This window comes from Panthera pardus, unplaced genomic scaffold (assembly GCF_024362965.1).
Source record: "Panthera pardus isolate Hobbes unplaced genomic scaffold, ASM2436296v1 HiC_scaffold_27, whole genome shotgun sequence".
NCBI classification, from domain to species: domain Eukaryota; kingdom Metazoa; phylum Chordata; class Mammalia; order Carnivora; family Felidae; genus Panthera; species Panthera pardus.
This window is the reverse complement of record NW_026526843.1, coordinates 71,410,198-71,698,555: the sequence shown is the minus strand read 5'-3', so window position 1 is coordinate 71,698,555 and position 288,358 is coordinate 71,410,198. Positions and strand designations below refer to the sequence as shown.

Sequence of the window (288,358 nt, the reverse complement as noted above, 5' to 3'; positions counted from 1 at the left end):
CTCAAAACTCAACAGTGAAAATAAAATACAAAACACTAAAACAATCATATTAGAAAATGGGCAAAAGGCAATCATTTTACTAAAAGGAATACACAAGTGGCAAATAATCAAAATGTTTCATGCCACTAGCCATTAACAAATGCAAATTAAACTCATGAGTCATCACTATACACCTATCAAAATGGCAAAATAAAAACCCATTGACAATACAAACTTCTGGTGACAATAAGGAGAAACTGGATCAAACATATATAGTTTGTGGGAATATAAAATGCTACAGTTACTCTGGAAAACAGTTTAGCAGTTTATCATAAAATAAACATTCACTTACTATATAATCTACCAATTGTACTCCTGCGTCTTTATTCCATAGAAATGAAAACTTATGTTCACATAAACATATAGATGAATGTTCATAACAACCTTATTTGTAGAGCCAAAAATTAAAAAAACAAAAACTATATATGTGCTTCAACAAGTGAATGGTTAAACAAACTGTGGTACATCCATACAGTTGAATACTCCTTGACAATAAAAACTAGTAATACATGCAATGATTTGCATGAATCTCCAGAGAATTATGCTGACTGAAAAAAGCCAATCTCAAAAGGTCACACATGATGATTACACTTATATAACATTCCTAAAATGATAAAATTATGAAAATGGAGAACTGATTGGTGATTTCCAGACATTAGGAACAGGATGGGGATGGGGGCTAGAAAGAGGAAGGTGGGTATAGTTATAAAAGGGCTACAGGAGGGATACTTGTGGTGATAGAACTATTCTGTATCTTGACTGTATTAATGCCAATATCCTGGTTGTGATAGTGTACTATAGTTTTGCAAAATGTTAACATTGGGGAACTGAGTAAATGGAATATGAGATCTCTATTATTTCTTAAAACTTAATGTTAACCTACAGTTATCTTAAAGTAAGAAATTTAATTAAAAATATAGAGTAACAACAAAAATTTAGTTACCTAAAGAAAAAAATCTAACAAAAATATAAAAGACCATTATTTTAAAAATGTTCTTTATTTTATTTTAATTTTGTTAAAGTACATTGCAACTTTATTAAAAAGCATTGCAGAAAATGTCAATATTAACCATATTCATCGTGACAGGTGGTCATTGCTATTAAAGTTGAAGTCAAAATTCTCATAAAGTATGTCAAATCTACACAATCTACCTATAGATTAAATGTAATTCTTATAAAACTCCACCCAGCTATTTATAGAAGTTCACAGCTGATTACAAAACTTCACATAGAGAAATAACTAACTGAGAATAACCAAGATATGCTGACAAAGTATAAACTGGAGATATTAAGACATGTTAATAGGTGATGGAAATAATCCAGTATGAAATAGCATGAAAAGGAAAGAGATTACTGCAAATGGGATTTCTTAAGAAGTTTAAAGTAGATGAAATACAGAGTGCATGTGGAGAGGTTAATTTCTATCCAATATAGTTTCAGAAGGAAAGGCAAAGTGTGTGGGTAGAAGGGCAGGCAGGTTAGTCAGTTTGGTGGTGGGATGAAGAGAGGTGAGATATGATATGAGGATGAGGTCGTTGGATGTTTGAGAACAAAGTTCTGATCACATTTGTGTGTGTGCCCTCAGTACTCAGGAATCACTATAAGAGCAGAGGCAAAGCATGATCCATCTTGGAAGCAATTTAGTATAATAGTATGAAACTTACTGGTTGTGTGACCTTCAGGAAGTCATTTACCTCTCTAGGCCTCAGTTTCTTCACTTTAAAAATGGCAATAAAATGTATGTCTCCTCACAGACTGTTTTACAGGTTACAGGAGACTATGTATGTTGTGGTGCTTAAAGTGGTGCCTGGCACATAGAAAGCACTCAATTATTAGTAACTATTTGGCACAGAGCTGGTCTTTAGAGAACAACTGAATAAATTAGATACCCTCAAGATCTCCAGCTAGAACTGCCCTTAAAGCAAGACAGGCTTGAGCTACAAGGCCCTGACTGCCAGTAAAACTGTCCACAAAAGGTGAATGAGCCTGAAGCTCACTTTCTCCTACTCTGGGGCAGTTGGTTTTGATTCCAACAGTTCCGAGAATATTGCTGAGCATGCTCAATCACAGGGTCCAGAAAACTGAAGAATTCAGGTCATGTCTCAAGCTCAGAAGGAAGTGTTAATACAAGGATGATATAAAGAAGATTGAGTCAGTTTTGTGAAGACATTATCTGAGACTTGACTAATGTCAGACAGCACTTGATCTCTCAGATACTTAGATGCATACCCTTTTGACACTCTATTCAATAGGCCAACCAGAAGATACTTCTAATCAGAAGCTCTTTTGAGAGTGACAACTACTCAACTTGGATTGACTGTAATTATTCTCACTTGATGGATGAATTGCCCTATGATTATATAGAGGGAAAGACAGGTGTATATAGAGGGAAAGACAGGTATTACCCTGGTTTAAGGGCAGTGGAGGGAGAGAAATAGATGTGTGAAAGGGAAGTAAGATTCAGATGAATGAGAAGAGAAATTTCAATGTCTGCAAAAAGTCACTCAACTCTCAGCCCCTTCAACAAGAAAGTCAATGCACTGGGCTCTGCTGATAACTGAGTACCTGGTTTGTAACTGAACTAGGTGAGTAAAGCCTATTACAGCTCAGACCAGAAATTTGGCCTGCTGAATGAACCTCAACTTTCTCTTGTTCTACATGTCACTGGTCAAATGGAAGGATTATACCATAAGTGGATACAAGGGGGAAAGAAGTAGAATAGGAACTCTGCTGTTCTTCGGCATGATGTGTAAGGTTCTCAATGTGATATAGTCCATGGGAAAGGAAAAAAAAAGAAAAAGTGGATAGGAAGATGAGATGGCTCTAAGGCAATCCAAAAGTGTGAGGGCTTACTATATACCAGGTATTTTGCCTACTTTACCTCATTTAGTCTACGATGACCATATAATGTAGGCATTATTAACCTTATTTTATAACTGAGGAAGTTGAGATTCAAAAAAGGGAAGGATCTAACCAAGATCACAGAAGAAATGACAAAGGTGGGATATGTTTCTCAGAATACCCATTGATATTTCAATAAATAAGTTACTCTGCTTTCTTGGGCATCAATTCTCTCCTCTAAAATGTATAGCATATAATGTTTTATAGGTAAAGTATGGTAATATGCCATTTCCTGGACCTATAAAAACAACCCTGGGAGATTAGTACTATTAACATACCCTTTTTACACTTAAGGAAACCAAGGATAATACAGGCTAAATAACCAATCAGTATAGCTCCTCTATAAAGCTAGTCACTGGCAGAGCCAGTGGATAGATTTTCTTGCCCATTTAAATTTAATAAGTTTTTCACAAATCCTTTAACTCTAACAATCTATGAATCTATGAGCTGTATGATTTTGAGCAAATTTCTTCCCTTTCCTGGGCCTATTTTCCCATCTGAAAGGGATAAATTGGATTAGTTTCTAAAAGGTTTGTGTACTCTGCCTTAGATTTTAAGGTCCAACCATAAATAGCTCAGGTCAAATGGAAATTATGTTCAAAATCTAGATTACCGAAGTGAGGGAGTTGAAGTATATTTTACTTGTATAAATATGGTGATATTTTTAGCCACAAGTGTCATTTAGGGCCTTAGATTCTTGGGAAGAACAAATCCCTGAATTTGAACTCTTAGATAAGTTAGTTTCAGAAAATTCTCTATTTCCTTGTAGGTCATACTGATATTACTGGTAGCACATGAGGCCATGGAAGAGGTACAGGACCAGGAGTCAGGAGGCTTTAGATGAATCAATTCCTGTCACTGTGAAATAGGTGGTTGTGTACCCGGGTATTGAGCATGCTGTCATTGAAAAAGATGGTTTTTAATGTTTTCCTAGCAAAAATGTTTCATGACTCGAAAGACTGTTGGTCCATATTCATTGAGATTTGGAGACTGGAACCAAAACTAGAATCTGATGAGAATGTCATTGATTCCACAGAATTAGGATCCTAGACACTTCCTTCTTGAGAGAAGACTGTAACTTGTATGAAACACATGGGAGACATTAAAGAGATTCTGCTCTGAATTCTTTAGACCAAGAAGAGAGTGAACACATTTGAAGGAATGACTCACTTACATTTTTATTAAAAATACCCAGAAAGACAGAAATTCAAACTATTGTAACTATTCTGGGACAATGCAGCTGCTCAGGACTTTGTGCTTATCTGTCTGAGCCAGGAGTGTTTGTTCCAGCAAGGAAGGACGCTGATACATATAAAAGCCACGGGAGATGCACTGCCATTCTTTCTGGCAAACTGTGTTGCCAAGATCAATTCCATTCCATGAGAAATTGTGTAAAGTTCAACAGGACATTATTCCATAGACCTGTCAGCATCTGAAACTACTAACAACAATTAGGATTTTTCTCTAGTCACCTAACGATCATTTAGTTACAAAGGACTAGATTTATATTTTCTTTCTTCCATTTAGCTACCCTTCTGTTTCTTTTTCTTTTCATCACCACTGCTTCTCCTAACTTTCTCATCTCCTTTTCTTTACTTTTGTACTTTAATTTTCTTTATTATTTGTCTTTTGAAAAGTTTTTATTTAAATTCCATTTAGTTAACATACAGTATATTAGTTTCAGGTGTACAATATAGCGACTCAACACTTCCATACAACACCTGGTGCTCATCACAACAAGTGTACTCCTTAATTCCCATTACCCATTCACCCATTCCCCAACCCACCTCTTCTCTGGTAACCATCTGTTTGCTCTCTATAGTTCAGAGTCAAGTTTTTGCTTTGTCTCTTTCTTTTTTCCTTTGCTCATTTGTTTTGTTTCTTAAATTCCACATATGAGTGAAATCATATGGTATTTTTCTTTCTCTGACTGGCTTTTTCAGTTAACATAATAGTCTCTAGCTCCATCCACATCATTGCAAATGTCAATATTCCTTTTTTCTATGGCTGAGTAATATTCCATTGTATTTGTATACCACATCTTTATTCATGCCTTCTTCTTCTCTTCTGTTTCCTCCCTTTCTTTCATATTTTCCTCTCTTTCTTTCATATCCTCTCTTCTCTTTATTCTATTTTCTCTTACTCCATTTTATCTTCATTTGTTCTCTTATTTCTTACCTAATTACCAGTGACGCCAAGAAAGAAACTTGCCTATGGCCATTTTCCTCTTTCCAAGAGATTGAAACTCCAACCAAACATATGTAAAAAAAATATCCACATGACAAAAAAAAGGCCCAAGAAGCCATCCCAGGTATTCCCCACCAAATTCCAGTCATTGCACACCTACTAGCCATCTCCTTACTTCCCCATGTATTTCCTTATTCTCTCATTGCTTGATATCTACTCACTACATGGTTGCTGTTATTATCAAAAACTATAATTGGGAGCTAGCTGTGTTTAACCTCTATACCAGATTAATACTCAGGTCCCTTCCACAAGGTAATTTATAGGCCATGACAGATAACACTTGATACAAATAGTTGACAGGACACAAAATGCTAAAATGTCAGAGCAGACCATGAATTATACATCTCTCAAGTTATGGTATTGGAAATTAGGGCAATATCTTGCAACAATCAGAGGCCAGATCAGGTGGGGCCTGGTAGACTTTAGTATATACTTAGGATGATGTTTTAACTGCAATGGGCAGCCCCTTATCATTCACATGACCTTCAGAAAGGGGCTGGGTCTCATTTGTTTCTGTAATATTAACATCAAGTACAGGCCTCTCTCTAGTGAATAAGTATTGATTGACTTCCAGATTAGGTCACAATCCTACATTATACCTCTAGAAACTTCTCTGTTCAAATGTAAAATGGAGTTGATAACAAGTACCCCCTCATATAGTTAATGTGAGAATTAAATGAGATAATCTATATAAAGTATGGCCCACAATGTCTATAATATGTATTATCTAGCCCTTTACAGAAAAAATTTACCCACCCCTGGCCTAAAATAGTGCCTACAACATGGTGGGCCCCCAATAAATGTTTTATGTTTGACATATAAAAAAGTGTTATATATAAGGAACATACTAATATTGTAATAACATTGTATGGTAAAAAAGAAAGTACTATGTTGTCTAGCTATTATTACTATTAGCACATATATCCCCAGAGATGGTAGCTCAACTGTAGTTTTTCTAAATAATCCAAAGATTATACACAGTATGGATGAGTGAGTGTCAGGCCTGTCTTGACTCTGGCCCTACTCCAAAATAAGGTTTCTCAGCCTCAGCACTATTGATATTTTTGGCCATATAATTCTTTGTTGTGTGTGAGAGGGTAGGAGGTGAGAAGTTTGCCTTGAGTATTGTAGGATGTTTAGTAGCATCTTTGCTCTCTATTCACTAGACAGTAGTAACACTCCCTCCCCACGTATGACAACTGAAAGTATATTCAGGCATTGATAGATATAGCCTGGCATGGCAAAATTTTCCCATTAAGAACTACTGATCTAAAGGGATTCCAAAATACAAGGCAATGTGTTAGAGAATTTGAACTCACAGGAGACACAGGGTAGCTGATATCTTCATTTAGGTCCTGGTTGCTTAATTCTGGATGAGGAGGAGGGGGAAAGGGAGATAGAGAGTTTTTAGTTTGAATCGAAATTGGAATTCAGACAGATGTAGCATATCTGGTGAACTAGTGGACAGTCCTGACAGAAAATTATGTGCAAGAGGGTCAAGAGTCAAGATGAAGTTCTCCTCAAATCAGACATTCTGAAGGAAGAAGGTGACAGGTTTGAAGAGCTTATGAAAGAGCTCTTTTGCTACAAACTGAATGATTAAGAGCTCAGTAGTGATAATTGGGGGCATCTCTGATAAAGTAGAGTGAAAGTGAAGGAAAAGTGCTTTCTTCTTTGACATAGGCCTCCGGATAGTTTTGGCATAATGAGGGCACCAGTGGTGTTGTACGTGGAGGGGAGGGGGCTGTAGGACTAGGTATAACAGAGGTAGTGAAGAGGAAGAGTCGATATAAATACATGTGAAATATGTGAGAGCCCTGGAAATATTTAAAGAATATGTGGGGTCAAGAATCAGTTAGGGGTGCCTGGGTGGCTAAGTCGGTTAAGCTCTGACTTCAGCTCAGGTCATGATCTCACATTCATGAGTTCAAGCCCTGTGTCAGGGCTCTGTGCTGACAGCTCTGAGCCTGGAGCTTGCTTCAGATTCTGTGTCTCCCTCACTCTCTGCCCCTCCCCCGCTTGCACGCATGCGCTCTTTCTCTCTCTCTCTGAAAAAATAAACACTTTTTTAAAAGAATCAGTTAAATCTATAATCCTATATTTAATTCCACATGTGCCCATATTTAATTCCACAAGTTTGTGAGGCCTAAAGAAATCCAGGACCTTGGCAGATATTGATCAGTACACATTTGTTTAATGGATTAACAAGTGGATGGGTCTCCAGATGACGAGCATCAGAACACATCAATATGAATACTTTAACGACAGGAGATCTTGCTTCCAATTCCCCTATTTAGCCTTGTGTAAATTATTTCCCTTCACTTGACTTCAGTTTCCTCATTCTAGGTTGGACTAGATAACCTTTAAGATTTCTTCTAGCTATGACATTTCTAGGCACCAATGATTTTACACACCATTGTGGGTCAGTAAAAACCATTCATTTCTCTTCTAGAACTTTCTCACTAAACCAAAGATGCTATAGTATAGAAGCATAGACAGATCCTTAGGACTCATCTAGCCCCTTGTCCACAGTCTGGAGGCAGATGAGTTTCTATAACATAACCTCACTTTTCTCTAAGCTACTTTTACAGGCAAAATAACTGCAGGTCTTCCATTTTACACATACGATCTAATTGAGCACTCTTTTCCTGCTGCTTAAAGACTTTCTCATCTTCCTTTAACCTCAGCCACAAACTCTGTATAGGATTAAAGATATTTTCCAAAGTCTTTTATAAGCTCTCTCTTCTTCAGGTCAAATACTTCAACACTTAGTCTCCCTAAAGTTCCATTTCCCAGCCTGTCAGTCATATTCATTCTTCCCTGCATGCTTTTAAGTACTGGCCTGGGAATCAGAAAATCAAGGGCTAAATTCTGGCTCTTCTACTAATTTTCTGTGCTATCATGGACAGGTTATTTAAACTTTTGGCCACAATTACCTCAACTGCAATGTGAGGCTAATAATTTCTATGCTGCATATGGATTGCAAGAGAGCTTTACCTATCTAAAGGAAATAAAATAGTGAAGCAATATTTAAATCATAACTTTGAAAGCATAATAAAGATGCAAAGAATATGTCATTTCTAAGAACTGACCATAAAAATCCCAACAACAATACAATTAATCTGAAATTTAGAAACAAACTGTGGTACGTCCATATAATGGAATGCTTTCCAAATGTTAATGAAAATTAAATGCATTTTGTTAAGTGAAAAACACTACTCCTTGGAATATTCCTTTGTAGGACATTCTGAAAAATGTAAAATTATAGAAATGGAAAATAGATCAGTGGTTATCAGAGGTCAGGAGTAGAAGGAGAGGTTGACTTCATAGGTGCAACACAAGAGGATTTTTAGAGTGATGGAAGTGTTCTGTATGGAATTGTGATAGTAGACACCCAGCTTTATGTAACTTCCAAAACCCATAGAATTGATATTTCTAATCGAGACAAGATGATGGCATAAACTTGTCTCTCCATTCCTCTTCCCACTGAGTACAGATATAAATCCTGGAAATAAGAGAAAAAAAATGTTAAAAGGTAGAAAGAGGAAGGAAAACTGATTAGGGACCTTAATATTGGAGGAAAATATATCAACAAAATATCTTACTATTTCCCACACAGTGGAAGGTCTAGCATTTCTTTACTCCAAATCTAGTAATAGAAAGTGGTTCAGGTAGGTATATCCCTCCCCCATGTTGAAGGAATTCTTGCCTAATATACTAGGCAAAAGAAATAAATTGGAAGCCCAGCTAACAATAAGGAAGTATTCTCCCTGCGAGCAATGAAGGAGTATTTTTTCTACCTGCTAGGTCTGAGATATTCCTTTCCTTCCCAAAGACACATGAAGACTCTTCCTTCACACAAAGAGCACCCAGAGACTGTGGGCACCATCAGAGGTGATCTCATCACAAGTGCTAAGTCAGGAAGTGCTCTCCTTTTCTATAGGTCCTGAATTCCCCTCCTCCACCTACAGACACAAAACCAGGGGCAAAATCACAGGGTATAATGGCACAAAAATCAATCTCATCCAGGGAAATTCTCTTGTCTACCCCTATCTGACTCCTCTCACGTACCCAGAGATATGAGTGCTAGTGTGTGGGGGGGGATGTCATCTGCAAGAGATATCATACCAAAAATAGTGGCTCTAACTCAGAAAAGCTCTCTGTTATCCAAAGGCAGGAGGTAGCTGTACAGTAAGTTTCTAGCCTAGAAAGTATGCTTTCTTCCCAAAGGAAGGAGACTCTTTCTCACACTTAGAAGCATAAGTGTGTGGAAACACTTTCTACCTTATAAAACAGCATCATTGGGGACCAGTAGAAGCCCCACAACTATGAGATTAACCAAGCAGACTAGAATATAAATATAAATATAAATATAAATATAAATATAAATATAAATATAAAGTTTCAGAAAATTAGAATGTCATTGGACCATAGCCCACAAAAGTAGGCCAGGATTTGTATTCTATACTATATTATACTATACTCTACTATACTATACTATACTTGATTGCCTACTAAAATAAAAGATATATATAGGACCCAGAGTGTCCTAATATAATAAACAAATGTCCCAGATGCCAGAAAAAAATTACCCATTATAAAAAGAAGCAGGGGGGCGCCTGGGTGGCTCAGTCGGTTAAGCGTCCGACTTCAGCTCAGGTCACGATCTTGCGGTCCGTGAGTTAGAGCCCCGCGTCGGGTTCTGGGCTGATGGCTCAGAGCCTGGAGCCTGCTTCTGATTCTGTGTATCCCTCTCTCTCTGCCCCTCCCCTGTTCATGTTCTGTCTCTCTCTGTCTCAAAAATAAATAAACGTTAAAAAAAATTTTAAAAAGAAGCAGAAAAATTACAATTTGAATGGCAAAGATAATCAACTGACACTAACACTGAGAGGATCAGATGTTGCAATGACTTGACAAGGATTTTAAATCAGGCATCATAAAACACTTCAGCAAGCAATTACAAATTATCTTGAAACAAATTAAAAAATAGAAAACATCAACAAGTAGATAGAAGTTCAAAAATATCCAGTTGTAAATTACAGAACTAAAATATACAGTAACTGAAAATTTTTATAAAGTCATTGCATGTACTCAATAGTGTAGTGGACACAAGAGAGAATAGAATCAATGAACTTGAGGACAGAACAATAGAATGTATAAAATCTGAACTACAGAGAAAATAATAGACTAAAAATATAATAAACAGATCTTCAATAATCAGTGGGAGAATAACAAAATATCCAGCATTCATATAATCAGAGTCTTGAAAGGAAAGGAGAAAGAGGGGGGCTGAAAGAGAATTTGGAGAAACAATTGCTGAAAAATACCCAAATTTAAAGAATATACCTACAGATTCAAGCAACTAAGCAAACTCAAAACAGGATAAACTCAAAGATACTAATGCCTAGATGTATCATAATTAAACTTCTGAAAAGGAAAGACAAAAAAAAGTAGTGAAAGGAACCAAAAAGAAAGGACAACACCTGTAAAAGAACATTATTGAATGACAGTAGCTTTCTTATTAGAAATTATGAAAGTCAAAAGAAGGTAGCACAAATACTGAAAGAAAAGAACTGACAACTGTGAATTCTGTAACCAGGAAAACTTTGCTTCAGAAATGAAGAAGAAATAAAGACGTCCTCAGATAAAGGAAAACTAAAAGAATTTGAAATTATTTTAGCAAACCTCTAAAGAAATGTTAAAATAATTTTTTAAACAGACAAACAAAAAATAAATTATAAAAGGAGAAATCTTGAAACCAAAAGAAGTAAAAAAGAACAATGGGAAGAGCAAAACTATGGGGAAGTACAAGAAACTATACTTCCCATTATAATTTTCTAAATCACTTGTTATTAAAACAAAAAAATCATAACATCATCTTAGAATCAAAATAATTATTTTAAAAATGGGTATGGTAAAATGACCTTGAGGGAAGTAAGGTTTCCACATTTTACTCAAAGTGGTGACAACTTGACTCTAGCAAACTGTGCTAAGTCATATATATTTTAATACCCAGAATAATCATTAACAAAACTATAAAAAGCAAAACACTAAAAATATTATAAATAAATGACTGGAATCTTAAAAAATGTTGAAGTAACTCATAAGAGAGTAAGAAAAGAAAAAGAGAAAACAAAGAAAAAACTGGGAGACTGAAGCCTAACATAACAATGATAACCTTAAATGTAAAAATCGTCTAAATAAACCTAGTAAAAGAGATTCGTAGTGGATTAAAAGCATGATTCAACGATATTCTGTTCATTCATGATCAGGGATAAATAAATCAAAACTACAATGAAATATCACTTCATACCTGTCAGAATAGCTAAAATCAATAACACTAGAAACAACAGATGTTGGTGAGGATTCAGAGAAAGGGGAACCCTCCTTCACTGTAGGTGGGAATAGAAACTGATACAGCCACTCCAGAAAACAGTATGGAAGTTCCTTAAAAAGTTAAAAATAGAACTACCCTACAATCCAGAAATTGCACTACTAGGTATTTATTTAAAGGATACAAAAATACTAATTCAAAGGGATACATGCACCCCAATGTTTATAGCAGCATTCTCTACAATAGCCACATTACAGAAAAAGTCCAAATGTCCATCAACTGATGAATGGGTAAAGAAGATGTGGTATATATATATATATATATATATATATATATATATACACACATATATACACAATGGAATGTTACTAAGCCATAAAACAGAATGAAAAGAAGAAAACAGAATGAAATCTTGCCATTTGCAATGACATGGATGCAGCTAGAGAGTATTATTCTAAGTGAAATAAATCAATCAGTGAAAGGCAAATACCATATGATTTCACTCACATGTGGAATTTAAGAACCAAAACAAATAGTCATGGGGGAAAAAAGGAGGCAAACCAAAAAACAGACACTTAACTATAGAGAACAAACTGATGGTTACCAGAGAGGAGGTGGGGAGGAGGGATAAGTTAAATAGGTAAGAGGTATTAAGAAGTGTACTTGTAATAAGCACTGGGTGTTGTATGTAAGTGTTCATTAAATTGTACAACTGAAACTGATATTATACTGGAGTTGACTAACTTGAATTTAAATAAAATGTTTAAAATCTTATTTTAAGTTTTTATTTATTTATTCTGAGAGAGAAAGAGAGCATGAGCAGGGTAGAGACGCGGGGGTGGGGGGGGGAGAGAGAATCCCAGTGCAGAGAGAGGGGAGAGAACAGCCAGTGCCAAGCCCAATGCAGGGCTCAAACTCATGAACCATGAGATCACGACTTGAGCAGAAATCATGACTGAGCCACGCAGGCGCCCCTTAAATAAAATCTTTTAAAAAATAAAAGAAGCTCACTCCAAATTCAACAAAATAGATATGCCATGAATGTCTAACAGCGCAATCCATAATGGAAAAATAACTTATGGATTACATCAAAAATTTTAAACTTTTGTTCTGTGAAAGCCCATGGAAAGTCGATAAAAAGATATGCTACAAGGATACATAAAAAATTGCAAACTACATATCCATAAAAGGACTAGTATATTGATTATATAGTCAACACTCAAAATTCAACAGTACAAAACAAAAACAAAAACCTTAAACAATCCAATTAGAAAATAGGAAAAAGACAGAAGCAGTCATATTACTGAAGAGGACATACAAATGGCACATAAGAAGAGGAAAAGATGCTCAACATCATTAGCCAGAAGGGAAATTTAAATTAAAACCACAATGGAATATCACTATACACTTTCTCAGAATAGTTAAAATAAAAAAGTTGTGACATCAAATGCTGATGAGGATGAAGATAAACTAGATGATTCATGCATTTCTGATGGGAATGTAAAATGTTTCAACCAAAATAGTTTAGAACTTTCTTATGAAACAAAACATCACTCTCCCAATGTGCATAGACCTTGCACTTGTACGGTGGGTTTGTGGTATCCCTGCTTGAGCAGATGTTTAGATCCCAAATCATAATTCTCAATGTCTGAGTAGTAGTTTATTGTGATGCTTTAGACCATGAGTTCAGCTAAAAATGAAGCTAGAAGATGAGTTTCCCATACACCTAGATGTCTATCCATGGCAAGAGGACACCCCAAGCCACCTAGTTATTTAAAGTGATGGTGGAGAAAACCAAGTCTTCATGATGAAGAAATGTAATATAAGATCTTCAGTTGGATACTGAAATAGAAAAGGGACATTAATAGAAAAACTAGAGAAACCCTTTAAGTTTCTAATTAAGTTAGCAGTATTGGACCACTGTGAATTCTTTAGTTTTGATTATTTACTGCAGTAATAAAAGGTTTTTTTTTAATGTTTATTTATTTTTGACAGAGAGAGAGAGAGACAGAGCATGAGTGGGGAAGGGGCAGAGAGACAGAGGGAGACACAGAATCTGAAACAGGCTCCAGGCTCTGAGCTGTCAGCACAGAGCCCGATGCGGGGCTCGAACTCACAGATGGCGAGATCATGACCTGAGCTGGAGTCGGACACTCAGTCGACTGAGCCACCCAGGTGCCCCTAAAAGGTTTTAACATTAGGAAAAGCTAAGAGAAACACATACATGTGAACATCTTTGTAACTCTTCTATAAATTTAAATTTATTTCAAAACATAACGTTTTTAAAAGTTAACTTGGGGAGCTTGGGAAGATGGCAGAGTAGGAAGACCTTGAGCTTACCCCACTCCACGTTACAACTAGATATCATCCACATCCAAGTCAATAAAGATCTTCAGATCTGGAGAATGATCTGAAGACAGGAAGAACAAACTGCAAAACTAAAAAAAAAAGAGAAGCTTCATCTGAAATGTTGGGAAGGTCAGAAAGGTGGAGGGAAGCTGCCCCCAGGAGGGAGGGGTTTGTGCAAGCAAAGAAGGCAGAGAAACAGGCCCTCCCACTAGGGAGCTCACACCTGCAAGACTAATCCCCCATAACATTTGGCTTTAAAAAACAAAAGGGCTGAATTCCTTGAGTTTGTAAAATCAGTGGGACTTGGAGCCTGGAGCTTTAAAAGTCAGCTGACTCAGCACTGGGCAAGCCTGGAGGGTGAATGATAGCTGGGTCACCACCCTTAAAGAGACAGCAGCCTGCTTGGAGAGGCAACATAAAAACAGCAGTTTGCACAAAGCCAGGGGGAAACAGGAGACAAATTTGTTCATACTGATTTTGGACCATGTTGGGAGACTTTTCCAAAAACAAGGGAGACAAAAGGTGTCATTTTCCTTCCCTGCCTCCAGCATTAATACAGAAACATCTGCAGGAGGTGATGCTGCACAGACACTTGCTACCTAACCTGCTAGCAGTGTGCCATGCCTACAACTTCTCCTGAGGACTTTTCCACTCCAAGCCTGCTTGCCTTAGCTCTGGGCTCAGAGCAAATTTTGTTAAAGGTATTCATGTACTGTACCCAGCCACAGGATGCACAGCTGCTGCAATTCAGCACACCCAACCACCATACATAGCCCAGCTGTACACCCCCAGCCACCTTCATGCACCTGGCCCAGCTATGCCCTGTCATCATTGTGCACCATGCCCAGCCTCAAACCCCAAGCCACCCAGGCACACAGCCCCCAACCACCACAGCCCTTTGGGTGATCCATCATAGGAATAGTGGCCCAGCACAAATTTTGCTAACATAGTCGCCTGCCTCACAAAATCCCCTGGTGTGCACACAACCTTAGAGTTGGCCTGCCTTGGTCCCACTAACACCACAGGTAACTAACACAGCCCACAAAAAGCACAGAGTCAGTTGTAGACAATTGCACTGAAAGGAAAAGTGACTCAGAAACAACAGCAGGACATTAGCAACACACATAGGATATATGCTACTGAAAAGCCAGGTTTTGGTGAATAGGGGACACTGCACTGCAGGGCACTCCAGGATCTTTTCTTCATAAAGTCACTACTTTCAAGAGCAAAAGACATAGATGACTTTCTTAACACAGAGAAACAGACACAGAAAGCCAGACAAAAATAAGAGACAGAGAAATTTACCCCAAATGAAAGAACAGGACAAGGCCATAGCCAGAGATCTAAGTGAAACATATATAAGTAACATGCCCGATGAAGAATTTAAAGCAACAATCATAAGGAAACTCACTAGACTTGAGAAAAAAGTGGAACACATGAAAGAGACCCTTAACACAGAGATAAGGAATAATGTAGCTTAGATAAAAGGCTCAAAAAACAGTGAAAAACACATTTGATGGAATGAACAGCAGGATGGAAGGAGCAGAGAAATGAATTAGTGAACTAGACACAGAGTAATGGAAAGTGATCAAGGTGAACAAAAGAGAGAAAAAAGAATTATGCAAAATAAGAATGGACTTGGGGAACTCAGTGACTCACTCAGATGTAACAATATATGTATTATAGGAGTCCCAGAAGAAGAAGAGAGAAAAAGGAACTGAAAATTTAGTTTAAGAAATAATATCTGAAAACTTGCCTAACCTGGGGAAGGAAACAGACATCCAGATCCAGGAGGCACAGAGAACTCCCATCAAAATCAACAAAAGCAAATCTACACCAAGACATTTTAATTAAGGTGTCAAAATATAATGATAAAGAAAAAAAATTAAAGCATAAATACAAAAGAAGACAGTAACTTAGAAGGGAAATCTATAAGGGTAGCAGGAGATTTTTCAACAGAAACTTGCCAAGCCAGAAGGGAATGCCATGATATATTCAGAGTGCTAAATGGGAAAAAACTACAGCCGAGAATACTCTATCTAGAAAGTCTGTCATTCAGAATAGGAGAGACAAAGAATTTTCCAGAGAAATAAAACCTAAAGGAGTTCTTGACCACTAAACCAGCCCAGCAAAAAATAATAAAGAGGATACTTTGAGTTGAAAGGAGACACCAAAAGTGACAGTATGAAGTTAGATAACACAAAAACAATAAAAATGAATGTTTCTGTAAAATAAGTCAAGGAACTCACAAAATAAAAGAATGGAAAATATGACACCATAGGAAAAGCTAGAAGGAGAAGGATGTAGAGAGAACAAGAAGGAAGAACAGAAAATGACATCCACGGATTATAGTACCTACAGCCAAGCTGCAGCCCAGCAGGGCTACGGTGCTTAAACTGCCCAGCTCACCCAATATATATACTGACTGCTGAAACATATGGGCAGTAAAGTTATGGAACCTATGGACAGCTCACTGATGTCATCTATACCCAGGCTCAGACTACTGTGACATATGCCAGACCACATATGCAACTTCTTATGGACAGTGTCCCACTGGTTATATTACTCCAACTGCCCCCCCAGGCATAGTCAGCCTGTCCAGGGTTATGGCACTGGTGTTTAGGATAACACCTCTGTTATGGTCACTACCACCCAGACCTTCTATGCAGCTCAGTCTGCATATGGCACTCAGCCTACTTACCCAGCCTATGAGCAGCAGCCAGAAACCACACTTGCAGGATTGTAGCAAACCTGCTAAAACTAGTCAACCTCAATATAGCACAACCATCCCAGCCTAGGATATGAACAGAGAAGCTACAGTTATCCCAGGTACCTGGGAGCTACCCAGGCAGCCAGTCATGGCACCACCATCTTATCCTCCTACCAGATATTCCTCTACACAGCCAACTAGTTATGAGAATAGCAGTTACTCTCAGCAGAACACGTATGGGCTGCAAGCAGATATGGACAGCAGGGTAGCTATGGTCAACAAAGCAGCTGTGGGCATCAGTCAGCCACTAGTTAACTACTGCTAAACTGGACCCTACAGTCAGTCTTAAAGTCAATATAGCCAACAGACCATCAGCTAAGGGCAGCAGAGTTCATTTCAATAGTACCACCCCAGTAGCATGGGTGTTTATAGGCAGGAGCCTGGAGAGTTTTCTGGACCAGGAGAGAACCAGACCATGAGTGGCCCTGATAGCTAGGGCAGGGTAAGAGAGTGATTTGATTATGGAGGCATGAGCAGAGGCAGACAGAGAAGAGAACATGGTGGAATGAATGTGCTGGACAGCAAGATGTCTTCAAAAAGCCTATGGACCCATGGAGGAAGGACAAGACCTTGATCTAGGCCCACTAGTAGATACAGATGTAGACTCTGATAATAGTGCAATTTTTCTGCAAGTTTTAAATGACAATGTGACTCTAGATGATCTGGCAAACTTATTTAAGTAGGTGTGGAGTTGTTAAGATGAATAAGGAAACCAGACAACCCATGATCCATATCTACTTGGACAAGGAAACAGGAAAGCCCAAAGCAATGCTACAGTATCCTACAAAGACCCACCAACTAGTGAGGAAATGTAAGGTTTCTCTTGCTCAGCAGAAACCTCCCATGAACAGCATGCAGGGTGGCATGCCTCTCTTGAGGGTAGAGGGACGCTGCTGCCACTCTGGGGAGGTCCGCAGGGCCCAGAAGGTCCTGAGGGCCCCATGGATAGCATGGGAGGCTGTGGAAGAAACAGAGGTGGCTTTCCTCCAAGAAGGCCCCAGGATTCTCAGACCCATCCAGAGGAGGAAACGTCCAGCACCATGCTGGAGACTGGCAGTTTTCCAATCTGGGTGTAAAAACCAGAACATTACCTGGAGAACAGGATTCAACCAATGTAAGGTCCTAAAGACTGAAGGCTTCCTTCTACCATCCTTTCCACTTCCAGGTAGCAACCATGGCACAGGCAGCCCTGGTGGCATGACTGGGAGGAATATGTGGCTTCATTGACCATGGTGGTCCAGGTGGAATGTTCAGAGGTGGCCAAGATGGCCAGGACATGGACTGAAGTGGGTTTGGTGCAGGAACATGAGGTGGCCCTGGTGGACCCATGGACCTTTGCTGGAACAGATGTGAAGAAGAAGAGGTGGGCATGGAGAACCTGGAAAAATGGAAAAAGGCAAGCAATATCAGAAACACAGAAACAGACCCTACAGAGACCCTGCAGAGCTGCATTGACTGTAAGACTTATTTTTTTAAACAGAAAATGTTTTAAATTTATGATGGCCACAACATTATGATTATTCCTTGTCTATACTTTAGTATTTTTCACCATTTGTGAAGAAACATTAAAGTAAGTTAAATAATAGTATGCAAAGTTTCCCCCCCTTCTTTTAAAGATAGTTGTTTAAGACTAAACAATGGGAACCCCCTGTGAGCATGCTCAGTATCATTGTGGAGAACCAAGAGGGCATCTAACTGTAACAATGTTAATGGTTGTCGTGTTTTTTTTTTACATAAAATTCCAAACGTTCATTAAAAAAAAATATGATAACATACACCTAAAACATGCAGAGAAGAAGAATAAATAATAGGTTCAAACTTAAATGACCATTAATGTAGACTGCTATGTGCAGAAGAAGCTATATACAAATCTAATGGTGCCCAGAAACCAAAGCCACTAATAAATATGCAAAGAATAAACAGAAAGAAATCCAAATATATCACTAAAGAAAACCAGGAAACAAAAACAAAGAATCCAAGAAAATCTTCACCAGCAATTACAACACAAACAACAAAATGTAAATAAGCACATATCTATCAATACTTTAAATGTAAATGAACTAAAAGCTCCAATCAAAAGACATAGGGTGATAGATTACATGCAAAAACAAGAGCCATCTATATAGTACCTATAAGATACTCATTTTAGACCTAAAGACACTTGCAAATTGCAAGCGAGGGGATGGACAAATATCTATCATGCAGGGGCGCCTGGGTGGCGCAGTCGGTTAAGCGTCCGACTTCAGCCAGGTCACGATCTCGCGGTCTGTGAGTTCGAGCCCCGCGTCAGGCTCTGGGCTGATGGCTCGGAGCCTGGAGCCTGTTTCCGATTCTGTGTCTCCCTCTCTCTCTGCCCCTCCCCCGTTCATGCTCTGTCTCTCTCTGTCCCAAAAAATAAATAAAAAACGTTGAAAAAAAATTAAAAAAAAAAATATCTATCATGCAAATAGATGTCAAAAGAAAGCCAGAGTAGCAATATTTATATCAGACAAAAAGATAATTTAAAACAAACAGTGTAACAAAAGACAAAGAAAAATATTATATGATAATAAGGGGGATAATCCAACAAGAAATATAACAATTATAAACATTTTTGCCCCAGTATAGGAGAATCCAAATACATAAAACATCTCATAATAAACATAATGGAACTGACTGATAATAATACAATAATGGGCTGGTCATCTAAACAAAATTAATAAGAAAACAATGGCTTTGAATTAAATAATGGAACAGATGGACATAAGAGATATATTACGAACATCACATTCTAAAACAGCAAAATTCACATACTTTTCAAACTTCTCAATTCTCCATAATTGATCACATATTAATCCATAAAGCAAGTCTTAATGAATTCAAGAAAATCAAAGTCATACCATGCATCTTTTCTGACCAAAGTGCTATGAAACTAGAAGTCAATCACAAGAAAAGATCTGGAAAGACCACAAATACGTGGAGGCTAAATAACATGCTATTAAACATTGAAATAACATACTACTAAACAAATGAAAACGAAAATATGAAAATACCATGGTCGAAGACCTTTGGGATGCATCAAAAGTGGTTCTAAGAGGGGAGTGTATAGCAATAAAGGCCTACATCAAGAAGCAAGAAAAATACCAAATAAATAACCTAACCTTACACCTAAAGAAGGTCGTAAAAAAACAACAAACAAAATGTAAAACAAGCAGAAGGAAATAGTAAATATTACAGCAGAAATAAATGATACCGAAAATAAATACAATAGAACACATCAATGAAACCAGGAGTGAGTTCTTTGAAAGTAAAATTGATAAACCTCTAGCTAGACATATCAAGAAAAGAAGAGAGAGGAATCAAATAAATAAAATCACAATGACAAAAGAGAAATAACAACTAAACCTACAGAAATACAAACAATTGTAAGTGAATATTATGAAAAACAATATGCCAACAAATTGTACAAACAGAAGAAATGTACCAATTCCTAGAAACATATCAACTACCAAAACTGAAACAGGAATAAATAGAAAATTTCAACAAACAATAACCAGCAAATAAATTGAATCAATAATCAAAAAAAGTCCCAAAAGATAAAAGTCCAGGAACAGATGGCTTCACAGGGAAATTCAACCAAACATTTAGATAAGAGTTAATAGTTATTCTTCTCAAACTATTCCAAAAAAAAAGCAAAAAGGAAGAAAAACTTCCAAATTCATTCTAGCAGGCCACTATTTTTCTGATACCAAAACCGGATAAATACACTAGTAAAAAAGAGAACTACATGACAATATCTATGATTAACTTAGATCAATAATCCTTAATATATACTATCAAACTGAATCCAAAAATATGTTACAAAAGTCATTCACCACAATCAAATGGGATTTATTCCTGGGTTGCAAGTGTGGTTCCATATTCAAAAATCAATCAGTGTGAAACATCAAATCAACAAGAGAAAGGATAAGAACCATGCGATCATTTTAACAGATGCAAAAAAAGCATTTGACAAAGTACAACATCCATTCGTATGAAAACCTTCAACAAAGTAGATTCAGAGAGAAATTACCTCAACATAATAAAGGACACATATGAAAAACCCACAGTGAACATCAAACTCAATGGGGAAAAACTGAGAGCTGTACCCCTAAGGTCAGGAACAAGACAAGTATGTCCAATCTCATCACTTTTATTCAACACAGTACTGGACAACAGAATGAAATAAACACAGACAACAAAATGAAATAAAAAGCATCCAAATTGGTAAGGAAGAAGTAAAACTCTCACTATTTGCATATGACCTGATACTATATGTAGAAAACGTGAAAGACTGCAACAAAAAAACATTTTTGAACTGCTAAAGAAATTGGATAAATTCACTGTATAGAAAATTAATGTGCAGAAGTCTGTTGCATTTCTATACACTAATAATGAAAGAACACAAACAGAATTTAAGAAAACAATCCCATTTACACTATTCACAACAGTAAATTCAAATGGACTAAAGATCTAAATATGAGTCCTGGAACCATAAAAACCCTAGAGAAGAACCTAGGTAGTAACCTTCTTGACATCAGCAGTATAAACTTCTTTCTAGATATGCCTCCTGAGGCAAGGGGAAGAATAGCAAAACAAAACAAAACAAAACAAAACAAAAAAAAACAAAAAAAAAACTATTGGGACTTCATCAAAATAAAAAGCTTCTGCACAGTGATGGAAACAATTAACAAAACTAAAAGGTATCCTATGGAATGGGAGAAGATATGTGTAAATGGCATACCTGAAAAAGGGTTAGTATCCAAAATATAGAAAGAACTTATAAAACTCCTCACGCAAAAACTAAAAAATCCAGTTAAAGAATGGGCAGAAGACATGAATAGACATTTTTGCAAAGAAGATACACAGATAACCAACAGACACATGAAAAGATTCTCAACATCACTGATCATCAGGGAAATACAAATCAAACCTATAATATCATTTCACACCTTCCAGAATGAATAAAATTAACAAGAAACAACAGGTTTTGGTGAGCATGTGGAGAAAAGTGAACCCTCTTACACTGTTGGTGGAATGCAAACTGATACAGCCACTCTGGAAAATAGTGTGGATGTTGCCCAAAAAGTTAAATATAGTACTAACCTATGATCCAGCATTTGCACTAGTAGGTACTACCAAAAGAATACAAAAACACTAATTTGAAGGGATACATGTACATTGATGTTTATAGCACCATTATCTACAAAAGCCAAATTATGGAAATAGCCCAAATGTACATCAATTGATGAATGGATAAAGAAGTGGCATAGATATAGGTAGATATAGATATAGATATAGATATTATGAGTAATAGTATATATTACTCATGCTACATTTTCTTTATTCATTCATCAATCCATGGACACTTGAGCTGTTTCCATAATTTGGCTTCTGTATATGCATGTATATGTATATGCATATATACAATGAAATATTATTCAGCCATAAAAAGGAATGAAATTTTGAAATTTGCAAGGGCATGAATGGAGTTAGAGAGTATAATGCTAAGTAAAATAAATCAGTCAATTACCATATGAATCCACTCATTTGTGGAATTTAAGAAATGAGCAAAGGGAAAAAGAGAGAAAGAAAACAAGTAACAGACTCTTAATTATAGAGAACAAAGAAAAGGTTCATGAGAGGGCAGGTGGGTAGGGGTATTGGTCAAATAGGTGATGAGGATTAAGGAGTGCATGTGTCATGATGACCACCAGGTGATAGGGATTTATTGAATCACTATACTGAAACTACTAAAATTGAAACTAATAAAACTGCATTTTAACCAGCTGTAATTTAAATTAAAATTTTAAAAAACAAGTAGAAAAGGAGGGAATGGATGAAATAGATAATGGGTAATAAGAGTACACTTATCTTGATGAGCACTGAGTAATGTATAGAATTGCTGAATAATTATACTGTACACCTGAAACCAATATAAAACTGTATGATAATTTCCTTCAATGAAAAATAGTCCTAGGATTCTAAAAAAAATAGCAAAAGTATGAAATGACCCCATGTCCATCTATTGATGAATTGATAAAAAAGATGTGGTATATAAGCACAATGGAATGTGACATTCTAGATGGGGTCTTGTAACAGGAAAGAACATTGCATAAAATCTAAGGAAATATGAATAAACTATGGACTTTAGTCAAAAACAATGTATCAGTATTTGTTCATTAATTGTAACAAATGTACCTTCCTAATGTAAGATGTTAATACTAACAGACTATAATAGGAACAAGATATATAGTAACTCTTTATACTATCTTAACAATTTTTCAGTAAATCTAAAACAGTTTTAAAAATAAAGTCCAGGGGAATCAGGGGGTATATGGGAAATCTCGGTACCTTCTTCTCAATCTTGCTGTGAAACTAAAATGCTCTTTAAAAAGTCTATTAATTAAAAAAAAATAAAGTCTATTAAAAATTAAGTTAACCTAAACCCACAAATGAGTCCTCCTCATTGAAACATATATGATGTGCCCAGATTTTCTAAAGGACAGTAAGGTACAGTGCCTATCCTAAAGGAACTTACAATAAAATGAAATAGAAACATGATCCATATAATATAAGCAGATTATGAAAAATTCTAGGTGTCCCCATATTTGAGAGATAATACGAGAGAACTGTGAGACACAGAATTCAATAATGCCTATACTTCTCGGAACCAGAATGAGACTAGCATCTTGGACAAGGGGAAGATAAAACTAATTAACTGATACCTATTAATACAAAACGAGGTAAAGAAAAGAAAGCTAACAAAAATGTGTCTTTGGAAGAGCAAAACTCAAGTTGTAAGTTATTTTTTTTTTTTTGCAAAGGGACTATAGCGTATCTCTAGAAAGTCTATTAGTACCTTTTGTCTTAGTCATCTTAATTGCCAAAGAAATACTTGTTATTTTTTAAATTATTTTATTATATTTTATTTTTATTACAGTGTAGTTAACATACAGTGTTATATTAGTTTCAGGCATACAATATAGTGATTCAACAACTTCATACATCACCTGGTGCTTATCACACCAAGTGCACTCAACCCCATCACCTATTGCAACCATCCCCATACTCCCTCACCTCTGGTAACCATCAGTTTGTCTCTATGGTTAAGAGTCTGCTTCTTGGTTTCTCTCTCTCTCTCTCTCTCTCTCTCTCTCTCTCTCTTTTTTGCTCATTTACTTTGATTCTTAAACTCCACATGTGAGTGAAATTATACAGTATTTGTCTTTCTCTGACTGATAGATTTTCTTTAGCATTATACTTCCTAGCTTCATTCATGCCATTGCAAATGGTAATTTTTCATTCTTCTTTATGACTGAATAATAATTACACACACACACACACACACACACACACACGTGTGTGTGTGTATATATATGTGTGTGTGTGTGTGTGTGTGTAAAATTATACACACACACACATATACGTACTACTTCTTCCTTATTCGTTCATCAATCGATGGACACTTTGGCTGCTTTCACAATTTGGCTATGGTAAATAATGCTTCAATAAACATAGGGGTATGTGTATCCCTCTGAATTAGTGTTTTTGTATTTTCTGGGTAAATTCCCAGTAGTGCGATTACTGGATTGTAGGGTAGTTCCATTTTTAACTTTGTAAGGAGCCTCCATACTGTTTTCCAGAGTGGCTGCACCAGTTTTTATTCCAGCCAACAGTTCCCCTTTCTCCATTGCTTGCCAACACGTGTTCCTGTGTTGTTGAATTTACCCATCTGACAAGTGTCAGCTTATATCTCATTGTATTTTCATTTGTATTTCCAAGATGAAGAGTGATTTTGAGTATCTTTTCATGTGTCTGTTGGCCATCTGTATGTCTTCTTTGGAAAAATGTCTATTTATGTCCTCTGCCCATTTTTAATTGGATTATTCATTTTTGGGGGGAATTGAATTTTATAAATTCTTTGTATATTTTGGAAACTAACCCTTTGTCAGAGGTCATTTGCAAATATCCTTTCCTATTCTGTAGGTAGCCTTTTAGTTTTGTTGTTTCCTTAACTGTGCAGAAGCTTTTTATTTTGATGAAGTCCCAATAGTTTATTTTTGCTTTTTCCCCTTGCCTCAGGAGACATATCTAGAAGGAAGTTGCTACTGTCAACGTCAAAGAGGTTATTGCCTGTGTTGTCCTCTATGACTTTTAAGATTTCAGGTCTCACATTTAGGTCTTTAATCCATTTTGAATTTATTTTTGTGTATGGTGTAATAAAGAGTTCCAATTTTATTCTTCTGCATGTAAATTACCAGTTTTCCCAACACCATTTTTTGAAGAGACTCTCCTTTTCCCATTGAGTATTCATTTCTGCTTTGTAGAATATTAATTGACCATATAATTGTGGGGGTATTTCTGAGCTTTCTATTTTGTTCCATTGATCATTATTTGTATTTTAGTGCTAGTACCATACTGTTTTTATTACTATAGTTTTGTGATATAGCTTAAAGTCTAGAATTGTGATATCTCCAGTTTTGATTTTCTTTTGCAAAATTATTTTGGCTATTCAGAGCATTTTGGGGTTCAAAAAATGTTAGGATTTTTTGTTCTAGTTATTTGAAAAATCCTCTTGGTATTTTGATAGGAATTACATTAAATTGATTGATTTAGGAAGCATAGACATTATAACAATATTTGTTTTTCCAGTCCATGAACATGGAATGCCTTTCATTTCTTTGTGTCATCTTCAATTTCTTTCATCAATGTTTCATAGCTTTCAGAATACAGATCTTTTACCTCTTTGATTAGGTATATTCCCAGGTATCTTATTTTGGGTATAGTTATAAATGGGATTGTTTTCTTAATTACTCTTCGTGCTTCTTCATTATTAGTGTATAGAAATGCAACAGACTTCTGCACATTGATTTTGTACCCTGTGACTTTACAGAATTCCTTTATTCTAGCAGTTTTTTTTTGGTGGAGTATTTCAGGGTTCTTTTATATACTATCATGTCATCTGCAAACAGTGAGAGTTTTTACTCCTTCCTTACTGATTTGGATGCTTTTTTATTTCTTTTTGTTATCTAATTGCTGTGGCTAGGACTTCCAGTATTAGGTTGACTAAAAGTGGTGACATTGGACATCTTTGTCTTGTTACTCACCTTACAGGGACAGCTCTCAGTTTTCTCCCACTGAGCATGATGTTCACTGTGGATTTTTCATATATGTCCTTTATTATGTTGAGATATGTTGACTCTAAACCTACTTTGTTGAGGGCTTTCACTATGAATGGATATTGTACTTTATCAAATGCTTTTTTGCATATATTGAAATGATCATGTGGTTTTATCCTTTATTCTATTAATGTGATGTATAACATTGATTTTCAAATATTGAACCACACTTACAACACAGGAATGAATTCCACTTGATCTTGGTGAATGATTCCTTTAATGTTTCATTGGATTTGGTTTGCTGGTATTTTATTGAGGATTTTTTGCATCTCTATTCTTCAAGGATATTGGCCTGTAGTTCTCTCATTTTAGTGGTCTTTAGCACGTGTTGATACAGGGTAATGCTAGCCTCATAGAATGAATTTAGAAATTTTCCTTTCTTTTCTATATTTTGGAATAGTTTCAGAAGAATAGGCATTAACTCATGTTTAAATGTTGCCCTTGAAGCCATCTGTTCCTGGACTTTGTTTGTTGGGAGTGTTTTGATTACTGATGCAATTTCTTTGCTGGCTATTGATTTGTTCAAATTTTCTATTTCTTCCGCTTTCAGTTTTGGTCATTTATATGTTTTTAGGAATTCATCAATTTCTTCTTGGTTGTGCAATTTGTTGGCATTGTAAGGGTTAAATTGTAGTGTAGGGTTAATGCTTAGCTTGAAAAATAACAGCTTTGTGTTGACATTGAAGGTTAAGAGATAACAGCCTTGCTTTACTCTTATAAATTACGCCTCATACTCTTGTAAATTAGGCTTCATCAATTAAGGAAGCAAAAGTTCAAAGAAAAGAGCATCAGAGGCAGGGTCAAGGAGATCCACTGGTTGCAACTTAGAGGCAGAAAGTCTAAAGTAAACACCTCATTAGGCAACTGTTTCTAACTCATCTGGAAATTGTTTCTTTGTTCTGTTCCCAGGTGATGATAAAACGATGTGATCGGTTATAAAAACTCTGTACCCCGGCTGTTCGGGGCCGCACTCTTATCAAGAGTGTTGGTCCCGATCGGTCGGCCTTGCCTCTCATTGTAATAAACTTTGTTGTGACTGTCACTGGTGCCCGTAGCATTCTGTTTCAGGAGTCGTGTGGATGCAACATTTGGTGCGTTGGCCGGGAAAGTTAAAGGTCTGAAACAGGGCCCTTTCTTGGATTGTTCCGCGGGAAAGTTAAAGGTCTGAAACAGGGCCCTTTCCTCGGATTGTTCCGCCAGAAAGTTAAAGGTCTGAAACAGGGCCCTTTCTGCGGATTGCTCCGCCGACCCCTGGGAAGAAGCTCGGGATTGGGAGAGGTAAGGAATTCTTGGGGCGCGCCATTTGGATGACTCAGGAGGGTCTGCTGGACGCGGCTATAGACCCAGAGTCAGGGATCCTACCGGGACGCTGGTGGACCCCATTTGGTTTGGTTTTTGTCAAGAAGGATCCTATTTTCAGGTGGCTGCCACGGCCTACTGGCCTAGAGATCTCAAATTTGTGTTTTCTTCGTGTCTTAATTGTTTTCTTCCTGTTGACTGTCTGTGCGTCCTTGTCAGTTCTGCCTATCTTTGTCATGGGTCAAAATCAGAGTACCCCCACCCCTCTGAGTCTCATACTAACCCATTTCCAGGACTATAGGAGAGCTGCCTCAGTTTTCAGCCTCCACGTTAAGAAGTCAGTCCTTCGAACTCTCTGCGAGGTGGAATGGACCAGCTTTCAGGTGGAATGGCCTCCACAGGGGACCTTTGACCTTACATTGATATATAAGGTTCATGATATTGTCTTTTCTAGGCACGAAGACCAAATCCCATATATTGGGGCATGGAGGACCCTCATCGAAAACCCTCCAGATTGGTTAAAACTTCTCCTTCCCCTTTCCCCTTGCCTCCCTAAAGTACAGGCTTTACCACTCAAAGGCAGCCCATCTAAAGCTCAAAATAAGAATCTTGACGGGACTAAGCGGCTGCCCCCTCTATCACCTGCACCAGAGGAAGAAGAAGAAACTTACCGCCCGCCGCCCTATAGTTCTCGCTCAAAAAATACAAGTCAGGATGCTTCAGATCAGGAGGCAAGCCCGAGTCAGGACACTCCCCTGAGCCCATCTCATACCCGGTCAGGGACTCCCTTTCATCCCCCTCCCACTGCCCTACCCCTTCGTCCAGGGCCACCCCTGCAGGGTGAAGTCCGACCCTTTATGACTTATGTACCCTTCTCCACTAGCGACCTTTATAATTGGAAGCTTCAAAACCCCTCGTTCTCAGAGAAACCCCAAACATTAATTTCTCTTCTTGAAACTATATTTGTGACCCATCAGCCAACCTGGGATGACTGCCAGCAGCTCTTGCAGGTTCTCTTCACCACTGAGGAGCGAGATAAGATACGTCGTGAGGCCCAGAAATTAGTGATGGGGCCAAATGGGCAACCCACCGTGGATCCTGCTGTGCTGGAGGAAGTTTTTCCTTCCTCGCATCCTGAGAATTGGGACCCAAACACCCCTCACGGTAGGCAATCATTAACCCTATTTCGCCAGACTCTACTGGGAGGTCTCCGAGCGGCCGCCCGCCGGCCCACAAACATGTCTAAGGTAACAGAAGTAATTCAGGGAGCTGAGGAAAGCCCCTCAGCCTTCTTAGAAAGGCTCATGGAGGCGTACCGCACCTTTACCCCTATTGACCCTGAGGCACCTGAAAATAGAAGGGCATTAAATCTGGCTTTTGTCTCACAGGCAGCCCCAGACATTCGGAAAAAGTTACAAAAATTAGATGGGTTTGAAGGAAAAAATTTATCTGAGTTAGTTGAAATAGCCCAAAAGGTTTTCAACAATAGGGATTCTCAGGAAGAAAGACAGACAAAAAAATTAAGCAGGGTGGTGGCAGCCGTCCTGGATGCCCGTGAGGGAAGAGGACCCAGAGCGCCCAAAGAATTCTGGTCTGAACAAAAGAAAAAAGATAAACAAAGGGTTAAAGTGTCACTGGGAAAAAATCAGTGTGCATATTGCAAACAAGAGGGACACTGGAAAAAGGATTGCCCCAACTTAGCCCAACGCAAAACTGGGCCACCCCAGGTATCTGTGATGGGAGTCGATTTCGACTGATGGGGCCGCGGCTCGGTGGCCCCTTCTGAGCCGTTGGTTACTGTTAATATAGGGGGCCAGCCTAAGACCTTCTTGGTGGACACTGGGGCAACCTTTTCAGTTTTAAAACAAGATCCTGGCCCCACCAGGCAAGGGGCAACCCTGGTGCAAGGAGCAACTGGGTCCCAGACTTGTAAATGGACCACTGAACGACAAGTAGATTTAGGCCGTAAAACTGTTACACATTCTTTCCTAATCATGCCTGAATGCCCCTACCCTGGATTACTAGGTAGAGACCTACTGCATAAACTAACGGCTTCTTTGAAATTCACTGAAGGGGGTATGCATATTAAAGTCGACCAGGATGGCCCAACAACGGTAATGGTGACTGTGCCACTTGGGGAAGAGGGCCTGCTCACTCCAGTGCCTAATGAAAATGTTCATGCAGTCGATCCCCTCCTTAAAAGCCTCCAGGCGGATTTTCCCCAGGTATGGGCTGAAACTAATCCACCTGGGCTGGCAATTCATCAAGCTCCCATAATAGTGGAACTTAAGGCATCCGCACTTCCGGTAAGACTAAAACAATATCCCGTGTCCCGGGAGGCTAGGCGGGGAATCGCTATTCACATCAAGCGTTTGCGCGACTCTGGCATTTTGATCCCATGCAAGTCGCCATGGAATACCCCGCTTCTTCCTGTCCGGAAGCCTAATTCATCCGATTTCCGGCCAGTTCAAGACCTAAGAGCAGTAAACGCCAGGGTAATGGACATTCATCCCACTGTACCCAACCCTTATACTCTCCTTAGTCTGCTTCCCCCTTCTCAGGTGTATTATACAGTTCTAGACTTAAAAGATGCCTTCTTTGCCATCCCGCTGGCCCCACAAAGCCAGCCACTATTTGCATTTGAATGGACTGATCCTGAAGAGGGAAAAGCCGGACAGCTCACCTGGACGCGACTCCCCCAGGGATTTAAAAATTCTCCTACTCTTTTTAATGAAGCCCTGCACCAAGATTTAGAGCCATTTCGGATTTCCAACCCACAGGTAACTCTATTGCAATATGTTGATGATATCTTGCTGGCGGCCCCTTCTCATTTAGAATGCCTGAATGCCACCAAAGGACTCTTGAGTCTTCTACAAAAACTGGGGTACCAAGTGTCAGCCAGAAAAGCACAGGTCTGTCGTACTGCAGTGACCTATCTAGGTTACAACCTTAAAAAAGGTAAGCGCTACCTTGGTGAACAAAGAATTCGGGCCATACTCGATATTCCTCAGCCTAAAACTCGCAAACAAGTCCGCGAGTTCCTTGGGGCGGCAGGCTACTGCAGACTATGGATACCTGGCTTTGCTGAACTGGCAGCCCCTTTGTATGCCACCCTCAAAGGGTCTCCAGAATCCTTCATGTGGGGAGAGACTCAAACCAAAGCCTTCCAAGCCTTACGAGATGCTCTCATGACCCCACCAGCCTTGGCCCTGCCAGATCCCACCAAGCCATTCCATTTGTTTGTAGCCGAAAAAGGGGGGGTAGCCAAGGGAGTTCTGACACAGCGCCTAGGACCTTGGCGCCGACCAGTGGCTTATTTATCAAAACGGCTGGATCCAGTTGCTTCCAGGTGGCCACCATGCATTCGACAAATTGCTGCCACTGCGCTTCTAGTTAAAGATGCAGACAAACTAACCTTAGGGCAAGCATTGTCTGTCATGGGGCCCCATGAAGTGGAAACTTTACTGCGGGCTCCCCCAGAGCGATGGCTGTCAAATGCTCGGATTACCCAATATCAAGCATTGCTACTTGACCAGCCCCGAATACGTTTTTGTGCTCCCACAACCTTAAACCCAGCCACTTTGCTGCCTGAAGGACAGAATCCCCCTCTACACTCTTGCCCAGAAACCTTGGCAACGATCTCGTCCCTCCGCTCTGATCTTACGGACATTCCTTTACATGACCCTGATATCAGCATGTTTTCAGACGGCAGTAGTTTTGTGTTTCAAGGGCAAAGGTATGCCGGTGCTGCGGTGACGACAGACCGTGAAGTTTTATGGCAACAGACCCTTCCCCCAGGAACTTCAGCCCAACGCGCAGAGCTCATCGCACTAACAAAAGCCCCAAAACTTGGAAGAAACAAGTCAGTTAACATTTATACGGACAGCCGCTATGCTTTTGCAACCGCTCATGTACACGGATCCATTTATCAAGAGCGTGGTCTCCTCACAGCAGAAGGCAAGGCCATCAAAAATAAAGCTGAAATTTTAGATCTTCTAGCAGCCATCTGGGAACCTGCGAGGCTGGCAATCATTCACTGCCCGGGACATCAAAAAGGCAACTCCCTAGAGGCAGTCGGAAACCGCCTGGCTGATGCAGCAGCCCGAGAAGCTGCCCTAACTAAAAGTGAAAGTGCCTTGGAGCTACCGATCTTGACAGAGCCCCTGCTTCCACTGGAGCCCAGTTACACTCCTAAAGATTTGGAGTGGATTTCCAGAAAAGGGGGAAGTAAGATGCCGGGACAAAAGTGGTTTCAAGATCCTGAAGGTAAGATCCTCTTACCCGCGGCACTCGGGCGGCGCATGGTGGGTCAGCTCCACCAAGGGACTCATCTGGGAAAAACGAAGATGGCGGAATTAGTGCGGAGAAAGTTCAGGGCGCAAGGGCTGGGAAGAGAGATTGAAGAGGTGGTTGAAAGATGTGTAAGCTGTGCCCAAGTAAATCAGGGTGCAAATAGGAAGGTTTCAGAAATTAAAAGAGATAGAGGAATTGAGCCAGGCCGCTTTTGGGAAGTAGATTTTACTGAGATTAAACCAGGGAAATACGGATATAAATATTTGCTTGTTTTTGTAGACACCTTCTCCGGGTGGGTTGAGGCATTCCCCACTAAATCAGAAACGGCTCAGGCGACAGTTAAGAAATTATTAAATGAAATAATCCCTAGATTCGGGCTGCCTCTGAGCATAGGATCGGACAATGGCCCGGCCTTCACGGCGCAGGTGTCCCAGGGTCTGGCCCAGGCATTGGGAATAGATTGGAAATTACACTGTGCATATAGACCCCAGAGCTCGGGTCAAGTAGAAAGGATGAATAGGACCCTAAAAGATACCTTAACCAAATTGTCCCTTGAGACAGGCGAAAATTGGGTTGATGTCCTGCCTTTTGCCCTTTTGCGAGCGCGTTGTACTCCATTTGTCAAGGGATTTTCCCCTTATGAAATTTTATTTGGCAGACCTCCACCTATCCTGCCGAGGCTAGGAGATGATGTAATGGAACAGTTGGAACAGGACCATTTGCTGGCTTCGCTCATGGCCCTGCAACATGTACAGAAGGAAATAACCAGGGCCTTGAGAGAAGCCTTCACTCATCCTCCTGTTCTTCCCCACTCCTTTCAACCAGGAGACTTAGTCTGGGTCAAAAGGCACGAGCCTAAAACCCTGGAGCCGCGCTGGAAAGGACCACACACCGTGATTCTGACTACACCCACGGCCGTGAAGGTAGATGGTGTCCGAACTTGGATTCATCACTCTCAGGTTAAGAAAAACTGCGTGAAGGCGGGAACAACCCAGACTGATGCAGAACCAGATAACAAAGAGCAATGGAAGGTTCAAAGGCATCCAGAAGATCCTTTAAAGCTAAGACTGATGCGGGAATAATAATAATTTTCTGGGTTTGTATGGTGATAAGTGTGGGGGACTGTATGGAATTGCATCCCCTATCTTTTTGGCCATACCAATGGGAACTCAGAGACACTGTCACGGGAAAGGTGATAGCATCTAATACCTCTTCCACTGTGCCTTGTTTTTTGTTTGATTTATGCGACTTGGTGGGGGACTCATGGGGGACTCTAGTTACTAATTATAAACAGCCAACGGGCTTCGCTCCTCCGGTCCCCGAAAACCCCTATATGGTTACCTATGGATGTGGACACAGGGATCAAGAACAAAAATTGGCTAACATACCAGGGTTATACAGTTGCCCTGCAAATAGAAAGGTCGAATGTGAAGGAAAAGGCCAATACCATTGTGCAAAATGGGGTTGTGAAACGCTGGCCCCCTGGCTGGCAGGACAGGGCCATGATCCCTTAATCACCCTCCTTAGAACTCCAGATCCCAAATGTAAGACTCAAGGAAAATGTAACCCAACAAAAATATGTTTAAAAAAGTTTTCTAGTTCCAGTACCTTTTCCTCTTCCTGGGACACTGGACACACTTGGGGTCTCAGGATGTATGCTCCAGGAGTTGACAAGGGCATTTCCTTTACTATACAACGGGTTAAAAGAAAAACTCCACCCAATCCGGTAGGGCCAAACAAGGATATGATTTTACACCCCCCACTCTTTCCGACTGTCCCTTCCCAACCTACCCCGCAATCGGGTGCCCCCACAAAGTTGGAATTACCAACTACAGGTCATATCCAGAACCCGTTCTCCCCTGAGACGCATTGGCTAGATGTAGTAGATTCTATGTATGCTTGGCTAAATTCATCTCACACCGAGATTGTACAAGATTGTTGGCTGTGCTTAAACCCTAAACCTCCATATTATGTGGGAGTGGCTACAAATGCTAGCATTGGACAAGACATAGAAAAGCATGTTGTGAAATTGCTAAATCCAAGCACGACATTGTGCCCTTGGGGTTCACGACCAATTTTAACCCTAGGAGACCTCCAAGGGCAGGGTTGGTGTATAGTGTCTCAAGAATATAATTGGCAGAACTCCCCTTACAAAAACTCTTGTGCAGAAGTGTATATTCCAAGTAGTTCAGATACTGATAGCACCCAAAATATAGCATACCGAGCCCTTACTGGAGCCTGGTTTGCTTGCTCATCAGGAATTACCCCCTGCATTGCAGCCGCATACTTTGGGGTCGGCACCCAAGAGATTTGTATCCTAGTTCATATTCTCCCACAAATATACCTATATAGCGGAGAAGCAGGGAGAGAAAACTTACGTCTATTTGAAGGACATTCCAGGGTAAAAAGGGCAGCACCAGTCCTCATTCCACTCCTAGTGGGACTGGGAATTGCAGGATCCACAGCTATTGGAACTGCTGGACTCATTGTGGGGGACCAAAACTTCAAAACTGTAAGCAAGCAAGTGGACCGAGACCTAGGCTACTTGGAAACTTCAATTTCTCGGCTAGAACACCAAGTAGACTCTTTAGCCGAGGTTGTATTACAAAACAGAAGAGGGCTTGATTTACTCTTCATGAAGGAGGGGGGTCTCTTCGTGGCCCTCGGAGAAAAGTGCTGTTTTTATGCGAACAATTCCGGAGTAATCCGAGACACTCTCAGTTTGGTCAGGGATAATCTTAGGGCCAGGGAACGTGCCAGGGAAGCCAGCAATAATTGGTATCAGAGTTTATTCTCTTGGCCCCCCTGGCTCACATCACTGCTCACTGCCGTAGCTGGGCCACTGCTATTGTTACTTCTCGGGTTAACTATTGGCCCGTGCATTATCAATTGGTTAGTACAATATGTCAAGAAGCGAGTTAGTGAAATAAAAATTATGATGATCAGGTCCAATTATATCCCCTTAGTTCCTAATGATGAATCAAGGGATTGATTCACTGACAAGAAAAGGGGGAAATGTAAGGGTTAAATTGTAGTGTAGGGCTAATGCTTAGCTTGAAAAATAACAGCTTTGTGTTGACATTGAAGGTTAAGAGATAACAGCCTTGCTTTACTCTTATAAATTACGCCTCATACTCTTGTAAATTAGGCTTCACCAATTAAGGAAGCAAAAGTTCAAAGAAAAGAGCATCAGAGGCAGGGTCAAGGAGATCCACTGGTTGCAACTTAGAGGCAGAAAGTCTAAAGTAAACACCTCATTAGGCAACTGTTTCTAACTCATCTGGAAATTGTTTCTTTGTTCTGTTCCCAGGTGATGATAAAACGATGTGATCGGTTATAAAAACTCTGTACCCCGGCTGTTCGGGGCCGCACTCTTATCAAGAGTGTTGGTCCCGATCGGTCGGCCTTGCCTCTCATTGTAATAAACTTTGTTGTGACTGTCACTGGTGCCCGTAGCATTCTGTTTCAGGAGTCGTGTGGATGCAACAGCATATCGTTTTCCATAAAATTCTCTTAGAATTATTTGCACCTCGGAGTCAGGTGTCGAAGATGGCGGCATAGGAGGACGCTGGGCTCACCGCGCATACGGCTGATCACTTAGATTCCACCTACACCTTCCTAAATAACGCAGAAAACCACCAGAGGATTAGCAGAACGGAGTCTCTGGAGCCAAGCACAGACGAGAGGCCCACAGAAGAGGGTAGGAAGGGCGGCGAGGCGGTGCGTGCTCCACGGACTGGTGGGAGGGAGCCGGGGCGGAGGGGTAACGTGCCGGCCAAGCAGAGCCCCCGAGTCTGGCTGGCAAAAGCGGAGGGGCCAGACGGAGTGTGTTCCAACAGCAAGCGCGACTTAGCGTCTGGGAAGTCATCAGTTAACAGCCCGGCTCAGAAAGCGGAAGGCTGGAGGACGAAGGGAGGGAGAGCTGCTGAGACCCCAGACGACAGAGCTCAGTTTGGTGGGGAACAAAGGCGCTCCCCAGTGCCATCTCCCTCTCCCATCCCCCAGCGAAAATCCCAAAGGGAACCAGTTCCTGCCAGGGAACTGGCTCGCTCCTTGCAAACACCCACCTCTGTGCTTCTGCGGAGCCAAACCTCTGGCAGCGGTTCTCACTCCGCGGATCTCACTCCCTCCCGCTGCCACAGGGCCCCTCCTGAAGTGGATCACCTAAGGAGAAGTGAGCTAAGCCTGCCCCACCTGCCCCCATGCACCTTGCCTACCCACCCCAGCTAATACACCGGAGCCCCAGCACCACAAGCCTGGCAGTGTGCAAGTAGCCCAGACGGGCCACGCCACCCCACAGTGAATCCCGCCGCTAGGAGAGGGGAAGAGAAGGCACACACCAGTCTGTGGCCCTAGCAGTGGGCTGGGGGCAGACATCAGGTCTGACTGCGGCCCCGCCCACCAACTCCAGTTATACACCACAGCACAGGGGAAGTGCCCTGCAGGTTCTCACCACTTCAGGGACTCTCCAAAATGACCAAACGGAAGAATTCCCCTCAGAAGAATCTCCAGGAAATAACAACAGCTAATGAACTGATCAAAAAGGATTTAAATAATATAACAGAAAGTGAATTTAGAATAATAGTCATAAAATTAATCGCTGGGCTTGAAAACAGTATAGGGGACAGCAGACAATCTCTTGCTACAGAGATCAACGGACTAAGGAACAGTCAGGAGGAGCTGAAAAACGCTTTAAACGAAATGCAAAACAAAATGGAAACGACGATGGCTCGGATTGGAGAGGCAGAGGAGAGAATAGGTGAACTAGAAGATAAAGTTATGGAAAGAGAGGAAGCTGAGAAAAAGAGAGAGAAAAAAATCCAGGAGTATGAGGGGAAAATTAGAGAACTAAGAGATACACTAAAAAGAAATAATATATGCATAATTGGTATCCCAGAGGAGGAAGAGAGAGGGAAATGTGCTGAAGGAGTACTTGAAGAAATAATAGCTAAGAACTTCCCTGAACTGGGGAAGGAAAAAGGCATTGAAATCCAAGAGGCACAGAGAACTCCCTTCAGACATAACTTGAATTGATCTTCTGCACGACATATCATAGTCAAACTGGCAAAATACAAGGATAAAGAGAAAATTCTGAAAGCAGCAAGGGATAAACGTGCCCTCACATATAAAGGGAGACCTATAAGACTCGTGACTGATCTCTCTTTTGAAACTTGGCAGGCCAGAAAGGATTGGCACGAGATCTTCAGTGTGCTAAACAGAAAAAATATGCAGCTGAGAATCCTTAATCCAACAAGTCTGCCATTTACAATAGAAGGAGAGATAAAGGTCTTCCCAAACAAACAAAAACTGAAGGAATTCGTCACCACGAAACCAGCCCTACAAGAGATCCTAAGGGGGATCCTGTGAGACAAAGTACCAGAGACATCGCTACAAGCATAAAACATACAGACATCACAATGACTCTAAACTGGTATCTTTCTATAATAACACTGAATGTAAATGGATTAAATGCGCCAACCAAAAGACATAGGCTATCAGAATGGATATAAAAACAAGACTCATCTATTTGCTGTCTACAAGAGACTCATTTTAGATCTGAGGACACCTTTAGATTGAGAGTGAGGGGATGGAGAACTATTTATCATGCTACTGGAAGCCAAAAGAAAGCTGGAGTAGCCATACTTATATCAGAAAACTAGACTTTAAGTTAAAGGCTGTAACAAGAGATGAAGAAGGGCAGTATATAATAATTACAGGGTCTATCCATCAGGAAGAGCTAACAATTATAAATGTCTATGTGCCGAATACCAGAGCCCCCAAATATATAAAACAATTACTCATAAACATAAGCAAACTTATTGATAAGAATGTGGTAATTGCAGGGGACTTTAACACTCCACTTACAGAAATGGATAGATCATCTAGACACATGGTCAATAAAGAAACAAGGGCCCTGAATGATACATTGGATCACATGGACTTGACAGATATATTTAGAACTCTGCATCCCAGAGCAACACAACATACTTTCTTCTCAAGTGCACATGGAACATTCTCCAAGATAGATCATATACTGGGTCACAAAACAGCCCTTCATAAGTATACAAGAATTGAAATTATACCATGCATACTTTCAGACCACAATGCTATGAAGCTTGAAATCAACCACAGGAAAAAGTCTGGAAAACCTCCAAAAGCATGGAGCTTAAAGAACACCCTACTAAAGAATGAGTGGGTCAACCAGGCAATTAGAGAAGAAATTAAAAAATATATGGAAACAAACGAAAATGAAAATACAACAATCCAGATGCTTTGGGATGCAGCGAAGGCAGTCCTGAGAGGAAAATACATCGCAATCCAGGCCTATCTCAAGAAACAAGAAAAATCCCAAATACAAAATCTAACAGCACACCAAAGGAAATAGAAGCAGAACAGCAAAGGCAGCCTAAACCCAGCAGAAGAAGAGAAATAATAAAGATCAGAGCACAAATAAACAATATAGAATCTAAAAAAACGGTAGAGCAGATCAACAAAACCAAGAGTTGTTTTTTTGAAAAAATAAACAAAATTGACAAATCTCTAGCCAGGCTTCTCAAAAAGAAAAGGGAGATGACCCAAACAGATAAAATCATGAATGAAAATGGAATTATTACAACCAATCCCTCGGAGATACAATTATCAGGGAATACTATGAAAAACTATATGCCAACAAATTGGACAACCTGGAAGAAATGGACAAATTCCTAAACACCCACACCCTTCCAAAACTCAATCAGAAGGAAATAGAAAGCTTGAACAGACCCATAACCAGCGAAGAAATTGAATCGTTATCAAAAATCTCCCAACAAATAAGAGTCCAGGACCAGATGGCTTCCCAGGGGAGTTCTACCAGACGTTTAAAGGAGAGATGATACCTTTCCTTCTCAAGCTATTCCAAGAAATAGAAAGGGAAGGAAAACTTCCAGACTCATTCTATGAAGTCAGTATTACTTTGATTCCTAAACCAGACAAAGACCAAGTAAAAAAAGAGAACCACAGGCCAATATCCCTGATGAATATGGATGCAAAAATTCTCAATAAGATACTAGCAAATCGAATTCAACGGCATATAAAAAGAATTATTCACCATGATCAAGTGGGATTCATTCCTGGGATGCAGGGGCTGGTTCAACATTTGCAAATCAATCAACGTGATACATCACATTAACAAAAAAAAGAGAAGAACCATATGATCCTGTCAATCGATGCAGAAAAGGCCTTTGACAAACTCCAGCACCATTTCTTAATACAAACCCTTGAGAAAGTCGGGATAGAAGGAACATACTTAAAGATCATAAAAGCCATTTATGAAAAGCCCACAGCTAACATCATCCTCAATGGGGAAAAACTGAGAGCTTTTTCCCTGAGATCAGGAACACAACAGGGATGCCCACTCTCACCGCTGTTGTTTAATATAGTGTTGGAAGTTCTAGCATCAGCAATCAGACAACAAAAGGAAATCAAAGGCATCAAAATTGGCAAAGATGAAGTTAAGCTTTCACTTTTTGCAGATGACATGATATTATACATGGAAAATCCGATAGACTCCACCAAAAGTCTGCTAGAAATGATACATGAATTCAGCAAAGTTGCAGGATACAAAATCAATGTACAGAAATCAGTTGCATTCTTATACACTAATAATGAAGCAACAGAAAGACAAATAAAGAAACTGATCCCATTCACAATTGCACCAAGAAGTGTAAAATACCTAGGAATAAATCTAACCAAAGATGTAAAAGATCTGTATGCTGAAAACTATAGAAAGCTTATGAAGGTAATTGAAGAAGATACAAAGAAATGGAAAGACATTCCCTGCTCATGGATTGGAAGAATAAATATTGTCAAAATGTCAATACTACCCAAAGCTATCTACACATTCAATGCAATCCCAATCAAAATTGCACCAGCATTCTTCTTGAAACTAGAACAAGCAATCCTAAAATTCATATGGAACCACAAAAGGCCCCGAATAGCCAAAGTAATTTTGAAGAAGAAGACCAAAGCAGGAGGCATCACAATCCCAGACTTTAGCCTCTACTACAAAGCTGTCATCATCAAGACAGCATGGTATTGGCACAAAAACAGACACATAGACCAATGGAATAGAAGAGAAACCCCAGAACTAGACCCACAAACGTATGGCCAACTCATCTTTGAGAAAGCAGGAAAGAACATCCAATGGAAAAAAGACAGTCTCTTTAACAAATGGTGCTGGGAGAACTAGACAGCAACATGCAGAAGGTTGAAACTAGACCACTTTCTCACACCATTAACAAAAATAAACTCAAAATGGATAAAGGACCTGAATGTGAGACAGGAAACCATCCAAACCCTAGAGAAGAAAGCAGGAAAAGACCTCTCTGACCTCAGCCGTAGCAATCTCCTACTCGACACATCCCCAAAGGCAAGGGAATTAAAAGCAAAAATGAATTACTGGGACCTTATGAGCATAAAAAGCTTCTGCACAGCAAAGGAAACAACCAACAAAACTAAAAGGCAACCAACGGAATGGGAAAAGATATTTGCAAATGACATCTCGGACAAAGGACTAGTATCCAAAATCTATAGAGCTCGCCAAACTCCACACCCGAAAAACAAATAACCCAGTGAAGAAATGGGCAGAAAACATGAATAGACACTTCTCTAAAGAAGACATCCAGATGGCCAACAGGCACATGAAAAGGTGTTCAACGTCGCTCCTTATCAGGGAAATACAAATCAAAACCACACTCAGATACCACCTCACGCCAGTCAGAGTGGCCAAAATGAAGAAATCAGGAGACTATAGATGCTGGAGAGGATGTGGAGAAACAGGAACCCTCTTGCACTGTTGGTGGGAATGCAAATTGGTGCAGCGGCTCTGGAAAGCAGTGTGGAGGTTCCTCAGAAAATTAAAAATAGAACTACCCTATGACCCAGCAATAGCACTGCTAGGAATTTATCCAAGGGATACAGGCGTATTGATGCCTAGGGGCACTTGTACTCCAATGTTTATAGCAACACTCTCAACAATAGCCAAATTATGGAAAGAGCCTAAATGCCCATCAACTGATGAATGGATAAAGAAATTGTGGTTTATATACACAATGGAATACTACGTGGCAATGAGAAAGAATGAAATATGGCCTTTTGTAGCAACGTGGATGGAACTGGAGAGTGTGATGCTAAGTGAAATAAGCCATACAGAGAAAGACAGATACCATATGGTTTCACTCTTATGTGGATCCTGAGAAACTTAAGAGAAACCCATGGGGGAGGGGAAGGAAAAAAAAAAGAGGTTAGAGTGGGAGAGAGCCAAAGCATAAGAGACTGTTAAAAACTGAGAACACCTGAGGGTTGATGGGGGGTGGGAGGGAGGGGATGGTGGGTGATGGGTATTGAGGAGGGCACCTTTTGTGATGAGCACTGGGTGTTGTATGGAAACCAATTTGACAATAAACTTCATATATTGAAAAAAAATAAAAAAAAATAAATACGGCTTCATTAAGATAAACTAAAAAAAAAAAAAGAATTATTTGCATCTCTGTGGCATTGGTTATTTCCCTCTTTCTCTGGTGATTTTGTTTGAGTCATTCTTGTTATGGGTTTGGCTAGAGGTTTATCAATTTTATTGATCTTTTCAAAGAACCATCTCCTTGGTTTCATTAATATGTTCTACTGTTTTTTTTTGTATTTTTTTAGTTTCTATACCACTTATTTTTGCTCTGTTCTTTACAATTTCCTGCCTTCTGTTGGTTTTGTGTTTTGTTGGTCTTTTTCTAGCTCCTTGTGGTGTAAGATTAGGTTGTTTATTTGAGATTTTTCTTGCTTCCCATTGTAGGCCTGTATTGCTATGAAATTCCCTTTTAGAACCACTTTTTCTGCATCCCACAGGTTTGGGACCATTGTGTTTTCATTTTCATTTGTTTACATGTGCTTTTTGATTTATTTGATTTCTTGGCTGATCCATTCATTCTTTAGTAGCATGTTATTTAACTTCACCATATTTGTGATTCCAGATTTTTTCTTGTGGTTGATTTCCAATTTCATAGTGGTGTGGGCAGAAAAGATGCATGGTATGACTTCAATCTTTCTTAATTTGTTGAGGCTTATTTTGTGGCCTAATATGTGATCTATTCTGGAGAATGTTCCATGTGTACTTGAAAAGAATGTGTATTCTGTTGGTTTAGGATGAAATGTTCTGAATATATCTGTCAAGTCCATCTGGTACAGAGTGTTATTAAAAGCCACTCTTTCCTTGTTGATTGTCTAAGTTTGGATTATTTGTCTATCTATTTAAATGGGATGTTAAAACCCCTTACTAGTATTGAATTACTATTGATTAGTTGCTTTATGTTCTTACTAATTTTTTTTTTAATTTGGGTGCTCCTATTTTGGTTTCATATATGTTTAAAATTGTTATATCTTCTTGTTGAATTTTCCAATTATTTATTTTGTAATTATTATTTTTTTTTTAATTTTAGAGAGGGGGAAGAGAGAGGAAGAAGGAGAGAAAGACAATACAAGCATGCTCCATGCTCAGCATGGAATGTAATGAGGGGCTTGATCCCAGGATCATGACGTGAGCCAAAATCGAGTTGGATGCTCAGTTGACTGAGCCACCCAGGTGCCCCTGCATTTTCCTTTTTATTATTATATAGTTTTATTCTTTGTCTCTTTTTACAGTATTTGTTTTAAAGTCTATTTTGTCTCATGTAAGTATTGCTACTGTGGCCTCCTTATGAAATCCATTTGCATAAATGTTTCTCCATCACCTCACTTTCAGCCTACAGGTTTCTTTAGCTCTTTTTTTTTAATGTTAATTCATTTTTGAGAGAGAGACAGACAGACAGAATGTGAGCAGAAGAGGAGCAGAGAGAGAGGGAGACACAGAAACTGAAGCAGGCTCCAGGCTCTGAGCTGTCAGCACAGAACCCGATGTGGGACTCAAACTCATGAACCATGAGATCATGACCTGAGCCAAAGTCAGATACTGAACCAACAGAGTCACCCAGGTGCTCCTAGGTTTCTTCAGTTCTGAAATGAGTGTCCTGGAGGCAGCATTTAGGTGAGACTTTTTTTTAATGTACTCTGTCATACTTTGTCTTTTGATTGGAGCATTTAGTCCATTTACATTCAAGGTAATTATTTATAAATATGTATTTATTGTCATTTTGTTACTTGCTTTGTGGTTACATTTTGTAGTTTTTCTCTGTTCCTTTCTTTTCTCTGTCTCTCTCTTCCTTGGTTTGCTGGTTTTCTTTAGTGATATACTTGTGTTTCTTACTTCCTTGGCATATCTCTTTCTGGTTTTTCATTTGTGGTTACCATTAAGTTTACAGATAATGTAGCAGTCTGTATTAAGCTGACGGTCGCTTAATTATGAACCCATTCTTTATTCCTGTTCCCTCCTCTTTGAATATGCTTGGTATCCTCTTTCACATCCTTTGCCTCTCTTGATTGATTTTTACAGATATACTTACTGCTTTTTGCTTTTGTGCTTCCAAAGTTTGTACTCTTAGTTATGGTTTTCCAGTCACAGAGTCCCCCTTATATTTTGTAGGGCTGGCTTAGTTGTCATGAATTCTTCTAACTTTTGTTTGTCTGGGAAACACTATCTCCCCTTCTATTCTGAATTGCAGTCTTGTTGGATAAAGTATTCTCAGGTGCAAATTTGTCCCTTTCAGCACTTTGAATACATCATCAAACTCCCTTGTGGCCTGCAAAGTTTCTGCTGAAAACTAAGCTCATAGCCTTATGGATTTTCCTTTGTATATAACTGTCTTCTTTTCTCTTACAATGTATAAAATTATTTCTTTATCACTATATTTTTTGCCATGTTAATTACTATGTGTCTTGGTGTGGACCTCCTTGTGTCCTTGAGTAAAATTTGTTGAGGGATCTCTATGCTTCCTAGATCTGGATCTCTGTTTCCTTCCCCATATTTGGGAAGTTTTCAGCTATTATTTCTTCAAATACATGTTCTGCTCCCATCTCTCTTTCTTATCATTCTAGGATCCCTATAATGAAAATGTTAATTATGCTTGATGGAGTCACAGAGTTCTGTAAGTCTACTCTCTTTTTGCATTATTTGTTTGCCTCTCACTTGTTCAGCTTGGTTCTTTTCCATTACTCTATCCTCCAGGTCACTAATATATTCTACTACTTCTTGTAGCCTACTATTTATTCCATCTATGTTATTTTTAATCTCATTTATTGAGTTCTTCATGTCTTCTATATTATTTTTTTTTATTTCCTCGTCAAAGGTATCACTGATATCATCCATCCTTTTCTGAAGATCAGTGAGTATCTTTATGATAATTTCTTTTTAAATTTTGTAGTAGGCATACTACTTATTTCTCTTTTGTTTAGATCTCCTTTTGTGATTTTGTCCTGTTCTTTCATTTGGGACATATTTCTCTGCCTCCTCACTTTGTCTACCTCCTTTGTCTGTTCTGTAGGAAAGTTAGCTATGTCCTCTGCTTTTGAGCAGTGGCTTTATGAAGAAGTTCTATAGTGTCCTGCAGTGCAGTGTCCCCTATTCTCCAGAACTTGGCACTTTAAGGAAGTCTCTTAAGTGTGCTGCTTATGTCCTGTTATTGTGTCTGAGTTGCTTTTCCTTTCAGTCCTGAAGTCTGCACTGACTCTTTGCCTGTTGTGGGCTGTGCTTATTCTCAGTGATGTTTGTGAGAAACGGGCAAGCTGGATCTACAGCAGAAGGGCTCAGGATCAGGGAGTAGTGTTAGCAAAATTTTCACTGAGCCTCCAGTTCCAGGCCTGATCTCCCACAGCCCAGTGGCCACTAGAGGCAAGGTGCACGGCAGTGATGGTGGCAGCCAGGGACATTCAGCATCTATGCAGGCAGTGGCTGGTCAGGGTTTAAGCATGGCATTAGCAAAACTGGCACTGAGTTCATGGCCAGCAGGTTGGGGTGGGTGAGTCCTCAGAACTCCTGGGCAAGGCACCCTGCTAATGGGTTACGTAGCAAGTGTCTGCACAGAGGTGCCTCCTGCAGGTGGCTCTGTGTTTATGCTAAGGTGTGGAGTAGGAACAACTCCTTTGTTCCCAGAGAAGTCCCAGAACATGCCCTGAAACCAGTATAAAAGATCTCTCTCCCTTTTTACAGACTTTTGTTTCTATGTTGACTTTCTTTGGGGTGTTGTTTCTTTAAGGAGGGAGACCTAGCTATCACTCACTCTCTTGGCTCACCTAGTGCTGTGTCAGCTGACCTTTAAAGCTCCAGGCTCTGAGTTCCACTGGTTATAAAAACTCAAGGTATTCAGCCCCTCTGGTTTTCAAGGCCAGGTGTTATGGGGATTCATTTTTCCGATGTGGGCTCCCTAGTGCTTTCTCCTCTTCATGGTTGCAGTTCCCTTCCTCTTGAAGGCAGCTACTGACCTCAGTTTTTGCCCTTTCTAATCTGTCCCATGTGGCTTATTCTCTACATTTAGTTGTAGAGTTTGTTCTACCAGTCTTTGGATTATTCTCTGGTTTATATATTTGGATGAAAGCGGTATCTAGTTTTAAACCTGAGAGGAGGTGAGTTTAGGGTTCTCCTACTCTGCCATCTTCCCAAACTTCTCCAGAGACACATCTAAAGTAATACTCTTTAAATGGGATATTTTTGAAGGAAGGGAAGAAAAAATATACTTAAAGTGGTGAATAACAATTGGCAACCACAAATTAAGGTTTACAAAGTCATCAGCATATGTTTGGAATTCAATTGCCAAGATTTTCAGAAGAGGTGACCCTGAGAGAGTATGGTCTTGTATAAGCCAAGTATCAAGATGGAGAAGCAGCTGGCCAGAGCAGCTAGCCAAGCACCCTGGATTCTGGTTCTCTGTTCTAGCTAGAAGATTCAGTTGCCCTCTCCAACATCCATGATAAACTGTAACAACCAAGTAAGAGAACTCCCAGTATGCCAAACCAAGCTACTTTGATTAATTATCAGGCTTGATCCTAAAGAAACTTTGGTCAAATTCACAACCCCCCTCATTCAGACTGACAATCAAATGAAGAAGAGAGAGTTACATTGTCAAAATGATACATGGTTTGCTTCAGAATTTACAGAGTGGATATGGTAACTTATGTTAAGGCTATATACAGAAACCAGACAATTTTAAAAAAACAAAACAAAAACAAGTTTAAGATTTAGAAATAAGTAAATATAATTTTTAAAAAGTTTCATATGGAGTTATCAACTGAATGCATCTTATTATCCTAAAGATCTAAAGAATTTTTAAAATAGATATAGTTCATGATACATTATTAAATACTTTATGACATAGCAATGATAATCTTATCATTCTAACAACATAAAAGGATATTTTCACCAAGAAAAAGCATAAACATAAAGCCATGATCTTATGAACACTCCCAAGCAAAATTTACCTTTTGTGTCTATACCTATTTTATACACTTGTAATCTTAATGTATATGTAATTTTGTTTAACTTAAAAAAATAATGCCATATTGGAAACATTTGTCCATAGTGTTACAGTTTTCTTAATTAAAATGGTAATTGTTGCATATTATTCCTTTGAGTTAGTATGTCAAATGGTATTTATGTTGGATATTTAGGTTATTTCTGATATTTTTATTAGTAGTAGTAAATAAGTAACCAAAAAATGAAGAAGTTCCTTTTCTGATTAAGATGGAGAATTACACTCCAATTTGTCTTTCCCACTGAATGCAACTAAAATTCCTGTACAGAAGGCAAGAAGGAAGTATCCAAGAACTCTATAGAGTAAATGGTAGCTGGTAAATTGTAAAAGGAAACAAAAACTAAAGTTCAAGCAATACACCAATTAATTTCCTAGATTTTTCCTTATATACCCTCTATCCTAAACTCAAGGGCATCATGAAGTCCAGAACTGAACAATAAGTACAGACAAAAAGAACTCCAAGAAAAGGCTTCTTTTTTTTTTTTTTTTTTTGGCCCAAGGACCAGAAAGAACACTTATAGAGATAAAGTGAAAGAAATCCCCTGTTTTTTTTTTTTTTCTTTCTATCTCCAACCTTCAGGCAAGCTCCAACTTGCAAGGTGCAAAGTCATGGTTGGGGTAACAGTATTGATAGGCAGACGGGAAACTAAAATTCTTAAGGAGAAGACTCCTTTACTTTGAGCAAAATAATTGCAGTCAAAAGAATGTGGGAGGAAATTCTATTGCCTTTTCTCCGATTGCTTAGCTTGGAGGCAGACCCATTCATAGGAAGTGTGTGGCCTAGTGAGGACACTAAAAAGCTCTGACTTTTTAGCCAAAGGACCAGGAAAGGGTCTCTGGGATCCAGAGAGTGTTAAATTGATCACAAAGAAGAGAAAACTCATGAAATAGTCAACATAAAGATGTTTATGAATTTGTGGGCTTACTCCCAAGCTGCACATGTGAAGATTTGACCCTAAAAAGGCTGCAGAACTGAACTATACAGTAGACTACTACCTGGATCACAGACTGGCCTCTGGGCCAGTACATCCATGGACTATAGACACATGGGAGAGATCTGAATAGTATTTTAAAGGCTTTGAAAATTGAATTGATATTCAAGCCACAATCCACAGAAGGTAGATTAGAACTTGAGAACTGAAGACTTCCAATACAAGCAAAATATTAGTAACATTCTCAATAGACTCAGAACAAGACCCGGAGTCTCATACACAATATTTAAAATGCCCGGTCTATAAGAAAAATCACTCAACATACAAAAAACTAAGAACTTAACTCTCAAGGGAAAAAATTATCAAAATATGGCAATCCTGAGATGACTTGGATGTCACAGTGATCAAAAAAACACATAAAATAGCTAGTATAAACAAGAAGTAAAGAAAACACTGAAAATTAATGGAAAGATAGAAATGTCTTAGCAGAGAAATAGAGGCTATAAAAAGGAATGAAATGAAAGTTTTAGAACTGAAAAATACAATAACTAAAATAAAATATTCACTAAAAACATTCCATATCAGATTGGAGATCACAGGAAGGTGTTAGTAAACCTGAAAACAGGGTAATATAAATTATCCACTCTGAAGAAGAGTAAATGAGTAGACATTCAGGTATTATGGGACAATACCAAAAGGTCTAATAGTCGTGTTATCAGAGTGCCAGAAAGAAAAAGTATGTTAGGGGGGAAAATTGTGTGAAATAATAATGGCTGAAAACTCCCAAATTGGTGAAAGACATAAACTTACAGATTCAAGGAACTCAGCCAAATATCAAATTGATAAAGTCAAATAAATCCACATCTAGACACAGCGTACTGCTTGACACATCAAACTGTTAAAAACTGGGGCGCTTGTGTGGCTCAGTTGGTTAAGCATTCAACTTTGCTTCAGGTCATGATCTTGTGGTTTGTGAGTTTGTGCCCCACACAAAGCTCTCTGCTGTCTTCACAGAGCCTGCTTCAGACCCTCTGTCCTCTCTCTCTGCCCCTTCCCTGCTCTCCTGCACGTGCGCTCTCTCTCCCTCTCTCTTTCTCTCTCTCTCAAAAATAAACATTAAAAAAACGCTAAAAGTCAAAGGTAACAACAAAAACAACAGCAATGAAAATCCTGAAATCAGTTACAGAAAACCAATGCATTTGATATATGGAAACAGTCAAATGATTGGAAATTTCTCATCAGAAATCATGGGAACAAGAAGACATCTTTAAAGTACTGAGACAACCGTCAACCTGAATTTTATATACAGTAAAAATAACTTTTAGGAATGAAATTGAAATAATGACATTTTCAGATGAATGAAAAATAAAAGCAGCACCAACAGACCTGCTCTGAAAGGAATGATAAAGGGGAGCTCTTTAGATGGAAATAAAATGATTTCGGGGAGTAACTTGAAATATCAGAGATGAAGAAACAGCAATAAAAAGATAAATATCTGTGTAAACGTAATAGACAATTTTTTTCTCTTTTTAATTTCTTTAAAGTAGGCATGATGGGGGGCGCCTGGGTGGCTCAGTCGGTTGAGCAGCCAACTTCGGCTCAGGTCATGATCTCGCAAGTTCGAGCCCCGCATCAGGCTCTGTGCTGAAAGCTCTGAGGCTAGAGCCTGTTTCAGATTCTGTGTCTCCTTCTCTCTGACCCTCCGCCATCCGTGCTCTGTCTCAAAAATAAATAAATGTTAAAAAAAATTTTTTTAAGTAGGCATGATGGTTGAAGGCAAAAATGATAACACTAACTAGTGGAGTTTTCAATGTATGCAGATGTAATGTATATGATAACTAACACGTAAAATGGAAGGATAAAAGGGCCTGTATGATGATAAGATTTCTACATTACACTCAAAGTGTTAAAACATTAATTCTAAATAGACTGGAAAAATTAAATATATCTATTGTCCTTCCATGTGTAAACAACTATCAAGTATAACACATCCATACAATGGAATACCACTCAGCAGTAAAAATAATGAGCTGTTGATACACACAACTTAGATGAGTCTCAAAGGCATCATATTGAGTGGAAGAAGACAATTTCAAATTGTTACACATTGTATTACCCGTTTATATAACATTTTTGAGATAACAAAATTATAGAGATGGGGAAAAGATTAGTTTTTTCAAGGAGTTAGAGATAATGGGGTGAGAAGAGACCTGGGTGTAAGTATAAAGGAGCAATACAAAGGAGATCTTTGTAGTAATGGAAAAGTTCTGTATTGTGATTGCAGTGGTGATTACACAAATCTACACATGCAATAAAATGACACAGAACTATATAATACATTTTCCCAATGTCAAATTCTTGGTTTTGATATCGATACTCTAATTATGTAAGATGTAACCATTTAAGGAAATCAGATGAAGGGTTCAGTCTTCCTTTGAAGAAACATGCCTCAGAAAATGAGACTCTCTCATTGTTTCATCACTCTGAGGTAATAACTTAATGGTACAGCATACATTTTTCTAGATCAGGCCACAGGAATTTTTTTCTGTAAAGAATCAAGTAGTGAATATTTTAGGTTTTGTGGGCATGAAAGCTGTCAGAGACAATTTATAAACAAATGGTCATGGTCCTGTTCGAATAAAAGTTTATTTACAAAAACAAGAGGTAGGTCTGAATTTGGCCCATGGGCTGTCATTTGATGAACTGCTCTAGATTAAATACAAGATATAACATATAACATATCTAATATAATAATATACACGATTAATATATGTAACTATATAATCTATTTTATGCACTTCATATATATATATATATATATATATATATATGCCTATTCACATATTATTGTTGATTATACATATGTATGATCATACAACTTAATGTTTTACAATTTACTTTTTGAACCTAATACGTCCTGGACATCTTTCCTTGTTCAACAGATATAGATTGGTCTTATTCCATTTTAGTGACTACAGAGTATTCCATTGTGTGGAAATATATATTCAATCAACTTGATAGTAATAGATATGAGAATTCAAATTGTTCACAAATATAATGAATGCTACATTAAACATCTTTATGTATATGTATATATACATGCATACAAGCATATATATATATATATATATATATATATATATATATATATACACACACATATGTTTTTGAACTTGTGCAAATTTTTCTTGAGATTAATTTCTTTTACCTCACAGATAATTTTTGTTTTTTTATTTTAGCGAGAGAGAGAATGAGGGACAGGGGCAGAGGGAGAGAGAGAATCTTAAGCAGGCTCCATGCTCAGTGTGGAGCCCAATCCAGGGCTCGATTCTACAACTCTGGGATCATGACCTGAGCCAAAATCAAGAGTCGGACACTCAACTGACTGAGCCATGCAGGCACCCTTAAATCACAGATTTTTAAAGTAATAAAATACTTTTAAAATATTATGGGTTTTTTTTTTGTCTTAATTGCACTTTTCTGTTTTTGATTTTCAGGCTGGCTGCCTTATTTGCCTTATTTATACATTCATAGGGCTCTTCTGTTTACAATGTACCTGTTAAAGGTATTATTTGAACTTTATAGAAATACTATTAGCTAAATAAAATAAAATATTAATTATTATTCCATTTTGGAGTTGAAGAAAATGATACAGAGAGAAGTTAATTGGCTTGTCCAAGATTGCACAGCAAGTGAGTGTCTAAATGGAGCTTACAAGCAAAATCTCTTTATATTAAATTTTTAAAGTTTATTTACTTTTAAGAGAGAGAGAGAGAGAGAACACAAATGGAGGAGGGACAGAGAGAGAAAGGGAAACACAGAATCCAAAGCAGGCTCCAGGCTTTGAGCTGACAGTGCAGAGCCGGATGCGGGGCCAAAACCCACAAACTGTGAGACCATGACCCGAGCTAAAGTCAGACACTTAACCAACTGAGCCACCCAGACACCCCAAAACCTCTTTATTTTATGTCTGGGTCACTTTTCTCTCACATGGACAGGCCCTCATTTTGGTTTTAGCATGTTTGCAACTTATATGACAAATAAGATTAACACCCTTAAAGATAAATGGACAAGGGACAGAAACAGGAACTTGACAGAATAATTGGAAATAGCCATTAAATATAGGAAAAGAGGCTCAGCTCATATATTTAATTTCAAATTAAAACAGCAATGATATTACCTATTAAATACATAGATTGAAGAATGTGTGTGGAATCCAGTTCTTCCATTGACTGACAATTGGAATATAGACAATATGCTAGTCTCTATTAGAATTTAAAATGTGCATACATTTGACCCCAAAATTGTATAAGGGTTTATCCTACAGATATATCTGGATAATTGCAGAAAGATACACACACAAACACACACACACACACACACACACACACACACGGAGAGAGGAAGGACACAAAGTAATCTCCAGTTGCAGAGTTATTTGAAGTCATGAAAACTTGGAAACAACCTAAATATAAATCAACAAGGGACTGATTAAGTGGAATACTATGCCATTGTTAAAAGCCAATCTTTTATACTCAAATGAAAATGTATTCAGGATCCATTAAATGAACAAAGGAAATAACAACATATGATAATGGTGTAATCCCATTCTTGTAAAAATGAAATGCTCTCTGGGCAAATATATAGACTATATGTATTTACATATGTTAGGACCAAAACATGTCTGAAGAAAATATTCCAATCTTTTAACAGTGATTATATGCAGGAAATGCTTTTTCACATATTTGCAACAAAATTTTTGGATCCCTGTGCTTCAGAATCCAAACTTTTTATGAAGACTATACAAAGACAGACTAGACTTTAGTGATCCCTCACAAACACTGGGAACACACATCTCCAGTGACTGGATACAGCCAGTGGAAAATCAAACATAGCTCCCCCCCAAGTTAAGGAGGAGAAGAATGTTTATATAATTAAAAAAGCAAATCAACTACCTTCCCCCTCCCTCCTATGAAGGCACTTTAAATAACACATTCTGGGAAATGTCATAAACAACCAGATTTTACATGATACAATCAATAAAAATATCAATCACCATTTGGATAACACTTGGTATACCCATACATTATTGCATTCAGTTTTCCAAGAACTCTGTCAAGAAAACAGGACAGCTATTTTTATCCACTTTTTTCATATGAGGAAACTGAAACTCTAAGTGGGCATGTCACTTGCCCCAGTGCCACACAGCTGGTTAAGTAACAAAATCAGAACTAGAATTCAAGATTCTGGACATCAAACCCCGTGTTTGCTTTGCTATTTACCTCGGAGTCAGTGAAACCACCAAGTCATTAGTGGTTGTGGCTTTCTTCAGGGAATGAAGGGAGGTCCATGAGAAGAGTTAGAAGGAAAGACGAATAAGCCCATTGGCTTATAGTTTTTAAACAATCACCTTTATCTGCCCTCCAAGTCTGCAATTCCAGTTCAGAACTATGTAGGAGCAGACATTGGGTTAAGAGGCAGGAAAATTTAGTTCTACTCACACTACTCTCTGAGTGACCTAGGGTAAGTCTCTTTCCATAGCTTCCTATACAATTGGAGTTTTTCTGGTTCAGATATTCAGATTATAATTCCATCCAATCTATATATTGGGGAGTGGACTAAATTTCTCTGAGTTCTGTTCCAAGTCTAATAATCTGTACTTCTATAAAAACTTCTGCCAAATATTAATAACTAACAGTTATTGCATGCTCACCATATGCCAGTCATTGTACTCAACAGGTTACATGTATTATTTAATCTCATTCTCACAAAAAAGTAGATGCTATTCTGATCCTCATTTGACTCATGAGGAGAGTGAGACACAGAGATCAAATGACTTGCTCAAGTTTACACAGTTATGAAGTGGCAGAGACAAGTTATAAACCCAGGCAGTTTGACTCAAGATCCCATGGTTTGAATCACTGCGCTCACTAGAAGGGGTCATCTCTTCCATTCCAGTCATTTTCCAGAGAAGTTATAGGAGATATCTTGCTCAGACAGGACAGTCTGGCTCCATTAAATAACTTGTATCTTTTTTTTAATTTCTGAAGGGCCTTTTCTGGGTCATTGTTTTGAAATCAAAATCAGTTCATTCATTTTACATGAAATTAATGTCTCTATAAACTTCCTTAAGATAAATCCCTCATAAAGAAACTTCTCTGGAAGCACAGATGTAATTTTAAGAAATTAAGATAGGAGCTAAATTTTGTGCCCCAACCCAACTGTTAGCAAAAATGGGTAAGTGTGGAAAGAACGACTGTAGAAGTCACACAAATCCTGGTTCACATCCTAATTCTTCCATTTACTTAAATGGTGAGATGTTAAAGAAGTTATATTAACATCTCTAAACCTCAATTTCCTAATCTGAAAAATGGCAATGTAAAATGATAATGCTTATCTCACAGGGCTACTGAATATTGAAAAAGACAATGCATATGAAGTGTATGACATAATATCTAGCACATATTAAGAACTCAAGAGGAGCACCAGGGTGGCTCAGTCAGTTGAGCATCTGACTTCCGCTCAGGTCATGATCTCCTACTTCCTGAGCTGGAGCCCTGCATCAGGCTCCTTGCCATCATTGCAGAGCCTGCTTCGGATCCTCTGTTACCTTCTCTCTCTGCCCCTCCCCTGCTCATGCTCTCTCTCAAAAAAATACATAAATGAAAGAACTTAAGAAACAGAACTTTTCATCTCTTTTCCTTATGAATTTGCTTCTCCATCACAGTTCTCTTTCCTCAGTGAGTGGCCTCACCATTCACCCAGTTACTCAAAGCAAAAAACTTGAATATCATCCTTACTTTCTTCCTCTCTCTCTTTATTCTATCACTGAGTAATACACACACATATACATACACACACTGAATTACTTAGTTCTTAAGTTCTTTATGCAATTTCTACCTATTGAATATCTTTCAGATCTATACATGTCTTTTCATTCCCATTAAAAGGACTTTAGTCCCAGACATCATCATCACTCACCTGGATCTTGACACCACCTCCAAACTGGTATTGCTACTTGTAGTTTTCTTCCACTTTAATCTATTTTTTATTTCATATAGCAGAAGTGATTTTTCCAATATCCCAAGTTTATCATATCATTCATTTATTTAAAATGTGTCAATGGCTTTCCATTTTCCTTATGGCAAAGACTAGTCTCTTTTAAACCATCTTTCAAGGACCAAATATCACAAATTCCTACTGTTTTTTCAGATGTGTCAATTTTGATGTCCTTCCTTTGAGACACTTTCCCTGATCCAGGTCTTAGTCTGATTGTCAATTCCTCATGAAGCGTTTCTTGAATCTCCAAACACGGTTGCCTCTTCTCCTTTGTTATATGTTATTAGCTACCAAGGCCACCAGTAGTCCTTCTTTGCTGCACTTTGTGCACTTATAATAACAACAAACAGTTTTATAGGACTTGCTATGTGCCAGGAACTCTTCTAAGCACTTTATATTATTGTCCAATGTAATTCTCATACAATCCTATGTAGTGGGTGCTATTTTTATTCCCACTATTCAGATGAAGAAACTGAAACACAGGGAAATTAAATTATACAAGGCCATACATCTAGTATGTAGTGGAGCTGGAGATTTGAACCCAGGCAGTCTGCCCCAGAATCCATGCTTTTAAAGCACTATACTATGATGCCTCTCACTTTTAATAAATTAATCAATAGCTTATAATTATGTAATTACACTAGAATACAAGTTACAGGCCTGGGTGACTTACTACTGTGTCTTCCAATGCCCAGGATGGTGCCAGAAATCATAGTTAATATTCAATAACTGATCAGATAAATAAGTCAATATTTATTGAATGAATATTAAAGGAATAAATAGTACCTGTTATTATCATTCTTAAATTCTTTCTCAAACACCATTTGCTCTATAAAATTATCTCTGATTTCATACTTCACCCTGGACAGTGCTCCCAAATTTATTATGTATAATGAGTTTTGCCTGAAAGCACAGGGAGTCTTTGAGGACAGAACATATTTAATTCATTCTTAGATCTCTAATATTCTTATCAAGAATGCCTAACATATAGTAGGTGATTCATTAATATTAACACATAGGAAGAAGAAAGGAATATAGGCAGTTAAGTAAGTGATAGATGACAGTTAAATAGATAATAGATAAATATTATATCACCAAATGAGAATCCAAATAAATTTAAATCTAATAGGATGAAATTTAATAAGAATAACTGTATGGTTTTGTAGAGGATTCCAAACAACTAATTGCATGAGATGGCTGAGAGATGATACTTTGCAGCAGTACGTATTAAAAGACTTAGTGGTTTTAGTCAATAATGGTAAACTCCTTGTTAATCAACAATGTGCTGCTGCCAGAAAACTTACATGACATTGGGTCATTTCAACAGAAATGGAGCATCCAGAAAGAAAGCTACATCTTCTGTGTTAATCTACCCATACTAGCATTACATGCTTAGTTCTGGGTCCCACTCTCTAAGAAGAAAATTGCATGATTGGGAGGGTGGTCTTGGCTATAGTTCTTCATAAAGATAGAATTATTTTTGGAAAGCAAATAATCACTCCCTAATTTGTTACTTTTACAAGTTAATATTCTCATATCTATTTTTAAATACAATAATACCACTCCTCCATAAAGTTGCTATGATGTTTAAATGAGATAATACTTGTAAAGCACATTTCCCATTTCCTGGATGTATAACTCTAAAGTTGTTAACCACTACTCTGTGTAATACAGACAAATCATAGTATTCAATTATCACACCACTTCAATTATTGCACATCTGTGAAATGCATCTTACTATTGTCATTTTACCAGTGATAAAACTGAGGATGAAAAAGCATAAGGGCTCTCTGGTGACAGTAAGTGATGGCTCTAGGATTTAAACCCAATTCCAAAGTCCCTGGCTTTTCCACTAAAAGACACTGTCCCCCTGGAAGATATAAAAATAATCATTTAGAAATCCATTAGGAAGAGGGGGAGAAGGAACACATGCATCTATACTTCATCCTTCAAATAAAATCACAGCACTTTTAAGAATCACTGCCTTTCATGAATGAACAAAATATCTGTTGAAGAGCTAGGGAGTTTCTTGTCTTCTAAGCATATGGGAAGACTATTTTTTGGTCTCCAGCCATAGTTACTCACAGAGCACATTTTCAATAGTTGGACTGCTCTAGGCCTTTGCTCCAAGAATCTCTCTCTCTCTCTCTCTTTCATTTTCCCCTCACTTGACCTGCTGTTTCTCAACAGGTTTTGGAAATGTAAGTCAGTCTTGAGGAATTCTTGGGCTAAAGGATCTTTCCCATTGATGAATTTAGATGTTATTCAAATCATTGCTAGTCCACACTTTTTAACATATAATGAATTTCTATGGACTTAATGTTAAGTCTATAAATACTAGAGACTTAATTTTTTCTATTATTTTAGCTACTTAACAAATATAAATAATATCTAATACATATAGTACCTATTATGTTCCATGAACCATTCTATGGACTTCACACATATTGCTTCATTTATTTCTTATAACAACTCTATGAGACAAGCACTATTGTTATCCTTCTTTTGAAGATAAGAAAGCTTAGGCACAAGATTGGTTATATAACTTGTGTAAGGTCACACAGTTAAACAATGAAAGTGTTAGGATGAGAGCATTTGTTGTCTGGCTTTAGTGACTGTGCTGTTGTCTAAATACTGCTTTATAAACTTCCCCAACTATGTGTCAGTAACTAAAATAGTTTGAGTATTCAATAAACTCTGAAAAAAATATTGCGAACCCACTATGTGCTTCAAACAGTACTAATCACTACATCAAGAATAAAAGAAGCATTAGACATCATCTTTGCCTTCAAAGATCATGCAGCATATTAGTGGAGAAAAGACTGACACGTAAAAAAACACATATAAAGACAGAGTATTACTAGAGTATTAGAAATTAGGTTAATCCTGACTGCAAATAGTCTATCTTAATGTCTCGGTAGACCTTTAAATATGCCAGAAATTCAAATATTTTATCATTTAAACAATATCTCCCAAATTACACATTGACTCTTTCCCCCACACCCAAAGTGGCACAGAATTTTGTTGAGACACAAATATGCTCAAATATGACAATAATCCTATTCTAATTAATTTTAGAATAAGTTCACAAGTCACTTCTGGGGTTGACCTAGGTGAACCTTTCATCAGGAAACATAAAGAGTGGTATCGCTAATTTTGCCTCAATGGGCACCAGGAAATTCCAAGGACTTTTTAAAAATGATTTTTTTCCTTTTACTTCCATTTGGCATTCTGTGTAACTCACATACGCCATGGCCTGCAATAGCTGAAGGATCATGACACACCAAGAAATACCAGGTATGGGTGTGCAAACTTTACCATAAATTACATCTTGTAGCTGTTGGGAAATTTTGTTAGAAGAGAACTCTGTTACAATGTGAAATTATCTATAAAACTATACATTTAGGATATTTTCTCTTTGAAATGTTTAAAACTCAAAGACATAGATGGTATTTAGAAATATTGATTATTTTCCTAACATATTTTGGATTTTATTAAACTATTTCAGGGGTTAGAAACCTTGAGTCACTGCCTGTTTTTGTACATAAAGTTTCATTGGAACACAACCATATCCATTTTTTTACATATTGTCTCTGGCTGCTTTTGCACTACATTGGCAGAATTGAGTAGTTGAAACAGAGACTAAGTATCCACAAAGCATAAAATATTTATTATTAAGCCCTTGACTATTTAAAGTTTTATTATAAATCTAGCAGTAAAAGGGATTCAAGGTAGAAGAGGTATTAAAACCTAACAAATACACACACACACACACCCACACACACACATACATATAGTGGCAGCTCATTTTTACCCAAAGAAATATATTAGATTAAATTCTACAATATCAGAACTGGTAAACCTTTAGAAATTGTCCATAGATATTAAATTGTATTTTTTAATGTTTATTTAGTTTTTTTATTATTTTTTTAATTTTATTTTTTTATTTTTTAAAATTTACATCCAAATTAGTTAGCATATAGTGAAACAATGATTTCAGGAGTAGATTCCTTAGTGCCCCTTACCCATTTAGCCCATCCCTCCTCCCACAACCCCTCCAGCCACCCTCAGTTTGTTCTCCATATTTATGAGTCTCTTCTGTTTTGTCCCCCTCCCTGTTTTTATATTATTTTTGTTTCCCTTCCCTTATGTTCATCTCTTTTGTCTCTTAAAGTCCTCATATGAGTGAAGTCATATGATCATTGTCTTTCTCTAACTGACTAATTTTACTTAGCATAATACCCTCCAGTTCCATCCACGTAGTTGCAAATGGCAAGACTTCATTCATTTTGATTGCCAAGTAATACTCCATTGTGTGTGTGTGTGTGTGTGTGTGTGTGTGTGTGTGTGTATAACATTTTCTTTAGTGCAGCCACTCTGGAAAACAGTATGGAGGTTCCTCAAAAACTAAAAATAATACTACCCTATGACCCAGAAATTGCACTACTAGGCATTTATCCAGGGGATACAGGTGTGCTGTTTTGAAGGGACACATGCACCCCCATGTTTATAGCAACACTATCAACAATAGCCAAAGTATGGAAAGAGGCCAAATGTCCATCGATGGTTAAATTGTATTTTTTAAGTTTATTTATTTATATTTTAGAGAGGGAGAGAGAGAGAGAGAGAGAGAGAGAGAGAGACAGAGAGACAGAGAGAGAGCGGGCACAGGCAAAGGAGGGTCAGAGAGAGAGGGGGCAACATAGAATCTGAAACAAGCTCCAGACTCCTAGCTGTCAGCATACAGCCCAACACGGGGCTCAAACCCATGAACCATGAGATCATGACCTGAGCTGAAGTTGGACACTTAACCAACTGAGCCACCCACATGCTCCAAATTGTATTGTTTTTAATATTATTGTACACTTACTAGGAAAAATGTCTCAAATACTTTTAACACAGATATTTATTTTTTTTTCAATATATGAAGTTTATTGTCAAATTGGTTTCCATACAACACCCAGTGCTCATCCCAAAAGGTGTCCTCCTCAATACCCATCACCCACCCTCCACTCCCTCCCACCCCACATCAACCCTCAGTTTGTTCTCAGTTTTTAACAGTCTCTTATGCTTTGGCTCTCATCCACTCTAACCTGTTGTTTTGTTTTCCTTCCCCTCCCCCATGGGTTTCTGTTATGTTTCTCAGGATCCACATAAGAGTGAAACCATATGGTATTGGTCTTTCTCTGTATGGCTTATTTCACTTAGCATAACAGTCTCCAGTTCCATCCACGTTGCTACAAAAGGCCATATTTCATTCTTTCTCATTGCCACGTAGTACTCCATTGTGTATATAAACCACAATTCCTTTATCCATTCATCAGTTGATGGACATTTAGGCTCTTTCCATAATTTGGCTATTGTTGAGAGTGCTGCTATAAACATTGGGGTACAAGTGCCCCTATGCATCAATACGCCTGTATCCCTTGGATAAATTCCTAGCAGTGCTATTGCTGGGTCATAGGCTAGGTCTATTTTTAATTTTTTGAGGAACCTCCACACTGTTTTCCAGAGCCGCTGCACCAATTTGCATTCCCACCAAGAGTGCAATAGGGTTCCCGTTTCTCCACAACCTCTCCAGCATCTATAGTCTCCTGATTTGTTCATTTTGGCCACTCAGACTGGCGTGAGATGATATTTGAGTGTGGTTTTGATTTGTATTTCCCTGATAAGGAGCGACGTTGAACACCTTTTCATGTGCCTGTTGGCCATCTGGATGTCTTCTTTAGAGAAGTGTCTATTCATGTTTTCTGCCCATTTCTACTCTGGATTATTTGTTTTTCGAGTGTGGAGTTGGGTGAGCTCTTTAAGGATTTTGGATACTAGCCCTTTATCTAATATGTCATTTGCAAATATCTTTTCCCATTCCGTTGGTAGCCTTTTAGTTTTGTTGGTTGTTTCCTTTGCTGGGCAGAAGCTTTTTATCTTCATAAAGTCCCAGTAGTTCATTTTTGCTTTTAATTCCCTTGCCTTTGGGGATGTGTCCAGGAAGAAATTGCTACAGCTGAGGTAAGAGAAGTCTTTTCCTGCTTTTTCCTCTTGGGTTTTGATGGTTTCCTGTCTCACATTCAGGTCCTTTATCCATTTTGAGTTTATTTTTGTGAATGGTGTGAGAAAGTGGTCTAGTTTCAACCTTCTGCATGTTGCTGTCCAGTTCTCCCAGCACCATTTGTTAAAGAGACTGTCTTTTTTCCATTCGATATTCTTTCCTGCTTTGTCAAAGATGAGTTGGCCATACGTTTGTGGGTCTAGTTCTGGGGTTTCTCTTCTATTCCATTGGTCTATGTGTCTGTTTTTATGCCAATACCATGCTGTCTTGATGGTTTCAGCTTTGTAGTAGAGGCTAAAGTCTGGGATTGTGATGCCTCCTGCTTTGGTCTTCTTCTTCAAAATTACTTTGTCTATGCAGGGTCTTTTGTGGTTCCATATGAATTTTAGGATTGCTTGTTCTAGTTCCAAGAAGAATGCTGGTGCAATTTTGATTGGGATTGCATTAAATGTGTAGATAGCTTTGGGTAGTATTGACATTTTGACAATATTTATTCTTCCAATCCATAAGCACGGAATGTTTTCCATTTCTTTATATCTTCTTCAATTTCCTTCATAAGCTTTCTATAGTTTTCAGCATACAGATCTTTTACATCTTTGGTTAGATTTTTCCCTAGGTATTTTATGCTTCTTGGTGCAATTGTGAATGGGATCAGTTTCTTTGTCTTTCTGTTGCTTCATTATTAGTGTATAAGAATGCAGCTGATTTCTGTACATTGATTTTGTATCCTGCAACTTTGCTCAATTCATGTATCAGTTCTAGCAGACTTCTGGTGGAGTCTATCAGATTTTCCATGTATAATATCATGTCATCTGCAAAAAGTGAAAGCTTAACTTCATCTTTGCCAATTTGGATGCCTTTGATTTCCTTTTGTTGTCTGATTGCTGATGCTAGAACTTCCAACAATATATAAACAACAGCGGTGAGAGTGGACACCCCTGTCGTGTTCCTGATCTCAGGGAAAAAGCTCTCAGTTTTTCCCCATTGAGGATGATGTTAGCTGTGGGCTTTTCATAAATGGCTTTTATGATCTTTAAGTATGTTCCTTCTATCCCGACTTTCTCAAGGGTTTTTATTAAGAAGGATTGCTGAATTTTGCCAAAGGCCATTTCTGCATCGATTGACAGGATCATATGGTTCTTATCTTTTCTTTTATTAATGTGATGTATCACATTGATTGATTTGCGAATGTTCAACCAGCCCTGCAGCCCAGGAATGAATCCCACTTGATCACGGTGAATAATTCTTTTTATATGCTGTTGAATTCGATTTGCTAGTATCTCGTTGAAAATTTTTGCATCCATATTCATCAGGGATATTGACCTGTAGTTCTCTTTTTTTACTGGGTCTCTGTCTGGTTTAGGAATCAAAGTAATACTGGCTTCATAGAATGAGTCTGGAAGTTGTCCTTCCCTTTCTATTTCTTGGAATAGCTTGAGAAGGATAGGTATTATATCTCCTTTAAATGTCTGGTAGAACTCCCCTGGGAAGCCATCTGGTCCTGGACTCTTACTTGTTGGGAGATTTTTGATGACTGATTCAATTTCTTCGCTGGTTATGGGTCTGTTCAAGCTTTCTCTTTCCTCCTGATTGAGTTTTGGAAGCGTGTGGGTGTTTAGGAATTTGTCCATTTCTTCCAGGTCGTCCAGTTTGTTGGCTCATAATTTTTCATAGTATTCCCTGATAATTGCTTGTATATCTGAGGGATTGGTTGTAATAATTCCATTTTCATTCATGATTTTATCTATTTGGCTCCTCTCCCTTTTCTTTTTGAGAAGCCTGGCTAGAGGTTTATCAGTTTTGTTTATTTTTTCAAAAAACCAACTCTTGGTTTCGTTGATCTGCTCTACCATTTTTTTTAGATTCTATATTGTTTATTTCTGCTCTGATCTTTATTATTTCTCTTCTTCTGCTGGGTTTGGGGTGTGTTTGCTGTTCTGCTTCTTGTTCCTGTAGGTGTGCTGTTAGATTTTGTATTTGGGATTTTTCTTGTTTCTTGAGATAGGCCTAGATTGCAATATATTTTCCTCTCACGACTTTCTTCGCTGCATCCCAAAGCGTTTGGATTGTTGCATTTTCATTTTCGTTTGTTTCCATATATTTTTTTAATTTCTTCTCTAATTGCCTGGTTGACCCATTCATTCTTTAGTAGGGTGTTCTTTAACCTCCATGCTTTTGGAGGTTTTCCAGACTTTTTCCTGTGGTTGATTTCAAGCTTCATAGCATTGTGTTCTGAAAGTATGCATGGTATGATGTCAATTCTTGTATACTTATGAAGGGCTGTTTTGTGACCCAGTATGTGATCTATCTTGGAGAATGTTCCATGTGCACTCGAGAAGAAAGTATATTCTGTTGCTTTGGGATGCAGAGTTCTGAATATATCTGTCAAGTCCATCTGATCCAATGTATCATTCAGGGCCCTTGTTTCTTTATTGACCGTGTGTCTAGATGATCTATCCATTTCTGTAAGTGGAGTGTTAAAATCCCCTGCAATCACCACATTCTTATCAATAAGGTTGCTTATGTTTGTGAGTAATTGTTTTATATATTTCGGGGCTCCCGTATTTGGCGCATGGGCATTTATAATTGTTAGCTCTTCCTGATGGATAGACCCTATGATTATTATATAATTCCCTTCTTCATCTCTTGTTACAGCCTTTAATTTAAAGTCTAGTTTTTCTGATATAAGTATGGCTACTCCAGCTTACTTTTGACTTCCAGTGGCATGATAAATAGTTCTCCATCCCCTCACTCTCAATCTGAAGGTGTCCTCAGGTCTAAAATGAGTCTCTTGTAGACAGCAAATAGATGGGTCTTCTTTTTTTATCCATTCTGATACCCTATGTCTTTTGGTTGGCGCATTTAGTCCATTTACATTCAGTGTCATTCTAGAAAGATATTGGTTTTGGGGCGCCTGGGTGGCTCAGTCGGTTGGGCGTCCGACTTCGGCTCAGGTCGTGATCTCACGATCCATGAGTTCGAGCCCCGCGTCGGGCTCTGTGCTGACAGCTCAGAGCCTGGAGCCTGCTTCAGATTCTGTGTCTCCCTCTCTCTCTGACTCTCCCCCGTTCATGCTCTGTCTCTCTCTGTCTCAAAAATAAATAAACATTAAAAATAATTAAAAAAAAAAACAGAAAGATATCGGTTTAGAGTCATTGTGATGTCAGTAGGTTTCATGCTTGTAGCAATGTCTGTGGTACTTTGTCTCACAGGATCCCTCTTAGGATCTCTTGTAGGGCTGGTTTAGTGGTGACGAATTCCTTCAGTTTTTGTTTGTTTGGGAAGACCTTTATCTCTCCTTCTATTCTAAATGACAGACTTGCTGGATAAAGGATTCTCGGCTGCATATTTTTTCTGTTCATCACATTGAAGATCTCCTGCCATTCCTTTCTGGCCTGCCAAGTTTCAGTAGAGAGATAGGTCACGAGTCTTATAGGTCTCCCTTTATATGTTAGCACACGTTTATCTCTAGCTGCTTTCAGAATTTTCTCTTTATCCTTGTATTTTGCCAGTTTCACTATGATATGTTGTGCAGAAGATTGATTCAAGTTATGTCTGAAGGGAGTTCTCCATGCCTCTTGGATTTCAATGCCTTTTCCCTTCTCCAGATCCGGGAAGTTCTCAGCTATTATTTCTTCAAGTACCCCTTCAGCACCTTTCCCTCTTTCTTCCTCCTCTGGGATACCAATTATGCGTATATTATTTCTTTTTAGTGGATCACTTAGTTCTCTCATTTTCCCCTCATACTCCTGGATTTTTTTATTTCTTTTTCTCAGCTTCTTTTTCCATAATTTTATCTTCTAGTTCACCTATTCTCTCCTCTGCCTCTTCAATCCAAGCCGTGGTTGTCTCCATTTTATTTTGCAGCTCGTTGATAGCACTTTTTAGCTCCTCCTGGCTGTTCCTGAGTCCCTTGATCTCTGTAGCAATAGGTACTCTGCTGTCCTTTATACTGTTTTCAAGCCCAGCGATTAATTTTATGACTATTATTCTAAATTCACTTTCTTTTATATTGTTTAAATCCTTTTTGATCATTTCGTTAGCTGTTGTTATTCCTGGACGTTTTTCTGAGGGGAATTCTTCCGTTTTTGTCATTTTGGATAGTCCCTGGAGTGGTGGGGGACTGCGGGGCACTTCCCCTGTCCTGTCTTGAATAACTTGTTTTGGTGGGTGGGGCCGCAGTCAGACCTGATGTCTGCCCCCAGTCCACCGCTGGGGCCACAGTCAGACTGGTGTGTGCCTTCTCTTCCCCTCTCCTAGGGGCGGGATTCACTGTGGGGTGTCTTGGCCCATCTGGGCTACTTGCACACTGCCAGGCTTGTGGTGCTGGGGATCTGGCGTATTAGCTGGGGTGGATCGGTAAGGTGCACAGGGGCGGGAGGGGTAGGCTCAGCTCGCTTTTCCTTTGGAGATCCGCTTCGGGAGGGGCCCTGCAGCACTGGGAGGGAGTCAGACCCACCGGAGGGATGGATCCGCAGAAGCACAGCATTGGGTGTTTGGGCATTGCAAGCAAGTCCCCTGGCAGGAACTGGTTCCCTTTGGGATTTTGGCTGGGGCGTGGGCGAGGGAGATGGCACTGGCGAGTGCCTTTCTTCCCCACCAAGCTGAGCTCTGTCATCCGGGCCTCAACAACACTCACTCCTGTTGTCCTTCAGCCCTCCAGTTCTCTGAGCAGAGCTGTTAGCTTATAACCTTCTAGATGTCAAGAACTGCTTGCTGTCAGAACACACTCCGTCAGGCCCCTCCACTTTTGCAAGCCACACTGGGGGGCTCTGCTTGTCAGGTGGGCCGCCTCTCTGCCCCAGCTCCCTCCCGCTAGTCCATGTAGTGCGCACTGCCTAGCCGCCCTTCCTACTCTCTTCCGTGGGCCTCTGGTCTGTGCTTATCTCCGGAGACTCCGTTCCGCTAGTCTTCTGGCAGTTTTCTGGGTTATTTAGGCAGGTGTAGGTGGAATCTAAGTGATCAGCAGTACGTGCGGTGAGCCCAGGGTCCTCCTAGGCCTCCATCTTCCCAGGATCCTTAACACAGTTATTTAAATCAGTCTGGGATTTCCTGATCCTAGGTAGTGTCCACACATACACCTTTACAGAATTATTCATGTACATGAATTTTATGACCTGCTTCCTTCTTTTAATAGCAGTGCACAAATTTACAGGATGTAAGTGCTTAGAGGTACATAGAGATTCTGTAGTTCAACCGCACGCCACCGCCACTTCAATGTTACAAAAGGGATAGTGAGGCTCAGAGTAGGGAAAGGACTTGCCCAACAGTAATAGACTAAACTGAACTCCATGTTTCTACTGCTGTTGCCTCAACTGTTTTGTTTTACATTCTTGTATACTGACAAATTCTTTGCATTTGGATGTCAATGGAATTCCTTGCTTAACCATTCTATTACTTTTGTAACACACAAAAGTGCTAACATCTGCAGAGAATGGCAAAAGGTGACATTTTTCCCAAGAACTATGAGAGGAAACCAGGGCCTCTCTGGGACCCATCATGTTCACAATTAAATGTCCACTTTTCACTTGATGCCAAGAAACTATAGATCTTACTACCCAACGTGGCTTTGTGTCTCCTTGCGGACTCTGTAGCCAGGAACAGGTGGTTCCCAGGCAGCTGCTTCTGCCAGGCCTGAGTAAAACAGACAAGAGAAAAGCCTGAAGAAAATATGAATTATGGGATTGTAGAAACTACTCTTGCTTCATGTTTTCCCCTAAAGTGAGAGATCCAGACAGTAAGACAGAAAAAAAACTGGGCACTCTGACATATTTGCCTTGGGAATTTGAACAAGTATGAGCCTTTACTTTGTACTTTATTCAATCTGAAATGCTCTCTCTCTCTCTCTCCCGTCTCTGTCACATGCACACACACATCCATGCATGTGCACACACACACATACACACACACACAGACACACACACACACACACAATCTGTGTTTTCTTGAAGTCTTTGCCTTTGTTGATATTAGACCTGTTCTTCCCACAACCCCCACTTGATCCAGTCTCCTTATGGGTAAATTTGAACATTCTTCAATGTCATAATGTTAGCTTACATGCCCCTGCTTATGAAACCTTCCAAGACTCCTGCAGGTGGAAGTAAGCTCTACTTCTTGAGAAGCCTCATAGTTCTTTCTTGTATAATTCTTTAGCCTTTGCCCCTTTATTTACAAAATAGTATCTTGTACAACCAGGTATAAATATTTATTGAAAATTTTATGATAGTATTTTATCTTACAACAACTGATATGGTAGATAGAACAAGGATAAACATTCCCATTTGACAGATAGTAAAGTTGAGGTTTTGAGAGGTAAAATGTCACATGTTCACTATGGGACAAAAACCAGACTGAAACCTGGTCATCTGTTTTTCCCTTTTATTTTTAAGGTTTATTTATTTTGAGAAAGAGAGAGGGAGAGAGAGTATCCCAAGCAGGCTCTGCACTGTCAGCATAGAACCTGACACAGGGCTTGATCTCATTAACCATGATATCATGACCTGAGCCAAAATCAAGTTTGATGCTTAACCAGCTGAGCCACCTAGGTGCCCCTGTTTTTCTCCTTTTTACTCTATTTGGAAGATGAACAGAAATAAGGTTTCTCTCTTCAACATAACCTTTGTCAAGATTATCCCAAAGCCCTGAACATACACCAGATCTTGTTATTTTTAAAAATATTTATTTTTAGAGACAGAGAGTGTGAGCAGGGTAGAAGCAGAGAGAGAGGGAGAGAGAGAGAATCTCTAGCAGGCTCCATGCTATCAGTGAGGAGCCTGTTCCAGGGCTTAATTCTGTGAACCATGAGATCATGACCTGAGCCAAAATCAAGATGGACATTTAACGGACTGAGCCACCCAGGCGACTGATAGATCTCCTTAAATGTTGGAGATATAGCTTGGAACTCAAGCATAAAACCATGGGTGTAGACTCAGGAACTTTTCAAGCCAGGTTGTGTTTTCTCAGAATTATTTTTTACAGTTATATCAGGATTTCATGGCCAGAAAAGACTCTCAAGGTTATCTAGGACAAGTCTGTAAATAGAAAAATTGTAAATTAAAAGTGATTAAAAAATGCAAGTTGTGCAAGTGCTGGCTGACTCTCCTCCCCTTTTCTTCTATATGGACTAAAGCCTAGATATAAACTCTAATGGGAAAAAATGACTTCACACTTCCACAAGAGTCAATTGTGGAAAAAAAAAAAAAGTCAATTGTGTCTTGCCCCTAGCCTCTCAGTTTGCTACTTTGTTACCCTAGGGAACAAGCCAAGCAGTACTAGTTTAATTGTCAAGTTTAGAATGAACATTCTCTGATGAAGAACTATGAACCTTCAAGAAGCTTTGTGGTCAGGAACTAAACACTATGCAATTGGCTTCACAGGACCCTGTTTCTTCTGGGGCCTGTTTGGAGTCAGAGCTTCATACTTCACAAAAACTAACTTTTGAAGCTGTCAGGAAAGAGCCAGGACAGCTGTGAAAAGAGTGAGTTGGATTTTGTTCTGCCTCCTGCACCACTCCAAAGCTTTGCCAACACGAGTTTTCTATAACTGTTCCCACCAATTAAAGTACAAAGGGGAAAGAGCCATGTGTGCTTTTCACAGGCCTGGCAGAGTCTGGAAGCTTGGCACTTAGGTACTTCTCCTTGTTTCAACAAGTACCCTGAATAGATTCAACATGAGAATGGCTAGAGGTTAAATATGAGGCACCAGAGTACTTTTTGATTGTTTGTTTTGTTTGTTTGTTTGTTTGTTTGTTTGTTTGTTTTAAATGATCTTCATTTCTGGACATAAGTTCCATAAGTTATGCCTAAATGGAAATTACCAACACCTGTTCTCTCTGAAGCATACACTCAGGGAGAGGAGTTTCAGATTTGCAATATCCTCATACATGTCTTTAAAATTTCGTAATGCCACCTCCTATATTTCCAATGCTAGATGGGCTCAGAATTGGTAGTGTATGTTTCAGAAATACAGACGTGCATAGGGTCAGGGAGGATGTGAAACTGTCAGGGTTGGCTATGTAATTTGCAATTTAAAATTGTTAAAATATTTTGAGAGGGATGGAAAATCATTAAACCAAACCTCCAGTTCTGTCTAGTTATGGGGCTCTGTGAGACTGCATAGATTGTATGCTCATGAAGCCATGTCTGTTCCCTGTTTACACAGAGACCAGAACACACTAGTGATTCTCAAATTCAAACTGTCCTTTGTTAGAAAACTGATAAATTTAATGGTTATTAAACTATAATCCCGTATGTGATGATCACATTGTGGAATGCTGTAGAAAGAGAAAATAGAAGTCTCCTAATAATGCTAAAGAACCAGAGACTTTACTAGTTTACATGATAACTTCCTAGAGACAGAGGAATTGACTAGATGGACTTTTATCAATATGTTAAAAGGATACTATTTCTGTGACTCTCACCGGCCTTCCCTAAAAAAGTCCAGGATCTCTCTTAACGAAAATTAACAACCCATATTTGGCTTCTTGCCACTTCACATTTATTCACTGGACCAGTGCATGACTGCTGCTTACATCCCACACAGTTGGGACAGAGCCTTCACTGGTTAATATTTATAAAAATATATACTTTGAAGATGAAATCCTTGGTAGGTAGAGAAAACACTGGACTTGGATAGAATAGGTAGTTGTGGGGTCTGGGTCTTTTCTCAGAACTGCCACTACCACATAATGTGATCTTTGACACATCTGTGGTAGCTGAGTGGCTGTACTTTCCTTTTGGTAAAATAGCAAAAGCCAAATAAAGAGGCCATAAAATCTGGTGGGATTTTGCCCAGATCCAATACTGAATGCACTAGGAGAGAAGTATTGGCTGTTTCATCTCTGGCCCTCATACACACACCTTACTCTGAAGATGGTGCTTAGCAGGGGAGCATTTCATATTATTAGGAAAAGCATGCTCAGCAATACCTTGTCTGTGGGCTGGCATTTAGACTTTGTCTGTACACAGAAACCGGTTTGACTGAAATCTGGAATAAATAAACAAACACAGGTGGAAAATAATAATCACAGTAGTTTCACATATACACTTTGTTTCTAGGGCTGAATAACTAATTTAACTAATTTTCTAGAATTGTATATTCTGTTTTTTTTTTTTTCTGGTGCTGTGGAGGCCTCAACTGGAAATGGGAGTTGTGGACAAATAAGTTCATTCTGAGCTTATTTTCCCCAGGGCTTCTGAGGGGACTTTGCCCTCTCCCCTAAAAGGGAGTTGGAAGGGGTATATGCTTTTAATTACACATAAGGTATAACTGTGGACTACTTAGAATGTCCCTTTTTGCAGTAGCATTATGACAATGAGGAGCTGCAGCAGTGTAAGCCAGCTAGGGTTTGGCCTGGGGCTCTAGCCTTAGCCCAAGCCTGGGACTGGGAACATTTCCAGTCAATCCTTTGGCTGGTTCCACCTCCCTGACCTGCCTCCTGAGTGGACTGTGTGCCAGGCTAAACCACACCACCTCAACACTTTTGTCAGAGAGCAAAGGTGAGGGAGGATGTTTCTTCAACTCCTGGCCTTTAGCTGTGTCTGATTGTCTGCATACTGTTGAAATTTAGCTTTCACCCTTACCTTAACCAAAACCAGTTGACTCTCTTAAAATAATCTGATTTCAGAAGCCCCTCAGGCATGGCTTAAAGTTCTATGTTGACTTTGGCCCTTGGCTCTGGGGCATAGGAAACCTGAATTGATTTTACAGTCATGAGAACCTAGGTAGGCTACCAAAAGCTTCTAACTGGCCAACTCAGTTCAGTTCAACACGCACTTACAGAGCCAATAACTCTGTGCCAGGCCAGCACTAAAAAATAGGGAAATAAAGTGGACTGAAGTCCGTGCCCTTCAGGAGTTCACAGCCTGTTTACAAAGCCAGAGGAGTAAACACATGATTTCAATATAATGTGATTAATGATAGGCAAAGGATGAGAACTTGATGTCTTGAAAGCATTGCGGAGAAGCACCCAAGCCACCCTAGGGGCATTTAGGGAAAACTTCCTGGAGGAGAAGTCAACAGGTAGTGTTCAAAAGAGTTAGTTGGGGGAAAACAATGAAAAATTAGTGCCAAAGAATGAAAAAGAGCAAATGGAAAGGAGTGTCTAACAGCACTCCCTGTTCAGGGAACTATGAAGAGTCAGGACAATTAATATTTTAAGCACAAGGATTGTGATGGTGATAAATGAGAGTGGAGAGGGACATAGATAGAGTAGTAGTCATTGGAGTCTTAGATGTCACATTAAGGAGGTTATCTTTCTCAGGATCCACATAAAAGTGAAAACATATGGTATCTGTCTTTCTCTGTATGACTTATTTCACTCAGCATAACACTCTCCAGTTCTATCCACGTTGCTACAAAGGGCCATATTTCATTCTTTCTCATTGCACCGTAGTATTCCATTGTATATATAAACCACAATTTCTTTATCCATTCGTCAGTTGATGGACATTTAGGATCCTTCCATAATTTGGCTATTGTTGAAAGTGCTGCTAGAAACTTTGGGGTACAAGTGCCCCTATGCATCAGCACTCTTGAATCCCTTGGGTAAATTCTTAGCAGTGCTATTGCTGGGTCATAGGGTAGATCTATTTTTAATTTTTTGAGGAACCTCCACACTGTTTTCCAGAGTGGCTGCACCAGTTTGCATTCCCACCAACAGAGCAAGAGGATTCCTGTTTCTCCACATCCTCTCCAGCATCTATAGTCTCCTGATTTGTTCACTTTAGCCACTCTGACTGGCATGAGGTGGTATATCAGTGTGGTTTTGATTTGTATTTCCCTGATGAGGAGTGATGTTGAGCATCTTTTCTTGTGCCTATTGGCCATCTGGATGCCTTCTTTAGAGAAGTGTCTATTCATGTTTTCTGCCCATTTCTTCACTGGATTATTTGTTTTTTGGGTGTGGAGTTTGGTGAGTTCTTTATAGATTTAAGATACTAGCCCTTTGTCTGATATGTCATTTGTAAATATCTTTTCCCATTCCATTGGTTGCCTTTTAGTTTTGTTGATTGTTCCCTTTGCAGTGCAGAAGCTTTTTACTGAGGGTTGATGGGGGGTGGGAGGGAGGGGAAAGTGGGTGATGGGCACTGAGGAGGGCACCTGTTGGGATGGGCACTGGGTGTTATATAGAGACCAATTTGACAGTAAATTTCATATTTAAAAAAAAACAATAGCCAAATTATGGAAAGAGCCTAAATGTCCATCAACTGACGAATGGATAAAGAAGTTGTGGTTTACATATACAATGGAATACTTGGCAATGAGAAAGAATGAAATCTAGCCATTTGTAGCAATGTGGATGGAACTGGAGAGTGTTATGCTAATTGAAATAAGTCAAGCAGAGAAATACAGATACCATATGTTTTCACTCTTATGTGGATCCTGAGAAACTCAACAGAAGACCAGGGTGGGAGAAGAAGGGAGGGGGAAGTTACAGAGAGGGCAAACCATAAGAGACTCTTAAATACTGAGAATAAACTAACGGTTGATGGGGGTGGGGGTGAGGAGAAAGTGGGTGATGGGCATTGAGGAGGACATCTGTTGGGATGAGCACTGGGTGTTGTATGGAAACCAATTTGACAATAAATTTCATATATATATATATATTTAAAAAGTAGTTTATCTTATATCCTAAAGCCAATGAGGAGCCAGTTAGGAGTTTTAAGCAGAGAAGATTTATCAGTTTGAAAGATCACTTGGAGTGCAGTAAATATATAAATGAATAAACAAATCTATGTCACACCTTTTTAAAAATGTGTAATATTTTTCCAGAAGCCTACAAAATAAAACAAGAATTCATTGGTTTTATTCTATTTAAGCTGCTCTAACCTAAATTTATATTCTAAACTCACTATATTCTCTAACCACATAAAAATTATAATTCCCCACTCATTTAAAGCTCATGCTATTCCTTATTCCTAATTAGTCCCTTTCTCCTTCCCTTCTTTGGTGAATTCATAACAATTATTTGAGAACAAGGTCAATTATCATTTTTTCCGAGAAGCCTTCCCTTACCCCTAATTACTCTATTCTTCCTGTCTTCTCATAGCACACTGTTCATGCCTTATAGCTTTTATCACACAGTGTTGTAACATTTTTGATTTCCGGAGTATTCCACATTTGTCATCAGCTGCTTGAAACAAAGAAGACATCTTATTTATTTCTACATTACCAACACTTCACATAGTCAGCACTCAACAAATGTTGTTTGAAATAATCTAAGAATCAACTGATTTAAGTAGGTTAAAAAAGAGACCATTCTAGTCATTTTGGCTCTGGAAGAGTTTAATTGTGGAGTGTAGTAGAAAGAGCACAAATCAGACTGAAGAGTTGGGTGTGAGATAGGACTTGAGACTCTAGCTCATGTCCTGTCATTGATTTACTGCAGTCAGTACTGCAGTACCTCTGTGCATTACTGTCTCAAGCGATATATTAGCCCAACTGATCTCCTAAAAGGTTACCAATCTCTTTCTCATCCCAGATCCAATTTGTTAGGATTATATTCATATTTCCCACATTCATATCTCCTCAAGGTGTATAGATGATATGGCAAGGGGATGATAAAGTACTTGGGTCTAGAAGAAAAAAATGCCAAGTCCCTGTGATAGAATATGGGACAAGTTCTTTAAGAGACATTTAACAGACAGAATGCCTCATTCAGAATTGAAATATCTCTCCATCTCTCTCTCTCTCTCTCTCTCTCTCTCTCATTCTTATTTATTTATTTATTTATTTAATGTTTTATTTAATGTTTTATTTTTCAGAGAGACAGCGCGAGCAGGGGAGCAGCGGAAAGAGAGTGGGACAGAGGATCCAAAGCGGGCTCTGTGCTGACAGCAGTGAGCCCTGACAGCAGTGAGCCCTGACAGCAGTGAGCCCAATTCAGGGTTAGAAATCAGAGATCATGGCCTGAGCCAAAGTAGGCCACTCAACCACTTGAACCACCCAGGAACCCCTCTGTCATATTTAAAGAATGGGGAATAGTGGCATTTAAAGTTGCATTGCCCTGACTCTGTCTAGTCCTAGTAGGCAATTAGAGCCCGTACAAATATTTCACAAAGTGAGCCTCTCAAGTTAAATTCCGTGGAGTATATACTCATTCATTTTAGCCTTTTTAAATTTTTTTAACTTTTATTTATTTTTGAGAGACAGAGAGAGAGAGAGAGCAAGAGCAGGGGAAGGGGAGAGAGAGAGAGAGAGAGAGAGAGAGAGAGAGAGAGAGAGAATCTGAAGCAGGCTCCAGGCTGTGAGCTATCAGCACAGAGCCCAATGTAGGGCTGGAACCCACCAACTGTGAGATCATGACCTGAGCCTAAGACGGACGCTCAATCGACTGACCCACCCAGGCGCCCCTCATTGCACTTTTATATCCCAAGAGATCTGCTGTCACATATTAAATTGGTGGTGGGTATTAAGGAGGACCCTTGTTGTGATGAGCACTGGGTGTTGTATGTAAGTGATGAATCAGTAGATTCTATACCTTAAAGTGACGTTACACTATATGTTAACTAACTGGAATTTAAATAAAAACTTAGGGGAAAAAAGATGTTTTCCTGGATTTTGCTGTAAAACCAAAGCCGCAATAGCACAAGCCAGGTAAGAAAAATAAAGTAATTAAACATATTAACAGGATGCTTTCCTTTTGCTGGGCAGCAAAGGGGAAAAACTTTACAACATCTACAAAATGATGGCTAATAGAATGTGTCAGTCAGTGAGTATTTAATTTCCATTTTTTTAATATAATATGAAAATAAAACCCATGTTCTTTTCTGACACTGTTATCACTATTTCCAAAGTTATATACCTTGGCTCATTTGTTCTTCCAAGGTTGAATGATGTTGGGTTGGTTGAGCCCAGAGAAGAGAAATAAGTGTCAGGGTTCCAGGACAGTGTGTGAAAATAAATAATAATGACATTTAAAATGATAGCATTTGCATAGTGTTTTATTTATTCATTCATTTTATTTTAGAGAGAGAGTGTGTGTGAGTGGGATAGAGGGGCAGGGAGAGAGGGGGAGAGAGAGAGAGAAAGAGAAAGAGAGAGAGAGAGAATCCTAAAAGAAGCTCCAAACTCAGTGTGGAACCCAGTGCAGGGTTCTATCCCAAGACCCTGGGATCATGACCTCAGCCAATATCAAGAGTTTGACACTCAAATGGGCCACACAGGCACCCCTACATAGTGCTGTATTTTTATAGTCCTCTTTTGCAAAAACCATCTTAACTGATTCTTGTAGTAACCATGGTCTAGTGAGTCTCAGGGCCTTCACTTGTGCTTTTCTCTTTGTTTGGAAATTTCTTCCCACTTATCTTTGCCTAGTTCTACTAATGCTTTAGATCTCCACTCACTGATCACTTTAATCAAGGTACACTTCCCTGACTTCAGTACCCATGTCAAGTCTCTCTGTTACATACTCATGGCATGGATACCTTTCTTTCTCTTATCATAATTGTAAGTTTACATGTGTTGGCATGACTATTTAATTATGATATGTTTATAATATAAAGTTATTGCTGAAAAATGACTGCCAAGATAGAGGCTATATTTCTCAGCCCTCCTAATATGTCGGGGAAAGGTGACATATGACCAGTTCTTACACAGAAGCAATGTGTGTCATTTCTGGGCCACCACATTTAAAAGGCAGGTGTTCCTTCTTTGTCTTTATACTTCTCCTGCCTGGAATCAGAGGCTTCGGAGGCTCTAGGACAGTGGTTCCCAAACTTGACTGCATGTTAGAAACTCCTAGGAACTTAAAAAAAATTCTGATACCTTTGCTGCATAACAGGTCAATTAAATCTCTTTGTAGACATCCAGGCATCAGTTTTTTTTAAAGCTTCTTAGAATATTCTAATGGATAGGCAAAGATAAAGACCATTGCCTAGGGATGACTTTTGGATCTCTGAACTACTATGGAGAAATGCTGTCTGTTGAGCAGAAATATCTGTATTGGGCTCTCACACAAACAAGAAATAAACTTATATTAAGCCACAGAAATTTGGGAGGTTTATTATATCAGCCATTTTACCCTAATATATTACCCATTCTATTTTCAACACCTAGGCGAGACTCGGGCACATATTAAGTATATAATTACTATTTATTAAAGAAAGTTATTATCTTCCCCATCCTTACAGAGGAAGTTCAAAGTGGTTAAATAATTTACCCAAGTCTGCACAGATAGAAAGCAGCAGTCTTAATTTGAGTGCAGGTCTCCTAGATTACAAAATGGTTAGTCTTCCCACTGTAATATTACGATGCCCCCTTCTGCAGATGAAAAAACCATAGGATTTCAGAAACACCAACACTCACTTTAATATTCCTCATAGGTGACGATTACTTGGTTGTTATGGCCTCAGGATCCTGGCTATTGGGGGTTATTGACACCTGATTAGTGACAAATGAAGGAACAGAAATCCACTGGCAGGAGTTGGTAGAAGTTAATGCTCCTTTCCTGGGTCTTAGGTTGCCAGTTTCAGGACCAAGTCCAATACCTGAAATTTTTGTCAAATTTTTCATGAGACCAGAAAACTAACAGTTGTAATATATTGTCATATTGTAGAAATACAAAGACCTTAGCCATGGACCAAGTCAAGATCTGACTAAATGGTCTTGTTGATTCCAGTTTTCCTGTATCTTCCAATTTTTTCTAACCTTTCTAAAGATGACCTGTAACATATCACTCCATGGTTCAAAAAACATAACAGCTTCCTGTCCTTCCCCATATCAGTTCCACATAATTCTTTCCAAAACACTACAAGACCCTCTATAATCTGTTCTTATCATATCCAGCCAATTTTTTTCTCTCAGACTTCCTTTACACATTTTTTTTTCTTTAGCCAGGGTATCCTCTTCACACTCTGTACCCCATCCATACCATCTTCAGCTTTCCTTCAAACGTTTCTTTATATTGAATCTGTTCTTCACCCTACTCTGCTCATGTTTCACAACTTCATGAAATCTTTTTATATTACTCTGATCCATCTAGTATTTTTCTAGTTGTTATGTTTTGTGTGTTGATTTCATGTCCCTAGAGGAGTTTGTCAGCAACTTGGTTGGCCGGCTCCCAGACCAAACCATCTTCATTTGTGTGATTATGATTACTGATTATTTTCTTTGCAGAGATAGTTGGAAAAACACTCCTGAACACATGATCTCATTTGACAGTCACCCTCACCCTAGGAAATAAATATTGATTCCCTATTTTACAAAATATTTATTATCTGCTAGCAGGTACCATACAAGGAAGGCATTTCTCACCTCTTTTTGCATATGAGAAAACTGAAAGTTTTGAGATGTATAGGGACTTATTCAAACTCACACAGCTGAAAAAATGACTAATCTAGAGCTCCAACTCAGGCTTATAATTCTACATCCAAGTTTCTTTCTATTACATGTTATATCATCCTAGAGTAAGCATTCAATATTTCTTAACTGAAACAAAATGAATTTTATTTTTATATATTTAGGAGAATTCTTGGTATGTTATTGGAACATTAGCAGTATTATCAAGAAACATTTATTGGACATCAATTATTTCCTGGGTAAGTAGGATGTATACATCAAAATAACATTAGACATGTTCTGTTAAATGCAAAGTTAATGGAAGAAGTATCCAAGGCCTTCTGAGGAAGACAAGAGCACTGTGACTTGGGGTGGACCCAACTTTGAAGGAAAGGTAAGCTTCGAGTTGAGCATTGGAATATAAGTAAGCTTTTGATAAAGAGAGAAGGGAGAGGAAGAAGGGAAATTCAAGGAGAGGAAATAATGTGAGCAAAGGCTTACCAGGATGTTTCAGGACCAGGTTGGACATCACTGTTTTATTAAAAACAGTAAGAAATAAATTTTTGAGCAAAATGTGGTAAGTGAAAACCTAGTTGATTTTGAAGATTGAATGAAAGTGATAAAAAGTATGACAGTAGGAGACCAAAGCCCCAAAGTGAGTTACTGGAAGCTACAGAACTTTTCAAACTGTAAATTACAATGCACACAGAAACAATTAAAAGTATTATTGTCGTTTTTATTATTGTTACTCTGCTGCACAGTAAATGGCTTTATTTAATCATTACTGAGTTTCCTCATTAGGTGGTGGCCATTTCTATAAACCAATAAAGGACATAAACTTTGCCAAGAAAGACAGGGAAGATAATATACAAATGGGAAGCTTTCTTTCTTGCATTGTATTGAACTCATTCAAAGTTCATAAGGATGAGTCAACAAGTGAATGGCTTCAGGCTCTGTTAGTCCTTCTCACACCACGTGAGCTTCTTAGAGGAAAAGAGTTATGGGGAAAGTGATTTTTTATTAAGAAAAAAATAAGTGCAGTTTGACTGTGCCAGCAACACTAATTATCATATCTCACTTTTCCCAGGACTTTTATCTCTTTAGTGACTTATGTGGACTCCTTCCTTTCACTCTGACTCCGGGAAATGAAGAGAATTGGTATTACACTTTGAAGGCTGTGGAGCCAAGATGACTGGTTTCAAATCTCAGTTCTGTCACTTCCTAGCTGTGAGAATGTGTACTTCTCTGAGTCTCAGAGAGAAAGGATAACTCTTACATTTCAGAATTCTCATGAGGATTAAATAAAATTTGTATATGTGGGACCCTATGTATTCCTCATATATCACTTCTTGTTTGGTTTCCTGGCATTATTTAGAGCATAGGTTTAAGAGTCAGAAAATATATGGACCCAAGTGAAGTAAACTTACTCAACAAAATGCAATTGAGTTTCTCTTAAGTGTCAGGCTCGGTGCTAGGGCCCAGGGACAGAGCACTGAACAAAGCAAACAAGAACTTGGGGTGCCTGGGTGGCTCAGTTGGCTAAGCATCCGACTTCAGCTCAGGTCATGATCTCACAGGTTGCGAGTTCGAGCCCCGCGTGGGGCTCTGTGCTGACAGCTCGGAGCCCGGAGCCTGCTTCTGATTCTGTGTCTCCGCTCTCTCTGCCCCTCCCCTGTTCATGCTCTGTCTCTCTCTGTCTCTCAATAATAAATAAACGTTAAAAGTTTTTTTAAAAAAAGCAAACAATAACTTTATTCTTGTAGACTGTACAGGCCAAGGCTTTTCTGACATATGATAGCTGTGTGCCTGTAATACTTAATACCACTGAGCCTCAGTTTCTCAATGGAATGATAGTCGCTGCCCAAAAATACCTTATTAGGCAGTTGCAAGAATCAGATTAGGTAATGCACATAGAAGCATTCTTGTGAACTGCAAATTACTTTACCAATGAAATTATTAGTAGCCGTGTTCTTATCTGATTGCAAGTGGGGTTAAAATAATGAGCTGTAAATACCAAAGAGCATATTATCACAGAATTCTGGTCAGGAGCCTTGCCAGACTAGAGTGAATATAAGAATATTGTCAACATCAAGGTCCAACTGCTGGAGGTATCAAGGCACTTTGTACAGCCAGGGACATCTGGCTATCTATACTGAGAGAGAAAGCCTTTATCTTTCGACTTCTAGACTTCTAGTCATTCCGTCTTGTACTCAACTTTCCACTTCCCTTACAGGAAGCCCATATTCCCATTGCCTTTTTAACTTTTTCCCTTCTTCCTCCTCTAAGTAAATCTGCTCTAAGAAAATGATCTGGTCAACTCATTCATATTAATGTGTCAATGATTGAAAAAACTTCATGAATGACCACTCCCAAGGAAAGGGGCATTGAATTGGGGGCTTTGTCTTAAGACAAAGAAATAGAGCACTAATGATAGAATTCTGGGGAGTATTAATAAAGCTCCGGTTACTCTGAAATTATACCAAGTGGATGAAGACTGGTCCAACTATAGGAGATCTGACAATAATAGAACCATAAAATGTCAGAGCTAAAAGACTTCTCAAAGTATGTACACTAGAAAATTATTCATCTACTCTTCTAGAAAGGAAGAGTATGAATTGATGGTCAATATCCCTGGACATTTTTTGCAGTAGCCTCAAAGCACAGATCTTTTATGAAACATTGTTAGGGTTGGGAAAGAGCACAGACCTGTTGGTACATGCAGGGAAACTCATCTCCAAATCTCACTCGTATAATATACATTCTTTGCCTCTGTAGAACAAACCTATTTATTTCATTGTCTTCACAGAAACCCCCTTTGAAGAGAACTGTCCTTCAATTTTTTCAGAGGAATCCCCTTATTAACATGGTTACTGAGAACTACTATATTCCTACAATGTTATCTTTTCCTGGCAATAATCCATTAGCCAAAGAATGGGCATGTGACCCAACCTTGTACCATCAGATTCCTTATCTGGTCTTTTGAATTAAGAGATTCCAGCCTATTCTGTCTTCTAACTTGAACTGTATAGATGTTATCAGTGGCCATTTTCTGACTTAGAATGGAGAAAGTGGTCTGTAAAAAAAGAGAAGCAGGAGACATTCCAAAGAAGCAGAGACAACAGAGGGAGGGACAGAGAGTCCTGATGGCATTGAGTAACTTGTTGTATTTTTTTCTGAGGCTGAGCAGAATTCTGGTTCTGTGAGACATCCCTATAAGCTTAATTATAAATAGCTGTGTAGGTTAAATAATTCAATTTCTCTTTTTGGTGGAGTGAGCTCGACTGGATTCCATTACTTGAAACCATAACTCATTCCTACCTAGTAAAAGCCCCATACTTATCAAAACCAAAGACAATTCATTAGTGACCTTTTATATTCGCACAATCCTATCATTGTAGGAGTATTTTTTGCTTTTATTTATATTATTACTTGATCACATATGATTTTTTTAATGACAGAATTTGTAGGCCATGCACTATTAACGTGGTTAAGAGACCTATAGAAACTGAGGCACAGGGGCATCTGGGTGGCTCAGTCAGTTAAGCATCCGACTTTGGCTCAGGTCATGATCTCACAGTTCCTGGGTTCAAGCCCTGTGTTGGGCTCTGTGCTGACAGCTCAGAGACTAGAGCCTGCTTCAGATTCTGTGTCTCCCTCTCTCTGTTCCTTCCCTGCTCATGTTCTGTCTCTCTCAAGAATAAATACAAACATTAAAAAATTTAAAAATAAGAAACAGGAATAAAACAAGGCAAAGACTTATCAAGGGTAAATATCAGAGCTAGAAAAAAAGATCATGGTGTTATGATTTTGGATTATTCATAAACTTTGTTGTCTCAGCCCAAGATGGGTCCCTTAGCTTTATACTAGTGATTGTCAATGATAGAGATGGCAGGTTTAAAAAGCAAAAATACTTCCTCTAATCACTTGAGTGGCAACACCTATAAACTTAAAGCCACTGTTATAGCATTTGACTATAGTGATTCTGAGTCCAAGGTGGTTGATATGTTCCCTTCATGAAGTATGGCATATAATCATTAAGAAAGCACAGTTTCTAGTGTCAGAAGATGATTGAATCTTGCTTCTATAATTTCAAACTGTGTGGTCTTGAGCAAGTGATTTAATCTCTCTGAGCTTCAGTTTTCTCATTTGTAAAATGAAGATATAAATACCTTCTTAGCTGAACTGAGAGTTGTTTTTAGGGTTAGATGAGAAAAAAGGCTTTGAAAACTCTAAAGTTATAAACATGTTCTAATTGTTCTGATTTCTTAACAAAAGAATGGACTTTGTTTTTTTTCTAATGTGCTGTTTTTGAGGGTATGCCTAGAACATAGATGCTGAAAAAAAGTCAAATTACTCATTGAGAGTTTCTGGCACTTTGGCAATGAGAAAAAGAACATTCAGATGATATGCAAGTATCATCTAGTAGTCAGGATAGCATAAATTACAGAGCCGGGTTTCAGGGGTTCCAAATCTGACTCTATCACTTACTATTTCTATATTCTTGGACAAGTTGCTGTATTTCTCTGAATTTCTCTTTCCTCATCTGTAAAATATGAGTATAATAGTATTTTTCTCATAAGATTTTTGTGAAGATTAAATAAGTTAATTTGCATAACGCTGTTAGAAGAATGGCTGAGCACAGAGTAAGCACTCTTCGTATTAAATAAGTTGGCTTACATGTGGCTCTTAAAAGGATGGCAAGTACATAATAAGTTTGTAATAAATACCAGCTGTTATTATAGTCCGTTGCATAGATTCTGGTGATAAGACAATCAGAACCTAGTTATTTCTATGTGAGGCCTTTTCGTTTCAATCTGATGATACAATACAAATGCTCTTGCAATACTGTATTACTTTTGTGTTCATGTCCCTGTCCTGGTTTGCTGTGACAGGAGCTGCTTCTAACAGCTTTGCAACAAGTTTTCTGGGCACTGCGATGCCACATGTAATTGCAGTTTGGCCAGAACTGGAAGGCAGGTGACTAAGGAATGGTAATGTTAGATAGGAGACAAAGGGGTTATTGGTGCTAAGCTAGTATTTGATCATTGTGTTTGAGTCTGCTTTAATCTCAGGTTTAAGCTGATTCAGGAAGAAAAACAACCAGAATCAGTATCCTTTACAGTTCTCTGAGAATGTAATCAGTTTTCATCTGTTTGAAAATACTGTTTGCTTTTCTCTATGGCTTTGATCATAATAATTCACAATTCCAGTATACATAAACTTGAATCATTTACTTAAATAAAGTAACATATTTTCAACTGACAAATACCAGAACATTATTTGTGATTCATTAGGTAAAGTATAAGAATTTCTACTGATAACTCCAGTTTCTAAGATATGACAGTGATGCTTCATCCTTCCATTAATTTACATTTTAACTCAGCAAGAAATTAAAGAAATTTTTGACATTTACGGATTGATTCATGATATTCTAAGGAGTTAGCTGCCGTGGGTCAGGGTGGAACCTAAGGTGTGGGGGCATTTTCTCAGAGACTTGTGATATACTTCTCTGAGGGGAAGTCATGTAGAGGAAGGCAGTAGTAAGGGAGTGTATGTCTCCATCTATAACATATCCTCGGCTCTACCCCTTTGTGACTTCACTGTCACCCAAGCCCAAAAGCAGCTGTCAGGAAATAACTCTAGAGAATTTATCCCAATATTCAGACAGAGCTAGTCCAAACTTAACCAAAGTTTTCAGTTAGCTACACATAATCTGTGTCTCTTGTTGAGAGGGACTAATCACTGAAAATTCTGGTATGGGGCACCTGGGTGGCTCAGTAGGTTAAGCGTCTGACTTCAACTCAGGTCATGATCTCAGCCTGTGAGTTCGAGCCCTGTGTCAGGCTCTGTGCTGATAGCTCAGAGCCTGGAGCCTGCTTTGGATTCTGTGTCTCCCTCTTTCTCTGCCCCTCCCCTGCTCATGCTCTGTCTCTCTCTGTCTCAAATATAAATAAAAACATTAAAAAATGAAAAAAAAAGAAAATTCTGGTATGGAAAAAAGAACCCTAACAAAGGAGAATGCTGGACCCATATCTCTTTGCATCTTAATAGCTGAATGACCTTGGGCAAGTCACATCAAGTTCAGAGGGCAGGTTCCTCTTCTGTGTAACAGAGCTAATCATGCACACTCTGCTTAATTCCAAAAGTTGCTATGAAAACTGACTGAGGTATTATATGCAAATATTCCTTTTGAACCACATTGTCCTATGCAAAGGTCACTGCTGTCACAGCCTGAAGCTGTAAAGACATCACAGAGATAGGGTGAAGGCATCCCCCCTTTTGGTTAATCCAAAGAAATACACGGATATGATGACAGTTGTTCAGTGGTTCGCTTCTTCTAGATTTGAACTCTACAGGGAGGCTCTGCCTCTATGGATGATAACAGTGATCTCAAGTACGTCTTTTGGCCTAACTCTGATTTCCCCAGAACACTGCATTCTTAAAGGTCCATAAGTGACATATGTACTCTGATGGTCATTTTCCCTTTTGGAAGCTCTTAATTCCCTCCTCAGTATGTAGTAAAGCTGAAACAAATATGAGCCAAGATTCCATGTACATTGCCATCTACAAATGTGTTTTTCAGCAAAAAATGCTGCCAAGGACATTTCTACAGTAGGATGGGATAGGGCCTTTCCACTGGGGAAACATAAGATGTGGGTGGGGACAGAAAGGGGTCTTGCTGAAATGAATTCCAACCATTGACCTCTGCTTCATATATTTTGAAACCTTTTAAATGTGGAGTTTAAACTTTGAATTCCAAATGTTATCCCTGGCACCTGAATTTGGGGTCAAATATCCTTAGGCATTTTGAAAAGTAAATAGCACTATACAAATGATACCAGTAATTAACTGTTACCTACCATCTGAGAGGCAATATCACATTCTGTTTTGTATCAAACAGAGCAAGCTTCAAGTTCTAGTTCTATGTCAATATTGCCATTTTTAAAATGGAAATACTGACAAACAAGAATACATTTTCCTTGAGAACCGTTGTAAGCATTACAAATAATATACATTTTGGAACATAATAGACAAATTTTTATCATAGTCCTTATTACACACTTTCTTTGCATTTTTTGCTTTGTGATTTTCACAAAAAATTGTCAAGAAGGAAATTATTATTGGGGCACCTGGTTGGCTCAATTGGTTAAGCGTCCGACTTTGGCTCAAGTCATGACCTCACCATTGGTGGGTTCGAGTCCTGTGTTGGGCTCTGTGCTGACAGCTCAGAGCCTGCATCCTGCTTCAGGTTCTGTGTCTCCCCCTCTCTCTAGCCTTCCCCCCGCTCACACGCTGTCTCTCTCTCTTTCTCAAAAATAAATATCAGAACTGGATATATTCTTGTATCCAGAATATATAAATAACTAAAAACTCCAAATGAAATACAAGCAGTTCAATTTTGAAAATCGGCAAAATATTGAGCAGAGTCCTCATCAAAGAAAAGATACAAATGGCAAAAAAAGCACATAAAAAATTCTCTACATCATTATTCATTGGATAAATGTAAACTAAATGAGAAACACCTACAAATTGAATTAAAAGTACTGACTATGCCAAGTATTGGTGAGGATATGGAGGAACTGGTGGTAAGAATGTAAAATGGTACATCACTTTGGAAGACAGGCAGTTTCTTAAAAGGTTAACTATACACCTACTCTGTGACCCACTCAATCCACTATTAAATACATAGTCAAGAGAAATGAAAGCATATGTCAATACAAAGACATCTATAAATGTTCATAGCAACTTTCTCTGTAATAGCCAAAAATTATAAAAAGCCCAAATGCCATCAACAAGTAAAGGGATGAACAAAGTGTGCTACATTTGTACAATGAAATACTACTTAGCAATAAAGTATAAAAATTACTGATATATATATAAGAGCTTGGATGGCTATCAAGAGTATTATGCTGAATGAAAGATTTCAGGCCAAAAAAAAAAAAAAGATGATTCTATTGACATGAATTTTGAAAAATAAAGACTAATTTATAGTGACAAAGAACAGATCATTGGTTGCCAGAAGAGGAGTGTGAGGAAGGGTAGAGAGAGAAAGTAAAAAAGGACACAACAGAAACTTTTGGGATGATGCATATTTTCATTATCTTGATTAGGTGATGGTTCCATGAGTGTATGCATATGCCCCAAATTATGAATTTGTAAAACTTTAAATATGTGTATTTTACTGTATGTCATTAATGCCTTAATTATGCTGTTTTTAAAATCCCTCTGGAATATAAACTTCAGAAATAGACCTACATAAATATAATCAACTGATTATTGACAAGGGAGCAATGTCAGTATAATGGAGCAAAGATAGGTTTTTCAACAAATAGTGCTGGAACAACTGGATATCCACATGCAAAAAAAAAATCTAGATAAACCTTACACCTTCACAAAAACTGACTCAAATGGATGACAGGACTAAATGTAATATACAAAACTGGAGAATAAACTGAGGGTTACTGGAGGGGTTGTGGGAGGAGGGATGGGCTAAATGGGTAAGGGGCACTAAGGAATCTACTCCTGAAATCATTGTTACACTATATGCTAACTAATTTGGATGTAAATTTTTAAAAAATAAAAAATAAAACAAGTTAAAAAAAAACTACCCTACAGGATAACATAGGAGAAAGCATAGATAACATTGGGTGTGGTGATGACTTTTTAAATACGACACCAAAGGCAAAGTCCATGAAAAAAGGAATTGATAAACTGTACGTCACTAAAATTAAAAACGTCTGCTCTGTGAAATACGATGAATGTTAAGAGAATGAGAAAACAAGTACAGACTGGGACAATACATTTGCAATAAAGGACTGTAATCCAAAATATAAAAGAACCCTTAAAACTCAACAATTTACCATATTAAAAAAATGGGCCAAAGACTTTAACGGACACCTCACCAATGTTAATACTCAATAGCAAATAAGTATATGAAAGCATATACTTCACAGCATATGTCATCAGGGAAATTCAAAGTAAAACAGCAATGAGATACCACTACCAAAATGACCAAAATCTGGACAAAATCTGGACTGACAACACCAAATGCTGGCAAGGATGTGGAGCAACAGGAACTCTCATTCATTTTTGGTGGGGATATAAAATGGTACTGCTACTTTGGAAGCTAGTTTGGTGGTTTATTACAAAAATAAACATACTTTTACTATATGGTCCATCAATCATGCTCCTTGGTATTTACCAAGGGAGTTGAAAACATGTCCACAAAAAGCCTATATACAATACTTATAGCAACTTTATTCATAACTGCCAAAACTTGGAAGTAACCAATTCATATTGTAGTAGAGGACTGGATAAATAAACTGTATTGTGTCCAGACAATGGAATATCACTTAATACTAAAAACAAATGAGCTATCAAGCTATGAAAAGACATGGAGGAAATGTAAATGCATATTACCAAGTGAAAGAAGCCAATCGGAAAGGTCACATATTACATGATTCCAGCTAAATGACATTCTGGAAAAGGTAAAACTATGGAGACAGTATAAAGATCAGTGGTTGCCAGGGAGGGTTAGAGGGGATAAATATTTGGAGAAAATATTTTTAGGGCAATGAAAATACTCTGTATGATACTATAAGAATGGATATATGCCAATGTACAATTGTTCAAACCCATAGAATGTACAAAACCAAGAATGAACCCTAATGTAAACTATGGACTTCAGATGATTATGATTTATCAATGTAAGTTCATCAGTTCTTACAAATGTACTGCTCTGGTTGAGGATGTTAATTGTGGGGAAGGCTTTCATGTGTGGGTGGAGGAGGTGTATATATAGGGAACCTTAACATACTCTAAAAACTTAAGTCTTAATTTTAAACATCCCGCTGGCTGCTCAAAGCAGAACTGACTTCTAAGAAAGTAAGAGTGAAAAGAGAGAGACCATTTACAGTGGTCCAGGTAGGAAAGGAAAGTGCCTTGAACTAGGTTGGCAGTAGCAGAGATGAAGAAAAGTGAAGAGATTTGTGAGATATTTAGGAAATAAAATAAGAGTTGGAGAATGTCCACTATTTCCAAAGGTCATTTCATCCTGGCTTTCCAAAGCAAGGAGGTAGGAAAAATTACATTAACAAAACTCCCTTGAAATTGCAGAGGAAGCCCATGGCAAAAAGTTAACCTCACCTCCAATGTCTTGAAAGGACGCCACAGGTTGCTAATTTGGTTGTTAAGAAATTGCAAAGAAGAAAGAGAAGGAGAAGGAGGAAAAGAGGAAGAAAAAGAGGAAGAAGAAGGAAAGGAAAGAGAAAAGGAAAAGAAGAAAAAAGATGGTACAAGCACATTATTTGTGTAATATTCAACAGTGTCTCTTGATCTTTTTTAAATGATGGAAGGAAAACGAGATGGGAGATCAGAGTTTAAAATTTAGAGTAAAGTGGATGCTGTACTATGTTCACAGTAGTTAGCTTTTCCTGACAATAATATAAATGTCGATAGCACCCCTTTAAAAATAAAACATAACAATGTGATTCTTCAGATTTGTAGAGTACTTTTCTGTTTACAAAGTTGTTCCATCATCATCTTCAACTACCACTTCAGTCTTCTAAGGGTAGGTATTATTGGCCACAATTTTCTGATGAAAAAACTGTGAAGACGATTTTGGCCTTTGTGGAAGCAACGTGAACTTTGGAATCCTTCAGACCTGGGTTTAAATGTCTGTTAGACTGCCATTTATTTAATGGGCAACTTCAGAGAATTATGTCACAACTTAATTTTTCAAGGCTTCTTTGCCTATAACTACCTTCTTTACCCCTATCCATTGTTCATTGCACTATCATTAGTACCTCCTCCATACTCACCCTCTATTGGGTATAAATAAGAAGGAAACTCAAGTCTGTCACAGCACTTTAAATTGTCAGTGTCAGAAAGACCATCTGGCCCAGCCTCTCTACCTTCTCTTTTCCCCATTTCACAGAGCAAGAAACTGAACCTGACGAATAGGAAGAGATTCACTGCCAGTCTGTAGACAGTTCTCTTGGCTCTGAGACCTATGTTATTTCCATTCTACTTTCTCGTTTGCCCCACTGATTCAATTCCCTTTAAGCAACCTTACTTAAAAGCTTTGGTGGAACTAGAGGTTGTGATGACTATTCAAATAAGATTTTCAAAGTATCGGTGCATTTCAATTGCATATTCCTCTTCCCTATTATAACAGAGAATTGAAAATTAGCCCTGTTACAATTTGACATCTCTAAGAATAAGGCTGTTTCCTTACCATAAGGGGTGATTTGTGAGATTCCTCACTAACAAAGGGTGGGGGTATATTTGGGATGTATTGAGGCAGGGCTGAAGCCATTAACATACCAGGGGATAATTTTCACCACCTCAGGTAAAAAGCTCCTTAGGACTTTGTGTTCTGGAAGGTTCATTTATGGCTCTTGCCCAAATGCCCTTGGCATTGATTAATCTAGCCAAAATAGCAATGAGATGGAAGACTAGTTTAGGTTCTACTAAGGTGAAACATAGAACAATTACATCCTTGCTTCAATGTCTTCATCTGGAAAACAGAGCTTATCATGTCCACTGTTCCCTGCCATTAGGATTAAATTACTTCCTTTGGTAAGGGTAAGTAAATGCCCATGATGCTTGGCTGTGAACAAGATAAGACTCTGTAGAAGCCTGTAAAAAGTAGAAGAGACCCAGGCAAAAATCTCCACCAGCATTCTGGGAGAGACAGAACCTGCCCAAGGGAGGCCCAGGGCCCCTGCTAACAGAAAGGGAAACCTCCTTTCCCATGGATCTGTCCTTTCATTTCTACTCTTCCATCCCTGTCTGCCGCTCCATCTTTACGGAGAGACTATGGTACCTCCTCCATAAAGGAGCAATTACAATATCCCACTTCACCCTCTACTCCTGGCTGTCCACCAAGAGGAAGAAAAACGGTCCTATGTAATTTCCATTCCTTGATTAAGTGCAGTTTGCAAACTTAAAATATGCAAAAGCAACTTGGAAAAGCAAGTGTCTGTATATAAGCAAACGTCTGCAAAACCCTGGACAAAATCCCTGTGTACATGACCAGGGTTTCTGGTGCTTGTGTGTTTGCCTGCTTCTCTGGGTGATTTTACCTTTGCAAGTCTGGATAGATGAGAAATGTATCTTTAGAAATAATTAGGCAGGAAAACAGGAAGAGAATAGGGTAGAGATGACTTCTGGTTATTAGGCAGAAGGTTCCTAGAGCAACTGGCATCATTCCACAAGGCCCAATCTACCCCTAAGGAGAAATTTGAAAGGTTTCAGCAACTATCAGCTGGCTTGTCCATAGCTCCTTCAGTTTTTAGGAGACCCTACTGCCCCTCTGTGCTTCTCTGTCTGCTCTGAACAAAGTCCCTCGCCTGAAGCCTTGGTACTCTTATTGCCCCCTACCTACTCCCTTCCCCCTCCCACACAAACAGAGTCTGTTTCGAGATTGGACTTCGGAACCAAATCTGTAAGTGCTGGCCTCCGGGAGATCGGGTTAGTCCTGTCCGCAAGATAAAGCTCCGGGTTAAAGCTTCAGCTCCTGCACCTAAATCTTGGTCACTGAAAGTAGGAGTATTCAAAGAGCTAAGATCCTCCCGAGCTAAAACAATCCTCTCCTGCCTTCACCCACACTGAGCCAACATTCATTTCTCCAAAGCCATTCGGCATTACAGCGCGGAGAGGGGAGGGGAAAAAAGAAAGGGGAGGGGAGGGAGAAAGGAGGTGGGAAGGCAAGGAGGCCGGCCCGGCGGGGGCGGGACCCGACTAGCAAACTGTTGCATTTGCTCACCACCTCCCAGCGCCCCTTCCGAGATCCCAGGGAGCCAGCGTGCCCGGAGAGCTGGAGGGTCCCGAGCTAGCCGGGAGGCAGAAGAGGCAAAAGAGGAAAGAGACCGAGCTCCAGCTCCAGTGTGGGACAGGAGCTGAAGGGACATACCGCGTCAACCCCAGCTGGGCTCCGGCGACCGCCAAGGCTTCTTGCAGCGCGGCGGCTAACGCCGCTGCTTCAGAGCTGCCCTTTACTCTTCGGTGAAGTTTTTAAAAGCAGCTAGAGACTCGGAGAAGCGAGGAAAGTGCCGGGTAGGACTGACAGTTGCCTTTGTCCTCCACCCCTCCACCCCGCCCCACCCCCTCCTGGGTCTCCTCTCCTGTTGCCGCTTGGCCCGCTCCTCTCTTCCTGTCCCCCTAACCCCCCCCTCCAGTTGGCCCTGCATGGCCAGCCCGAGTTTGCAGAGAGGTAACTCCCTTTGGCTTCGAGCAGGCAAGCTAGCTGCACGTTACAAAGACGGCTCTGGGGAGCCAGGCGACTGGTGAACCGCTTCAGCAAAGCACTGCAGCTGGGACCTGGCTAGTTAGGCTGTACACGGGGCGGGCCTCCAGGTTCCCTTCATTCCCTTTCCAGCTCCTTCTGCACGCAGCAGCCACCCCCACCCCCTCCAGTTTGCAGGGCCTGAGATCAAACAATGAAAGGGCAGTCAGGGCTTCAGTAGACCATTAAAAAGAAAAAGAAAAATCCCAAACAAAACAAACCTCCAAACCCAAAATAAAACAAAAAGAAAATAACCCGGTTCTTAATTGCACCTGCTTCAGTGGATACTGAATTTGGAAGGCAGAGGGTTTCCTTGTTTTTGTTTTGTTTCCTTCAAGAGTTGGGCATCTTTTGAATCTGCCGTCCCAAGATTTCAGTAACAGACTGTGAGACTAGCAGGGCAGATCGTGCACAACGTGTGTTTTCCTGTGCAGGAGATTTTGAGGCCGTCAGAGTGCTTTTGCGTGGTTATTCCTGCAAGTTTCCTTCCCAAGAGCTTCCCGCAGGTGGGCAGCTAACTGCAGCGACTACCGCATCGCAGCCTGTTGAACTTCTCAGCTAGACAAGGGGAAACAGGATAAAGGAATTAGGTGGAAGAGTCAGGCAAACTCAAGGATGGAGGTGCAGTTAGGGTTAGGGAGGGTCTACCCCAGGCCACCGTCCAAAACCTATCGAGGAGCTTTCCAGAACCTATTCCAGAGCGTGCGCGAAGTGATCCAGAACCCGGGCCCCAGGCACCCTGAGGACACGAGCGCAGCACCTCCCGGCGCCCGTTTGCAGCAGCAGCAGCAGCAGCAACAACAACAACAACAACAACAACAACAACAGCATCAGGAGCAGACCAGTCCTCAGCAGCAGCAGCAGCAGCCTGAGGATGGCTCTCCCCAAGCCCAGAGCAGAGGCCCTACAGGCTACCTGGCCCTGGACGAGGAACAGCAGCCTTCACAACAGCAGTCCGCCCCCAAGGGCCATCTGGAGAGAGGCTGCGTTCCAGACCCTGGAGCTGCTTCGGCCACCGGCAAGGGGCTGCAGCAGCAGCAACCAGCACCACCGGACGAGGATGACTCAGCTGCCCCATCCACGTTGTCCCTGCTGGGCCCCAGTTTCCCGTGCTTAAGTAGCTGTTCCACCGATCTTAAAGACATCCTGAGCGAGGCCGGCACCATGCAACTCCTGCAGCAGCAGCAGCAGCAGCAGCAGCAGCAGCAGCAGCAGGAGGTGGTATCCGAAGGCGGCAGCAGCGGGAGAACTAGGGAGGCCGCTGGTGCTCCCACCTCCTCCAAGGACAGTTACCTAGGGGGCAGTTCAACCATCTCGGACAGCGCTAAGGAGTTGTGTAAGGCAGTGTCAGTGTCAATGGGCTTGGGTGTGGAGGCACTGGAACATCTGAGTCCTGGGGAGCAGCTTCGGGGGGATTGCATGTATGCCCCGCTCCTGGGAGTTCCACCCGCTGTGCGTCCTTGCGCCCCACTGGCGGAATGCAAAGGTTCTGTGCTGAATGATGGTCCTGGCAAGGGCACCCAAGAAACTGCTGAGTATTCCCCTTTCAAGTCAGGTTATGCCAAAGGGTTGGAGGGCGACAGCCTGGGTTGTTCTGGCAGCAGTGAAGCAGGGGGCTCCGGAACACTTGAGATGCCCTCCACCCTGTCTGTCTACAAGTCTGGAGCACTAGATGAAGCGGCAGCTTATCAGAGTCGCGACTACTACAACTTTCAGCTCGCCCTGGCTGGGCCGCCTCCCCCTCTTCCCCCTCCCCATCCTCATGCCCGCATCAAGCTGGAAAACCCGCTGGACTATGGCAGCGCCTGGGCGGCAGCAGCGGCACAATGCCGCTATGGGGACCTGGCTAGCCTGCATGGCGGGGGTGCAGTGGGACCCAGCTCAGGCTCACCCTCAGCCACCGCCTCTTCTTCCTGGCATACTCTATTCACAGCAGAAGAAGGTCAGCTGTATGGGCCCTGTGGCGGGAGTGGAGGCGGCAGCACTGGCGAGTCAGGGTCTGTGACCCCCTATGGCTACACTCGGCCACCACAGGGGTTGACGGGCCAAGAAGGTGACTTCCCTCCACCTGATATGTGGTATCCTGGTGGTGTGATGAGCAGAGTGCCCTATCCAAGTCCCAGTTGTGTCAAAAGCGAGATGGGCCCCTGGATGGAGAGCTACTCCGGACCCTATGGGGACATGCGGTAAGTTTCTCCTAGAAATGTCTTTTAATCTGTAGTTAGTCGGGATATGGGGGTATCTATCCTCTCCTACTTGAAGGGAACACTCTGCCCCTGTGAGCTCAACAGTGTTCCATAAAAAGGGCCGCCCTGAATCTGCAGCCTCCTGGGTACTCCTAGCCTGCCAAAGATATGACCTTTGTGCTCTGAACCCCCACTGTGTGCCCCAGTCCCCTGAGAGCCCAGGGTGCTGGTGTGTGCCCTTTCAGATAACAACACTCTCCCTCCCTCAGTCTCTTAAAATCCTTTATACCTCATGGTGCTCCATGTCCCAAAGGCTCCAAACTTAAATCCAAGAGCAAGGGCTACCTTCAGAAATAAAGCTCTTAAGTCCTCCAGTACTTTTTCTCCTCCCTCTTCCTAAATCTGAGAACCTGGACTGGAAATATGGGCAGTTTCACCTCTTAGAGTGTGTTAGGGTTTGCCCTCCAGCTTGTGGCAGGTCTTGGCAGGTTAAAGGCAAAAAGACAGGCCCAAACTTTTCTCAGTCTGCCTTCTCAAAAGAGATAAAATGGAAGTGCCAGATTAGGGGAAGAAGGTCTCAGTTCTCTGGGTTCTTAGGGCTGCTGTGTGAAGATGGGGTGAAGTCCCTTCCCTGGCAATAACTGAGGACTTGCTCCAGAGCTAGACATCAGCAGAGAGAATACAACCAGGCACAATTAGAGCAGGGAAAAGTAGAGGAAAACCAAAGGACAACTTTCTTGGTAAACACTGGGCAGTATTTGCTCTCACAGGTTGACCATGTTGGAAGTAGCTTCTTGGGTCGATTTTCTCTTGTAAAGTTTTTATTTTTCTATATGGACTATGGCAGGTATACAGTCCCCTATTTCAAGTTTGCATCAGATCCATAAAAAGAACGCTCTTTTAATGAATAATATAGCCAGACTTGAGTCTGACTTATAAAGTGTTGGAAAAAATTTTTTAAGAATTTCTTGATATATCAGTGTGCATAGAAATTGCTTTTGGGAGGGAAGAGTGGGGCTCTTCAATATGTTCCTTCATTTTAAGAACATGGTTGCATTTTTTAAATTATAATTGACATACAATGTTACATTAGACATGCTTACATTTTAAAACATGAGCTGTTACCTCTAACAAATTTGGTAAGAACTGTGAGGGATCTATGGGCCATAACCTTGCCCATGAGTTTTAATTAGGACATGAGAAAAGTGATTAATCTCACCTTGTTTATTAAAAATTCTTCCCACATTTATTGAGCTTCTTGGAGATCATGTTGAAGACTTTTTCCCCAGCAAACAGAGATATTAGTTTATCTCAATGAGGGAGGGAATACTGACTAAGGAACTAACTCCTCAGGTACGCTGGGTGCTGATGTCCCCTTGGACTTGTATCTTGTTCTGTTTTTCTTTTTCTTTAGCTGTTTTTTTTTTTATCTGTGACTTTTCCAAAATTACTTGTTAGCTTTAGCATCTTTGACAGCTTAAATCCAACAATTTGCCTCCATTCACTGATGCTTGTGTTCTTGGAAGTTTGATAGCACAGTATTAGGAAAGAAAGAAGAGGTTAGGATTTCATACAATATACTATTTTCTGGGCTATTGAAGAAACAGCTTCTTACCAGGCTTTACATCCTACTATTAGATTTTTAATGTTTGGCTTGCAATATTTTCAAAGTTATTATTTATATAATCAAAACTTTTTCCAGTTAGTTTGGATTTTTTAAAATTATTTTTGCAATGTAGTTATACCATGGTATAAAAGGTTTTCTTCATTTTATAAAAATGGATTTACTTGGTAGGGTTAATTTATTTTCCCTAGGGCTGTTGCTAGTTAGTTCTACTGTGCACTTTTTTTGAGGGATGTGGATGTCTAAGGTGCTTCTTGACATACCATGATGCTAACCTGAAACCTTCTCTCTTCTGCTTCCCCCCCAACCCACCTAACAACTAACTTAGTTAATAGGGAGGAAAGGAAGCATTCAACATATTTGTTAAGGGATGTATTTTTTTTTTGTGAACATAGCCTGAGATTTCAGTAAGTAAGTATAGAAAGCAAAAAGTTCTTCCCATCATGTGTGCAGTAAGGTTATTTTATCCTAGCTCTTAGTGGAAACACTTCTCTGTTACAAAGACATGCTTATATTAATGGCCTTAACTAGTGAGAATCTAGCAGTATCCAAAGAAAGTAAAAGACTATCAATCTTTCCTGGTTTGTGGTTGCAGCACTTTTTATAAGAGCTAGTGAAAGAGAAAACTGACTTGACAAAGAATTTTCATCTCTAGGATATAGAAAATTGTTGAGTAAGTTTTTTGAAAATGCATCAATTTAATCAGAATACAACTAATCCCAATCTAAAAGTTGACATTTTATTACTTTTTCTTTCTTTCCCTCACTTTGTTGCGGTAAAATTTGGTGAAAGGCAAGTGATGTTTTAAGCCAAAGCCAGAACTTCCACACTGTTTTGCATGCATTGTATGCCAAATTTGAGTTAAAAATCTAAAAATTCTAGAGGCTTCAATTTGTTGGATTCCTCCCTTTTCAAATTGTGTGTGTGTGTGTGTGTGTATGTGTGTGTGTGTGTGTGTGTGCGTGTGTGAACACGTGCGCGTTCATTCATACACATTAGTTAGTTGGGGATAACTTTAGTAACTTTTGGAAAAACTCTATGTTCTTATACATCTACAATATTTCTGCTGAAATGAGAGAGGTGGAAGGAGAGAAGCTTGAAGGTGGTCCTTTAAAAAAAACAAACTTAATTTAGCATGTGATTTGAACAGAAGGAATAATAAAAAGTAATGGGGCTAGTGTGCAACCCTGATGATATTTAAAGGAGCTGTCTTCTTTCAGAGATCAAACAAGAGTACAAATTTGTTAATTGACCACCTGCCCACTTGAAAGAAGTAGGACCCTTTTTATTCCAGCAAGCAGCACAATAATATGAAAAACATTTATTCTTGGGAGTTGAGGCCCAGGGAAGCATGTGCTGGAATTAAAGTTGGGATTTAAATTAATTATTCAGATGCAAAAAGAACATTTTAATTTTTCTATTGGTAATTTGTTCTTTTTTATATTAAATATAATTTATTGTCAGATTGGTTTCCATACAATACCCAGTGCTCATCCCAATAGGTGCCCTCCTCACTGTCCATCACCCACTTTCCCCTCTCCCCCACCCCCCATCAACTCTCAGTTTGTTCTCAGTATTTAAGAGTATAATAGTGTTTTAGTAGTGCTTTGATATCAGCAAATCTCGCTTTCCTCTATTAACTACTTAAAAAGGAGACAATTTATTAATCCCCCTTTTCATCTCCTCTCCCTTCTTCAGTTATCAAACAGACTTTTATGACTATTTTGCAAGGAGCAGTTTGTTTTGTAAAGCCGAATTTTGTTTTGGGACCAAAATAGTCTGAGGCTTTCTGTCCATAGGCCTTGAGAGTCCATTGTTAGTAAATAACTAGTGAGTTCTATCTGGGCACCAGTGATCAGAACCAGAGGACCAAATAGCCACCCTGGGTGGTACCCCATTTGGAAATATGTGCAAGATGTACTGATGGAAGTTTTCTCTTTGTTGTCCATAGTGTATCTCTTTTAGCTCAGCCAAAGGTTAACATCAGTGAGAGATATTTTCCAAGAAGCTTGTAGCCTTCCAATTGCAGGGTCACTTTGGGGCACTTTCTTGCCAGTGCTAACTTTACCTCATCAGATTTCCATTTTTCGAGTTGTAAATTTCGATATAATATATTGAATTTGCTGGCGCATTTAATTTTCTTTTTAAGGTGTTTTTCTTCCCTGTAATAATTTTCTCATCTGGTGTGCATATATGCATTTAAAACAAGGAATCCTTAGGTCTCTGACCCTTACTTGTACTGTAACTACTTTTGGTGGGATTATGAGTTGGAGTTAGGGACATGGACAATTTTATTATTTTTTTCCATAGTGATATCAAGACCACCAGTTTCATTTGGAAGTCTGCTTAAACAGGGAGCAGAATGTAGGCTGAGTGTGAGAAGCAAGGGACTTGTTTTATAACCAAACCTCAAATTATTATTCTGAAAAATGAAAAGGAAACAAAAATCAAGTTTTGTGAGGTTGGTCAGAGAGGGAAAAGGAAACCTCTCCCCACCCCCTACCTCTACCATTTTCTCTTTGTCTGCAGCTTCCTCAAGTGCTGCCTGTCCCGGATTTTCTTTCATTTCTCTCCTTTCATGCTTTTAACTAAATGGAAACATAGACACTTCTTTCTACTTTTGAGGACATTTTCCTCATTACACCTGAGGTATACTCCTACAGATTATTTTTTAATCTGGAGAGTAACTGATCAGATCAACCCTAGCACCTCTCTTTTAAGGCTAGATAACTTGAGGGAATTGCAAAATTAACAGCTGGGCTTTTTTAGCTTGAGGTTAGAGTCTGATTCAACAGTTGCTGAGGAAGCTGAACTAGAAGGCTTGAGGACTTGGTGATTTAATGAAGTATTTTTTCAGTTGCTGTCCCTCTCTCTTGATCTCTGTCTCTGTTTACTGGCCATTTTGGCAACCTTTTCTCAAAGCCTGAAAATAACTGGACCCTCTCCTGTGAGACAGTGCTGGGTCAGACATCGACAACACTTTCACAAGAAATACCTAATCTGTGTGTGAGGGTGCTTGCTAGCTGGGCCAATAAATATGGTGATGCTATGTGTAAATTAATCATTTGAAAACAAAAATAGATATTGAAGAAACTCTTCTACCTCAGACTTCCTTTACCAGCATCCCATCAAGTTATGAAATGTTGAATTCAGAGTTAAGTTATCCTCATCCTTAAACACAACACTGACTTTTTTTTTCATTGTTCGTAAAATTCTCTATAGTTATCAGTATTGGTTGACATTTGTCATATTGAAAAGAATTATGAAATCTCATATTCATAGCACCCTTTTCAAAGAAAATACCCGGTGTCTTATCGTTTATTGAGTAGCACTCATGGAAGTTTGAGTAGGCTCGGAGGATGCTTAGTGAACACCTCTTTGCTAGTTGAGGGTATAGAAATAGTTTTTTTATAACCTTTGTTTACCATGTGGAGAAACCTCTCTAAAGCAGCACTTCTTAGCTTTATTTCTCCAAGCTTCCCACCTGTTAGATGATGTGTTATTTTACTTTATTTTTTATTTAATTTTTTAATGTTTATTTGTTTTTGAGAGAGAGAGAGAGAGACAGAGTGTGAGCAGGGGAGGGGCAGAGAGAGAGGGAGACACAGAATCAGAAGCAGCCTCCAGGCTCTGAGCTGTTAGCAGAGCCCGATGCGGGGCTCAAACTCACAAACCATGAGATCATGACCTGAGCTGAAGTCTGACATTTAACTGAGCCACCCAGTCACCCCTATTTGATTTGATTTGATTTGATTTGATTTTAATTTACTTCTAGAGAGAAAGAGACAGAGACAGAGACAGAGAGAGACAGGCAGAGGGAGACAGAGAGAGAATCCCAAGCAAGCTTCAGTCTTAGCACAGAGCCTGATGCAAGGCTTGACCTCACCACCCCGGGATCATGACCTGAGCTAAAATCAAGAGTTGGATGCTCAATTGACTGAGCCACCCAGGTGCCCCACTGATTGAGGATATCTTAGATTGTTGCTCTGTAACGGCTACTTTCAGTGGCTGTTGCGCAGAAATGATAGGACTGTGAGTTATGCACAATTCCTTGCACACTTATGGCTGCTGCCACCCTTTCTCTCTTAAACCATTTCCTGCTGCCAACCTACAGGCCATGTTAAGGTTGAGAGTGGCTCATCCAGATAAGCTTAAAGCTCTAAAGTGTTGGTTACTTGAGAATGCTGCCAATATAGATCAGGTAGTACCTGAGTTTTATTTTACATTTTAATAGCAGCTTTACTAAAGCATATATATATATATATATATATATATCACCCATTAAAAGTTTACAATTGATGGTTTTTAGAATATTCAGAGTTGGGCAACCATCACCACTATTTTAGAATATTTTAATGACTTAGTATTCACCATACCCCCCAAACACTGAGCAACTATCAACCAATTTACTTTTGTTCTCTATGGGTTTGCTTACTTTAACATTTCATAAAAATGGAGTCATGCAATATGTGATCTTTTATGACTAGCTTCATTCATATAGAATAATATTTTCAGGGCACCTGGGTGGCTGAGTCAGTTAAGCATCTGACTCTTGGTTTCAGGTCAGATCATTATCTCACAGGTTCATGAGTTTGAACACTGTATCAGGCTCTGCCCTGGCATCATGGAGCCTACTTGGTATTCTCTCTCCCTGTCTCTCTGCCCCTTCCCTGCTTGTGCTGTCTCTGTTTCTCTCAAAATAATAAAAAAAGAATAATATTTTCAGTGTTCATCCATGTTGAAGCACATATCAATACTTCATTCTTTTTTTATAACCAAATAATGCTCCATTGAATGTATATATGTCATATTTTATCTATCCATTAGTTGATGGACATTACATTTATTTTCACTTTGTGACTCTTATGACCAATACTGCTATAAACATTCATGAAAATCCATACAAAATTTTTTTGTGGATGTGTGAACATAATGTTTTTAATTCTTTTGGGTACATACCTCAGAATGGAGTTTCAGGATCATATCTAACTCTGTGTTTAACTTTTTGAGGAACTCCCAAACTGTTTTCAAAATTATCTGCATCATTTTACAATCTGACCAGCAATATATGAGGGTTCCAGTTTTTCCACATCCTGCAAATATGTGTTGTCTTTTTAACCATAGCTGTTCTTAGTGTATGTGAAGTGATATTTCAAAATGGTTTTGATTTGCATTTCTTTAATGACTAATAATAACATATTTTCATGTCCTTATTGGCTGTTTGTATATCTTCTTTGAACAAAATATCTATACAGAACTTTTGCTTATTTTTGATTGGATTACTTGTCTTTTTATTATGAGTTTTAAGAGTTTTTTCAATGTATTCTGGATACAGACCTGTAACAAATTATGATTTGTGGATATTTTATCACATAACATGAGTTGTCTTTTCATTTCCTTGATGGTATCTACTGAAGCACAAACATTTTGAATTTTGATGAAGTCTACTCTATTTTTTTCTTAGGTGTCTTGTGATTTTGGTGTCATATACAAGAAAGCTTTGCCTAATCCAAGGTCACAAAGATTCACACCTAGGCTTCCTTCCTAACTGTTAAATTTAGGTTTTTGATCAATTTTGAATTAATTTTTATATAACTCATAAAATGTGATCAGGGGTTCAACCACATTCTTTTGCATGTAGATATCAACAAATGGTATAGTCATCATGGCATGTTTGTTGAATCTTTCCTCATTTAACTGTCTTGGAACCCTTCTTGTAAAATCAGTTGACTATAAATGTGAGGTTTCATATCTAGTCTTTGAACTTTATTGCACTGATCTTACCTGTACCACACTGTCTTAATTACTGTAGATGTTTAGTAATTTTTGAAATGAAGTGTGAGTCTTCCAACTTTGCTCTTTTTTAATATTTTTTTTTGGTTACTCTGGGTCTCTTGAATTTCTGTATTAATTTTTTAGTGAATTAATTTTAATTAAACTTTTTATGAATTTCTGTACTAGTTTTTCAGTTTCTACAAAGAAGCCAGTTGGGATTCTGAGAGAGATTGCAGTGAATCTGTAGATCATTTTGGGGAGTGTTGCTATCTTAACAATATTGAATCTTCTGATACATGACCATGGAATGTTTTTTCACTTATTTAGCTCTTCTTCAACAATGTTTTGTAGTTTTTTAAGAGTGTAAATTTTACACTTTTGTTAGATTTATTCCTAAATATTTAATTTTTAATGCTATTATAAATTAAATCCTTTTCTTTATATTCTTTTTAAATTGTTCATTGCCAATGCATAGCAATAGAATTGATTTTTTGTATATTGACCTTGTATCATGCAACCTTGCTGAAAGTACCTGAGTTCTGAACACCTCTGGGACTTAAGAGGCAGAAGGTTTCTGTTGCCATACTAAAGTTAAAGCATACTTTGTCTCATTATATATGAAGGCCACATAGGGACACTGTTCTCACTTTTCCTCAGCTATAAATTGAAATTGGTAATGCCAGCCTTTTTTCTAGATGAATAGAAGATTATCTCTAAAACTATTAGGTCTTTAGAGAACCTAATAAGGTTTATGCAGTTAATAATCTTCTTTGTAGTATTTGGATTTGGAAACTATTAGCAAGGATATGAAGAATAATAATAATTTCTACACACAAAACTAACATGAAGAGGTAACAAATGCAAACTAGGCCAAAGAAATAAATAGCTATATTTGACTTATGTTTAGGTTTATGTAAACACCTGGAGTCATAATTTTATATTTTTATGTGTTGTCCTTTGGATAAAATAAATGCCACCCCACATTCTGGTGTGTATTTCTAGATGAGGAAATGGTTCATTTATTCTCCTACAATTTGGGCTTCTTTTCAGGGAGGTACTCTATAAACATGAAGCAGAGATACAATTTACCTATAAAGGGACTGAACTTTGGCCTCACTAACACTCTAAGCTAAGGGTCATATCTAGTCAGCTACAGCTGTGGTGTTCTGATAATGGTGTGCAAACTGCAGGCCACTGAACAAAATGTCCTATCATGACCTAGCTGTCTTTAGAGATGATGCTACTAAAGTGATTTTTTAAAAGTAAGCATTAATCAACCACTTTTCATTAAGAATCTGCTATATGCTTGCCTGTGTGCTTCAGGGAAAAGGGAACACAATTCAGGAAGAATCTTGAGGTCACTTCCCTCAAGGAGCTTATACCCATTAAAAAACAACAACAAAAACAAAACAGAATGGCAACACTGTGATGTCAGTATGATGAGATGCTGGATTGTATGGTACATATTTTTTAAAATTTAAGCACTGGTTGTTGTATGGAAACCAATTTGACAATAAATTACATTTAATATAAAAAAGTTAGTGGACAGGGATTTATTTTTTTCTTTTTCCTAAATGTATTTAGGTATGATGACAAATAAAAAAGTGTACATATTAGGTTGTACAATAAAAAAATAAAAAGAAATGGATTAATGTAGGTTGCCTCTTATCCTTTATGAATTAGGTGGGGACTAGCAATAGATTATAGGTCTTGATGGATATTTCAAACACCAGGAAGTGGTACCGCTGTAAAGATAATAATGAGTGAACTCAAGTAAGGGGTTGAAATATATTTCTGCTTTTTCAGCAGTACCACCCCAGTCAAGTTAGTTACAAGTTTCTTCCTTAGTGCCTTTGGTTATATTATTGCACATGCTAGGAACACATTTTATATCTTTGACTATACAGGTTTTAATAATATGAGGAATTAATTAAAATTGAGGGTGATTTATGGGTCTAATTTTGGCGTGAGAGCCAATGAAGATATCTAGTGTGGTGGTTAGATTAAGAATTATTATTCTACTTTCAAGGTTTCCATTTATCATGGTGGCTTTCTTCGAGTTCCTGTATAAATGGGATTTCAGGGTGTTGGCTAAGAGGGGGGAAGTGAGAAGTACAAATCAAACAATTCTGGGAGTAAGAGGTTCATGAAAATTTTTTCTATAAGGGCTTTGTTGAATTATATGATGTAGTGTTTTAAAATGGCCCACCTTTTTAATAATGGATTCTGTTTTCTCTGGTTGAGTAGATTCTTTGCTTGTGGAAGTGTAGTCCCACTATCTGGCTGCTAGGGTGACTGCAAGTGTCCTGTGGCAGAATTTCCCTGGGAATGGTTGGCGTCCTTTTGTGGATTCAACACATTACAGGATAACTTGGGCCAGAGTCACCTACTACCAAATAATAAAGAAGTTACTGTGGCACTTAGTATTTTATCTGGCATGTCCCTTCTCAAAGGGCAAAACATTTTTAGTAACACTGATTCCTTAACACCTATTTATGAATGTGGAGCTGGGAGCAACGACATTGGATATATTCCAGTAGCACTTTACAGTTTACAGATCAGTTTCATATCTCACTCTTGCATTTCATCCTCTTTTCTACCCTGTACATGTAACCAGATTTTAGGTGTAATACTCTTCATACTCTTATTCTGTTGTTACTCCCACTGTAAATATTATGTTCGGAGACATTAGGTAATATGTCTGAAGTCAAACAACTTCAAAGTGGCAGAGCTAGGATCTCAGTCTTACTCTTTCTTCTTTCAATCAAGTGTTCCTTTTTTTATTATATGTCTCTCTCATGTCACATATAGGAAATAAGAGATTTAGAGAGGCAAAATAACCTTAATTGGTATCAGCAATAGAAACTGGTAAAGCTTATAAGGCTTTTGGGTCTCTTATTCACTCACCAGACTGAGTTTGGTGGATTGGTTTGTATAAGAGTTTTGGGTGAGAATAATCTCACCATCCTACTTTATAATCTGCATGTACCTATGGAACATTTATTATATGCCAAAGTCTATATTAGACACTGATGTTACAACAATGAACAAGGCAGACAAAAATTCCTCCCTTTGTGGAGTTTACTTTGTAGTGAGGGGAGACATAATAAGTGTCATGAGGAATAACTTAACAGATTGTGGGAGATAGAGATTCATAGTGGGAAAGACCATTTTATATTTGTTGGTCAGAGAAGGGCTTCCTGAGCAGGTGATATTTGAGCAGAGACATTAAGGAAAGGAAAAAGTAACCCACAGAGATATATGGAGTTAGAATATTCCAGGCACAAGCAACCACAAATACAAAGGGCCTGAAATAAGAATGTACTTGGTGTGATGGAAGACAGCAGGGAGGCCTGTGTTGGTGGTTTAAGTAAGTTGAGGGTCATATGAGATTAGAGTTAATTAGGGGAATCATGGGTCTTAATTAGGACTTTGGTTTTTACTCTGATATGGGGATTCATTGGAGGAGTTTGAGCAGAGAAATAATGCGATCTTTTATTTTAACAGAATCCTTCTTCATAACATCAACCACTTTTTGATAGAATGTACATTTGTTGCTTACTTATCGTCTGTACGAAGAAGAGACTGTGGGAGCAAGGGAGCATCAGGGAGATGAGTCCACTGCAGTTATCCAGGTTAGAGGTGATGGTGACTTAGACCAAGGTGGTATTGGTGGAGGAGATGAGAAGTGGCTGGATTCTGGATGTATCTTGATGGGAGGGACAATAGCATTTAATGACAGATTATATATTCATTGTGAGAAAAAGAGGAGTCAAGGCTGGTTGACAAACTTTTGAGCTGAGCAATTTGAAAACTATGATTACCATTTACTGAGATGATGAAGAATGTAAGTGGAGCAGGTATTATGTGAGGGGGGTAGGAATTAAGAACTTGATTTTGGATGTATAAAGTTTAAGTTATATGGCAAGCATCCTGATGGCTTCTTTTCAGTGTTCACACAGTGCCCTCAAATTTCCTGCTCTTCAAGATCAATTAGGATTTTAAAGATCACCTAGGCCTTTGGTGCCCCCACCTCCCTCCCCTTTCACTTTACGGAAGCCTAGAAAAAGGTAGAGTCTTATCTAGAGTGAAACAACAAGCTGACAACAGTTAGAGCACAAACTCAGTTCTCCTGTATTCCAACTAGGTGCTTTTATTCTCAGTGTTATTGTGAGCCTCATTTGGGGCAGAGAGTGTCTCTTCTTCCTACCCAAACCTTAAACCAGGTAATTAAACTAAGTAGTGAATACAAAACCAGAACATATAAATTGTCTGCTGCCTCCAATCAAACCAAAATATTATAATTATGTTTTCACTGAACTATATAACAAAATACTTTATCTGTGAAAAACACAGTAAGCAGACTTTTAAAGACTACTGAGCCACATTTGGAACGTACAGAGAATATGAGCAGAAATGGCCTGAGATCATAGAATATTAGAGTTCATGGAACCTATCTTGTCCAGCTAGATCATTCTGTGGATGAAGTCTTTGAGGCACAGAGATGGGAAGGAACTTGACCATAGTCACATACAAAGCTGGTGCCTTTTAGTCATAGTCTGTTCTGAGGGTTAACTGTTGCTTCATTGGAAAAGTCTATACTGGAAATGTGATTCCCCACTCAAAACAAAGAATTATAATAATAGCAATAATAATGATAGCATTTATCGTGTGCCAAAGTTTGATGCCTTAAACAGATTAACTCATTTAATTCTCACAACAAATTTGGTAAATAGTCCTAGAGAGGTTAAGTAACTTGCCCCAAAGTCACACAGCTAGGAAGTAGAGTTTATGTGCACACCCAAGAAATCTGGCTTACAACCACAAGGTTCTAACCCCTTTGTAATACCAGTAGCTTCTAGGATTGGGCAGTCATTCACTGCTACCATCCCAAAAGACCGGTGACCTAATTATGTATTCCCTCTATTATAGTCTACTGATCCTCACCAAATAGCTGAGTGCCTGGGGATTAAAGTGGAGGTGGAGGGATGCAAAGGGGGTCAGGGGAAGAAGTTGATCATTTATAATGGGAATTTGAAATTATTGAAAAAGGCCTTGAGATACTAAGGTGGTTGAAAATCTCAAAGCCCAGTACAAACCTGGACAATTCAATGCCTGCTTAAATAGGAGGGCTGCCAAGTTAAGAAAAAAAAAAAATAGCTGAATTTTTGGAGTTAGGAACTGTTTTTCAGTGCTGCACGTGTTAATTCATTTAATCCTCAAAGTAACTCCCTGGGGTAGGTACTTTTATCATTCCAATGTTACTGAAAAGGAAATAGACACAGAACAATTAAGTAACATATATGACCAAGGTTATAGAACAACTAAGTGGAAGAGCCTATATTAGAACCTAGGCAGTTTAGCTCTACAGAGCTTATATTCTTTTCCAATATATTTAGGGAAAAGGGTACTAGTCATACTACATTTTTTAATATAAAACATAGTGCCTGAACTTCAAACATTGTGCAACTTTTATCCTTACAAAACACCAGCTTCTTTTAAGGGTTCTTAGGAGAAAAGGTACTTACCAAAGGTCATATGGTGAGTAAGTAGCAGAACCAGAGCTTGAACTTGAGACTCCAGACTGCCAGACTTCTTTGCATTGTATCACTCTGGCTGTCTTCTCACACTGACATTTGTATCCTTCTATTTCTCTTTCTGTATCACCCTACCCCTTACCTTAAAAAAAAAAACAAAAAACTTTATGCATCAGCAACATTGGACAGAGAATGGGGAAAATGATCAGACTCCATCTGTTTCCACACATTGGACAAAACGAACACAAAAATGTCAGGAAAAAATGTCAACCCATAGCATTTTCCCTAAATAAAAAGAACTTCAGTACGACAAGATGCTGCTTCTGTCATTCTAGGCTCAAATGAGTAGTGCAGGATTTCTGGGAAGTCTTGAATATTGTTGTCAGATAACATTTTTTTACTGTCAGATAACATTTTTGTTACTGTGAAAACAGAAGCAGGCTACTACAAAAATCTGCTTCTCCCCAGATTTTTTTTTTAAAAGAAGATGCAATCTTACCAGTCATATAAGTGATAACTACTTAGGCATTTCTTTTTAAGGTTGTCAGTACATGAGAGAAAGCATTTTTCCAAGACTTCCACATTGTGCCACCTCTCTGAAAGCATTGCCTAATTTCTTTTTTTTTTTGTCATTTTTTAACATTTATTTTTTGAGAGACAGAGCATGAGCTGGGAATGGGACAGATAAAGAGGGGGAGTCACAGATTCCGAAGCAGGCTCCAGGCTCTGAGCTGTCAGCACAGAGCCCGATATGGGGCTCGAACCCATGAACCATGAGATCATGACCTGAGCCGAAGTCGGCTGCCTAACCAACTGAGCCACCCAGATGCCCCACATTGCCTAATTTCTAATAGGATGAAGAGGTTGCATAAACCGAGATTTGGAAGTAAAGATGATATTTGATGTTTGGGTGCAGAAAGGACTCCAAATGTTTTGGGTCTGTTTATTCTGCCCACTCCTCTCTTTCATGTTTGTTTAAAAATACAAAGGTTAACAAATGTGTAGTCTGTGGGAGTTTCCAATTGTTCATTTGAAAAATCTGTTTGATCAGCCTTTTAAAGAAAAAAGACCAAATTAGACTCATTCATTTCAGTCATCAACTACCTAGTTTTAGACCAAAAATTATAACTAGGTTCATATTTTCAGATGGTATGTAGTTTGCTTTGAACACTTGCTGGACCTTGCTGAGGTGCTGGATTAACTCAAAATATGCCTGGTCAGATGTGGAATTAAATACCATGAGCTCTTCTCTGGGGACATCTCTACTCTTCCAAGTACAAAGTTCCCCATCAGAGATGATCCCACAGTGTCCGGGGAAATCTGCATTAGAGTCTTTGGGAATTAGTGTACGGAAATGGCATATTATTGTTTCCCAAAGCCTTCTCAGTCATTCCTTGTATCTGAGTTCAGATCCTCACCACCTCTTACCTGGATTAGTGCAGTGACGTCTTCCCTGCTCCTTCTAGTCTTCTCTGCTACTCTCTGATTCATATTGTATTCATCCCATCAGGTTAACCTTCTCAAAGTTCAGCTATAGTATTATAAGTATTCTTTTATCCATTAGTCTGTAAGCTCCTTGAGGGTTGAAATTCTATGGAGTTTAATTTATCTCTTTATTCCCAATGCTTAGCACAGAGAAAGCCTTGCTACACAGTTAGGTAATGCATGTTTGAAATTGTATCTCCTTGTAATTTGCTTATAGGTTAAAGTCCAAATTCTTTAAGTCTGATGTTTAAGGCTTTTCATGATCTGGCTTATTGTTCCAGCCTCAATTTCTATAATTCCTTTATAAAAATCTTCAACTCCAGCCAAATGGATCTAGTCACCGTCCTCTTAAACCATCCTTATTCCTTTATTTTTTGAACTTGATGTTTTCCCATCATTCCTTTGGCCTTGAGGCTATCCCAATTTTAATATCATCCATTCTTTTAAGCTTAGCTCAAATACAGTCTCCTAAAAGATAAAATTTATCATCCCCTAACCCATTAAGAATTGATCTGTATGACATAATATGGTTGAAAGAATGTAGGCTTTACTTTCCTCATCTGTAAACTCACTCTAGAATTCTCTAGTTTATAAGTTTTGGGATAGGAAAGGATCAAATGACATGATGGGTGTTAGGTACAAGTCAAGAGTCAGTGCTTATATCTTTTATATTTATCTCTTTTCCTTATCCATAGATATGGTGCTTAGCTCCTTAAATTATAATTATTTGTGTGCATGTACATATATATATGTGTGTGTGTATACACACACACACACACACACACACACACATATATCTTCCTAAATTGTCCCCGTATTTATTTATTTATTTTTAAAGTTTATTTATTTATTTATTTTAATTTTTTTTAATGTTTATTTATTTTTGAGACAGAGAGAGACAGAGCATGAACGGGGGAGGGTCAGAGAGAGAGGGAGACACAGAATCTGAAGCAGGCTCCAGGCTCTGAGCTGTCAGCACACAGCCTGACGTGGGGCTCGAACTCACAGACCGTGAGATCATGACCTGAGCCAAAGTCGGACGCTCAACCGACTGAGCCACCCAGGCGCCCCTAAAGTTTATTTATTTTGAGAGAGAGTGTGTGTAAGTGAGTGGGGGAGGGACAGAGAGAGAAGGAGAGAGAGAATCCCAAGCAGGCCCCACGTTCAGCAAGGAGTCTAATGGGGGTTCGAACTCACAAGTGGTGAGATCATAGCAAATGCCAAAATCAAAAGCTGGACACTTAACTGACTGAGCCACCTAGACACCCCTAAATTGTACCCTCTTTTAGAATAAAAATTATTTCATGGATATCTTTGTGTAAAATATACAAAACACATAGCTTAGCACTTAGTACGTAGTAAGTATTCCATAAGTACTTTTTTATTAAGTGATTTTGGATCAGTAGTATTAAGTGACTGCCAGAAACAACTGATAGATCATAAGTTCCATTAATAGAAATATGATATTCAGAGTAAAGGAAGTGATAGTCTTGCTCAGTTAAAATTCTGGTTAGGCTATATTTGCAGTAAACCCCAGTATTCATGGGGCATCTCTCATAAAGCATGAAGAAACTGAGATGATGGTCGGATGTGGGAAGGGAGGCAGGGAGCAGTAAATATAAATATTGCCTCAATGTATATGAAGGACTGTTATGGAATAAATAAGGTAGACATTCTTCTGTAGTATCCCAAAAGACAAAGCCAATGAGGATAGATTGAAAATTAGTATAAAGAAAACATTCTTTGGGAGAGCTTGGGTGGCTCAGTTGGTCAAGTTTCCGACTTCCGCTTAGGTCATGATCTCACATTTTGTGAGTTCAGGCCCCTCTTCGGGCTCTGTGCTGACGGCTCAGAGCCTGGAGCCTGCTTAGAATTCTGTGTCTCCCTCTCTCCCTGCCCCTCCCTTGCTCGCACTCTGCCTCTCTGACTCTCTCAAAAATAAACATTAAAAAAATTAAACACAGGGGCTCCTGGGTGGCTCACTCGGTTGAGCCTCGACTTCGGCGCGGTCTGTGAGTTCGAGCCCTGCATCTGGCTCTGTCCTGATAGCTCAGAGCCTAGAGCCTGCTTCGGATTCTATGTCACCCTCTCTCTCTGCCCCTCCCCCGCTCATGCTCTGTCTCTCTCTCTCTCTCTCTCTCTCTGTCAAAAATATATAAACATTTAAAAAAATTAAACACAAAAAACTACACTAAAAAAAGAAAACATTTCTCAGAACAGTTTCATCCTGCCTCAGAAGTTGCAAAGATGGGCCAGATGAGTTTTCTTTGTGCCTGTGTGTGTGTGTGTGTGTGTGTGTGTGTGTGTGTATGTGTTTATCAAATTAGTTGATGACATTTCACATGAAAAATTATATTTCCAGGTTTAGGAATGAATATCTGGCATTAATGGGCCTATATTCCTGCATGGCGATAACCAGGCAGAAGCAAGGAGCAACTGCTCCTCCAGATAGGTGTGCACTTTCCAGTTTGCCCACACACCAACAATCTGCTTTATTCACTTAAGTTACTTGCTCAACTCTTCCAAGCATATGAATTTGCTATCCCTGTCAGGTCAGGGACTTAGGCAAATCATGAGAGCCTTCCTTACCTCCAAAGGCTTTTGTTCCTCAGAGAGGACAGACTAAGGAAAAACACAAAGAACGTTTCAATCAGAACTAAAACTGGCTTTCAGTTCTGGCACAGCCATTTACCAACTGTATGACCTTGGGTAAGTAACTTAAACTCTCTGAGTCTCAACTTCTTTATCTATAGAATTCTCTCCTCATGGTGTTATTGTGTTTATTAAATAAAACAACTTAGGGGCAACTGGGTGGCTCAGCGGTTCAGCCTCCGACTTCAGCTCAGGTCATGAACTTGTAGTTCATGAGTTCAAGCCCAGCATCAAGCTCTGTGCTGACAGCTCAGAGCTAGAAGCCTGTTTGGGATTCTGTGTCTCCCTCTCTCTCTGCCCCTCCCCTGCTTGTGCTCTGTCTTTCTATATCTCTCAAAACTAAATAAATGTTAAAAAATTAAAAAGCCAAGTTATATAAAGGGCATGCCACTTAGTAGATGCTGAAGTATTAGTTCCCTCCTTACTCATCACACCCTTTCTGTCCACTGATAGTATGACACAAGTAGTAAATTAACCCTCATTTAATGCATTCAAACATAAGGTAGACTTGTTGGGAACTACGTATATAGGGCACAGGTTTGGACTCACAATAAGTGATTTACACAGCTGGTTCTTAATAATTTAAAGTCTATGAATGAATCCAAAATTCTCATCTTGATGATTTTAGACATCTTGTAGAGTTAGGGATTTTTAATAAACAACAGAAAGGCTGAGGCCTCTTGGAAGAGAGTTTGGAGTCAGGGCTAAAGTATAATATGTTGGGGTTCAGGCATAGGCTTTGGGATCTGACAGACTTTGGTTTAAATCCTGTCTGACAATTATTAACTGTGTGTTCTGGGCCACTTAATCTTTCCTAGTTTCAGTTTCCTCATTTCTAAAATGAAGATACTAATACTTCCTTTGTTGGGTTCTTGTGAGGATGAGTGACATAATGAAGGTAAAACATTTTGACCAGTGCGTGGCCCAGAATAAAATCTTGATAAATAATACCTATTATTATTGTTGTTGTTTTTGTTAGGATTATTATACCAGACAAGCAGAGCTTCAGAAAATGCACAGCTAGACTCTAACTGAAGTACATAGGCCTTTCCCCAGTCCACTGCTGCCCATTCCTCCCCTCAACTAAAGATCCAAGTCTCCAAAATGCTTTGGCTGGAATGTAAGCATGAGGTCATTGCAGATAACAGAGTGTGATTTGCTTTGGTAATGCAAGTTATTAAGTTACTTCCCTCAGTTCAGCTGAAACCTTTCACTAGTTGATGCTTGTTTCAAAGTGCAAGACTGAGCTTGTCTGAGAAGAGGAGAGTGAGAAGACCTTTCCTCTCAGCCAGAGGTCATGGTCCTCCACCGGGAACAAAATGACTCAGTGCAGTGTCTGGGCCTTTGGTGAGTTTGAGGCCCTTACATTTAAACCAGTCACTCCATCGCATACATTGCTCCCCCTCCCCCACAAAATCACTGGGCAGGAATTTTCTTGACTTCTTCCATGGCCTGGAACATCCCCCCTTCTCATCCTTGAGCTCCACACATCTGGCAAACGGGAGTCAGCAGAATAAAAACAAGCCTCTTATCACACACACCCAGAGAAAGAGAGAGAGAGCCAGAGAGAGGGAGCTTCATAGCAGTGTGAAATTTGCTTGGGAGCCTCATGTTTACAAAGGACCTTCCTCACCCACTCTCAATACCCCAAACAGTTTAAAACTTTTTTTAAAACTATGTCTCAGAGCAGCTCCTTGCCTGGGTATATTTAAAGATCTGCTGAGTCATTGAAGAGCAAACTGGCCAATCACAAGAGACAAGGACTATACCCCAGTCTATGGTGGAGTAAGTTGATAGGTGAAGTCTATTTGGCTTCCTCCCATGGGGAAGGACAAGGTGACCCACTTCTGGCCCCCACGATTCTAGAGAGCATCTATTAAGACTTCTTGTTCTATCACTTTTGGTTTCCTTCTCAGTTTATAAAAGAGTAAGAGAGAAAGGGAAGGAACTCTGGCACCAGTGGGTCAGCTGTCTAGAATTGTAATGCTTCTGCTATTGGTAGCTGAGGGTAGCATGAAAGTGTCAGTTTGATATATTCATTTCCCTCTTTCCTTTTTAGTTTCTGGTCACATGCATTGTTACCATGGCGCATGCCAGTTGCTGGAAAGTGCTACATATTTTTTCTACTTTATTCTCCATTGCAATTCTGAATTTATTAGTGGAGAGATTAGCAGTTAGTATGTATTCATTGTAAGTACAGGATGGGGCTTCCTTAGAGACAGTTGTCCTCTCATTTTCATCCTGTAAATCTGTAGTCCCCAAATTTGACAAAGCCTTGAGCTTCTCCTTCATCCTGGCCTCTTTGAACGCTCTTCCACAGACTCCAAGCCCCTTTCTTTTTCAAGGCAACTGCCCTTTTCTTTGTCTGTCTGTTGCTGCCTTCCTTCATCTACAGTTTGCCATTTCTAGTTCCTCAGCCTGTCTCACATGACTGGCACAATCTCCCACTCCACTTCTTACCATGCCATCTCCCTCCCATGAAAATCTTCCTCACAGCCCCTCACTTGGCTGAAACCAAAAAAGGCCAGACTGAATCCAAAAAGGATACTTCTTGGATGACTTTAAAGGTATTATAAAATCTTTTTATCAGTGGCAGCAGTGACTTGTTTGGGCAACCATATCCAGGATGTAGAAGAAGTCAGGTAAGCAAAAAGTTGCTTAAAGCTGACAAAAGATCTAGTCCTCTGCCTTCTTTCATCCTCCCATTTTTTTTTTTATTGAGGTATAATTGACATATAACATTATATTAGTTTCAGTGTACAACATAATGATTTGATATTTGTATATCCTTTCCATTTTGCATTCTGTTTTAGGTGGTTTTCAGAAGGTATGGTGGCTGGCTTTGTTATAGCCAATTGATATAAAAAATGGTAGAGCATTGGACAATGGGAGTGGAGCCATTGGACCTGTTTAAGACTAAATGATTCAAATTCCTAGGAAGTATAAAGTGCTTGAAAGTTCACCAAGTACTTTCAGGCACATTGTCTACTTTGCTTCTCAAAACCAATTTGGAGTTAGGCTCAGCATAGATCAACATCCCCATTTCACAGATGAGGAAACTTAGACTGGAGGCTATTAAGGGACATTCCATAGTAATTTAGACAGTAAATGGGGGAACCAGGACTTGAACCATAAATTTTTGATTGTAGGTCTAATTTTTTTCAAGCTCACTACACGATTTGCTATTGAATAAATGAACGAATGAATGAGTACCTATTTGATTTTGGAACATTTTCAACTTCAAATTAAGAATTTGATCTGCTTTTTGTGGAACATTTTAATTCTCAGCAATATCAGTCTGGTTAGGTTGTAAACACATCATTCATTAATTGACTAATTCATTCTTTTATTCACTGATACATTTCCTGAGTGCCAACTTTATACCAGACTTTGTACTGGATTCTGAGGATACAAAGAGAAATAAGACATCATCTCAGGTCTCAAAGATCTCACAGACTGCGGACTAACCATCTCAATAGTATACATGAAAGCAGCTGCTTATGAAATGCCGTTACCAAAATCTTAAGTCATATCCCTCTAGCACAGTGAGTATGCCCCCCCTCCTAAAAATGGGGATGTCTTTTATTTTGAGTAAATGATTGTGAAGCTTTATGAATAACTGCCCTTCAACCTAACCCTGTGTTCCTAAGAACAGAAGTGAAATGTTTCAGCCTCTGTGTGTGTGTGTGTGGGGGGGGTAGGGTTAGGTGTATGATAGATGGGGGCAGAGGGATTGCTAAATTGGAGCTATGGGAGACTTAAGTGGTCCTTGTAAGGTCCAACCCTGTATATATGTATTGTATAGAGGATCAGGATGACAAGGATTATTATATAAGAGCCGATGTAAGATTTTTCCAAATAAATGGTCAGCAGATCTAGAGCATTACTATTCTACTTGCTTTGAAACCCTGACACCCAAGCCTCTTTCATAGCATGGGTAAACTAATTCTGATCAAATATTATATTTTTTGAGCATCTACCCTTCAATGATACATGCTGTGTTAGATGCTGTCAAGGTATTTTCTTGTTTAATTTAATCCTAGGCAGTTTTTAAAAATGTATTTATTTATTTGTTTTGATAGAAAGAGACAGTATGTGCATGAGTGGAGGAAAGGCAGAGAGAGAGGGGGAGAGAATCCCAAGCAGGCCCGGTGCCATCAGTGCAGACCTTGACATGGGGCTCAGTCTCTCGAACCATGAGATCATGAGCTGAGCTGAAATCAAGAGACACTTGACTGAGCCACCCAGTCGCCCCTAAATCTTAGGTAGTTCTTACTAGTTTCATTTTATAGATGAGGAACTGAACTTAAGAGAGGATAATGATTTGTTCACAGCCACACAGTGAGTAATTTGGTGGATTTGGGATTTAATTTTTATTTTTGACTTTTTGTTCTCTGGCTTCACTGCTATTTTCACTATTCTATGCCACTTGAGCTTTGTTTTTCATACAGGCCATTAAATCTGCCCTCCATTAGCCAAAGCCTGTTGCCTCACTTCAACATTGTTCTTCTCTAGCATGTTCTTAAGTAATCCTCAGAAAATGTTTTACAACTTTCATGGGTACTGTGGCCCAGAGCCTTAATCCAGGCTCTTAAGTGCCTTGGTTAACTGTAAAAATGGAAAATCAAAGTCATAGCTAATTTAGGAAAAATGAGTTTGGGATGTGAATTTCCTGGGCAACCTGTCATCTTTATTTTACTTCCTTCACTTCATAAACTTACCCACAATGTTCTCTGAGAACTAGGAGTAATGAGGAAATTCTTCCTTTCCTTCCTTTCCAAGAGCCCTTCAGCCAAGTGCCACACCCCCTCCTGCATCACTATTTTCTCTGCAGACATGGAGGTGGGAGTTAGACATGAGTTCTTTTTGGCCCTGAGTTCATGCCAGGGTTTTCTTTTCCTCTGGCTGGATAAAGTGGGAGGACAAGTTGAATGACTACCAGGAGGATCATGAGTGAAGAAGACTGGGGTATAGGAAGGAGCAGTGAATGTATGCTTAAAATACCAGTTGTGTCCAGACTCTTAGCTACTATCTGTGAACCTTGAGCAGGTTAACATTTGTGAGTCAGAATTTCCTCATTTGTAAATTAGAACATAAATTCTAATTTACGGATGAAAGGATAAGTCTAAAAGTGTTTTGTGAACTCAGACAGGGCTTATAGATTAAAAGTATTGCTTTTTTATGATCACAGAGTAAATTCTATGATTCAGGGATGAAACCTTGTCTTCTTTTTCAAAAAACCTGAACGTGTGTAGCATAAAGGGTAGGGTTTTGCCTCTGTATTGGCCTCATTACAATGGTAGCAACTATGGGCTGAGGGCAATGGACTGCTTATGCATTGAGCAAGTGTGAATAGAAGGTTACATATTCAGGGGTCAGCAGATGGCAGACAGAGCAGACCCTCAAAGTCCCAGGTCAGACTCTAACTCTCTCAAAGCCCCTCTTATTTATTCAGACTTAACATTTGAGGCTTATTTCAGGTACCATATCTATATCTGGGCTTTTTCCCTTCTTTGTATATTTGTTGACTTGATTAAAAACACTACTCTCTTTCCATTTCCAAGGACTGATTGTAATTCTCTAGACATGAATTCCAAACAGCAAGTTGAAAGGAAACAAGCTTATACCAAAGAATCTGAGATGGTCAGAATTTAGAAGGGACCCTGGAGGTCAGTCCTCTTTTGTATAGATTGCACAATTGAAATACAGGAAGGAAAAAGGGATTAGACCAAGTTCACAAAAGCTGTCAAGGCACATTCAGATTGAACATCAAGGGCTTCTACTCCAAGGTCAGTACTAGATGCTCTTTAAGGGCCTTCCACTTCAGATGTTCTGTGATAGCCATGATTTTGACCCTTTTTACTATACACGGTGACAATGGGATATGAGATCCCAGCTCTGGCTAAAGTGGGAATATGTACCCTCCCCTCCTTTATTTTTTAGGGGCCTGGTGGATGAAGGGAGTGTGATTATCACTTATAATAGTTTCATATTACTGTTCTCATTAAAATCACTTGTGAATTCTGCTAATAACAAAGAAATGATTAGAATGGGGAGAGCATGTTTGCTGATCTGACTGCCCCTTCTCGCCCTTGTTGTACACAGCGATAAGGTTTATCAGCTCTGATTTCCCAAGCTGCTCTCTTCTACTATAGGTGCTGAGAGCAGAGAGGAATTCCTTCAAGTCATTACTTCACCTTCTGCCTATGTGAAAGCCTGCCCCCAGATGCTGGAGGCCTGTTTTGAACAGGACTTTGTACTGCCTACCAGGGAAATGAATGCATAGTTCTCCTGACATTCTTTGTCTTTTCCCCATGATACTCTGGCCTCACAAGGGGCAGGTTCTTTGGTTTAAAACTTAGAACTTAGTGGTGAGTGTTGTAAGGTTTGGACTGTGGTGTATAGGATGTAGCTGCAGCACTAGCTGTTAGGTATGTAAATCATCTTGCTTGTTAAGCTGTTTTAGTGTTCAGTGCTTTGGGGCAGACTGTAGTGGAGTGGGAGATTGTGTTGGGGGGCTTGAGCAACTCGTTACTATTAACATGAACAAAGCACTTAATCCACTAAACCAAGGCTGCTTTTCTCAAGCACATTAGCCTGCCTGCAAGACCTCTGGTGACATTAAGCAACATATCTGCTGTCTTCCGGTTTTCAACCCTTTTGCACAGGACAGCTGTGTGTTTCTTTACATATGTCTTGGCTTGATGTTTCCATGTAATTGTATACTAGAATATGTGTGTCAGTTTATATGAATCCATTTCTGAACAGTGTCTAACTCTGTGTGCTTTGCTAAAGGGATCATGGCCCTTCTTTTGTACCTGTGTTTGTATATAATCATGCGTCCTACCAAGTCACCGTGCTCATTTCATTTTATCCATTTTTCTGTCCTTGTGTCTCTGTGCTTTCATGTATTTTTTCCTTTGGGTTTGGGCATGTTTCTATGTTTGTTAACATTTCTCACTCCAAGCTGATGTGTCCCTGTGTCTATGTATACAGCTCTTTGTTTCTGTTGGTGTATGAATTTCTATGTCTGGTTGGATCTTTATTTGTGTTCTTATGCAGACCTGTTTTGGGATGACTGTTGTTGTTTGTGCATTAATCACTCTTTTTGTGTCTGCTTCTCTGTCTCTCTTTTTCTTTGCCCCTAGTGTCTCTGTTCTATGTGTTTCTCTGGGTACATATTTGGATGCATCTGCCTACTTACCTTAGTTTGTATTTCTCTGATTGTGTATCCTTGTGTGTTGCTTTTCTGTGCCTTGTAATTTTTAGCTTATTTATGTTTCTGTATACATCCACTGGAATTGGCCTCTTCATCTTTATTGTGCATATGTCTTCCTTTTAATTTGTGTGCATCAGGTTTGAGAAGAATGGTCTGTATTTGTAATCAGTTGTGTTGGTTGTCTGTGTGTGTGTGTATCTGACTGTATGTATACTGGTCCATGTATCTTTCTATTTCTCTGTAACAAGATATTCCCAGGTAGGTATCTCTGTGTCAGCTTCTGTCTGTTTTTGTGTTGTTGGCTGTATGTCTGTGCATATGTGCCCATGGATCTAACAAGAACCTGCTTTCTGAAGGATCCATTGGATTCTTTTATAAAAACCCTCAGATGTCTTGAGCTTCCTGCTTATTTTCTGGTACTTAGGTGTGTGTTGATACTTAGGTGTTGCCCAACTGTTTGGGTATGACATCAAAAGAGTCAAATGTTGTGTCTTTATTAACAAGATAGTTGTGTATGTCCATTGATAGATGAATGGATAAAGATGTGATACACACACACACACACACACACACACACACACACACACTGGAATATTGCTCAGCCATAAGAATGAATGAAATCTTGCCATTTGCAATGACTTGGATGGAGCTAGAATATAATGCTAAGTGAAATAAGTTAGTCAGAGGGGTGCCTGAGTGGCTCAGTCAATTAAACATCTGACTTCGGCTCAAGTCATGATCTCACAACTTGTGAGTTCGAGCCCTGCGTGGGCCTCTGTGCTGACAGCTCAGAGCCTGGAACCTGCTTTGGATTCTGTATCTCCCTCTTCTCCCTCTGCCCTTCCCTCACTTGTGCTCGCTCTCTCTCTCTTTCTCTCTCTCAAAAATAAATAAACATTTAAAAATTTTAATTTTTTTAAGTGTTTATTTTTGAGACAATGCGAGAAACAGAGTGCAAGCAGGGGAGGGGCAGACAGAGAGAGACACAGAATCTGAAAATGGGCTCCAGGCTCTGAGCTGTCAGCACAGAGCGCGATGCGGGGCCCAAACTCACGAACCGTGAGATCATGTCCAGATCCGAAGTCGAACACTTAACCGACTGGGCCACTCAGGCTCCCCTACCCCTAAACATTAAAAAATTTTAAAAAAGAAATGTTAGAGAAAGACAAATACCATATAATTTCACTCGTGTGAAATTTAAGAAATAGACTCTCTTAATTTAAATTACTGAATGTAAAATACTACAAATAACAAAAGTAATGGGTAAATTCTATCATATTTTGTAATTCAGACAGTTGAGCTGAGATTTTCTTTTGTTACATTGATTTGAATACAGAGGAGTCTGTAGTGCTGGATTTCAGTTAGAAGATGGAAGTTTCTATGTGGGTTTCACATTCTAGCCACCCTTGGTAACTTCAAACCTTGATTTCCTTATCTGTATAATGGTCATAATAAAGTCTATCTCAGCTGCCAAATGATTAGATATGACAAGCTTTTCACTTATTTAGGGAAAATTTAAAAAAAATAAGGACAACGGAGTAGAAATTTTATAAAACAAAGTTTATTAATTTAGGGAAATATTCTGAGATTGTCTTTTGCAGCAAACACTCACCATTCTGTTTTGTTTGGAAAATTAGTGATTAGGTTTGATTCTGCCTTTTCTGGGGAGGGAGAGTGATTATTGGGTTGGGGGGGAGTCATGACTTTTCTGAGGTGATACTTCTATGGTAAAAATAATGTTTTATATGTGTAGAATAAAGTGTCCAATTATGTTAGTCAAGAAATATTTGAGTGCCACAATTATGACCTTAAGTATGTAGAGACTTTGTTATTTTCTTTTTAATATTTTATTTTAAAAAAGAAATCCAAACCAGAATATTGGGTAAAATCTCATTAAAACAAGTATTATTATAAAGATACTTTTTATATCCTCTAAAAGAAAGGACATTCTAGATGTTGGCCTATTTATGGATGGAGTATTAGATTAAACTATTCTAGTATGTAAGAGAAAAAGGACTGCTTTATGGAGTTTATTGTGATTTTTTTCTATGAAACATCGATTCAAATTTATTTTCTCTGTTTTAGTAGTTTGATGGAACCTGGATTTCAAGTTGTAGGTAGATCATGAGGCTGCAAGGTAAGCCTTGAGTTTTGAGGAACAAAAGTGATCAAACCAGTCTATCCAATCACTTTTCAAGTGGCAAACTCTGATAATTAGTTGGCTAGTTTAATATATCACGGGTACTCAAAAATAGTTTAAATACCCAAATCAACATTCTAAAATTTGTTCCATTGTGCTTAAATGTTTTTCCGGACCAACCTGCCATATTTATTGCAAAGTTAATATGTATATGTTAAATGCTCTGACATTTTAAAACTCAAAACAGCCCAGTGAGGTGAATAGGAATATTAATGCCTATTTTATAAAAGAATAAATTCAGACTCAGAGACATAAATTAACTGGGTTAATGAGAAAATAATTGCTTTTTTATTCCCTAAGAATTGTAGGGAGTCTGCTCACCAACCATGGCCTCTGCTGTCTGAGGTTAACCATTCTACAAAGAAGAGACTGGAAGGCCATTCAGTGAACTATCTACACTTTCAGAAGGCCATTAACAATGCTTAAGTTTAGGAAAAGCAAATAGAGGCAACTGAAATACTGAATCCTTCAGAAAGTACTTATGAAACATTTAGCCATAGATAATTTGACTTTGATTAACAAAGGTGGAACAGGATGAGGAAACCATTCTCCCTTGGATCAGTATTTATTTATCTTGCTCCTCTAAAGTCTTGGCCAACAGTTCTATTTGTTCTGAATAGCTCCATAATGTTTCTCCATTTGAGGACAGCAGATTTGGCAAGAGTGGATTGGGTTACTGAAGTATCACATAGAGGGCTCTACTGGCTGACTTAAAAAATTCCCTCCCCACTGTTCAAATCTGTGACATTTTCTCAGGATCATTTGATCCCAAGCCTTCCTTTGTGATACCATCTCTATTGCCATTGTAACTAACAGCACAAGGCTGCAAGCTGACCCACTTGTGTGATTTAGGCTCCTGCCCCACCACGCTTTGACCTACAGTTCCAAGATGTTATTAACACCCTCTCATTGTATACAAGTAACATTGAGGCTGGGAGTGGCAAAAGGACTTTTCAAGGGTCAAACATCTAGTTATTGTCTGAATAAATATCAATTTGGAATTTGTAGAATGGGTGATTCTATACCTGGCATTTTAGTTTATTGTGAAAGTTTTGGAATGGACAACTAGAAATAACACTAAAATAAGAGAGACAAACCAAGAAATAGACTCTTAACTATAGAGAACAAATGGATAATTACCAGGGAAGTGATGGGGGGGGGGGCATGGGTAAAATAGGTGATAGGGATTACGGAATGCACTTGTCCTGATGAGCACTGGGTGATATATGAAATTGTTGAATAACTGTATACGTGAAACACTGTATATTAACTATACTGGAATTAAAATAAAATATACATTTTAAAAAAGAAGTAGCAGTTAAAATGTAATTGCTCTAATTAGTGACTGAAGATCTAGTTAAAGTCAGTTATTGTCATCTAGGAGCACTTTGAGGAATACTTGTCAAGTATTTCCATAGCACTTGTCAGTAATACTTTTCTGCCTCATAATTCTCTTAGGACTATTGATTTAGGGCAGTGTTTCCTGAACTTCTACTCATTCCCAATGAATTTCACCTTCACAATATTTTACTCTTACATACCACCTTTACTGCCCTGTACTTAATATTTGTCTTTATATTGATGTTCCTTTTACACTTAATAAATTTATTTTACAAAGAAACTTTAACATCAGTATTATACATAAGAAACCAAGATTTCTTTTCCTATTTAAAAAAATGATTATGGAAAATTCCAGAAATGCACAAAATTAGAACAACCATGTGCCCATTTCTAGCTTCAAAAATTATCAACATTTTGTAATTCTTTCTTTATCTGTTCTCTACTCATTTTTTTCTTGCTGCAGTGTTTTAAATCAATTGCAGACATATTTCACCTGTAAATACTTTAGTGTATGTCTCTAACAAGTAAGGATTTTCTCTTTTTAACATAATCATAAATCACCATTACACCCCACCAAAATAATCTCCAAATGTTATCTGACACTCTGTGAGAATGTGTACTTTTAGCATGTTGACTAAAATAAATGCATAACTGTTAAAAAATTTACTACGGTGTTGCCTTAATTCATTATCTCACTGACAATATACATTTCACAGTAAGGGAGACATTGCTTTGAGTCTTACAGCTATTGAAAAGGATAACATTCCTTTCCATTCTCTGGGTCCTATTTTCTTTATCTGTAAGGAAAGAATAGAAGTGTAGGAAAGATAAGAGTAGATGATCTCTAAGGCTCTTGCCAATGTATTAAGACATATGATTCTTCTAAGTCATGATTTGCTTCACTTTAGCTATGGAAGGTATTGGACACCACCTTAGAAAGTAGTTTGGAAAAATTACCAGTGACTAAGTGTGTTCCTTCCTGACATGTCCTCTAGAAGGTAATGAGTTCCAGCTTTTTCTCAGAGTTGGATTTGGCTTTTATTCTCCTTTCCCACCCACCCTCTCAAACAACAGAGGCAGCACCCATTTGTATGCTTTCCCGTAAGACTGTGCTTCTGAAAACACATCTTGTCAAAATGGAAATATATTCAAGTGCCCTAATGACCCATTGGGCTAGTTTGGACATATATGTGCTCTGGGCTCTCAGTTTTTGCTTAGACCCAATCCATAACCTGCTGGGGACTTTTATGTCACCCAGCCCTGAAACCTGAGGAATGATTGTCGTCATAGTTCACTCTATTGCCTCTCAGCTTTCCTTCACTGGCTTTGCAGCAGAGGCTCACCTCTCCAGAACTTTGACAGTACTGCTGAGTTTAAAAAGCTCAATCAAATGTAGTATTTCTGGGTATATCTCAAACGCTTCTCAGACTTATAAACTGTCTTAGAGAAGAAGTTCTATAATTCAGGTAGAAGAAGAGATATCAATAGGGCTTTCCTTCTTGTAGAGGTGTGGCAACTGCTGGGGTGGAAATAATTAGCCCGAGGCCATTTGATTACAAGAAAAACTCACAGCTGATTTTTTTTTTTTTTTTTACTTCTCAATACTGTGTAAAGACTGCAAGCTTAAGTTTCTGACTTTCTGATGGCACCAAACAATATTAAGCAGAGTAAGGAAACCATAAAGATAACTCCAAATAATAGAGCCAATTTTCTTTCTTTGGGGATGATTTCTGGCTAATGACATTAGTAACGGTAAAGGAAATACATTTTTTAATCTAAAAAGTGTGAACAGCACATGTGATCTCTGCTCCTTGTACTCACAGGGTCCTAATGAGATTTGAGTCTACCTTCCAGTGCATTGGATGTATGTAAAAGAGAAATACAGGTCTGCTGAGGGTATGAGAATTGGGCCAAGAGTTAACACATTTTCAAAACTCCATAAAGTAATGTACTTGACAGTGGAGGGGGCAGGGTAAGGATAGTGAGGAAATATTTGCAATTATTTTTTAAAAGGAGGGTGAGTGAAAAGGAGAAACTGGGCTATCCATCCACTGAAAAGAAACCTTGAAAGAGATCCCAAAAACCTTAGAAATCCTTGACTTCTTAAAAGTGATGTGTTTGGATTTCCCCCCCTGACAATTGTAGAGGTCAGAGATTTCTCTTTTCTATTGCAAAACGTTGAGAGGTTATAGAAATAATTGTCGGTATCTTAGCTCTGGCTGTGGTCAGAACTTTTGCACTGTGCCTTTAGGATCTGTTTGAAGTTATAATATGTAACTACACCAAATTGTCCATGGGTTATCAAAATAGAACAGCTTCATAAGTAATATTGCTTTTGTTTAAAAGAAGAAATAAAATACTTGTGGGAGTACCAAAATCAGGTACCTAAAGAAGGCAATAAAGACTTTCAGAAACTCAAACTTTAAGTGCTATACTGATATATTGAGAAGGGCTTATTGGAAGAGTCACCATCTCTCCCCTCCCTGTAAGTCAGACTAAAAATAATACAGAAATTACCATTAACATCTCAGAAAAGTAATTTCTAATATCTTAGCTTGTTAGTAACTTCAAATATTTTCTCCTTTGCCCATTGCATTTTGGGTCTCTACTTGGGGTGGACTGTGGTACTAATTATTCTGTTTATTATGGTTTTGTTTTGCATAGGACACTGGTACATTTTATTTTGGTAAATATCAGCTCATTTTTCAACTAAAACTTTATTTCAGTTTCATATGAAGAGACAAAAGAAAGGAAAACCACCTTGTCAGAAACAGCATTAAAAAATATAACCAAAGAAATATATTTGAAATGTCCAAGAAACTGTGGGGTTTTATGCATGTTGTACAGGAAAGATTTTGTCATCTAGTTGCTAAACCATAGAGGCCAGGAGACTTAGAATACATATAAAAAAAAGTGCTCTTTCTTCATAAAAAATGATTGTGTTCCCATGTTAGCAGCATGGCGGCAGACTGTGAAGTCCTCATGGCCGGCAAGTTGGAATATGGGCATCTTGTAATCACTGGTTACAACAGATTTTTAATTCAGGCTGTCAGTAGTACTCCTCTAAATTTTCTTTTTAATTATTGGTGCTAAGAGCAGTGACAGCCATGCCCCTGTTTGTTTCCATTGTATAGTTGATAGAGTTCCCTGTTAGTTTAACTCTGCACTAACTTCCTTGGCATTATACTCATCTTCTGCTGTGCCTATGGATGAGTTACCATATTGAATGTGTATGTGTACAACAAGGCCAGGGAATTGTGTTCTTATATTAATGAGCTGGTGCCTCAGGAGCTACCATTTAAATATTTGCTGTTTCCCTCACTTAATGAAATTTCTCTTTGAAAAGAAAAAGATATAAAGGTAGGAAACCAGGCTGGCAAGCACCTCCCTCTCTATACATATCCAAGTTGGTATACTCAGGTTTTAGTCTCAGAGGTCATGTTTTCAGCAAAATGGCTTCATGCAGTGAAAGATTTTATTTTACAGGGTTTGGCTTTTGGAGCTGGTGTGCTAACAACCAGTAGAGAGTGCTCTTCTCAGGTATATATGTTAAAGGGAATCCTTGCTGGTGGAGATGGCAGAGTCCTCCTTCTATAATTCACTCTTGACACCTAGCTGCATAATTCATCTTTTCTTTTCCATTTTTCTTCTCTATCTGTGAAAAATTAAGATTTTCATATGAGGCATATTGTCTTTTTAGAGCTTTACTAATATAAAATTTACATATGCTGAAGTGCACCTGTTTAAAGTGTACAATTCAGTATTTATTGGTATATTAAGTTGTGCAACTATTATCAAAAATAAATTTTAGAATATTTTCATCACCCTAAAAAGAAACTCTTTATCCTCTAGAAGTCATTTCCCATTTCCCCCCATCCCTTCCACCCCTAAGCAACCTCTATAGATTTGTTTATTCTGGACATTTCATGTATAAATTGAATCACGCAATATGTGGCCATTTGCATCTGGCTTCTTTCACATAGCATATTTTTTTATATTTATTCACATTGTAGCATTTAGAGCTTCTTATGACTGAATAATGTTTTTATATATGAATTCACATTTGTTAATCTGTTCATCAATTGACGAACATCTGAGTTGTTCCCACTTTTTTTGCTCTTATAAATAATGCTGTTAGGAGCATTCATGTACCAGTATTTGTGTAGACATATGTTTTCATTTTTCTTAGTTACATACCTAAGAACGGAATTGCTGGGTCATATGGTAACTCTGTGTCTAATGGTTTGAAGAACTGCCAGACCTTTCCAAAGCAACTTCACCATTTTATATTCTCACCAGCAGTATATGAGCATTTCACTTTCTCCACATTCTAGGCATCACTTGTTACTGTCTTATTTATTTATTTATTTATTTATTTATTTATTTATTTAATAATAACTATCCTAGTGGGTTTGAAGTAGTACTTCATTGTGCTTTTGATCTGCATTTCCCTTGGCTAATGATTTGAGCATCTTTTCATTTATTGAAATGTCTGTTGAAGAAACATGTCATTTAGGGGTGCCTGGGTGGCTCAGTTGGTTAAGCTTCCAGCTTCAGCTCAGGTCATGATCTCAGGGTTCGTGGGTTCGAGCCCCATGTTGGGCTCTGTGCTGACAGCTCAGAGCCTGGAGCCTGCTTCAGTTTCTGTGTCTCCTCCTTTCTCTGCCCCTCCCCCATTCATGTTCTGTCTTTCTCTCTCTCAAGAATAAACATTAAAAAAATTAAAACATTTAAAAAAACAAGAAACATATCATTTGAAGAAATGTATATTCAGATCCTATGCTAAGTTTTAATTGGATTATTTGTATTTTTATTATTGAGTTGTCAGATTGTTAAATATATTTTGGATATGTTTGTCTTTTAAGGATGACACTTGATAGTTATATGATGTTTTCTAGTGAGGATTTGTTTAGTTCTACTAGCATTACATATTTCAGCTGCATTCGCGGCTTTGCTGGGTAAGAATGCCAACAGAATCTGAGTGACCTTGGCTTCTCTGCTGAGAATGTAGCCCAGGAACAACAATTTATCAGAAATGTATCAGAAATTTACTATTTAAGCCCCCCCATCCCCACTCTTATCTGGGACAAGGAGAATCTACATTTAAAGGTCTGTATTGTTGTTGTCGTTGTTGTTGTTTCTACTTTAGATTTTTTGGGTTTGGGACATTTTCTTTTTGTTCTGCCTTATGCAGATTTCAGTAGGGGCAGGAGAGGATGAGCACATAAAACTGTGATAGAAAAGTTAGTAAGTTTTATTCAAATCAGCCTGTACTTGTTGGCCTGTGATGGGTCACTTGGCTGAATAAAAGCTCTGGGATTCTTAGAAGTATTTATAAGACTTACTCAAAAGTGTATTTGCTTTCTTTATGGGCTGTATGAACTATGTATGAAACAGTGGATATGAAAAATGCCCCCACTTTGTTTTAACAATTTACATTAATGATTTAAAAGCAAAATAACACAAAGTGGAAAGTCATGGAACTCAATGTAAGAAGAACAAGTTTTAAAATCCCACTTGAGGCCTGAGTTTCAAATATATATTTTTTCTGTTTCTTAGTTGTGTGTCTTTGCTTCTCTGAATATTTTTCTTTATTGGTGAGGTATATAAAAATCTACCTTCTCAAATTGTTGTGAGGACTAAATAAGATGATGTACATAAAGTGTCTGGCACATAACTGCTCAATAAGTGAACTACTATTTTTGAATTTGAGGAGAGAGACAAGTGGGTTTATTAATGGGAAACTGTATACTAATGGTACAGTTTAATCTGGGTTGGTATCAGAAAGTACACAGAATTGGCTGGGATAATGAAAAGACTTTGACTTTTTATTTTCTTCTTTATCTAGCCATAGTGCTTGGTAGCTATTCATAGTTTCTTCTCCTTGTTATCTGAATTTTTTGAAGAGACTGTTACCCAACAGAAACTTCTTGTAATAATCTCTTATAAACTGTTTTGTTTCTTTAGAAGTACTTAATGCCCTTTATTTCACTGATTTCACGGTCTACTCATAACCTTTGGAGCAAGTATGCCAGTCAGTATCAATTTCAGTTTTTTAGATGAGATACCTGAGGCCCAGAGACATTTAGTGCGTTGTCTAGACTTACACAGCAGTTCAATGACAGAGCCTGAGTCACAGCCCAGTTCTTATTACCCAAGGTAGCTCTTTTTCTTCCCATTATGTCATGCATGGTGGAAATGTATTCTTTTGTTAGTTATTTTGAAGGTCCTTTCAGTAGCTTATCTTGGGCATAATTTTTCAGGGTTCTATGTCTGTCAGTGTGCCTATAGCATTGTCATTGAATATCTTGCTACTCCAGGTGGTCTTGGTGAATAGCTTTGCCTTTAGAAGGACACTGAAAATTATGGAAGGGACTGCAGAAGATGGGGTGCACAGGTAACTTTTAGGCTGGTAGACTTTCTACCGAAGCTATTTGCAAGGCTACTTTGTATTATCTAAAAGTACTGTGTCAGAAGAGTGTTGTGAGATCAGAAAAGATAACTTTGAATGAAGGAAGGACTTTGATTATGCATGAAACATGTGGTAGATGATTCTTTAATGTCCAGCAAGCAGTCTTTGGAATGTTATTTCAACAAACCTTGTATAATGTAGAAGATACTGTTACAGATTTCCAACACAAAGCTCATAAATCTGCAATTCTCTGTCTTCCTAGGCACATGAAGGAAAATTTATGGGCTTCAGGCTTTTACATAGCTATTAAACAAAACATATTTAATCTGGCTAGAGCTCGCACTTGCTCTTGCTTTTGTGCTAGTGCTCGCTCTCTCTCTCTCTCTCTCTCTCTCTCTCTCTCTATTTTTGGTTAAAGCAATAAATAGACTTGTTTTCCTTCAGATGTCATCAGTGAAAATATTTGTAACTTTTCTTGTCACTTTAGCCCCTTGCAAAACAAAATGGCAGCACCCAGGAGATTGAAAATGTTAGATTAGTTCCTATTGTGAGTGGCGCCATATGCATCAGTTTGCTCTTCTTTTTTCCAGTTGGCACATGACTCTGACACTAAAGGCAGCATGGCCATTTTTTTTTTTGGTAATTTGTGACTTTCCTCAGCTACCACTTAGCAGTTATCACACATGTTGTCAGAGTCTGCTTCCGTAACTCCACAGGAATTCTTAATTCATCTTAAGCAAATAGCTATCTATGTTTTTCCTAAAGATCCCCAAAGGAAAAAATAAAAGACATCTTCAGGGAAAATTTAGTGCCACACAGTCCTGACAGAAATTTTTCCCCAAATGCTAACCAAAAAGACATTTCCTTCCATTTGCCATTCATTGTGTTTATAGTGATTATATTGCATATAATAAAAACTTTAACAAGAAGTTATATTTTTTGTCAAAATCTATGGATCTTTGGATTTCTTTATTATAAACCTCTCAACTATGGTTTAAGAAAGCTAAGGAGATTGACTTTATAATAAATTTTTCCCTATAATTTTTAAACTTACTAAATTTCCTTTAAATGTTACTATTATTCTGGCCAAGGGATGGAGGATTGTTTCCTAATTACTAATCTATAACCTGAATGTTCAGTGTATTTTTTTGCTGAATCTAAAGATAGCATATTTGCCTAGCTATTCCCTTGGTTTATCTTTTTGACTCTATTCTCAGCTTAAAAGCCTCCTCTTCAGAGGGGCCTTCCCTGACCACTCTACTATAAGTGGGCTCTCTCATTAATACCTATCATAGCATCCTGTTTTTTTTTTTTGGAGCATCTATTACAATTTCTTGTTATAAATTTGTTTGTTCAATGGCTCATTATCTATCTTCTTCACTAGACTGTTAGTTCTATGAGGGCAGAGACAATGACCTTTTGTTCACTGCTGTATACATTCACGGTACTATCAGAGTGCTTGACACATAGGAGATGCTCAGTAAATATTTGTTAAATGAGTAAATCATAAGGAAGAGTTCATATTTTTTTAAGTTTTAAATGTTTATTTATTTAGTTTTGAGAGACAGAGACAGAGCCCTAGTGGGGGAGGGGGCAGAAAGAGGGAGACACAGAATCTGAAGCAGGCTCCAGGTTCTGAGCTATCAGCACAGAGCCAAATGCGGGGCTCAAACTCACAAAAGGTGAGATCATGAGCTGAGCTGAAGTCAGATGCTCAACGGACTGAGCCACCCAGGTGCCCCAGGAGGAGTTCATATTCTAATTCTTAGTATGTCTAAGCCAGGAATTCTCTCCCTTGGTTGCATGTGAGAATCATTAAGGGAACTTTAAAGACAATGCCAAGGGCACCCCAATCTACCATTTATAACCTCCAGCTCTAAACTTGAGCATGTATATTTTTAAAGAGGATCATCTGGATGAGCACTGAGAAATGTGTATAATTGTTGAATCATTATATTGTACACCTGAAACTAATATAACACTGTATGTTAATTGTACTTAAGTAAAAAAAATAAACCTTAAAAAAAGATCATAAATTATTTTAGTGTATAAAGGCAAAGAATCACTTGTTAAACAGTGCAAAATCAACTTACTGGCTGGATGACTTTAGATAAATCACTGTATCTTTGCCTCCAGTTTTCTCATCTGTAAAATGAAAATGATAATAGCTCACAGTGTTGTTTTTCTTTGCACATAGCAGGTATTTGCTATTAGTGTCAAACAATGAAAATCCTATTCTCACAGTCAGTGAATCTTCAAGGTAGTTAATATTATCCCTATTTTGTAAATGAGGAGACTGATCTCAGAGAGGTTAGTTTATGTAGCCAGTAAGTAACTAAGCCTAGATTAACGGCAGGGTCAAAGTGAAAGTGTGTAAATAAAAAAGCACCCTCCATGACGTTTTCCCTTTTCCTACCCTGTGCACTAGAGGTAATGGAAATGATTTGGTAAAGACATAATCCATTTTTCCAAGACTTCTGGAAGGGAAAATGTGAAGGTTACAGTTTCCAGCTACTGAAGTGAAGGCCAGAGTAGCAGTACTAGGTTTGCCTTGGAGGTTAACCTATGCATCTTAACCCTTTTGCTACCCTAAATGTTGATATCATTTGTTTGATATCTTAACATGGGAATGTATTTACAATTTTTAAATTTAAGTCAATATCAGATTCAGTTAAAATTTACTTTCCTTTCAACTTTTTAATTTCACATCTATTTTGTAAAAGTGTAGTGATAAATGTGTGTACATTTACATATGTGGGATCTCTTCTTATTCTGATTATAATGTATTGGTTGTGCAAATGTGAGGTGCTCTTTGAAGTAAAGGTACAATATGCTTACCAATCCAAGGGCTGTTTCCTCATTTTTGTCCCTGACTCTTAGCTGATGACCAGAGCTTTTGTCTCTAATATTATCTCTGCATTGCATTGATCATGAAACCTGGTATCTCCAGAGCCCTGGGAGGAGGACTTTCTCCTGGTTATCAGGAAGTAGTAGGTGATATTTTCTACATAGGAAAAAAGCACTTGATGATATGTGGACTTTGACAAAGGAAAACTTGTGGGCTCAACTCTAAGTAGACAGAGTAATATTAGACCTTGTCTGTTTCTATTATTGTTCATGCCTAGGTCCTCCTGAAGGAATGGACACTTTAGGCCTTTCCATTTACTCTGTGGTCAGTTACACAAAACTGAAGATGCTGGTTCTCAGTCATGACTGATTCAAAATCTCCTAGGGAATCAAAAGTAATTATACTGGTTTCTGTCCCTGGAAATTCTGATTCTTTTGGTCTGACATGAAGGCCAAGATCTATATCTTTTAAATTTACTTAGAGATTTTGATATATAGCTGTAGTTGAATACCTGTAGTTGAACTTGTCCACTCCCCTACTTCCTGTTATACTTCCTCAATGTGGAATTTAAGTTTGACCTTGAGGAATAGATAAAGATTTGAATATGCAAAGATGAGTAGAAAGTGAAGACTTTCCACATAGACTTCCACATTTTGGGAGAAAAATTTGCAAAAATGGTAAGATCAGCTAGAATTTAGATTTTTTCCTCCAAGGATATAAATGGAAGCTTTATCTTATGACATAGCAAATAGCAGTGTCCCTTTATGGATAAAGGAAAAGAGATGGTGCTCATCAACTTTGAATTCCTTTGTATTGACATTTTGATACCTCTCTGCTGATAAAGAATGTCATAACTATAAAGGTGAGTTAATTATGAGCCATAGACCACTGTGGAATATCTGTCCTCAGCTGGAGGCCTTGAAGAGTAAGAGAATTACTCACTTTTCAATAAAGACACTTATTATTTTTTTTTCTATTATTCAATAGAGACACTTATTATTTTTTCTATTATAGATACCTCCAGAAGAAACATATTCTTTTTAAATGATCCATTTAAGTTTGATTTATATAAAAATACCCAAATTTCTCAAGTGGTGTTCCTTTATAAGGCAGTGATCTCCAGTTCTGTTGTAGTCAGGAGTCATAGAATGAAAACTGTACATTTTCTACAACAATGAGCTATAAAAAGTCTTCAGTATTTGTACAGCCATTACATTGCCATGGAAATCCAAGACTGTGTGGGTCCTTGGTCTTTTGCTTGTTGATGAGTCTGAGAGTTTGGTTTTGAATGTTTGCCAGTGGCCACTCTGCTAACCTATCTGGTTCTACTTTATACAGATATCTACTTAGATTCAAGTGTTTATGAAATTTGTGGCATGATCATCATCTGCACCAGATATATTGAATGACCACAAAGAAAACAATTAAAGCTCAAGTAGTGTGTCAAATTGTAATCATTCGTGGTATATCACTCCCCAGTATCAAGGAAGAATGGGGGAATAGTACATTGTTCAGCACTTGCATCCTATATCTGGCAGGTGGAATTTAGGAATGCACATGTGACCTGTACATTTTGTGGTATTTACTGACCACTAGGCAATTCTGGTGGAATTTTTCTGGCATTAGTTTTGTTTTAAAGTTTATCATATACCTTCAGATTATTGCTAATTTCTGCCTATTTGTATAGCAACCAAAAGGCATAGGATTAGTATGTCTCCATGATCAAGGAAGAGTAAATTAATAGATACAACACAAATGGAAAAGGAGCCAGTTCTCTTGTCTATTCACTCCATGAATATTACCTGGGTGTTCAATAATTCTATAGCAGATGCTGCTTATTGGGGATCCTGGAAAATAATACATAGTGTCTGTATCCACTGTTCATGCAGACCTCATCCCCCCTCAAAAACTCCTATCTGTATCAATCTCCACAGTCATAGACCCAGGGAACAATTCATGAATGAGACAGAGCTTGAGCTAGATCTTAAAGGATGGAGTTGGATTTTGAGGCAAGACTGGCTATGGTCTTTATAGAGGAAAATGAATTAGGTATGCTCTGGAGGAGACTTTAAAGACTTCTGGAGGTAACATTTTAGAAAAGTAGGTTGGAATCTTGAACCACAGGGATCTCCTGTTGACTCTGTTAAAAGAATGCCTGACTTGAATTCAGACGGGTCGCATTGACTCCTGACTTTGCCACTTAACAGATCTTGGGTAAGATGCATAGAATTTTGAGGAGTCTCCATACTGTTTTCCACAGTGGTTGCACCAGCTTACATTCCCCCCAACAGTGTATGAGGTTTCTTCTTTCTCCACATCATCACCAACGTTGTTTCTTGTCTTTTTTATTAATCATTCTGACAAGTATAAGACGCTATCTCGTTATGGTTTCAAATTGCATTTCCCTCATGATTAGTGATGTTGAGCATCTTTTCATGTACCCGTTGGCCATTCGTATGTCTTCTTTGGAAAAATATCTTTCCAGGTCCTCTGCTCATTTATATATGACCGTTTATTTTATTTTATTTTTCGGTGTTGAGTTCTAAAAGTTCTTTATGAATAAGAATATGTGGTATATACATGCAGTGGAATATTATGCATCCATAAAAAGATGAGAATCTGACATTTATGACAACATGGATGGACCTAGAGGGTATTAGGCTAAGTGAAAGAAGTCATACTGAGAAATACAAATACCATATGACTTTACTCATGTGGAATCTAAAAAAAAATGAATAAACAAAAAGCAGGATCAGACCTATAAATACAGAGAACAAAGTGATGGTTTCCAGAGGGGAGGGAATGGACGGGTGGGCAAAATGAGTGAAGGGGACTAGGAGATACAGGTTTCCAGTTATGGGATGAATAAGGGAATAAAAGGCACAGAATAGGAAATATAGTCAATGATATTGTAATATCACTGTATGGTAACAGATGGTAGCTATGCTTGTGGTGAGCATATCATAATGTATGAAGAAGTTGAATCAATATGTCCTATACCTGAAACTAATGTAACATTGTGTGTCAACTATAGTCAAACAACACAATAAAAAAAAAACTTGGATAAGGATATTTTAAAAAATCAGATCATTTATGGGGCAAACATTCAATAAATGATTGAATGTAGGAAAAATAACTGCTCTACTTGTCTGTTGTCAGATGGTCACCCCTCATGGAATAACTTGGAAACTTTTGATAATTTTTTCTCAGGAATCAGGTTGTAGAGAGGATGGGGAAAATGTAAGAAACAAAAAGGAATGGATATTCCTATTTTCTCACATTATCTTCCAATGCTCTCAGGATTCTGTGTTTTTAACACTGGCTTATGTAAGTCTTTTTGGATAGAGTAAGTTCTTCTTTCTTTGTCATACCCATTTCTGAGTTAGATTGTGAGCGGCTATTATTTTTTTAGTTCCCATCCACCTTTTGAGGGCATGAACTCAAAGTAGTCTCACTGGGGTAACCTTAAGAGTGAGAAATTTTCTCTCTTATGAAAAAGACCAGGAGTTGAGATAAAAATACTTCTTCATATCACAGCTTTTAAATTCTTTATTATTTAATATCAGCATTATTAGCAACAGCAATAAGCAGTATGACTTGAGTTCCTGTTGAGTGGAACAGCAAAATGGATCATGGTGTGATAAAACTAGACATTTGGCTTCTTTTATAAATATTATCAATTACCTTTATCAATTACCTTAACTCTAATAGTCACTTGGCAATCCATGGTATACATTAATATAACTCAAATGGCTGCCCTGGTCTGTTCATTATCCACAGAAAGGCATATCCCTGAAATGAGAAGACTGGGGTTACTTAACACTGATGTTACAGTACAATGGATAATCAGGCAAGGGTCATTCAAAGCTTTAAGCCCTGCTTGAGACACATCACTCCTCTTTTGCTCCATGACCACAGTCTGCTCCTCCCACCAGTAAGAAGCTTTGGAAATTACATTCCAGTATTGGTCCCAAGTGTTTAGAGATGAGGAGAGGGTGTGAATGGATCAAGGCACCCCATGGACAGTGATTAGCCTACAGTACAGCATGTATGTGAGGGTAGATATTTTGGGAGATGAGAATCTTCCATATATCTCTCAAATTGTGGCTGGAGGTGATAGCCTTTCCCACTTTCATATAAGAGCATTTCATTTCCTGCCAATTACTCCTCCCTCCCCACAAACACAAACATAACATACTCTATGCTGTAGCCACACAGAACTTCTTTTTCCTTTCCCTTCTGTGTGACTTTGTATGTTATGTTTCTTCTCCTAGATGGCTCTTTCTATTCTTTCACCTGGCAAAATCCCAGTTCAATGTAACTATTTATGTACACCACTTTTGTCCATACTTCATCATACCCTTCATCATACCTTCTTTTGTGTTGAGTATATTCACTTACCTTTTATACTTTTCGCAGGCACTCTGTAAATGTTTGAAAGTTGAGTGAATAAATTAATACATGACCTTCACTCTCTCAGGCTCCCAATTTTCCCTCTGAAAAGGAGAGCCAAATGAAAGCTCCTACTTTTGGAGGATGAAATTAGATGATTAATATGTGCTTTCAGAAACCATATTTTATTTAGACATTATGGCGTTACATAATTTTTGTGTTGTTGAGTGTGGAGTAAGACTAATCCCAGACATAGTAAAGCCCACTCCAGACCCAGTTGTTATAGAGTTGACCCCAGCTGTATTCCTTCTCTTTAAGGCTGGTCTAAGAAATGACACTGCCCTGTTTTATGCCTTGTTAAAAGGATGGGAATTCACTACTGTCAATTTCAGTTCCTTTGTTGATTTTCTCGGCTTGCCTAGTGAGAATATTAACACACACCCTCACCCCACTCCCTGCACTTCTCTGTAGCTCTGTCACTTACAAGATCCTTCCTTACCCATTATATATTTAATACTGAGAACAACCCTACAAAATAGATATTTGAATTTTATATATGAGTAAATTGAGGCTCAGCTAGGTGAAGTTACTTGTTTCAGATAATGCAGGTTGGAAGTGGAGGATGTAGGAGTTTAACTCAGGTCTTCCTAGCTCCTAGTCCATTGCTCTTTGTACTGGGCCACATTGAATCAGCCAGTAGGCAGTAAAATCAGGTGTGGAATGGAGTGCCATGTGTGATGTTGGCCTAAATTATTGCCAGAAGGCAGTCATGATTTATTCAGTAATGTTTGTTTCATTTAGTTGGCTACCCATATGCTTCCCAGGGGGAAGGCAAGCCAGGGCAAGTGCAGACAAACAGCCATAAAGTTTGGATGATTCCTTCAAAATGGGGCTACTTATTTGAAAAACACACTTCTTGGTGACAGAAGGTGGCTCTAGTATAGATTCTCTCCATGACTACATCTACATGGGTGGGTAGTTTCCAAAATGTCTTTGAAAATATTTGTAGGTCCCAGAATATTTTCTGATTTAGACACACTCCTGAGCATCATTATATTTGGCATAATAGGGAATTCTAATAGAATGCTTCTGGGAAGGCTGCCTGGTACAATAGGAGAAAAGAATGGACTTTGGAACTGTTTAGATTTGGGTTATAGTCACTCACAGTGTGACCCTAGACAAATTATTTAACTTCTCTGAACTTCAGTTTTCCTATCCTTTGAAATGGAATTTGAAAATCCCATCTTGCCTGGTTGGTGTGATAATAAAAATGAGATCTAGCACCAGGCACATAGAAGCCCCTCAGTAAATATTCCTTCTCTCCATCCTTGAACCCCAGCCCTGTCCTCCAAGCCATTAGTTACCCACAGGCATGAATTTAGAAGTCTTCCTACTTCTCCATGCTGAAATCCACAGCTCTTGCAAGAACTAGTTATCGTTTTTTCTTTCTTCCAAGCCCCACTATGTTTTGTTCCCCCCTAATTCTGGGGGCTTCCAAAGTGGACAGGTATGGGATGTTCTGTAGGGTATCAGAGGCTGTTACTCAATCTCCTGGCCAGAACTCCCAATTGCTCTTTGTATGCTTCATAAAAGGCACATTCCAGGTCTTGAAGCCTACATATGTATCATGCATTGCACTGCCTCTTGTACCTAAATCCATCTCAAGCGTGAAAAGACTGTGCTCAGACTTGTCCAGGGAATAAATTGCCCAAGCTTCCCTTGTCACCACACCATTTTATTAAAAGGGGGGTGCAATTTAAACTTATGGGCTTTATTTATATAGACTAGAATTGGACTGAGTGGTGGTGTCTTCTGTCCTCAAGATATCCCAAAGCACTTTGCAAGGCAATGTGACAAGCACTGATGCCACACAGGCCAGTGCAGCAGCCACCACCCAACACTTCACAATTAGTCATGCCCAGCCTGGAATCATCAAGCCTGTTTTTATTGGAAAAGCCAAGAGGGAGGGAATGTTAGTTGGCAGTTTCCCTATGTACCTTTTATGAAAGTGCCTTTGGCTCTTCAAATTTCACCTGAATAACCAGCTCAGACAAATTTTCCTCTATCAAAAAAGCAGAATGAGATGGTGCCACGCCAGGGTGATGCCTCAGGACATTGACCAAATTGGCATAGCCTCACAATTGGTTTTTGTCTTCCACCTCTTTTCCCCACTTCTGTTCTTTTTCCCCTTTTCTTTCTTTTTCTTCACCTTTCTTATCCCCAGCCTATTCTCAGGAAGAGGTCAGCCAAAGTGTGGATAATGTGTAAATTCAGGGCCGTCCTTATTATGTCCACCTTTCTTATTCTTCACCATCACACCATTTCTTTTACAGCAAGGAAAGTTTTAGAAATTAAACTGAAATAGCACCCTGGGCTTCTTTCCCTTTAGTGACACTCAATACACTTGTACCTACTTGTTCAAATTTTCTTATTCCACCAAGGCTCATGAAGGCAAGGACTGTGTCTGTCTTGCTCACCTCTCTATCTTTGCTTGGCAGGCACACACAGTAAACCCTCAAAAAATGTTTAACTATAAGTTAATAAGTATTTGAAAACTCCATTGTTAGTGTCTTATCTCCTGGCTTGGTTGTAAGCACCACCCCCCCATTTGTAGGTTGCCTTGTTCATTTCTTTATCCACCCCCCCCAGAACAAAATTTAGCTCAAGGCCTTGTAAACACTGTGTGTGTTAAAATTAAATGAATTCTTCTCGCCTAGGCCTTCTAATATGGTTTCAGTTTGAGACTAGACTTGAGTGGCTTTTGTTCTGACTGCCCATAGAGCCCTCTTTTCCTGTTGTAGTCACTTATGTGTTCCTTGGGAGTCCCACAGGGGGAAGTTTGTCACTGATAACATTTTGAGGGCAGACTCAATCTGAGTACATTGCACCCTTCCCCTCTGCCTCTTAGAGTTCACTGCCTGTGACTTTCTGAAAAGAGAATTATAGGAGTGCTCTCAAGGTAGAGAAGCCTAAAATTAGACATGGCAGTTGTGTTTTTGGTATTCAGGTGGTGGGATACAAGCAGCCAGTTTCTCCTCTTTTTCCTTTCTTGCTTACACAGCTGAGTGGTGGAGCTGAGATTCTGGGGGAGGAGCTTGATCCTGGAGCTTGTGGTTCCTTGCCTGGGATCATTAACTATGATAGTCCCATAGAGAAGTTTAAAATACATTGGAGTTGGCACCCTCATTTGCAATTTCATATTTTAAAAAGAGGAACCTTTGTTCCCCCCTTAAGTTTATTTTTGAGCTTTTTAAAACTACAGCTGCTGATGCTAAGTGGAATAAGTCATACAGAGAAAGACAGGTACCATATGTTTTCACTCTTATGTGGATCCTGAGAAACTTAACAGAAGACCATGGGGGATGGGAAAGGAAAAAAAGTTAGAGAGGGAGGGAGACAAACCATAAGAGACTCTTAAAAACTGAGAAAAAACTGGGGGTTGATGGGGGGGGGGGTGGGAGGGAGGGGAGGGTGGGTGATGGGCATTGAGGAGGGCACCTGTTGGGATGAGCACTGGGTGTTGTATGGAAACCAATTTGACAAAAAATTTCATATTAAAATAAATAATAAATAAATAAATAAATAAATAAATAAATAAATAAATAGATACTACAGCTGCTGAACTGCCAAAACTCTGATGCTTTTCTTGTTTGTTTCCTTCCTCTTCGCCAGTATTTGATGATCAGCAAGAGCCGTATAATTGCTCCCCTTCACCAGGTATGGAGCCAGGTGTTTGGTTTAGGTCATAAAAAATATGGAAATTCAAGCACTAGGTTGAGGTGGGGGAGGTGAAAGCTTTCTTTTTCCTTTCAGGATTAAACAGAAAAGAACTTAGGACTCAGAGCAAAAGCCTTGAATTGTCACATATATCATTGGCAAAGAATAATTTTGCAATAATAGTAATTGCTCATATCTCATCATCCGAAGATCTGGGTTCAAGGCCTGGATACACGATTTAATGATACCAGACATGGAATTTAACCTCTTTTGAGTTTCGATTTTCTTATTGTGTGACATGGAAATGATGACAATAATAATTCCCTCACAGGGTTTGATGATAATATCTACCTCAATAGGAAGAAAATTCAGATAAAGAATGGGGAAGCATTTTGTAAATGGTACAATGAAACTATGACATAAAAAGCTATTCTTAGTTTCCTTTCATACTCTGTTCTCCCAACACTTCCATGTTCTTGCCTTTTGTGCAGCATGATTTAGATGTGATTCTGTACAGAGGAATATACATACTTCTTAAGCTCTCTTCCAGTTTAGGAGGTTGTGAACTATGTTTCTTCTCACCCTTCCAGATTATCCCAAGTAGGAAAATTGTCTTTTAAGGCAGAGTAGAAATCTGGAACTCATCAGTCTTGATAATGTCTTTTAAAGTGTAATTGGAGATAGTGTTCCTCCATTAAGTTCTGGTATCTGACCATTGTTCAAATAAATAGTAAAATGCAAATGACAGGAAACTGGCTGGATTCTGAATGTTATTTTTGCTTGGGGTAACAGTAACCCTGTAATGGTCATAGTGACCTTTGATTTTCTGTTTCTGCAACCTTGCACTTATCCCAGAATTCTTCTGCTTCTACATTTTATGTTGGAGTACCTTCCAGATATCAGATTAAATTTAGGTCAGCCATGTGTATCTGCATGGGCAGTGGGCCCAAAGGAGATTAATACTCGAAGGAAAAAAAGTCAGAGCTGTGGGCAAAAGGCAAGTATGCTACTAAAAACACAATTTGGGACCACAGCTCTGGGCCTGAAAAAGTGACCTATCAGCTTGTCACAGTTTAGACCAATAAGCGTGGGATGGTTTGGTGGAAATTTTTGCTGCTTGGCTGGGTGGAAAAGAATAGACAGAATAAGATCAGAATACATGTCTCTGTAAAGCTGAGAAAAAGAAAAGAAAGTAAAGTAAAAGAAAACACATAGAAATGAGTTTAGAGGTAACAGAATTATCACATGCTAGAATGTGAGACGTAAATTGGAGAATTTGATTTGTCCTGAACATATTTTGAATAAGTACTCCTTTTTGATGACAAATGCAACAGGCTTAGTTCCCCTCTCCAGCTCCCATGGCAGATGAAAGTTAATCCTTATGGTGGGATTGGCTGGGTAGTTTGTGCTCCTTGGTGAACACTGTGCCTCTCTGCAACCCTAGTAAGGCTTAACAGGGCTCTCTTAGGAGGTGAGTTCCTGAGGATACATGTCTATTACATGAAGATGAGTAAGGAAAATCATGTCTTGGAATTGAGTAACTAAACATAAAATCCTCCAAGGGGCCTGACAGAATACCTCTGGAAGAACCATGAGATGAAACCCCAGGCTGGAAAGGGAACTTCACAGCAATGCCACTCTCCAATTTTCCCCTGAATTTTCATTGCCCCCTCCTATGTTTCCACTGTTGACATCACTTGAAAAATAATTTCTTCTTTTAAATAAGTAAGACATAGAATCCTGTAAATGACAAAAAAAAATCTCTCTAGAAGAACTCTCAGTGGGAGTATTTTTTTCATTTAAGTGGTGATTCTTTTTTACAGAGGTAGGGTAGAATATTTGGGAAGAGGTATAATTAAGCTATGCTATATATGCTGAATTTAAAACACAATATTATATCTAAATATGAAGCTAAGGTGATGGGTTCAAGAGTGACTCTTTGCTGATATAAGGCCCACTAGAAACCCTACTGTTCCGTTTGTCAGGCTACGGATAGGTTTATTAATAAAGAACTTGTGGTTTGGGTGTTCATTGAAATCAGCCACTTTAGGCTATGTGGAGCTGTGAGGATCTTTGTCCACTAATTGCAGCTATAAGTGCAGGTTGGAGCTGGCAGAGACATGGGTAAACAATAGGTAAGATGTAAACTTTACAAATATTTCTCACACTAAGCAAACACAATATAGGAAAATCCAGACTTACACAAAGATTAATTAGGGGGACATTATTCTCATTTTCATTTCCTTAAAATATTTTGAGTAAGATTTATTTTAGATAGGAAGCTCCCCGGATACATTTCAAATACAGTGGGAATTATATACACTTACTTTCTAGCAACTGTATAAAAACCCCACAATTCTAATAGAGGAAATGTGCTGCCCTTCATACAGTTGGCATTCTTTAGTGATTATAAAATACATTGATTGCATATCACATCATGGTTTCTATTGACTTCTTGTTTTAGCAATATTCTTAGAGAAAACTTTTTTTTTAATCTACTAGGTATAATGGGTAAGGCTGAAGATGAATATATTTAAATGATGCCCGTATCAACTACTTATAAAGATTTTTGTGATATTTTTTATCACAGTAGAGCTTTCAGCATATCCTAAAGAGAATAGTTAGTTACCTGTACAAACTGTGTTGCGCTGAGTCAATACTAACAACTGATGCTTCTTGTCTTGATAGCATAGAAATGTGAAGAAGTAGAAAACTAAGAAAACCCAATGAAATGCCACCCTAGCATTTCTATTAAACAACAACAACATCATCAACAACAAAGTAGTGCCAAGGAAAAATAATGTAACTACCAAAAAAGTCTACGATATAACTCTTATTTTGAAAATGCTCTTCTAACTCCATCTGCTTCAGTCCATTCCCAGCTGATTTAGGAATCAAAGTTCTAATGTTTCATCACTGTTAAGACTATTGTTTTACTTCTCACTTTAGTTCTTAAAAGGCAGTGTACCTTAAATTCCCCTAAACAGTAAACTTCATATATGATTTATTTTGAACTGTGCATCTGTTTTTGAAGCCCAAATCATCTTTCTGAAATAGACCTTTATCTTTACCTTATTCTCTAGATTCTTTACCTTACCTGAATTTCTGAACTTCTGAACTTCTGATACGGTAGCTTTGGGTCTTCCATAAATGGTTCTGGTAGTAACTTTTCTTTAAGTGATTTTTTAGTAATCTGACTTTTTTTTTTAAAGATCCAGACTATTTGGTTATGCAACAGAATGTTGAGCTATTTCATAAAGCCATGGCATATTCACATGGATTTTTCCTTAGCTATACATGTTTTTTCCTCAAAAAGTGAACTAATGTCTTCATAACATTGAACATATTTTTGGAACTCATAGGTAGGTGATTTTAATTTTAGGAGGCACATGATACATTTAAAGCAGTAGTTGATTTTTTCATATAAATTTCTTGGAATGGTGATTGTTTCTGCCTATTCACTTAACTCCAGGCATTTAAAGCCTTTAATCAGAGAGAACTGAGGAATGATTTATTTTAGATCTTTGTTGAGCTTTTGGAAGACAACTATTTCCAATGTAATGGACAAAATACAGATAATTGGAACTGTTTTGCCATAATATATGTGATAAACAACAGCTCCCACCAATAACCAGGTCATTATAATACTTTTACTTAATGAAAATGAAAAAAAATTATATTGAACAAATATTACCTGGTTTTAACCAAGTAAAGATCTGTAGCTTAACATTAACAAATCAAACTAAACAAAAACTGTACAGTAGTGTTTTTTAAATTTTATTTACTTTTTTACAGTAGTGTTTTTTTTTTTTTTTTGAGAGAGAGAGAGAGAGAAAGAGCAAGAGGAAGTGGGGGAGGGTCAGAGAAAGGAGACAGAATCCCAAACAGGCTCCATGCTGTCAGCACACAGCCCCATGTGGGGCTGGACCTCACCAAGAGTGAGATCATTACATAAGCCAAAATCAAGTCTTAGCCACCCAGCCACCCTGTACAGTAGTGTTTTTTTTTTTTAAACAACAAGAAATCACTACATAAACTTTCATCCAAATCAATGTGAAAACCTTAGAATGTTGGCTTATGACCTGATTTCAGTCTCCAGCTTCCTCTTCCTATTACCTCCTAATGATTAGGAGATGAAAATCTTCCCTACTTTTTCAACTCCTACATAGTTTCCCAATATAGAATGCAGTAGATTCCAAAAGAAAACAGTTACCATTTCAAATCTTTACAAGTTGTGGTTTGATTTAGATTACAATATCTGCTAATTAAAGTGAGCCTTACCAGTGCTTAAATTAGCTTACCTCAAAACAGTCTGAGCAAACAGATTACCTAAAAGGTCTTAGCTTGAACATTTAAGAAAGTATTGTGAAAGGATTGTTAATGAATGCTGTGTCACAGCTAGCTTTTCTTTAATAATTAAAGATTTAGAAACCACTCATACTGAATATTGAAAAAATTAGCAATAAAATAATCTTGAAAAAAAGAATCATGGTATGCCATAGCCAGCTTTTAAAAAATTATAGATGAGTTATGGGGTCATAGTATCTGTAAATAATATATGATGGAAGGTATAAACTTAGTTTTGTAAAGCTATCTTCATACTTCATTCTAAATCAAATGAAGATTATTTTACATCTAAATTATCTTTTTTTCTTTTTCATTTTATTATATGTTTCTCATGGAATTCACAAAATTCACAAGGGCTCTTGACTTCATTAAGTCATGAAATTTCTGATTTGGTGATGGATTTCAGAGAGAATTTGGTGATTGTTTCATCATTCATTTGAGTTCAAACAGTGAAAGATTTTGCTTTTTTAATTACTGTATTAAAAATCTTGTATTTTCTTGTGCTTTACTAATCCTAGGGATCTGGAGAACCTTCACATTTTTCCTTGTTTTTCTCTGAGTACTCTTTTTTAAATGTCTCTTCTTTTTCTTCAAAACATAAAAGTGAGGAATAAAACACATTAAGTTACTACCAGCATAAGTGAAATAAGTCACACAGAGAAAGACAAATACTGTATGATCTCAACTATATGTGGAATCTAAAAAGGCTGAATTCATAGATAGAGAGTAGAATGGTGATTACCAGTGGGTAGGAGCAATGGGCAGATGTTGCACAGAGGGTACAAACTTTTAGTTATAAGTTAAATAAGTTCTGGGGATCTAATGTACAGCATGATGACTATAGTTAACAATACTGTATCATATACTTGAAAGTTGCTAAGAGAGTAGATCCTAAATGTCACCACAAAATATATATGTATACAGTTAGGTGACAGAGGTGTTAACTCATCCTATTGTAGTAATCATTTCACAATATGTGCAGTGTATCAAAACAATCAGTTGTAGACTTTAAGCATATGGGATGTTATATGTCAGTTATATCTAAATAAACCTGCAGAAAAATTACTACTAGCATGATGTAGCTCAACGGTTCTCATTGAGGTCAATTTTGCACCCCCTCCTCTCTGGACTTTTGGGTATGTCTAGAGATGTTTTTGTTACAACTTGAGGTAGGGAAAGTGCTTCTGACATCTAGGATAGAAGTCAAAGATGCTGCTAATAAACATTTTATAATACAAAAAAATAGGCACCCACAACAAAGTAGTGTGAAGATTGAGAAACCCTGGGATAATGGAATCCAGGAAACTTGGAATCTAGTCTTAATGTTACCACTAACCACAAAGTCATTTAACATTTCTTTGGGTCTCAGTCTCCTTATTGCAAAATGAGAGATTGAATTGCATAATTTTTAGAGAACCATGCATCATTGTAGGATTCTCACACAGAGTCGTGACATTGAGGCTTTTCTTTCTAGGAAGCAACTTTATTCATGCCAGCAAGGCTCAGTTGGGTTCATACCCAAAAAACAGAGCCCCAAACACCACGTGGAGTAGTTTTTTATGTATTTTCTATTTCTCTGTCTCCCTTATATGGTAACATGCAAACATGCAGTCTAATTAAGTGGCCTCATGTTACAAGGTCATGAGGGATGTTGTCACATATGAATATGTGTATAGCCAGGTTGCCTTGAGGGTTTTTTTTTTTTTCATTCCTTAGACAGGGGACCCTACCACATCACCAAAAGCTTATAGACCTATGAAACCTAATGATGGTCTCTTTCCTATCAGAGAGAGATAGTGCCCTTGGTGACGCTACTTGTGTGTGTGTGTGTGTGTGTGTGTGTGTGTGTGTGTGTGGCATTCTAGATAATGTATTTATTTACTTTCCTTTTGTTTCAATTAATTTTTTAAAATTTTTTTAAATTAAGTTTTCTACTGTTAGTTCCAGTAACATAGTATTCTATTCGTTTGTCACTTTTTTTGAATTAAAAAAATATATATACATATGTATACATGTGTGTATGTGTATATCTATCGTAAAAACATTTAAAAATCTATTTTACAGAAAGCAGTTGAAATTAAAAGTTTTATTTTAGATTATTTTGAATATCTGATTTTTTTCTCTTTATTTATTTTTTTGAAAAGCACTTGTTAGTATTTAATGAACCACCCTCCACATGACTTCAAGCTACCAGAACACGCCCCCCACCCCCACACATACATCCTTAATCTTCTCCTCAGCTTTTCTCCTCAAGAATTTGGCTTTCACAATAATAGGCCATTTTGGGGGCTTTCCCTTTCTGAAAACTTTGTGGTAGCCTGATCGCACCACATCAATGATGGGATGCAGCTCCAGTCTTGTTTTCGGCAGCATTTACCAGTGTCTATTCACTGATTGAAGTCCACAGTTTATCAAGGTTGACAGTTGGGCAGAAGCTCTGGTTCCTCTTTAAGTGGTAATGCCTCACAAGAACTTTTCCAAAGTTACCTGGGTGATATTTGTTGAAGTTGATCCTGTGGTGATGCAAGCCACCAACATTACCTTAGCAGCCCGGGTGCTTGCCCATGGGGCTCTTGCTGTGGCTTATGTGCCCCAGAAGTATCTGGGTTTTCTTCAGTCTGGATGGCCTGTTGACAGCCTGGAAAAAAGAGCTTGAATATCAGATTTTTAAAAAATTGTTTAAAAATCTACCTTGGCCTCCATATGTAATTTTAAGCAAAAAACACACTTTATGCATGTTGTTTACTTTGAACATTCTGTTTATGTGTATTCAGTTCTTCCATACAACCTTGTAAGAAGCTAGTCAGATGGATGATTGGATTATCATGACACGTAATCCTCACACACTTATTTTAAACATACATAGATTAGTGAGCACCACGCGTTATATGCTGTTTTTTTTTAGAGGAACTGGTTGTGTCATCCCTGCAGTAATCTCACTTGAAAAGCCTTATGTTAAGATGTTTTTTCAAGCAGTTCAAACAATAAAGTGGTCCTTAATTTGTACTGAAAAGTAATGATTACTTTAAAAGGAGTAGTTCTGATTCTGTCTTCTCTCTCTCTCTCTCTCTCTGTCTCTCTCTCTCTCTCTCTCTGTCTCTCTCTCTCCCTCTCCCTCTGTCTCTGTCTCTCTCTGTCTCTCTCGTACCATATGCCAAGCCTTGTTCTATGAATTGAAACAATAGCTAGGCTTTATACTATGCCATACAGCCCCATCATACCCATCTTGCAGGGAGAGAAACAGAGAGGTAAGTGACTGTCCCTAAATTACACAGCTAGGAAGTAGTTTGCACAGTGTGGAAACTTCTTCAAAAAGTCATTTCATTGAAGTGCAGGAAAAAATCTCTGTAACCTCTCTTAAGCAGGGATCAGCAACTTTTTCTGTAGTAGCCCAAATAGTAAATATTTTAGGCTTTGTGAGCCATGTGGTCTGTCACAACTGCCCAACTTACACAAAAGCAGCTATAGACAGTACATAATTAAGTGGGTATGGCTATGTCCCAATACAACTTTATATAAGAAGGTAGCAGGCTGGATGTGGCATGCAGGCAATAGTTTGCCCATCCCTGCCTTTGAACATTCCTTAAGGTCCCGTGTCCCTGCTTGGTATATCCATTAGCCCTCCTTTTCATCCTTTGGGAGCATAACTCAATGAAAAATTGCATTATATACTTGTAGTAAGAGCACACTGAAATCCTTAGATCACCAGACACTAACCTCATGAACTCTTCTACAACAGCCTAGACACTGCTCTAATTTATTCTATTCTATCTCCACCTTTAGCACCTTCACAAAAGCTGACACTCAGGCTTTCCAGATTTCCTATTTGATACTGAATACAACTATCTGCTCACTGTCCTGGTAAATGTTTTCCAGGTGAGTGGGTGCCCTATCCTTTCTACAGAGGGTTTTTTTGGAAGTTATGGCATAGACATTGTAGGTATCCCTCACTTTAAAGATAGATGTATTTCAGAAGGGCTGGCTGGAAGAGGAGAAATAGAACTATCCACCTACCATTTTGTAATTGGACATGAATTCCTTCTGGATAAAAATAATTGTAGACCAAATACACTTTTGGTAAATACATGGCACAGAAAGCTTAGACAAGATTTTGAAGTCATAGTGGCCTTTACTACCATAGTGTTTATGCCCTTGGGCAAGTCAGTTACCCTCTGTGAGGCTTAGGTTATTCACATTTAAGATGAGGATAATAATCGTAATTATCTCTCATGGTTTTGAGAACTAAAAGAGATAATGGATGTGAAAGTGCCCTGTTGTGCCACATATAAAAATGAGGAAAGAACTGATATAAGTGGGCCACTGAGGGAGCAATGCTGAAAATCCACAGCTGAAAGATGCACCTCTTACTGCTTTCTTGCAACACTTTGTAGCAATTAATTTTTATTCTGATTAGAAAAGTAATCTTTAGCTCTTCCCTGAGTTTACCTATAATAAGGGTACGAGTTTATGATAGAACATTAGTTCAATATTATTTTAGTAATATGGAATTATTTGGCTTTAATGGAACCACCACCCTGTTCTTAGTTGCCCCCTATCCCTTCTTTCACCTCAGTTTTTTCCACTTCTTTTGCTCAAGGCATAGTTTGAAGCAAAGAATGTTCTCTCATGATCCTAAGACAAGCGTGATGGTAATTTACTTACCAACCATTTCCTGAGTGTCTCACTTTGGAATGAATGAAGTAGAATCCTTGGTCTCAGAGAGCTCAGTCTAGATCCATGCTGTCCAATATTGTAGATACTAACCACATGTGACTGTGGAACACATGAAATGTCTGTAGTTCAAATATAAATGTGAGAGAGGAAGTGAGAAGTGGAGGAAATTATCCAAAGAAAGGTACTCAAATAGACCAGAAATGGGTTTTCATTAGAGAAAAGGGAGAAGAGGACTACTTATAGTTAAACAGGAAAGTAGTGTGTGTGGCATTACTTCCTCCTATATTCTCTACTTTTTACCTATTTGTGGCATTGGTGGATATAGCCCAAGTTCTAAGGATTCTACTCTGATCATTACACAGTGAGACACTCAGGAAATGGTTGGTAAGTAAATTACCATCATGCTTGAGTTAGGATCACTAGAAGATATTCTTTACTGCAAACTGCCCTGGGAGAAAAAGGGGGGGGGGTGATTGAGGTGAGAGGGGGAGGCTAAGAACAGGGTGGTTACAGCCAAATAATTTCATATTACTAAAATAATAAACTAATGTTCTATGGTTAAACTGGAATAGGTAATGTTGCTATGTACATACTGTATTTTGGCAATGTAGACTATGTACTCATCCATAAGCGTACAGGATAGTGGGGGATAATTTGCTTCTTTTGCTACATAAAAAGTATAAGATTCTCAGTGAATAGATTGAGGGCATAATGAGCTCATGACTGGAAAATAACCCTGAGAATGGGTTTGATTTAAATGATTGTTTAGAAAACTGGATTCCAGTGAAGAAATGGGCAGAAGACATGAATAGACACTTCTCTAAAGAAGACATCCAAATGGCCAACAGGCACATGAAAAGATGCTCAACGTCACTCCTCATCAGAGAAATACAAATCAAAACCAAACTTAGATACCACCTCACGCCGGTCAGAGTGGCTAAAATGAACAAATCAGGAGACTATAGATGCTGGCGAGGATGTGGAGACATGGGAACCCTCTTGCACTGTTGGTGGGAATGCAAATTGGTGCAGCCACTCTGGAAAATAGTGTGGACGTTCCTCAAAAAATTAAGAATAGATCTACCCTATGACCCAGCAAAAGCACTGCTAGGAATTTACCCAAGTGATACAGGAGTGCTGATGCATAGGGGCACTTGTACCCCAATGTTTATAGCAGCAATTTCAACAATAGCCAAATTATGGAAAAAGCCTAAATGTCCATCAACTGATGAATGGATAAAGAAAGTGTGGTTTATATACACAATGGAATACTACGTGGCAATGAGAAAGAATGAACTATGGCCTTTTGTAGCAACGTGGATGGAACTGGAGAGTGTTATGCTAAATGAAATAAGTGATACATTATTGAAAGACAGATGTGAAAGACATTATGAAAGACATTATATGATACATTATATGAAAGACAGATACCATATGTTTTCACTCTTATGTGGATCCTGAGAAACTTAACAGAAGACCATGGGGGAGGGGAAGGAAAAAGAAAAGTTAGAGAGGGAGGGAGCCAAAGCATAAGAGACTCTTAAAAACTGAGAATAAACTGAGGTTTTATGGGGTTGGGAGGGAGGGGAAAGTGGGTGATGGGCATTGAGGAGGGCACCTGTTGGGATGAGCACTGGGTGTTGTATGGAAACCAATTTGACAATAAATTTCATATTTAAAAAAAAGAAAGAAATTCTCTTGCAACGGGAAATAATAAGTACACGGTAGGCACTCAACAATGTAGTTATATAATAGTTCAGAAAGGATGCATTCCTGAGTCTCACTATATAGTAGACACTTTTAGATTTATTATTTTATTATTTATAGCCCTGGAGAAAACTATAGAAACAAAAGTCCCTTTCAGATTCAGATTTTATGGGATTGAGTCCCATGTTGTTTTCACTTTTTCAGCTCCTGTCAGCAAATATAGATTGTTGAAAGATTTATCTTTAACCCACCAGGATAGTATAGAGAGATGAATGAGAAGTAGAACCATAGACTGTTTCAAATGAATGGGAGCTTGTAGATAATTCAGTCAAACCCTCTCATTTTATAGATGGGTGAACAGAGACCCACAGAGTGGAAGAAACTTGCTCTGAGTCACACAGCAAGTCAGTAGAAGACCAAATTCCATCTCTTGCCTTCCATTTTAGTGAGCTACCTGTGCTAATATTCATACCAGAGTCAAATCCCCTTTTGCAGTTATGGCTTAACTATAATAATGTGTCTTGAAAAATAGGGCAGTATGTTAAGTTGGAGACAGGGCCATGATCTCTTTAAAATTTATTCTAGACCTTTTACATGACCATAAATAATATATAATTAGAAAGGATTATCCTTATTTCATATTTATCTTTCAGTTTTAGAATAATGAGCTAAACTATATCCAGTCCATTTTAATTTTTTTTGTCTATTTATTTATTTTTGGAAGAGAGTGAGTGAGCAAGGGAGGGGCAGAGAGAGAAAAAGACAGAGTATCCCATGCAAGTTCCGCACTGTCAGCACAGGCCTGACACAGGGCCCAAACTCATGAACTGCGAGATCATGACCTGAGCTGAAATCAAGAGTCAGGTGCTTAATCACCCAGGCGCCCCATATACCCAGTCCATTTTACTATAACAGTATACTACCCAGATTGAAGTTTTACATTTTTCCAGAATGTTTAAAGTCTTCCCCACATAGTTAAAATCCTAGCTTCAGTAATAACTTACTGTAGTAGGTATAATTCTAAAATTACCCCAGTGACCCTTTTCTTTGTATGATAACCTATCTTTGAGTATGGGTAGACCTGTGAATATGATATCATTCCCATGATTATGTTATATGACATGGTTAACTTTAAAATGTGTTTAATCACACAAAGCTTGTTAAAAGCAGACATTTTATCACCTGGTAACAGAATAGAAAATTTGAAGCTTAAGAGAGATTTGATGTGTCAATACTGACTTGAAGTTGGAGAGAGCCACATAGAGTCATCCTTATGAGTGTGATCCCCACCTGACAGTCAGCAAGAAAATGGGGACCTCAGGCCTAGAGCTACAAAGAAATGAATTCTGTTAAGAACCATGAACCTGGAAGTGGATTCTTCTACCCAGTACCTCCATGTAAGAGATTAATCTGGTTGACACCTTGATTTTGGCCTTGTGTGACATTTAGCAGAGAACCTAATTGAAGCCACAAGGACTTATGAATTACAGAACTGTGAGATAATAAATGAGTGTTATTTTAAGCTACTAAGTTTGTGATAGTTTGTTATGTAGCAGTAAACATACTAATACACTTACCATGTGCTCTAAGATAAGCACTTTATCAAATCTCTCTCTTACGACTGACTTTCCTTTTGCATGGCATAATGGAAGTAACCTACACTGATATGAAATTATAGTTGTAAAATGTGGCTTCCACAGTAATAGGACACATATATTACTAATTTGGGTGGTATTACTAATGATTATTTTGATTCTCCAAAACCTATAAAAATCATTTTCACAATGAAATAATAAAGTAAAGGAATATAATTTGGCCCTAGGTAGACTTTCCCACCATGTGATCTTAGAATACCAAGGCCATAAGCCTGCCATTCTACTATAGCAGAAAAAATATGGAGGTTGGTAAACTGTCCATTTGTATTGCATACTTATTGAGAAATCACTCTGTACCTAGTGCTATGGTATCTTTGTAGACTGTACAAAGGGAAAAAAATCACACATGATCTTTGGCTTCAAGTAACTGTTACACATAATGTAGTAAAAGAGAGAAAATATGGGGTGACACTCACTGTACTTCAACATAGGAAGTGCTTGATGTCTTGAGATGAATAAATAAAGCTTGGAAGAGATCAGAGGAGGTTTCCTGTGAAGTGGGCCTTGACAAATAGTTAGGATTTCAATAACAGGAGACAGAGAAGGAAAAACATTCCAGTTAGAAGGAAGAGCACAAACAGGTGTTAATAATATAGAAGGTCACAGGGAAAATAAGAAGTAGTTCAGTATACCTGAAGTGTAGGATGCATAAGTGTAATAGGAAATGAGTTTGAAATAATAGATTGGGGCCAGATAATAGGAGACTTTGAGTTCTAGGTTAAGGAGTTTGAACATTATCATTTTTTTAAATTTTTTAACGTTTACTTATTATTAAGAGACAGACAGAGACAAAGCATTAGCATGGGAGGGGCAGAGAGAGGAGGAGACACATTTTCGAAGCAGGCTCCAGGGTCTGAGCTGTCAGCACAGAGCCCGATGCAGGGCTCGAATTCACAAACTGCAAGATCATGACCTGAGCTGAAGTCGAATGCTGAACCGACTGAGCCACCCAGGCGCCTCTCATTTGTTTTTTAACAGAAGGGTGAACTTATCAGGTTTGTAATTTAGAAGGAAAATTCTGGCAGCAATATGGATAAGGGTTGATGGTGAAGTGTGAAGAGTGATGAGGAAGAGACTGGAGACAGGGAAATCGTTTAGGAAGGAAAGAAAGTGAAAGATGTCAAAGCCATGACTTTAGGAGAGTGATTTTGGGAAAGGACAAGATGTTTTAGGGGAGTCACAGAAAAATGGACATAGTGTGGCAAGGAGGTAAGACTCATGATGTTTGTAAGGTGCTGAAATCAATAGAAGTCACACAGGTAGGAAGTATCCGAGTCAGGATTAGTACCTAGATAGCCTGGCTATCTGTAGGTCCCTCTTTCTGGTCCTTGGTGTATATAACATGATCCACTGGGGAAAATGTAGCACTTACAGAGTAGGGATTTGGGAGGCTTCCCAGATAGTCTGTGGCAGACAGACCTGTGATCCCAGGACCACCTATATAGAGTCCTTTTGGGTGCCTGTTGCAAATGCAGATTCATTGGCCACTTCAGATTTATTGAGTCTCAGGAATTGATATTCCTAATAAGCATGGGTCCTTTTTCAATAAACATAAAAAGTATTTGTTTTATTTTTTTGTATGTGGTGTTTGAAATCCTCAAGTAGATTAGTTATGCCAGAATAATCAAAAAAATATGGTAATAATCAAAAAAATATGTTTCTCTAAATGACACCCTCTCCCAGAAATTCTGATATATCCCCACATCCCCCCTGTTTCATATTTACCAGTCTTACCTGAAGAATGAAACTAGAGTTCCCTACTGTTGTTAAAAATTATCTCCTGACTCTTAACAACTTGTGTGTGACTCTGACAAGATCACACTAAGTCAACTTTAATACTAGCATATTCAACCACTGCCTAAAGAAATTTGTTACTCATAAAGGAAATTGAAAAAAAAATTGCATTTCTTTTTCTTCTTTGAATATTTTATTCTGGTAGTAGAGTAGTTTTCACTACAAGCCACCATTGTGTGCCCCCAGAGGAGGGGGCTTGACCTGGTGATGGTGACCTTAGAATGTTTATTGAACCTTTGCAAAGTTGGTTGGTTGTCATGGCTTCCTTGGAACAGTCCCCTTCACTTTGATCTTTAAGTGACCAATGTGAGAAAGGAAATTTTATGGTCTGGAGCTGGTTAAGTGAAATCCAAAAATAATTAGGATAGCACTTCCTTTTCTGGGAATGCATTCAGTAGGAATCTCAGTACATCAGAAAGCACCAAAGTCACAGCCTCAGACATTCCCAAAGATTCTCCCAGTGGCCTGTATCACAGAGGACACTGTTGGAATTGCCTGGTAGTTTTAAGAGGAGGTATGTGCATGGTTGTGGGATGACTCACCCTTTTTGCTTGAATGGTCCCACTTTCATTATGGACAGTTTCTCTGGAGGGCCAGCTTGGCGTACACATGTGTTCACTCCATCCTGGAGGTTCTTTATGAGAAAGCATTTGTTCAGTGGCTTTCCCATTTTGTTTTATAGCCACTCTACAGCCTATGAAATGGTTATCTGGACTTTTTACTTGTTTGAGAAAAGCAGTTTTTCCCTTCATATCTTCATGGCTGCCAATCAGCAGAGGGGTAACTCAGGGAAACTATATGATTTCCTTCCATCTATATGTTCAGGAACTGTACAAGAACATCAAATCTAAGGTTTACTGATTTGTATTTGCCCCAAATTGGACATGTGATAATTATGTTTTTCAGGTAACATAATATATAATGGGTACCCCTTCATTGAAGTGAATTAATCTAATAAGCATGTATTAATGTTTGCTATGTGCCAGACATTGTGCTAGGCATTCTGTTAACAGGGGAGACACAAATTTCTGTGCTCTCAGTGTTTGTAGTCTAACAGGGAACACAAACATAAAAGCAAATTGCTATTTTAAAAAATGTCATAGTATAGTCAATATAAAGTTGTGAAAGTGTGATTAATTCTGAGGAAAAAGAATGACAATGGAATGTTCTCAGAGGAGGTCAAGTTGAGGGAAGAAAGGCACTCTAGACAAAGGGACTAGCACAGAAGCATGCTAGTACATTGGGTTTGAGGGAATGGCAAATAGTCCAGTGTTTCTTAGGTAGAATGCAAGTAGTTGGTAATATAGGAGTTAGGTTATGAAGAACTTTAAATGTCATCCTGAAGGTTTTGAACTTTATCCTGTGGACAGTCTTAGAAGACTGTAGGACTGACAGAACACCCATTTTACATGAGCTGTCACCAGACTTATGCTCACATCCAGTTATTTTACCCCTATGCATGCTGAGTTTGGGCACAGGCCTCCATACCCAACAGGAAACACAAGTTTCCCCTTAATGAAATTGGCCAGTCTTTATGTTCTATGCCCAGCAGGGCCACAGCTTTTTCAAAGGTCAGCTATCATCATGCAACTAGGTATGATATGTAAATCTAGTTTCATATTGATTGTGGTCAGTGGAAATAACCTAGCAACCAGACTCCACCACACACAGTTTGCTTCTTCCAGTGGAGTTAGCAGTCATACAAAAATTTTGCTTTCGGTGTCTAAGAAATGGAGGTTAGAAGTGAGAAATTAGAGCAGCTCTTACCCTTACCCTCAAAATTCTAAGATTAAGAGGCCTTCAGACCCTTTTATCCTGTTTGTTTTATCAACAGAAGTATGTTCCGAGCTACATAGTCATTCTCTCTCCACTCTTTTAATTTCAGTGGAGCCAGTTTAAGATGCTCTGGCTTTCAGTTTTCATGGACCTTGTCAAGTTTTTAAAGTGTTGTTTTTGCAGACAAGATGATTATAAGGAGCCTGGTTCTTTATCTCTTTGCTCTTGGCAAAGAAGATTAAAATCATTTAAAGAAATGCTTTATTGATTGAGTTGGTGAATTGGTATTAGTGAATCTAATGGATATTTGAGAAACTTGTACCATAAAAGATTAAATTCAAACCTGTAATGTAACCTTTAAAAAGGCTTAATATTGAACAAAGAATTAAAAAAATATTAAACACAAGTAAAAAGTACAGTTAGTTACTATCAAAATTCATTTTCAGGTTTGTATATTTAACCATTTTTATTTTTTATATTTATCTATATTCCTGGTTTTTTACATTTTGTTATATGTCATGGTTTATTTCTTTTATATTTAGTCTTTTTTCTCTTGACATACATTATTTTTCATTTTAATTGCTTCATGACATATCATAGATCTGTGCTTATATATGTGGGTATTTGATTTAAGGTAAATTAACTAAAATTAAAGTAAGCAATAATTTAATTTCTCAATATCATTAGTCACAAGTCAAGGATTCAATAGCCACATGTATCTAGTGACTACTGTTTTATACAGTGCAGATCTAGAGCATTTCCATCCACACAGAAAGTTCTATTTTGGAGAGCACAGCCATAGAGTAAATGTGCCCTAATGTGCTAAACCATTTTGTTATTGTCGTTGGGCATCAAATTGTTTTTCATTTTTAAATATTATGGATAACTTGACAGTGAATATACCTGTGTGTGTAGCTAATTGGCTTGGTTGAATTATTTTTTGGGATCCATTTCAAAAGCTGAGTTATTGGGTCAAAGAGTATGAACATATTTTTTTAAACCTGTAGCATATTCAAAAAAGATAACTACAAGCCAATATCTCTGATGAACATAGATGCAAAAATCCTCAACAAAATACTAGCAAACCAAATGAAACAGTGCATTAAACAAATCATCCACCATTGTAAGTAGGATTTATTCCCAGGTTGCCAGGGTGGTTTGCAAATCAATCAATGTGATACATCATATCAATAAAAGATAGGATAAAAACCATGTGACCATTTTGGTAGACACAGAAAGAGCATTTGACAAAATACAGCATCCATTCATGATAAAATCCCTCAACAGGTAGGTTTGGAAAGAACATACCTCAACAATATAAAGGTCATATGTGAAAAAACCACAGAAAACATCATCCTCTATAGGGAAAACTGAGAGCTTTTCCCCTAAGGTCAGGAAAAAAGCAAGGAGGTCCATTCTTACCACTTTTCTTCAACATCGTACTGGAGGTCCTAGCCACAGAAGTCAGACAACAAAAAGAAATAAATTTGTAAGGAAGAAGTAAAACTTTCACTATTTGTAGATGGCATAATACTATATATAGAAAACCCTGAAGACTCCACCAAAAAACTAGTCTTAAATACAAAATCAATGTACAGAAACCCGTTGCATTTCTATATACTAATAATGAAGCAGCAGAAATAGAAATTAGGAGAACAATCCTAACTGCAATTACACCAAAAATAATTAGGTACTTAGGAGTAAAATTAACCAAAGAGGTGAAAGAAACACTGATGAAAGAAAATGAAGATGACACAAAGAAATGGAAGACTTTCCATGCTCATGGATTTTAAGAACAAATATTGTTAAAATGTCTATACCAACCAAAGCAATCTACACATTTAATGCAATCCCTATCAAAATACCAACAGCATTTTTCACAGAAGCAGAACAAACAATCCTTAAATTTATATGGAACCACAAAAGACCCCTAATAGCCAAAGCAACCTTGAAATAAAAAGCAAATCTGGAAGCATCACAATTCCAGACATAAGTTATACTACAAAGCTGTAGTAATCAAAACATTATGGTACTGGTGCAAAAATAGACACATAGATCAATAGAACAGAAAACCCACAAATAAACGCACAATTATATGGTTAATTAATCCTCAAAAAAGTACGCAAGAATATCCAGTAGGAAAAAGTTTCTTCAAAAATGATGTTGGGAAAACTAATCAGCTACATACAAAAAAATGGCAATGAACCATTTCTTACATCATACACAAAAATAAACTCCAAGTAGATTAAAGACCTAAAGACCTGATACCTGAAGACATAAAAATTCTAGAAGAGTACTCAGGCAATAATGTCTCTGATATTAACTGTAGTAACATTTTTTCCTAGATTATGTCAGCTGAGGCAAGGGAAACAAAAGCAAAAATAAACCATTGGGAGTACACTGAAATAAAAAACTTCTGCACAGTGAAGGAAACAATAACACTAAAAGGCAACCTACAGAATGGGAGAAAAATATTTGTAAATAATAAATGATAAAGGGTTAGTATCCAAAATATATAAAGAATTTACACAACTCAACACCCAGGAAACAAATAATCCAATTAAAAATTTGCAGAAGACATGAACAAACATTTCTCCAAAGAAGATATCCACATGGGCAACAGACACATTGAAAAGATGCTCAACATTGTTCATCATCAGGGAATGAAAATCAAAACTACAATAAGATATCACTTCACACTTGGCAGAATGGCTAAAAATAACAAACACAAGAAACAACAGGTGTTGGTGAGGATGTAGAGACAGGGGGACCCTCTTGCACTGTTGGTGGGAATGCAAACTGGTACAGACACTCTGGAAAACAGTATGGACATTTCTCAGAAAGTTAAAAATAAAACTACCCTATGACCCAGTAATTTGACTACTGGGTATTTACCCCCCAAATACAAAAGTACTAATTCAAAGAGATACATGCACCCTGATGTTTATAGAAGCATTACCTACAATAACCAAATTACGGAAATAGCCCAAGTGTTCACTGATAAGTGAATGGATAAATTAGATAGTGTGTGTACACACACACACACACACACACGTATATAATTCAGCCATAAAAAGAATGAAATCTTGCCATTTGCAAGGGCATGAATGGAGCTACAGAGAGTATAATGCTAAGTGAAATAAGTCAGAGAAAGACAATTGCCATATGATTTCACTCATTTGTGGAAGTTAAGAAACAAAACAAATGATCAAACAGGGAAAAGAGAAAGAGAAAGAGAGAGGCAGACAAAGAAAGAAACTCTTAACTATAGAGAACAAAATGATAGTTACCAGAGGGGAGGAAGTGGGGGGATGGGTTAAATAGGTGATGGGGATTAAGGAGTGCACTTGTTGTGATGAACACCAGGTGATGTGTGGAAGTGTTGAATCACTATATTGTACACCTGAAACTAATATAACAATGTATGTTAAGTAAATGGAATTAAAATGCAAACAATAAAATCCCTGTAGTGTATTGTCATAGTCATTTCAGAAAGGTTTATATCAACTTTAAGTGTTTTGAGCAGCATATCAATATACTAGTTTTACTTCATTCTCAACAACATTTACCTTATCAATTTTAGTTTTTTTATTATACTCTGGTTTTCATTAAAAGATAGTTTATGTTAAAAACAGATAGGTCATGTTAGAATTTGCATTTCCTTTTATTATTGGTGATGATGTGGTTTCCTACCTAGTTTTAGTTTTCTTGCATAAAACTGTATATTTACATCTTTACTCATTTCTATTTTGATTCATAATGTTTTCCTTATCAGTATGAAAAAGATATTTATAAGTAACATATATCAAACTTTCCACCAACATAATCTTTAAGAATTTTAGGATAAGTTTAATTTTAACTGGTTTTATTTTTTTTTTTATTTTTTAATATATGAAATTTACTGTCAAATTGGTTTCCATACAACACCCAGTGCTCATCCCAAAAGGTGCCCTCCTCAATACCCATCACCCACCCTGCCCTCCCTCCCACCCCCCATCAACCCTCAGTTTGTTCTCAGTTTTTAACAGTCTCTAATGCTTTGGCTCTCTCCCACTCTAACCTCTTTTTTTTTTTTTTTTTTCCTTCCCCTCCCCCATGGGTTTCTGTTATGTTTCTCAGGATCCACATAAGAGTGAAACCATATGGTATCTGTCTTTCTCTGTATGGCTTATTTCACTTAGCATCACACTCTCCAGTTCCATCATGTTGCTACAAAAGGCCATATTTCATTTTTTCTCATTGCCACGTAGTATTCCATTGTGTATATAAACCACAATTTCTTTATCCATTCATCAGTTGATGGACATTTAGGCTCTTTCCATAATTTGGCTATTGTTGAGAGTGCCGCTATAAACATTGGGGTACAGGTGCCCCTATGCATCAGTACTCCTGTATCCCTTGGATAAATTCCTAGCAGTGCTATTGCTGGGTCATAGGGTAGGTCTATTTTTAATTTTCTGAGGAACCTCCACACTGCTTTCCAGAGCGGCTGCACCAATTTGCATTCCCACCAACAGTGCAAGAGGGTTCCTGTTTCTCCACATCCTCTCCAGCATCTATAGTCTCCTGATTTCTTCATTTTGGCCACTCTGACTGGCGTGAGGTGGTATCTGAGTGTGGTTTTGATTTGTATTTCCCTGATAAGGAGCGACGTTGAACATCTTTTCATGTGCCTGTTGGCCATCCGGATGTCTTCTTTAGAGAAGTGTCTATTCATGTTTTCTGCCCATTTCTTCACTGGGTTATTTGTTTTTCGGGTGTGGAGTTTGATGAGCTCTTTATAGATTTTGGATACTAGCCCTTTGTCCGATGTGTCATTTGCAAATATCTTTTCCCATTCCGTTGGTTGCCTTTTAGTTTTGTTGGTTGTTTCCTTTGCTGTGCAGAAGCTTTTTATCTTCATAAGGTCCCAGTAATTCACTTTTGCTTTTAATTCCCTTGCCTTTGGGGATGTGCCGAGTAAGAGATTGCTACGGCTGAGGTCAGAGAGGTCTTTTCCTGCTTTCTCCTCTAAGGTTTTGATGGTTTCCTGTCTCACATTCAGGTCCTCTATCCATTTTGAGTTTATTTTTGTGAATGGTGTGAGAAAGTGGTCTAGTTTCAACCTTCTGCATGTTGCTGTCCAGTTCTCCCAGCACCATTTGTTAAAGAGACTGTCTTTTTTCCATTGGATGTTCTTTCCTGCTTTGTCAAAGATGAGTTGGCCATACGTTTGTGGGTCTAGTTCTGGGGTTTCTATTCTATTCCATTGGTCTATGTGTCTGTTTTTATGCCAATACCATGCTGTCTTGATGATGACAGCTTTGTAGTAGAGGCTAAAGTCTGGGATTGTGATGCCTCCTGCTTTGGTCTTCTTCTTCAAAATTACTTTGGCTATTCGGGGCCTTTTGTGGTTCCATATGAATTTTAGGATTGCTTGTTCTAGTTTCGAGGAGAATGCTGGTGCCATTTTGATTGGGATTGCATTGAATGTGTAGATAGCTTTGGGTAGTATTGACATTTTGACAATATTTATTCTTCCAATCCATGAGCAGGGAATGTCTTTCCATTTCTTTATATCTTCTTCAATTACCTGCATAAGCTTTCTATAGTTTTCAGCATACAGATCTTTTACATCTTTGGTTAGATTTATTCCTAGGTATTTTATGCTTCTTGGTGCAATTGTGAATGGGATCAGTTTCTTCATTTGTCTTTCTGTTGCTTCATTGTTAGTGTATAAGAATGCAACTGATTTCTGCACATTGATTTTGTATCCTGCAACTTTGCTGAATTCATGTATCAGTTCTAGCAGACTTTTGGTGGAGTCTATCGGATTTTCCATGTATAATATCATGTCATCTGCAAAAAGCGAAAGCTTGACTTCATCTTTGCCAATTTTGATGCCTTTGATTTCCTTTTGTTGTCTGATTGCTGATGCTAGAACTTCCAGCACTATATTAAACAGCAGCGGTGACAGTGGGCATCCCTGTCGTGTTCCTGATCTCAGGGAAAAAGCTCTCAGTTTTTCCCCGTTGAGGATGATGTTAGCTGTGGGCTTTTCATAAATGGCCTTTATGATCTTTAAGTATGTTCCTTCTATCCCGACTTTCTCAAGGGTTTTTATTAAGAAAGGGTGCTGGATTTTGTCAAAGGCCTTTTCTGCATCGATTGACAGGATCATATGGTTCTTCTCTTTTTTTTTGTTAATGTGATGTATCACGTTGATCGATTTGCGAATGTTGAACCAGCCCTGCATCCCAGGAATGAATCCCACTTGATCATGGTGAATAATTCTTTTTATATGCTGTTGAATTCGATTTGCTAGTATCTTATTAACAATTTTTGCATCCATATTCATCAGGGATATTGGCCTGTAGTTCTCTTTTTTTACTGGGTCTCTGTCTGGTTTAGGAATCAAAGTAATACTGGCTTCATAGAATGAGTCTGGAAGTTTTCCTTCCCTTTCTATTTCTTGGAATAGCTTGAGAAGGATAGGTATTATCTCTGCTTTAAATGTCTGGTAGAACTCCCCTGGGAAGCCATCTGGTCCTGGACTCTTATTTGTTGGGAGATTTTTGATAACCGATTCAATTTCTTCGCTGGTTATGGGTCTGTTCAAGCTTTCTATTTCCTCCTGATTGAGTTTTGGAAGAGTGTGGGTGTTTAGGAATTTGTCCATTTCTTCCAGGTTGTCCAATTTGTTGGCATATAATTTTTCATAGTATTCCCTGATAATTGCTTGTATCTCTGAGGGATTGGTTGTAATCATTCCATTTTCCTTCATGATTTTATCTATTTGGGTCATCTCCCTTTTCTTTTTGAGAAGCCTGGCTAGAGGTTTGTCAATTTTGTTTATTTTTTCAAAAAACCAACTCTTGGTTTCGTTGATCTGCTCTACAGTTTTTTTAGATTCTATATTGTTTATTTCTGCTCTGATCTTTATTATTTCTCTTCTTCTGCTGGGTTTAGGCTGCCTTTGCTGTTCTGCTTCTATTTCCTTTAGGTGTGCTGTTAGATTTTGTATTTGGGATTTTTCTTGTTTCTTGAGATAGGCCTGGATTGCAATGTATTTTCCTCTCAGGACTGCCTTCGCTGCATCCCAGAGCGTTTGGATTGTTGTATTTTCATTTTCGTTTGTTTCCATATATGTTTTAATTTCTTCTCTAATTGCCTGGTTGACCCACTCATTCGTTAGTAGGGTGTTCTTTAACCTCCATGCTTTTGGAGGTTTTCCAGACTTTTTCCTGTGGTTGATTTCAAGCTTCATAGCATTGTGGTCTGAAAGTATGCATGGTATAATTTCAATTCTTGTAAACTTATGAAGGGCTGTTTTGTGACCCAGTATATGATCTATCTTGGAGAATGTTCCATGTGCACTCGAGAAGAAAGTATATTCTGTTGCTTTGGGATGCAGAGTTCTAAATATATCTGTCAAGTCCATGTGATCCAATGTATCATTCAGGGCCCTTGTTTCTTTATTGACTGTGTGTCTAGATGATCTATCCATTTCTGTAAGTGGGGTGTTAAAGTCCCCTGCAATGACCACATTCTTATCAATAAGGTTGCTTATGTTTATGAGTAATTGTTTTATATATCTGGGGGCTCGGGTATTTGGCGCATAGACATTTATAATAGTTACCTCTTCCTGGTGGATAGACCCTGTGATTATTATATAATGCCCTTCTTCATCTCTTGTTACAGCCTTTAATTTAAAGTCTAGTTTGTCTGATATAAGTATGGCTACTCCAGCTTTCTTTTGGCTTCCAGGAGCATGATAAATAGTTCTCCATCCCCTCACTCTCAATCTAAAGGTGTCCTCAGATCTAAAATGAGTCTCTTGTAGACAGCAAATAGATGGGTCTTGTTTTTTTATCCATTCTGATACCCTATGTCTTTTAGTTGGCGCATTTAATCCATTTACATTCAGTGTTATTATAGAAAGATATGGGTTTAGAGTCATTGTGATGTCTGTATGTTTTATGCTTGTAGTGATGTCTCTGGTACTTTGTCTCACAGGATCCCCCTTAGGATCTCTTGTAGGGCTGGTTTCATGGTGACAAATTCCTTCAGTTTTTGTTTGTTTGGGAAGACCTTTATCTCTCCTTCTATTCTAAATGACAGACTTGCTGGATAAAGGATTCTCGGCTGCATATTTTTTCTGTTTAGCACACTGTAGATATCGTGCCAAGCCTTTCTGGCCTGCCAAGTTTCAAAGGAGAGATCAGTCACGAGTCTTATAGGTCTCCCTTTATATGTGAGGGCACGTTTATCCCTTGCTGCTTTCAGAATTTTCTCTTTATCCTTGTATTTTGCCAGTTTCACTATGATATGTCGTGCAGAAGATCGATTCAAGTTACGTCTGAAGGGAGTTCTCTGTGCCTCTTGGATTTCAATGCCTTTTTCCTTCCCCAGTTCAGGGAAGTTCTCAGCTATAATTTGTTCAAGTACCCCTTCAGCACCCTTCCCTCTCTCTTCCTCCTCTGGGATACCAATTATGCGTATATTATTTTTTTTTAGTGTATCACTTAGTTCTCTAATTTTCCCCTCATACTCCTGGATTTTTTTATCTCTCTTTCTTTCAGCTTCCTCTTTCTCCATAACTTTATCTTCTAGTTCACCTATTCTCGCCTCTGCCTCTTCAAGCCGAGCCATCGTGGATTCCATTTTGTTTTGCAATTCGTTTAAAGCGTTTTTCAACTCCTCGTGACTGTTCCTTAGTCCCTCGATCTTTGTGGCAAGAGATTCTCTGCTGTCCTGTATACTGTTTTCAAGCCCAGCGATTAATTTTATGACTATTATTCTAAATTCACTTTCTGTTATAATATTTAAATCCTTTTTGATCAGCTCATTGGCTGTTGTTATTTCCTGGAGATTCTTCTGAGGGGAATTCTTCCGTTTGGTCATTTTGGAGAGTCCCTGGCGTGGTGAGGACCTGCAGTGCACTTCCCCTGTGCTGTGGTGTATAACTGGAGTTAGTGGGCGGGGCCGCAGTCCGACCCGATGTCTGCCCCCAGCCCACTGCTGGGGCCACAGTCAGACTGGTGTGTGCCTTCTCTTCCCCTCTCCTAGGGGCGGGATTCACTGTGGGGTGGCGTGTCCCGTCTGGGCTACTTGCACACTGCCAGGCTTGTGTTGCTGGGGATCTGGCGTATTAGCTGGGGTGGGTGGGCAAGGTGCACGGGGGCTGGAGGGGCAGGCTTAGCTCGCTTCTCCTTAGGTGATCCACTTCAGGAGGAGCCCTGTGGCAGCGGGAGGGAGTCAGATCCGCTGCCGGAGGTTTGGCTCCGCAGAAGCACAGAGTTGGGTGTTTGCGCGGAGCGAGCAAGTTCCCTGGCAGGAACTGGTTCCCTTTGGGATTTTGGCTGGGGGATGGGCGGGGGAGATGGCGCTGGCGCCTTTGTTCCCCGCCAAGCTGAGCTCTGCCGTCCGGGGGCTCAGCAGCTCTCCCTCCCTTTGTCCTCCAGCCTTCCCGCTTTCCGAGCAGAGCTGTTAACTTATGACCTCCCAGACGCTAAGTCGCACTTGCTGTCGGAACACAGTCTGTCCGGCCCCTCCGCTTTTGCCAGCCAGACTCGGGGGCTCTGCTTGGCCGGCGAGCCGCCCCTCCGCCCCGGCTCCCTCCCGCCAGTCCGTGGAGAGCGCACTGCCTCGCCGCCCTTCCTACCCTCTTCCGTGGGCCTCTAGTCTGCGCTTGACTCCAGAGACTCCCTTCTGCTAATCCTCTGGCGGTTTTCTGGGTTCTTTAGGCAGGTGTAGGTGGAATCTAAGTGATCGGCAGGACGCGCTGTGAGCCCCGCGTCCTCCTACGCCGCCATCTTCCGGAACCCCCAACTGGTTTTAAATTTAAAGGAGTAACATAATGTATGACATGTCGTATATTCCTTTACATTTCAAGAAACATAAGTAGTACTATATTAGTATACAAGATTATTTTTGAGAAGGCACCTCAATATATAAGAAAATGCTAACTACTATTTCTTGAACATTAGTATTTAGAATTTATATTTTCCCCAAATCATTGAGTGATGTTGAAGAAGAAAATAACTTACCAAATTATTTTGTATAAAACTTAATGTTCCCTCCAGAGTTTAAAGTATTATATTTCTGCCTTTAGTGGTGACGTATAATATTTTGGTATGTGGCCAATACATGGTCCATTACTTTAACATTTTCATTGAGATTTAATTGACATATTATATTTGTTTTAAGTGTACAATGTAAAATGATTTAAAATTTCTATACGTTGGTAAATGATCACCACAACAAGTCTAGTTAACATTTGTCACCATACAAAGTTACAGGTTTTTTTTTTCCCTGTGATGAAAACTTTAAGACTTGGAGGTATTATGCTAAGTGAAATAATACACAGAGAAAGTACCATATGATCTCACTTATATGGAATCTAAACAAAACAAATGAAGAAACAAAACAAAATAAAACTCATAGATACAGAGAACAGAATGGTGGCTGCCAAGGGAAAGGGGGGTTGGGGAGTGGGTGAAATGGATGAAAGGAATCAAGAGGAACAAACTTCCAGTTATAAAAGAAGTAAAGTCATGGGTACATAATATATAGCATGGTAACTATAGTCAATAATATTGTAGTGCATTCTTGAAAATGCCAAGAAATAAATCTTAAAATTTCTCATCACAAGAACAAAAGTTTGTTTTTTTACACAATATATCCTAATGTATCCTCCAAAATGCTAACAAAAATTTAAATAGGCACCAGTGTTTGAAGTTTTTTTAAGACTGCTTTTATATCACTTTTTCTCATGATTTTTTAAAATTGAAGTTTAGTTAACATGCAGTGTTCTATTAGTTTCAGGTATACAACATAGTGATTTCACAATTCTATACATTATGCAGTGCTTACCATGGTAATTATAGTTACTATATATCATCATACAATGTTATTAAAATATTATTGACTATATTTCCTATGCTGTACTTTTTATCCCTATGACTTAATTTATTTTATGATTTCAGGTTTGTGCATTTTAATTACCTTTACCAATTTGTCCATCCTCGCCCCCCTACAACAAACAACCATCAGTTTGTTCCCTTTATTTATGAGTCTGGTTTTTTTGTTTGTTTTCTTCTGTTTGTTCATGTGTTTTATTTTTTAGATTCTACCTATGAGTGAAATCATATGGTTCTTGTCTTTCTCTGATTTATTTCACTTAGCATAATATCCTTGATGTCCATCCATGTTGTCATAAATGGCAAGGTTTCATTTTTTATGGCCAAGTAGTATTCCTGTGTGTGTGTGTGTATGTGTGTGTGTGTGTGTGTGTGTGTGTGTGTATGCACACACGCCACATCTTCTTTATACATTCATCTATTAATGGATACTTGAGTTGCTTCCATAGCTTGGCTATTGTAAATAATGCTACAATAAATATAAGGGTGCATATATCTTTTTGAATTAGTATTTTTATTTTCTTTGGATAAATACCCAGCAATGAAATTACTGGATTGTATGGTATTTCTATTTTTAATTTTCTTTGGAACCTCCATACTATTTTCTATGGTGGCTTCACCAGTACACATTCCCACCAACATTGCATGAGGGTTCCCTTTTCTTCACATCTTCATCAATGCTTATTTGTCTTTTTGATAGTAGCTATTCTGACAGGTGTGAGGTAACATCTCATTGTAGTTTGATTTACATTTTCCTGATGATTAGTGATGATGTGCATCTTTTCATGTGGCTGTTGGCCATCTGGATGTCTTCTTTGGAAAAATATCTATTCAGACCACTTTTAAATGTTAATTTAAGGGCTATAGACAATGGTAATTAAATTATTTCCAGTAAAGGAGCATTTTAACTTATGGGACATACAGAAGATAGGTAAATTTCTATAGACTATACTTTTCAAAATGCAAATTCTAAAAAAAAAGAATGTAAGTTCTTATATAAATAGTTGGATAAAACAGTGCATGCATTTTAAATCTGGTAGATATTTCTTCTTACCTTGCCAAAAAAAAAAAAAATTATCATTTTGTGTGTTCCCCCAAATACCTAACCTGTAATGAGACTTAGCAGCTTTGGGTTTTTAAATATTTTTACGCTTATCTGGTTGCTCCCTCCATCTAAGGCCTATCTGAAAACACTGAGGCACCCACCTAAAAAATGTGTTTGTGTTAATTTACAGAGGCCAGTTCTGAGAGCATCCTAAATTCTCTGAGGTCATGGACCTGGTGTCTCTGAGACCCAAAGGGGAATTCAGTGGAATTGTAGCTAAGTATTAGAGCATTTCATACATCACACTATCTAGTTTATCAAAGATCTCTCTCCTAAATAGGAGGGAAAAATAGCAAATAAGAACTTCTGGTAGAGTGCTTAAAGTTGGCTTCATGTTTTTTATTAGCTTTTTTTTTTTTTTAATTTTTTTTTTCAACGTTTATTTACTTTTGGGACAGAGAGAGACAGAGCATGAACGGGGGAGGGACAGAGAGAGAGGGAGACACAGAATCGGAAACAGGCTCCAGGCTCCGAGCCATCAGCCCAGAGCCTGACGCGGGGCTCGAACTCACGGACCGTGAGATCGTGACCTGGCTGAAGTCGGACGCTTAACCGACTGCGCCACCCAGGCGCCCCCTATTAGCTTTTTTTAACTAAATAAAAGTAATACATTCTCACGGTAAAATAATCAAACCATACAAAGAGTACGAAATGATAAAAGTCCTGCTCTTCACCTTGCCCATTCTCTGCACTCCCCCCACCCTTTACACTCATCAGAAATAAGCATGGTAACCAGTTTTTGTAATAATATTTTGTAAATTTTCTGTGCATATGAAACATGTTATATAGTTAAATACATGCATATTATTTTTCACAAATGCTATCTATCACACTACAATTACTATTCTACAAATTGATTTCTTCACTTTATTAATAGATCTTATATATTTTTCCATACACTTTTCTGTATCGGTATTATATATATTTTTTTCTTAAAAGCTTCACAGTATTTAACTGCATAGATAAGTTATAATTTATTTTGTAATCTCCCAATATTAATGGATATTTTGTTATTCTCTCTGACTTACCTTTGGAATTAAAAGTAGTGCTTCAATTAACATCCTCAAGAAGCAGTATATAGGGTGTTTAAGGGGAATAGCTCTAAAGCCAGACTATTTTGATCTATTTGTGCCTCTATCTTCTTACCGTATGGCTTAGGGCAAGGTATTTAATTTCTCTGTGCCTCAATGTTTTCTTATAAATAAATTGAGATAATAACAGTCTTTATCCCATAAGACCATTATGAGGATTTACTACACATTAAGAACTTAAGTATTTAGGGGCTCCTGGGTGGCTCATTCGATTAAGAGTACAACTACAGCTCAGGTCATGATCTCATAGTTTGTGACTTCCAGCCCCGCATCAGCACTAACAGTGTGGAGCCTGCTTGGGATTCTCTCTCTCCCTCTCTCTCTGTCCCTGTCCTGCTCACACTCTATCTCTCTCTCAAAATAAATAAATAAAATAAAGAACTTAAGTATTTATACATTAAGTGGCAGACACATAGAAAATAAAACAATTGCTAGTTAATATGGTTATATACATTCATTAGCATACTTTTCAAAATGTAAATTCTAAAAAAAAGAAAATGTAAGTTCTTAGATAAATAGTTGGATAAAACAGTGCATGCATTTTAAATCTGGTAGATATTTCTTCTTACCTTGCCAAAAAAAAAAAAAACTGTAACATTAGATACTATCAATCTTTTAAATCTTTGTAAACCTTACAGGTTAAAATAAAACTTATTATTTTAAGTTTTTTCTCTTTAATTATGAGTGAGCATGAGCATCTTTTCACATTTTTATTGGCCATTTATATTTCTTTCCATGTGAACTGGCTGTTCTTGGCTTGGGCCCATATGTTTTTGTTTTTGTTTGGCTTTTCATCTCTTTCTTATTGATTTATGGAGCTCTTTGTATATAAAGGAATTTGGCTCCTTGTCATATGTGTTACAAATAATTTTCCCAATTTAACTTTCAACTGTGTTTATATGTTTTCTGTCCAGGAGTCTTAAATTATATAGTTAAAGTAATCATTCTTTTCCTTTATGGCTTTTGAGTTTGGAGGTCCATGCTTCAAAGGTTTTTCTAGATGGGTTTGATTTAAATTATATACTAGAAGTCTTGTTGCCAAAAAGACTCAATTATGGATGTAAGAGCTAAAAGGGATCTTAGGTATTGCATAACTCAACTTTCTTCTCCTCATATCTTTTTAATTGTTTTCTTGCAGAGGAAAAGAAATTTAGTCCCTGTGAAGGGAATGGACTATAAAAGTTCCACAGCAAGCTAGTGGCAAAAATTTAGACTGGAACTCTGTGCTCCTGATGCCTATTCCAGTGATCATCCAGTTTAACAGATTGTGTTATAAAAAGAGCTTTCTTGCTTTAAAAAAATACATATTTAAACAAATCAGAGATAGTTTATTTCTGAGGAAGTACAAAACACATTTTAAAACAAATATTTATTTTTATTTTTCAGGTTAATTTTTACATAGAGAAATATCAGCATATGTTCTGTTAAACATAAATCATTTATGTGTTTAAGCATTTAGTGGAATAAATGTGCAAATATTCTAACCAAATAAGCATAACTGTTCTTTTAATTTCTTAATTATTTTAGTTGTGAGTGTGAAATGTTGATTTATTTTAATGGAAATTAAGTAGACTTTTGGTCTGATAAATATGAGAACTGACAAGCATTGGTTTGGATGCTAACTTTATTTGCTTTTGCAAATCCTGGGATTAAATCTAATTCCTTTTAAATTGTTTGGAACCTTCGCCAGCATGACTTTTCTGAATGTAGATCTGCCCAGATCATTCCCCAATTTTAAAGCTCTCTCGTGGCTCCTCATTGCCTGTAGGATAAGGTCCAAGCTCCTTAGTCTAACTTACTCACTGCCATCACTTGACCTCTAGCTCTTCAGTCTTCCAGCCTTATTTATACTCCCATTTGTACATGCTGTTTCTCTGTTTGGGGCAACTGTCTTCTTGCCCATTTGCCTGCCTGACAAAACCAATTTAAATAAACATTATTTCTGCTACTTCTATGAAGCCCTTGCTAATCTTTCCAATCCAAACTAAGTGTTCCTATGGGAAGGACCTCTGGAGTGGAAATTCAAGGATCAAGGTGGATACTCATCCCAACAAAACAGCCACTTGTAAAAATTATAAAAACAACCATTTAAAATCTCTGGGAATTGTCCTAAAGGCATACAGCAAATAGGGAAACATTTGTTCAAGAAAACCTAAAATTAAATCTCAGTAAGAATAGCAGGAATCTATGGAATTTGAACCATAATCTCTCATCCTCACCCCTTGCTCTAATGTGATGGAAACTGTTCCCCAGTCAAGTGAGGCCAAGAAGTGCTCCTCTTCCTCCCAACTCTTACTCTAGGGCTATGGCTTCACTTCCACTGGGACAGAACATCAGCATCTCTTATGCCCCTTGGCCCTGTATTGCAGAAGCACTATTCTAGGAAGACACAACTGAGAGGACTGGCGATCCCTTCTGTTATCTAGTTTCTACTCAGGAAGGCTCTGTCTCAGGGCTTATTCTATAAGCCAAGAATATTGGGGAACTGATTCTGCTGACCTAACTCATATATAGGGTGAAGGTTCCATACCAGGAAATGCAAGCCAAGAGATCTAGGGGCTACCATCAATCCCCAGGGTCCACTCCCTGAGCCGAGAAGACACTTTGGGACAAGTAGATCACTATCCCTGACCCCCAACTCTACTGCAGAGGCACAGAGGTTCTGACAAGAGTGGCAAGCAGGCAATTAGGATGGAGAGCTCTTCAGGTCTAACTGATTTTATTTGGAACAGAGCAAGCTAAAGTTCATACCTATAGACATTGTCAAAAACAGTGGAGATCTCAGAGGTTAGCAATTAAGAGGGGATTGGTAGCTCCATCATACTAGCAGCAACAAGCTAACTACTAGACCAGCTGGAAGGTTAACAAGGAGAACAAGGAAAATAGATGGCCAAGAATATCTGGACTTGTGGGATTTCACTCATTTCTGAGTCTGTGGAGTGCTATGCACATGTGTAAGGCTGTACCCACTAAGGAGAAATGAGATTAAGATGAAGGGCAGACTCTAAAGCATTCCTCAAGCCACACAAAGATGCATCAATAAAATGTAGAAGGCTTAAGACTGAATATATTTGAGCACAATCTCTGATCAAACATTGCCTGAACAATATGCTACTCTGATCCCGGGGCAACTCATATTATGCCAGGCTTAATAATAAAATCCTACTTGTCTCTAGAAGAATGTAAGACTGTGCCCAGAGCCACACCCTTTGAAGAGTAACCAGGGAGAGAACCTCTGGGAGACTTGTCCCTGGCTGAATGTGGGGCAAAATTCTAAACTCCCAGAACCATGAATTAGCCTTCAAACCACATGCATACCCAGTAGTAAAGGGTAAAAATCTAACTGGCTAAGGGGGTTTAAAGTGCAACCTTTAATCAAAAAGTGGTTTATGTAAATCTGGGGTTGACCTATGGAAATGACATATAGAAAAACCTATGACCTATGGGAAGCCAGTCTAAAAGATTAAAAACAAGGAAACATATCTGAGCAGAGACATCAGAGGCTTCTCAATGTGGGGGAAACAGACTTCTCAGAATGAATTCAGCAGTCACTAAATAAACACAAGACCAAACAAATTAAGAACAAGCTCCAGGGGCACCTATGTGGCTCAGTTGGTTAAGCATCTGACTTCATCTCAGGTCCTGGTCTGATGGTTTCATGACTTCAAGCCCTGTGTCAGGCTCTGGGCAGTCACTGCACTGCTTGGGATTCTCTCTATCTCTCTCTTTCTCTCTCTCTCTCTCTCTCCCTCTCTCTGTCCCTCCCCCACCTATATTCTCAAAATAAATAAATAATTTTAAAAAATTAAAAAAAAATAAGAACAAGCTCCAGAAAAAGGCAGGTCAGCATCCAGAGTTGTTATAATATAGTATCTGAAATATCCAGTTTTCAACTAAAAATTATGACATCTGCTTTTTGGTTTGCCTCTGTGGAAGTGCTGAATCACTATATTATACACCTGAAACTAATATTATGATGTACATTAACTAAATGAAATTTAAATAAAAACTTAAAAAAAATAAAAATAAATATAAAAACATAAAAAATATGAGATGTACAAACAAAAGAGAAATTATGACCTATACATAGGAAAAAAATAGTCAATAAAAATTGTCCATGAGGAAGCCCAGATGTTGGTCTTACTAGACAAAGTAATATATTTATAGCTACTTTAAATATATTCAGTGAACTAGAGGAAGTAATTTCTAAAATACTAAAAGAAAGCATGAGAACAATTTCTTATCAAATAAAGAAGATCAGTCAAGTGATAGAAATTTTGGAGAAAAGCCATATGGAAAACCTGGAGTTGAAAAGTATAGTCATTGAAATGAAAAATTCCCTAGAGTGTCTCAAGAATAAATTTGAGTTGGCAGACCTAAGAATCAGAAAATCTGAACGTAGATCAATAGAAAGTATGAAGTTTGATGAACAGAAAGGATAAAAAAGGAATGAAGAAAAATGAATAACCTAAGAGTGAGACACCTTAGTGGTGCACCAACATACATGTAACCAAAGAAGAGAAAGAAAGAGAAGAAAGAATGTTTCAAGAAATAATGGGTAATACATTCCCAAATTTGATCCAAAACATTAATCTACATATCAAAGAAGTTCAAAAACCTCCAAGCAGGAAAATTGCAAAGAGATTGACACCCAGACATCATAATCATAATGTTGAGGCTAAATATAAAGAAAAAATCTTGAAATTAGCAAGAGAGAAATGACAAGGAAACCACAATAAGATTAACATCTGCCTTCTCATCAAAAATAATGGAGGGCAGAAGATGGTGTTAAACCTGTGAACCCATAATCTAATATTCAGTAAAACTCTCTTTTAACAGTGGAAGTGAAATAAAAACATTTCCAGATAATTAGAAACTGGGAGAACTTGTTGGTAGCTGACCTCCCTTGTGAGAAATACTGAAAGGAAATGACACAGGACAATACTTTCAATCCACATGAAGAATCAAAGAGCCACAGTAATGGGAATTATGTAGATAATGATAAAAAGTAGAATTACAGGGGCACCTGGGTGGCTCAGTCAGTTAAGCACCCAACTTCAGCTCAGGTCATGATCTTGTGGTTTGTGAGTTCAAGCCCTGCATTGGGCTCTGTGCTGACAGCTCAGAGCCTGAAGCCTGCTTTAGATTCTGTGTCTCCCTCTTTCTGCCCTCCCACTCATGCTCTGTCTCTCTCTGTCTCTCAAAAATAAATAAACGTTAAAAATTGTTTTTAAAGTAGATGTACATATTTCTTTTCATTTTTTCTCAATAAAAATTAATTGCATGAAACAATATCAGTAAAATTTTATTGTTGGGTCTGTGACATATAGAAATATGTTTGTAAAAATATATGTAAATATAATAAAATGCAAAGGAGAAGAGTGGGAATTAAGTTAAACTAGAGTACAGAACTGGTATCAGATAGTAAACAAACTCCACAGAAATAAATGAAAAAATGTGGTTAATATGATGATTAAAATAAAAATCTCTATAAACTGTGCTCTTCTTTATTAGCCTATTTAATAAACCTATGCTTATATAAGGCAAAAAGTATAAACAAGCATTGTTTGGTTGGTCACACATTGTCTATCAGTTACTATAGCAAGAGGAGAATGTGGATCTGTAGAAGAATAAAGTTTTTATCTCTTGGAATTTAGTATAAACCTGATGTGGATTCTGATCATGTAAGATGCATGTTAGAAACCCCAGAGTAACCATGAGAAAAAATTATACTCTACAAAAATTAAAAACATAGTTGAAATTATTCACTAGAAAATATCTATTTTAGCAAAAGAAGTGGCAAAGGAGTAATGGAGGAACAAAGTGGTAATGAGAAATATAGAAAACAAAAAAGCAAAATAGAAGAGGTCATTTAACTACAGCAACAATAACATTAAATGAGAATAAGTTAAATCTAAAAGTGACATTGTCAGATAAATAAAACATGATATATACATATATATTTGTTGCATTTTATACACCAATAATGAAGCAGCAGAAAGAGAAATTAAGAAAACTTTCCAATTTACAATTGTACCAAAAAGTATAAGATACCTAGGGATAAACTTAGCCAAAGAGGTGAAAGACCTGCCTGTAGTCTGAAAACTATTAAACACTGATGAAAGAAATTGAAGATGACACAAAGAAATAGACATTAAATGCTCGTGGATTGGCAAAACAAATATTATTAAAATGTCTGTACTCCCTAGAGTGGTTTTCACATGTAAAGCAATCCCGATCACTATATCAGCATTTTTCACAGAACTAGAATAAGCAATCCTAAAATTTGGATAGTTCCACAAAAGACTCTGAATAGACAAAGCAACCTTGATAAAGAAAAGCAAAGGTGGAAGCATCACAATTCCAGACTTCAAGTTATATTACAAAGCTGTAGTAATCAAAACAGTCTGGTACTGGCACAAAAATGGACCCATAGAACATTGGAACAGGATAGAAAACCCAGAAATGAACCCACAACTATATGGTCAATTAATCTTCAACAAAGCAGGAAAGAATATCTCATGGGAAAAATAGCATCTCTTCAACAAACGGTGTTGGAAAACTGGACCACTTTCTTACACTAATCACAAAAATGAATTCAAAATGGATTAAAGACTTAAATCAGAGACTTGAAACCATAAAAGTCCTATAGGAGAACACAGGCAGTAACCTCTTTGACATCAGCCATAGCAACTTTCTAGATATGTCTCCTGTGGCAAGGGGAACAAAAACAAAAATAAACTGTTGTGACTTTATCAAAAGAAAAAGCTTCTGCACAGTGAAGGAAACAATAAAAAAAAAACTAAAAGCAGCCTGTGGAATGGGAGAGGATATTTGCAAATGACATATCAAATAAAGGGTTAGTATCCAAAACATAGAAATGACTTATCAAACTCCACACCCAAAAAACAAATAATCCAGTTAAAAATGGGCAGAAGACATGAATAGACATTTTTCTAAAGAAGGCATACAGATGACTAACAGACATATGAAAAGATGCTCAATATTGCTGATCATTAGGGGAATACAAATCAAAACTACAATGAGATAACCACTCAGAATGACTGAAATGAACAAGACAAGAAACAATAGGTGTTGGTGAGGATGTGGAGAAAGGAAAACCCTTTTGCCCTGTTGGTGGGAATGCAAACTGGTGCAGCCACTCTGGAAGACAGTATGGATGTTCCTGAAAAAGTTAAAAATGGAACTACCCTATGATCCAGCAATTGCACTACTAGGTATTTACCCAAAGAATACAAAAGTACTAATTCAAAGGGATATATGCACCCTTATTTTTATAGCAGTATTATCTACAAGAGCCAAATTATGGAAAAAGTCCAAATGTTCATGGACTGATAAATGGATGAAGAGGAGGCTGTACATATCTACAATGGAATATTACTCAGCCAATGAAAAGAATGAAATCTTGCCATTTGCAACAACGTGGATGGAGCTAGAGAGTATTACAGTACACCTAATAGATATCTGTTGAGCACTCCACTCAACCATAGCAAAACACAGTCTTCTCAAGTGAATATTAAATATTTTCCAGAGTAGACCATATAATAGGACACAAAATAAGCTTTTTGTATTGCAGAGTTTACAATCAAGAAAGTGAGAGTATGTTTGAAAATCATATCTAATAAGGACCTTGTATGCAGAATATATAAAGAGCTCTTACACACAAATAATAAAAAGACAACCCAATATAAAAATGGACTAATCGTTTTAATAGACATTTCTCTAAATGTGGGGCACTTGGGTGACCCAGTCAGTTGAGTATCCGACTTTGGCTCAGGGCATGATCTCACGGTTTGTGAGTTTGAGCCCCACGTTGGGCTCTGTGCTGACAGCTTGGAGCCTGAAGTCTGTTTCGGATTCTGGGTCTCCCTCTGTCTCTGTTCCTCCTCTTCTCACATTCTGTCTCTCCTTCTCTCTCTCAAAAATAAATATTTTTTTAATATTTTATATTTATTTATATTTATATTTTATATTTATGTAAATATTTTAGATATTTTTTAAATTAAAAAATATATATATATATGAATGAAAAGATGATTGATATCACTATCCATCAAGGAAATAAAAACCAATGAGATAAAATTTGACACCCACTATAATGGTTAATAATAACAACAGCAATAATAATAATAATAATGATAAACAAGTGTTGGCATAACGTAGGTAAACTGGAACACTCATATACTGCTGATGGGAGTGTAAACTGTTGCAGCTGGTTTGGAAAACACTTTGTGAGTTCTTCAAACTTCATGGTATATAAATTATATCTCAATGAAGCTTTTAAAATGCTGTGGTTTTCCCCAGTACCATGTCTTTACATCTCTCTGTATTATTCTCACTTATGAATTTTTTTCAAATTATATTTTAATAGCAGTTTGCCTGTGATGGCTTCAAGAAACTGGGTCTGCGGCCTGTTTCTTTCTGTGTCCTTGGTCTATAGAAGGATTCAGTTGCCACCTTTTGAATGAGTGTGAAGGCTTTGGTAAATATAATGAGCTGTAGCAAATACAGAATATGGCAATTTTTTACCTATATGCAAATCTTTAAGAGACTAGTTCCATGGTTAGAGTGCTATTATAGAAAATGTGCTTCTTCTTTTAGCATATCTTTTATTACAACTTCCAAGTTTTATTTATACTTTTATAAAAGTATGTTTTTATCTTCCAAATCCCAAACAATATACTTGATAGGTTGTTTTCAGCTTTATCCACAACCATTTGCTTATCTAGGAATAAAAATGGGGTTTTAACATATAACTACATTTGCTTCCAACACTGGCATGCAAATGGAATTAGTGTAAATCACTCAGGATCTCTTTTTTTTTTAACATTATTGATTTATTGGGGGGAGGGGCAGAGAATGAGAGGGAGAGAGAGAATCCCAAGCAAACTCTGAACTGTAAGGGCAGAACCTGATGTGGGGCTCCAATTCAGTTGTCAGACACTTAGCCAACTCACCCACCCAGATGCCCCTAAGGATTTCTGAACATCTGTGACTAATTTTTAGTTGTCAGAAAGGTTTACTTTGGCCTTGGAGGAATGGTCAAATTGTTGTAGCTGTTAGTTCTTGATGTGTTTCTTCCCAGTTGCAGAACCTTAGACAAGTTACTATGTCTCACTGTGCTTTCATTTCCTCATCTATCATTTCTACCATGCAAGGTTGTGGAGAGAATACATTATGATAATTGGTATGAGAGCACCTAAAATATACATTGCACATAGATGATGGTGATGATGACAATGATAATGATTATGATGGTGGTGGCGTGCTGCAGCAGCTTATTCTGTTACTCAATGCATATTATATACCACAAACTTGCAGAACACCTAACATGAATTAGCTCACTTAATCCAGATAACAAACAGATGGGTAGATACTGTGACTAACTCCACTTCATAGAAGGGAACTGTAATTGCTAGGTAAGTGTGACTGTAGGTATCACAGTGCTGGCATCTGCGGTTAAGTAAATACTAGCTTTCTTCCTTTACATGGGATTTTTTCTTGTCTCCATCCAAGTCAGATGTAAATGTCCACAGAGACCATTGTTTTGTTTTGTTTTGTTTTGTTTTGTTTTGTTTTGTTTTGTTTTGTTTTGTTTTGTTAATATAGAACACTTCATGAATTTGCATATCATCCTTGCATCCTGTAACATTCTAATTTTAGTATATGTGCTGCTGAAGTGAGCATGAGACCATTGTGTTTTCATATGTGGGTAACACAAGTATTTAGGCAAATTGTTTAGGATATTTAAGTGGAGCACAGGACCCAAGGCTGCCCAGTATTACTTGGCCCAGTGAAAGGGCCCTAGACCACTCTAATCCGCATTAGATAGAATACTGCCCTTTTCAGCTTCCAAACTGTGCAGAAAGCAAGACCCACATTTCAGATCCTCTATTTCCTCATTGTCTAAGAAGTATGGAGAACAAAGTATAGCTTTCCAGAGCTGACAGAGGAATAAAATTATATCACTGTCCTCTCCTAACTACTTCCTAGAAGGGACATTTCATTTTCAACTTACCTGATTATGCTTCTTGTAGTATGATGTTCCCTTTTTTTCACCCTCAGTTGCTAGCTCCCACCTGTCTTTTTGTTTTTTTGTTTGCTCCTGGAAGAAAGCAGCTGAAGCTTGCTTTTGGGAGAAAGTTGAGGGTAGTTTAACTCCCCTTGCCAGGAACACACCAACCTAGTTTTCTGTAATCTGTGTTAATTTGCTTTCCCATTCATTCATTCATTCATCCACAGGTTCAGTAAATACTTAACAAACACTTAGGAGCCAAGCCATGTGCTAGGCACTGGGGGTAGAGCAATTTAAAAAAATCTGCTATTCTCAAGGAATTGATACAGATAAACAAGTGAACCAACAAATAACCCGATTCTGCTTTGAAAGCTCTAGTGTTCCTGATCTCATGATCACAGAGCATTTAGCCTAAGTCACACCCTCCTTCAGGGATAGGGCATTATGGAACCAAATACACAATAGTCAGTCATTTGGAGACTAACGCATGGAATCCTAGAAAACTAGTACCAGGAGCAAGGCAGCAGAATGGAAGGAACACGGAACATAAGGTCAGCAGTTAGTCGAGGCTCAGCTCTGTTGCTCACTGGCTTAAACACTTAGCTTCTTTGCCGCATTTTGCTCAGTGAAAATCTCTATATGGCAGGGTTGTTGGGGAGATTAAATAAGATACTTTTCAGCCACCTGTGTAACTCTTTACCCTGCTGAACTTCTCAATAGCTGAAATTATGTATTGAGTCTTTATATGCTTGTTTCATGCACCTTCCCCAAAGTGGAAGTCTCCTAAAGGCAATGACTTTGTCTGATTTGTTCATCACTGTATCCCTAATGTAATGTTGCCTGGGTTATTGTAGGTACTGGATACATTTTTATTGACAGAATGGATGATAATGAGTGTGAAGGTACTTTTAAATTTATGAGATGCTATATATACAATTATTGTTAAATTAAATATTTCTAATCCAGCACCTTTGTTTTATAGATATAAGAAGGCAATTTTGGTATATTATAATGAGTTCTAGATTAGGAATTAAAACCAGAGTTCAAATTACAACCCTGCTACTTTCTAGCTGTTCCACTTTAGACAAGTTACTTAACCTCCCCAAACTTCCCCTGTCTCATTTGTTTGCCTCATAGAGTGGTTATGCAGACCTTATGAGATAAATATATACCAGTATGCTTTATGTACTTGAAGTGCTCTGCAAATACAAGTTTTGTAAGGTGAGAAAACTGAGGGTCAGGAAAAATGGTGACTGGTCCAAAGTCACAGCAGCAAGTTAGTATCACAATTTATAATGGAATCTCAGGCTTCCAGGTCCTAGTCTGGTATACCGAAGCAGATTCAAGAGCAGAAACTGTGGAGGAAGGTAAGCAATAGCCATGGATAAGGGAAAGCAGGTTCTGTCTGACTGCAATTAATTTGTTCATAATAATGCCATAGAGTAACTAGGAAGGTGCTGTGTCAGAGACCACATGATCCCTTTATGGAATGGAAAGAGCTTGTTCAAGTTGAACAATTTATCTATGTTTATCTAACAATGACAGTTCCACCAGCTCTTTACCACTTCACTTTCACCTAGTTTAAAAAGATGCCAATTATGACACATTTTTCTTCTCAGGTTATATCCTAGATTACATTTTGTTCAACTCTGTGTTTAACTGTAATATAGAAACAAAGTAAGGCAAAGTAAGAGTATGTAAAGGAGTTGTTCCCTATTTCTGTTGAGGACAGAAGGAAAAATAATATCAGGGATTTGAGTTAGATATGAGGAAGAATGTATAGTCAGGAAGTGAGAATTACTATTATCAAAGAGATATTGTTAAATATTTGATTTTTAATTTTTTTCATTTAAATTCAAGTTAGTTAACATACAGGGTAGTCTTGGCTTTAGGATTAGAACCCAGTGATTCATCTCTACTGTATGACACCCAGTGTTCATCCTGAAAACTGCCCTCCTTAATGCCTATCACCCATTTAATCCACCCCCCTACATACCTCCTCTCTAGCAACTCTAAGTTTGTTTTCTGTATTTAAGAGTCTTATGGTTTGCCTCCCTCTCTGTTTTTATCTTATTTTTCCTTCCCTTCCCCTGTGTTCATCTGTTGAGTTCTTCAAATTCCACAAATGAGTGAAATCGTATAATATGTGTTTTTCTCTGACTTATTTCGCTTAGCATAATACCCTCTAGCTCCATCCATGTTACTACAAATGGCAAGATTTCATTCTTTTGCATTGCCGAGTAGTATTACATTGTATATATATACCACATCTTCTTTACCCATTCATCAGTAGGTGGACATTTGGGATTTTTCTGTAATTTGGCCATTGTTGATTGGAGTGCTATAAACATTGGAGTGTATGTGCCCCTTCTAATCACCATTTTTGTATCTTTTAGATAAATTCCTAGTAGTGCAATTGCTGGATCATAGGTAGTTCTATTTGTCATTTTTTGAGGAACCTCCATACTGTTTTCCAGAGTGACTGTGCCAGTTTGCATTCCCACCAACAATGCAAAAGGGTTCCCCTTTCTCCCTATCCTCACAAACATCTGTTGTTTCCTGAGTTGTTAATTGTAGCCATTTGACAGTTATGAGGCAGTATCTCATTTGGGTTTTGATTTGTATTTCCCTGATGATGAGTGATGTTGAGCATATTTTTATGTGTCTGTTAGCCATCTGGATGTCTTCTTTGAAAAAGTGTCTATTCATGCCTTCTGCCCATTTCTTCACTGGATTATTTGTTTTTTGGGTGTTGAGTTTGGTAAGTTCTTCATAGAGTTTCGATACTAACCCTTTATCTGATAAGTCATTTGCAGATATCTTCTTCCATTTCATCAGTTGCCTTTTAGTTTTATTGATTGTTTCCTTTGCCTTGCAGAAGCATTTTATCTTGATGATTTCTCAATAGTTCATTTTTTATTTTATTTCCCTTGCCTCTGGAGACATGTCAAGTAAAAAGTTGCTGTGGCCTATTTCAAAGAGGTTGCTCTCTGTTGTCTCCTGTAGGATTTTGATGGTTTCCTGTCTCATATTTAGGTCTTTCATCCATTTTGAATTTATTTTTGTGTATGGTGTAAGAAAGTGGTGTAGGTTCATTCTTCTGCAGGTCACTGTCCAGTTCTCCCAGCACTGTTTGCTAAAGAGACAGTCTTTTTTCCATTGGATACTCTTTCCTGCTCTGTCAAAGATTAATTGGCCATATATTTGTGGGTTTATTTCTGGATGCTGTATTTTATTACATCAATCTATGTGTGTGTGTTTGTTCCAGTACCATCCTGTCCTGATGAGTACAGCTTTGTAATACAGCTTAAACTCCAGAATTGTGATGCCTCCAGCTTTGGTTTTCTTTTTCAACATTACTCTGGCTATTCAGGGTCTTTTGTGGTTCCATACAAATTTTAGGATTGTTTGTTCTAGCTATGTGAAGAATCCTGATGTTATTTTGATAGGGATTTCATTGAATGTGTAGATTGCTTTGGGTAGTATCGCCATTTTAACAGTATTTGTTCTTCCAATCCATGAGCATTGAATATTTTTCCATTTCTTCATGTCTTCAATTTCTTTCATAAGCTTTCTATAGTTTTCAGCATACAGATCTTTTACCTCTTTGGTTAGGTTTATTCCTAGGTATGTTATGGGTTTTGGTGCAATTGTAAATGGGATCGATTCTTTGATATCTCTTTCTGCTTCATTATTGGTGTGTAGAAATGCAACTGATTTCTGTACATTGAATTGTATTCTGTGACTTTGCTGAATTTGTGTATCAGCTCTAGCAGTTTTTTGGTGGAACATTTTCCAGAATATATCACATATTGGGTCACAAAAGAACCCTCAACAGGCACAAAAAGATTGAAATCATACCATGCATATTTTCCAGTCACAACGCTATGAAACTTCAAATCAGCCACAAGAAAAAATTTGGAAAGCCCTCAAATACATGGAGGTTAGGGGCGCCTGGGTGGCTCAGTCGGTTAAGCATCCAACTTCAGCTCAGGTCACGATCTCGCAGTCCATGAGTTCGAGCCCCGCGTCAGGCTCTGGGCTTGATGGCTCAGAGCCTGGAGCCTGCTTCCGATTCTGTGTCTCCCTCTCTCTCTGACCCTCCCCCATTCATGCTCTGTCTCTCTCTGTCTCAAAAATAAATAAACTTAAAAAAAATTTTTAAAAAATACATGGAGGTTAAAGAACATCCTACCAAGGAATGATGGGTTAACCAGGAAATTAAAGAAGAAATTAAAAAATACATGGAAGCAAATGAAAATGAGAACATGACAGTTTAAACCCTTTGAGAGACAGTCCTAAGAGGAAAATACATTATAATTCAGGCCTATCTGAAGAAGCTAGAAAGGTCCCAAACACACAACATACCTTGCAACTAACACCTAACCTTACACCTAAAGGAGCTAGATAAGGAGCAGCAAACAAAGTCCAAAGCCAGCAGAAGAAGGGAAATAATAAAGATTAGAGAAGAAATAAATGATGTATAATCCAAAAAAAAGGTAGAACATATCATTGAATCTAAGAGCTAGTTTTTTGAATGAATAAGCAAAATTTATAACGCCCTTGCCAGACTTCTTAACAAGAAAAGAAGACCCAAGTAAATAAAATCATGAATGAAGGAGGAGATATCACAACCAACACCACAGAAAACAAATGATAATAAAAGAATACTATAAAATATTATATGCCATCAAACTGGACTATCTGGAAGAAATGGACAAATTCCTGCACACCCACACACTACCAAAACTCAAAAGGGAGGAAATAGAAAATTTGAACAGGCACATAACCAGCAAAGAAACTGAATTTGTTATCAAAAATGTCCCAAAAAATAAGAGTCCTGGGCCAGAAGGCTTCCCAGGGGAATTCTACCAGACATTTAAAGAGTTAATACCTGGGGCGCCTGGGTGGCTCAGTTGGTTAAGCGTCCAACTTCAGCTCAGGTCACGATCTCGCGTTCTGTGAGTTTGACCCCTGTGTCGGGCTCTGGGCTGATGGCTCAGAGCCTGGAGCCTGCTTCTGATTCTGTGTCTCCCTCTCTCTCTGCCCCTCCCCCGTTCATGCTCTGTCTCTCTCTGTCTCAAAAATAAATAAACTTAAAAAAAATAGAAAAATAAATAAAATAAAGAGTTAATACCTATTCTCAAACTTTTCCAAAAAATAGAAATGGAAGGAAACCTTCCAAACTCATTCTACAAAGCCAGAATTACATTGATTCTCAACCAGACAAAGACCCCACTAAAAAGGAGAATTACAGGTCAATATCCCTGATGAATCTCTATGAAGAAATTCTCAGCAACATACTAGCAAATCAAATTAAACAGTACTATAAACGTACATAAAATCCACCATGATCAAGTGGGATTCATTTCACGGCTGCAGGGCTGGTTCAATACTCACAAATCAATCAATATGATACATCACATTAATAAAAGAAAGGATAAGAACCATATGATCCTTTCAATAGATGCAGAAAAAAAACATTTGACAAAATACAGCATCCATTCTTGATAAAAACCCTCAAGAGTGTAGCGATAGAAGGACCATAACTTAACATCATAAAAGCCATATTTGAAAGGCCCACAGCTATTATCATTCTCAATGGGGAAAACAGAGGTTTCCTCCTAAGGTCAGGGACAAGACAAGGATGTCCACTCTCACCACTGTTGTTGAACATAGCACTGGAAGTCCTAGCCTCAGCAATTGGACAACAAAAATAAAAGGCATACAAATTGGCAAGGTATTTTTTAAGAAAAGTTTTCATTTATATGATATAGTTTAGCAGTGTCCTAATTAGGACTGATAAGTTGTTCAGGACCTATCTTGGCCTCCAGATTGAGATGTTATTTAAAAGGCAACATGGCTGTTTTCAAACTTTTTTGTTTGGCGAAAGGCAAGGAGGAAAGAAAGAGGCAAATGAGTTGAGTGGGAAGTACTTAGGCAGTATCTGGACTGAACACTGGAAATTCATCACTGAAGGCCACATGATGGATGGCAAGCAGACACATACATAGATTATTTGTGATATGAAACATTATATGTGCTCTGAAAGCAGACTATACAAGTTGGCGAAGTGATCATATTATACCTAAGGGATACAGAGTCAAGAAGGGCTTCATGGAGTAGGTGATGGCCTCTTGTGCTGAGTCTTGAATTATGAGATAATGTGGCAAAGGAGACAAATGGTTGGGAGCAGTGAAAGGTATTCCAGTTTGAGGAATGGCCATGTAAGCAAAGAGACAGAGGGGTGAAATAGGGTTAAGACTGAAGAACTGAAACAGAATGGTACTACTGGAAGGTCATATGGGAAAGGTTTTGGAAGAAATAAAGAGCTAGAGATAGGCCTTGAATGCCAAGCTAATGCTTTGAATTTGTATACTGTAGGCCAAGTGGTTTTCAATGCCTGCCTAAGATCACTTAGACATTTAATAAAATTACAGATCTTCAGGTCCCACCTGTAACTTCAGATTCAGAAGATTTGGAGCTAAATTAGAATGGGATCAGAGCTCTGTAGCTCCTCAGGTGATTCTGATGTATCAGTGAATTAGGACACTGCTGTAGACCATAGGGAGTTATTAAATGGTATTAAGAGGAAGAGTTACAGAAGCAGATGTTTTAGATGGAATTTATGTGAGGTCCTGTGTAATTTCTGGGTTGGAGAGGATACGACACAAAGCATAAAGACTTCAATAAGAGAGTTGCAGTTATTCTGAAGGTGAGGTTGCATGAGTGTGTTTGGGCAGGAGGATGCAAGTTGGGCAGTACATTAACACATAATAGTCACTGATTGACTGAAAAGTGATGGTAGGTGAAACACATTGACAAAATGTATTATAGTATGTCCAGAATGACTCATGGCTTTCTGGATTGAGTCACTTGGGACTGCTATCCACAGTGAGAAACTTATCAAAAAGTTGATTGTGGAGTCAGAGAGACTTGAGTTCAAATCTTGAAGCCATCATTTACTGTCTATGGATCTTGGACAGAATGCTTAAGGTTTCTGGACTTAAGTGCTCTCTTCTACAAAATGAAAATAATGGTTCACACTTCATTAATTTGTCATAAAGATTAAATGAGTTTAAGGTATGTAGAATGTAATGTAGCAGCTGAGACATATACATGCCCAGTAAATATCAGTTATTATTGGCCCATATGTTATGATGTGAATTGCAGTGACATGGGGTAGGGGATTTGTATTCTCTGCCAATTACCTCTATCCCCACAACCAAAATCCATATCTTATGTTGGGGAGCAGGACAGTTTTCCAAGTATCAAGTTAGTAGCTGATCTTGGGTCAGGCTTTACTGTTTGTGTGTTTAAGAAAGCAGGGTATGGGAATGCAAGCTGGTGCAGCACTCTGGAAAACAGTATGGAGGTTCCTCAAAACACTAAAAATAGAACTACCCTACAACCCAGCAATTGCACTACTAGGCATTTATCCAAGGGATACAGGTGTGCTGTTTCAAAGGGACACATGTACCCCCATGTTTATAGCAGCACTATCAACAACAGCCAAAGTATGGAAAGAGCCCAGATGTCCATCAATAGATGAATGGATAAAGAAGACGTGGTATATATATACAATGGAATATTACTCAGCAATCAAAAAGAATGAAATCTTGCCATTTGCAACCACATGGATGGAACTGGAGGGTATTATGCTAAGTGAAATTAGTCAGAGAAAGACAAAAATCATATGACTTCACTCATATGAGGACTTTGAGACAAAAAAGATGAACATAAGGGAAGGGAAACAAAAATAATATAAAAATAGGGAGGGGGACAAAACAGAAGAGACTCATAAATATGGAGAAAAAACTGAGGGTTGCTGGAGGGGTTGTGGGAAGGGGGGATGGGATAAATGGGTAAGGGACACCAAGGAATCTACTCCTGAAATCATTGTTGCACTATATGCTAACTAATTTGGATGTAAACTAAAAAAAAATTAAAAATTAAAAATTAAATTTAAAAAAAAGAAAGCAGGGTAAGCCTTATTGCTGGTATCAGTGAGACTGTTTTCCTAGCTTTTGTAGGTCCTTCGGGCCAACATAAAATGTCTAATTTTGGATTTCCAGATTGTGAACTGAACTTGGAATCTCATCAGCATTTCATTGCTACCTGAGTTATATCTGCTCATATGGTACTCTCTTTCTTCTCTTGGTTTCTGAAGCCCTTAGACACTTGGCAAAACACTTGTAACATTTCTTAAACTAAATTGTGTTTTCCTTGCCTCAAAGTCACAAAGAGACTTTAAAGTTAGAATTGTGAGGTTTTTTTTCAGTGCTTTCACAAGTTTTGCATAAGGGATGGTAGTGGCTGCTGCTTTTCTGCCTTAATTTGCAGTACTTGAAAGAGAAGGAAGCAGGGTCCCCTGTGTGGCTCAGTTGGTTAAGCATCTAACTCTTGATTTCAGCTCAGGTCATTGGCTCACAGTTGTGAGATGTAAGGAACCCCACGTTAGGCTCCATACTGTTAGCATGGAAACTGCTGTGGATTCTCTTTCTCCCTCTCTCATTGCTCCTCCCCTGCTCTCTTTCTCTCTTTCTCTCAAAATAAACAAATTAGAAAATAATTTATAAGAAAGGAAAGAGGAGGAGGCAGTATTGTATATTGCAGAGCTCACTGGATTTGGAGTCAGATGCCCTGGACTTTAGTCGTAATGGGAAGTTGGAGTGGAATGAGGAAAATGGGGAGAAATGACCATTTGTTTTGAGTGTGTTAGACTCTTTTTCATGTATTTTCTGATGCATTTGTCACAAAACCCCTTTGAGGCTGGTACATTATTTTCTTCGTGTTGTAGATAAGAAAACTGATGGTAGTGAGGTTAGGTTCATCTTGTGCCCAACATTACATAACTGGTGATCAGTAGTAGTGGGGTTCAAACCTGAGTATATCTTCCCCCAAAGCCTTTGCTTTTTACAATAGTGATGATGCAACTTACTAGAAAATACCTTTAACTCTGAGCTTCATTTGTTTCATCTGTAAAATGGGGCTCTGTAACCTTTGCTCTGTATGGAAATAAATCTCCTCAGACAAGACTTTGGATAGAGGACAATGATATTTGTGTCTTTAGATTCTTAATGTATTCTATGTGCCTCTCACAGTGCCTACCACATAGTAAGGCACTCAGTAAATTTTTTTCCAGCAAGAGGGTAGTTCCATAATGGATGAGATCCATTTTTATAGTTCCTACTTAATGCTATTACTGTCTTTTCAAAGGTAACTGGGCTATAGATGAATGACTGTTTGATGTTGGTCACTATATAGATTTTCCAGAGGTTGACTATTGCATATTCTAGACCATGGGAAAAGTTAGTATACTCAATGTGACTAAAAATATTGCTCTACAACAGAACTCTGGCATAGGAATTATAACACCTGGCTTCTAGCCTCAGGACTATCTCTAGAAAACTACTTCTTCTGGTCAATTTTCTCTCATTTTGTTGGCCCCCAATTTTCCCCTGGACAATAAGACAGTGTAAGTCAGTGGATTTAATTCCTGATTGGACATTATCACTAACATCAAACTTTTAAGAAATTTAATGTCTGGACCCCATCTTAATTTAATAAATCATAATGGGGGGTGGGAAGTTCCCCTAGTGATTTTACCATGCACCCAAGGGTGAAAAACACTCAGCCATATGATCTCTGAGAGTCATCTAGCCCTGACAGTCAATGAGAAGCAATGCCATATAGCATGGTAGACAAAGCATAGGTTTTGGAGTTAGCCAGACATGCATTCAAACCCTTGCTCTTATAGTTTAACTAGCTCTGTGATCTTGAAAAAAATATTCAGTGGCTCTGAACCTCTGGCGCTTTGTTGTAAAATGGAGATAATCTATGTATCCTGCAGCAGTAGTTGTAAGGATAAAGCACCTTTGACGGAGCTTAACACATACTAAGCCCTCAGTCTCTTTAGTATCAGAAGTTCAAATGGAGGATGTGAAGAAAATACTGGTCCAGTAAGGTTTAACATGTAAATCAAAAACAAGTTGTTTTCTCATTTCCTTTTTTTTTTTTTTTTTTTTTGGTAATGGATTCTGGAAACACATAATGTGGAAACCTCTCTCAGCCCTCAGATTTGATGACAATTCAGAAAGGAATCTGACTAGTTCTTCCATGGATGATTGGCTGAGATGACTAGGAAACCATTGGAAAGATTTTGGCTCACAGAATACAGCAGATGTGGCTTGGGAGATGTAAGGACATGACTATAATAAGGATTCATCAGCTCAGCCCCATTTCTGAAAGTGATTCCAGAAGAAAAGGACAGCTTGGTCATTTGGTGGGACACACTGATAAAAACAGTCTTGCTGCCACACTTCCAGCTGTCTTGGCATGTTTGTTAGTTGGTATAAACTACAGGAAAATGTAAATCACCAGTAGGCCTATAACTACTTGTCTCAACATGTCAGGTTTGCAGGTTGAGTATACATTAGAACTGTGGGCATCCTCATCTGATCTATCCCAGAGTAAATGCTTGACAAGTTATGTAAAACACCTTGCTAGGTTAGTAATAGGATTCTAGTACATGGTGGCCATTATTTTCTAGTACCTCCAGACAAAACACATAAGTTTCTCTTCCTTTAGTAACCACTGATCTTGTACCATTTAATAGTATTTTTCTTGCTATACATTGCATTAACCATTTGCACAGTTGTTATAGCTCAAAACAAGCCCATGAAAACTCCTCTGCAAAGAGAGGCTGTCTTTCTCATCTTTATGTTCCCATCATTTGGCAGAGCTTTTCCTTTATAATGTATGAATGATGAATTTTTGAATTAATAATTGAATGGTATGAGTGATATCTCTTCCTCCTCCCTTTATGACCCATGATAAGGATTACTCTGTGTGTGTGTGTGTGTGTGTGTGTGTGTGTGTGTGTGTGTTGGGGGAGGGAGTGATTTTTGTAGCATGTGAAATATAACCTGGCTTGGAATATAAGGAAGGCTTCCACTATGGTAGAGTGAAGACTACCATAAAGCTACCCTTTCATAAAAGCAACAAACACACTAGCAAAAATTGTGAAAATCAACTTCTCCAGAACTCTGGAAAGGAAAGAAAACTAGCAAAAATCTGAGGTCCACTTATTCAAGAAAAATGTATGTATGTTCTCTGATCACATGGAAGTAATTAGAAATCAATAGCAGAAGGAAATATGTGAAACTCACAAATGTGGAGAATTAATAACACATGCCTAAATAAACAGTGGATCAAAGAAGAAATCAAAAAGAGAAATGAGAAAATCCTTGACATGAATAATAGAAAAAATGTAACATACCAGAACCTGTGGGATACAGATATAGCTAAAGCAGTCTTTGAAAGAAAATTTAGAACTATAAATGCTTATTGCTGTAGTCTGAATGTCTGTGTTCCCCTTGAAAATTCATATGTATAGATGCTGGAGAGGATGTGGAGAAATGGGAACCCTCTTGCACTGTTGGTGGGAATGCAGATTGGTGCAGCCGCTCTGGAAAGCAGTGTGGAGGTTCCTCAGAAAATTAAAAATAGACCTAGCCTATGACCCAGCAATAACACTGCTAGGAATTTACCCAAGGGATACAGGAGTACTGATGCATAGGGGCACTTGTACCCCAATGTTTGTAGCAGCACTCTCAACAATAGCCAAATTATGGAAAGAGCCTAAATGTCCATCAACTGATGAATGGATAAAGAAATTGTGGTTTATATACACAATGGAATACTACGTGGCAATGAGAAAGAATGAAATATGGCCTTTTGTAGCAACATGGATGGAACTGGAGAGTGTGATGCTAAGTGAAATAAGCCATACAGAGAAAGACAGATACCATATGGTTTCACTCTTATGTGGATCCTGAGAAACTTAAGAGAAACCCATGGGGGAGGGGAAGGAAAAAAAAAAAGAGGTTAGAGTGGGAGAGAGCCAAAGCATAAGAGACTGTTAAAAACTGAGAACAAACTGAGGGTTGATGGGGGGTGGGAGGGAGGGGAGGGTGGGTGATGGGTTTTGAGGAGGGCACCTTTTGGGATGAGCACTGGGTGTTGTATGGAAACCAGTTTGACAATAAATTTCATATGTTAATAAAAAAATAAAAATAAATAAATAAATAAATATAAACACACACAAAAAAAAAGAAAAGAAAATTCATATGTTGAAATCCTAGTGCCCAATATAATGGGCAAATGAGGCCTTTGGGAGGTAGTTAGATATGAAGTGACACGTTCATGAATGCAATTAGTGCTTTTATGAAAGAATGCAATTAGAGCTTGCTTACCTTTCTACCATGTGAGGATACAAGAAATCTGCAATTGGAAGAGGGCCCTCACACAACAATTCTGGCACCTTGATTTAAGACTTCCTGCATCTAGAGCTGTGACAGATAAATTTGTCTTGTTTATAAGCCATCCAGTCTATAGTATTTTGTTATACTAGCCAGAACAAATTAAACACCTATATTAACAAAGAAGAAAATTCTCACATCAATAACTTAACTTTCCAGTTTAGGAAACTAGAAGAAAAGCAAAATATTAATAAAGATTAAAGTGGAAATACATTAAATAGAGAATAAAAATAATCAATAGAATCATTGAAGTCAAAAGTTACTTTGAAAAGATCAACAAAATTGACAAACCATTAGATTTACTAAGAGAAAACGATAGAAGACTCAAATCACAAAATCAACAATGCAAGTGAGGACATCACTACCTACCTTAAAACAATAAAACAGGATTAAAGGGGAACACTATGAACAACCATATGCCAACAAATTATATAACCTAGATGAAATGGGAAATAGTCAAGAAGACACAAACTGCATAAACTGACTCAAGCAGAAATAGAAAATCTGAATGGCTCTATAACAAGTAAAGAGAATAAATATAATATTACTTCATTGTATTAGCAATATAATAAACTTCCCATGCCATCTGCCACCATATAACCCTATTACAATATCAATATTTGGCAAAAAATATATTGACTATATCCTTATGCTATGCCTTTTATTCCCATGACTTATTCATTCCATAATTGAAAGCCTGTGGGTAGCTACAGTTGTGGTGAACATAGCATAATGTATAAACTTGCAGAATCACTATATTGTACATTTAAAGTGAATGTGACATTGTGTCAGCTATACTCAAAAAAAATTTTTTAAACCAAAGAAAACAAACAAAACCACAGGGACATAGAGAGCCAGTACAGTATGAAGAATTCAGACTCTGGAGGGGGAATACCAGGACACTATGTACCTCCACCTTCATCTATTGAATGGAAACAATTATAAGTACCTACTTCTATCCGAGCACCAGAACTTATACACACTAACAAACATTGCTTTTCAATTAAACAAAAAGAAGTAGAAGAAGAAAGAAAGAAAGTAAAAGAAACTCACCATTTTGGGAAGCCCAAACCTAGATGTCTTCATTGGTGAATTCCATCAAACATTTACAGAAGAATTAGTATCAATCCTTTACAAATTCTTCCAAAAAATAAAACAGGTGGAAACACTTCCCAACTAATTCTGTTAACCAATGTTACCCAATAACAAAACCAAAAAGAAAACTACAGACCAATATAACTTTTGAATATTAATAAATAAAAAAAATCCCCAATGAAATAGCAAACCAAATCTAGCAACAAATAAAAAAGATTATAATTACAAGATAGATTTATGTCAATAATTTAAAATTGGGATTTATCTCAGGAAGGTAAGATTGGTTTAACTTCTGAAAATCAGTTAATATAATGTACCATATTTAAGAGAATAAAGGCCCCATGATCATCTTAATAGATGTAGAAAATATTGGCAAAAAAATCTAACATTAGTTCACAATTAAAACATTCAACAGGAATAGGAGGGAACATATTCAAACTGAAAATAGATATCTATGAAGAACCCACAACTAATATCATACTTAAGTGACTGAAAACTTTCCCAGTAAGATTGGGAACAAGACAATGATATCTGCTCTCACCATTTCTGTTCACCATTGTACTGGAGGTTTTATCCAGGCCAATTGGACCAAACAGCAAAAACAAACAAACAAACAAACAAAGATCTAAAAGGCATCTGTATTGGAAAGGAAAATGTAAAAGTATCTTTATTCACAGATGATATAATCTTGTATATAGAAATTCCTAAAGAATCCATAATAAACTATTAGAACTAATAATGTAGTTCAGCAAAGTTGCTGAATACAAGATTGGTGTGCAGAAATCAATTGTATTTCTGTATGTTAGCAAAGAATAATTTAAAAGTGATAGAACACAGTTCATAATATTATCAAATAGAATATTTACAAATAAATTTAGTGAAAGGTGCAAGACTTCTACATTTAAAACTATGAAACACTGTGGAAAGATAAGATGTAAACAAATGGAAAAGCATTCCATTTTCATTGATCATGAACTTTAATATTGTTAAAATGACAGTATTCCTCATAGATTCAAGGCAATGCCTCCGAAAATCCAGCTGGATTCTTAGCAGAAATGGAAATGTCAATTGTAAAATTCGTATTGAAATACAAAAAACCTAGAATAGCCAAAATAAATCAAAAGATGTTCAACATCACTCATCATCAGGGAAATTCAAGTGAAAACCACAATGAGATATCAATTTACACTTGTCAGAATGGCTAAAATCAATAACACAAGAAACAAAAAATAATGTGGAAGATAGTATGGAGGTTCCTCAAAAAGTTAAAAATAGAACTACCCTACAATCCAGCAATTGCACTACTGGGTATTAACCCAAAGAATACAAAAGCACTAATTCAAAGGGATACATGCACCCCTATGCTTATTGAAGTATTATTTACAATAGTCAAGATATTCCAATTAGCAAGTAGCCCAACTGTCCATTCACAGATAAATAGGTAAAGAAGATGTGGTATATATACTACTCAGCCATAAAAAAGATTGAAATCTTGCCATTTGCAACAACATGGATGGACCTAGAAGGTATAATGCTAAGTAAAATAAGTCAGTCAGAGAAGGACAAATACCATATGATTTTACTCATATGTGGAATTTAAGAAACAAAACAAATGGTCAAAGAAAAAAAGAAGAGACAAACAAACAAAACAGATTCTTAACTGTAGAGAACAAAGATTACCAGAGAGGAGGTGGGGGGGTGGGGAAATGGTGAAATAGGTGATGGGGATTAAGAGCACACTTATTGTGATGAGCACAGAGTAATGTATGCAATTATTGAATTGCTGTATTGTACACCTGAAACTAATATTACACTGTATGTTAATTATGCTGGAATTTAAAACACAAATAATCAACAAACAAAAAAAAAAACCCAAAACAATCTTGAGATAGAAGAACAAAGTTGGAGGATTCACACTTCCTGATTCCGAACCTTACTAAAAGCTACAGCAATCAAGACTGTGTGGTCCTGGCATAAGTATGACACATAGAGACCAATGAAATACAATTGAGACCTCCCCCTAAATAAACCCTTACATTATGGTTAAATGATTTTCAACAATGATAGCATGCCCATTCAATGGGAGAAAGAATAGTATTGTCAACAAATAAGACAACGGTATATTCACATGCAAATAAATGAAGTTATTTTTTTTTAAATAGGTATGTCTTTTTTTAATGTTTATTTATTTATTTTTGAGAGAGAGAGAGAGAAAGAGAGAGAGAGCACAAGTGGGAAGGGTCAGAGTGAGAAGGAGACATAGAATCTGAAGCAAGCTCCAAGCTGTCAGCACAGAGCCCCATGTGGGGCTCGAACTCACAAACTGTGAGCTCATGACCTGAGCTGAAGTTGGATGTTTGACTGAGCCACCCAGTCGCCCCCACTTTTTTATACCAAAAGTTATCTCAAAATGTATCATGGACCTAAATGTTGGAGCTAAGTCATTAAACCTCAAAGAAAATGTAGGAGTAAATCTTTGTGACCTTGTGTTAAGCAATGTTTTTTTTAGCTTATAACACCAAATGCATAGAAACAACAGGAAAAAAAATGATACATTGGACTTCATCAAATTTTAAAACATTTATACTGCAATCAATACCATCAAAAAAGTAAAACTCCAACCCATGGAGTGAGAGAAAACATTTGCAAGTCGTGGATATAAGAGTATTGAATCTAGAATATATAGGGGCGCCTGGGTGGCGCAGTCGGTTAAGCGTCCGACTTCAGCCAGGTCACGATCTCGCGGTCCGTGAGTTCGAGCCCCGCGTCAGGCTCTGGGCTGATGGCTCGGAGCCTGGAGCCTGTTTCCGATTCTGTGTCTCCCTCTCTCTCTGCCCCTCCCCCGTTCATGCTCTGTCTCTCTCTGTCCCAAAAATAAAAAAAAAAATTAAAAAAAAAAAAAAAAAAAGAATATACAAAGAACTCTTACCATTCAATGATTAAAAGGCTAATAGCCAGCCCAGTTTTAAAATGTGCAAACACTGGGGCACCTGGGTGACTCAGTTGGTTAAGCATCTGACCGGCTCAGGTCATGATCTCGCGGTTCACGAGTTCGAACCCCCCATCGAGCTCTGACAGCTCAGAGCCTAGAGCCTGTTTCAGATTCAGTTTCTCCCTCTTTCTCTGCCCCTCCCCTGCTTATACTCTGGCGCACGCTCACTCTCTTGCTTGCGCTCTCTCTCTCAAATAAATAAAACATTTAAAAATTAAAAAAAATAAAATGTGCAAAGACTTTGAATAGACCTTTCTCCAAAGAACATGTACAAATGAAAAATGTTCAACACCATTACTCAATAGAGAAATGCAAATCAAGACCAAAATATGACATCACTTCACACTCACTAAGGTGACTATAGTAAAAAAGACAAATAGCTTGGATGTGGAAAAATTAGAGCCAGTATACATTATTGGTAAAAATATAAAATGGTGCAGTCACTTTGGAAACTAGCCTGGAGGTTTCTGAAAGTGTCACCATTTGACTTTTGAAATAGTAATTTCACATAATATATATATATATATATATATATATATATATATATATATATATACTGCTGCAATGAATATAAAAGCCAGAGTGAAAGCAACTCAAATGTCCAGCTGATGAATGGATAAACAATGTGGTATATCCATGTAATGGAATATTACACAGAAATAACAAATGAAGCAATGATACATGCTACAATGTGGATGAATCTTAAAAACAGTATGCTAAATGAAAGAAGCAAGTCACAAAAGATTGTGTTGTATAATTCCACTTATATTAAATGTCCATAAAGGGCAAATCTTTAGAGACAGAAATTGAATTAAGATCTGAGAGAAGGAAGAAATGGGGAGTGACTGCTAATGGGTACTGGATTTCTTTTTGGAGTCATGAAAATATTATAAAATTAGTTTATGGTAATAATTTGTAGTAAAATTAGTTTGTGGATATGCCAAAATAGGTGAATTTTATGGTATGTGAATCATATATCAATAAATTTGTTAAAAACCAAATTAAATTAAACCTAGGTTATAACACAAGTATTATACGTCCTTGGCAATTTAGAATAGCAGGAGAATATGGATTTGGGGGGAAATGATGCCCAGTTTGAATCCTGGCTTTGCCACTTAGTAGCCATATGAACTCAAACAGGTAATTTACCTTATCTAAGTCCCAGTTTGCATTATTTTCAAAGGAATGGTCATCATATTTACCTCAGAGCTGGGTTTTTAGAACCTAGTTCTCCAATCTCTCCTTCCTTCCACTTTCTCATGAGATTATTATAGTAATGGCCATCTGTGAAAAAGTGTGCCAGCAACAGAGTGGAATGTTTAACTTCCCAAAATCTCATTGAATCTTCATAGCAATTTTGTGAACTCTATATTTTTATTCCCATTTTACATGTGAATAAAATGAATTGTTCAAGGTTTTTCTGTTAGAAAGTGGTAAAGATGGTCATGAAAACCAGATCGTCTACCTATTATATCTTTCCACTTCAACAAGGCCTTACTAAATTGGAGAAGTGGAGAGCTGTGATGTAAAGTCAGGTAGTACTTTTAAAAAGAAAACATGACTATTCTCTTGGACAGTCATCAAATTTCAAATCTCAGACTTAGAGGGGAAAAGAAAGCTACCAGACTTACCTCGTTACTTTGTCAATTTCTCCACTGAAATAACCCTTGTGCCCCTAAAGAAGTAGGCACAAGAGACCTATGAGGAGAAATTAACTTTGAACTCTTGAATCTTATTATAAAAATTCATGTAGAGTTTTCATTATATCCCACAATGTGGTTAACAAACAATATATTTTAGGTTACTAAACATCAGGAAAAATATGATGCTTTTATAAAGATGTTTGGTGGTTTTCTAAATTTCTTCTTGTTTGAAAAGTGCAGTGATATTTATCAAAAAGCTACACTTTTAACACATCTATCCTTTTTTCCCCTTATCTATACACTTGTATTTACCTTTCCCTAAATGTGCTGGATAGCCAAGAAGGATGGTCTTTTTTATTTTAAGGATATTAGACATCTCCCCTATTTTTATGGTAAAGCAAAAGGTGCAGGCAACCTAAACTTACAATGCAGCTATCATGTGGCAGGCACAAGGGGAAGGGCTTAACATGTACTATTTAATGTAATTCTCGCAAAAGCCTCTAGATAGAAAGTATCCCCACTCTCCACATGAGACAAATGGAGTTCAGAGAGCCTTAATGACTGGGACCAGGGTTCAGTGGTGGATGCAGGATTCCAGCCCACCTCTGCCTGGCTCCAAAGCCCTGCTGAGTTGACATTCATCCTTCAAACAAGGAACACTAGTCTGTGACTTCTGCATTTCACATTGGTTCCACAGTTCTTGGAGAATTTGCTTAAAGTAGTCAGACCTTTTAAAGTATTTTCAGCTCAGACAGACAGACAGACAGACAGACTGAGATTATAGATAGGTGCTGAACATTTATGAGCCCAACTTCTCCATAGTTGAGCTGGCATTTGTAGACCTACAGCTTCTAGTAATCCACTTTTATTTAATTAATTGTGAAACTGTTGAAGTGGTATTCTGGTTTAGGAAACTTCCATTTTATATGGCAGCATTTTTCCTTCAGACCCATAAAACTGGGTGCACTGCATAGGGATAATAAGTGAGCATGTACCCCAGGGGAAGCAGGAAGAAATATAAACGTTCCATGCAAATTCTGAACTTGCTCGTTCCATGCAAATTCTGAACTTGCTTGTTCTCAAAGCAAACCTTTGCTACATTTGCACTTAAGATGTTATTTAGGAGAATGTTAGAAACTCTCAGTTTTTTTTTTTCTTTCACTATGTGCTGTTGTAGCCATACAAAGCATTCATGTAACATATCAGTTAGTTATGCAGCATAGTAATAAAATGAACACTCATGAGCCCTGGTTAAAGAATAAGAACATTTACACCATTTTTTTTTTGTTTACTGCTGTAACTGCAGGACTTACAATGGTGCTTGGATTGTAGTAGACAATAAATATTTTTAAATGAATACATAAATACATAAACTTGTATCCTCCTTCCTTATATCATTAACCACAGTCTCTCCTTAGAAGTAACCATAATCCTATATTTGGGGTTTATTATTCACTTGAATGTTTATGATTTTTCAAATATGTATTACCAAATTATATTTTGTTTACTTTTGCCTTTTTTGGGATATGTATGTAATGGAATCATAATATATAGGCTATTGTGATTTATGTCTTTTATGTAATATTAGATTGTAAGATTTACCTATGTGTACCTGTATTCTGTTCCTCATTATTGGTGAATTGTATTTTATTGAATGAATGTGCTGTAATTTATTTATCCTTTCTCCTTTCAGTGGATGTTTATCATTTCTGTTTTTATAAATATAGCTGCTATGACACCATTCCTGACTTGCTTGCTGGTAAAAATGTGCATGAGTTTCTGTAGGATATAAACCTGGGATTGGAACTCTTATTACATTTTCATTTACAATGTCCAATGGTCAGCCCATAAGGCAGAACTGAAATGTTCCTTTTGTCTACACTACACTAGGGTCAGTGGAAGTGCTGTCCAAAATATTTTTCCAGAAAGAGGAAGGGTAGGTAGGTAAGCAGAGACCAGCCTGGTGAGGTTAGCAGATATCTCAGGCCTTTAGTCAAAGTGGGCTGTAATTAGGAAAGTTCACATTCTAAAATTGCCTTTATTATTTCTCTTCTTCTTCTCTTCTTTTACCGTTATTTTTCTAAGTGGTGTGTTTTATTGAACTCATATCTAATGAACTAAATATTGATGACTTTCTTCAGTCTTAAACATTGATTATAAATTTTATTAATTAGATTATTTTGAACAATTTAAACTGCATTTTAAATTGTAATATGGATGAAAATTTCTGTTTCATAAAGTCTCTTTTCAAGAATACCTCTTATTTATTCAGGTTTTCATGTTGTATATCTAATATTTATTTTCCAATCACATGATAAAATTACTATAATTATAATTGTCATCTCGTTTATCCAAATATACCTTTATGCCTTTCAAAAATCATTCCTGTCTTTGAGGTGCTTCCTTATCTGTAGCAATCTGCACTCTGCCTTACTATACCATCTACTATGTTGTGTTACAGTTCCTTGCTTCCTGTATTTCTTCTGTACTAGATAGTAAATTTCTTAGAGGCAAGAATAATATATTGATTATCACAATGTCCCCAGAACCTAATCCTTTGCGAGGTTTGTAAGGCTAAGTGCTAGGAGTTGAGTTGAATACATCTATCTAATCTCAACCTTCAATTTTATAACGTGATTAGTCATGGATTATGAACCAGCACTTTGGAGGCAGACTTACCTAGGATGGAATCTGGCATTCCCATTTATGACATGAGTGGTCTTGAACAAGTTTAATTTTCCTGAACATCAGTTTCCTCTACTATGATATACAGATGATACAGAGCTACTTGGCAGGGTTTGGAGGAAGATTAAATGAGATGATATATATGAAATGGCCTTGCACATGAAGTGCCTAAATACATGTCCTTCTGATTTTATTTGAATGGCTTGCATTAGTTTCAGAAGTCAAAAAAAGAGAGAAAAGGATGAAGACACTTGTAAAAACAAACAAACAAAAAAAAACTTCTGCTGCTTCTCCTTATTTTATGAATGAGGATAGGGACACATTCTTTACCCAAGGAAATGAAAATTTTAGCCAAAGGGATGATGTTCTTAGCATTTGGCCCATTTATATATGGGAAGTGAGCTATTTTCCTGTGGAACTGGCGGTCCGGCTAATCCTGGTTTGATAGGCAGACTCCTGCTGGCTTTCCAGTCAAGGTAGAAAAGCAAGATCTTTTGGGGGAGAAAAGATAGCCAGCTGCTGGGTTTACATATAAGCCGAATTTTTTTAGTGATTTCTGCAGTACTTGGGACATGAATAAAGGCTAATATTTGTGTCTTAGAGGTAAAGTGCTTGTCAAGTATAGCCTAAGCAAAAATATTCTTTGCTCTTGCCCTTGCCAGGGCTGATCCCTGGTTATCAATGGGAAGATAACATTTCATGCTTTTTTGGATTCTGATAACTATGCTGAGCTTGATAGAGCCATGTATGTAGAAAGTAAGAGAGTAGCAGAAAGATAATAGTGTAATGGAAACTATGTTGGATTTGGAGCCAGATAGTCCTGGACTTGTTGTCAAATCACTTTGGACTTTACCTCTCTGAATGTGAGTTTCTTCATTTGATGTAATAATGACCAAAAAAAAAATGTTTCTCAGAGTTGTTTTGACGTGTAGAAATCACCCAACACAACAAACAGGCTGCCATTAAGACTTATTTTCCTTCCTTCCTTAGTAAGGGAGAAGTGCTCAGAAAAAAAAAAAAAATATGGCTACATTCCTGTGGATGAGAATATGGGGAATTATCATCTACCTGAGGCAGATTAACCCAGGACATCATTTTTTTTAATGCTTAGACATAGGGTATAGGAGAGAAAAATAATTTGACTTTTGATTAGTAAGAACCATATTTTATTTGTTTAAACTTGAATTAATTACTACAGGAGACTCAGAATTTCACTTCTATTAAGGTTTTAGGATTGGCTTTCTGACCCTCTCCTTCATATCCATCTGAAAGGACTCAGATACAGATCTTCTTAGAGATAAGAAGTTTAGACTAGATGACTCCTAAAGCTGCATCCTATCCTAAAGACCCTATGGGTATTTTAATGGCCAAGTGTTGAGATGGTAGCCTGAGAAATTTCCAGCATCACTGTGTGTCATTTCCCAACAAGAACCTCAGGTGTAAGGATTTTGCTACTTTATATTGCAGAATGGAGGTGAGGGGATGTCTACATGACCTAGAGAGATGACTAAGGAAAGTGAGGGAATGGCGGGGGAGAAGACCAAAGAAGGCTGGTATGATAACACTAATCATGATCCCTCACTTGTGTATTCATTTTAAAGGCTTTTTATCTTTTTATATAATTTATACTGCCACTCACAATAGAGTTCAGTAGGATGGGCAATACTATTCCTATTTACAGGTGAAAGTGAGGCTTAGAGAACTAGGGCAAAGGATACCAAACTGCTTTCTTGCTTAGTCTCTTTTGGCCATAGATCTCCCTTTGGATAAGGTAAGGCCATATAGCTGGGTTGATACTATTTAATTGATCTAAAATTGTTGCCTGACCACCATTTTAAGTTATATACCTTAACCTCAGCACTCAGGTTTCTGTCTTCATCTATCCCTCATGTAAATATAGCCCATGAGACTGGCTGACCCCAGAGAACTTCTTGAATTCCTTAGCAGGATCTAAAAAGTCTTGTCCACATGACAGGAAACCCCACAGACATCATCACTAGAAGTAGCAGAAAAATCAGCTTCACACTGACTCAATGAAGCAAGAAATAATCTTGTTTTCTAAGTAATAATAATTTACACAGGTTAATTTGCTCCTAAAGACCTCAGACTTCTATCCTTTTATTTCTGCTAGGCACTGACATGTGTTGCATTGTTTCTTCTGTGTCTTTCCAGTTTGGAGACTTCCAGGGACCATGTCCTACCCATTGACTATTACTTTCCACCCCAGAAGACCTGCCTGATCTGCGGTGATGAAGCTTCTGGCTGTCACTATGGAGCTCTCACTTGTGGAAGCTGCAAAGTGTTCTTTAAAAGAGCCGCTGAAGGTAAGGGGTCTTGCACACTCACTTCTACCTCCCTTTCTTCTTTATCTTATATAGAGATACACCAATCTTCCAGAGCCCAGGATTTTATCATTTCAAAGTTAAGGTCACTGGTGGGACCCTCTCAAAGAACCTAAGAGCCTAAAGAAAGAAGTTTTCATACTTTCTGGTCCCCTGGCTTCAGCAGCCTTGGTAGTACAGGCAATGTATTCAGTGAAGGTGGTCCCATCTGGTGCTTACAGCTTGGAAGGGTCCTACAAATAAAAGAAAATTAATTATTTGAAAAGATTTAATTTCTTCCCTGTTTGTGTTCCACTTTGTTGCATAGTGATGGAAAAATTGTCTTTATTAGAGAAGTCAGAAGTGGAGAAACCCCAACTGAGTCCTTAACCCATTCTCTGTAGTGAATATGGGAATGTTCCTTCAAAAAGTCTCCCTGGCCTCAGCCCCAGAAACAAGCAGACCATCAGTCTGTGCACGTGCTCCCTTCTGCTGCTGCCTTTTTGAGACCTCTTTGAATTAATAGCCCCTAGATAAGTAGGAATCCAGAGTGATGAAACACTTTTGTTCTTTCCATAGACTTGCCTTCAGGATCTGTCCATTGGTCCAGCACCCCAAGCTAAGTTTCATCTTATATTTGGCTCAAGCCCTGACTTCTTAGTCTTATTTAGCTTAGAACAGTTCATGTCTGATCCGCTACCAGAGGTGCTCAGCCTACATCCTACAGCAAGAACTCCCATTTCCAGACCTCCTATATATGCTAGTGACTCCTTCCTTCCCAATCAACCTGGGCTTAAACCTCCTATTCATCCACTGCCTTCCCCATCCTGTCCTAAGAGCTTGTTTTCACAAAGGGACACTGATAAACAGCCCACAGACAGACATAGTCTGCTCTGGGGGCAGACCCAGTTGCCAAACACCAGTATCTACTCCTGCCTTCACTTTCCACAAAGGAAATACTTCCTTCCAAGACCTATCCTTCTCTTTCTTTAGCCTAGAAATATTGAGTTCCAAGTCAGAACCCAAACAGGCAGCCTTTCCTTATGTAAGGGCTATAAACCCTGAGGACACTCTTAAAAGTGGCAGGTATATAAGCCATACCTTTCACCAGAAATGTTATAGAACCCACCAGAGGACAACAGAAGCATCAGAGAGCTTTTGGCATCTAGACAAAAGGTGCAAAGCAGGTGCCTTTTACTAGTTTTTGCATTGGTAGCCATTTGGAATGATTATTGTCTTCTCATCATTTTAGCCAGGTGGCAGGAATACTTATAAAACAGAAAGTCATTATTTTGTTTTCTTCCAGTCCCCAAAGCAACAACGAGACAGCTAGAATTTAGTATTACTGAAAACATGCTGCATGTTCCTTCCATACCCCCAAGTGGCCTATTGCTACTGCTTGTACTGGGATAGTTTGATGTGCAGGGCCCCAGTACCTAGACCTAGGCAGTTTGGAAAGAAACACAGAGAGCAGTACCTGCCTTTCTTAAGAGTACTTACACAAGGATAGCTGTAAGATAAGAAAGCAAGGAATAGCCCCCAACGACTTCGGATCATCTCACCCCAACTTCCCCAGTGGATTCTGCTTCCTCCCTCTACCCCATCATCCAGTAGGCCTTGTCTGTAAAGCAGAGAATAAACCAGGGCACCTATCTAGAGACTGTGTGTCAGAAAGCCCAGACAGCACAGTAATAGCAGTCGTATCAGATGGGGAAAGAGTTCAAATAAGCAACTGAACAAGCAAATACAAGTCAAATAGATTAGATTGTATTTGATGCTGCCTCTGGTTTTACAGATCTGGGTCACAATACTGTTATTTTTGGAAAACAGGGAAAGTAATCAAACATTGTAAAATGGAATATTTTGCTGTCATAACATATTCCACATGGAAGCTTTGTTCAGAAGTTAGAGCTGAAGGAGGAAGGAAGGCAGAATGGCAGCTGGCAGGGATTCCTGGGAGGAGCTGTGCTATGATGTGTATCTTGGACTATTTGAGAACAAGGAAGCAGAGAGGGGTAATCACTCAACTTGCAGAACACTTGGAAATCCAGCAAGGTCTTAAAATGCTCTAGACCTTAGAATAATTTAAGTTATGGAAACTTGGTAATATTTTCTTTGAGAAAATGAGCCTCCGTGGGCTCATGGGGCCAAATACTCTTGACTCTTTGGCATACAAAAAAATCACAAATGGATTTCTTACAAAGCTGTGGAGCCCCTTGGTTCCTTTGGAATATGAACCCCAGGTTCCAGTCCTGAGCCCTTTGAGGGATAGGAGAAGATGGTATAAACACACACACACACAGAAAAGAAAGCAAAAAATGGCATTTTCTTTCTTCCTCCCATCTGGAAAACTTGGTGACTTGAGTTTACTACTGTCATTATCTCTGTTTGAAGGCGGGGGGCTGTCTTATTATCCACAGGAAACATTTATTGATTCCGATTTTTCCCCACTTTTACAATGTGTCCTTATTGCCCAAATGGCCTTTATGAAAGTGATTCTGAATCTGCTTTATTAAAACTTGGAATTCCACCTGTCTTGGAGAAAGTGGAGCACAAATCTTTCTTTTCCTCATTTGTTTGTTGTTGTCAGTTAAGTCAGACTGAGTGTTCAGAGTGTTGATTACCACTCTATTCATGGTTTCAGAAATCTCTGGACTGGGCACAGGTACAAGACTTAAAAGCCTGGCATGTCAGACAGAAATCCATTTCTAGCTTTGGTAGATCATAAAGCATGAGGCTTTAATGCTGTCATTGGTGCAAGGCTCAGCACAGAGTCAGTTGTAATCTACCCAGGTTTTCCTATTGAGGAGGAAGAGAGAGCCTCATATTTTCTCATTGTCAGTAATTCTGGGAGTTTGGGGTGAGGATTAGGCTAGTCAGGGAAGCATCTTCATATTTTGAGATTAAAAAAAAATAATGGTGGTAGTCCATGGGGCTAAAATCACTAAAAGATTTTTGGTTGTCGAAAGCTCAGTGAAAGTGTGTGTGTGTGTGTGTGTGTGTGTGTGTGTGTGTGTGTGCACATGTGCATATACACACACACATGCAGTTGGGGGAAGATCTGTGGACTAGAAACAGGTATAAGGAGTGGGGTGGTGTGATGAACAGCGAGGTTACAGGGGAAGGCATACTGAATGCTATCTAAAAGGCCAGGAAGTCAAAGGAAGGTGATGCCCATATACAGGAGTAGAAGCTCAGAGGAGTTTTAGTTGTCTGGCTTTGGATAATTAATTTTCCTCGTTGGACTTCAATTTTCTCTGTAAAATAAGGGACTTAAACTAGATATTTTTAATATACCCTTCCAGCGTAGATGTTTATGACGATTCTACAAATTCAAAGCATCGTCACTATCAAAACTATTATTGGACCAAACAAACATGCATTTATACCTATATGCACTTTTGGTTTTGCCTTCCTAACAGATAGTGAACCCTATCTCCCATTCTTTTAAAAATCAATTTTTAGATGATAGAGCCATCTGGGAAAGTGCACTATGGATGGGCTAGGTTAAAATTCAGGACTCTGAGATTCCTCCTTCCTCCAGCATTGTGACCATAGTTGGTTAACTTCCTTTCTTTTCCATTTTCTCATCTGGAAAATCAGGATATAAATCCCCATCTTTACCACATCATGTTTCAAAGAGGGTTAATTAGTTCATTATGTACACTGTGTGCTCAAGAATTTACTATTTTTCAGACATTTTCTAGTAAAACATTGGAGATTGTACATCCATTTATTTTGTACACATGGAGTGCTCTTTGGTACACATCATAAAATTGAAACTGTAGTTTACATTCTGGACTCAAAGAATTACACCATCCTCGGTGATGTTTACAATATGTCTCCATTTAGTATTCCTGGCAAATTTTATATAAGTGTGGCTTTGATTCCGTCTCTCACCCCAGGTTTTTGTGAGGGAAGAAATGTAAGTGAACCCTCATTGAACTCTTTCTGTCCTTTAAATCCACTCTTTCCCACCTCAACTCATGTGGAATTGAAAGTTAACTTCTTGTTTGGAGACTTGCAGAGAGTTTTTTTGTGCTTTTCAGTGTCCTCTTGACTCCTCGCTTTTTCAGTAACATTTCCCCGGGGCAAATTAGCTATGTTAGAAGGATCTGCTTGCAGCGTCACCAGAGCCTTGATCAGGTATCTTTGGCCAAGGAGTTGACTGATCCTGATTGCACTGATCCTGGATATCTTCTCACAAAGTTCCTCTTATCTTTTATCTGTCTCTGGTTTTTCTAAATGTCAAAGCCAGGCTTTAGATCTGAGGTCAGCTTTTTCTATAAAGGACCAGGTAGTAAATATTTTGGGCTTTGTAGGCCATTTGACCTGTGACTGGACTATTCAACTCTGCATTTGTAGCCTGAAAGCAGTCCTAGACAATACGTAAGCTAATGGGTGTGGCTGTATTACAATAAAATTTTATGGGCACTGAAATTGAAATTCATTTAATTTTCACATGCCATTCAGTACTATTTTTGTTTTGATTTTTTTCAGGCATTTAAAATCTAAAAATGATCCTCAGCTCTTAAGCCACACAGAAACAAGTGGCACAGTGGATTTGGCTTGTGGACTGTAATTTTTGACTCTTGCTTTAGATGGTCACTTATGTGCTTGCAAATCTGCATACTAAATTTAACTCTTTCCAATGTTCTAGTATTTTATTAACTCTCTAGTTCATCTAATTTTAAACATTCTTCTGAGTGGCCAGAGTTTGCACATCTTGGTTTTCCAAAATGCCAGATCTGGTGGCCTCTAGGTATTGAGCATTTTTACGAAACAGGAAAAAAGTAAGTTAATCTAGGAATGCTAGAAGAGAATACATTTTTTTCTAATGATCTAGTAGATCACTCTCCTTTGCAATACCCAGAGAAATTGAAAATATTTCATATGTTTTCTAGACTTTGGCACCATAAACATGTGGATGACTATGAAATCTACATGAATGAGTTTTGCTGGATGCCACATATACCACAGATGGTAAAGAGGAAGGACTTTGGAGACTTTCTGGTACTAAGTGTTATGGAAAAACTTTCTGTCTGATAGAAAACAGGGCCAAGGTGGTCAGCTGAGTTATGGATCTGCCATATATTTCCCCATGATTCTTTGTCTTTACACATTTGCTGGCATAATTCTTGCTGTCCCCACAAGACTAGACCACAGGCCTTCAGAATAAATAATTTAGCTCTATAACCCATTGCAGTTGATACCCACTTGCATCTCTCATTAGTGCCCAATTTAGGAGGCAGGTCAAGAATTTGCCATTGCTGCTATACAGTGCCCTGTGCCTGCTTATTTATAGCATGTACATTTTATGAAAGCAATGATTAACAGGAAGTTATGTCACTTCCAAAATCTTCCTAGTCCATTGCATGCTTCCACTTTGTGTTACTATTTCCCAATCTGTTACATTTTTAAAGCCCATGTATTGAAGCTAGAACATTTTTTCAGTCCTCCACAGAATCTCTTGGTAATTGTGAAACTATGTGTAGTAGATTTTTGCATTTGGCTGCTATTGCAAAGGCAAACGTTAGAACCACTTTTTCTTCAAAGGTAGGAGTTATTTATTACTTCTATGGGCTGTAGTCCCATAGCAAGAAACACACTATCCTTCAAAATGACCAAAATCTGTGATGAGCCATTATTTCAGAAAACAGTCTCTTCAGTTATAATAGCTATGTGTGCATACTTCTGGAACCTATCGTTCAGGTGTTTTCATGCTCCTTTTCATGGCTAGGCAGCTGCTTTCAGCATTCCAAGTAGGCAGGTGTGCAGAAGAGGGTACAGAAGAGGAAACTTCCTCCTATACAAAAGAGAAAACTGAGGGGCACCTGGGTGGCTCAGTCAGCTGAGCTTCTGACTTTGGCTCAGGTCATGATCTCATGGTTCCTGAATTTGCACCCGAGATTAGGCTCTCTTCTGTCAGCACAGAGCCCACATTGGATGCTCTGTCCTCCTCTCTCTCTGCCTCTCCCCTGTTTGCACTCTCTCTCAAAAATGAATTTAAAAAAGAATAAACTGATATTTAGAGGTAAATGTCTCTTTATAAAGGGAATAAAGATTAGAATTCTCAGTCCCTTTGCTTCCAGTCTTTGTTGCTATTCCTGAGGCACCCCAGTGGAATCACCATAGCCTCCTGACAGACCAGTGCCTAGAACGGGCCTGGTAGTAATCTGCTCATTCATTCAGCCAGTAAACATTTACAGGGTGCTTACTACATGTGGGGTGTTGGGATCACATACTCAAGGTACAGAGCTTGCCTCAAGGAGCTTGGTGATCATAATCCTGGACATCTTTAAATCTCTTCAGTGAATGCAGGGCCACTATATCCACTGCCCATTTGAACTTCAAAACCATCTGAGACAGAAGGCAAAGTTATCCTTCTCATTTTCCACATAAGCAAACTGAGGCTTTGACAGTTAATCAACATGTAGTAAATGGAATAGCTGGAATTTGAACCCAGGTGTTCTGAGTTCAAAGGTAACAGTCACTCTGCTATAGTATAGCTTCCCCTCAAATATATAAACATACTAACCCCAAGTAGAAAGAAAGGGTTGTTATGTCTAGGAAAATAAGAAAGCCAACAGTGAAGAGATGACAGAAGTTAAGAAAGGCATAAGTACTGTGGGGAGAAACCAAGGAGACACTGAGTAACACTAATTTGAGGGAGCTTGTCTTCCTAAGAAAGCCCCAAATATTTAAAAGAGTTGGTGGTGAAAAGAGCAGTTTCTTCATTAGGTAGAGCTGGGGACATGTGAGCCATAGTCCTTCCACCACCTCCTACTCTTCATAGGGAAAATTCTGATTCTGATAAAACCAGCATTAATAGCTCTTCATTCACTCTCATCACACATACACAGTACAGAAAGCATAATTTAACACCTTTTATCAAGAGAATTTTGCTCATTACCAAGCTAACGGAAAAGCTCAGAGACAAAGCATATACGTACAAATGGTAGATCCCTGGTTCCTTGACCCTTGGCTTTGAGCCTTCTCAAAGTGTACCACAGAATGTTTTCCATGGGGCCAGGAGCAAGAGAAATTTATTTTCCTCCTCTTTGATGTCAAAAGCAGAAAATACTGTATTTTAGGACAGAGGTTAAAAGCCACAAAGTCTTATCCTCTATCAGTGTTTTAAAATTTTGATCTTCCTTTTTCTCCTGGGATGCATCATAACATGGATGGACCTTGATTTCATTGTGGTATCTGCTTGTGTGCCCTGGAGAATGGGCCTCTCACAGTTTTATAAGTTAGATATAAATACATTCCTACAGCTCCATGGTACAAGCTCTTTCACTTTCTGGACAGCTAACTCAGCCATGAGCTGTTTAATAAAAAGACTTAAAAGATTTGCAGTGCTTGGAATCACAGGTTCTGAAAATGCTAATCTGTTGAACCTTGAAGAAAAGAAACTTAGAAACCTAAAAATCTGGCCAAGATATTTTATGGATAAGGAAACTGAGGCTCAGAGAGAGGAAATGACTCTTCCAGGTTCACAGAACCTATAACTGGCAGATATTAGGGCTTCCTAGAGATTTCTTGTTTCTTGCCTGAGGGGCTCCTCCAGCCTCAAAGCCAATTAGCTGAGCCACAGAGATTGTTACCTTGAAACACTCAAGAATTATGTGAGGCAGAATAATAAACATTTAGAACAGCCCTTGGCTTGCAGAAAGTACTTGGCTTTTGTGAGTCCCTTCTACTTCTGTAACTTTATGTTTTTCCCTTTAGCAGGGGAATGATTAATGTTAGTCTATGATAGAAGGGCTCTATGAGACATTTTATGGTATGAAAACTCTTGCAAGGTTTTGTGTGTATAAATGTGTATGGATTTTTTAGGGAGTGTTTCATAACTTTCATGTGATTTTGAGAGGTCATATAACACAGAAAAGACTATGGACCACTAGTCTAGTCTAGTGTTTGATAAGGAATTTATGGACCCTCAGAGGAGTATCCTAACTACAGAGATACCCAAAATGGCTGACGACTGACACTTTCCCCACATGGTGTCCATTTATTCATAGGTACTTACTTAATGTGTACGCCAGACCTCTACCAGGGACTTGGATAAGAGATAGTAAAAAAAGTTATTTATTGGGCACTCAGTATACCCAATATTGCTTTACAGACATTTTCTCATTCAATCCTCACAACAACCCTATGATATAGGTATTATTATTGCCCCCACTTTGCAAGAGGAACCAAGGCACAGAAGAGTTAAAGTGACTTGCCCAAAGTCATGCAACTAGTTAGTGGCTGTGGAGTGAATATGACAGCGTTCTCAACATAACAGAGTGAGGTAAGTGCTGTACTAGAAGTAAGTACTCAATCCTCTGTGCATACGGAATAAGAGAATGAGTTATTTTTACCTGGAAAGTTTGAGAAAGCTTCACAGAAAAGTTAAGGGTTGATTTAGGTCTTGAGAGATGCATAATAATTTGCTAGATGCAAAAAAGGTAGGAAGGGAACTTCAGGAAGAGGGAAAAGAGAAACGAAAGGCAAGGCTGCATGAAAGCTAGGGGCTTGTTTGAGGAATATTATGGAGTGCAGAGGGGGGTGAGTTCCCCTTATCACATGCAGCAGGTCCCTTGACCAGCCTTCAGTCAGCCTTTTGTGCCTGCCCCACCCCATGCCGAACTGTGCATTCCTGTCCTACTCTAATCTCTTGGCTTTTTGGAAGCAGGCTGTTGTCTAGGTGGTGAAACAAGAGCACCAAAAGGGTTCTGGTTCTGTCATTGTCTCACCATGTGGCCTTAGGCATGTCTCATTCTGTCTTTGCCCCTAGAAATTTCCATCTGAATAATAAAGTGGTTGGACTATATGGTTTTGAAGAATTCAGCAGTAAATCTGTAACAGTCTAAATATCAATAAATCTCTGAAATTTTATGGATACTCCAGATGTATCTATTTGCCAGTGGTTCACTTTATATGCATCAGCCATGGGAAATAGGCAGACCCAAGTTCAGTCCCAAGTCTTCTCTGTGCTTCTGTGAGGAGAGTAATAGCTCAAATGGCTATTGTAAGAACTAAATGATGTGTAACACAGCTCCTGGTGCCCAGTAAGTTTTGGTTCCTTGGTTCCTTCTGGAGTGAAGCCTTAATCATTGGCACACATATACTTATGGTGTCCCCAGGGTCAGCAGAAAGGGAAGATGGGAAATGGTATTTGTGTTAGTCCCTGATTAATGTAAGGTTCTCAGACACACACACACACACACACACACACACACACACACACACACACATCTTTTCAGTGTTAATTAAGGGTCAGTAGTATTTGTATAAGAATATATCAAAAGTCAGCCTCTTCCTTTTCCTTCTTTGCCTCTCTGGGCACTGTGTGTAACACTCCCCAGACAGCACAATAAACACATGTTTTATTGCTTTTCCTGGATTCCAGGCTTTGGACTTGAAGGTGTTAGAGCTATCTGTGTGTCTTCATCCTCAAGACTTGTCTGACCTCCCTGGTAAATTCAGGTCCATAGCCACAGGCCAGGGGGGGAAAAGGTCATAAATCTGAGCCAGCACCTGTGTAAATACATTTTAAGGCTTCTTTTCCTGAATACAGATGGATGTTTTTTGAAACCAAACCAGGTTATCTTTTATATAGAGTTTTGCTTTGTATATCATTGGTGTTTTGGACTTCTTGTAGGAGTGTGGTTTGGTTGTAGTGTTACTGTTTGTTCATTTGTTTTGGGGGGTAAGAGGCATTTCTTTCAAAAACAGGATAATGTCTTGGTATGAGCTATGACTCCACTGTGTTTAAAATAGAACACTAGTGATATACTGGAATTCATTCTGCTTCCCATAGATTGGCTGTACATCCCTCTACCCCCATTCACTCTCCAATGTAGATCCTTTTAAAAATGAGCCAGCCAAATCTAATGTGTAGCATACTGCTTATCTCTGACTCCTACCTGAATCACCTTCATATATTGTCCAAAATTCTATGTGTGGGGGAGATGGTTAATACCCTGCCGAGGGCCCCTAGGACCCATTAGTAGGTGGGTATCCAGTTATTTAGGTCCCTTAGTTCTGCTAGGCTTCTGAATACAGACGGGGTTGGTCCTTTATCTGCATTTGACAGGGCTCCTGCTTCCCACTGTCCTACAAGGGCCTCTTCGTCCACACTATCTGTGTAGCCTCCATGACTCCCCAGAAACTCCTCTGTAGCCCATGTTACTTAGAAAACATTCTTCTTTGTTGTTTTTGCAACTTGATGAGGACTAGCCAGCAAATTTAGGTTCATATTATGGTTACATTGGAGCAGAAATAGATGTAGAAAACAAAAAATATATGGAATTATTTCTCATCTACCTAAGAGCTCTACAAAGATACTAGAATGCTCTCTACCTAGAATCCCTATTGATATAGGGGTAAAATACTTGATTTACATACATTTGTTAACTGTGTACCCATGGGAAAATGACATCTCCTCCCTGAAATTTAATTTTCTCACCTATAAAATGGAGATAATGATGACCACTCCCAGAGAAGTTATAAGAATTACATGACATAAGGCAACTGGAAGTTTCCTTGCATAGTGCCAGACTTTCAAAAATAAAGTGATCTAGACAATGTGGACAATGCCTCCTGTTGCATGAATGAGAAATCAGCCCTATATCAAATTATAGAATATTTCCAGGGGTCCCATGATTTCACTGTTAGAAATGCTAGTGTGAATTAAATAATTCACCTGTTGCTATTTACATATATAATTTGATAGTAATTATTTTCATACAGATGGCGTATTTCACACGATTCAAAATATGACAGTTTTGTAGATGTGTAAACTCCTCAGTACCAAAAACCCAAAAGGAATTAGCTAGAGCAATGGTAAGCAGCACAGAGCTCCCTGGACCCTGTCTCCTAGTTACAGGGAACTAGATTTTAGCATTTGTATTCTCATAGTCTAGTGGCAAGGAAGAAGGTATGGAGGTGAATAGCTTTTATTCATTCATTTTTTTCAACAAGTATTATTTCAGGCCCTGTGTAGACCCAGAGATGAGTGTGAGTTGACCCTGTTGTCAGGGAGCTTCTAGCCTGGTGGACATGCCCTCCGAAGTCATCTATGGTTTTAATACTGCACAGAATATCTAAGTACAGCAGAAGCAGTGTGATGGACAGGTGAGAAAAATGTCTACAGGGATAGCACCCCTGCTCTGTGCCCAAAGACAACCCTGATCAAGGCCAGCACAGTTTGAGGGGCCTACCCCCATAAGCAGTTCTGGAAGCCTTATCAACAACAGAAAACAATAATAATGATGATAATCATAGCAGTTCATATTTACTGAACATTTTCTCTGTGTTAAGCACTACACCACTAAGTGCTTACGTAATCTTTACAATACCCCTATGAGGTAGTAGATACTTGCAAATAAAGAAACTGAGGCACAGAGGACTAAGAAAGCAGTAAGGTAACTAATTCATCTCAGTTCAACATACATTCAGTTTCTATTATATGTCAGGCCTTGTGCTAAGAGCTGGGGAGAGAGTGATGAGTAAAACATCTGAGTCCAGCAGAAGCAGCAAATCAGCACACAGTGAGGCAAGCATATTCCAGGCATTCTGCTTGATACTGGAAACTCAGTGATGAATGAGACACAGTCCTTTTCAAAGATCTCGAAGTTTAGTGGGGGATAACAATGCAGAAACAAACATTAAATACTGCTCTAATAAGTGTCCTAAAAGAGGTAAGTAAAACATGGAACAGATTATGCAACTGATTGGTTTAAATCAAAGGCCAGAAGAAACAATGTTATTAAGAATTATGGAGAAACTAATTGATTTAAATCAAAGCCCCCCCAAAAAATGTTAATGTAATTTTATTTTAGCTTGGTCATTTGTGTTCAGTTTTTCATTCTATTCCTAAAATGGATGATCAGTATTTGTTTTGCACCCAAAGATATTAAAACACTGAAGGAGGCTGTGCTTGCAATATAGTTAAACTATTCTGTTATCCTATTGCATGCCCACACTTTCTTCTTCCTCACCTTTACTCAGGCTACTCCCTCTGCTACAAGTGCTTTTTCTCCACATCTCAGTATCCTTCAAGGTCTCATTTAAATGCCTCCTCCATGAGGCTTCCACTCCATCAAAAGACATCCCACCCTTCTGTGTTCCCACAGCACTTCATGACTCCCTCTCTTGTGGTTCTTTCCATTTCTTGCTTTACCTCAGCAATGTACTTACCCATATTTTTCCCTCTGCTGAACTGATTTCCTTAGTGGAAGGTTCACTTTGATGAAACCATGATTTTATTGTAGATGCATTGGAAACCTCTTTTGGATTAAATTGTGCCTCATGGATGTCACCCTACAATGTTAAACATGTGAAATTACATCATCTGTCTGGAGATTTATATTTTCTACTAATGGCTTTTTAAATGCCCACCACCTTCACACAACAACTGACCAAAATATTTGTCATTATTTTAGGTCTTGCCTTCATGCTTGCATAATTGGTAGTTTTTTTTTTTCTTATGCATCTATTGTTAGATATTTAGATTGCTTACATGTACTTAGGTTGTATTCATGCACATTATTTTTTTTCTTTTTAAAATTTCCTTAGGATCCATTTCTACCAGTGGTGTGGTAGACACATTTATCTGAGTCAAAAGCAGGCATTGGGGGTGGGAGCATATAATGGGAAGGTATTTAGGAACGGTAGACACATTGAAGGAATTGGAAGGAGGTAGGTGGCTATATATACATCCAAAATCATGTGTTATGTATTAGGAATTTATTAAAGTCCCCTCTGTTTGAAAGTATCTTGCCATGTATGATCTGTCACAGTGTCTGATACCCCCCACCATATGTGGAATTGTTTTGGAAGACTTGACTTTCTGGGACACATTCAACCATTCTCAGAAAATACTATTGGGAATTAGGTTGTCAGTATATCCATTGGCAGGACTCTGAAGGCACAAAACACCAGTCTCATAAATTTTGAAAGGCATAGGGGATTCAGAACAGGTTCTGTTATGTTACCTGAAATAAGAAGGCTTAGATTAAACATCAAAGTGGCAAGCTCTGAGAAGCCAAGAGTCAAATGAAAGAATTGAGCATTTGGCAGGATGAAAGGTCAGAAGGGGAAGAGGGAAGCAGAGGAAGAGTTGTAGAGAGAGATAAACATGTTTCACTTAACAGGACTTGGAATTGTGTTAGGTTTGTGCGTAAAACAGTAGCAATGAGATCACTTTATATGAGGGATAAATGAATGAGTTCTGAGAAAACCCAACAGCTGACTTCATATAAAATTGTAGGGGTGGGGCGCCTGGGTGGCTCAGTCGGTTAAGCGGCCGACTTCGGCTCAGGTCATGATCTCGCGGTCCGTGAGTTCGAGCCCCGCGTCGGGCTCTGTGCTGACGGCTCAGAGCCTGGAGCCTGCTTCCGATTCTGTGTCTCCCTCTCTCTGACCTTCCCCTGTTCATACTCTGTCCTCTCTCTGTCTCAAAAATAAATAAACGTTAAAAAAAATTTTTTTTAAATTGTAGGGGTGATGGCATGAGGGGACATCCAAGTCAAAATTAGTGTCAATGAACATTAGAAAACCATGAGGACTTTGGACATGAGAAAACCAGCAGGGCAGAACTCAGGACAGCATGGCAGACTGAGCACATAGAAGTAAATTCACACCAACCATCACACAGGATTACAACTACTAATGTGTGATAGAGGCCAGCTTGGTACATTTGAGGAATTAGAGTGAGGCAGGTGGCTGTATTAACTTATTGGTTGACTTCACTGGCATGCTTTGGGGGTTGCGGCTTCCAGATACTCCAGTTTTCTTGTTTAGGTGGAGACTGCAAAATCTAATGAAGAGCTGTAAATTCCACATGGAAAAAGGCTCCCCAAGTTACAGTAGAACATGGAACCCTCTGTATTTTGAGGATAGAGGGGCTCTGTAAGAATTAAAACTGCATTTTCTAGTTCTATCCCCCAGGCTTTTTTTTTTTCATTTTTTCGTCCACATTGAGACTCATTTTCTCTTACTGAGTGCTACCTAGTGCTACCACCCACTGTCCTTGCCCTCTTCACCCGGAGTGTAAGTTTAGATCACATTCTTTGGGTTCCCAAAAAAAACAAAAGAGATGAGTTATTATTCATCAAAATGGATATTAGTAAATACTGAAGAAGAACAAACTGGATGTACACTATACAAAATAAAGAATCTGTTCCTTGGAACCAGAGATCAAACAATAAAGAGCTTTCTTTGGGCATTAGATCTTCCCATAAGGTGATTCTCCTTTAGCCATGTCAACTTGGCCAAATCTTTACTTATAACCATTCTTCATGTTTATTAACCCACTCACTATGCTCCCAAGGGGTCCTAGGGTAATGCCAAAAACTTAACACACATATCCAATAAGAGGAAAGTCACTTTCTACAGCAAGCCCTTATGTGATGCTGTGAGCATTTGACACCTATGATGCTAGGAACACTAGTAACTAATCTGATCCCTTTTTGGAGCAGAATGTGATTGATGTATTGCCTCAAAGAGACTCTAACTATTCTAAGAAATATAATCCAGAGTTTGGTGACTCACATCAGGGAATATGTACAGACCATAGGTCCTGCAGATAAGCCTTCCTCTGATTAGCTTCAGAGATTTTAAAGCAGCTAGGATGTGGTTGAGTAGGCCTTAGGAAATTCATTTGATTTCTCTAAGCCTTAATTTCTTCATCTATAAATTGTAGATAATACAGTGGCTGAAAAACCAAAGGAACTACTGCTTATAATATCACTGTATAAATTTCAAAGCATCAAATGAGTATTAGTTTCTATTTTCTAGGGGATCGCATTACCATTGTTCTGGAAAATCATGGCTGTTGTTAAATAAATACTTGCCTCTGACCACCCTGGAACCTTTTGTAAAGAGTTGCCTATATGGGAAACAGCCTTACTTGAAAATCACTTCATGGCTTGCATCTCCCCTTCCTTCCTCCCTTCCTCCCTTCCTTCCTTCCTTCCTTCCTTCCTTCCTTCCTTCCTTCCTTCCTTCCTTCCTTATTCTTTCTTCTTCTTATTCGTCTTCACTTGCATGTTTTCTATGTACAAGATCATCAAGCATATCTCCACCAATGTGCAGTTACATCACAATGATTACCTCTGATTCAGGGTTTCTCAAAGTGAAATTACCACCCTCCAATAGTTTATTACAAAGATAGCTTACAAATTGACAATATGTCCAACCACTTTTGCATGATACAGGGATAAGCAGATATATAATTTTATTTATGGATATACTGTCTCTCAGCAAGTGAGCAGTAGCCAGAAAATGCCCAAGAAAGGCCATGAAGAGTGCCTTCCCATTAGAGCTCAGCTTTCAGCCTCAGTTGCAAGGTTGCTAAAATCCTGTGCAGATACGTTGCAGGGTTTATAGAAAAAACAAAACTTGCTCTAAGACAAATCTCTTGATTCTTTGCCTAGTGTTTTTAATTAACAGCAGACATAGATTTTATCTGGCATTTGGCAACAGGGAAGTTTCCTAAGCTGTATGCACATTGTAGAAGTGATATTATGGGAATGAATTTATTTGTTGTAATTTATAAATACATGGGCTTTTTCAATTCCATCACCCTCAAAATTTTATGTTTTCCCCAATAGAGCAGTTTCTCTGCCTTTAATATATTTGCTTTGTGCTGAGCATTCTTGCCTAACAAATGAACCTTGTGAAACTGATTCCAAGGTCCTTTTCTTTTCTTTTTTCTCCTTATGCCCAAACTGCCAGGGTCAGTAGTGGCTGTGGTGGGCTGGCAATGAGGTGGCAGTAAGGTAAGCTTTGTCCTCTGACCTCCCGTGACCTATTCTATCCATTATTTTGGGGCTCTAAGCCAGTATTCCACAGAGCAGCCTCACCAAACTCATTGAGACTGAAGGGGAACCAAGATTTTAAACAGCCATTATGGAGGGAAGGAATGAGACTTAAAGTTTGTAAAATGATGGTGCTGTCTTTGTTGATTCTTTTCATTCCTGAAAGATATTACTCTTCATTAGGAAACTATCAAAACCTTATGATTGTCTAGGACCTGGGCTGGTTCCTTAAGAAGCACATTACAGGGAGCTCTCTTGGCCAACAAAAAAATTTAAAAATTAATCATTTATTCATTTATGCATTCAACTAATGTATATTAAGATTTTTTTTCCATTCATTCCAGTCTGGAATGACAAAAAAGAATAAGCTTCATCCTTGTCTTTTTCACAATGTAATGAGGAAGATATCTATTTTTTTTATTTTTTATTTTTTTGATGTTTATTTATTTCTGAGACAGAGAGAGACAGAGCATGAGTGGGGGAGGGGCAGAGAAAGAGGGAGACACAGAATCAGAAGCAGGCTCCAGGCTCTGAGCTGTCAGCACAGAGCCCAATGCAGGGCTCCAACTCACAAACCATGAGATCATGACCTGAGCCAAAGTCGGTCACTCAACGGACTGAGCCACTCAGGCGCCCCTATCTATTAATTTTTTTTAAGTTTATTTACTTATTTTGAGAGAGAAGGAGAGAGAGCATGAGAGGGGGAAGGGCAGAGAGAGGGAAAGAATCCCAAGCAGGCTCCATGCTGTCAGTGCAGAGCCCTATGCCAGGCTTGATCTCATGAACTGTGAGATCATGACCTGAGCCAAGATCAAGGGTCTGACGCTTAACTGACTGAGCCACCCAGGTGCCCCCTATTCTTTCACTTTATAATGATCTATTACATTTTATGCACTGCTGGATGTTTTAATATGGTAATGACACAATGGAGTGATAGAAAAGTGAAGAGAGGGTGGGGAAGAACTGAGTGTGGATTTGCCTACTCTCAAGGTTCCATTTTGAAATACTGGGAATGCAGTTTCAAAGGACTATTTTGCAATCTCACTCCATGGCACTGCAGATAATAGAATCTTGCTGTCACATGCGAAAAGAAAATGGGTGACAGAATACAATGAATAAGATTAGAAATTGGGAAGAGTTAGAGTTCATTTCCTTTTAGAAAAGAGTCTTCTTTCTACATGCATCATGGCAAAAGTAAAACCACCACTGAAAAAAAGAAAGCTAGCATGTGACCCCAGAGACGTCACTGAAGCTCTCTAGAATTCTGCTTCCGCAAAGATGTTAATGTTATTTGTCCTTGCTACTTCATGGGTATGTTGTGAGACCACGTATGGGAAGGGATTTACTAATGTTAACATACCTTTCAAATGTATGAGATTGTTATTAGGACGTAATGTAGGTAGACCTGCCTTCATCAGTGACTTGGAGTCTTTAAAGACCGTTTCTTTTTTTTCTAATTTTGTTTAATGTTTATTTATTTTTGAGAGAGAGACAGCGCAAGCAGGGGAAGGAGAGAAGATAGAGGGAAATACATAATCCAAAGCAGGCTTCAGTCTCCAAGCTATCAGAACAGAGCCTGACGCAGGGCTCAAACCCATGAACCAGAAGATCATGGCCTGAGCTGAAGTCAAATGCTTAACCAACTGAGCCACCCAGGCACCCCTAAAGACCTTTCCATGCTTTTAAATTAAGTCATTTGTGCTACAACTTACAGTGCACTCTTGATTTCCTTTTCTGACTCCTCTCCCGTAGACTAAGAATTATTGGCAACAAAAGGCAAGCTAAGACTTTCTTTTTTTTTCTTTCCTTCCTTCCTTCCTTCCTTCCTTCCTTCCTTCCTTCCTTCCTTCCTTCCTTTCATAGATGTAGATATATCTGTATATCTCTGTCTATATAAATTTCATGTACCATAATATTCATCCTTTGTAAGCGTGCAATTCAGTTGATTTTAGTATCTTTATTTAAAAAGTCATGCAAACATCACTAATCCCAGAGAATTTTCATCACCTCGAAAAGATACCTTGTACCCATTAGCACTTACTCCCAATTCTCCCTCTTCTCAGACCCAGGCAACCACTAAAATACTTTCTGTCTCTATGGATTTATCAATTCTGAACATTTTATATAAATGGAACAACTTTATGTGGCCTTTTTATCGGATCCTCTCTCATTTAGCATCATGTGTTCAAGGTTAAATCCATGTTTTAGTATGTATCAGTACTTCATTCAATTTTCTAGATAAATCATAATTGCTGGGTTATATGGTAATTCCATGTTTAACTTCCTGTGGGAATGATAAAGTGTTTCTATAGATACTGCATTGTTTTACATTCTCATCAGCAGTATATGAGAGCTCAAATTTCTCCACATCCTTGCCAACACATTATCTGTTACTTTATTATCAATTATTGTTATTATTATTATTATTGTTAGCCTCATCCTAGTTGGTATGAAATGGTATTTCATTGTGGTTTTACTTAGCATTTTGCTAATGGCTGACAATGTCGTGCATTTTTTCATGTGGTACATCTTCTATACATGTACATCTTCTATAGATAAATGACTATTCATAATATTTGTTCATGTTTTAATTGGATTATTCCTGTTTTTATTTTTGACTTGTATGTGTTCTTTATGACTTCTGGATACAAGTCTCTTATCAGATATATGATTTGCAAACATCTTAACCCATTATATAAGATATCTTTTTATTTTTTGGTGGTGTCCATTAAAGCACAAAATCTTTAATTTTGATGAAGTCCATTGTTATCTTTTCTTCCCCTCTTATTGCTAGCTCTGGTGTCCTATCTAAAAATCCTAATCCAAGGTTATAAAGATTTGCACCTATGGTTTCTTCTAAGAATTTTGTAGGTATAGCTGTTATATTTGGGTCTGTAATCCATTTTGAGTTGATTTTTGTGTATGATGTGAGGCGGGGCCCCAATTTCATTCTTTTACATGCAGGTATCCTGCTGTCCTAGCACCATTTGTGAAAGAATGTCTTTCTCCATAGAGTTGTCTTATTATCCTTATATATCCTTATATGAATTTCTATCTGGACTCTTAGTTACATTCTACTGAACTATATGTCTATCCTTATGCAACTACCACAGTATCTTGATTAATATATCTTTGTAGTAAGGTTAGAAATTGAGAAGTGTGAGTCCTCCAAATGTGTCCTTCATTTTCAAGATAGTTTTGGCTATTCAATGGCACTTGCAGTTCCATATAAATTTTTGAGTCACTTTGTCAATTTCAGGAAGAGTGCTAGCTGGGTATTTTGATATGTTGAATCTGTAGATCAATGTGGGTACCATTGTATGTTAACAATATTAAGTCTTTAAATTCATCAACACAAGATGTCTCTACATTTATTTAGTTGTCCTTTAGTTTCCTTCAGTTCTGTTTTATAGTTTTCAACATATAAGGCATACAGTTCTTTTGTTAAATTTACCCCTTAAATATTTGATTCTTTTTGATGCTTTTGCAGATTGAGTTTTTTTTTCTTAAATTCATTTTGGAGTATTCATTGCTATTCTTATAGAAATACAATTAATATTTATATGTTGATCTATTTACTACATTCTTGATGAATTCATTTATTAGCTCTAATAGTTATTTTGTGTATTTTTTGGAATTTTCTTTATACAAGATAATATTATCTGAGAAAAGCAAACATCTTCCTTTCAATCTGAATGCCTTTTATTTCTTTTTCTTGTCTAATTGCCCCAACTAGAACATCCACTACAATGTTGACTAGTAGTGGTGACAGCTGACGTTGTTCCTGATCTTAGGGAGGAAGCTTTCAGTCTCTCACCACCAGCTATGGGTTTTTCATAAATATCTATTATCAGGTTGAGGAAGTTTCTATCTAGTCCTGGTATTTTTATCATGGAAGCTTGTTGGATTTTGTCAAATGCAGATCACCATCTGTTTTTTTTTTCTTTTATTCATTAATCTGCTATATTACATTGATTGATTCTTGTTTGTTGAACCAACCTTACATTCCTGGGATAAATCTCACTTGATTATGGGGTATAATCCTTTTTATATATTGCTGGATTTGATTTGCAAGTATTTTGTTCAGATTTTACCTTTATATTCATAAGAGATATTGGTCTTTAGTTTTCTTTTTGTACTATCTTATTCTTCTTTTATTATCAGGGTAATAATATTTTCATAAAATGAATTGGAAAGTATTCACTTATTTTTTTTTTGGAGGTGTTTGTAAATAATTGGCATTAGTTCTTCTTTAAACATTTAGTAAAATTCCCTAGTAAAGCCATGTGTTCCTGGAACTTTCTTTGTAGGAAATTATTATTATTATTATTATTATTATTATTATTATTATACTGATTCAATCTCTTTACTTGTTATAGGTCTATTCAGATTTTCTACTTACTTTCTGAATTAGTTCTGGAGGTTTGTGTCTTTCTAGTAATATCTTCATTTCATCTGTGTTAGTCAATTTGTTGGCATACAATTTTTTGTAGTATTCTCTAATAATCTTTATTTCAATAAAATTAATTTCAGTTAAGATGATTCCATAAATTGTCTTTATTTCAATAGAATTGTCTCTCCTTTCATTCTTGATTTTCATAATTTTAGCCCTCTTTCTTTTTTATCTTGGTTAGTTTATTAAAGGGTTTATTGATTTGTTGATCTTTCCAGGGGACCAAGATTTGGTTTTGTTCATTTTGTTTTGTTTTGTTTTCTATTTTCTACTTCATTTATTTAAGTAATCTCTATACCCAGTGTGGGGCACGAACTCATAACCCTGAGATCAAGAGTTGCATGTTCCTCTGACTGAGCCAGCCAGGTGCCCCTACTTCATTTATTTTTGTTCTAATCTTTATCATTTTTTTCCTGCTTTCTTTGCTTTTAGTTTGCTCTCTCTTTTTTTGCATTTTAAGTTGAGTTACACTATTTATTTGAGATCTTGTTTTTAACATAGCATTTACAGTAGTAAACTTCCCTCTAAGCACTGCTTTCATTGAATTTCATAAATTTTGGCATGTTATCTTTTCATTTCAATTCATTTTATATATTGTCATTTCCCTTATGTTTTCTTCTTCAGCCCATTATTTACACTGCATTGTTTAATTTTCATATATTTGTGAATTTCTGAAACTCTCTTTTGTTATTGGTTTATAATTTTATTTTATTTTTTATCAGAAAACATTCTTGGTATGACTTAATAAATTTAAATTTATTGAGACTTGTTTTATGGCCTTAAATGTGCTCTTTTTTCTGGAGGATATTTCTTGTGCACTTAAGAAGAATACGTATGTGGTGTTTTGGGGTGGAGTGTTGTGTATATGCCTGTTAGGTCTAATTTGGTTATGTTGTTCATGACTTTCCATTTCTTATCTTCTTACTTATTCTATTCTTTATTTAAAGTGTGGTATTTAAGTCTCCAGATTTTATGATTGAATATTCTATTTTTCCATTCAGTTCTGACAGTTTTTATGTTGTAGGGGAAGCTCTGTTATTAGATATGTATGTTCACAATTGTATGTCTTCCCGGTAGATTGAACATGTTACCATTATAATATCTCCATCTTTGTTTCTAGTCATATTTTTTGTCTTAATTTCTTCATCTAATATTAGTATAGTCCTCCAGCTCTCCCTTGGTTACTGTTTGCATGGAATATCTTTTTCAGTCCCTTTGCTTTCAATCTATTTTTGTCTCTGAATTTAAAATTTCCTCCTATAAACAGCATAGTTGCAGTTTGTTTTTTCAATCCATCCTGAAAATCTCTGTCTTTAATACCAGTGTTAACTCCAATTACATTTAACATAATTAACTTATAAGGTAGAATTTATACCTGTCAAACCTCATGGCTGTTCGTTGTTGCTATTAGTTGTTTGTTTGTTTGTTTTTGTTGTTGTTTGCTTGTTTAGTGACTTTTTGGAACTGATTCTAGATGCCTGGGAATATAGTGAAGGTTTTCAAAGCCTCCTATGAACATCTCATTTCTCCACCTTTAAAAAAATTTATTTTATGTTATTTTCATTTATTATTTTATTTTATTTTTAACAAGCTTTAATGCACTTTATTTTTCTTGTATAAAACTATGTGGTGGCCATAGCTAGAGCCTGGATCCTCTACACAGAGACTCATGTGGGTCTTTACAAGATGGTCAGTGAATTCCTGATGGGGAGACTTGATGAACACAGACTCTTTCCAAAGGTCAGGGGTGAGACAGGTGTAGGTCTTGGAAATAGCTAAAGATTTTATTTTTAAGTAATCTCTACAGCCAAGGTGGGGCTTGAACCCACAACCCCGAGATCATTAGTCACATGCTTCTCTGACTAAGTCATCCAGGTGCCCCATCATTTCCCCACTTTTTAAAAGCTTTTTGGTTAGCTCCTTGTTTGCCACAATTGTTATCTACCAACTTAGCCAAGCTGATGTCTCTTATTATTTTCTAGAAACTTACACAGGGAAAAAGCTGTTTACACTGAGCAGGCTATAAATCAGGTTAAATAAACATAGTCTTTAGGGTAGAATCTTTCAGGGAACCCCCAGACAGGTTAAATAACGACAATTCTCTAAGAAAGAGTCTTTGAAGAAATCCCAACACCATTCTGTTTCCTCCAGTGGTTAACAGGCTACTGTTTTTCACCATCAATACAGGCTGTTTTTCATGCATATTATGGGACTGGAGAAGGAGTGATTGGGAATAGTGTAAATTTAAACACCACAGAGTTTTGAATAAATGCTCCCTGGCTACAACTGTTTGGTTAATTTTTACCCTTTTTTCCCCCAATTTTCTAATTTCCTTTATGGAGTAGAGAATTTGAAGTATTCATCCCTCCATCATTTCCTCTGACATTACTCCAGTCTAAGATGTTTTGATTGAGCAGTTCCCAACCTTTAAAAAGTGCGCATCTAAAGTGTCAAGGAAAAATGACTCTGAAAGTTAATTGAATTTTCAGGATCCCCAGTGTTGTTTTTTGTTTGGCAAGCAAGAAGAAAGATGTTGTTCTTCACATGTGATTCATATAAAAATGTACTCCAGGCCATATTCTCCCCCTCTATTCAGAGTCCTCTAGTTCTCCCCCGTACTCAGAATAAAGTCTTTGACCTAAAAGTTAATGACCTATAGGATCACAAATGATCTGTACTGCTGTTGTACCTCAGACCTCATATTCTACCACTTTTTATCCTCCTGTAGCTGCACTGGCTTCTTTGTCAGTCCCAGAACATGTTAGGCAGTCTCCTACATCAGGGCCTTTATATCAACTATTCCCTCTGCCTTGTATGCTTTTCCCTGAGATATCTGTGCAGCTCACTCCCTCACTTTGTTCAAGTTTTTTCCTAGGTGGCATCTCAATGACGTTTGCTTCTGTCACTCAATTTAAAATCAATCTGTCCCAGCACTCTCCATCCCCCTTACCATGCTTTTTGTCCATAGCACTTGTTGCTTTCTAACATATTACTTAATATTTTAATTAATCAAGTCTATTGCTTATTGGCTATTTTCTTCCCTCTGCACCTCCTCATGCACATTAAAATAATAGTCATGGTAATGATTTTTTTATTATTTGTTCACTTACATATTGTATGCACCCAGAACACTGCCTGGCAGATAGTAGATATTTAATATATACTTATTGAATTAATTAATTAATTTCTTAATTCTGCCCAAATTTCTCTTAATATTTTCTCTGTTTTATGGAATAGAAACCATGTGCCTAGTATAGATTCTGGCACTTAATAGGTGTTTAATAATTTCTCATTGAGTTACATAATGAATATTATCCCCATTTCCAGCCCTTATTGATAGGTAAATGAAATGTTCCACCTAAATAAACTTTCCCAGATAACTGATTTCCAGAAAGTCTAGGTTTTAAAATTTTTATATATCTCTTAATGTAATAGGTAAAATGGTTTTCATGCCTTTCAAAACATAGCAGAGTGACTATAATTTAACATTTTTTGTTGCTGTTGGGAAAACTGTGGGAAAAAGAATAGGAGTAAGAGATAAAATACCTGGCTGTGGCAATGATTTCATCTCTTAACTGCATGAGCTTGGACAATTCTGTTAACCATTCTGAACCTCAGATTCATCATTTTTAAAATGATAATAACTTCCCTGAATACCTCATGTATTGTTGTGTGAGGTTCAGAGAAGACAGTGCATGGGAACACTATCTGTAAATTGTAAAGCTACCTAAAAATGCAAGGTGGAGGTGTTTATGATTTGGGAAGATGCTGAATATATATGAACTGATTGCTACTGGTTGGTGTTTATTAGGGAACAAAGAAGGGGTACACTCAATGTGAGAATGCCTAAGCCTGAATAACATCAGCATTGCCTGTCATTAGTTGAAGATAATTTTACATTCCTGATGTTTAAGAGTAGGTCTCTTTCAAAGCTGGAATTTTGCAGGTCTCCTTGTCCTGGATTACTAAGCATGACTCTTGTTTTTTGAGAAAACTTTCTTGTGCCCTTAGTACTGAAAAATGTACTCCAAAATTCATAGACACTCAAATACCTAGGGACCTTTGGGACAGTGAAAAACCAGCAGATGAAGTTAGACCTGTTTGTCAGCTGATGTTCCTCCAGTTGGCCTGGATGTTTTATTGGTTTTGTTTGTTTTTCATTAAAGAAAGCGTAGAAACGTGTGCTTTTGAGTTATCTTGACTTTCCTAATCACCAGTGGAAAGGAGTAATTTATTAAACATATTTTGGGGGTTCTACATTATAAAGGAATTTTAAGATTAATGAGAGACTTCTCATTTTTGTCAGTGACCATTATTTTAGTTCATAATTCAGTTGATTTAAATATTTTTGGTGAGAATTCTTTTGGGGAACTCAAATGTATAACAGGAAAATACATTATATTTATGGAAAATGGATGGATAGTATGGGTGGACCTTTTTTTCAATGGATCCAGTTTCCCTGCCTCATTCTCTGATGGTTGGAAGGTAAATCATTCCAAAGTGCTTTAACTGAGCAGTCAGCATGCCAGCAGTTCATTCTACCATCCCACTAGCCTCCAGATGTCATTTTCCCAGTCATGCTTGATGGTCAGTTACTGGTCTTTCAGATAGTAATCACCAAATGCAGTCCTCAGCAGAGGTTGGAGGAAGGAACAGTCAAACCTGTTTGGTCATCTTAAGGTAGTGGTAAAAAGAAAAGCGTTTGTTTTTGGTACAAAGGGAGAGAAAAATGGATGGAGTCAATGTGTTTGTGACGTTATAGAGTTTTTGATGACCAACAAATCATCAGTTTTACAGTCTGTTAAATTCATCAATCTTGGCTCTTTCCAACCTCTGTGCCTTTTCAAATATATCACATCCTCTGGAATGCTCTACCTGTGCTTTGTTCACTTAGTAAAATTCCATGTTGTCCATCAAGATTACTCCTTTTGTAAAATGCAACTTTCCTGACTTCTTTTACCTTTGGAGTTGATTTAACATTTACAGGGTGATAGCATTTCTCTTACTATACAAATTATTATCATCCTATTATTTTGTCTTCTGATGACATTATCTTTTGCTAAATTCTTTGTATATCTTTTCCTGGGTCCTATATTTAAAAACCCACCCATTTATTCCTCTCTGTTTCTATTTCTCTTTCTTTTTCAATATTTAGTGACTGTCTACAAGGGCCAGACCTTGTGTTAGTTGTTTTACACACATTATTTCATTTACATGTCCTAGCAGGCCTATGAGTAATTATTTCTATATTACAGTAAACTAAATTGAGGTCCAGAGAAGTCAAAGTGACTTGCTCCAAGTTCCAGTTAGTAAGAGGCAGAGCAAATATTTGAATGCAATCTGTGGAACTACAATGCCCCATTTTTTACTACTGTACTACACTGGCTCCTTTCTTTAATAGTTTCCACTAATTCCTCCATGAGTGCCCCATCCCAAACTATCAGAACCTTTGTGGGGCTTTCCTAGAGTCAGGAAGAAATTTTGGCTTCTTAGTTCTATAAATCCATCACAATGTGACTGCCTAAGGGGAAGTCATTCAAAATAGTCCTTGGGAGAGACTTAAAGAAGACGGCTATGAAATAATTGGGATGCAGGCTCACATTTCCCCTCCTCCAATCAGTAATGCTTCAGCCCTCAGTAGGTATGGCAGTGACACCACAGGCAGTGTTGACCTCAGTGAGGCAGCATTTAGGGGAGGCACTAAAAGCTTCTCCAGCTTTTCTTGAAGCTGTCACACAGTTCAGTGGATCTTTAATGGGGCCCAGGTTTGGTTTTTTCTTTCCACATACCTTTTCGTTTCCTTTTTCCTTTTTCTTTCTGTTTTATTTTCCTCTCAACTTCCTCTTCCTCCCCTTTTCCCCTCCTCCTCCTCCTCTCTGATCTTTAATCTTGTCAAGAAACATGTATTTTGGTAAAATCTACACTATAATCATCTTGATATGTAGCTTTTGAATTTTCAGCACAGGGTTGAACAATTGAGTTTTCAGTAGGCATTTTTTAACTGACCAAGTTTGTTGTTGTTGTTAATAACAGAAATATTTCTTTGACTCTGTTAGAGGATCAGCTTCCCAAATTACACAGTATGGTGAATAGACAACACACCTGTTATGAATAGTGACTCTAAAATTGGGAATTAGAATGTGCTGCGAACCCTTTTTGGCTTCCTGTCTGAAGTATTATGGAATATAATCCCCTTGTGTAGATAGGGATACTGAAGCCCAAATAGGGAATAGGATTTGTATCAAAGTCATAGGGAAATTTATAACAGAGCTTTGCTTATTTTAAATGTGTATTTGGAATGGGAAATACATGTACATGATACAAAATTTTAAAATTACAAAAGGTTAAAGAGTGAAAGATAATTCTGAATCCCCATCCCTCAGGCATGCAGTTCTCTTTCTCAGGAGTAGCCACTATTTATTAGTTTCTTGTATACCCTTGTAGACATAGTATGAGTATTTGTAAACATATAATATATATGTTAAACATTTTAATATATCAATATTCCTCACAGAACTAGTGTTCTTTATTGTTTTTGCATCTTCATTTTTTTCACTTTACAATATATCTTGGAGATTGTTCCATTAATGGCTGTATTGTATGACTGTATTAATGGCCTCTTATGTTGTTTCCAGTCTTCTGCTATTACAAATAATGTTGTAGTGAATGTTCCTGTATAAATGCCATGTCACACATGTGTTGGGTCAAAGCATATGTATATTTTAATTTTGAAGGCTTTTGCCAAATTGTCCTTCACAAATATTGTAAGATCATTATTATTTAAAATTTGGATCTGATAAAATTTATAAATGAAATAGTGACTGTTAATTTTACAAGAGTTATTGCATTGACCTTATAGAAGTGTTCAGTACAGAGTTTCTTTAAATGTTCCATATTTACATTCGTATGTGAATTCAGTTTAAAGAAATGTTATTTATACACTACTGCTCAGGAAAACATCTGTTGGGTAATGCATGTGAAGACAGCAAGATTCTTCTGAAATGCAATTGAATCTACACAAGCTGTGATTCCAATTATATTACCAAACCTCATAGGTGTGGTTGGGTGAAAGTATAGGGAGAAAAGAACAAGAGGGTCAGACCCAACTAGGAGAAAGTAAAGCTACCACTAGGGCAGAACCAGTGGTGTGTCAGTAAACTGGATTTCTGCCTAGAATGGGGCAAGGGTGAATGAGGAGCCCTGCTACTGTAGTGTTTGCTAATTTCCATGATGTAGATACTGCTATCAGGACTGATATAAAGCTACCAATATTATAGGACTGAATGTGAAATTGGGAAGAGATGCTCAGAATTGTTTTTTATGAGTCACTACAAGCCACCTCTAGCACAACACTGGACAGAGCTCAAGGGAAGACAGCTTGAAAACATAAAACTTGGGTCTGACCAAATGTCAAATGACCTTGGCAGAAGTGAGCTGGCTATTTCTTGTGGTGTTTTCCTTGGTGAGTTTGGAGCCTGTGCTTCTCCAAGATGGTCTTTCCAAATCTCATCTGAAGAACATCATCTCTTTGGTGTTCCCTGAACTACTTATCTGAGTGGCCTGAACCTCACTAGTCTCCGGAGGAGCAAAAACAGCAAGGAACTTTGTAAACTGTCAAATGTTATTCCAGTGTCAAGCATTTGTCCTGTTATTAATATGGTGTCAGCTGTAAAAAGTCCATAAGCCATTAACTCACTTGCAAGGTCCAATATCAGCAGTTCCCTCCCCTAGCTGAACGTTAGAAGCAATGGGGGGTGGGGAATATACTAAACAATCACAGCAGCCACCCTTACCTCCCCTCTATCAATTGAATCAGAACTACTGGGAGTAAAACCAGACATCAATACTTTGTAAAATCTCTGCAGGTGTTTCTGACTTGTAGCCACAGTTGAGAATTACTGCCATGTACAACCTGCTTTTGCCACCCAGTCAACTTTCCCTACCATATCCTCTCCCTTTATCATATGTCAGCCCCACTAGCCAACTTGCTATTCCAAGAATGCACCAAATTCATTTGTGACATTAAGACTTTGAATTTTCTATTCCTTCTGCTGGGAATGTTCCTCCTTTGGCTCTTTGCATGTCTGGCTCCTTCAATCATTCAGGTGTCAGCTCAAATGCCATATCCTCATAGATTTTTCCCTACTCTACCTCAATTAATTTCCCCATTCTATCATAGTACCTTGTTGTATTTCCTTCATTGTATCTATTACCATATGAAAATATTTATTATTTACCACTTATATATTACTTGCCAGTTTTCACCAAAAGATCATCCAACTTGCGGGCAGAGCCTTTGACTGTATTATGCACTGTTGTTTCCCTGGCTACCTAGAATAGTGCCTGGAACATAGTAGGTGTACTCTCAAAGATTATTCATTATTCATCAGAAGATAGTTATTAAACACCTTCTATGGAAGAACTCAGAGGATAGATTCAAATAATTCTGTATGTTAAAATTTAAACTGCATAGCATGGAATTCAGGCTATTCATGATTTAGCCACCATCTAACTTGTCAGTTCTACCTTCTTCTACTTCCTGTCCTCTTGAAGCAGGAGGCCCATGTGAATGGCAGTGGCTAGGGAAGATGGATTGGAACTGAACACTGAAGTGTCTGTTTTAGCAGAGAAGTGTGTGTGTGTGTGTGTGTGTGTGTGTGTGTTTATTAGGAGCAGGAAGAAGATGGAATGTTTATTGAGGAGAGCAGCATGGTCAGAAGATGGTCATTGATGGAGGGAAATAGAAGACAAAATAAGCTCAGTAACATTACCTATAACTCTTCTAACGTGTCTAACATTATCCCTTTCACAAAACACACATGCATTCTGTACCATTTGTTTTGTATAACTTTATGAAGTAGACAATGCCATTATGTTTATCCTCATTTTTTATATGAGGAATCAAAGTCCAGAGATGCTGAGGGCAATTGGAGCTGGGACTTGACACCTGCTCTTCTGATTGCCAGTCCAGCCAGTGGTCTTTACACTTCCATTTTATGAAACTTGGGCCAGATTGTGGAAGGTATTGAAAGCAAAGAAGAGGAATATGGGCTCAATTCCTGTCCCTTCTCATTAAAGTTAACCATTAGGTCAAAATAAATAAGAATTATCATAGTTTTATAAACACTCCTAAGGAGGTTCCCTGTAAAGCATTAGCTGAGGGCCCATCCATGGTACTGGGTTAACTGACACCTGTGTTTCTGGGTGGGTAGGACAGGTGGGGAAATGGTCACATTCTTGGAATCACAGGGACTCTGCTACTGTTTAAGTCGTTTTCACAGAAGACTTTCTTTTTGGCAGGGAACAAACTATGTGCCTGGTATCATCTAGCCTTTTCCACAGGCCCAAAAGCAGTATCTTGGGGAAAAATTCTAGGAATCAACAGTGCTTGGAATTCTTTTCATAGAATCACTCCTTGGGTGATTATCCCTGAGGTTCTAGGCTGTCTTAGCTCCAGAAAAAGTTTTATCTTTAGGATGCATGACCCTAAACAAGCCTTGGGTTTGTTCCAGTCTATGTAGGTCACTCAAAGGAGAGGCACTTAGCTCCTTTTTTCTGTAGTGTTTTAAATTTTCAGGGGAAGCCCTTAGAGTAAAGAGAGTTGAAGTTGGAAAAACAAGATAAGAATGCAGACTGGCTTCAGTCCTCCTTGAGTCACACTCAGGAGAACTCTGAGACTCCCATCAGAAATTCCAATATGAATAGAAGAATTCTTTTTTTTAATTTTAGTTGGTTAATATACAGTGCAATATTGGTTTTAGGAGCAGAATTCAGTGATTCGTCACTTATAAATAGACCCCAGTGCCTGCCCAACTTTATACTCATCACCCATCTAATCTATCTCCCACCAACCTCCCTCCACAACCATCAGTTTGTTCACTATCATTAAGAGTCCCTTGTGGTTTGTTTCACTCTTGTATCTTCCCCTCCTTCCCATATGTTCATCTGCTTTGTTTCCTAATTTACACATGTGAGTGAAATCATGATATTTGTCTTTCTCTGATTGGCCCATGTCGCTTATTACATTCTGGCCTCAAGTTTTTTTGTGTGTGTTTGTTTGTTTTTCAGGATTGCTTTGGCTATTCGGGGTCTTTTGTGGTTCCTTACAAATTTTAGGATTGAAGACTTCTGAATCCACCTTCCTTAGGTTGTTCCTATTTTCTTAGTGTCTGCCACATTCCCTCCTAAGATAGGAGAACCAAGGTCAAAAAAGAAATAGAGATAACACACCAGGTCACATAATGATTCAGTGAAACAGAAGGGCTGGTCCTTCAGTCTTCTTTCCTACTCTGTGCTTTTTTACTGTTCTACAATGCCTCTGTCTTTGAAGCATAGTGTTAGGGCCCATATGAGAAGAGATATCACATTGACAAAGTCAAGCATCAACATCGAAGTTCATAGACTTGATTTCTGATCCTGCTTCTGCCACTTACTAGCTGGTGACTGCAGGTGAGTCATTCAGTGCCTCGGAGCCTTATTTTCCTCAATTCCAAATGAGGAATAGTAGCTACCTGAAAGGGTTTTGACAAGAATTAAAATAAGTAACATCTTTGAAGGCACCTTGAATAGTACCCAAAGTACAGTGGGATTCCCCTCCCCGTTTTTTTCTCTTTGCTCTCCCTCAGGAAGTCAAGTGTTACTCCTCTTTCACACTTTGAAGAAGCAGTATGGGTAGATGTAGAACATTCATGGCACATAAGTCAGGATAGTGGCAAATAAGATATTTCCTTGGTTATGGTGGTTAAATAGAAAGCATATGCACTCTGTATTGAAACTGAGCTATATTTTTTGGTATCAGTAATCACTCTGTATTTCAGATTTCCTCATATATAAATTGAGGATAGTGTTCTAAACCCTCCCTCCATTGACAAAAGGCTCAGCAAGATAATGAATATGAAAATTATTTTGAAATAATAAAGCAAATGTGCAGAGAACATAATAGGCAAGACTTCAGTTTTAATCCCATCACTAATTGACTGATTGTTTAATCTTGGTCTTATCCATTCTGCTTTCTGGATCTCTGTAAAATGAGAGTGTTGGACTAGATGATCTCTGCAGAGGTCCTTGCCTCTTCTGACATTCAAGGAGTTTATTATTTAAATAATAATAATAGATAAGATCTGTATATGTTTATGTTTTTATGTTATTTTCACATTTATTGTCTCATATGAAAGTAGCACTAAACTGCTGGACTAAGAATAGGAAGGAGAGGATCCTTGTCCCTATTTTGACGTTGACTCATGCTATAACCTTAAGTTTTTCCCCCATTCTCCAAGTTTCAATTTCTTAATCTGTAAAATAGGAGCATGGGGGTTGGACTAAATCAGTAGGTCTCAACTTTTCCACATAGCCCTGGGGACTTCTAGAGTTTCTCTAAAGTGTACTACTACAATGCTAAGGCTGCAGAGAATGGGAGAAAAGGAGAGGTGTAGCAGGATTAGTTCTAAGTTTCCTATGCCCACTTCAGGCAGATTTGGTTTAATTTTGTTTTCTATATCAGGGCCTCCATGTGCTATTTCACTTGTAAAAAAGTTTCATTGCAATATAAAAAAAAAACTTGAATAGATGTGCTATAAAGCCTCAGGTATTAAAGGCAGGATTCAATGAAATATGTTGTTTGGTAACCATTTTTGTTGTTTTAACAAAACACAATATTGTGAACATAGTTCCAAGTAAAAAAAAAGAGGACTGTACAGCATTCTCCTGCATAAATATGGAATAATTTTGTCATCTCCCTAATGTTAGATATTTAAATTTTTCCAATATTCTCTGTTTACATAATGCTATATTGTATTTCTTTTTTTGTACTTACATAATTGTTTTCTTATTAAACATTCCAAGAAGTGGAATTACTGGTTAAAGCTTATGTGTACTTAACTTTTTTGGATATTTTGTAAAATGCTCTCAAAAAGTTTATATTCCTACCAGCAATACCTCTTTTCCAATACTAGTATTTAATCATTATCAATCTGACTTATGAAAATGATATCTTCTTTAATTTGTATTTCTATGATTTCTAGTGAAGTTGAATTCAACAATTTTCATTTTTTGTTGATCATTTATATTTCTTCTTTTAATTGACTTTTCATGTTTGTTGTGCATTTTTCTACTGCACTGTTCATCTCTGTATATCAAGGAAATCGACCACTGTTTTTCCATAGTTGATGCCAATATGTTTTCATTAGTTTGTGGTTGTCTTTGAGCTTGATTAAAAAGTTTAAATGTTTTCTAGTCAACTAAGTCTATCAAAATGTTCACTTATTTTTCTTTATTGTCATTCTTTAAAAAAAGCCCTTTCTACCTTAAAAAAAAATATCACCTATACTTCCTAACAATACTTTAATGATTTCCTTTTATTTTTGTTTTTGTTTTTTTTCATTGACATCTTTGATCATTATGGAGTTTACTTTGGTTTCAACTAGTAATTTAACTTTATTCTCTTTTTCAACTGTTTAGCCAGTTATGACACCAGTTAGTGAATAAATCATCCTTTCTCCACAGATTTAGAATTACATAGTACATATATGGAGTCTGTTTTTGGCTTTTCTGATCTCTTCAACTGATCAATCCATACTGGAGTCACTATCAAACTGCTCTAATTATTGCAGCATTATAATACTTTAAATGTCTGATAGGAAAAGTCTTATTACTCTTTTTTTTTCAAAAATATCTTGGAAATATCATAAATTTTACTACTTCAGGTGAGCTTTGATATTATTTTGTCAAGATTTTGTTTGGATTGTTTTAAATTTATAGATTTCACTGGGGGAAGGGGACCAATCAATAACTTTACAATATTGCATTATCTCACCCAGGAATACTGTACATCTTTCCACTTAATTCAGGTCTTTTACATACCTCAATATTTTTTTTTTGTTTTGTTCATCTAGGTCCTTTATTCACACTCTAGTTATAAAGGATAAGTAGTCCTGAGGTGCCTGGGTGGCTCAGTCGGTTAAGTGTCTAACTTTGGCTCAGGTCATGATCTCATGGTTCATGGGTTTGAGCCTTGCATCGGGCTCTGTGCTGACAGCTCAGAGCCTGGAGACTGCTACAGATTCTGTCTCCCTATCTCTGCCTCTCCCCTGCTCATTCTCTCTCTCTCTCTCTCTCTCTCTCTCTCTCTCTCTCCTGTCAAAAATAAATAAAACAGTAAAAAATAAATAAATAAAGGATAAGTAGTCCTGTGTTCTTAAGTCTTTTCTGTAGCTTCATAATAAACATGACAATTCAATCCTCTCATTTGCATGATACCTCAGGTGATGGATAACCCCCCCTGCTTTAACTGATATGATTTAAGTAGGATTTTTCAGAATGAACAAACTGAAAGAGGCCTAATCAAACATTGACCTCAACTCACACTGCATGGCAACACCTATGAGGATGACAAAAAACAATAGAAATGGGAATTCTATGGAGACAATATCTGAAGGCGGTCTCATGACTTCTGTTCTTGCTGGAGTTTTGGATCATACTTAAGCTTTATGATGGAACAAAAGGACCATGAAGAAACATGTAGAACATCATCAGCCAGTCAAGGGTTTCAGAGCCAGCTGGCAAGCAGAGACCTCATGCTATCCCATTATGTGACCATTCATAGTAGTCAAGTGTTTGCAGCTGTTCTAATAGGAGATTTATCAAGTACTTAAATATGCAACTGGTTTGCAATTCCAGAGTGTGAACTTAACCTCCTTCAACATGAGAGAGGATTTTTTGTATTTTGCCAAAAATTTCACAATGGCATTTTTTTGTGAGACTCATTATTAGTTGTTGATATACCCTTGGTGTTCGGAGAGCTAGGTGTAATATTTGTAGCATCTGAGGAGGAGGAGATGGATAGGAGTTTGTGTTGTCTGTGTTTATTATTCAGTCATCTAGGCTACTGCATGGTAATAGAGGACTTTCTAGGACCACCTTGGAGCATACCCAGATCACACTTACACTTCTGTCAACTGAATACCAAGAAGGCATTCATAGGGCCATATACTTACTAAACAATGAACAAGGATACCTAAAACCCAGGTGCTCTGTCTTGAGGCTACACCCACCCACACTACATCTCCATTGGATGCAGTTGCCAGATTTTTCTCTGGCTCTACCACCAATTTCCTGTGGCTTGGGGCATGAGATTTCAATACTTTGTGTCCGTTTTCATAACTGAAGAGTCAGGCATCACATAGGGACATTTTGTTATAAGGCTTCCAATATTCTTTACAGCCCAAAGATGAGTTCGTTCCAATTAGACCCAATGGGTCAGAACTACAAGGAGATAAATCATGAGTGTCCTGGAAGGAAAAGTCTTATAACAGAGTCCAGAAATGGAATGGGCTTCAATTCAGGAAACATTGGGGCAATCTTTACGGGGATATTACAGAGGGAATTCAAGCCTTGTACAGAGGAGTGGGTGTGTTGTGACCAAATACTATTTAAAATTGTCTCCAATCTGTAAGATTCATAGCCTCATGGTCTGTGATTTAGAGCAAACTAACTGTGATGCCAAGCAGGTCAGTTTCATCTTAGTGAGCATCATTTTATTCATCTATAGAATGATGTATACAATAATCCCTATTATACTCCTTTGTACAAGATTGTTACTAACTTTTGTAAGCTAATCGAATGGTAGACATTTTTAATCTTATGTTACTATATTTTATATTATGCTTTAATTTATTGTCACTTTATGTTATTATATGTTTTATATTTATTATATATAAATAAATATGTATAATACACATGTTATTGCATACTGTATTTTAATTCACTGTTATTATTAAGAACCCTGAAAAATTCAGCCATATTGGAAAAGTAAGATAAATAGGAAAGAATAGCAACCCAGTGATTATACATTGGTTCTGCTATCATTTGAGGAAGTTGGTAATTCAGGCAGGAGAAGTAGATTGGAAACAACTTTGAGAGGTTTTTCCATCCCATTTTTGTTCCTAATCCAAACTGTACAGATGAGTTACAGTTCCATTTTTAGGAGAATCCTTCCATATCCATATTTGGGAACCTTCACCACTTGTGTTACCATTAAGTATCATTTAAAACTTTAGAGTCACTATTCTGCTTCAAAGAAACACATATTTCATATGTATGCATTTATATGATTTAATATGTTGTATACTTTATATGTTCACACACACATATACACAAAGATTACACCTTATTGTGGGTTTACACACACACATTCATTCACACATGCATGAGTGCACACATATGTGTAAGAATGTTGTTTATACATATGTTGCATATGGCTTGCAATAGCAGTGCCTAATACTGTGTTAATTGCCTTGATTTTTTGAAGGGCTGTAGAAAACAAAGAGAAAAGATCAAATGACTGTAGATATAAAAGGTAATGTTACAGCAAGTTACTATCCTAAAAGGAGGGAGTTGAGGGTGAAGAGGTAATTATTTTGGTTAATTTCTTGCTTATTGTTAATACTTGTAACGTTTATATATAAGACTCTACAAATATGTTATGGATAAAATCCAGATATCTTTTAAGACTCCTTGAGCTGGATATGGAATTCTTGAATTACTGTATTATTGTACACCTGAAACTAATGTAACACTGTATGTGAACTATACTTGAATTAAAATAAAATAAAGTAATAAAATAAAATAAAATAAAATAAAATAAAATAAAAAAGACTCCTTGAGCTGGAAGAGATTTTAGTGATTTTCCAGTTCAACTTATCACATTATGAATGGAGCTGAGAGGCTAAAGGACTTGTGCAAGGTCATATAGTTAGTTAGTAATAAAACTGAACAAGGATTCAAATCTCATGACTTCCAGCCTAGTGCTTTCTCTGTTATCTGGGACTTAAACATTTTTGTTCAGCAGAGATTTTCCTCTGTAACCTCAAAAGTGAGTACAGTGTCTGGCTCATAATAAATGCTCAATATATGTTAAATTAATACACAATTGCATTGGTTGTACTGGGCTTTGCACTTATTCCCAGGTAAATTATAAAGGATATCTGTGTTTTAGGCCAGGAGACATTCTGGGACAAAATATGAACCATAGCTAGGGAGATGATCTGAGTTTCAAATTGAAAAAAAAAATTCATACTTTTTCCACTGTAATCTTCCTCATTCACAGGATGGTTTACTTTTAGCAGCAGAATCTAGAACTCCTCTGGGAGCCCTAATCCTTTGGCTCTGTAACCATTCCTTTGCAAACTTGGGTTCAGGAGCTAGTAGTTTCCTGTGGAAGAAGAGATTCCTCAAAGAAGTATTCATAACTTGACCCTATTTTTACTAATTAATGTGACAAACTAGTACCGGGATTGCAGCTGCACCAAAAACTGGGGATGTCCCCATTCTAGAACATCCATGGCACTGGAAGTGAACCCACTGGAATTGGATACAGGGCCTCCCCTCTAGGAGTTGATACTCAATGACTGAATGGCACTCACAGCAACATCCTTTCTGTGCACAAATAAGAATCTGCAGTTTGCAGCAGAAAAAAGCCGTTAGTAAATTATGTGTTCTGTTAATACAAATGGTAGAAAGAGTACTTGTTTAGAGGCCTTAGTTTTCTCATCTGTTAAGTAAAAGTAATGATAGTACCTATGTCAAAGAACTGCTGAGATTATTCATTTAAATGGGATATGTAGGGTCACCTGGGTAGCTCAGTGGGTTAAGCGCCCAACTTCGGCTCAGGTCATGATCTTGCAGTTTGTGGGTTCAAGGCCTGCATTGGGCTCTGTGCTGACAGCTCAGAGCCTGGAGTCTGCTTTGGATTCTATGTCTCTCTCTCTCTCTCTCTCTCTCTCTCTCTCTCTCTCTCTCTCTCTCTCCTGTTCACACTCTGCCTTTCTCTCTCTCAAAAATAAAACATTCAAAAAATAAATGACATATGCAAACTTGCCAGCATAGGCTTGGTTCATAGCAGGTGCCTATTAAGTAGTAATATTCTTCCTTCATAGGTCTCCAGTTGAGTATTCTTCAGGCAAGTCACATTCCCAGAACTCATCCTTGGAATGAAAGGGTTATACTGGAGTAGTTTTTAATAGTGCCTTCGAGCCCAACATTTGGAGTCCTTTAACAAGGGGAAGGGAATGAGAGAGTAACAGGGTGGAGAGGAAGGAAGGAAAGAAGGAAGGAAGGAAGGAAGGAAGGAAGGAAGGAAGGAAGGAAGGAAGGAACAGGCAGATTTTGCTGACCTGGCTACTAGTGAGTCTCCTACATAAAATAACCTACTATAATACAGTGTTTTCTGTGCCTGATATATACATTTTATGCTGAAAAGGAAGGGAAAAGCCAAGGTATAGCTAAATTTATGTGTTTTTCTCCCGCTATCAAATAGCAATTGCTCTTCAATTTTTCTTCTTTTTCCCTACCACAAATATGCCTCCTCTGCTAAAAGAAGCCTCCCTAACATCACAGTCTCTCACATAAACTAAAGCACAGCAGTAAATGAGAAGGACTTGCATAAAGAAGTCTTGCATGTTTCAGAGCAGCAGGATATGTATGTCTGTCTGTTTATGCTGGCTACTCTGTATACCTGTGGATCACCATTTGTGTATTCATTCAGTCAGTATTTATTTGAGGGCCTACTGTATGCCAGGCCTATGTTAGGAGCAAGGAGGCAAAATGTTGAGTAAAATATGTATTTTTTAATGGACCTCCATGTCTTTATCTGAGTGGCTGTGATCCTGAAGATCTCTGAGTCTGAACACATGTATATGTTTCTGTGTATCTGTGACAGCTCCAGGTGTACATGACAGCAATCCTCCCCCCCCCCCCCCCACTGGCTTCAGAAGACTTCCCTTCGCCTGGTGTGATTCACTTCACAGGCAGTGAGCTTTATCTCTGTTTGGTTTTTATAACCTGCAGGATTGGGGATATGATAGCTAGCAATTTAAAAACAAGTAGAAATATCATGGAGTTCTTTCTCATAGAAGTTTTACCTGTTTTTTTTAATTATGAAAAATAAGCATTCTGTTAGCTTGAGTATGATCCTTTGCATGAATACAGGGGTCAGGAGGAAGAAACATTGCCTAAGCCCAAGTCTCTGCTGTGCCATGCTAAAGGAGTGGTAATTTCTGCCATTGATCATTTTCCCATGGGTGTTCGTGGCTTTCAGTAAAGGAATAATGTCTTATTTTAAAAAAATGTTACGTAGTTCTTATCATGAAGGGAAGTATCAACAGGACCTCAATTGTTCATATTGATTAAAAACTCCTATGAAAACCAAACAATATAGCATATAATTAAACTAGCCTGTGTAATTCTGTGTGATCAAATTCTTTAGGGCCATTCTCTGTCCACCTCTCTTATCTGGCAGGGTTATCTTTATGTCTTTTCTGCCTAGAAATACCAAAGGAGAGAGACTCTGGAAATGCATTAATAGGGTGTCTACTCTTCTGTTTGTTCTCCTAGGGAAACAGAAGTACCTGTGTGCCAGCAGAAATGATTGCACCATCGATAAATTCCGAAGGAAAAATTGTCCATCTTGTCGCCTACGGAAATGCTATGAGGCAGGAATGACTCTGGGAGGTATGATGCTTTTCTCTCTTTGTCTTTCTCCCTTTCCTTCCCTCATTCTCTTGTTCTCGCTTTGAACCAGATTTTCCTCTTTGGTGCTTCCTAGGTGGCCAGCCATACTCTAGATACAGGCTGACCCCTTCATATCCAATGTGGCTATCAGCCAGCTAGTGCCTTTCTTTATCCTTAATGATGTCACACCCCACTCTAGGGCTTAGCATAGGAGCAGAAGATGTGAAGCAGGGATCAAGACCCATCAGGGAACGAGTGAGTGTGGAGTCAGAAGACACAGTGATACTGGCCTTGTGTTATTGAATGATGGCTAGGATGAGAGAACTATGGAATTGAGAATAGTCACAGGTGCAGGATGACCCAGGCACAGGCTGGCCCTGAACAACCAGGAATATCCTCAACTAACTACTCCTATATTGTAGGGCTGGCCATCTGGAATGAGAAGCTGCTTCTCTTTGGAGCCTATGACTAGACTGCCAAGCAGAGCCAGTTTTCTATCCCATATGTCCAAGGGTTGAGCAGGCCTTTTAATCATTTCCTTTTCTTTGCAAATCTATTGATAATTTCCAAAATAATTTTTTCAATAGCACTGTAGCTTTACAGAAGGAAGATGCAGCTTTTTCAAGGGCAGCCCTTCATCATAAGGCTCTCTGTCCCCTAGTCTGTGTCTACTGTGAGCACTGTCACCATTCCAGAAAGTCTTGGCTTACACTTATATTTCCCCCTCCAAATTCATCATTTCTTCATGTATATACCCGCACCGTGGCATGGTACTCTCTGTTGCCTGCTGCTTCCAAAATGAAGCATCTTTCATGAGAAAAGCAAGCTCATTAGTCTACTTTGATTTGGAAATGGGACTTGAAGAAAAGCAAGCTCATTTCTGAATGCCTGCAACTGTAGCCTCCTACCTGATTACTCATTATCAGCTTGGAAAATCCAAGATCCTAGAATCCTGCCATTTCCCCTCCCCCTCTCAAAGCTAATTTAGTGCACTTGTCCATCTCTGGCTTTCTGTGAGGTGCTCAATACTTCTATCCATGTACGTTTTTATGTAAACCAACTTGTTCTCTATGTGTGGGTCTTCATATTGATAGCTGTATCCTCCCCTCCTTTACAGGCCAATAATAGTCTTTACACAGACAAAAGTCCTACAAATAACTCAGGTTCCATTTGAAATAGTTGTAACAGAACCATCTCAAATAGTGGCTAGTGCTCCCAGACATGGCAAGCAGATGCTCTGTGAGTAATTTTCCAGGCAGCCACATCAAATGAGACTCAAATATCTGAGAAAGACCAACCTTGTTCTTGTTTGCTTATTATACTCCAGAGAAATCCTACAATTGTGTCTATGGTGGGGAAGAAGAGGCAGGACTGGGGTGGAGAAATGCAGAAGGAAAGCCAGGAAAGATGACAAAGGGACTGATAAGGGGAATTTTTCTTCATATGAATGTTACAACCCCTAATGCAGTCATCTCTCAGTATTTAGCCCTCTGCGCATTGTGTGTAAGAGATAGGGACTCCCAGGTAGAGAACCTCTTGTTTTTCAATCTGATAATATGAATTGCAAGCCTGCTTTGATGCAGGTGAAGTTAATGGTAACAAAAGTTCTCATAAAATTTGGGTCCAAATCTTAAAATTAGTTTCATGTTTCAGCCAACATCCTCCATTATAAAGTAGTCTGTGACATGATTATAGTGAACCCTTTTTGAAAAGGAGTCTGTGCATCTGATAAACTCCTATATTTAAAGTGTACAATTTGATAAGTTTGACATATCTGTACACCTTCCAGTCAAGATAATGAACATATCTATCACCCTCCAAAATGGTTTTACGCCTCTTTTTAACTCGTTTCTCTCTCTTCCTTCCCTGCTTCCCAACCCCACCTCTAGACAACTGATCTGATTTCTGTCACTGGAGTTCTGTTTGTTTTTTTTCTACAATTTTATATAAATACAAACACACAGTATGACTTCTGCTGTCTAGTTTATTTAATCAGCATAACTATTTTGAGGTAAATTCACATTGTTGTATATATCAATAATTTATTCCTTGATACTGCTGAGTAGTATATCCATAGTATGGATATACTGTAAATTATTCGTTCACATATTGATGGATATGTTACTTGTTTCCATTGTTTTTTCTCCCCATTACAAATAAAAATGCTATGGACATACACGTACAAAAAAAAAAAAAAGAAAAGGAGTCTTTGTATACCAGATAATTTCACTTCTTCATATATCAGTCAGGCATAAATCTGTAAATTTCATGGAGAGAGTGGTACAGTAAGTTTTCAAATTGATTTATTGGATAGTGTGCTCAAATTTGTATGGGCTTGGTCAGCACAATGAAAAGAAGATGAGAGGTACTGTGAATGACTTTCATTTCAGTTCAATTTCTATGATATTTAGAAGCACCATACTAAGCAACAGAGTGCAGGCTGGCAAACTTGAAGAAATGTCTACAAGATACAAGGATTCTTGATATTGTGTAAATGGTCTTACCTTTGGAGTCAGGCAGACCTAAATTAAAGGCCCAGCTCCATTATTTACAGTGCTTCCTTTAGGCCTCAGTTTCTTCATCTGTAATTTAGAGATACCACTCACAGAGTCATGATGACTGTGAACATCTTTGGTAAATGACAACATGCTAGACAAATGTGAGGGCTTACTATGACAGTGAGGTCACTAGTAATTTAGATGTTAAGCTGTTTAAAGCAATTACCAGTTGGCTTTTACCCTGAATTACTTGTCATGCCCTATAATATGTAACAATTACAACAGGCAGAACATCACCAGAAATAACTTCTTACCATCTCAAACTAAAAGTACCATCAAAATCCTGTTTGGAAGCCAATCCTAGTAAATAAGGAATCATATATTCAAATACCATGCCAGTAACATCCCAAGTGTTCACCCACTTAAACACCATTGTTTGAAAAACAAACCTTTCCATTTTGCTAAAGTTATTTCCACGTTCCCTGATTCTCTGCTGCAAACCCTTCTCAAGTTTATGGTTAACTTGCAAATTCAGTGTACAGTACATCTTTACTCAAAACAATGGAAAAACTATAGAAAGCATAAATGCAGAGTGGCTCTTTAAATACTTTAGCAATAGACTTCCCTTCTCATAAGATTTGGCTTTGGCATAGACATTCTTATCACATTGAAGGAAAATTCATATAACTTTGTTTTATTCTTCCCATCAGTAAACTCAAAATGGTAGCCAGAAATGGGAACTAGGAGTATGGCCTTGGGCAGTCCCTTCTCCCCTCTGAGACTCAATTTTCCTATCATAAAATTGAGATAATGAGATTTACCAAAGACCTGTATGGCACTACCATTTTGTGATTCTATGTCTAAAGTCATAGAGAAAGCTTATTAGCCTTTTTGTGGATTATGTATCCATTGCCCTTAGAAGTATAGATAGTTTAAACTTGAGTATTTTGACTTGAATAGTAATTTTAGCTACCTCAGATTACACCTAAGTAAGGTATATTATGTGTCCAAAAATATACTGGATATACAGATTATTGAACGAGTGGAGGGCAGAAGGGTTATCCTTGTATCTTAGAGAAGCTGGCACACTACAGCTGATGCTTGCTTGGTCTTGAGGCCTCAAGATCACTAACTGACTTTCTCTGTAGTGTTCATCTACTGTTTGGTGATGGGATCTCCATAACTCAGAGATACTTAAAGCACATAGTTTTTTCCTTTTTGCTTCTAGGCCTATCTACATGTTCACTGCTCCTTTTTTTTTAGCAGCTTTTGGTATTTCTTGGTGTTTCCAAGGGTGGTTGGATTCTCAGGGTGGATCTCTTAAAGACTGCCTTCAGGCTATTAACTAACTGCCCATTAGCAACTAGAATAGGCCTTTCTTTGAACCTGGTTCATTTATTGCTGCTTTTGGAAAAGTGCACTTTGCTAACTGCTTCAAGAATCTAAACCTCTTGCCTACTTTTAGCCTAAGAAAATATTTATAAATATAACTTTCCAGAAAAGGACCTTCTCTCTGATGAATTAGCTGTGGGTTTTTCACAGCCCATAATTAGAGTAAGTGCACAGCCATCTCTCACTTTTGTCTATACTTCCCAAGGATATACTTAGAGTTTCCAAGGTGTAATGAGAAAGAAAGAATTGCCCTGACTTGCCATCTTATCTCCTAACCCTCCCCTCCTTCTCACTGAAACCTCCTATTCCTCCCCAAACATTTTTCTTTTTGCATTTTGCAACTCTTGAGTCCTCAGTTTTTAATAAATGACATTGGCACCTGCTTACTCCCTCTTTTCCTGGACCATGGAAGATGGTGGGCCTTTCAGGAATATCATGTAGCAGCCAAACCCAGAAGAGGAAAATAAACCTGGAACATGTGAGAATCTAAAGTGTTCAACATTTTCTTCAGAGGTTACTTTAGCATATTTGAGAAGTCTCTTTCCTACTAGAAGACTGAACTTTACATCTGAGACTCAAAACTGTTAGCATTTCTGCAGGTTTTAAACAACCTCCAGGATTCTCTAGTTGAAAAAATGGCTCAGGGAGCCCATGGCTATGATCTGATGTCATCATGTACACTATGAACATCTTTGTGGTTTCCAGTGTTGAAGACAGTCTTGATGACAGCTCTTTTGTCATTCTCTATGCTCAAGAGCAGCCCTGAATTGCTGCTTCTGGATCACATGTTCTGGATGCAAGAGAGTGATTCCAGTGATGAAACACTATTCATGGCATGGGTCTTTGGAAGACAAGTTTCACAGCATTTATTCATCCATCTATTTATCTGTTCATCCTTCCAAATAGCCAACTAGCTAGTCCTTTCATCTTTCCATCAATTCACTCATCTATTTATCCATTTGGAAACTATTTTTTAAGATTATTTATTTATTGTTGAGAGAGAGAGAAACAGTGAGAGTGACCATGTACATGAGCATGCATGAGTGGGGGAGAGGGACAGAGAGAGGGAGAGAGAGAGAATTCCAAGCAGGTTCCTCACAGTGCAGGGCCAGACATGGGGCTTGAGCTCACAAACCGAGAGATCATTACCTGAGCCAAAATCAAGAGTCAGATGCTTAACCGACTGTGCCACCCAGGTGCCCCCATTTGGCAAATACTTATTGAGTGCCCACTCTGTGCCAGACACTATGGTAGATATTTTGAGGAGCAAATCTCTGACCTCAAAAATTTAAATAAAGGGAGACAAACGGTGATAATACATCCTAAAGGATAAGAAGAAATTACTAGGAAGAAGTTGGATGAGACAGAAGGGAAGGGGAATTCAAGGCAAAGCACACAGTTTGAATAAAGGCACAGAGACATAAGAAAAGCACATTGAGAGTTTGAGGAATAGTAAGTAGTTTAAAATGGCCAGATCTGGGGAAATGGGGATGGTAAACTAAAACCACATCGAAAATGGGCTCCATTATTATGCTAAAAGATTTGAAGTTTAGGAAGCTGAAGATCTATGACATGGGATAGACCTACTCATGTATCATTTTGTGTGTCTGTATGGGTTTTTTTTCCTTCCAAGGTTTTATTTAATTGAAGTTAGTTAACATAGTGTAGTATTGGTTTCAGGAGTAGAATTTAGTGATTCATCACTTACATATAACACCCAGTGCTCATCCCAACACGTGCCCTCCTTAATGTCCATCACCCATTTAACCCCTCCCCCACCCACCTCCCCTCCAGCAACCCTCAGTTTGTTTTCTATAGTTAGGATTCTCTTATGATTTGCCTCCTTCTCTTTGTTTGTTTGTTTGTTTGTTTGTTTTTTAACGTTTATTTATTTTTGAGACTGAGAGAGACAGAGCATGAACAGGGGAGGGGCAGAGAGAGAGGGAGACACAGAATCTGAAACAGGCTCCAGGCTCTGAGCTGTCAGCACAGAGCCCCATGCGGGGCTCGAACTCACGGACCGTGAGATCATGACCTGAGCCGAAGTCAGACGCTTAACCGACCAAGCCACCCAGGCGCCCCCCTCCTTCTCTGTTTTTAACTTATTTCATTTTTCCTTCCCTTCCCCTATGTTCATCTGCTTTGTTTCTTAAATTCCACATATGAGTGAAATCATATGGCATTTGTCTTTCTCTGACTGACTTTGTATGTTTGCTTTTTAAAGACAATTAGTGGATTGGAAGTGTGGTATATAGGTCATGACTTAAACTTTATAGAAATACACAGTAGACCAGGTAGAGAAAGAAAAAAAAAAGTCTAGCAGCAAATTTTGCTAAACAGCTAGGATTGCAGCCTTGGTTCCTGGGTTAGTTGCCTCCATTTGGTTTGATACCTGCAAGTACTGACCATGTACATAAGTCCTTCCCTTATACAAACTTCTTGCCTTGGTCTAGGCAAGTGTTTCCTGGCATGGGTTCAATGACATGGTCCATGAAAAATGATTTTTAAGGTCAAATAATTTATACAAACCTACATATTATGGTCCTGCTCAGGAAAATTTATAGTATATTTTAGCATAACACAGACCTTGGCAAGTACTGCAATAAAGTAACCTGAGGAGCTTGGTAATTCAGGATTCCTAGTTTAATTCAACCACAGAAACACTTTTTTTTTTCTCATATAACACCTGTTAATATCCTACAAAACCACTGTTTAATGGAATACACTTTGGAAAACTTGGGTATAGATAAATAATTTATCCTATAGGCAGACAACACCCTTAGCCCAAGTCTTCTATTTTGTAGATATGTATGCCATTGTTCACCAGGAGAATCAATCAAGAATGGCTTCATGACCAAGAGTAGACCATCCTCACCACATCTCAAGAGTATTACCAGAGGCCACTAAAACCACTAAAGTAAACCATGTTGGGTCTGCAATATTCTTTTCATGCATAAAACATTATTATACATAAAGCATACATACATAAAGCATACATTGTTATACATTATTATACATATACATACATACAGCATTATTGTCGAATTCATCTAATGGCCACAAGTACAGCTTCCTGACTCAAGAAACATGCTAGACTAGTTATTTCTGAGAAATATAATTACTTCCAACATCATATAGAATAATCAAGTAAATATTTTGGATATCCAAATATTCTTCCCTAAAAAGGTTACTAATCCTTTTGTGCACTTTTTAACCAGCCTTTCAACATCTATCCAGAACCTCATTGAGGTGCTACCATATAACCTTTTTGCTAAAGTAAGAAGCCTATAAATCACAGATTTGTAGAATTTGGGTCCCACTTCCCACCCAGTGATTGAATGCCCTCTACCTCTTTTTCATCAGGCAACAGAGTATCATAAAAAATCAATAATTTGTAACTCAGTTACTGGGATTTTCTCCCTTCTCCTTTGACTCTAATTAAAGCCCTAAAAATCTTCAGCTTGGAGATGCAAGTGGTAAGTCTCAATGCTACTCCTACACACGATTCTCAGATACCTGAGTGCTCCTACAGAATCTGCATAACTGAGGAGCAGAATTGCCCCATGAACTTTGATATCAGGGTGCACATGTGACTCAGCACTTACAACCTCTTTTTCTTTCTTTTATGTTTTTGGATTTAAGAAGTCCTGTGGTATAGTGGAAATAGTGTAATGCACTCAGTACAGACAGGCCTCATTTCTAGTCCTGGCTCTTCCACCTACTATCTTAATGACCTTTGAGAAATCATTAGATATCTGAGCCTAAGTTCCCCAGCTGTAGTATGGGAATAATACAATCTTCCTTACATAAATGTTGTAAGTTTATAAAGAAACATTGTAGGCACACAACATATATCACTGTACCTTCCACCCCTATTTTGGATAATAATTGGCCTATGTGCTCCCAGTCACCACTGGGGCCTACTCTTTACTATTACAATGTAGCCTTTGGTACTGGTTCCTTGGTTCTCTGGTCTCTGTATTACCTTTGAATCAACTCTTGAAATCTGTTCTCCATGGTCTAGATTGCCATCCTCTGGTTGATTACATAAATACTTGGTGACACATTGGAGGAAAAATGTTATACTTCTCTCTAATTATAGCTCTCAAGCAAACTTGTATGTGGAGAAACCAGAAACTGTATCTCATAATTCCTTCCAACTGAATTATCTGGGACATCACATACATGTTGTAGTCTGTCTTGGTAAATAATTTTTTTCTAGTCATCAAAATTGATGATTACCCATATCTGGTACTTCAATGAGTATCTTACTTGTAAATTTTCTATTTAAAATCCTTGAGTTTTTAAAGTGTAATAGGAGCAGAAAGATTTTATTGTTGTTTACTTTTGCTGTAAGTGCTCTAAAATCCATCAGTTGCTCTTGAGAGAGTAAAATGATGTCATAATTATTTTCTGAAGGCCGTAGGCAGAAAGCTAAGAGTACACAGCTCACAATAGGTCATATATACAAAGGCAAGTATTTTCTAAATAAAACAATTCAGAAAAAAATATTTGAAATAAAATAACTGCTTGTTTGAAAACATTTTACTTTTGATTTAAAAAGATAGCCAACTGCTCAGTTGGTTGAGCATCTGACTTCGGCTCAGATCATGATCTCACAGTTTGTGACTTTGAGCCCTGCGTTGGGCTCTCTGGGGACAGCACAGAGCCTGCTTCAGATCCTCTGTCACCCTCTCTCTCTCTCTGCCCTTCCCCAGCTCATGCTTTTTCTCCCTCTCTCTTTTCCTCTCTCAAAAATAAACATGAAAAAATTTTAAAAGATAGCCACCTGTTTTCACAAATTGTATAATGTGGTCCATAAGATCACAAAAGCGTTTAAGATATTTTCTTATTGAACCAAACTTATACATAGACAATTTACTTGAACAAGATGCTTTTTTAGAGAATTTTGCACATCCTTTGGGATCATGTTTATATGATGTAGAACTAAGGGAAAAAAGTACACAGCCACTCCGAAATCAGTAGAGCCTTCAGATTGTCTATTATTGATAATATTACCATGACAACAGGTATCTAGGAAGTAAACCAGAAACAGCATCACTACCCTGGATCACACGTTTTCTAGAATCAAGTTCCGTTTTCCTCAGTCTAGTTAATCCTGACTGCCCTTTTTAGATCTATTAAGAAATGTGTTTCTTTCCCCTGCTTAAAACCCCATTGGACCAATGGTTCTGTGGCAGAAGTAAAAATTGACATTTCAGCCTTCTAGCAGTCAGCAATATAAAAAACGTAAGCACAAATCCTGAGGAAATCACCTGCAGAAAATTTGGACGGGCATTTGGAGCTAAGAAGAAAATCTGGATCTTGACCAAGATAAAAGGTCACCCCAGGCTTGCAAGGGGTGGTGTGTCATGCTGGCCACGATGAAACTAAAAGAGACTGAAGACTCTCCCCAGGGTGCAAAATGAGGCATGAAAGCTTTGATTAGTGAGCTGTTAGGCACAGAGACAATAATTTCGAAGCATTCCCATCTCCAGGCTGAATAATAATGCTTTTAATATTATGGGATTGTTTGGCTGCTGCAAGAAATTCAGAAGACCAAATAGGGAGTCTTTGTTGGGCTCTGAGTAGCTGTAATGAGGCTGTTAAATTCTACCTCCCTTCTCTTCCTTCATATCCTCCACCCTCACCAACTAATTCTTGCCCGCTGTGTACAAAGAGGCACACACAAACATATACACACACACACACACACACACACACACACACACACACACATATATATATATATGCACTTTAGTATATTTGTCAATAAAGCATCAAAGAGAGGGGGTAAAACAACTTTAAGTAGGAATTTTCCATTTTTTCCATCTTGCCTATCTTACAGGTAGGTAAGAAAAGAAAAAAAAAACCCAGTCTAAAATTGCAGCCACCCCCTCTCTAAAAATTTTGCATGCTGCCTCTTACATCAGAGGACCTCACTCAGGCATCTGATTATGGGGACTGCTAGATGCAAGCCCATCCTTTAAGTTGCTACATTCAACGGTGTCTCTATTTCATATTAGAAAAATTTCCGGTTGGCAATTGCAAGCGTCTCAAAACAACCAGACACCGAAGAAAGGCTGACCAACTTCATTCAGAATGAGGGCTCTAGAAGGTTCTAATGGATACCTTGGAAGTACCTGGAATCTGAATCTTAGGGCCTCTTACCCTTGCTCCTCAACACAGACTCCACCATTGGGGCTAGGGGCTACTCTCTTGGTTAATGACTCCCTTCAATGGAACTTATCATTTCCCTACTTCACAGGGATGTTGTGAGGACTAGCTCTAGAAGTAATATCAGTTATCTTTCATGTAGTAGTATCATGATTGTTGATTTATATAATATGACTTGGCATTAGCATAGTGCTTTTTAGTTATTTTGGCTTATATGTGATGGCACTCAGGTGGATGGATGCAGTGAAGCTCTGGCTTGGTTGCTCACTTTCCACAGTGTGCTGCCAGGAAGAAGCTTTGCTGATGGGACTCAAGGTGCTTCCTAGCTGAGGCTCCTATGGCCATTTTTACTTGGTCATTATTCAGCTCATGAGTTTCCCCTTACTTCCATTCTGCTGGACCACTGCCAAGGACTTAGATTTTAACCTCAGTCTCTATCACTGAGATGAAGGCAGAAGCTGATCCATATAAGTTCAGTAAACAAGGACCAGATTTCTGCTTCTCCTGAAGGAGCAGCTCTAAGAAGCCAGCTGGCCCCTCTCTCCAAACAGACCAGGAGACTAGAGTCAGTTATTTTCTCCTTATTCCCAAAGTCAAGGCGATTCTGTTTTCAGAAGCACATACTCTTAATCCTTTCATAAAGAGGGAGGAAGGCAAAATCTAAAAACCAGTGTCTACTTCTCTTATTTCCTATTGAAGTTATGATGAAGGAGGAAAGTGGATCAGACTGTACCTTTTACTTCTAGCCTTAGTACCCCATAATCCCCCACTACTCATTCACATCATTCACTTGCCTCTCCATCAGGTGTGAGGTCTTATTCTTTTCTCAAGCCAGCCTCCAACTTTGCATTATTCTAAGTGGAGAGACACTTAGAGTTTGTAATATCTTGATATTATCTGTCTCTGCCCTAAAGACTCCATATTGAAACCAGTTTCCTTCTTGTGGATGTGGAGTCTGTGAGACCAAGGGCAGACAAATATGAGAGTCAGAACTCTTTCTGCCTTGCCTGGGGCCTGCATTTCCCACTCTCATCCTTCTCCAGTCTCTCCACCTTCTCTCTCTCTCTCTCTTTCAATCTCTTCTCTCTCTCTCTCTCTCCCCCCCCCCCCCACCTTGCTCCCTCCCCTGAGTCAGCAACATTCTGGAAAAATGCCAAGGAAAGACTTCAGGAGGGAGGGGAGTTTGCCACTCCTTGAACAGAATTTGAATCTCTAAGCCAACAAGAGGTTCCCTAATGTGGATTGAAAGGCTAATGTAGTTTATTTTTAACTGCTTTCTGTTTGTTTGAACGTTGCATATTTTTGCTAGCAAATTTCCTTAATAAAGCCATTAATACAGCAATGGTATTTTCTTATTTACAACAGACTGACAGAATTAATGCTGTTAACTTTGAGCCTTTTTTTACTTTTCTCTCTCTCTTTTTTTTCTCTCCTTTGCTTTCCAGGTCATGCTGACCTGTTCAGCTTGGGCTGTTTCACATTTGTTTTTAATGTCAGTTTAAATGTAATTGTAAAAGCATGTATGCTCTAAATTCATGTAGTTACTTTTTCCAGTGGAAAAGCCTGGTATGTGAAAGCATTTCCAGGCTTTGCAATTTCACATGAGCAGATTTTTGATAATGACTTTGTGCCCCTCACCCAGGATAGCATCTGGACAGTGACCCCCTTTATTCTGGCTCACTAGTCGGAGAGAGACTTGGGAATAGTTTCTGCCAGATCCTGTGCTTTGGCAAGGATATGCAGCATTGCATATCATTCTATTATTAATTACGTTTACTCCTCCATGAACTAAAAACCACTAGACTAAATAATCCAACATAAACCTTGAAAGATAAAATTTGATATTCTTTTTGCAAGCTATTTCTCTGACTCAAAATTGGGTCTTGGAGGAGAATGGAGGCATGGGGGATAGGACCAGGGAGGCTTCTTGCCTTAGAAAATTTGGTATGCAATTATTAGTGTACACTTATAGTTGGATGCACCCCTTACTAATCTTTCATTCCATGCCTGCCAAGGACTGGCTCTGTTCCCTGTCTCTTGTCCCTGTCCTACTTATTCCCCAATCACCACTCATCTCCCAACTGCCTCTTCTCCCTATTCACATGCTATTCAGCCTAATAAAATGGAAAGGGTACCACCCTAGAAGTCAGTGTACCTGAGTCTTTTGTGATCTGCTACTATCTAGCTGTGTGACCTGGGGCAAAACTTGGCCTTCATTCTTCTCATATTTTAAACAGGGATAGGTTTGGATGGGAGAGGAAGGGATAGACAAGATCTGGGGCCTTCAAACATTTTCTTGGCAATGAAACCTTTTCTTCAAACAAAATCTGACGAAGAGTCCCAAATGTAGTTACAAACTAAAGCACTGCTATTCTGGTTTGAAAGAAGGAACCATGTGTTCAGACCCACTTTGCCTCTTCTCAGAGTCAAGGGATATGTTCAAGGTCATACATCCCATTAGACTCTGAATACCACCACAATAATAATAAAAAAAAACCCTTTATTGTAAATAACATTTTGGAACTTTGATATCATCATTGCATTGTGCCTCCTTAAGGTTAGTGCATTTTTTTCATCATGTTTCAGTCTTGAAGAGTCCTTCTGGTGGTGTAGAATCATCCCTCTACTCACAGGCACCACCACAGTGTCTGTATATTCTTAATTAAAAACCTTATTAATTAGGTATTAATACTCCACCTTACAGATGAGGAAATTGAAGTACAGAAAGGCTAGGTCTTTTCCAAAGTCACACAGCTAGTAAGCAGTACAGCCAGGCTTACAATGGATAGTATGGCTCCAAATTCTTTGCTCATAACTATTGCTTTTTATACATATATGAGAAAACTAAGTACAAAAGAAGGAAAAAGATGTCCCCAAGGTCATACAGTGAGATCCTCTGACTACAGTCCCAGTAGATGAAAAGATGGCTGGCATGATTTAAGTCAGAGGCCACAAACTGGCTTTCCTCAGGCCAATATTCACTTACAAAATTGTGTTTGCCAAGCACAGTCTTTGTTTAGAAAATTAACATAGATTGCCCCTAGGCAGGGCATCAATTACTTTTCACTGTCCCCAGCCCTGTTTATGTTCACTAGACTATTTTCCTCATTTACATATCTGCCTGACTAGTGAAGATATTTGAGATCATGACCCCTGTATTTAAGTAAGCACTGTAATACACAAGCACCTGCACGCACACATACTCAAATACATTCATATAAGTATAGCCTAGTCTGGTTTCACAAATAATTTGCAGCCCTGCACCAAACATATCTTTATGTTTACTTAGCACTTAGAATTACACGTAAGATCTGAATTCAGTGTTATAGCAAGTTATATGCAGAAAAAACTCAGTTACTTTTTTTCATCTAATAAATGTGTCATACTCTTCCCTTCTCTGCTGTATTTGGTTACCTTAATCCTTCTGTTCCTTCTTCCCCATGCCCGAGTTAGGTCACCTGCAAGCCATTCACTCCCTACTCTTTAGAAATGAATGGAGAGTAAAGGAGGGCTCACTCATTATGTGCCAAACAGTGTCTCTCATTTGGTTCTCATAAGTGTCCTAAGAATGAGGAAACTGAATCTCAGAAAATCTGAGAGAGCAAAGAGTTCAAAGTTATTAAGCTAGTAATTTACAGAGCTGGGATTTGAACTCAAAATTGTCTGACTCTGAAGCCTCTTATCTTGCCATATACCACACTCCTATAAGGAAAGTGTATTAGCTTTCTATTGCTTCATAAAAAAATCATCACAAATTTAACAACTTCAGTTCACAGTTCTGTAAGCCAGAAGTCTGACACCGGTTTCTCAGCTCACTGTTTCACAAATATGAAATCAAAGTATTGTCCAGCCTGCACTGTATTCTGGGGCTCTTGACCAAGTTCAGGGCTCTTGACCAAGTTCATTTGATTATGGCAGGATTCAGTTCCTTGCAGTTGTAGAATTAAGGTTCCCCTTTCCTTTCTGGCCATCAGCCAGAGAGAGGCTGCTCTGAGCTCCTAGAATCTGTTCTTATTCCTTGGCATGTTGATCCCTCCACCTTAAAAGCCAGCAACAGAGACTCTTCCTTATGTTGAACCCCCCTGACTCCATGAAGAACCCAGTCTCTTTTAAGAGTTCATCTGAGTAGGTCAAGCCATCAAGGATAACCAAACTTCAAATTCAGTTCAATTTTGAGCTTAATTACATCTACCCAATCCTTTTACAACAACAAGTAGATTAGTGTTTGACTAAATAACTGGAAAAAGATGTGTATACAACCAGGTATTGAGTCTGTTGGGTGCTATCTCAGAAGTCCATCTACCACAGAAAGTGATTTTTTATGCTCCAGATTTTATGGTGAGATATGAAGAAAAGAAACATCTTTGACCTTAGGGAGAGTGATTCCAGTTTTCTAAAACTTTGGGAACTTAACTTCACTTGCCTTGTCCCTGCCCATGGATAAGAAAGCCTCATTCTTGAGGTGGCAAGGAATTAGGCTGGAACAGCACCTAATGGTCACAGTGGCTATGGAAGCTACACACTAATAACATCTACCTCCCCTTGGGGATACACTGTGGAACCTGAATTGAAAAATCTTTTTCTGGTGCTATTAGAGACAGCCCTCATAGGGGTCTAATACCACCAGTATGAAAAGTGAGTTCTCCATAGGATCCAGACAGCAGGATCCAGACATCATGTCAGGTGCTCCAATCCCCCACAGAGCAAGTTGGGACAGGGAAGTGACTTGCCAGTGGCCCTTTGTTGTCACTGATCTGACCTGAGACTGAAAGACAGGGAAGAGATGCAAAACAGCAAACACCATTAAGACTATCCACCTTTACTATTCCTTTTCTCCTGAATTCACCCTCAATTTAAGTAAACCAGTGGGTCTCTGCCATAATAGGAGTTGGCAGGCCTGTACCTCACATGAAAGAGTTAGATCTGACACTGGGGCTCAGGTGCAGGAGGAAGGAGGGGTGTGGGGGTGGCCTTCATGGAAGAAAACAAGGCCTTGAGCATTGGGTAACAGCTGAGACTATCAAGCCTCATTGTCCAGCATTCCAAGTCGTCTAGCAACATGCTGGTCTCTGCTGCAGAAAGAGAACAGAGGATCCCCTGGCAGAATGAATGGAATCTGATTTCAATTACGTTCAGTACAGTCACCCTCTTCAGGCAGAGAGGCCAGAACACCTGGTGCAGCTTGGGCCAGTGTGGATGCAAGGACAGCACATTACCCAGGTCTTAGAAGCCAGTGGGAATGCAGCTTCTTTTCCTCAAGCAGATGCCATATAGATCTAGAGGAGGAGGATGTGAAAATACCAGCCAAGTTCTCATTAGCACTATGTAGAGAAGGGGAATTATTTCATGTTGATGGATTCTCCCCAAAGTATCTGCACATACTGCTCTTGCTTGTAATCAGTTTACTTAGGTCCACGAGTCATCACCCCACTGAGATCTCTGGTGAGAGAGTTGAGGTGACAGAGCATACTTCACTGATTGCATCAGCACCAATTGCTTTGTCCCTGTACCTTTCAGAAAAGCTCATAGATTCATCGGTATAAAATTTATTTAAATTCTTTTCTTCTTTATCAATAGCATGAATAGGGCATGACAAATGAGACAGCTGCCCCAGAAAACAGTCTAGATTCACAGCATTATTCCATAGAACTTTCTGGGATGATGGAAATATTCTATGTCTGTATTGTTGAGCACTTGAAATGTAGCTAGTGAGAATAAGGAGTTATATTTTTAATTTTCTTTAATTCTAATTAATTTAAATGTAAATCACCACATGTGGATAGTTACTGTGTTGGACAGTGCATATCTAGAAGAGATTCAGAGAGGCAAGAACTGTGACAAAGTAGAAACAAGTTAGTCAAAAAGAGAGCTGATGTGGCACATAGAACTCTGGATCAGGAATAAAAGCCCTGGTTGCCAGTAGGTGATCACTCTTTCTGGACTCAGCCTCCCCATCTTTGACTTGAAAGTTTGGATTAATGTCAGAAGTCTCAAAATGGTAGCTAAGTACTAATTTACCTTTAGAATACAGAGGAGCTCCAGGAAGATTTTTCAATGTTACACTAATGCCTTCTAGGGTTGTGTGTATGTGTGCACGTGCATGTGCATGGTAGGGGCAGGAAGGCCAGTAGCCATTTACTCTTGTTCACCGAAGTTCCTACCATTCTCCTGTGCACACCACACACACACACAGACAAGCACACACCACTCTATTGCCTATGTAGACCCTGAAGGTATTTTTTTTTTTTTTTAGATTTTATTTTTTTTTTATTTTATTTTTTTATTTTTTAATATATGAAATTTACTGTCAAATTGGTTTCCATACAACACCCAGTGCTCATCCCAAAAGGTGCCCTCCTCAATACCCATCACCCACCCTGCCCTCCCTCCCACCCCCCATCAACCCTCAGTTTGTTCTCAGTTTTTAACAGTCTCTAATGCTTTGGCTCTCTCCCACTCTAACCTCTTTTTTTTTTTTTTCCTTCCCCTCCCCCATGGGTTTCTGTTATGTTTCTCAGGATCCACATAAGAGTGAAACCATATGGTATCTGTCTTTCTCTGTATGGCTTATTTCACTTAGCATCACACTCTCCAGTTCCATCCATGTTGCTACAAAAGGCCATATTTCATTTTTTCTCATTGTCACGTAGTATTCCATTGTGTATATAAACCACAATTTCTTTATCCATTCATCAGTTGATGGACATTTAGGCTCTTTCCATAATTTGGCTATTGTTGAGAGTGCCGCTATAAACATTGGGGTACAGGTGCCCCTATGCATCAGTACTCCTGTATCCCTTGGATAAATTCCTAGCAGTGCTATTGCTGGGTCATAGGGTAGGTCTATTTTTAATTTTCTGAGGAACCTCCACACCGCTTTCCAGAGCGGCTGCACCAGTTTGCATTCCCACCAACAGTGCAAGAGGGTTCCTGTTTCTCCACATCCTCTCCAGCATCTATAGTCTCCTGATTTCTTCATTTTGGCCACTCTGACTGGCGTGAGGTGATATCTGAGTGTGGTTTTGATTTGTATTTCCCTGATAAGGAGCGACGTTGAACATCTTTTCATGTGCCTGTTGGCCATCCGGATGTCTTCTTTACAGAAGTGTCTATTCATGTTTTCTGCCCATTTCTTCACTGGGTTATTTGTTTTTCGGGTGTGGAGTTTGATGAGCTCTTTATAGATTTTGGATACTAGCCCTTTGTCCGATGTGTCATTTGCAAATATCTTTTCCCATTCCGTTGGTTGCCTTTTAGTTTTGTTGGTTGTTTCCTTATTTTGAAGCTGTGGCTCCTGGGTGAGAAGATTTCTGTAGACCTTTCCTACTTTGTCATTGTATGTGAATTTTAAGGCCATTATAGTGTCCCAAACCTGTTTCTACTTTGGGCACATGGCTGGAATATTTTCATAGTTTCCTGCCCCTTCCCTTCTGGATTTGATACTAGTTACTGAAGTTTGAAGTCAAGGGTGAGGATGGAAGTCAGAGGGAATATAAGCCCAGCCCCTCTCCTCAACTCTGCTGTTTGGCTAGAAGTAGGGTTCAGGCTTCAGAGACCTTGAGGAAGCAGCATGATACAGTAGAAAGAGCATAAGCTTCATAGTCAGCAAACCAGGTTCAGATTATTGGGTTCCCTTTCTTGATATCTATGTTTCCTAAGTTTACTCACTTATAAAACAGGGATAGAAAATACTCCTAACTTCCTAGGATCATGTGTAAATAAATTATACAATGTGTTCATGAAGTGAGGCACATAGTAGACCCTGAAAAAATAGTTATCTTTAAACTTAGCAGAAGACCATGGTGGGGGAGGGGGAAAAAGTTACAGAGAGGGAAGGAGGCAAACCATAAGAGACTCTTAAATACTGAGGGTATTTAAAAACTGAGGGTTGATGGGGCATGGGGGAGAGGTGAAAGTGGGTGATAGGCATTGAGGAGGGCATCTGTTAGGATGAGCACTGGGTGTTGTATGGAAACCAATCTGACAATAAATTATATTTAATATTAAAAATAAATGAATAAAAACTTAAAAAATTAAAAAAATAGTTATCTTCATTTTTCTTAGTTACCTCAGGCATAGAGCTAATAACATCTCTGTCCTCTTTCAGATTGGAATGGGGAAGACATGGTCTGGCAGCTCCTGAGCTCAAAGCTAGGAACTGCTAGTGATGGGAAAGATGGGGTCTACCTTTAGAAACTGTACCAAGGGAACAGATCCAGGAGGCACTACCAAACTGTGCAGATGCCTACAAAAATCCATGTCAGCAATTGGTTCGCCACATGACAAGATATTTTGGGTGCCAGGCCTCTAGATCCGGGAGAAGATGGGCCCATACCTTCTATCCTGTGCCCTTGGTGGAGGTGGGGCATGGGATTTGACAGTGTGTGTGCATATCTCCTTAATACTGACTGTGCAAGCCCTGCAGAAATGATTGCTGGACGATGTCATCTTGTACTCTGGGTTGATTTTCTAGTCTCACCTGTTATTTTACCCTGAGTTCTCTGTGTTCCTCTTACACCACTAACCCTACCATTTTCTCCTCCTGTATCCTAGTTGTTGATCCAAATGTTTGATCCATCCTTGCATTGACTTACTGAGTTGCACTATGATTGGAGTTTCCAAGACTTATTTTTCTAATTAGAACTGAAAGTCAGTTCCAGAAGTCAGTTCCAGATCTTTTTCTATAGGATCCAGAAACATATGAACAACAGGTTTAGTTCTATTTATCCATTTAAATTGAGCAATCAAATTCTCTCTTTTATTTTTTACCTATTATTATTGTTATTTTAAAGGGATTAAACATAAAGTAGTTTATGGTTCTCCCCAGTACAACTGCCTATGCTAGGCCTCAAAGTTATAATCTTTTCAATTACTTATATTCCTGCCAATATAAATGCCAGGGAAAATAAAACAAAATAAACATCAGGATGCCCAAAAACCTCTATCTAAATTGTGTGTGTGCAGGCACAGGGGGAGGTTGGCTGTTCAGATTTGAGTTTGAGATTATTGTTGTTTTAAATAATGCTATTTCTATCATTCTTTCTGATGTCTGCCTCTTAGTATGGCTCCTATTTTACAGAGTATAGAGTCAGGGACATTCTGTTAGTTCTTTGATAATATTGGGGATTTCAGCCCTTTAGCTTCTTAATCTCCCCTTTGGTAAAGATGAAAATCAATATGTGTGTTACAGTGTATGTTCAACTATGGGTGTAAACATTTGACAATATCTGAGGCTGTTATAGTGTTCAGTAGGAAATGCTGTAACACGAAAAAAATCCCATTTATTAAATCCAGAGTGGGCCTGAGGAGAAAGCAAAATATGAAACTTTGGGTTTAGTAGGGATTTGGAATGATGAATCATTCATTCATTCATTCATTCAACCAGTGTTTAAACTGAGCACTTGTCCTTACGGAGTTTAGATTCTGTAACCAGGGAGAATGAGCATCCTTATTTTCATAGCTTAGTCAACTTTTCTAACCGGGTAGTTGAGTTGTGTGTTTGGCCATTGATAATAAATCCAAGTTTCCTTTCCTTCCCAATAGCCCGGAAGCTGAAGAAACTTGGTAATCTGAAACTACAGGAGGAAGGGGAGGCTTCCAATGCCACCAGCCCCACTGAGGAGCCAACCCAGAAGCTGACAGTGTCACACATTGAAGGCTATGAGTGTCAGCCCATCTTTCTGAATGTCCTGGAAGCCATTGAGCCAGGCGTGGTATGTGCTGGACACGACAACAACCAGCCCGACTCCTTTGCAGCCTTGCTCTCTAGCCTTAATGAATTGGGCGAAAGACAACTTGTACATGTGGTCAAGTGGGCCAAGGCCTTGCCTGGTAAGTAAATGGAAACTAGGGGCATGGGATAAGGTAGATCATATTTAGTGAATTGTTCCTATGGGCCAGCGCCATGTCTGATCCTTCCCTGCCAATTAACTCATGCAGTCCTCACTATAACCCTGTGGAGGGAAGAGAATGGTATAATTTCCATTTTAAAAATAAGGAAAATTAATAAATCAAGAAGAGCAGCATTATGGAATATTCCATATTCCTCACATCAGCATACAGCAATCACGTTTGCATGTTCACCCCACATATACAGTCAGCGAATGACCCCATAATCACAGACCATGTGGACACCATAACCTTATATACCTTAAAATACTCTTCTACATGTGCACATACAGGCTCACCTGCAAAGATAGTTTTGAGCCTGACTGATATTCTGTCATCAATACTACTTTTAGGAACTCTTCTAATATAATATGGTAGAAAGAAGGGATTGAGAGTCAGAACACTTATGTTCTAGTTCTAGGTTCAGAACAGTTAGGTTCTTCTAACTCATTGCGTGACCCCTTCCCTTTCTGGGTCTCAATTTCTTCATCTATATTGTGAGAGGAGTAGTTTGGACTAAATTGATGGTTTTCAAATTTTGCTTCAAGGAACTCTTAGTGCTCTTTAAACTGCCTTAGGAATTATAGTGGGAGGAAATATTAGGTGATAGTGAAAGAAATACAAAATGTGTCTACCTTATGCTTGGTTACCTCCAATGGTGGGGAACTCACTTTCTACCTAGGCCATCTGAGGTTTGAACTGGTCTGATTATTAGAATATTAGAGCTTGAAGAAACCTCAGAGTTCCTCTATCCAAGGATAAACTTTCCTTTAGCAGCCAAACTCTTTATTTCTTAAAAACCTTGTATACAGATCCAAGTAGAGCTGGTTGATTTAAAGCCAGTGCCTCTCATTCACTACCGTGAAATAAGCCTCAGGTCAATCTTACAGAATCTTAGGGCTCCAAGGAACATAGTTTGGAAACCAATGAAGAATAAATTCTTTGATGGTTGTCTTCATCCCAAAATTCTATAACTCAAAGATTCGTTTGAAACATGGACAACCTAAACTTGTTATGGAGTCAAAGATTAACATGTGTTCTAAGAATAACTGCCATTCATATGGAAATTTATGGTGAACAGAGCAGCTTCATTTGTATTACCTGATTTGATCTTCATAACAATCCTATAAAGTAGGGATTCTTTTTCCTATTTTATAGATAGAAGCATTAAAGCTCTAAGAAGTGGCATGCTTGGCCTACAGCTACATGGTCAGAAAGTAGTAGGACCATAACTTGAGCCCAGGTCCCCTCCTAATTCCAAATCTTCTCCTCATCCCACTCTACCCATAGTCTGTGTAGTGCTCCTATAGTTCTGAAGCCCTGGAATTTATTGTGAGGGGTCAAAGCCTTATCCAAGCCCACTTGGATGCCCACTTCAAAGCTGCCTTTGAAGATCTTGCATGTTGGCTATCAAACCTCTATTTTTAACTCACAAGGCCCAGTCATATACCTTCCCTGCTTGAGAAGCTGAGGTCGACTAGCCAATACGATCACTGGGAAGAAGACCCAAGGACTCTGGTTGTGTATGCACTGTGCCAAAACAGAGAGTTCACAAAGGAAGGAAAAAATACAAAAATGAATAAAATAGAAAATTTCTTTAATTCTTATTACTTATTCAGCTGGATGTCTTAATATCCCATGTGTAACAGAGAATCAGTTTAGTCTTTCCTAGCTCTTGCCAACCACCTAAATTACCCTATTATATAGGAGAGAGAAACTTTTCATAGATGTGATTCCATTTAATCCTCAGAGCAGTCCTGTTAATCATAGAAGCTACTATTTCCATTTCAAATGACAAGGCTCAAAGAGGTTAACTAACTTATTCCATTTTGTTACTTAACAAATTAGAACCAGAATTTGGGCTCACATTCCCTGATTTCTAATTTGATGATGTTTACAATAAACTAGTGCAAATCATTATGGCAGAATTTGTATGATTCAGAGTCATTGGCTTTCCTTAGCCCAACCCCCAGAATCAGAAGCCCTCTCTTTAACATTAACAAGTCTGCAAGTCAGTATCAGTTCACCATAGCTCATCCAAGGAAATGATCTCTGACCCTGGGTTTTTTAAAATAGTAGTTCCAAAAGAAGCCAGTTACCACATTTATAAGAACTGTTATTATCTATATGATTGATAATTACCTTCTAGTTCTAGTTATTTGCTCATTCAACAGATTGCATTACTGTCCTGTGCGAGCCACCATGCTAGGCATCTACTTGAATAAATTTTCTTCTTTTAAGTTTTCTGTGATGGTGATCATATAAGTAAATTGCCTAGTATAGTACCTGGACTTTAATAAATAATAACTATCAATTGGCGGGGGGGTGAGTAGATGGTTTTCAGTACATTTGTGATCAGATGCTTCTGATTTGGAATCTTCACTATATACTAGTTGTGTGACCCTGAGCTAATCACATGTCAACATGTGCTTTTGTTTTTTTTCATTTGTAGTGATAGTAGAACAATCACTAACTTGCAAATTGTTAGCAGCATTCAGATTAAGTATAAAGAGGACCTAGTACAGTAGCTGAAACCATAGTAGATGCTGTGTAAATGAGGTCATTATTATGAGGCTTGAATACTAAAGACACTGCTTTAACTAAAATCAATTTAAGCTGCCACCAGCCTTGCTTAGAAGCTCCTGCATGGGTCCCAGGGATGAATTATCTTATTTGAAGACCTTAGTTATTGAATGCATTAGCACACCAAAGATTTCCTACCTGGCTTTTTCTTTGGACATGTTCTCCAAGAGTAGATGTGGGACTATAGGTTTCCACTTCAGATTGCTAAGAAATTATAGTTGCCTAAATTTTATCAAGAAAACAGAATCTCAGTGAAACTACTTCTGCTCCCTAACCTGTTTGGTGTGTTTCAAAACTTGAGAATAACTGCTCTTCATTTATCCAGAATAGCCTAATACAATACCAAATAGGTGTTAAGTGAAGGTGTACTGAAGGAAACCTATAGGCTGGAGCTACTGTTTCCTCAAGTCACCCCTTACTTAATAATCATGCTATCTGAGCAGGCAACTTCAAAGCCTAAGCATTAGAAAACAGAGTTAGGTATTGTAATCATATTAGACCTATAGGAAAATTAGCCTGCTATGCTGCTTATGTATACACAGTAATTAGGATTGAGTTCTAAGCAGGTCTCACTAGGACCATTAGTATTATTAGTTAGTTAGTATTACAGTCAAACTAAGCTTTCCCTTTTTTCTCCTCTTTGTTAGCTCTCTGGCATTTCAAGGAGTGAAAAAAGCATCAGTATTGGCAGCTTCCTTAGTACTTGTACAGTTTAATCCTCATTTTCCCTACACATCCTCTTATTCACACACTCAGCAGCCAAGTCTTTGCTTGCTTCCACTCCAGAGGCTCAGGTTTCAAGCTCCTGGGCCCTTTCCCCAAGGTATGTTCCATGCTCGATCCCTGCTTTTTGTGTCCTACTAGGAAGAGTCAGTATCAAGAGTTCTGTGCTACAGAATGACTTCTGTCAGGAAACACTCTGGGGTCTCAGACTTCAGCTAGTCTGTCAGCATATCACTACAGTGAAGATAGGATGCTAAGGCCTGGGAGCTAAGATTGCAGTCACTCAATTGAACTGCAATGGTGGTGATATGAGGACTCTAGAATCCCTGATGTCTGGTAGGGTTGGAACAGAGAAGAGAGAAGATAAGAGAAGAGAAGAAGAGAAGAGAAGAGAAGAGAAGAGAAGAGAAGAGAAGAGAAGAGAAGAAGAGAGAAGAGAGAAGAGAGAAGAGAGAAGAGAGAAGAGAAGAAGGAGAGGAGAGGAGAGGAGAGGAGAGGAGAGGAGAGGAGAGGAGAGGAGAGGAGAGGAGAAGGGAAATGGGGTTTTGGGGCGGACAAGGACCAACTAAGCAGAACGACATGTCTACATAGTGTGCACATCAGACCTCGGTCTATGGCTACCAAAAGCTCATGAACTTGGTAGTTCTTGAGTTGTGCCCTTCAGCAGTAGAGTGGAAAAGGCCCTGAAGAGAATTAGTTTTAGTCCCAATTCACCCACACATAGACTATATGGCCTTGGGTAAGTCCATTAACTTTTCTAGCCCTCAAATTCTTTGTTAGAAAAATGAGTGTCATATTTTCTGCTCTCTAGGGTTATTGTGAGAGTTAAATGAGGTCATCAACAGGAAACTTAGAAACTTTATCTAAATTAATGGAAGCATTCCTAATGAGGTATAGCAAAACAAAATTTCTGAAAATTCTGGATATTTGGGGGGAAAGAGAATTGAGATACTGGTAGAAGACAAGCTCTGAGGTGATTCTCTAAGCATCTGTCTGGAAACCTCCAGAAGAATATAGCTACATCGGATCTATCTGTGTGGTATTGTGGAAGTAGCATCTAGGAGCTTCTGCTCTCTGAGATTAAGGTAGATAATTTGGAGATCATTGGATTCCCATTTTATAAAATGAAAAAAATTGGGAATCCTTAGTCCTCTTAATTACTATTAAATTAAATAATAAATGTTAAATGAATATTTCAAAAATGTGTACTCAACTATCTGAACTATGCTATGTACTAAGGAGAAAACATGAAATAGGGATGGTTCTTGTTTTCAGGAATCTACAAGTCTTGTGGAGGAGATAGATGTGTACATAAGTAAATTCCAATACTGTGTAATAAGTGTTGTAATTGGGTGGGGCTACACAAAGCTCAGTAAGAAGGTGAAACAAGAATCATTGTCTGCTTAGATGAGTTGGAAAAGGCTTCACAGAGGAAGTAGATTTTCAGTGAAAATTTTAAAGATGAGTAGGTATTTATCATATGGAAAGCCTAGGGAGGGAGGAATACATTCTAGACAAAGGCAACTGACTATGTAGAGATAGCAGAGATACGGAGGCATGAGAAAGTATGATGTGTTCAGCAAACTAAGTTTTTCAGAATAATTAGAAGCTAAATTATGAAAAGATAAGTGGCAAGAAATTAGTCTAAGGAGGCAGGTCATAAAGAACTTATTTGTGTATAATAATGGTAGTAGGGCAGAAATGGTAGAGTAGGGAACTAGCAAAGTCAGATTACTTGTTGAGTACAAAATAATGGACAGGAAGTGAGTCCTAAAGAGGATCAGAGAAAAGATAAAGAGCCTGAAGGTGGTATAGAGAAGGCAGTGGCTGTCAAATGCATTCCAACATATGCTGATATGTAATAATATTCATTTCCCAGGATTGTTAGAAGGGAAAAATAAGTATATATCTGGAAAAGATCTTTGTAAATTGAAAAATGCTGTTCATGTAGGAGAAATGATTATTACACTTCATCTTCAGAAAGGCATAGTAATCAAGAGCACAGGCTTTGGAGTCAGACTGCTTGGCTTTGAAATGTAGTCTGCCAGTCACTAGCCTTACAATCTTGGACAAGTTTCTTAACCTTTCTGTGATTCACTTTTACTAATTCACAAGATGGGGCTACTCATAGAACCTAATTTATTGGACTGTTGTGAAGAATAAATGAGTTAATATAAGTAACATACTTATAAAAGAGTTCACTCATTGTAAACAGTGTTAGATTATTATTCTCTGCCAACTGACATATTTTGCCTCCATTATCATCTCATTTGAATAGCCTAGTGAGGTAGAGAGAGCAAGGAATATTATCCCCACCATATAGTTTATTCTCCCCCTGTTCCTCAGTATTGATGGTCCCTGGGACTCCTCAGAAGCTGCTAGAGTTTCAGCAATTCTCAGCCCAGCAGATGGCTGGGACTTCACTCAGCCCATCATTGCCCAGTCTGACCACTGCCTCTGCCCCATCTTCAGGCTTCCGCAACTTGCACGTGGATGACCAGATGGCAGTTATTCAGTACTCCTGGATGGGGCTTATGGTGTTTGCCATGGGCTGGCGGTCCTTCACCAATGTCAACTCCAGGATGCTCTACTTTGCCCCTGACCTGGTTTTCAATGAGTAAGTGCTCATGGGCCCAGAACTCACATAAATATAACATCCTGGCCAGATCTTTTGGTGGTGATGATGGTAATGGGGGTAATGGTGGGGGTGGCCCATTTGTCCTATAGGTGAGGCAGTAGAGGCTCCAGCCAACCTGCCCAATCTGAGGTGGCTTTGCCTTGCTGAAAAGCCACCTAGTAGGAAGCAATGGGGGGGGGGGGGGCTGGTGCTGAGCCATTCCTTTCCTATCCAAAACCAAGTATCTTGGCCATGGTTATGACCTGCTTTGTAGATTATCTCAACCTCATGTCAAGGCCCCTCTCCTTCACTGTAAAACAACTAGGGAATGGACAAAGGACTCTAGCTGTGAAAGCTGAAGTTCCTGTGGTCCCTTTCCTACCACTGAGGGCTACTGCCAGTCACCATTTGTTGAGCAACTCCTCTGTGCCAGAACTATACTACGCACTTTCAAAATCCTTCCCCATTAAGTCCTCGTGATAACCTGATTTCCCCTTTTTACAGATAGTATTTTTTTAATGGATGGGGAAAATTAGGCTTAACAAAATAAAGTGACTCACCGAAGGCATGTTGGCGGCAGAATTCAAAGTATGTCTGTATAACTCACAGCTCCTATACTGCCTCATGGTGGTAGATGACAAGGAGGAACAGCTCCACCATTCTCTAGATATGCAACATTGGCTTAGCTACTTCCCTTCTCTTTAAAACAGGTTTAATTAATGCTTGCCCTGCCACTAGCTCTATTTATCTTTCATGAATTAGGCCAAGGGCTCAAATTTTGGAATTATACTTTTCTCAGCTAAAATCTCTGCTCTATAACATCCTGCATCACAGTCTTTGGGTAAGACGTAACTTCTCTGATCTTCAGTTTCCTTGTCTGTTAACAAAATATAACTTTCTTAAGTGGCTTGTTATGATGACTAAAATTGGATGTAAAATGCCTGGCCAATAATAGGCAAGAAATAAGAGAAATACCTTGCGAATACTCTTTCCCTAATTGTGATAATCTTCTCTATGTCTGCTGTTTGAGGTCCCTTGATAGCATTGTGCATGGAGCTGACAAAAAAAAAAAAAAAAAAAAAAAAAAAAAAAAGCAAGCCTTCCCAAGTACCTTGAGCTAGTTTCACCACAGAGAATCCTTTTGGTCAGGGTAGGAGTTGACCTTCCTTCCTCTCCAGCCCTCTAACCCAGAAGAGCCTTAAAATAAAATGTACAGACTACTGGTTCCTTCCAGTACAGCAGGGCCTTATGGGGCAAAATGAGTATCCCCAGCTGCCCTCTTCCAACCCAGCCAACCCTGGTAGCCAGAAGCTAAGAATAACCATTGGGCTTTTGGCACAACCTGTTTAGAGGTTTCCAGATCTCGAAAGAGTTACCTATGATGCCATCTTCAGGGGCAGGCCTTTAAAAGCTCTCTTCCTGTTTAACTCTAACCCCTACCCTCCTGCTGCCCTCTAGTGATTGAATTAATACCCTGGGCTCCTGCACCACCCACCTCATCTAGAGCCCTTAAACCTTTGCGAAGTGATAATTGTTGTTTTCTAAATCTTCACTTCCTTTTCTGCCTCTGTGTAAGTAATGTGGCACCCCTTCTCAGCTCTCTGGCCCACTCCCATGTATTTCTTCAGAAGGCACCACAGGGGCAGAGTCCTAGGCCCATCAAGCCCCAGGGGTCCTGAAACAACAGAGCCCCCATTCCTCATGTGGGAAGCGCTATGTTAGAGCTCTTAGAGTCTCTTTAAACATCTAAACCAATGTTTCTCAACAGGGATACTGTTGACATTTTCAGAGGAATAATTTTTCGTTGTGTAGGATGTTCTTGCATGTTTGAACATGTTTATGTTTAACATCCCTCATACCTGCCTACCAAATACCAAAGAAGATGTCAATAACAACCCAAATTTACCACATATACATCTAGCACCCAGTAGGGAGGCAGCACCCTCCAGTTTAAAGCCACTAATTATTGCTAGCCTCTTCAAGATACTAATATGGAGAATGAAGCCCATAAAGAAAGACAGGAACTCTGAGCCAACCCATTTCTGATCTCTCTGACACCAAAACCTGTCATAAGCCCTGCTTTCTTCTTTCTTCCTCTCCTATTTGTGGAGAACACATGTTGTGAGGGTGATGGGCTTGAACCCTAGCTGTGTGATCTTGAATAAATTACTTAACTTCTCTAAACCTTAGTCTTCTCATCTGTAGAATGGTGAATACTATGATAATGGCACCTTCTTACATGTCATTTATTGAACACTGACTATTTGCCAAGCACTGTGCTCAGTGTTTTCCAATTTTCATCTCTTCTTTTCTTCACTGTTGTTTATTCTCCTCTACCTCTGCCCTCTTCCTGAATATTCCATTCCTGCCCCTTTTCTGCCTTCCACACTCTTCTCCCTTTCTTCCCATTAACTCTTTCCCTACTCATTTTGTCCTTTATCCTTCTTGCTACCTTCCCCTCTGAATTCCTTCCCTTGCCTTTCCCCTTTTCTTCTCTATTTTCCCCACATTTCTCTGTCCTTGGGGTTTGCAGCAGTGTTGCATCAATCCTCCACATTAGGACCATAATTTTAGTGGTAAAAAGACTGTAGTGTTATTGTCAACAGAGGCTTGGAAGTACAGTAAAGACTGGAGCAAGGTTAGGTCCCAGTGTCAACAGATCTCCTTAAAAAATTCTCTATGGTGTGAAAGGCCTTGGAGCAACACTGCTTTGGTCAGTTTACTTGAAATACTATCTAAACATTTCCTCTTTGTAGCTGGTATCCATCCTGAATTGAATACACCATCTGCCCCCTTCCCTTTTTCTCTAGGCCAGCCCAGATCTCTCTGAGATAGAGTGTTGGGCTTTTACCTAAACAGTTCTAGGGCTGTTTATCCTGTGGACAAGGCTAGTGTTTTGGGGACCAAAATGTCAAACCACAGCCTTCAAGCCCAATCCAGGGTCTTTTTCCTCACTACTTAAGTGGGTGTTGGACTTCCATTTCCTTTCTTTACAAGATACAAAATCAGTTTCTCTCTCTCTCTCTCTCTCTCTCTCTCTCTCTCTCTCTCTCTTTCACACACACACACACACACACACACACACACACACACACACACATGATTTCTGATATGTTGAAAATCAGGAAGACCAACTAGCAGAAAGATGCTGTATCTTCTTAGAGGCTTGCCATGGCCAGTCATAAAACAGAGAGGTTGCCTGCCCCCCTGCCCTGAGAAACTGTTCAAGCCTTGGCCACTTCCCTATATAATTTATAAGTGATAATGTGATGATCTGTTGACAAGCCACTATAATAAAGGCAGCTCACATGTGTTTATAACTCCCAAACTGTGATAAGGAATAACCATTATATGAGGGAATAGGCTCCCCTTCAGGGGACATTTAGATTGGACATTCAGAAGCACTTCATTGCTGATTTGATAAGCATTGGAACTCATTGTGAAGGGATATGGGGAATCTTTTCTGTTTTATTTTAAGTGATAAAATTTCTATAAAGGGAAATGTCATTTACACCAAGAGACAGGGAAATTGACAGGATAAACTACTATGGTCACTTGGGAATCCTGGTGTCCTCACGTTAGGAGTTGATTCCTAAAGCTTATCTCCTAGAAATTCTCCAAGTTGGGATGCCTGGGAGGCAAGTTCTGGCTCTGGTTGTAGCTGGAATATTAGAACTGTAGTCAGGGAGACCATGTGCTTGGCCCATTGTGTTCATTTGGTTAGGCTTTCCTGTCTCTGTCTCAGGAAACAGGAGGGGCACAGGGACCTGGAAATTCCATGTGCTAACCCATATCCTGGGCAGGGAAGATGAGTAGTTATCAGGATGTCAGGATTTTGGAAGAAAAAAAAGAACAAGCTTGTTCCTTATCAATAAAGCACCAGGAAGAGAAACAGTGAGCTCTTTTTAGAGAACCTGGGTTGGGGAGGGCAACCAAAGCTTATTGTTAAGCCCTCCCTTAGTCCCTTCCTTTCTCTGTATGTCTTCTCCCCAGGTACCGCATGCACAAGTCCCGGATGTACAGCCAGTGTGTACGAATGAGGCACCTCTCTCAAGAATTTGGATGGCTCCAAATCACCCCCCAGGAATTTTTGTGCATGAAGGCACTGCTGCTATTCAGCATTAGTAAGTGCCCGGAGAGACAAAAAATGCTCCTGGTGCCATAGGGACTAAAAAGGGAGCTACTTTTCCCACTAAAGATTTATCAGAGAGAAGCCAGCTCCTAGGCATTTTCCTTCTTTATTCACCCTCCCTCTTCCACTCTCCCTTAGCAAAGAAAGTCATCTTTGCTAGAACTCAACCTCTATTAGATCCCCACCTATCTCCAGTCTTTCTCTGGAACAAGGCTTTTGGAGCTGGCTGTAGCAGGTCTCTGAACTTTGCCATAGCTTCTACCATAGAAACAGGCAAGAACCACCTAATATTTATTGCAGAGCAATAGTAGGAGATCTATGTAAGCAACTAAGATAGGATTTATTAGGCAGCCAATAATCTTTCTTTAATGTCTCTTCAGAATGCTGTCTTGGCACCTGTGAGAGGAAAAGGAGGCAAATTTTGATATTAAAAGCTATATATTTTAATTGTCTAAGTCAGGGCTGGACTTTGACAACATAAAAACCACAGGTCATAAGAAGTGTGTAGATGAGAAGACCAGAAAAATGAAAGGCTTAGTAAATTGTATTTACTTGATGCCTTTCAGATTGGGTCCAGCTAGGTTTTTCTCTGTGAACTTGCTGGCAGCCTGAAGGGCCCAGGCATACAGACTTCAACTGACAGGAAACCAAGTAGATGGTTCCCTCCCTGTGCCGGTGGGGGTCAAGTTTGTTGTCAGAAAACTTGGTGCTTTGTCTAATGCTCCTTTGTGGGCATGCCTTCCCTCCCCATTCTGTTTTCATCCCACATCAGTTCCAGTGGATGGGCTGAAAAATCAAAAATTCTTTGATGAACTTCGAATGAATTACATCAAGGAACTTGATCGTATCATTGCTTGCAAGAGAAAAAATCCCACATCCTGCTCAAGGCGCTTCTACCAACTCACCAAGCTCCTGGACTCTGTGCAACCTGTAAGCAAACAATAGAGGGTGCTTTTTCAGGGAGAAATAACTTGATAGAGCCAAGTGATAATATGCTCTTTTAGGATCTGGCACCACCTGTTAGGAGGTGCTTCCATTCTCCTCTGGCTTTGAGTTTAGTCCAGGAAGAAAATGCAATGGAGAGGAAAGGAACACAGGTCACAGTGCCCCTGGAAATTGTTAAAGAGGTGGAGGAGTTGAGAACAGAGCAGGTGGGACTCAGGGAAAGGGCTTAGAGAAGATAAGTTCTCTAGGCAGACAAAACAGGCCTGAATGTTTTTCCCCTCTTCCTTGAATCATGTTTGTGTGTTTGTGCATGTGTGTGTGTTTGTGCATGTGTGTGTGTGTGTGTGTGTGTGTGAGAGAGAGAGAGAGATAGAGAGAGAGAGAGAGAGAGAGAGAGATTGTGTATGTGCATTCGAGTGCATGTGCTGAGGAAAAGGAACATGCAGTCCTGAGTTGGAGAGCTTGCAATGGTGTAGGAGATCTCTTGCAAGCCCTCAGTAACTCCATGGAGACCATTTAGTGTACATGTGTGTGAACACACACACACACACACACACACACACACACACGGAGGGCCAAGGACAGTGAAGGAGGATGGGGTGAAGAGCCTGATACAAACCAACTCCTTGTCAAGCCTGTTTTCTCCCTCTTATTGTTCCCCCTACAGATTGCACGAGAGCTGCATCAGTTCACTTTTGACCTGCTAATCAAGTCCCACATGGTAAGCGTGGACTTTCCAGAAATGATGGCAGAAATCATCTCTGTGCAAGTGCCCAAGATTCTTTCTGGGAAAGTCAAGCCCATCTATTTCCACACACAGTGAAGCTTTGGAGGCCCCCATTTTCTCACCCTACCCCACTCCCCTTTTCACATATCTTTTGCCTGTTACAACTCTGCACTACTTCTTTGCAGTGCCTTGGGGAATTTCCTCTTTTGATGTACAATCTGTCATGAAAATGTTCCTGAGTTCTATTTGCTAAACTTTTTTTTCCTCTTTTCCTCCTTTCTTTTTTTCCCTTCCTATCTGACCCTCCCATGGCTCTTTCAGACTCTGCTCCCTGCCATGGCTCTTATCTGTGTTTTGAATGGTGTTGTATTTCTTTAAATCTGTGATGATCCTCCTGTGGCCCAGTTTATAGCACTGCACTGTGTGCCAGCCATGCAAACGTTTACTCACTTAATGCCACGGGAAGTTTAGAGAGCTAAGAGTATCTGGGAAAACAAAAACAAAAACATACAATGCCCCTAAAACCAAAAATCCTTGTAGGGTTTTTTTCCCCTCTTAAAAAATATAAAAACAAGCACAATTCCTCAAAGAGACCAACAGTGACTACAGTAAGGTGAAAATTGCAAGCGCATGGGGAGTCACTGATTTTTTTTTTTTTTTCCAAACTCAGCCTCCCTGGGAAACTTTCTTTTCTGACAATGGCTATTGCCATTAGAGGGCAGAATGACCACAAAGATTAGTTAGAAGTGGGGCGAGGGGAGGAGACAGATTTAAGAGATGATGGGAGGAAGAAGACAGATGGATCACCAGTACCTGCCCACAACCTTGGCCCCTGATGGCTAGACTGCATTAACTGCAGTGCAATTCATGGTACTGAAAATGTGCTTCTTGTTTGAAAACGTGTCTGCATGTGAATACCTCCTTTACAACCAATACTTTTTCTCTCTCACTGTCTGCCTCCACCCTCGAATTGACTTTCAGTAAGCCTAAGAGCTTTAAACTGAATGTTCTCTTTAGCCAAAACTTTGTCACTTCCACTAAAGACTCAAACCAGTAAAAAAGAAGGGAGAGATCTGACCCTTTGGAAGACCCTATCCAGATTGAGGCCTGCTTTCCCATTTATGCATCAGGGAAGAGGTTGGGGCTGGAGTCAGAGGAAAAGGAATTGATGGCTTGGTGGTTTTCCTGCTTAGGGCACTGAAGATTTGATCACTCTTTGCCCTTACCTTTAAAAGATCTGAATGTTTTCTGCCTGATGCCATGCAGCTGAAAGCTCCCTCTTACCCTCCCTTCAGTGTTTTGTGGGCCTGGACTTCACTAGACTGTGTTACAGCCATGGTGGTGATGTTTGTCCATTATTTGGGCATGTTCACAGACTCTCTGCTAAGAGCTCCTACCACCAAGAAGACTAGCAAGCCAAGAGTCTTGACATCTGTCTCTAGACACCTGTAGACTCAAAGACTTCTTACCAAATGTCTTTCATCAACTATCTGATCTCTGGAGCCCTTAGACAAACTGAAAAGAAGGCATCAATGGGATTGGACAAGCTGGGCATCTTGCCCTTGTCCCTTAGAGATGATACCTTCCCACCAAGTGGAAAAATACCTACTTCTTCCTCCAGAGCAGCCAAAGGGGCTATGAAGGTCAGGGTTAAAGAGAAAACTCAATTACCAGAATGAGAAGAATGAAGGCACTAGAACCACAAACCCTGTAAATGTTCTCCTTGCCACCCAGCATATCCACCTACAGAAGTCATGGGAAGAAGAGAGAAGAAACTAAGAGGAGACTGACTACTAAATTAAAGTCTTCAGAGGCAAAATCTAAAGCCAGATGAGCACCATCTGGTCAGTTTACTCATCATCATCCTCTGCTGCTGATTCTGGGCTCTGATATCGGCCCTACTCACTCAGACTCCCCACCTTTGTTGCTGCCTCTCAGTCAGAGGAAGACTGAAACATTTATACTATAGAACCATCACCTCTTTTGGAAAGTTCTGGTTGGTGTGGCTCCAATGGGCTGACATCCATGAACTCAGGGTGTGCTCCTGGGAAACTGGTTTCATATAGTCCTTTGGCACACCTCTATTTTGTTGACTTTGTTCCCCAATCCTGAGTTCAGGAGGAATGTCCACCTACTTTCTCATCTTGGCAACTGCCTCCTCGCTTAGCTCTTAAAGTCATCTGTTAAACTCAAGAAATGAGGGGCATGTTACCAAACTACCCATTTCAGTTGGTTCACTCTACTTATTGAGAAGATAGTGTCTGAGTGACATGTTATTATCTACATGGGTTTCCTCCTCTGATTTCTGTGTTGATATTAATAGCCAAATGAACTTGCAAAACAGCTTCTTTAAATAACAAGGGAAAGGGGAACCTAAGATGGGTGATATACCAGTCCAAGACTGCTGACAAAATTAAAGCTGACAGGTTCTCTTTCTGAGGTAGGATAGACAAATTATGTTTTTCTTTGTTATGACATCATTTGGCTTGTATAGGCTCACAAGATTACTTCTAGCTGTTTTAAAGAAAAAAAAATCCACTCTTGTCAGTTAAACTAGGTTATAGATTAATAGTTCCTTTACATCTGTTTTGAAATGATTTTCACCTTTTGTGGTACATGGATTTGATTATATCATTATAATACCTTTACTTGTAAATACTAGATGCTCTCCTTTTTATTTCTCTGACTACAAAATTTTTCATCTTTATGGATTTCCCAATTGTGACTCTTGTCTTTATGAATATATATGTTTTGCATTTGTGAAAGCCAAAAATCAGTGAAACAGCAGTGTAATTAAAAGCAGCAACAACTGAATTACTCTGAATTTCTGAATGGCAAGACTAGGGAAAATGGCCTAAACAAGGCCTTAGGCCTAGTGTTTTTGCACTGAGGTTTCAGTGAGTGAAGGAGATTTTAGCTTAGCTTTGTTCTCCCACAGATAAAAGGGGGATTTTTTTTTCTTTTGGCCATTGATGTTCCAGCCAGTGTAATTGACAAAAGTCTCATTTTGCATGTAATCTGCTGTACAGACTTGATGTGGTTGGCACACTCTGCTCACCCATGAAGGATGGGCCATCCAGATCCACTCACCTGGTAAGCTGAAAGATGAGAATAACTCACCAGACAAGTAATGGTAGCTGTCTCCAAAGAGGTTTGCAGTGCACAATGAGGATGGAGTGAGGAAGAGAAAAAGAACATCAGAGAGAAGGCCCCATCTGTGCTAGGCAGCAGACAGCTGCCAGAGTCACAAACTCTGTGGTCAAAGAGTCATGTGGCAGTTTCAGCTTTTGTTCATTGTGTAGTGATCCCAAGCCTGGCCTCTGAGTTGAAATGTGGGTTGATTTCTTTGTTTCACAACTTTTCTGTGCCACAGACAGTATCATTGTTCTTGGAGAGTTCATTATTTTTTTAATGAGAATGGAAGTTTTTGAAGGATTCTGTAACATATCTTTGAAAAAGAAATTCCGTAACACATATATTTTTATATATGTTCACTGGAACTAAAAAAGAAGAAAAAAAGCTTCACTCTGTCCTTTGGGTAGTTGCTGAGGTGATTCCAGGTTAAGAAATAACGTGCTGATGCTAGAGTTCCTCTCTGTCCATACTATACTTCTAAATACATATATTCATATATATCAAGAAGTATTCTATTTGCACTTTAAGAGAAATAGTTTCATCATCCACATGATACACTACACAAATGACCTAACTTTGAGCTTCAAGTGCTTTCTGTTTGTTTCATTAGCCACAGCACAGATATGGCCTTGCCCTCTTTTCTCCCTTGATATTTGGCAGGGTTCAAAAGCCCAAGCCACTCCCTTTTACCCCTTTCCAGCCCTGTGCCAGGGTTGTACTTCATGAGACTCTCTCAAGACATCCCTGTAACTATCCCTGCATGGCCCTGGGAAAACAAGAAACTGACTACTAATCATCTTGTGCCATTTGCCCAGGTGAGTGGGCACTGGGCCAAAGGAGTGACCTTTGTGCTCAACCCCTGTAAAGGGTCATGGGAACCAGGAATGCTAAAGCACAGGCTCAAATCCCAAACTTAAAGTCAATAAGCCATTTAGCATGCGCATTTTCTTATAAAAGGAAGTTTCTACCCCTGCTGCCTTTTATAGGCAGGTCTGTTTCTTACCAATAATCTCTTTGAAAATCTTTGAAAGTAGTTTTTTTAAAAAATACAAAGAAATGAAAGCATCACATTATGTAACCAAAGATTACACTGTATCTGCTAAGAGACCAAAATTTTAAGAGCAGGGAGGGAGCAAGCATTAGTGCCTCTTTGGAAAACTATCCAAAGACAGACTAAAGGACTTTTGTTGTTGACTGACCTATATAAGAGTTTTGTGGGTTTCCCCCAACAATATACATGTTTATAAAAGTGAAAATAATTTCAAAAAATAAAAAGGATTATAAGTCCTTCACTAAGTGATTTTATAAGCAAAACTAGCTTTCTTTTTCTCTAGTAGTTGTTGAGCAAGTTCTTAAAGCTCCGTTATTGCATGGATGGAAATGGAGCTGTCTTGGCCACTGTGTTTGCTAGTGCCCATGTTATCTGAAGATGTGAAGCCCTTGCCGAGAAGGGGAGCATTTAAAGGACTAGATTTTGCACTAAAGGGACAGCAGGCAGAATTCCTCATTTCTGCCCACTTTGGACAGCACAAAAAGTTCTCCTGGGTTTATGGCAGAAGGTTGAAATATATTGTAAATGAGTATTTGTATCCATGTTTCAGATTGAATTGTATATGTATAGATATAATGTGTTCTGATAGCTTTACCTTTCTCTGCACCTTTATATTTGGTTCCAGGTCATAATTGATACCATGTACTTATGAGAGAGGCCACAGTTACATTTTGGAAGCTCTCCTCAGAATGGAAAAGATACCTGGGTTAATCACATAACTAAGAGATCTCTGCCTCTACTGGGGCCTTACCTATAGGCCTAACAAAGGAGCAGAGGGGAAAAAGGATAGGGTACATGATGTATTGCACTTTACTAGCCCAAGACAGATGAATGTGTAAAGGGTGGTGAAGACTCATTGGAATCAACTGGGATTTACCACAAGGGAGGCCCAGACTTGGGGCCAAAGGCCCACCCAAATGATTAAACAGTGGCCTCCTAATAGGACTTGAGCTTTGGAAGGAGGGGCATTCTTTGTTCTTCACCATCCTTGAGAGAAAAGGGCAGTTTCCTGCACTTGGGAACCTGGAGCAAGCGCTCCATATTTCACACAATTCACTCACCTATGATTGAGGTGCTCTTGCTACTGGGTGTCTGTGTGCTCTAATTTTGGTTTTGGGTGTGTTCTGTAAAGATTTTGACAATGAAAATGTGTTTTTATCTGTTAAAAAATTGTCAGTGTACTAGAAGTTGTACCTCTGTAAATGCAGGTTCATCTCTGCCCATGGGTAGGGATGTTTTTCTTCAGTTAAGAAATTGACACTGGGGTCTGCTGTCCAGAGCCTCCCAACCTTCAACCATTTCTAGGAGAAGGCAGAAAAATCCACTTTAGTCACTCTTTCTCTTCAGATTATTAGGCTGAGGTAACAAACCATTTTGACTGTTTCTTCCCCAAGAAATGAGTGTTGAGTATTTAGATTTAGCATGTAGACTTTTAAAGGGAAAAACAGCCTTTGATGCATTTTTGATTCATCCCCATTTGATTTGACCAGAAAGTAGGTAATGTGCATTGATTGCTCAGCAACCCCAATTCAATATAGCAGGGGTGCTGATTCTGTTCCTTATCTCACTTGTCTCTTAGCCTTTTATAGAATTAAATGAGAGGCTATGGATTGAGTAGCCCTTGTAGCCCAAAACAGTCCCCATATCCCCATTAACAGCCACACTAATTAATGAGGCTGTCTATCATATGGCTGCAGATTCCACTGGCCACTGAAAATTGAAACATACACATACCCCAAAGGAAAGAAAATCCTAAAATGTTGCTGCTTCTCTGGTGGTGCCCTTCCTGGCTGATGCTTTACATTTTGGGACTCTGTTCCCTGCACCACAGTCAGGCTAGGCCTGCAGTCTTTCCCAACCTTAGCCCTTGGTGCTAACTGTCCTGCAGTGAAGTGCCTGTGGGATTGTCCTATCCCATAAGCTATTCAGGTGCTGAGAGTAGCCACCACTGGGATAACCCAAGCTAAAAAAAAGAGTCCCCTAACCACTCAGTGACATGTTTCTGCTTTTCCCTAGACTGGAACATTGATTAGGGAGTGCCTCAGACATGACATTCTTGTGCTGTCCTTGAGATTAATTTGGCAGCAGGAGGGAGCACACAATGTAACCAAATGTAAGAATTAATTTTCAACGTTGAGGGGAAAAGTAAAGAAAAGAAGAAAGAATACATCATATAAAGATTTTTTTAAAAAAAGAAACATTAATTTTGCTTGAAAGTTCTTTTGATGGGGCTTCATTACTTAAAACGACACTTGGCCTCCACTGGGCAGCAGGACCAGCCCCAAGCGCTAGTGCTCTGTTCTTTTTTTTTTTTTTTTTTTTTTTTTTGTAATCTTGGAATCTTTTGTTGCTCTAAATATAATTAAAAATGGCAGAAACTTGTTTGTTGGAATCCATGTGTGACTCTGAGTTTGTCTCTGTCTCTGCTTTCAGAAATGTCATCCATTGTGTAAAATACTGGCTTGCTGGTCTTCCAGCTAAAACTTGGCTACAGCCCCTGTTGTGGTTGCAGGCTCAAGTTATTGTTAACAAAAAGACTCAAGAAAAGCTGCTAATGTTCTCTTATCACCATTGTTAATTTGTTAAAACATAAAACCATCTAAAATTTTAGGAGAATGTCATTAGAGTTTTTTAATTAGCTCTTTTTTATTGGCTTTCTTTATTGAAGTCAAGAGTTGGTATCATGCCCAGTGACCTTTTATGCTATGTTGATTTTCACATATTTAAAAAAAAATCTTTGCACAGGGGCTATAAATTTGCCTTGTGTTGGCCCTAGCATAGGTTGAGCTGGGACCACCAAAATATCAAAGAGCCTGGGCTAGAAAATACAGATGGACCTTGATAACCCATTACAACCTCCCATCAAAAACTCTCAGCTTGTCAACCAGGAGAAAGTCACACAAAACCCAGCTGTTCACCCTCATCCTCATCCTTATGGGAGCATAAAATTATTAGGAGCTTCACTGCCCAGTTCTTGCCAAGCTTCACATAAGGAATGGGCATGTTCACATTCTCACTGTTTTTCAAAAGCCTTATCACCCTTGACCACCCAGGTAAAATCTGAACCCACCTTCTTTGGGATTTTTAAAGGTTTAGACAAGGTAGCCTCCTGTCTCCTCCTAGTTTGGATATTTAAATGAGATCCAAATTTGAATATATAAGCCTAAGATACAGACCATCAGTGAGGTGTGACAAATGCAGGTGAGGTGACAGATGAAGTATGCAGAAGCTTTCTTTGCCTCAGTGTCCTCACCTGTAATAGAGGTTGCACAATGTCTCTCTACTGGGCCAGGCTGAGGACTCAATAACAATGTATGTGACCCAGCCAGTGAGGCTATTGCTCTTGCTTTGTTCCCTGTTAAAATGCAAGAAACCCTGAGAAGGATCCCACATTGAGCTGTATTTGTCATTGACCGCCTCAGGAGTCATTGACCTTCCAAGGAGTAGCAAAGCACAGAGGTCAGAGGGACAAGGGCATCTAGTGGGTTAAAAGGAACCTGGAGGCCAGATCCCAATATGTGACTTGCTCATAGTCATATAGCTACGGTATAGCTAGAATTCTGACCTGCTGATTCACTATATGGTACTGGGTAATGCTCTTCCCTTTTCTGGATCTAGTTTTCTCATCTAAGACATGATTATATGTGAAGATGTGCAGTAAGCCTAGATGAAATGGGAAGCACCTTCCAATATGGAAACCATGGTTATTGCAAATTACTGTTACACCTTTCTTAATCATGACATAAAGGGGAAAGGAATGGGCTTTTTATTATCCCTAGAACACAGTTTTGGAACTAAAATCCTATTTGTACTCAACAAAAATTTACTGAACACTTGGGAGAGCAGGGGATCAAAGCAACAATTGAGTCCTGTGTTGTGGATGCTATTGACCCCTTGATTGGTGGGGAAAGGGCTCAAAAGTGAAATAATTTGTTTACCATTTAGATGATCTTATAAATAGCAGAGATAATTAGGAGTTAAGTAAGCCATGGTGCATGTTTTCAGCGAATTTACAGCCTATTAAATGCCTTCGGCCAGGACAGTCTGGGACTTTAACTTATCATATCCACCCCCAACCTTTTCACATCCATCTTTCAGACAAGATTAGGCTAATCTTTGATAATTTTTGAGCTACAAGGGATCTTAGCATCTAACCCAAACATTCTTCACATGAGGAAGCCAGGCAAAAAGCTTTATATATGTTACTGTGAATTAGGACTTATGGGGAAAGGACTGGCCCTAGATCATCCAGTTTATGGTCCCTTCATATGCCTGCAGGCAGCATACCGGTGTGGCACCTGAAAACTTTCACCATCCCTTTGCACACTGGTTCAGAGCCGTGGTGAGAGCTTCCACTTCTCATTTGTGTTTCTCATTTATACAGTTCAAGGATCTCTATTCCAACCACAGCACATACTTCACCTAGCATCCACTCCAAGAGGTTTTCTTCATGCCACTGCAGGAGGTGATATGAGAGAAGGAGAGAATTATTGGAGCAGTAACTGCATAAGCAATGGGAAACATTTAAACATACTGAAATATGAGAACATAGGTTTCTGAGTTAACAGACAGATGCAGATGATTCAAATTCTCAGATTCTCCTGTCACCATTTTTTTTTTTTCAGGCCACAACTTTCCTGCTTCTCTCAACTACTTTCCAGGGTACTTCAAACAAGGAGAAGGCCATTTGGAGAACTTGGACTGTCTGCCAACCAGGAAGACTACCAAAAAAGCAGATTTAAGCCAGACTCTATGCAAATAGCACCACCCCCAGGCCCATTGGGCACTTCAAATCTCAGATCAGAAAATAGGCCAACAGAGCAGCAGATACTGTGAAAAGCACATCACCTGCCACCTGGGACACTTGTCCCCAAAGGAAATAAGCCCTTTTGATGCTTATATATAGTTCTAAGAGTGGATAATATCAGGATGAAATTTGGGAAAGAATCCCACCATCTCAAAAGACTCTTCACAGGGGCACAGTATCCAATTATTCCCTCATTCATTTGTTCTTTTATTTATTCACAAACTGTGTAACCATTATGTACCCCAAAGACAGACATGGTCTCTGTCCACATGGAGCTTTCAGTATAGTAAGAGAGACAAACTAAGACACAGACAATTGTAATATAATGTAATGGGTACTATGGTGAGGAAAGTTCAAGGTTCTGTTGGAGTACAGAAGAATAATGCCTCACATAGACTAGTGGGAAACCTTCTTAGAACAGTCTAGGCTATGACCTAAGTTTAAAGAAGATGGGAGTGAGGGCAGAGGAAAAGGAATTCTTCCTCCAGGAAGACACAGCAAATAGTTTAGCCTGAGGGAAAAGTTGGAAGAAGGGTGTGGCTGTGGGAGAAGAGGGTATAGAGGAGGCACAAGCAAAGCCAATGAGGGTCTTTGTGTCACAAAAGAGTTTTTGCCTTTATCCCAAGGTTAGGGAGCCATAGAAATTCTTGCCAGCATTTCAATTCCCAGAACATATGATCTCATCTGAACCTCACAACGTTCTGTAGAGGCAGGCATGTCAGAGATCAAACTCATTTTGCAGATAAGGAAACAGAGCCTCTACATGGTAAATAGTTGCCAAGGCTGCTCCTAAATAATTAAGGGTCCTAAGTATGAACTGAAAGAACTGAATCTTCTGATTTCCAGTCTCAGGCTTTTCACATTAGACCAATATTCAGGAAATGATACAATCCTTAATGTGTTTAATGGTCTCTGTGGTGACAGTATGTGATACTATCTCACCTGTACCTACCATTGTCGTCCTCAGGTGACACTCATTGGCACAGGATTCCTAGATAGCAGACAGGGCATCCCTGAGAGGATTGGTAGCAGCATTGTAAAGGGTAATGCAGGCTGTGGGAAGCCAGCCAAATTGGTGCTCTATGGGCATGGGGTGTCATTAATTCATCCAAAAAGGATTTCAGAAAAAAATTCTGAAGAAGATACAACATTCCACCTTCCTAGAGGAGATAGCATGTCCACATTCACGACTTGAACAATGAAAGGAAATTTTACAGGAGGGAAAGGTAGCTGAGCAGACAACTAAAGCAGAGGGAACCGCATAGGTAAATATCAAAGAGGCAGGGAAGAGTATGGCTTCTGCTTTGAGACAAAGCAAATAAGAAATTGCAGGGAGGGGCGCCTGTGTGGGTTAGTCTGTTGAGTCAAGACTCAATTTTGGCTCAGGTCATGATCTCACCGGTCATGAGATTGAGCCAAGTGTCTCCCTCTTCACTGACAGCCTGGAGCATCCCTGGAGGGAGAGCCTCTCTACCCCTTTTTCTGCCCCTCCCCCACACTGGCACACACTCTCTCTCTAAAAATAAATAAATAAACATTAAAAAAGAACTAGTGGGGAATAAGTGCTGGAGATGAGTCTGGGCTAGATGCCATTGTGTAAAGCCTATGTGTCCTGTCAAGAAGTGGAACTTCTGTAGGTCAGTCATTCTCAGTTGCCACGGGTGAAAGATAATGGCCACATGTGGCATACTCTCAAGGAAGCCTCCAGTGTTCTATGCCACTCCTCACAGCTATTGCTTAGCCCCTCCCTCCCAGTTAAGAAGGCAAATACAGGTAAGACTGACAGTATTGAAAGGAAAAATGTGAACATCCTATAGTATATTTTTAGGAAAATTATCCACCAACTTCAATGTTTAAGGTCTTATCAACAATTTTTTTTTCTGCCACATCTCACAACTGATTACAGAACATCACTTGAGATAAGGATTTTTTAACAAAAATGTAACATAATTAGTTTTGGGAGATGAAAGCCATGCTAAAACATATTGTATAAGAATATAATAAATGGTAAAAGAGATATTGATTCAAGGGAATAACACTAATAATAGAATGTACTTACCATGTGCCAAGAAATGCTAAGGCTAAACTTCTTATGCTGTGTCTTAGATAATCCTTACATCAACCCTATGAGTTAAGCGTAGTTACTCTCATTATAAAAAGAACCTGAGGCTCTGACCCATTATTTCTGGGTCAGACCCAAGGTTATTTCTAAGTAGTAAAACTTGAACTCAAGCTAGAGTGTTGCCAAAGCCTAAAATTTTGACCACTGTACTATATTTTCTTTTTTGAAAGGTTGATTTATTTTCTACATCTTTACAAAGAGTCAGGGAACTCAAAACCATGCAGCATTACACATAGGAATAAAGAAGGTACTATATCACAATGAAATTGTCTTTACAACCACCCACTCTGAGAGAGTGACAGTGATGTCTGGTGTACACAAACCCATGATTTCCACAAAGCAACTACCTCCTCCTGAAACTTTAGATGAGTCCTTTTGGAGAAAAAAATGGTCTTCTCCAGCCTATCTCCCAAGTGTCTTGCCAAGTCTCTTGCTTTCCTTTCCTATCTCTGCTTAGACGTACCTGGGCTACAGCAGTTTACTGAGCGTTAAGAGAATTTATGAACATATTTGTCCAGTAAAGGAAAAGATCATGGGATAAGGAAGCAGAATACCAGCCTTTGCCACTAATCAGCAGGCAAACTCTAGCAGCCTCAGTATCCCTATGTATAGAGGAAGGGAAATAAGGACTGGGCTAGTTTCCTTCTGTTCTAACGTGCTTTTGTAGATTCTGTGAAACTTTTGGCTGAAACCAGAATTTTGTCAATCTCAGAAATTCCACCTTTATCTCACTCCAATGCCTATAATCTTACTTGTACATTTTAAGATCTGTATCATACAAAAATCCAATGATAGAGTTTGCTATACCTGCATATTTCTACTCACCAGCCTCCTCGACAACACACCCAGTATTGCCTTGCTTGTCATTCCACAACAGCCTCCACTCCTACAGCATGCCGTCTTGCCTATCATTCACACACACGTGTCAGTCTTGGTGGGAGTATACTTCTAATGCTTCTTGAGTTATTCTGTACCTAGACAATTTTGATATAGGCCAAAGACATATCTTCTATACAGAATGAATGTGGGCAACTGTGGCTGCTTGGGGAGTCTCTGAAGTCAGGGCATATGGATTCCATTAATGGTCTAAATCAGGGACCACTATATAGGCAGTACCATTACATAAGCGCTAATAGACGAGACCAGACATAAAGTCTCTCTTTGAGAATAGGGCACATTCTACTAGCTTTTGTTCATGTGGTGTCCTTCATATAAAATGCTCTCCTCCATTTAAGCCTAAGCAAATCTTTTCTAAAAATTAAGGTTCAACTTAGAAGACAGCTCCAGAATTTTCTCTCTGATTTCCTCAACTAGAAATGAACTCTCTCTACTTTAAACTTTGAATCCCCTCTCCTAAGCCCAAACCATGAGTTTGGCTTGCAGTTAGTTATAATAACAACCCACTGCCATTTAAGTTGTGCTTTATACCTTACAGCACTTTGATATCCACTATCTCATTGGGAACCCACAGGAAACTTATAAGTAAAGCAGGGCAGGAATTATTAATATCCCAGTTCAGGTCATGGTGCCAGGGGGATTGAGCTCCACATAGGGCTCCACACTGAGCATGGAGCCTGATTGGGATTCTCTTTCTCCCTCTCCCTCTGCCCCTCTTCTTCTCTCTCTCTCTCTATGTATATATATACACACACATATGTATATATATAGTATATATACTAGTATATATGTATATATATGTATATATGTATACTATATAGTATATACACAGTATATATATATATATATATATATGTACTAAATTAAATAAATAAAAGTTAGCTGGAGATTACTATTTCTAGCAGTATGTCTACTAGCTACCCTGTATGACCCACCTAATGAAAACAAGATATAAGGTGAAATACAGTGTTGAATCACTATATTGTACACCTGAAACTAATACTAAACTATATGTTAACACTCTACATAGTGCTGTATATACATACACATATATATGTATATACAGCACTATATATATTTGAATTATCAAATTTGAATTAAAAACTTTAAGAAATAATAATATTTTAAAATTTGTTGCTGAACTAGTATGATAGGAAAGAATCCACAACCAGAAAGTAAATGAAAGCAGAAACTCTGGAGGTAAATGATTGTCAAAGCCAAATGTTGCCCTGAGAGACTGAATTTCTACATTGATGACTGTAAGAGGTGAGAGAAAAAAGAAGATAAATACTAGGGCTTGCACAAGATGAGAAATCTTATGGGAAACTTCCACATAAGGCTGGTAAAGTTCTATACCCTTTAATGTAAGAGTAAGGAAGAATTAATTTGTCTCACAGGAGATAGCAAGGACACCTGCCTCGAACTTGGCACTGGGTGGAGAAGAAAAATCTCTCATGGAATTTATAATCATAGATGGTCTTCATAGAATTTTGTAGTCCTAATTCAACATACTTATGAGGTCTGAAAAAATAAAATATGAGATCTCAGATCAGCAGTCCCAACATGTGATGACAAAGGCAAATGCTTCAGGTAAGAATGCATGCAGGCCTCAAAAATTCCTATATAGAGAGGTCCAAAGAAAATGAGCATCTCACAGTCAAAAGTTGCAAAATACACACACACAAAATAAGATACTCTAAAAGCCCACAGAAACAACAAACATCAGAATCAGACCCACAAACTAAAGAATGTAGAACTATCACACATAGAATATAAAATTATTATTTTTTTAATGTTTATTTTTGAGAGAGATAATGAGCAGGGGAGGGGCAGAGAGAGAGGGAGACAGAATCTGAAGCAGGTTCCAAGCTCCAAGCTATCACAGAGCCTGATGGTGGGCTTGAACCCACAAACCCAGAGATCATGACCAGAGCCATGACATCATGACCTGAGGCCGAAGTCAAGACACTTAACTGAGCCACCCAGGCGCCCCTAAAGTTAACTTTATTTAAAGTGATTAAAGATATCTATAAAATGTTTGAAATATAAGCAAAGAACAAGAGACTATATTGGACAACCAAACCAAATTTTTCAAAATGAGAAAAGGAAAAGGAATAAAATAAAACTAAAACGTAGATGATAGGATTAAATATAAATGAAAAGAGAATTAGGAAAATAAGATATATGCAAACAAATTATCCATAATGTAAAACAGAAAGACAATAAATGGAAATTATGAGAGATTAAGAGATATGAAGTTAGAACAGATATAATATATACCTAACTTCCAGAGCACAGTCATGGAGTAGGAAAGAGGCATTACTCAAAAACACAATAGCTGAGAATTTTTTCAACATTGTTGAAAAACATTTGTTTTTAAGACCTAGAATCCTGACAAGTCCAAAGGTAGTCAAATAAATCCACACTAGACACATCATAGAGATTTTACAGAACACTAAAGAATATACAAAAGCAGTGAGGAGGGGAAAACAGGAACAAAACAGATCATCTATGAAAATATCCAGTTACACTTAAGATTAACTTGTTGAGGGAACCTGGGTGGCTCAGTTAAGCTTCTGAATTCGGCTCAGGTCATGATGTCATGATTCGTGAGTTTGAACCCCTGGGTTAGACTCCGTGCTGAAAGCTCAGAGCCTGGAGCCTGCTTCAGATTTTGTGTCTCTCTCCCTCTCTGCCCTTCCTCGCTCATGCTCTCTCTCTCTCTTAAATGTTTAAATAAACATTTAAAAAATAATAAAAAAGTTTAACTTGATAATAATAATGGCAATAGAAGACAGCGAAAAATTAACTGATGTATTAAGAGAATTTCCTACTTGGCAGGACTATATTTCAAGTTAAAAAAAATATATATATATATATATATACACACACATATATATCTTTTAAATTTTATTTTTTTAAATTTACATCCAAATTAGCATATAGTGCAACAATGATTTCAGGAGTAGATTCCTTAATGTCCCTTACCCATTTAGCCCATCCCCCCTCCCACAATCCCTCCAGGAACCCTCTGTTCTCCATATTTAAAAGTCTCTTCTGTTTTGTCCCTCTCCCTGTTTTTATATTATTTTTGTTTACCTTCCCTTATGTTCATCTGTTTTGTCTCTTAAAGTCCTCATATAAGTGAAGTCATATGATATTTGTCTTCCTTCTGACAGCCACTCTGGAAAACAGTATGGAGGTTCCTCAAAAAATTAAAAATAGAACTACCCTATGACCCAGGAATTGCACTACTAGGTATTTATCCAAGGGATACAGGTGTGCTGTTTCAAAGGGACATATGCACCCCAATGTTTATAGCAACACTATCAACAAAATAAAGATATTTTTAACCATATTCTCAAAGAAATTCTAAGTAATATAATTCAGATAGATTGTAATGGATCTTGGATGGAAGGTCTGAGATGCAAGAGGTAGTAATAAGCAAAGATATTGATAAACATGCGAATAAATCTAAAAATACATTGACTATATTGACTAAAAAAGTAATATTTAATCTGTAAGAATATAAGAAAGTATTAAAGAATTTGACAACAGCTTTTATATTGAGAAAGTGTCATTGGAGTTACAAAAGTCCTTCAGCTGTTGAGGAAGAAGATAAAGGTACTCATTAACTTTATTTTTTACCCAGTTGTTTTATTTTCCCCAGTTTTATTGAGATGTAATCAACATACAGCACTGTGTAAGTTTACAATGTGCAGCATAATGACTCAACTTTCAAATAATGTAAAATGATTACTGCAGTAAATTTAGTTAGCACTCATCATCTCATATAGATCACAAAAAGAAAGGGAAAAAATGGTTTCTTCTTTGTGATGATAACTCTTAAGGTCTACTCTCTTAACTACTTTCAAATATACCATACCACAATGTTAACTAGAATTATTATGTTTTACATTACATTTCCAGTACTTATTTATCTTATAATTGGAATTTTGTACTATTTGAATGTCTCCATCCTATTCCCCCATCTCTTGCCCACCACTTCTGGTAAATACAAATCTGATCTCATTTTCTATTATTTGGGTTTTGTTTTGTTTTGAGTTTCCACATATAAGTGAGGTCATACAATATTTGTCTTTCTCTGTCTGACTTTTTTCACTTAGCATAATGCCCCTGAGGTCCATCCATTTGTCACAAATGGCAGGATCTCTTTCTCTTTTTTTGTGGTTGAGTAATATTCTAACACACACACACATAGTCTATAACATCATTTTATCCATTAATCTATCAGTGGACACTTAAGTTGTTTCCATGTCTTGACTATTATAAATAATGTTGCTATGAATGTGGGGGTGATAATATCTCTCCAACATGGAGTTTTTGTTTCTTCAGATATAGTTCCAGAAGTGCAATTGCTGGATCATGTTGTAGTTCCATTTTGATTTTTTTTTAATGTTTATTTATTTTGGGGAGAGAGAGAGAGCATGTTGGGGAGGGGCAGAGAGAGGGGACAGAGGATCTGAATTGGGCTCTGCACTGACAGCAGTGAGTCCGATGTGGGGCTCGAACTCACAAACTGCAAAATCATATCCTGAGCTGAAGTCAGATGCTCAACCGACTGAGCCACCCACGCGGCCCAGTTCTATTTTGAATTTTTTGAAGAACCCCCATACTGCTTTCTGTAATGACTGCACCAATGTACAACCCCACCAACAATACATAAGGGTTCCCTTATCTCTGCATCCTTGTCAGCATTTGTTTTCTTTTGTCTTTGATGACAGATATTCTAATAGGTATGAGATGATACCTCATTGTGGTTTTGACTTGCATTTCCTTAATGATTAATGTAGTTCAACACCTTTTCATGTACCTGTTGGACCTTTGTGTATTTTCTTTGGAAAAAAAATGTTTATTCAGGTCATTTTACCATTTTGTAACGGATTATTTAGGGGTGGGGTTGTTGTTTTTTGTTTGTTTATTTGTTGATATGGAGTTGTATGAGTATTTTACACATTTGGGTATTAACCCCTTATCAGATATATGGTTTGAAAATATTTTTTTCATTCCACAGGTTGCCTTTTCATTTTGTTCCTCATTTCTTCTGCTGTGCAGAAATTGTTTTAGTTTGATGTAGGCCCACTTCTTTATTTTTTTATTTTGTTGCTTGTGGTGTCATATCTAAAATATCATTGACCAAAGCCAACATCAAGGAGTTTTTCTTTTATGTTTTCCTCTAGGATTTTTATGGTTTTTAATCTTATGTTTAAGTTTTTAATCCATTTCTAGTTAATTTTTGTGAATGGTTTAACACAGTGATCTAATTTCATTCTTTTACATGTGAATATCCAGTTATTACAGAACCATTTATTGAAGAGACAGTCTTCATCAAATGTCAGTTGACTATATATGCATGTTTATTTCTGCACTCTCAATTCCTGTCCATTGGTCTATGTGTCTGTTTTTATGCCAATACAATAGTTCCAGTTTTGATTAGGATAGCTTTATAGTATAGCTTGAAATCAAGAAGTGTGATACCTCCTTCATTGTTCTTCCTTCTCAGGATTTCTTTGGTTATTTTTTGGTCTTTTGTGATTTCATTTAAGTTTGAGGATTGTTTTTTCTACTTATGTTTAAAAAAATCTTGAAATCTTGATAGGGATTGCACTGAATTGAATTTATAGAAGGCTTTGGGTATGGACATATAAACAATATTAATTCTTCCAACCCAATGAACATGAGATGGCTTTCGATTTATTTGTGTCTTCTTAAATTTCTTTCACTAATGTCTTATAGTTTTTAATGTACAAATATTTCACCTCCTTGGTTATATTTATTGCTAAGTATTTTATTGTTTTGATACTATTATAAATGGGATAATTTTCTTTATTTATTTTCCACATAATTCATTGTTAGCATATAGACACACGCATTTTTGTATGTTAATTTTCTACCCTGCAACTATAATAAATTCATTGATTAGATGTAAAAATTTTTTGGTGGAATCTTTAAGAATTAAGAATTTCTTTATATAAAATTGTATCACCTGCGAATAGAGATAATTTTACTTCTTTGTTTCTAATTCAGATGCTTTTATTTCTTTTTCTTGCCTGATTGCTCTGGCTAGGACTTCCAGTACTATGTTGAATAAGAGTGGTGGCAGTGAGTACCCTTGTCTTGTTTCTGATCTTATAGGAAAGACTTTTAACCTTTCAGCATTGAATATGATGTTAGCTGTGGACTTGTCATACAGGCCTTTTACTATGTTCAGCTTCATTCCTTCTATACCTTCCATATACTTTTATATAATTTGTTAAAGTTTTTGTCATGAATGAATGTTGAATTTTGCTCTTTAACTAAGTATCTACATAATATTTTTAAAATAACCAGAAGGTCAAACAATGGAAAAATATATACTAGGAAAATACCAACTAAAGAAAGCTTGTTTGTTTATATTAATAACAAGACAAAATAAACTTATGACAGAAGCATTACTGTAAATAGATAATACATTTGTGATGATAAAATATCCAGTTTACTCGGGAGATAACATTGTTTCAAATTTGTATGCCTCTCATAACAAAGTATCAAAATATATAATGCAAAATATGAAACTACAGCTGACTCCTGAACAATGCAGATGGGTACCGTTAGGGGTACCGACCCTCCATACTATTGAAAATCCACATATAACTTTTGACTCCCCCAAACTTAGCTATTAATAGCCTACTATTGGCCAGAAGACTTACTGATAAAAATAAACAGTTGATTAACCCATATATTTTATATTATATGTATTATATACTGCATTCTTATAGTAAAGTAAGCTAGAGAAAAGAAAGTGCTATGAAAATCATAAGGAAAGGAAAATATAGTTACACAACGATAATCCACATATAAATGGAGCTGTGCTGTTCGAACCCATGTTGTTTAA

General features: G+C 38.4%; 2 protein-coding genes and 1 pseudogene across 5 annotated transcripts; all 3 read left to right on the top strand.

Annotated features, from left to right (window-relative positions):
• Positions 1–16,202: 16,202 nt before the first annotated feature.
• Positions 16,203–18,095, top strand: LOC109254632 (RNA-binding protein EWS-like; annotated as a pseudogene).
• Positions 18,096–32,765: 14,670 nt separating this feature from the next.
• On the top strand, positions 32,766–34,424 carry LOC109254634 (endogenous retrovirus group S71 member 1 Env polyprotein-like). Its single transcript, XM_019428729.2, has one exon. It carries the CDS (start codon positions 32,766–32,768, stop codon positions 34,422–34,424), a length of 1,659 nt encoding a protein of 552 aa, XP_019284274.2.
• A 54,257-nt stretch (positions 34,425–88,681) lies between these two features.
• On the top strand, positions 88,682–276,029 carry AR (androgen receptor). Of its 4 annotated transcripts, XM_019428579.2 has the most exons (8): positions 88,850–91,650; positions 198,849–199,000; positions 237,653–237,769; positions 257,380–257,667; positions 263,503–263,647; positions 267,641–267,771; positions 268,552–268,709; positions 269,392–276,029. In XM_019428579.2, the coding sequence occupies exons 1-8, from the start codon at positions 90,080–90,082 to the stop codon at positions 269,545–269,547; spliced, it is 2,718 nt and encodes a 905-aa protein (XP_019284124.2). In that variant the 5' UTR covers positions 88,850–90,079; the 3' UTR covers positions 269,548–276,029. The 4 variants fall into 4 exon arrangements, 3 of the variants coding, with proteins under 3 accessions (XP_053747509.1, XP_019284125.2, XP_019284124.2); XM_019428580.2 differs by lacking the exon at positions 257,380–257,667 and having other exon boundaries at positions 88,706–91,650; XR_008418251.1 differs by lacking the exons at positions 263,503–263,647; positions 269,392–276,029 and having other exon boundaries at positions 88,699–91,650; positions 268,552–268,666.
• Positions 276,030–288,358: the final 12,329 nt, after the last annotated feature.

What these genes read in the sequence shown, in the direction of transcription:
- LOC109254634 (XM_019428729.2), top strand. Translation starts at nt 32,766, where the DNA reads ATGGTTACCTATGGATGTGGACACAGGGATCAAGAACAAAAATTGGCT.
- AR (XM_019428579.2), top strand. Translation starts at nt 90,080, where the DNA reads ATGGAGGTGCAGTTAGGGTTAGGGAGGGTCTACCCCAGGCCACCGTCC. An exon ending in GGACCCTATGGGGACATGCG is followed by an intron (nt 91,651 to 198,848) that starts GTAAGTTTCTCC and finishes GTGTCTTTCCAG; the next exon opens with TTTGGAGACTTCCAGGGACC. An exon ending in GTGGGCCAAGGCCTTGCCTG is followed by an intron (nt 257,668 to 263,502) that starts GTAAGTAAATGG and finishes CCCCATCTTCAG; the next exon opens with GCTTCCGCAACTTGCACGTG.